This window comes from Pleurodeles waltl, chromosome 4_1, assembly GCF_031143425.1.
Source record: "Pleurodeles waltl isolate 20211129_DDA chromosome 4_1, aPleWal1.hap1.20221129, whole genome shotgun sequence".
Taxonomy (NCBI): Eukaryota; Metazoa; Chordata; class Amphibia; order Caudata; family Salamandridae; genus Pleurodeles; species Pleurodeles waltl.
The window spans coordinates 570,348,647-570,601,631 of NC_090442.1; the positions used below are offsets into that span (position 1 = coordinate 570,348,647).

The 252,985-nt window shown below is 44.9% G+C and overlaps 1 protein-coding gene across 1 annotated transcript; it reads right to left on the reverse strand.

Annotated features, from left to right (window-relative positions):
• Nucleotides 1-77,422: 77,422 nt before the first annotated feature.
• Nucleotides 77,423-215,770, reverse strand: LSMEM1 (leucine rich single-pass membrane protein 1). Its single transcript, XM_069228958.1, has 4 exons — nt 215,756-215,770; nt 128,250-128,381; nt 94,676-94,798; nt 77,423-84,219 (listed from the first exon to the last, which is right to left on the reverse strand). The coding sequence occupies exons 2-4, from the start codon at nt 128,374-128,376 to the stop codon at nt 84,098-84,100; spliced, it is 372 nt and encodes a 123-aa protein (XP_069085059.1). The 5' UTR covers nt 128,377-128,381; nt 215,756-215,770; the 3' UTR covers nt 77,423-84,097.
• Nucleotides 215,771-252,985: the final 37,215 nt, after the last annotated feature.

Here is a 252,985-nt window from a genome sequence, read left to right on the forward strand (position 1 = left end):
GGTCAAAGACTGTGTGAGCTGTGCACGTAGTGACAAAAACAAAATTGTAGCAAAAGCTCCACTTTCTCCACTTGTGACTCCTGACAAACCCTGGATGAAACTTGGGCTTGACTTCATGGGTCCATTCCATCTTTTACCAACAAATGAGCGTTGTGTTATACTTATGGTGGATTATGCGTCCAAATGGGTTGTGACCAAATGTGTAAATTTAATTGATACCAGAACAGTCTTTAAGGTTTTGGAAGAGGAATTCTCTCGGGAAGGTTTACCCAGTCAACTGGTCACTGACAATGGTGTACAATTGACTTCACTAGACATGAAGACCTTTTTGGATTCTTTAGCTATTGAACATTTAAGGACAGCACTGCACCAACCTCAGGTTAATGGTCTTGCTGAGCGTATGAACAGAATGGTGAAGTCTTGTGTGCAAGAAGCTATTAGTACCAGGGTTTCCTTGTCTAGTCTCCTCAGGGATATGTGGTGGACGTATCGCAATACTCCTAATAGCATCACCAACATTGCCCCTTTTGAGTATATGAGGGGGAGGTCGGCTTGTACCAAGCTGTTCCCGGCATGGTTCAAGAATAAGGCGGTACAAGATAATTTTGATTGGAGCAGATTTCACAAGGCACCCGAACTTAGAGAAAGGTATCAGAATAAATACAGGTTGCGTTATAATACCAAACATGGTGTTTCTAATGTTGGATGGAAGGTTGGCGACATGGTATTGGTAAAGAATACCGGCTTCTGTATTAAGGGTATGTCATCTTTCAAGGGGCTTCTCCACATCAGAGAGGTGAAGAAAACTTTTGTGGTCCTTGATAATGGGGATGTGTGGAGCATGTCCAGGATTGTCAAGTGGAACAACTTGGTAGAGAATTCCTCTACCTTGGGGAGCCAGGATGGAAGTCATTCCTCTTCCGGACCCAAAGATTTTCCACGCATCAAAGGTCCTTCCAGGGTACGCTCTAAACCATTGTGGTTGAAAGACTATGTAACGTGATATCTTGCATTTTGTTTAAGAACAATATTCTCTAACACCTTGCAAATCATTATCTTAATCCCTTATACTTTGTAAAGTTGCAGGATTATGCACCTTAAATCCTTGTAGATAATTTTCCTTTGGTTAATTCCTGTTTTTAACTATTGTTGCAAATTCTCTATGTAATTGGTAATTTATGTTCATTATTTATTTATTTAACACTTTATTTTATTATTCCATGCTAAATGTTCTTAATGTTCTTTGTATGTTTAATGTAAGGGAAGGGGATGTGTTGTGTTGTGCTGAGAATGCCTATGAGCCTGGAACTTGGTCTGCACTTGTGTTCCAGCACAGAGAACCTGGAGCCCTGATGTCATTGAGGTTCTGAAGTCTGAGAGTATTGGCATTCTATGGTGGCTTGTGCTGGGTTGCTGTGGCGTTGTGCACCTGCGGGTGTGACATCTTTCATTTTAATTGACAGCAGCACTTGAAGGGGATCTCATCTCATGATAGTTGATGTACCCATCATATTCTGGGGTCCCCATTATCATGTTTGTCTACTCCAAGTGATGCACGAATTGGGTGCATTTCATCAGCACAAACATTTTACCATTTTCTTGCCAGCCATGGCACCCAGTATGTTGAAGACCTACAACCTTCAATCCAAAACCTTGTTTGAGGCATAGAAAACTAGAATGAGAAGCACACACCTGGACGATCAAACCCCACTCCCTTTTTGGGCTGAAGGTGAGCCCAATGTGGGCTCCCCCGACATCTACACTCTACTAGTCAACATGCAAGGCAGTCTCCAGTCCATTGACAAAAATAATGGTTCCCCTTACTTCACAAGTCTTCTTTTAAAAAAAATTAAAAAATAAATATTTTTTATATCAGTACACAACAAGATACATTGTCACTTTCAGAGAATAAAACGAAAAGAAAAAAAGAAAAAAAAAGGATCAACCAGGTTTGTCCAAGAAATAATTTCCCCAGATTAGAGAGAACTTTTTGACATTGCCTATTCTCCTAGCATATCTCATCTCCTGAAGTCTAACTTGAAAAATCCTATTGTACCATCCTTGACTAGTAGGAGAAAATTCAGACCGCCAGTTTCTCAGCAACAGTGACCTAGCCACCGCAGTGGCTATAAATACGAGCTTCTGCAGTCGAAGGGAGAGTCTTGCCTCGGGATCACAGCCCAGACTCAACATGCGAATACTCGGAGATATGGGTACCAACACAATGGATGTTAACATTGCAAAGACCTCTTCCCAGTATCTCTGTATACATTTGCATGTCGCTATCGTTTGTATCCAGCCAGCTGCCCCTATTTCCTTGCACCGAAAACACATATTTGGGTGGTCGATCCCCATACGGGATAGGGCTTGCGGGATTTGATACAGCAGCCATTTGCTAAAAAATATCATTCTGTGCCAATTAGCCCCTCGTAGCGCAGAGAAATTTAGGCGGTTAATAGTCTCCCAGTATTCGCTTGAGAGCATCATGCCCTCCTTACTAACCCATTTCTTCTAAGCTCTTATCCCCAAATCCACTTTAAAGCTTTCTGCCAAGAGCCTTCTCCATGCCCCTGCATTCCCTACCCGCGAAGGAGTAACTAATTCTGATACCAATGATTGGGTATTAATAATAGAATTAATATCTAAGGGGGTCATTACGACCTTTTGAAAAGACCGCCGAGGCCGCGGGAGACAGAATACCGCCATTGCCGGCGGTATTTCTGTCTCCCTATTATGACATTTCCGCTGGGCCAGCGGACGGTAACAGTGTTACCGTCCGCTGGCCCAGCGGAAATGTCACATGAACATTGCAGCCAGCTCGTAATTGAGCCGGCGGCAATGCTGATGTGCAGCGGGTGCAGTAGCCCCCGACGCGCATTTCACTGCCCAAAATCCGGGCAGTGAAATGCGTGACGGGGCTATGCCTGGAGGCCCCTGCACTGCCCATGCCAAGTGCATGGGCAGTGAAGGGCCCCCCGGGGGCACCCCAAGTCCCCTTACCGCCGGCCTTTCCATGGCGGTGTGTACCGCCATGGACAGGCCGGCGGTCGGGGACTCATAATCCCCAGCTGCCCTGGGGATTATGACCGCCAGGCGGAATCCTGGCGGCAAAGTGGAGGGTCCGGCGGTATGGCCGTGGCTTTTCCGCCACGGTCATAATTGCTGGCGGAACACCGCCAGCCTGTTGGCGGTGTTACCGCCAACATACCGCCGGCCGCCAGGGTCGTAATGACCCCCTAAGTCTTTAAAAACCCTCAGCAAAATATTATAGGATATGACCAGCAAAAGATCATTGTTGACTGTGATCATGATTTTCCATGGGGCTTCCCAGTTGCCCCCAACCCAGAAATCTCCAATTTTACTATATCCAGCGCACTCCCACCTTTTCACTGTGATTTCGTTAAGCTGAGTCCCTGAACCTAGAGAAATCTGTGAGAGTGGGGTGTCAAAATGTACAAAGGGGATTGAGGGCCATATTTATACTTTTTGTCGCAAAACTGCGCTAACGCAGTTTTGCGTCAAAAATATTTGCGCCGGCTAACACCATTCTGAAGCGCCATGCGGGCGCCGTATTTAATCAATGACGTTAGCCGGCGTTAGCCGCCGGCGCTGCCTGGTGTGCGTGGAAAAAAACGACGTACACCAGACAGCGCCGGCGTAGGGGGATATGGGGATGTGGCGTCAAGAAATGGGGCAAGTCAGGTTGAGGCAATTTTTTCGCCTCAACCCGATTTGCGCCATTTTTTTTCACTCCAACCCCCATAGAAATGACTCCTGTCTTAGCAAAGACAGGAGTCATGCCCCCTTGCCCAGTGGCCATGCCCAGGGGACTTCTGTCCCCTGGGCATGGTCATTGGGCATAGTGGCATGTAGGGGGGCACAAATCAGGCCCCCCTATGCCACAAAAAAAAAAAAAAAACACTTACCTGAACTTACCTTAATGTCCCTGGGATGGGTCCCTCCAGCCTTGGGTGTCCTCCTGGGGTGGGCAAGGGTGACAGGGGGGGTCCCTGGGGGCATGGGAGGGCACCTCTGGGCTCCTTCAAAGCCCACAGGTCCCTTAACGCCTGCCTTTTGCAGGCGCTAAAAAACGGCGCAAAAGCGGCCGTACGTCATTTTTTTTGACCCGCCCACTCCCGGGCGTGAATTTTGCCCGGGACTATAAATCCGACGCACATGCCTCGGAGTCGATTTTTTAGACGTGAACGCCTACCTTGCATCTCATTAACGCAAAGTAGGTGTCCACGCTAAAAAATTACGCAAACTCCATGGACTTTGGCGCTAGACGCGTCTAACGCCAAAGTATAAATATGGAGTTAGTTTTGCGTCGAAATTGCGTCGCAAACGGAGTATAAATATGCCCCTGAATATTTTCTAGGAAATCCACTCTTCTCTTAAGAAACCATTTAAGAATTTTATAGCGAACTTTTTTAGGCGATGTGGTCAAAAGGGCTGGGTTCCGAATATTATGCTCTTGGCATATTAGTACCCGAAAATCAATAAAAAACTTGGAGCCCACGGAGTATTCTAACTTAAAGCTAGCATAATAGTGTGCAAAGAAAGCATAGTAATAATCTTTGAAATTGGGTAAGGCCAGTCCCCCCTTCTCCTTATCGGCGTACAGTATACTCAAAGCAGCTCGAGCTTTTCGGATCTGCCAGATAAAGGAGCGAAATCGGGATTCCAGTTTTTTTAAAAAGGGTTGCGTTAAAACACATTCACAAGTCTTCTTGATGCAACATTACATGGATAGCGTTGTTGAGCAGATTGACGGTACAGAACATCAGACTTCTGACCTGGAGGATGACACCATGGCGCACACTAAAACTCTTCAACATCTTGAAAAAGAGCTAGATGCAACCTATGCCAAAAATGAAGAGTTAGTTGTGCACTCGTGTTGTAACAACTCACATATCCTGGGGCTACCTGAGTCCATTAACAATGAGAAAATAGAACAGTTTGTGGAAAACATGCTCACTTCCCTATTTGGCACTGACAGTCTCTGACCATTGCTCCTGGTGGAGCAGGCTCACTACTACCTCGGCCCTTTCCCCCCAACCAGAGCCATCATAGTACATGTGTTAAAGCTGTGCTTCGTATGGCCTGCGACCATAAAGACCTCAGTCATGAAGGTTCTAGCACTTCCATATTTCCCCACTTCACAATTGCTGTTGTGGAGGTGAGACATTACTTCCTGCCAACTAAAAAATGTCTGCAACAGCTGGGAACTGAGGCCCATATTTATACTTTTTAGCATCGCAATTGTGCCACTTTGTGATGCAAAAACAGCGCAACCTTACAAAATACAATTATGTTTTACAAGTTAGCACCGCTTTTGCGTCAAAGAATCACGCAAATGCGGTGCTTAAAAAGTATAAATATGGGCCTGAATACGCTATTCAACATCTCACCAAGCTGCATATTATTCAAGGGGGGGAAGCCTTTGTTTTTCACAGATCTGAAAGCAACACTTTCCTACCTTAAAAAACAAAGCAGAGACCTGCCCCCTTGGAGCCTGTTGACCAACGCTGATTCTACAGCTCACAATATGGAAGACAATGGCTAAGGAACTAACCCAACTATTCCCAGTGGCTCCAACATCTCAGTGGGAAACTGGTTACACTTTCCCCAATTAAGTTGCTATTGAAGGCAGCTGCTATCTTGTTCCTTAAACACTAACTGACCAATTTCGAGTTCCTTTACAATAATAATGTAAACAAAAGATCTCTTTCTGCAACTGGTCTAAAATTCACCAATGGTTAACAAGACCAATCAATATTATGATGCCTCTAAATCATATCTGGCAAGGCATGGCTTCTGCCGTGATTGTTGCTTCTTTACTGTGTCATGTAGTCACCCTCAGATTTATAAATATGGAGAATGCATCAATGAAAAAATTGACAGCAAAATGACAATAAACCAATAAGTGGAACCAGAGATATTAACTTTTAAAGTTTTAAATATAAATAATGCCAAAAATCTTTAAGTCCCAACTTCTGTCATCTTGTTGCACTCAAAACGTAAGTGTAAGTTAAGACCGACCACAATGTAGAGCTGGTCGGATACAGGGACCAGGTTTTTACCTGTGGAAAAGTTACCTCCCAGTGTCAACAGACTTCAGTAAAGCAGGCAGTGGGGCTAGCGTCAAGAGATGGGGGGCTTGACGTCAAACGATTCTGGTGCTGGGATGGAGCCTTGGAAAAACCATTGGCTTTAGCAGCAAAAGCTTTATCAGGAGATGCTAATTTTTTCATGCCCTAGAGGTCTCCGGCATCGATCATTACCCATTCAATAGCAGCGCAGATGAAGCTGCAGTTTGGAACCAAAGTGGTTTCAGAGTTTACTGATTCAATTGTTGAGGATAGAACATGGCAGGCGGTAGGGTGAAGTCAGGTCCAGTGGCTATGCACCTTTGTTGGATCGAATGGACACATTAGCCCCGGTCTCCCGATGGTTTTCCAGGTAAAAAGTTTATAGAAGGTTTCTAAACACAAGGCTTTAGGGTTTAGGCATATAGGGTACACTCTGATACCAGGCAGTGGTTTCAAGACCTCAGAAACAGTACTTGGGAGGTCAGTGCTCACTCAAACAGAAGCCACCAGCAGGGTCTAGGGCAGATCCAATGAGGACTGATCAGCTGGGCTGTTTAGAAAAAGGGTACTTATTGCAGCTTTTTTGTCCCTGTAGCTCAGCAGTAGGTCGGACATCTGACTCTTGGAGGCCACCTCTTTGTCCCGGGTACAAATTGGAGCAGGTTCAGCACTCAGGGTTCTCCTCAAAGGTCTCACAGTAGGTGCAGTCCTTCTGCAGATTTAGTAGTGTTCTAAAGAGGGTGCCTAGTGGGATCAATTTATGCCTGGCACTATCCTGTAGGTGGAGCTGACTCCTGGCTCCTCCCTAACCAATAAGGAAAATGTTCTCAGGGGTAGCCTTAGCTACCTTTGTAGTAGTTCCTGTGTGCCCCACTGCACTCAAGCCCACAGCGCCCCTCTACCTACATCCCACATGTCAGAAACTTTCTTTCATTCTGCAGAGCTTCTGTGCCCACCTCAGAGGTGTGGCCAGGGAAGTGAGCAAGCCTTACTCTGTGATCACTCAGAATTAGTTCTGGGGGAAGCTCCTCTCCCATTGGGATTTGTGCCTGGCTGATTAGATGGCCAAAAGAGGAGGAACAGGTGTTAGGTACATATGCCTATGACAGAGTAGGCCTCTTTGAAGTTAATTAAATTATTGGGCAATGCCCAGATGGTCATCCGGTCAGAGGAACAGAACACCTCCCCCCATCCAAGGCCTTTGTATCAGATCTTAGAGCAACTTCACACATTATCAAGGAGCTATTCAGCTTGCAGGTGACATTTGGAAGCTCATGCAAATGGGCATCAAAAGATTTTTGGCAGGTACAAGGTGATTTTTTAAAGTACCATTTGTAAAGTATTTGTTACAAAGCAGACTTTACAAGTTATTTGCGCATGTAATACATATTTTACAAAGTTCAAGAATTAATTTTGTAGTTGCTTCCCAACCGGAGATTACTTTAGTTCATTTTAATATTATACCCCCAATGCTTTCCTGTGGAACGACTAACACTGCTACAGTGAAAATAGCTTTTGGGGCCTTGTCACTGTAAAGGTATATTTCACATTAAACTTTAACCTGTTCTTATTTTAAATATCATGCCCCTGTCTAGGAGGCATTGTGGCTACTTAGAGGTGACATTAATTTTTAAAAGGAGGGTTTAGACCTGTCAAAATGGGATATTTGACAGGTCAAAACTGCAGTTTTAAAACTGCACAAACTACAGTAGTAAGCCTGCAGTCATGTTTTGGACTGTCATTCTAGCGGCAGCACATTCTGCAGTCCACTAATGGGATTTAATTTGTTGGCCTTGGGTACACTTTGTACAGTGTCCTAAGGGCTTACAGGTATGTTAAATAAATATGCCAAGTAGGAGTATAGCCACATTTTACGTCCTAGGTGCCAGAGTACATGAACTAGCATAGTCCTAGTGTACAGAGTAACAAAAAAACAGCAGACTTAGCCCAAGAAAATGGCGGTGATCAAACACAAACAGCCCTAATATATTGCTCTATAACAGGTTTAATGGTGAGATTAACAGGATGGACCATTTCAGTCTTGAAGGAACTCGTATGAGGAGTCCATATGTGCCTTTGAGGAATGGAAATCATGACACGTGATAACGCGTCCAGCCCTTATAAATTACTTGTACCTGGACACGTTGGAGGTCGGTGGATCTTTTAACTGAGTCGGGCTCTCCTCATCCTAAAATACTCGGGTCACTCAGATCAATAATCGACAACTATTGCAATCGGTAATCAATACTTAATTAATAGATCAATATAGCACATCAGAAATCAATAACAGTTGGTATTTCGGCGCACCATGACCTTTCAGTCATGAATAACCACACCAGTTTATTAAAAGTTAGTGAATTTATTTCCCTATATTAACAAAGCTAGAACGATGTATATAAGTCTCAAAACCAAATGATATATGTAAATGAACATTACTAGCTGTCCATAGCGGCGGAAGAAACGCAATCTATGCAAAATCTGAATAATGATACACTCAGTTATGGCAATGCAAATTACTAATATGACTAACTGTATTTGACTAATCTCATACATTGGTCAGCATAACAAGATTTCAAATCAACATGGTGCATCGAATGAATCCCTCGACTAACCTCTAATTAGCATTGGCATGTGGGACTTCATGCAAAACAAATTTTGTTAACACAAATTTGGAAAACTTCTAGCTAAGACCCTATAAAAATAGCAGTTGGTACCTAAAAGGAAAAACACAATGCATAATACATTTATCCTTTCATATTTACCAAATACAATCAGTATTCAAGAAAAGTCTTCGTCCTTCAGGTACCGGTTCGATCAGCATGGGGCAGATTTCAAAAGGGGCAAAGGTAAGGGCAAGCTTCCTTGCAATAGCAAGGAAAATGGGGCAAAGTTAATTCATGGGCAAGATGGGGCAAATCAAAGTTAAAGTCTCTAGGGTGAGAATTCTTAAAGTCTCTTTCTCTAGAATAGAGAAAAGGGCATCAGGGTGTCGTCCAAAATGGAGTCTGGCATCTGGCTTCAAATTGGCATCGAGGAAAATGGCTGACTTCTCTTTGTCCAGTGGGTTTAAGTAAGAAACATTCCAAATTCTGCAGGGTCTTCCATTGGAGGGTTCATAGGTTGGCTTCAAATTGTCCGATGAAAATTGTCTTTTTACTAGCGCTCACTTATGCATTCACTGTGTTTGGAGCCTTGGAACACAAGTTGTAACATGGTTTGCTAATTATTTTTGGTATCTGTACCTTCATTGTCCGCACCTGCAGAGACTGACCTTGTATCAAAGGGGATGAAACCGGCCTAGTACGAAACCTTGGAGATAAGTATATTAGTCATCTCTGCTGGAAAAATACAACTTCAAGCAAGAACATATGTTTCATTAGTTCAAGGAAAAAAACCATGCAGTTAGAATCTGAGACCAGGCGACTAGGCCAAAGCCTCTACTAAATTTAAGCTAAGAAAAACAGTCTCAAGCGAGAAATCATGGCGTACATTTGCAATTATGACGGATTACTACATTTTCAATACTTCATGATTAATAAAGCTCGTTTACAATGATGGCGAACTACCCCAAGGGCACAATTTCCCTCGTACATTATTTTCTTTACTAAAATCACACTACATTATGTGCTTTTGATTACGTGATATGCATGAGTATATGTTGGACTCTCTTTTTCTGCGTCATCACACGTGAGCACTTCTAATGACACAATTGTGACGAAGTTCAAAGCCTGCCCCATACGCAAACCTACCACTTGCTGACGCAATAAATGAATTGTGTAGTACTGGGAAAACAAAATCATTCTTTTGAGTCTTCTAATTCCACTATATTAAGCTAGCTTCATTAAAACAAAGAGCCAGCAGAAACAACGCAAAGCACTTCCGTTGTGGAAGTAGGCATCAGATTTGATATGTTGTAATTCGTTTTTATGAAATTAAGGATGTTTTTCATATCCCAACCATAGCATGCATCTATACACTGACGTATTAAGGTGGTGAATGTCCCGATTATTTACCGGTTACCTTCGTTACTCCAAGCCCTAGTCTTCCTGGTCCCCGTCATTAGAACGACATGTGATGAGACAGTTTAATCTATCTCTCAGGGCCGGGAGGAAAGACGTTTTCCTTTTCTCCCCTTTACATTCTCTTCCTCGCCTTTATTTAGGTATGTCTCCCACGGAAATGTATGACTTTCCTGGTATTCCAGGTAAGTGTGTTTTTATGCTGCTTATGTATCCACTTCCATCTTTGATAATGGCAACTGCGCCGCTGCTGAGAGCGGCACCACGGGCCAGCTAAAGTGTCTTGATGCAAATAGAGGTCTCTAAAAGGATGACGGAAATGAGTTTAGCATAACAGCAAGGCACTAACCCCTGGGAGGTAAGAAGAGGTCAGTCGGTAAGGAAAGATACGCACTACCCTTTTGTCTGCCTCATCATCTACATAGGGGAATGAGTTTGGTGAAGACATAAAAAATAAACGCGAACCTGAACACGGTGTGCCACTGAAAGCAGCAGTACGCCAACCAAAAAAGTCTGCAAAATAGCCCTGTGAAGTTCTGTGGAGCCCGCGTTAAGCGTGCAATATAACCTCGCAAAAGAAATAACGCTGGGTGGATTAGTACATGGCAGTTATAGTAATGTAGGAACGGAAATTGGGGGGCCCACAGAGTGAATAGAACCTGCCATGGAATCATCGAGCCTATAATCAGAAAGCCAATCTCTTTCAAGCCGCTTTCGCACTGGGATAACGTGGCTCTTCACACGCAGCCCCGGACGAAAATTAAAGGATAGATGTTGGACTCTCTTTTTCTGCATCATCAATCCCTCCTCTGATGACTAATTATGTCATCACATCAAATCTACCCACAAATTTTATTCCATTAAAATTCTGTATAGTAATTTGGCAATTCAGTCAATTCCCTTTTTCTTTTAATCCCTTTTGATTTTTCTCTATATATTTCTACCATTTTGGCTTGTTCTTTTTCTTCTCTTTTCCTTTCACGCCTTATTTTCCATATTTTGATTGCTTTCCATATTCCCCAAGAGCCTAATAAACAAATTAATATTATCAATATTCCCTTCACTATTTTTAGTAACAATCCGTTCTAAACGTTGCTGAGCCAATTTCCCACAGAAGCAAATCCTTTTCCAACTTTCTCCCAAACTCCGGGCTCTTTCAATTCCTTCAAATCTACACTTTCTTTGGTTAAATTTGTAAGCATTGTTCTAATTTTTCCACTGCTGTCTGGTATATATGTACAACAGTGATGTGTACAAAGCATTTTGCAAACGCCGTCATCCTTTGCTAAAAGAATGTCTAAGGCAAGGCGATTTTGAAGAGTCATAGCTCTTTCTGCAGCAAGTTCAGCATTCATCAGGATTATAGCTCCTGAAAACTTTGTCAGCATGTTATCCACAATAGTAGACAACTTTCGTATTTTGATTGAATTCAATATGACTCCAACTGAAGGAATCAAAGCTCCAAATATATCTCCTACCACGCCAGAAGCTGTCTCTCTTTTCTGTACATGATGTGATTCGGACAGCTTTGGAAATTTCGTTAAGTCGTCTAGTTGGTAAATCTTTGGGAACACTATTCCCAAATAACATCTCCCATACCATCCTTTAGGAAGACGATAATAGGCATTAAGTCCACAAATATAATATATTCCAGGAATAACTGGGTCTTGTCCATTCAGCATGAACGTCCACTTAGGTTGAAACAAAAACGTATGTTTGCATTCACTCGTTCCCACAAAAACTGTGTCATAATATGATTTATCTCTATGTATACAAAATCTCCCTACGTGCAATGTATCTAAAGCTATTTTCCCTTGTGTCTTTATTGCGGCAAAAGCATAATTATCTACAGATGTCCTTTTGTGTAATTCCCTTTCTAACTCCTCCTTCATTTCTTTCCTCCTATCGTCAGTGCGGTCTAAGAAGTTTATCTCTACTTGTGAAAGCAAGCATGTAAGGTTCTCTCTATGTGCGTGTGCTGTGTGAAAAGGTGACAACGGCTCAAAGAATTCCCTCATTAATTTGAAATAATAATCTCTAGCTATTTTACTCAGGTACTCGATTATGGGGACATATGCAAAAGTAACATCATAATTAGAGTAAAAATAATGAATGTACGTCTGACCATAAAATCTGGACGTTATTATACTACATGTAATTCCATACGTAAGAGGCATGCTGTGATATGTCACCCCTTCCACTACTGAGGTAGGTATTTGTGTACACACATAACAATCTTTCGCATCCATGGTCTCAACATACTCACTCAGCAAGCGATAGAAAACGTTAGATGAAAGTTCCTTCTTATCATGCAAATGCCTCTCGTCTTGTTCGAGTCTCTTCAGAGCTGTTAGTTCAGTAACAATAGTAGGTTTAGAAGTAGAAGCATCATTCGTCCCACTCTCATCCTTACCGTGCATTCCAAGAACTATCGCTACAATGATTAGTACGCATGCGGTTATTAAACCTATACACATGTATTTACAACACTTCATTTTACGCCCCTGTGTAGTGAAGCTAGTCATGATCTGTATAGAATCAGAAAGTTGAAGACACTTTATCAAAGCGGATTTGCAGATATTTACAAAGCTGAATGAGTTCAATGTTCACACAGTTTTCTTTAGCAGCTTTTGGTCTCTTATTGGTTTAGCAGCGTTGTCTCAAAATCGGTTTCAAAGTCAGTCAAGTTAGCAATGTCTTAGCCGGTTGAAAAGTCAATCAGGTGATCAATGTCTTTAATCGATAAAGTTCATGAAGTTTTATTTCTCATGTGCCAAAATGAAGTTCTGCCTCTTCGTTCTCGAGACTGAGGGATACGAATTCGTCTGACCAATCGTTATTGGCTAAATATGCCCACTCAGGACCAGAATACCTTCTGCTCGGTATCCTTTTTCTTTTAAATTTTGCATCTCTCTTTGATTCTTTCTCGCTGGTACTTTCTTCTTTGGCCAAGTCCCTTTCTTCACTTGATGCCGATACTACGACAGACACTTCCTTTCTTTTCTCTTTCACCTTTGGCCCTTCACTGTCGTTCAACGTTTCTCTTATTCTTAATTTTACTGGCGATATGCTTTGTCTTCTTTTTGCACTGTGTTCACTTGATGGACCTGCAATGTCTTCCGAAGAAGTCTGAACAGCTTCGTTCCGTTCCGTCTTGTCTTCTCCTTCTGGGAATTCAATCAGGTTTTCCTTTTCTTTTCCTGTATCGTCTGTTTCGGGGAAAGCCCTCCTCTGATCAGGCTCTCCTGCTTCTTCACCTGTTTCGAGCTCTTTGTCACCGTTACTTTCTTCAGGCTTTTTGTCACTTTCAGCTGTTTCAGGCTCTTTGTCACCTTCCGCTGTTTCAGGCCCTTTGTCACCTTCCGGACCTTCGTCACCCTCTGAGACTCCTCCTTGGTCTTCCCCAAATGAATCAGTTACTTCGTCCTCAGAGAATATTTCTCCCTCCTCTATTTCTGCCTGTTCGCTTCTAGTTCTTTTTCGCTCTGTCTCGGTGCTTGGCACTTTGTTATCAGGTACTGGTGACTTCAGCGCTTCAACTTCCTCGTCTGTGGGACACAATACCCTCTTTGTGTGACTGGCGTGAATCCAGTTGGGAACTCCCGCACACTTCACAGCGGTGGTAGTCGTCAGAATCACTTGAAAAGGTCCTTTCCAACGGGGTTCCAAACACGACTTCCTAACGTGCTTCTTTATCACGACCCAGTCACCTGCTTTCAGGGCGTGTCCTGGACCTTGGATCGGTGGCAAGGTGGTTGCCTCCACCTGGTGAGAGAAAGAGCGAACCACATCAGCTAGACCTTTGCAGTAGTCCAACACCATATCATCTGTAATATTCAAAAGAGCATTTGCAGGAACTGCGGGAAGTCTCATGGCTCTGCCCATGAGGATCTCGTGCGGGGACAATCCAGTCTTTCTGTCAGGGGTGTTTCTCATTGACATTAGCACCAAGGGCAAGGCGTCAGGCCATTTTAAGTTTGTTGATGCACATATTTTCGCCATCCTTGATTTCAATGTGCCATTCATTTGCTCCACTAGACCTGATGCTTCAGGGCGGTAGCTACAATGCAACTTTTGCTCAATGCTCAGTGCTGCACAAAGCAATTTTATTACTTCGTTATTGAAGTGACTTCCCCTATCTGATTCTAAAGAGCTCGGGAATCTGAAACGTGGTATTAGCTCTCTCAAGAGTAGTTTTGCAACTGTAAGGCTGTCATTTCTGCGTGTAGGGTATGCTTCAATCCAGTGACTAAAATGCACACAACCACCAACACATACTTCAAACCTCCATGCACAGGCATCTCAATGAAGTCCATTTGCATCCTGCTGAAGGGACCCCCTGCTCATCCAATGTGGCTCAAATTTACTACAGTTCCCTTCCCTGCTTTGGCAAATGACGCAACGATGGCAAACTGCTTCAGCAACTTGATGGAATTTGGGGTTAAACCAATCAGTTTTAAACAGTCTAATCATGGCATCCCTCCCAAGATGAGCTTGTCCATGGTAAAATCTGGCTATCTGTGTCAAAAGGCTGTTTGGAAGAACAAATTTCCCTTCACTTGAAACCCACAATTCATCTAGTCTCTTTACACATTGTGATTTGGTCCATGAGAGTTTCTCATCCTCACTGACATCATTCTGTAAGGATTTCAATTCGTCCATTGTATCTACAACCTTTAGAGCAAAAATTTCGCTTGGTTCTAGTTCTGGTTCATTTATCAAATTCCATTCATCCCTGAGCAATATACAGTTCAATGCGCAAAACCTTGCGACTTGATCCGCATATCCATTTCCCAGAGAAACATAGTCTTGTCCCTTCAAATGTGTACTGCATTTTACCACTGCTACTTCTCCTGGTAATTGGATGGCATGTAAAAATTCCCTTATTCTTTCACCATTTTTCACTGGTGATCCTGAAGAGGTCATGAAGCCTCTCTGTGACCACAATTGCCCAAAGTCATGCACTATTCCAAATCCATACTGGCTGTCAGTGTAAATGGTAATTTTCATTAATGCAGAGAGTTGGCAAGCTCTAGTAAGGGCTACCAATTCTGCTACTTATGCAGAGTAAACTCCTTGAAGCCAAGGTGCTTCCAGAACACCTGTTACAGTACATACAGCATATCCTGCTTTCAATATTCCCAGTGCATCTCTTAAACATGAACCATCAACAAAAATAACTTGATCATTTTCTTCCAATCGGGTATCTTTGATATCAGGTCTTGGTTTGGTGCAAAATTCAGTCACCTGAAGACAGTTGTGCTCGATGTCTTCAGCGTTCTCAATTTCGGCATTTTCACTGGGAAAAAAGGTTGCTGGATTCAACGTAGTGCACCGTTTCAGCTGCACGTTAGGTGATCCCAGAATTATTGTTTCATACCTTGTGAGTCTAGCACCAGTCATGTGCTGTGTTCGGGAACATGTCAAAAGTATCTCGACTGAGTGAGGGACCATGACTGTTAAAGGGTGTCCCATCACTATTCCTTCACTCTGAGTGAGGCTGATACCAACTGCAGCTACGGCACGCAAGCACTCTGGCAGTGCTGCTGCGACCGGATCCAAAGTAGCTGAAAAATATGTTACTGGTCTGTTTACGCCACCATGGGCTTGGGTCAGGACAGACAAGGAACACGCATCACGTTCATGACAAAACAATGTGAAAGGCTTTGTATAGTCAGACATACCTAAAGCTGGAGCCCTGCACATGCATTCTTTCAATTCAATAAAGGCATCCATCTCATCTTCTTTCAGCTCTATTTCGTCCAACGCATCTTTCTGTGTCAGTTTCAGTAAAGGTTTTGCTAGAGTCGAGAAGTTGGGAATCCATTGGCGACAATAGCTCACCATTCCCAAAAACGTTCTCACCTCCCTCCTCGTCTTTGGGGGACTCATTTGAAGTACACTTGTTATCCTTTCCTTCATGATTCTCCATGACCCTTTCTCTATTTGGTGACCCAAATATTTCACTTTCTTCTGGCAGAACTGTAATTTTGAAGGAGACACTTTGTGTCCATTCCTTCCCAAATGGTTCAATAGGGCAATGGTGTCGGCTGTGCAGTCACTTTCAGTCTTGGATGCAATCAACAAATCATCAATGTATTGTACTAGAGTCAACTCAAATGGCAATTCCAATGCCTCCAAATCTTTCTTTAGAATCTGATTGAAAATCGATGGTGACTCCGAAAACCCTTGAGGAATTCGACACCAGCTGTAGACTCTGTCTAAGAATTTGAAACAGAAGAGAAATTGGCTGTCCTCATGAAGGGGCACAGAAAGAATGCTTGCGACAAGTCGATGACTGAGAACCACTCAGCATCACAGGGAACCTGAAACATTATCACAGGCGGATTTGGTACTACGGGGCAACATTTTATTATTATGTCATTTATTTTTCTCAAATCCTGAACAATTCGGACCTTTCCACTGGGTTTTATTAGTCCCATTATTGGCGAATTACATGGACTGCTCAACACCTCTTTCATTACTCCCTGTTTCACAAACTCATCAATGAGTTGGGCAACTTTTATGAGGGTGTCTTGCGCCATATGGTACTGTGGGGTCTGGGGAAAGGTTACATTGGGTTTTACAGTCACTTTCACTGGTTCCACTCCTTTCACCAATCCCACCTCTTTCCCTGTCATATCCCACACTTCCTTTCCGACTGTTTCTTGTAACTCAGCAGGAATGTCTGCCTCAGTGATCATTGGATAAAGGGTAATCAGGGGATACTCTTCATCGACAGTTTCCACTTCATCCCCTCCTACACTGTCCTCTTCTTCCCCATCACTGCTTGTCTGAATTTTAATTCCATCGTTTGAACACATAATCGAACATCCCAATTTGCACAATAAGTCTCTCCCTAACAGTGATATCGGGCTTGAGTCGCACACCACAAATTTATGTGACCCTTGATAGTTGCCAATTCTGACTTGAACTGGATCTGTGATTGGGTTCGTCAGGTACCTATTTGCTACTCCCACTACTTGTACTGTTCTCCCTGAAAGTGGCAAATTTGGTACTTCACTGCTCCTAACAGTGGAACATGTAGCTCCTGTGTCAACTAAGAATGAAACGCGATGACCCATAACTCTTCCCTCCACATACGGATCCTTTTGATCAACTTCCAAAGATGCTGCAAGCATACAATTTCCCTCCTCATCTGAACTTTCACTCTCCCATGCATCGTTTATTCCATCCTCACTGTGTAATGGGAACTGGTGTACTGTGTCATTTTGATTCATTCCTTGACCCGTGACCTGTTGAGGAAGCATTGCTTGTTGCTGATTCATTGGTGCTAAGGGTATTTGCATTTGCTGATTAGGTACCATAGGAAACTGCTGTGGCATTGGCTGCAATTGTGCCATTTGCACATGGGGCATTTGCACTTGTTGCGGTTGCATGGGTTGTAAACCCTGCAGCTGGTTTATATTGTTTTGGAAATTTGGATTTGGACCTCTCACTCTCGGCCCTCTCATAGTCTGGAATGCATTGACATCATTGTTTTGCTGACCTACACCTTCCTGCACCATCATTGGGCACTCCCGTTTCCAATGCCCGACGATTCCGCACGTGTGACACGGCATCTCCTTCTTCATTGCCTGTATACCATTTGGAATCCTAACGGTATTCAAATCAGGACCATTATTCACAAAACCTCCTCGGCCTCTGCCTCTCATCTGCGGCTGAAACATAGCATTTCCCTGTTGCTGCTGCTGCGGCATCTGTTGTTGGAAACCTTGCAAACCTGTCTGAGCTGCTCTAAGCTGCATCACCATCACCTTTTCTTTCAATCTTTTCTGCTTTGTCTCAATCTCATCACTGCAGTATTTGGCATAATTCAACACTTCATCCATCGACTTTGACTGCCAACAAATCAAATGCGTTTTAATCATCTGGCTGATTTCGGGTCTCAGCCCTTCCACAAACCTGAACACAAAATGGAGCATGTCTTTTGCCTCAATCGTCTCTGTGCCACTGTAATTTTTAAACGCCTTCAACAATCTCTCGTAGTACGCATGTATAGATTCTTTAACCTCTTGGGCTGTCCTGTCAATCCTCTGCCAATCCACGTTTTTCAACGCAACCTTGGTTTTCAAGTGCTCGATCACTTTGTGGTACAAGCTCATTACCGTAGGTGATGGCGCACCCTTGTCCCTATCCCTCTCTGGTTCACTTGTCAGCCATCCTAAAGCCCTTTTACAATCTTCCCACAAATCTGCCGGAACCACAATTTCAAATAAAGTATTCAGGTCTTCCCAGAGACATTTCGCGAGTTTCACAAATCTATCTGTTTGTTGATACCACTCAATTGGCTTATCTCTCAATTTGGGAAAGTCATCCGTAAAGGATTGAATATCGCACCTGTGCCATGGTACATGTACAAGTTTTCCCCCTGCTGTCTCTCTCATTGGTAACATAGTTATCAGATCGTCATTCTGTTGTTTTTTCTCATTCCGCTCTGGAGTACTTTCTTTCTTTTTGTCCTTTTTCTTAACCCATCTGCTTTCCCACTTGTCTAAACATCTCCAGACCTGTGCACTCTGCAGTATCTCTTTAAGGTGTGTTTTCATCCCTGCGGATCTCATGTGTTCGAAGTCTTTTGTCTCGTAATCTAACCTGTAGCTTCTGCTCAGATGTTTAGTCTTACTTATATCGATCTCGTTTCTGTCTGTAATTTCTTGTAACTTCTTACGTATGCTGCTTACTTCTCTTTTAATTCTAGGGCACATGTATCTCAGCTCTTCCTCTGTGTAGGATTCTAATCTGTTCAGACCCATTGTTCCCTCTACCAATTCATCTGCCTCCATACCCAATCTTATTTTATTCAGATATTCTTCTCCCTTCCCGCTGGATGTACTCTGTGGGGAGTTCAGGCTGTTGAACCATTGTGTTAACTGTTGCGCATTCAATCCCATCAGTGTAGCAGTTACATCAACTGCTACTGATGGTTTCTGTAATGTTTCAGTCTCTGAGGTTAACGGTACTAATAGTGGTGGATGTGACCTTACCACAGTTGACGGAGCACAAATTGGAATTGGACTAAATTCCGACAAGGATCTAGATCCATTTGGCAGTGCCGCTATCGGAGTTGTTTCTGGAATGGTTTCTATGCATCTTCTCCCTGTCCCACTCTGTATCATTAACCCTTGGTCGTTTGTGCTCGAATTTGCCTGTATGTACAGTGGTACTGGTGGACCTACAGTAATAGGCAGAGATATCGCGTCTGGATTCTGTCCGTTCCCCAAATTCTGTGGCATGTTAATCCCCACATTACGGTTCATCATTGCTGGCATGCCTAACTGGCTCCCTGTCACTTGAGTATGCTTCGACACTTCTTGTGTCTGCTTTTGAGGCATCAAGAACTGGGTTGATTCAGCTTGAATCAATGTTGGTCTTTGATAACTCTGTCCTCCCTGCGCCGTTGAATCAGAAGTCGTTCCCATGTTATGCTCATCACAACAGTGCCTTTGAACCTGTGGCTGATAGTTATCAGCAGGTTTCAATGTAGGCACGTCCGGGTAAATTCTCCGAACCTTAGGTATCTGCGGTGAGAAAGGCATATCGGAACTACTCGGCCTCTGAGATATCCTCAAATTTGGTGTTACATTACCCTGTACTGGTTCTGGAGGGGCAGTACTAATGCTTGAGCCCTGTTCGTTTTCCACATATGGTGGCGGGTGATCATTCAACAATTGTATAATGAACTCCTCATCGTCTGACTCGTCTCCTCTTTTCGAGTTTCTATTATTCTCTCTATCTCTGGACTGACTCCTATTTGTCTTATATGTAGCTTTCCTTCCTTCTGTCTCCGCTTCATCGGTAATTGCTGGAAACAATTTAATCCCCTGCAATACGTCTGATCTCCAAACCTTTTGTGTGGTGTCCCATCTAGCATCCGCTAGTGTCTTTTCTACCTTTCTTATTCTGGTCTCTAACTTCTTTTGTTGTTGGTTTCTAGCTATTAGTTCCCAAATTGCTAGTGCCTCAAACTGTGCTGGTCTAGGAGGTACTTTCATGTCGTATAGCGCAAATCTCAGATTTTCTAAAACCCTTAGATTAAACGACCCATGAATAGGGAACGCTACACTTCCATGCTTCTCTGTTAATTTACACCATTGTTTTAACCAAAGACATGGTGCTACGCCCTTTTCTTCAATGACAATGTAAGCTGGTGTACCCTCAGGCGGTGTTTCTTCTCCTACATTTGCTTTAATATAAACATCTCCCCTCATGGCACTCTTAAATGCTTTGAAAAATTTCATCTTTCCGTCTCTTATTTTTCTTAAAGTGTGTAATCAATAAGTGACTTTAATTCCCGGAATACTCTTCGCTTGCCTTTCCCCTACCAGTTGCGCTTTACGGACTGTGTCCAATCCGTGCGCAACCCTTCTCTCCAACCGACCTATCCCAGCGCGGCTCCTAGTGACGTCACACTCACACACTGCGGCTGACAAAGTCCTGCGGCTTGTCCTCTTTTCATTCGTCCTCACTCACAAACTAATTTCTGCAATATAACGCGAGCACTAACCAAAATAATAAAACAGATCTGTCGGTTTACTACAGGGAGGGTAATACAATCGCTTCAGAAACCTTAGGGATTTTTCACTAGCCTCTGCAGTTATTCCATCTTTCTCGGTTTCCCACTTTCGTAAGCAAAATTTGACCCGCAAACTTTGTTCTCAACTGATCAATGAACTATTCTAGTGCACTTTAGAATTCGTCAAATCTCAAAGTCGAAGTTTTCTTTCACTCCGCAACATTCATACCGACTTGTTGACCACGCCCGATCAACCTATTAAACTGACCAGATCACAACATCAAAACAAGTGTCTCATACACTTTTCAACATACTCCGGAGTCTCTTGACCTCGCAGGGCCCGTCTCAACATCAGCAACCACGTGGACAATTTTCCTGCACAAAGCGCTACACACACGTGATGTTCGACGACTTCCCTACTCTCACACTTTTAGAGTAACACTCCTCTAATATCTTTTAACCCCCCTCAAATCCTCACAAACTTCTCAATTAATCTGCGGCAATAAGCTGTCCAAGCGCAAAACCCTAACTTCACTCATACCGTCACTAGAAACGCCGAAAACATTCTCACATCTCCATGTCCTCCATTCGCAAGCTCCGAGATCCCGGGAAAGTCATTGGGGACTTAGGGCATCATCATCCCTCCAACTTGTTTTAACAAAGAAAATTCGAACTTGACTCAGTCTATTGTTCGGATGGGGTCCCAAAGGGCTAAACCATCAATCTCTGCTACCATCTACTGATAACACGTCCAGCCCTTATAAATTACCTGTACCTGGACACGTTGGAGGTCGGTGGATCTTTTAACCGAGTCGGGCTCTCCTCATCCTAAAATAGTCGGGTCACTCAGATCAATAATCGACAACTATTGCAATCGGTAATCAATACTTAATTAATAGATCAATGTAGCACATCAGAAATCAATAACGGTTGGTATTTCGGCGCACCATGACCTTTCAGTCATGAATAACCACACCAGTTTATTAAAAGTTAGTGAATTTATTTCCCTATATTAACAAAGCTAGCACGATGTATATAAATCTCAAAACCAAATGATATATGTAAATGAACATTACTAGCTGTCCATAGCGGCGGTAGAAACGCAATCTACGCAAAATCTGAATAATGATACACTCAGTTATGGCAATGCAAATTACTAATATGACTAACTGTATTGACTAATCTCATACATTGGTCAGCATAACAAGATTTCAAATCAACATGGTGCATCGAATGAATCCCTCGACTAACCTCTAATTAGCATTGGCATGTGGGTCTTCATGCAAAACGAATTTTGTTAACACAAATTTGGAAAACTTCTAGCTAAGACCCTATAGCAGTTGGTACCTAAAAGGAAAAACACAATGCATAATACATTTATCCTTTCATATTTACCAAATACAATCAGTATTCAAGAAAAGTCTTCGTCCTTCAGGTACCGGTTCGATCAGCATGGGGCAGATTTCAAAAGGGGCAAAGGTAAGGGCAAGCTTCCTTGCAATAGCAAGGAAAATGGGGCAAAGTTACTTCATGGGCAAGATGGGGCAAATCAAAGTTAAAGTCTCTAGGGTGAGAATTCTTAAAGTCTCTTTCTCTAGAATAGAGAAAAGGGCATCAGGGTGTCGTCCAAAATGGAGTCTGGCATCTGGCTTCAAATTGGCATCGAGGAAAATGGCTGACTTCTCTTTGTCCGGTGGGTTTAAGTAAGAAACATTCCAAATTCTGCAGGGGCTTCCATTGGTGGGTTCATAGGTTGGCTTCAAATTGTCCAATGAAAATTGTCTTTTTACTAGCGCTCACTTATGCATACACTGTCCTTGGAGCCTTGGAACACAAGTTGTAACATGGTTTGCCAATTATTTTTGGTATCTGTACCTTCATTGTCCGCACCTGCAGAGACTGACCTTGTATCAAAGGGGATGAAACCGGCCTAGTACGAAACCTTGGAGATAAGTATATTAGTAATCTCTGCTGGAAAAATACAACTTCAAGCAAGAATATATGTTTCATTAGTTCAAGGAAAAAAACCACGCAGTTAGAATCTGAGACCAGGCGACTAGGCCAAAGCCTCTACTAAATTTAAGCTAAGCAAAACAGTCTCAAGCGAGAAATCATGGCATACATTTGCAATTATGACAGATTACTACATTTTCAATACTTCATGATTAATAAAGCTCGTTTACAATGTTGGCGAACTACCCCGAGGGCACAATTTCCCTCGTACATTATTTTCTTTACTAAAATCACACTACATTATGTGCTTTTGATTACGTGATATGCATGAGTATATGTTGGACTCTCTTTTTCTGCGTCATCAGACGTGAGCACTTCTAATGACACAATTGTGACGAAGTTCAAAGCCTGCCCCATACGCAAACCTACCACTTGCTGACGCAATAAATGAATTGTGTAGTACTGGGAAAACAAAATCATTCTTTTGAGTCTTCTAATTCCACTATATTAAGCTAGCTTCATTAAAACAAAGAGCCAGCAGAAACAACGCAAAGCACTTCCGTTGTGGAAGTAGGCATCAGATTTGATATGTTGTAATTCGTTTTTATGAAATTAAGGATGTTTTTCATATCCCAACCATAGCATGCATCTATACACTGACGTATTAAGGTGGTGAATGTCCCGATTATTTACCGGTTACCTTCGTTACTCCAAGCCCTAGTCTTCCTGGTCCCCGTCATTAGAACGACATGTGATGAGACAGTTTAATCTATCTCTCAGGGCCGGGAGGAAAGACGTTTTCCTTTTCTCCCCTTTACATTCTCTTCCTCGCCTTTATTTAGGTATGTCTCCCACGGAAATGTATGACTTTCCTGGTATTCCAGGTAAGTGTGTTTTTATGCTGCTTATGTATCCACTTCCATCTTTGATAATGGCAACTGCGCCGCTGCTGAGAGCGGCACCACGGGCCAGCTAAAGTGTCTTGATGCAAATAGAGGTCTCTAAAAGGATGACGGAAATGAGTTTAGCATAACAGCAAGGCACTAACCCCTGGGAGGTAAGAAGAGGTCAGTCGGTAAGGAAAGATACGCACTACCCTTTTGTCTGCCTCATCATCTACATAGGGGAATGAGTTTGGTGAAGACATAAAAAATAAACGCGAATCTGAACACGGTGTGCCACTGAAAGCAGCAGTACGCCAACCAAAAAAGTCTGCAAAATAGCCCTGTGAAGTTCTGTGGAGCCCGCGTTAAGCGTGCAATATAACCTCGCAAAAGAAATAACGCTGGGTGGATTAGTACATGGCAGTTATAGTAATGTAGGAACGGAAATTGGGGGGCCCACAGAGTGAATAGAACCTGCCATGGAATCATCGAGCCTATAATCAGAAAGCCAATCTCTTTCAAGCCGCTTTCGCACTGGGATAACGTGGCTCTTCACACGCAGCCCCGGACGAAAATTAAAGGATAGTTGTTCTGTAGTTTATAATAGTAAACTATTCTTCGCCTTAAATCGTTTGTATAAAATACCTGAACAACCAGCAGAAAATATTTACAAGTAAAAGCAAAGACGCCTTTCATCTCCGACCTCCAGAGCCAACATCAAGGTTTTTAGATCCTACATAAGCATGCTGTAAAGTGTCAAAGTGCCCTCAGTATGACAATCATGCAACCTTAAGGCATAAATAAATGTATGTTCTCTGTTAGACATTTGGTCTCTAGTTGGCAGAGATATGAACCCTGTCCAAGTAGGATCCACAATCCTAGTCAAGGTAAGTCACAGCCCAACCTAAATTATCCTGTGCTCACCCTCTGGTAGCTTGGCAAAGAGCAGGCACATTTAAATTAGAAGGCAATTTGTAAAGTATTTGTGCAATAACTAATACAATAACAGTGAAAACACCAAAAAAGACTCCACAACAGAAGATAGATTATGATTTTATAAATAAAACAAGACCAGAATGACCAAAATCAAATGTATAGAAGTTGAGATATGAATTTTTAAAGAATAAATGCAAAATAGCGCTTTTAAGGGTTACTTTAGGTCGCGCTAGACCAGGGTAAAGTAAAAATTCGGTCCAACCGCAATGGAGCGCAGGCTTGCTACAGGACCCATGAGGGCCCCGGGGAACAAAGGACCTTTCCTGGTGGCAACAGCGAGATGCACGGTGAGATGCATCAACTGGGTCCTCGCAGAAATGACGACGCGTCAATCTGTCCCACGCAGTGATGGTGATAGAGCGGAACGTGGTAACAATTTACCTGCGTTCGGACGCTCTTTAGGTCGATGAATCTTTTGACTAAGTGGGTACTCTCTGTACTTTTAATCAATCAATCACCTTTTATCGATAATCAATAACGAACATAAGCAACACCTTGAACGACATAACACTTAACAATTAATCCAGAATACATTTTGGCGAACCCTGACCTTTCAGTCAGGAATAACCACACCAGTTTATTGCAAAGTTAGTGAGTTTATTTCCCTATATTAACAAAGCTAGCACGATATAGATGTGTCTCAACACCAAATGATAAACATAAATGAACATTAATAGCTGTCCATATCGTCGGAACAAGTGTAATCTATGTAGCATTTGAATCACAAGGCATTCGATAGTGGCAATGCAAAGCACTAATACGATAATCTGCAATGGGCTAATTGCGTACATTTAGTCAGCATAACAAGATCTCAAATTGCATCGTGCGGCATATGGAATCCTCATCTAACCTCAAATTGGCATCAGCATGTGGGACTTCATGCAAAAACAATTTAGCAACATCAATTTAGAAAACTCCTAGCTAGGGTCCTTATCAAAATCAGCAGTTGGTTACCTAAAAGAAACACAATGCAATTTTACAATTTCCTTTCATAATTACCAATTCCAATCAGCAATCAATGAAGTCTTCGTCTCACAGGTACCGTTTCTCGATCAGCATGGGACGGGACCAAGGGGCAGGGGTGAAAGGGGCAATTGCCTCACGGCGGCAAGATAAAACTACTACTTCATGCAAAGGGACAAATCAAAGTTAAAGTCTCTAGGGCAAGAATCATTAAAGTCTCTTTCTCTCGACTAGAGAAAGAATCAAAGTCTCTCAAAATGGCGTCGCAGCAAAATGGGTCATAGTAGATACGAAGTCAAAATGGCGGGATGTCCGAAGATAGAGAGAGAGCTTCCCTCCCGTGCACCTGGGTTTTATAGACAACAGTTCAAGTCCAGTAGGGTCTCCATTGGTGGGTTCATAGGTTAGCTTCAAATTGACCAATCAAAAACGACAGTTCTCAAGCTTTTACTTAAGCATACATTATCCTTGGAGATGGGTACGTAATTTGCAACATTGTCTCTCGATTAGCTTACTCTCAGAGCCTCCATTGTCCGCACCTGCAAGTCGACCTTGAATTAAAGAGAAAATATGCCAGGCTGGCACCAACTTTAAGATAAGCATGTGAACAGTTTTTGTGGAAAAGTACAGCTTCAAGCAGAACTACACGTTTAATAGCACAGTGGAAAAATACAAACATCTAAACCGTGAGACCAGGCAACTAGGCCAAAGCCTCCGCTAAAGTAATGCTAAGCTAGAACATTTCGAACAAGCAAATCGTAGCACACGTTTATGATTATGTCGGATTAGTGCAATTCTAATACACCACGTTATATAAAGCACGCGTATAAATGATGGCAAACTACTCTGAGGGCACATTTTGTCCCCGTACAATCTTTATTAGTTCGGTTAATATCACACATGATTATTTCAGCACTACGTTTATGCGTTAATAAATCAAAACCTTCATTTTCTGCTTCATCAATCCCTCCTCTGATGACTACTTGTCATCACACAAATTTAGCCCACAAATTTTATCCCATTAAAATTCTGTCAGCTCCCTCTTCCTTTTAGTTCCCCTAGTTTGCGCTTTATATTCTTCTGCCATTCTTTTCATAATTTTCACCTCCTTTCTCCTTTTAATTCTTTCCATAATCATTATTATTCCCCTTTTTATTCCCCAAATTCCAAATACACAAATTATTATTATTAATATTCCTTCTATTATTTTCAATAATATTCCATTCCAAATTCCCCCAATCCAATGTCCCACTGATGCAAGTCCCTTTCCAACCTTCTCCCACACTCCTGGTTCTTTCAGTTCTTTCAAATCGGCACTTTCTTTGGTTAGATTAGCAAGCATAGTTTTAATCTTCACACTATTATCAGGTATATAGGTGCAGCAGTGACGTGCACCAATCATTTTGCAAACGCCTCCATCCTTTGCTAAAAGAATGTCTAAAGCAAGCCTATTTTGAAGAGTCATAGCTCTTTCCGCTGCAAGTTCAGCATCCATCATGATTATAGCACCTGAAAACTTTGTCAGCATGTTATCCACTATAGTAGACAACGTTCTTATTTTGATGGAATTCAGCACAACTCCCAATGAAGGAATCATGGCTCCAAATATATCACCTACCACAGCAGCTGCGGTCTCTCTTTTCTGGATACGATGGGATCCAGGTGTCTTTTCAATCATCGATATGTCATCCAGTTGATAAACCTTTGGAAACACTATACCCAAATAACATCTTCCCCACCATCCCTTTGGAAGACGATAATAGGCATTATGCCCACAAATGTAATACACCCCTGGAATGACAGGGTCAAGTCCGTCCATCATGAATGTCCATTTGGCCTTAAAGATAAACGTATGTTTGCATTCACTCGCTCCTACAAAAATATTATCATAGTAAGATTCACCTCGATATATACAAAACTTCCCTACATGCCAAGCATCTAAAGCAATTTTCCCTTGTGTCTTTATAGCAGCAAAATCATAATTATCTACTGAAGTCCTCTTGTATAGCTCCTTTTCTAATTTCGCTTTCATTTGAGCCCTTCTATCATCTGTGCGATCTAAAAAGCTTATTTCTACAGCAGAGACGGAGCAAGTAAGGTTCTCCCTATGAGCATGAGCCGTTTCAAAAGGTTGCATTGGCTCGAAAAAGTCCCTCATAATTTTGTAATCCCAATATTTTGCAGTCTCGCTTAGCTGCGCTATTATAGGAACATAAGCAAAGGTAACATCATAATTTGAGAAAAAATACTGTATATTAGATTGACCATAAAACCTAGACATTACTATACTACATGTAATCCCATATGTAAGAGGCATGTGGTGATAAGTCACCCCTTCCTTTACTGATGTCGGTATCTGGGTACACACATAACAATCTTTCGCATCCATAGTCTCAACATACTCTGTTAGTAAGCGATAGAAAACGTTATACGAAAGCTCTTTCTTATCATGCAAGAGCCTCTCATCCATTGCTAGTCTTTTCAATGGTGTTAGTTCAGTGACAGTAACAGGAACAATAGTAGAAGCAGCAATAGTCTTATTCTCGCCCTTTCCATGCATTCCAAACACAATTGCCATTATTATTAGTACACATGTTAGTACCAAGCCTATACACACGTATTTACAATATTTCTTTCTATTATTCTGCATAGCGTACCTAGGCATGATCTGTATAGAATCAGAGAGCTAGAAGCACTTATAAATGAAACTACTTAGCAATTCAGTTACAAAGCTGAACGAGCACAATGTTCACACCGTCTTCTTCAAAAGGCCAGTCACTTATCGGTTAGCAGCATTTGTCTCAATTTGGTTTAGCAATGTCTCAGCTGGTTGTTTGTCTCACGTTAGATTGCAGCAAGCAATACCATTTACTACCTTTTCAATCAACAGAGTCTATGAAACTTTTCTTTTCTATTGGTATCTCTTCTTCTTCTTCGTTCTCGATGCTTAGAGATACAAACTCATCAGTCCAATCATCGTTTACTGCATATGCCCATTCAGGACCGGAATACCTCCTGTTTGGTATCCTTTTCCTTTTCAATTTTGCTTCTCTTTTCGATTCTGCTTCGCTGGCACTCTCCTCCTTCGCCAAGTCTTTTTCTTCACTTGACGATTGTTCCACGACAGCCACTTCCTTTCTTTTCTCTTTCACTTTTGGCCTTCCTCCTTCGTTCAAACCTTCTTTACCCTTTTCTTTTATCGGTGAGATACTTAGTCTTCTTTTTGCACCGTGTCCGTTTGATGGACCTGCGATCTTTTCTGTAGAGGTTTGAACTCTCTCGTTCTGCTCTTCTTTGTCCCCACCTTCAGAGGAATCAGTCACGTTCTCTTTTTCCTTTTCTGTATCGTCTGTTTCTGGGAAAGCCCCCTTCTGCTCAGGCCCTCCTGCTTTCTCACCCTCTTCGAGCCCTTCGTCACCGTTACTTTCTTCAGGCTCAGTATCACTTTCAGCTGCTTCAGGTTCCTTGTCACCTTCAGCTGCTTCAGGCTTTTTGCTACCCTCAGCTGCTTCAGGCTCTTTGTCACCTGCAGCTTCGTCGTCGCTATCTGAACTTTCTCCTTGGTCTTCCCCAAGCGAGTCAGACTCTTCGTTCTCCAATAATATTTATTTTTCTCCTGCTGTTGCTTGTTCGCTTTCAGTTCGCTTTTGTTCTGTCTCAGCACTCGGCACCGTTTTATCAGGCACTGGTAATTTCAGCGCTTCAACTTCCTCATCTGTGGGGCACAACACCTTCTTTGTATGACTGGCGTGAATCCAGTTGGGAACCCCCGCACACTTCACAGCGGTAGTTGTCGTCAGGATCACTTGGAAAGGGCCTTTCCAACGGGGTTCCAGACACGACTTCCTCACGTGCTTCTTTATCACGACCCAGTCACCTGCTTTCAGTGCGTGTCCTGGTCCTTGGATCGGTGGCAAGGTGGTCGCTTCCACCTGGTGAGAGAAAGAGCGAACCACGTCAGCCAGACCTTTGCAGTAGTCTAACACCATATCATCTGTAATATTCAAAAGCATGTTTGCGGGAACTGCAGGAAGTCTCATAGCCCTGCCCATGAGAATTTTGTGCGGAGACAATCCAGTTTTTCTATCCGGAGTGTTTCTCATTGACATTAGCACTAAGGGCAATGCGTCAGGCCATTTCAAATTTGTTGATGCACATATTTTTGCCATTCTCGATTTCAGCGTACCATTCATCTGCTCCACCAGTCCTGATGCTTCAGGGCGATAGCTACAGTGCAACTTTTGCTCAATGTTCAGTGCTTCGCAAAGTAACTTCATCACCTCGTTGTTGAAGTGACTTCCCCTATCTGATTCTAAAGAGATCGGGAATCCGAAACGTGGTATTAACTCTCTCAATAATAGCTTGGCAACTGTAAGGCTGTTGTTTCTACGTGTGGGGTATGCCTCAATCCAATGACTAAAAATGCACACAATCACCAACACATATCTTAAACCTCCATGCACAGGCATCTCAATGAAGTCCATCTGCATACGACTAAAAGGACCGCTTGCCCTACCAATGTGACTCGCGTTCACAACCGTCCCCTTTCCTGGGTTCATCTGTTGGCAAGTGACACATCGATGACAAACTGCTTCTGCAGCTTGACGAAATCTGGGGTTAAACCAATCAGTTTTGAACAATCTTATCATGGCATCTCTCCCTAGGTGAGCTTGCCCATGATAGAACCGCGCAAGCTGTGATAAGAGACTATTTGGCAGAACAAATTTTCCCTCATGTGAAACCCATAGCTCGTCTTGTCTCTTTATACATTGTGATTTAATCCAGGAATCTCTTTCATCCTCCCTGACATTACTTTGTAGTGCTTTTAGTTCTTCTATTGTATCTACGACCTTCAAGGCAAATGCTTCAGCTGGTTCGAGTTCTGGTTCACTTATTGTATTCCAATCATCCCTTAACAATATACAGTTCAAGGCACAAAATCTTGCGACTTGATCTGCATAGGCGTTTCCCAGAGACACATAGGCCCTCATTCTGAGTCTGACGGGCGGCGGAGGCCGCCCGCCAGACTTCCCCCCTCCGAAATACCGCTCCGCGGTCGAAAGACCGCGGAGGGTATTCCGAGTTTTCCCCTGGGCTGGCGGGCGGTCTTCGCAAGACCGCCCGCCAGCCCAGGGGAAAACTCCCTTCCCACGATGACGCCGGCTCGTAATAGAGCCGGCGGAGTGGGAAGGTGCGACGGGTGCAGTTGCACCCGTCGCGTATTTCAGTGTCTGCTTTGCAGACACTGAAATACTTTTAGGGGCCCTCTTACGGGGGCCCCTGCCGTGCCCATGCCATAGGCATGGGCACGGCAGGGGCCCCCAGGGGCCCCGCGACTCCCCCTCCCGCCATCCGGTTCCCGGCGGGAGAACCGCCAGGAACTGGATGGCGGGAGGGGGAGTCGGAATCCTCCATGGCTGCGGAGCGCGCTCCGCAGCCATGGAGGATTCCTACGAGCGGCGGAAAGTCAGCGGGAGACCGCTGGCTTTCCGCGTCTGACCGCGGCTAAACCGCCGCGGTCAGAATGCTCGTAGGAGCACCGCCAGCCTGTTGGCGGTGCTCCCGTGGTCGGTGGCCCTGGCGGCCACCGACCGCCAGGGTCGGAATGACCCGCATAGTCCTGTCCCTTCGTGTGAGCACTGCACTTTACCACTGCAACTTCAGCTATCCTGAAGAAGTCAGGAAACCTCTCTGTGACCATAGTTGTCCAAAGTCATGCACAATCCCAAACCCGTATTGGCTATCAGTGTAAACGGTGACTTTCATCAATGCAGACAATTGACATGCTCTAGTAAGGGCTACAAGTTCTGCTACTTGTGCAGAATAGACTCCTTGGAGCCATCCCGCTTCCAAGACCCCTGTCACAGTACATACAGCATATCCTGCTTTCAAAATTCCCACCCCATCTCTTAGACATGAACCATCAACAAAAAGAATTTGGTCATTTTCATCAAGTTTTGTATCCTTGATGTCCGGTCGGGGTTTTGTGCAAAATTCAGTCACCTGAAGGCAGTCATGCTCGACGTCTTCAGCGTTCTCAATTTCAGCATGTTCTCCAGGAAGCAAGGTAGCTGGGTTCAACGTGGTGCACCTTTTCAGCTGCACATTCGGTGAGCCCAGAATAGTCGTTTCATACCTTGTGAGTCTTGCTCCAGTCATGTGCTGCGTTCGGGATCGGGTCAAAAGTATCTCAACTGAGTGAGGGACCATGACTGTTACTGGGTGTCCCATCACTATTCCTTCACTCTGAGTGAGGCTGATACCAACTGCTGCTACGGCGCGCAAACACCCTGGGAGTGCTGCTGCAACCGGATCCAGAGTAGCTGAAAAATACGCTACTGGTCTGTTTACGCCACCATGGGCTTGAGTCAAGACAGACAAAGAACATGCATCACGTTCATGACAAAACAATGTGAAAGGCTTCGTGTAATCAGGCATACCTAAAGCTGGAGCCCTGCACATGCATTCCTTTAATTCCACAAAAGCATCCATCTCATCCCCTTTCAGTTCGATCTGATCCAAGGCGTCCTTCTGGGTCGATTTCAGTAAAGGCTTTGCTAGAGACGAGAAGTTGGGAATCCACTGGCGACAATATCCCACCATTCCCAAAAACTTCCTCACCTCCTTCCTTGTCTTTGGTGGACTCATTTGAAGTACACTTGTAATTCTTTCCTTCATTATTCTCCGTGATCCTTTCTCTATCTGGTGACCCAAGTATTTCACTTTCTTCTGACAGAACTGCAGTTTGGAAGGAGACACCTTGTGTCCATTCCCTCCCAAATGGTTCAACAGAGCAATGGTATCGGCTGTGCAGCCACTTTCTGTCTTTGATGCAACCAGTAAGTCGTCAATGTACTGTACTAAGGTTGACTCGAATGGCAACTCTAGCTCTTCCAAGTCTTTCTTTAGAACCTGATTGAATATCGACGGTGACTCAGAGAACCCTTGAGGAATTCGACACCAACTGTATACTCTGTCTAGGAATTTGAAACAAAAATTTGTGACAAATCGATGACTGAGAACCACTCAGCCTCGCAAGGGATCTGAAACATTATCACAGCTGGATTCGGTACGACAGGGCAGCACTTGATTATGATGTCATTTATTTTTCTCAAATCCTGTACAAGTCGGACTTTCCCACTTGGCTTTATTAGTCCCATTATCGGTGAATTACATGGGCTGCTTAATACTTCTTTCAGTACGCCCTGCTTCACGAATTCGTCAATAAGTTGGGCAACTTTCATGAGGGTATCTTGTGGCATGTGGTATTGTGGGGTCTGGGGAAAGATCGCATTGGGCTTTACCATCACTTTTACTGGTTCCACTCCTTTCATCAATCCCACCTCTTTCCCTGTCATGTCCCACACTTCCTTTCCGACTGTCTCCCGTAATTCTGCTGGGATATCTTCTTCAGTTATCATCGGTAAAAGACAAATCAGAGGATACTCTTCGTCGACTGTTTCTATCTCATCCCCCTCTACACTGTCCTCGTCTTCCCCATCATTGCTCGTCTCTATTGTTATTCCTTCGTTTGAACACATGATCGAGCAACCCAATTTACACAATAGGTCTCTTCCTAACAGTGCTATCGGGCTTGAGTCACACACCACAAACTGATGTACCCCTTGATAGTTACCAATGTTGACTGGTATCGGATCTGTTATTGGGTTCGTCAGATGCCTGTTTGCTACTCCCACCACTTGAATTGTCCTCCCTGAGAGTGGCAAATTTGGTACTTCACTGCTCTTAACAGTTGAACGTGTGGCTCCCGTGTCAACCAAGAATGAGACACGATGACCCATTACTCTTCCCTCTACGTACGGACCCCTTTGATCGACTTCCAAGGATGCCGCAAGCACACAGTCTCCTTCTTCTCCTGAACTTTCACTCTCCCATACGTTGTTTATTCCACTCTCACTGTGTAATGGGAACTGTTGTACTGTGCCGTTTGTGCTCATTACCTGACCCGTTACCTGTGGAGGAACCATCACTTGCTGCTGACTCATTGGTGCCAAAGGTATTTGCATTTGCTGATTAGGTACCATAGGTAACTGCTGTTGCATCGGCTGCATCTGCGTCATCTGCACACGGGGCATCTGCATCTGCTGCGGCTGCATAGGTTGTAATCCCTGCAATTGATTTATGGTCTGAAAATTTGGGTTTGGACCTCTCGTTTTTGGTCCTCTCATTGTCTGAAATGCATTGACATCATTGTTTTGCTGACCAACACCTACACCTGCACCTGCACCTTCCTGCACCACCATCGGGCACTCGCGTTTCCAATGACCTACGTTTCCGCACGCGTGACACGGCATCACCTTCTTTATTGCCTGCACACCCGTCACAACAGTGTTCAAATCCGGACCATTATTCACAAAACCTCCTCTGCCTCTGCCTCTGGCCTGTGGCTGAAATGCCATGTTTCCTTGCAACTGCGGCTGCTGTTGCTGAAACACCATGTTTCCCTGCAACTGCGGCTGCTGTTGCGGTACCTGCTGTTGGAACCCTTGCATCCCTGGCAACCCTTGCAGTCCTTGCAAACCTTGCAAGCCTGTCTGAGCCGCCTTAAGCTGCATCATCATCACCTTCTCTTTCAGCCTTTTCTGTTTCACCTCAATTTCGTCGCTACAGTATTTCGCATAAGTCAAGACTTCATCAATCGGTTTCGACTGCCAGCAGATCAAATGCGATTTTATCATCTGACTTATCTCTGGTCTCAGCCCTTCCACAAATCTGAACACAAAATGAAGCATATCTTTCGCCTCAATTGCTTCCGTGCCACTGTAATTCTTGAACGCCTTCAACAACCTCTCATAGTAACTATGAATCGATTCTTTAGCCTCTTGGGCAGTTCGATCAATTTTCTGCCAATCCACATTTTTCGCGGCAACCTTCGTCTTCAAATGCTCGATCACCTTATAGTACAGACACATCACCATAGGTGATGGTGCACCCGTTTCTCTGTCTCTCTCTGGTTCACTTGTCGGCCAACCTACAGCTCTTTTGCAATCCTCCCACAAATCTGCCGGAACCACAATCTCGAATAAAGTGTTCAGGTCTTCCCAGAGACATTTGGCAAGCTTCACAAACCTATCAGTCTGTTGATACCATTCGATCGGCTTCTCTCTCAGTTTGGGAAAATCATTCGTAAAAGACTGAATATCGCTCCTGTGCCATGGTACATGTACTAATTTTCCCCCTGCTGTCTCCCTCATTGGTAACATAGTTACTGTATCACTACTCTGCGGTCCTTTCTCATTGTGCTCTGTGGCACTGTCCCTCCTCTTATCCTTCCTCTTTACCCATCTGCTTTCCCACTTGTCTAAGCACCTCCACACTTGGGCACTCTGCAACAATTCTCTAAGGTGTGCCTTCATGCCTGCTGATCTCATGTGTTCAAAATCTGTGGTCCCAAAATCCAACCTATAGCTCCTGCTCAAGTGTTTCGTCTTGCCTATGTCAATCCCGTTCCTGTCTGCTACTTCCTGCAAACTTTTATGTACCTTGTTTACTTCTCTCGTGATCTTTGGACATAGATACCTCAACTCCTCTTCCGTGTAGGACTCCAACCTGTTCACACCCATATTTCCTTCCACCAATTCTTGTGCTTCCATGTTCAGCCTCATCCTCCTCAAGTAATCGTCTCCTTTCCCACTGTCTGAACTTTGTGTGGAATTTAGACTGTTGAACCACTGTGTCAGCTGTTGCGCATTTACCCCCATCAGTGTAGCATTCACATCGACTGCCATCGATGGTTGCGGCAACTTTTCAGTGTTTGATGTTAATGGTATTATCAGTGGGGGGCTCGACCTCACCAGTGTTGACTGAGCACATACGGGACTAAACTCCATCAAGGACCCAGACCCAGTTGGCTGAGTCGCTATCGGAGTTATCCCTGGAGTGTTTTCTATGCACCTTCTTTCTGTCCCATTCTGCAGCATTGGTCCCTGACTGCTCATACCTAAGCTAGGCTGACTATACAAAGGTACCACTGGACCTACGGTAATGGGCAGTGATATCGCATCTGGATTTTGTCCATTTCCCATATTCTGAGGCATGTTCATCCCCATATTATGGGCCATCATTGCCGGCATGCCCATCTGATTCCCCGTCATTTGAGCGTGAGCGTTTCCTCCCTGCATCTGCTTTTGAGGCATCATAAACTGAGTTGATTCAGCTTGTGCCATTGTTGGGTTGTAACCATTCTGTACGCCCCTTACGGTCGGATCTAGAATCATTCCTCCACTGTTATTACTGCTGTAGTACCCTGGCATCTGCGGCTGATAATTTTCTGCTGGTTTCAACACGGGCACATCCGGATACATTCTCCTAATCTGCGGTACCTGTGGGGTGAGCAGTAAACTCGGATCCTTAGATCCCGATGGTGCTCCTGGATTCTGCGTTTCACTGTTCTGTACCGATGCCGGAGGGGCAGAACTGGTACTTGGACCTTGTCCATTTTCCGCATAAGGTGGTGGACGGTCATTCAGCAATTGCATTATCAACTCCTCATCCTCTAACTCCTCTTCTCTTCTCAACTTTTCCTCGTTCTCTCTATCCTTGGAACATTTCCTGTCTGTCTTACAGGTAGCTTTCTTACCTGTCTCCTCTTCATCTTTAGTAATTGCGGGGAACAATTTTATTCCCTGCAATACATCTGACCTCCACACCTTCTGCGCATTATCCCACCTAGCATCCGCTAGTGTCTTTTCTACCTTCCTCATCCTTGTTTCAAACTTGTTTTTCTGTTGCTGTCTAGCCATGAGTTCCCAAATTGCTAGAGCCTCAAACTGTGCTGGCCTTGGAGGCACCTTCATGTCATACATCGTGAATCTCAAATTTTCTAGGACCCTTATATTGAATGTCCCATGTATCGGGAATGCTACGCTCCCATGTTTCTCTGTCCACTTGTGCCATTGCTTTAGCCAAAGACACAGAGCTACCCCTTTTTCCTCCATTACAATGTAAGCTGGTGTACCCTCGGGCGGCGTTTCCTCTCCTATGCTCGCTTTAATGTATGACTCTCCCTTCATCGCGCTCCTGAATGCTTTAAGGAATTTCATTTTCTCGTCTTTTAATTCACAAAGTTTATAATCAATAGGTCACTGTTATTCCACAAAATTTGTAATCAATAGGTGACTTTAATTCCCGGAATACTCTTCACCTGCCTTTCCCCTTCCAATCGAGTCCCACGGACTGCGTCCAATCCGTGCGCGACCCTTCTCTCCAACCAACCTATCCCAGCGCGGCTCTTAGTGACGTCACACTCACACACACTGCGGCGGACAAAGCCTCGCGGCTAGTCCTCCTTCACTCAGTTCCTCCCGTAACAACTCTTTGCATGTATCGCGAGCTACCAAAACTAAAAACAGATCTGTCGGTTTACTACAGGAAGGGTAACATAATCGCTTCAGGACCTTAGGGACTTTTCACTAACCTCGGCCACTATTCGATCTCTTTCACCAGCCTCGGCCGCTATTCCGTCTTTCTCAATCCCCACATTCGCAAGCAAATCTGACCCGCAGACCTACTCTCAACTTGTCAATGATCTGTTCTAGTGCACTTAGAATCTTGTCAAAGCCCGAAGTCGAAGTTTCTTTCACTCCCTAACACACGTACCCACTCGTTGACCACGCCCGATCAACCTACTAAACCGCCCAGACCACAACATGGATCAACATACTCCGGAGTCTCTTGACCTCGCAGGGCCCGTCTCAACAACAACAACCACGTGGACCTTTTTATGCACAAAGCGCCAGACGCACATGAAGTTCGACGACTTCCCTACTCTCACACTCGGAGCCGCACCTCCGCTATCTCTATGAAGTTCGACGACTTCTTAGTTCTACACTCGGAGTCGCACCTCCGCTACCCTTAAAAGAAAGCCCTCGCAACCTTTTCACACACTCTGCGGCAATAAGCTGTGCAAGCGCAAAACCCTAACTTCACTCATACCATCACTAGTACCGCCAACGCTGTTTCCACATCTCCGTTCTCTCCATTCGCAAGCTCCGAAATCCCGGGAAAGTCGCGGTGGACCTAGCCCATCATCATCTTGTCAATTATTTTCATCCAAGAAAATCTAATTCAACCTTCCAAATGAGGCCTCAAATGCGTAACCGTTAATTCGACACCATGTACTCTAATGGTACAGGGTCCCAAAAGACGTAACCGTCCTCTGCTACCATCTACTGATAGAGCGGAACGTGGTAACAATTTACCTGCGTTCGGACGCTCTTTAGGTCGATGAATCTTTTGACTAAGTGGGTACTCTCTGTACTTTTAATCAATCAATCACCTTTTATCGATAATCAATAACGAACATAAGCAACACCTTGAACGACATAACACTTAACAATTAATCCAGAATACATTTCGGCGAACCCTGACCTTTCAGTCAGGAATAACCACACCAGTTTATTGCAAAGTTAGTGAGTTTATTTCCCTATATTAACAAAGCTAGCACGATATAGATGTGTCTCAACACCAAATGATAAACATAAATGAACATTAATAGCTGTCCATATCGTCGGAACAAGTGTAATCTATGTAGCATTTGAATCACAAGGCATTCGATAGTGGCAATGCAAAGCACTAATACGATAATCTGCAATGGGCTAATTGCGTACATTTAGTCAGCATAACAATATCTCAAATTGCATCGTGCGGCATATGGAATCCTCATCTAACCTCAAATTGGCATCAGCATGTGGGACTTCATGCAAAAACAATTTAGCAACATCAATTTAGAAAACTCCTAGCTAGGGTCCTTATCAAAATCAGCAGTTGGTTACCTAAAAGAAACACAATGCAATTTTACAATTTCCTTTCATAATTACCAATTCCAATCAGCAATCAATGAAGTCTTCGTCTCACAGGTACCGTTTCTCGATCAGCATGGGACGGGACCAAGGGGCAGGGGTGAAAGGGGCAATTGCCTCACGGCGGCAAGATAAAACTACTACTTCATGCAAAGGGACAAATCAAAGTTAAAGTCTCTAGGGCAAGAATCATTAAAGTCTCTTTCTCTCGACTAGAGAAAGAATCAAAGTCTCTCAAAATGGCGTCGCAGCAAAATGGGTCATAGTAGATACGAAGTCAAAATGGCGGGATGTCCGAAGATAGAGAGAGAGCTTCCCTCCCGTGCACCTGGGTTTTATAGACAACAGTTCAAGTCCAGTAGGGTCTCCATTGGTGGGTTCATAGGTTAGCTTCAAATTGGCCAATCAAAAACGACAGTTCTCAAGCTTTTACTTAAGCATACATTATCCTTGGAGATGGGTACGTAATTTGCAACATTGTCTCTCGATTAGCTTACTCTCAGAGCCTCCATTGTCCGCACCTGCAAGTCGACCTTGAATTAAAGAGAAAATATGCCAGGCTGGCACCAACTTTAAGATAAGCATGTGAACAGTTTTTGTGGAAAAGTACAGCTTCAAGCAGAACTACACGTTTAATAGCACAGTGGAAAAATACAAACATCTAAACCGTGAGACCAGGCAACTAGGCCAAAGCCTCCGCTAAAGTAATGCTAAGCTAGAACATTTCGAACAAGCAAATCGTAGCACACGTTTATGATTATGTCGGATTAGTGCAATTCTAATACACCACGTTATATAAAGCACGCGTATAAATGATGGCAAACTACTCTGAGGGCACATTTTGTCCCCGTACAATCTTTATTAGTTCGGTTAATATCACACATGATTATTTCAGCACTACGTTTATGCGTTAATAAATCAAAACCTTCATTTTCTGCTTCATCAATGGTGATGCATTGGTTCCGAAGACAAGTGCTGGAGCTGAGATGCATTGATTCCAAAGTGTGATGCGCTGGGTTTTTTAATGCAATCCAGGAATACGTCGATTTCTGAAGACCGCTGTGGTGGCAAAGCGTGGTTCCGATGCAAAGGGCTCTCAAGGCACAGCATTGGTTCTGAAAGCGATGTGTCAATTCTGCTCCCACAGCCGGGTTGATGCACTGGTTCTGCTACACGCAAACAGGAGATGCGTCAATGCAAGTATTTGGGTCCTCTTTCAGTGAACCAGGCACAGGAGCAGGAGTACAGATTTTGATATCCCTGAGTCTCAAGCAACAGGAGGCAAGCCAACAAGCCCTTGGAGATCACTTGGGGTGCAAGGCAAAATCCAGCTCTCCCTCAGCAAGGTCAGAGGGCAGCAGCCAGCAGGGTAGTACAGCAAAAATGCAGTCCTTCCAGATCAGCAGTCCAGTAGAGTAACAGTCCTTGTTTCAACACAGCAGTTCTTCTGACTGAGTTCTGTTGTAGGTCCAGAAGTGTCTGATTTGGTGGGGTCAGAGACCTAGTACTCATAACCAGTTGTGCCCTTGAAGTGGGGGAGACTTCAAACAAGGGTCTTTAGAGTGCACAGAGGCCCTTTCCTGGCTCCAGACTATCAGTAGGGGGCAATCAGCCCATGGTGTGGGGAAACGCACTGCCTATTCAGTTGTATCACCCCCTCCGGCCCCCAGTAAGGGCCATCAGAATGCAGATCAGTACACTGACACCACTAATGTTCCTGTAATTGTGGATAACTAGATGGAATGTACAAAGTGCACCTGTCATCCACCCCAGATATGTATTGGAGACAGGCTGCAGGCACACAGATCTGTAAGAGCAGAGAAATTCCCACTTTCTAAAAGCGGCCTTTCTAAAATAGTAATGTTAAATCCGACTTTACCCATAAAGAAGATTTATCATTACCTTTTTAAAGATATGAAATATGATACAGCTACTCCTTTCTAATCAGGAATTACAACTTAAAAGTGTATCAAGTAATTCCCAATGTTAGCCTATAAGAGGAATAGGCCTCACAATAGTGAAACATGTCTTTGGACGTTTTTCCACCACCAGGACATGTGAAACGTAAAAGTATATAACCTATCTTTTACTTACACAGTACCCTGCCCTACGGGTTACCTAGGGCCTACCTTAGAGATGTTATATGCATAATAAAAAGGAGTGTACCTTGGCATGTTGGGCACTAGTCCCTATTCTACTGAAATGAGGGAACTCTCTATATGAAGTGTTAATCCAGTATTTATTTGTTGCCTGTTGTTAGGTCAAGTATATTTGTGGCTTGGGTCACAGGGTATTCTTCTCCAATTTGTCTTCATTCACTGTGGTAATTGTCTTTCCTGTTCCTTTTCTCACCAGGTGGTGTTGCTGTCAGAGTTTGCCATACCTCTGTGGAACAGTGGAACAGTAAAGAGGAGCAAGGAATCAGGTAAGTGCTTTCTGGATTTTCAGGGAAAAGGCGTAATGCTAGTGAGATGAAAATAAGGAAAGGGTCCCACTGTGGTGATATTGGGCTTCTTTGTGCTCCCCACTGTTTATATATAACAAGGTCCAGTGTTGCTGGGGTGGTCTTTGCATGCAACCTCAGTTGGTCCTGCACCCTTCCCCCTCCTTTCCCCCACCCCTTACCTCTTCCTTTCCTCCCCCTAAGAGGGTCTGTACCTTGTACAGCCACGTTCCTCCTGGAATGTGGGGATTCTCTCATTCCCCTTGTGTCCGTTCGACTTCTGCGCTCGCTCTGGCTTCCTGCAGGTCGCGCTTCCGGACCTGGATCGTCTCCGCCTCGATTCCTGGCTCTTATCTGTTGTTTGGTCTCCTCGCTCTTCCTTTTGCGCTCATCATCCATCCACCTCCTCTCTCCTCACATTCACCAGCATCCTCTCCTTTGCGGTCTTTAACCCAGAAGTCACAGAGACTTCCGGGTGGTGAACTCTTTGCAGTTTCCCCTGGGAACCAGGGAATTGGCATGTCCTCAGCGGTGGCTTCAACGTTGTCTTCCTGGTCCACAGCTTCCCAATTATACTACACCCCTTCTAGGCATGGCCGATCGTAACCTTCCGCGGCTCCTCTGTTTACAGTGTGGCTCTGCCCAGACTCCGTCCGGCCGCCATTTTCAGTCCATCAGTGGGTTCCCCAGTTCCCTGATATGTACGGGCTCACTGACGACCTTTCGATCTTCACATTTCTGGTTGCAGGGTAACAGGAGAGTTGAATGCTGAGTCTGCTATCGCTGTACTCAAGGGGGAGCCACACCTGCTGCACTGACCCTGTCTGAAGTGTCCTCGTGTTTAAAGGGATCATCCGGCTCAGTTTACAGCCCAGGACCTGCTGCGATGTGCACTGTGAGGGCCAGAGGAGAGCATCGTGCCGGGGGCCATGCCAGAGGGTACCTGGGCCACAGGCTCTGAGGCCATGCTCACTAAAACACATCTGCAGAGCACAGGCTTCAGTGAAGCGGTTCCTGCGGGTCTGTGTGCCCCCACTGCCGGGGATGAGAGAGAACGGAGTTCTGTGGGTGGGCGTGTACTCACTCACTTGCAGGGCTCCGGGTGAACGCGCCAGGGAACTGCACGTCTTGGGCTGGGAGAACTGAGTGCTGAGGGATCATCAACTGCCGGCAACTCACAGTGCACAAACTGAGGACAGAAGACACAGGGAGAAACAAAACTGAACTTTACGGTTTTCTTTGCGCATTTCTTGCCGATTACACTCGACTTCTAGCGCTTGTCTGCACAGCTGATACTGATTTTTGAGTTTGAGTGAACTTTGCACCTTTTTTATTGGTACCTTTTAGCAGCATCTTCTTCTTCCTCCTCTGGTCACGCACGACAGGTTTTGGGCACTACAACTTCTGACGCGAATTGTGGACTATTCATATTAACTCTCAAGCATGTGTGTTGAGCGGCAGTACCATTGTTGGAGGGACTCCCTGTACCAGCAAGCCCCAGGTGGGGGCAAAGCCAGCAGGGGAGCGCTCATAGTGTGCTGGGGATCCCGCTGAGCGGGCAAAGCTCAGGCCAAAGGCAGGCCCATCCGTGCCCGTCAGTAACCGAAGGAGGCCGGGCTGGGCCACACCTCTTGATTTTAAGGTAGAGGCCTTTTCGTTTGACATTCTTTCGACATTCCATTCGCTCTTGGTTATACCCACTGGGTAGACATTCACTAAAGAATGGGGAAGGGTAAAGCACAAAGGAGTCCTGTGGCTGCAGCCACATCATCCAAAATCCTCAAATCCCATAAAACGTTGAAGAGATTTTCCAACTGTGCCACTAATGAAATCGATACCTTAATTGAAGAGGTTGAGTCAATGATAAAAGGGAAGGAGAGTAAAGCTACAAAAAGGACAACTAGCGTGTCTCTTTCATCCTTTTTCAGGCCTAGAACACCCAATAGGGACAATCCGTCTAGTTGCACGGATCCTGCTACAAACCTGTTAACACCATGATGATGCAGCTGATCTAGAGGCCGAAAGACAAAGTTCTACGCGAACGGTAGATGTGGGTGTCGCTAACAGAACCATTATAGTGCATGACATACCTTGTTCTAATTACTTTTCCTTATAAGGAGATTTTGACCCTAATCTAGAGGAAGGTTGCGTGGATCCTAATTTGGAAGTATCCAGCAGACAGGCTAGAGGTGGAAACTTTCAGATAGAAGAAGTCAACCTAATTATGGATCTAAAACAAGAGGTAAAGCACCTAAAACGAATGTTGTCAGAGGCTCTTACCCTACTTCGTCCGGAGGTAAAGAAGAGGGCCGGGGAGTTTCCCCCGAAAAAAAGTCTTAAATTCATCCTACCTACCACTAAAGAGTGGAGGAAGGAACCCGGCATGGGGCCCGATAAGTTACTGACCGGACTAGGATAATCACCGGGAAGCATAAATGCCCCCACAGTGTCTAGCCATAGCACCCATTTTTCGCAGTCTAGCACCGCCATAGGAGAGCCATGGAACACTCCCGCTAGGCAATCCACAGAAGTCAACTATAAAAGTGACACTACTCTATTGTACGACGGTGGAAATCCACACAGGGATTTGAATGGGCGCTCCCAGGAGACCACCACAATAGGTTGATACTCAAGACGAAGGTCCAAGGATAGTATAAGATCTAGTAACCGTGTCTTTAGCACCTCACCATAAGGTTGTTAACAATATTAATCTAAGGCCTAGGCCTTTTTATCCCTTCTTAATCTCCTGGAATATAGCGGGCTTATGGAACAAGATTGGTGATCCTGACTGGGGCTCCCTTATTGATTCCTGTAGCATTTGTCTTTTCCAGACAACATGGGCTACTATGAATGTGCATAGACAAGGGTATATCTCATTCTGCAAGGAGGCCATTCCTTCACCTGCGGGGAGGGCAAGAAGGATCTTATTACATGGGTAAATATTTCCCAGGCAGGAGAAGTTAAGGAAATTCATGTGAACTCACCTGAAATCTTGGCAGTTTAAATCAAGCCAAAATTGGGTACCCCGCTTCTGTGTGTTAATCTCTACAATAGACCAGCCCCCCTAGTAAAATATAAGAAACTATCTCCTTGCTAAATATACTTGTGGCTGAATTACTTTCCTCACATTTTGTCATCATAGGTGGAGACTTCAATGTTTTTTTAGAGCCCAATTTCCTTTTTGCAGAGTTCACTCAGGAAGAGGATGCAATATGGGGAATTCCATCTTTTTCCATGTTGAGGAATCAGCCTAAGTATAGCTCAAGGGTGTTGCAGGTTATTGACTTAATGCTGTCATATGGCCTATGGCCAGGAAATGGGTGATTCCCCTCAGCTATTCCAGCACGTCCCACATTCTCCAGAGGGTCCTATAGTAGCCTGATTGACTACCTGCTTACTGATGCTAGGATTTGGCACGAAATTAAGGACCTTAAACTGGGAGATCAATATTACAACGATCATTTTCCCCTGATGCTAGAGTGCGATAGGTGGTTTCCTGTTCCTGGGACAAATCAACAAGACCAGGGAGTTACGCCCCCCTTGGAGGTGGCAAGCAATCAGTGTGTATTAAGATGGGAAGCTTTCATGTACAAAAGTGCTTGAGTAGCTTCCCTGAAGGCCCTTTTTATCAGGGAGAACAGGGGAAGCGGGAAGTCTAGAGTGCACAAACAAAATTCATGGTTTAAAACCGCTTGTAGGAGGGCCAAGTGTGGCCTTTTGAAAGCAGTCAGACAACAGGATAGACCAGCTATAATAATGGCAAGGTGCAATTATGCTGCTGTAATCAAGTCTAGTAAGGCACAGTGGGCGGAGGATATATGGAAAGGACTCCAATGTGAAGCGGTTTTGGTCTTTGGTTTCCCACCATGGACGAAATCTGAGTTCTAGGCCTGACTGTCATATCCCTCCAAAAACCTGGATTTCATATTTTATTAAACTTTACAGCAAGGATTTTGCTCCTTTAGTGGATATAGAGAGTGTACACACAAATAAGATTGATGGGGCAGGTGTTACCATAACGTTCACTAGAAAAGAATCTGAGACAGCCATTATGGCCCAAAAATCAGGGAAGGCTCCTGGGCTAGACAGGATTCTATCTGACCTGTATATGTCTGATTTGAAATTATGGGGCCCTTACATTAATCAAGTCTCAAGCACAATTTTGGAGAGTAACATCTTTCCCCACTCCTGGAAGGGTGCAATAATTGTCCCTATATTCCATAAAGGGGACACATCGGCTCTGGGTAATTATAGACCAGTCAGCCTTTTAGATAATCTGCAGAAGATTTTTCCTTTCAGTTATTGGGTAGGCCCAGAGCCTGGATAGGAGAGAATGGGGACCTAAGCCATTTGCAGGCGGGCTTTAGGCAGAAGACGGCCACAGTGTATCAGGTCTTCCACTTTCTTACAATTAAATGGAAGGTGGTGGACCTGGACGGGGGTAGGTTGTTCGTCACCTTTGTAGTTCTTAGATCCGCCTTTGACTTGGTCCCCTGTTTTAAGTTATGGGAGACCTTGGCCAAAATTGGAGACACTGGCCCTTTGCTAAACTTGATCAGGGAACTGTACTCAGAGAGTTTTGCCAAAGTAAGGTGGGGGAAGGACGGAGAATTATCTGATGAGTTTCCCATACAGAAAGGTGTTAGACAGGGTTGTGTCTTGGCTCCCACTCTTTTCTTACTTTTCATAAATGCTTGCATTCCGTATCTATTTGATAGCTTAAAGGACGCTCTGAAATTGGGTGGGATCAAGACACCATTTTTGTTGTTTGCTAATGATACCCTGCTCTTATCCCAAACTGCCTCTGGATTATCCAGGCTTCTAGAGAAATTTTCAAGGTCTACTGCCTACAATTAAACAGTACTAAAACCAAATACATGGTATTTGGTGACCCAAATTGTAGAGCAAAGAAAACTATAGTGCTGGATGGTAAGGCCCTTGAACGTATTGCTGATTTTGACTATGTGGGAGTTAGATTAGAAAACTCTCATAAATGGTCAGCACATCTGACAAAGTGCACCATGTCTCTCAAACAAAAGACAGGAGGCATTTTGAGATTAGCTGCTAGAACGCCCACCTTTCCCATCACACCTTCAGTAGATATTTACAAAATGCAGGCTAGAGCGGGTGCCTTGTACGGTGTTGAGCTGTGGGGCCATGGTAAACTACATGACATAAAAAGAGCAGAGATATTTTTTATGAAGGCCCTGTTTAAGGTTCCCCTGAGTTCTCTTACCTTACCTAACCAAATGGATTTGAACTTGTACTCTATTGCAGATATTGCTGCTCTAAGACCTTTGCAATATTGGATTCGGATTTGGTCCACATCAGCCTTAGATCCTTATAGGACATGGCTAGGAGTGCTCTGAAGAGACACCCAGGTTAGGAAAATTCCATGGTGTCATTATGTAAAAAGCGGTTTCCTCAAATTTGGGTTGGGTTTCTATTGGGTGGATCCCTTGCATCTCCCAAAAACACCTCACAGATCTTGAAGGACGCATACTGGGTGAGTGTGCAAACGTAAATTTTAGCAGCTGTTCGGTAGTATGACGGACAGTTTTTTATCATTTAAGTGTCATTATGAGTTTGAGCACTTTTTTGATAGTATTTCACATCCTGTGGCAAATGCACTTTACACAAGATTTAGATTAGGGGGGTCATTACAACATTGGCGGTAAAAGGCGCTTACCGCCGTGCAGAAGACCGCCAATACACCGCTGCGGCTGCGGAATTCCGCCGCAGCTATTATGACACACAGCTCGGAATCCGCCGAAATTCAGACACCCACACAACTCCGCCACACCAAAGGTCAGTGATAAACTGGCGAAAACAAAACCTCCACCTCCACGCCAACAGAAACACGCCCATGCTATTACGACCCACGAATCCACGCGGCGGTCTTTCAACCGCGGTATTTCATTGGCGGTACACACCGTTGCGCTCAAAATACACACACATCTCCAAAACACTGCCACATTGGACAATTCAAAATACACACACCTGATACACATACACACACCACTCCCACACACCCAATACTATATAAAACACACACACACACATCACCCGCAAACCCCTACGACCGAAAAATCACAAACGAAGGCCAGAGAGAGAGCACAGAATAGACAACCCCATCACCCAGAGGCACAAAACACCATCACCCACACAACATCCACACACCACTACACATCACCACACTCATCACCACATACACCACCCCACACATCACACACACCACCCCATGTCACGCCAAAGACACCCCCGCTTCTCTGAGGAGGAGCTCAGGGTCATGGTGGAGGAAATCATCTGGGTAGAGCCACAGCTATTTGGCTCACAGGTACAGCACACATCAATAGCCAGGAAGATGGAGCTATGGTGCAGAATAGTGGACAGGGTCAACGTCGTGGGACAGCACCCAAGAAATAGGGAGGACATCAGGAAGAGGTGGAACGACCTACGGGGAAAGGTGCGTTCCGTGATCTCCAGGCACAACATTGCGGTGCAGCGGACTGGCGGCAGACCCCCACCTCCTCCCCCACAACTAACAACATGGGAGGAGCAAGTCTTGACCATCATGCACCCAGAGGGCCTCGGAGGAGTTGGTGGAGGATGGGACACTGGTAAGTCAAATCTTAACTATCATATCCCCCACCCTACCTGCATGCTCTCACACACCCCCACCCTCACCCCCTCCCCTATCACTCCAACTCCTCACTAATGTACTAATAACACAAACCACACATCCCAACACCAAGCCCTGCATGACACAACTAAGCATGGTCACCCCTCACTAAAGCATGCTCACTGCACATACCCAGAACAACCCCCTAACCATCATCACACAAGCCCCCACACAGGAATGCTTGCACTTGGGTACACAGACACCCACCCATTGCACACCATCACACACACATGCAATAATCATGCTCTTATGCCCCTGCAGGAACCCGAAGGACCGTCACCACACCAGAGGGTCCAGACAACACCACTCCACCCCCAGAAGAGGCACACAGTGACGATAGCAGCTCTGCCCTACTGGATCCTGATGACCAGCCCGGACCATCGTGGGCCTCAGGACAGTTGGTTCCCCTTGCACAGGCACAGCCCAACACTGACCTTCCACCCTCTGGTAACACCAGCACAGCACCCACCCAGCGGGCCCAAACCTCCCTACCCAGGACAGGTCAATCAGCGGTGTGTCCACCACTACAGGGAACCCAGGATAACCCACCACCCCAACAACAAGGACCTGGGGGCAGTGGTAGTGGGCACACGGTCCAGAGGACGGAGGCACAGGAACACAGGGGAACTGGGAGGGCTGCTGTGCGACAGGGGGCGGACAGGCCAAGGGAACCCACTCTCCACTAGGCCCTCTCCTCCATCATGGGACCCTACCACCACTCCCAGGAGACGATGGCGACGGTCCTAGCCAAGTTTCAGGAGACCCTGCGCCTGCAGGAGGAACAGTATTTGGGGTTCAGGGAGGAGCTCAGGACCATCAGCTCCGCCTTGGGCACCATCGTAGGGGTGCTGAAGGACATACAGAACACCATGAGGGACACCGTGGCAGTCCAAGGGGCCCCTGACACTAGCCAGGACGATGAACTGCCCTCCACCTCCGCCGGTGCTAGTGGACAGGACGCCCGCCACAGGACCAACACACCAGCACCCCACCCCCTGCAGACAGACAACCACCACGCAAGCAGTCCCTGAGATCCAGGAACAGGACAGAGCAAGATGGCAAGACCCCCGCCAGGAAATGAGACCACCCTGTTTGTCCTCCCACTGTACCACCTTGTTACCCTGTCCATACTTAAACTGCCCCAGCTCCACTTCCTATGCCCAGATGGGCAGTGCATATGTGAGACTAATAGACTGGACTCTGCCATGGACATTCCTATGCCATCACCCATCCTCTTTTTACAACACCCTCACATTTCTGAGCACTTCAATAAACACCCTTGAAACACAAAACAATCTTGAGTCAGTCTGTGATTTACTAATTATGTATTATCAATGACAGTGTCATAATGCGTTTCCCATTGTAAGGCTAACATACCTATGTCACACATCACAAGTCCTTGAAGGATGCAAGCAGATGAGACGTTGGTAACCACACCTGTGAAACCGTAATGGAAAGGTACAACTCAGTTACCAAATAGTGTTTGAAATCAACAAACCGGATAGTGGTAGACGTGTGAAAGTTAATGTAATGTTAAACATGAAAATGTTCTCACCTGTGTGTCACTGGAAATATTGCTGTATGACTGACTCCCTGTTGTCGTTGTCTTCTTCCTCCGCTTCCTCCTCATCACTGTCCACAGGCTCCACAGGCTCCACAGCTGCAACAACACCGTCATCTGGATCATCCTCCTGCAGAAAAGGCACCTGGCGTCGCAAAGCCAAATTATGGAGCATGGAGCAGGCGATGATGATCTCGCACACCTTCTTCGGTGAGTAGAATAGGGATCCACCTATCATATGGAGGCACCTGAACCTGGCCTTCAGGAGGCCGAAGGTGCGTTTGATCACCCTCCTAGTCTGCCCATGGGCCTCATTGTAGCGTTCCTCTACCCTGGTCCTGGGATTCCTCACTGGGGTCAATAGCCAGGAAAGGTTGGGGTAACCAGAGTCCCCCAATAGCCATAAACGGTGCCTCTGGAGTTGACCCATCATATCAGGGATGCTGCTATTCCGCAGGATGTAGGCGCCATGAACTGAGCCAGGGAACATAGCATTTACCTGTGAGATGTACTGGTCTGCCAAACAGACCATCTGGACATTCATTGAATGATAACTCTTCCTGTTCCTGTACACCTGTTCACTCCTGTGGGGGGGGACCAGAGCTACATGGGTCCCATCAATGGCACCTATGACGTTGGGGATATGTCCAAGAAGTCACCTTTCACTGTAGGCAAATCCTCCACCTCAGGGAAAATGATGTATCTCCTTACGTGTTTCAGCAGGGCAGACAGCACTCTGGACAACACGTTGGAAAACATAGGCTGGGACATCCCTGATGCCATGGCCACTGTTGTCTGAAAAGACCCACTTGCAAGGAAATGGAGCACTGACAGCACCTGCACGTCAGGGGGGATTCCAGTCGGATGGCGGATTGGTGACATCAGGTCTGGCTCCAACTGGGTACATAGTTCCTGGATTGTGACACGGTCAAACCGGTAGGTGGCGATGACATGTCGCTCTTCCATTGTCAACAGGTCCACCAGCGGTCGGTACACCGGAGGATTCCGCCATCTTCTCAACTGTCCCAGCTGACGGTGCCTACGAAGGACAACAGCGAAGAATCAGTCATTTTTCCTCAAGGTATGTACCCACAGTTACACACAAGACTACACCACTCACAGAACCCTTCCTGTATGTGTGTTGAGTGTAGGCCTAGCTATGTGTGACGCAGAGGTAAATTAAGCCATGTGGGCCCCTGAAATGGTGGCTGCCTGACCTCTAAACTGGGACAATGGGATTGTGGGGTAACTGCGCTGGCGTTGCACACCGTCGCGGTAGGCGGTCGTAGACCGCGGCGCAATGCTGCATTATTTAACTTTGGACCGTATGGGTCCCAGGAGCCAATGAACAGGTGCGCCGGCGGTGATGATGCGCACCGCCGCGGACGTCACCTCCATTTTCTATCTGTTCAATCGCTAGATACCTGACCTTCGACAGGAGAGGACCTACACTGCAAGTGCTTCTGTGACCTCGGTCTGGAAGCGACGATGGCTGCTGCGTTTGGGGAAAGGGCCCCTGCCTTCACTGCACAGGAGTTGGAGAAATTGGTAGACGGGGTCCTCCCCCAGTACACGCTACTCTACGGTCCTCCAGACCAACAGGTTAGTACACAGGGAGCACGTGGTAAGGGCTAGGCCTGGGTGGAGAGGGCTGGTTGGAAGAGGGAAGGGGGCAGAGTTCATAGTACATTAATGCATGGGAATGAATGGGCCACATGGCCAGAGTAGGGAGGGGGTCACTCACAATGACGGTGCAGTTGTTAATGACTGTTCCTCTTTCCTTGTGCATATCATGTAGGTCAGCGCCCACCAGAAGAGGGACATTTGGCGTGCCATCGCCAAGGAGATCCGGACCCTGGGGGCCCACCAGAGACGGGGCACCCACTGCCGTAAGAGATGGGAGGACATTCGCCGCTGCAGCAAGAAGACGGCGGAGGCTCAGCTGGGGATGGCCTCCCAACGTGGGAGGGGTGCCCATCGCACCATGACCCCCATGATGTTCCGGATCCTGGCGGTGGCCTACCCGGAGTTGGATGGGCGCTTGAGGGCATCACAGCAGACACAAGGGGGTGAGTACACTCTCATTCTGCGGACTTTGCGCACAGTGGAGGTGTCTGGGTGGGGGAGGTGGGCTGTGGGTGTCCCTAGGCCAGGGCGAGTTCGGTAGGCAAGGCCCCTCCGTAATGTAGGCCATGTGGCACTCTACCCCACCTCAGCAGAGTGCCAAGTCGAGGTATAGTTGCCCCTGTGGCATCCATGTGCACAGATGTCCACCATTGCCATGTAGGCCATATCCCAGGATTTGCATGTGCAGAGGGCAGGAGCACGGCGTAATGCAGGGGACTGCTGTGTCTGTCTTGTCCGCCAACGGTAGCGGTATGCCATGCACTAAAATTCTCTTTCTTCTGTCACCCCCCCTTTTTCTGCTCTCCCCGTCCTTTTGTACATCAGCATCATCAGGCGGAGGTACAGTGGCACCGGAGCACGAGGGAGCTGCATCCCACATGGCCATGGAGGGCCACACCACGGACTCTGAATGCACCAATGGGACGGAGGGCGAGGGGAGCTTCACGTCGGCCACCGGATCACCAAGCAGCGACACGGACTCGTCCGACGATGGGGGCTCCCTTGTGGTGGCGGCACCATCTGTGTGCCCCACTTCTACAGGTACAGCCGCCACCTCCCCTACCAGCACCGCCCTCCCAGCAGTCCCTCAGCGTTCGCCCCATGCCCGCCCACCCAGGAGGGTGGGCATCACCTTTGCCCCAGGCACCTCAGGTCCTGCCCCAGTCACCCCTGCTGCCCTCAGTGAGGAGGCTATTGACCTCCTCAGGTCACTCACTGTTGGACAGTCTACCATTGTGAATGCCATCCAGGGTGTAGAACGAGAGTTGCAACACGGTAATGCATTCCTGGAGGGCATTCATTCTGGTCAGGCTGTCCTTCAGCGAACCCTGCAATCTCTGGCCTCAGCACTGATGGCAGCCATTGTCCCTGTGTCTAGCCTCCCCCTCCAACCTCCTCCACCCAGACCCAATCTCCTGTACCCCAGCCCATCCCAAGCACACCTACAGACCAGCATGCACACAAGTCAGCACACACAGGTATCTCAAGCAAACATAGGCACTACACAACCCACAGGCACTCATGCAAGCCTCACCCACGTACAGACACAGCAACATCCACTGCCTCCACTGTGTCCCCTCCTCCTCTTCTCCCTCCTCCCTCCCAGTCTCGTCTACACACACACCTGCATGCACCACATCTACAGGCACCATGAATCGCACAAGGAGACCCAGCACCACAAGCTGCTCACCTGCACTCACCACCTCCACACCCATTTACACGTCCCCTGTGTCCTCTCCCTGTGTGTCTGTGACGCCCACTCCCAAAGTACACAAACGCCGGCAATCACTCACCCAACATCCATCCACCTCACGACAGCCTCCAGTACCTGCACCTGCACCCAAAACACCTAAAGTGACACCTCCGACAACCACCTCCTCTTCCTCCACTCCCAGGCCCCCTCCAACTACCCATCCCAGTGTTCGTCAGAAACTGACTCTCTGTAAAGTTGACCTTTTTGCCCCCACCCCTCCCCTCCAATTCATCAGTCCCGTCGTAGCGCCTCAGCCAAAAAGCCTCCAATACCAGTGGTGCCTGTTCAAGGTTTGTGGAGTGCACCGGCCACCAGGGCAGGCAGTATGACCCGGAGCCAAGGCACTGGCAGCCCACCCCCTGTAAAGGCTCTAAAATTGGAGAGTGGACGACGGGACCGTGTGAAGACTCCTGGTGGGAAAACAACTCACATGGGTTTCAAGGGGATTGGAGAGTCAGCTGTGACTCCACCAAAGGTGGGGAAGGGCCAGAGGAAGTCTGCCCAGCCTGTTGTGAGTGTCACGGCGGAGAAGTGCGCCATCATTTCAGGTGGTCGAGACACAACCGCCAGTACCATCGTCACTGATCCAGAGAACACCGCCAGAGTCATTGCCCAGGAGGGCCCAAGTATCGTCAGTGGTCAGGAGACCACCGCCGGAGTCACAGCCCAGGAGGGCACAAGTATCGTCACTGGTCCAGAGACCACCGCCGGAGTCACAGCCCAGGAGGGCCCAAGTATCGTCAGTGGTCAGGAGACCACCGCAGAGTCACAGCCCAGGAGGGCACAAGTATCGTCACTGGTCCAGAGACCACCGCCGGAGTCACAGCCCAGGAGGGCACAAGTATCGTCACTGGTCAGGAGACCACCGCCAGAGTCATTGCCCAGGAGGGCACAAGTATTGCCAGTTGTCAGGAGACCACCGCCGGAGTCACAGCCCAGGAGGGCACAAGTATTGTCACTGGTCCAGAGACCACCGCCGGAGTCACAGCCCAGGAGGGCCCAAGTATCGTCAGTGGTCAGGAGACCACCGCCAGAGTCACAGCCCAGGAGGGCACAAGTATCGTCACTGGTCCAGAGACCACCGCCGGAGTCACAGCCCAGGAGGGCACAAGTATCGTCACTGGTCCAGGGACCACCGCCGGAGTCACAGCCCAGGAGGGCACAAGTATCGTCACTGGTCAAGAGACCACCGCCAGAGTCATTGCCCAGGAGGGCACAAGTATCGTCACTGGTCCAGAGCCCACCGCCAGAGTCATTGCCCAGGAGGGCACAAGTATCGTCACTGGTCCAGAGACCACCACCAGAGTCACAGCCCAGGAGGGCACAAGTATCGTCACTGGTCCAGAGACCACCGCCGGAGTCACAGCCCAGGAGGGCACAAGTATCGTCACTGGTCAGGAGACCACCGCCGGAGTCACAGCCCAGGAGGGCACAAGTATCGTCACTGGTCAGGAGACCACCGCCAGAGTCATTGCCCAGGAGGGCACAAGTATCGTCACCGGTCCAGAGACCACCGCCAGAGTCACAGCCCAGGAGGGCACAAGTATCGTCACTGGTCAAGAGACCACCGCTACCGCTGGAGTCACAGCCCAGGAGGGCCCCGGCTGCCACAGCCCATGTGGGCTATGATGGAACGTCATGCCACACACCAATGCCCAGTGTAGGGAACGTCGTGCCATACACCAATCCCCAGTGTAGGGAACGTCATGCCACACACCAATGTCCGTACCAGAAACGCCATGGCAAAGCACCGCTGAACAGTCCTGAACCGCCATGCCGAAGCACCGCTGAACAGGGCAAAGACCGCCATGGCAAAGCACCGCTGAACAAGGCAAAGACTGCCATGGCAAAGCACCGCTGAACAATCCTGAACCGCCATGTCGAACCACCGCTGAACAGGGCAAAGACCGCCATGGCAAAGCACCGCTGAACAGGTCAAAGACCGCCATGGCAAAGCACCGCTGAACAGTCCTGAACCGCCATGTCGAAGCACCGCTGAACAGGGCAAAGACCGCCATGGCAAAGCACCACTGAACAGGGCAAAGACCGCCATGGCAAAGCACCGCTGCACAGCGCAAAGACCGCCATGGCAAAGCACCGCTGAACAGGTCAAAGACCACCATGGCAAAGCACCGCTGAACAGTCCTGAACCGCCATGTCGAAGCACTGCTGAACAGGGCAAAGACCGCCATGGCAAAGCACCGCTGAACAGGGCAAAGACCGCCATGGCAAAGCACCGCTGAACAGTCCTGAACCGCCATGTCGAAGCACCGCTGAACAGGGCAAAGACCGCCATGGCAAAGCACCGCTGAACAGGGCAAAGGCCGCCATGGCAAAGCACCGCTGAACAGTCCTGAACCGCCATGGCAAAGCACCGCTGAACAGGGCAAAGACCGCCATGGCAAAGCACCGCTGAACAGGGCAAAGACCGCCATGGCAAAGCACTGCTGAACAGGGCAAAGACCGCCATGGCAAAGCACCGCTGAACAGTCCTGAACCGCCATGTCGAAGCACCGCTGAACAGGGCAAAGACCGCCAGGGCAAAGCACCGCTGAACAGGGCAAAGACCTCCATGGCAAAGCACCGCTGAACAGTCCTGAACCGCCATGTCGAAGCACCACTGAACAGGGCAAAGACCGCCATGGCAAAGTACTGCTGAACAGGGCAAAGACCGCCATGTCGAAGCACCGCTGAACAGGGCAAGCACTGGGTAGGAATGAATAGACCGCCACATCAGGCATCCTTATCCCATGTGCAGCTGGGACAGTGACAGGACAGGAACTTTCACGGGGAGACTCATCCAGTCTTGGCACCAGTCCCCCTCCAGAACCAGTGGAGACCTGCATCCACTCTGTCTGTCCTGCACAGGATGAAGCACTCTGGGCACCAGTCCCCCCCAGTACCAGTGGAGACCTGCATCTACTTGAGAGACTGTGGCTTTGCACTCCCCAGGATGGCACAGTGGGCACCCCACCCACTGTAGAGACTTGAGACTGTGGCTTTGCACTCCCCAGGATGGCACAGTGGGCACCCCACCCACTGTAGAGACTTGAGAGACTGTGGCTTTGCAATCCCCAGGATGGCACAGTGGGCACCCCACCACTGTAGAGACTTGAGAGACTGTGGCTTTGCACTCCCCAGGATGGCACAGTGGGCACCCCACCCACTGTATAGACTTGAGAGACTGTGGCTTTGCACTCCCCAGGATGGCACAGTGGGCACCCCACCCACTGTAGAGACTTGAAAGACTGTGGCTTTGCACTCCCCAGGATACATAAATGGGCATGGAGCCTCGTCGTGGATCTGGCTTTGCAGTCATCCGGCTGAGGTGCCCCCCCTTCCCTTCCCCTGAGGTGCCTGTAGTATTTCTATCTGATGCCCCGGCAGTGTTCTCTCCGATTGTGGTCAGGTATCCTTTGTGGGCCTCGCCCATGCATTTTTGGACTGTTGGTGCACGGACATTGTTGTGTACATATCTGCACTACTTCTCGTACTGTATATAATTATGACTGATTTTCATATATATCTGTATATTTTTGTATGACATGTATATTGCCACATTACAATGTTTGACCGAATTTCGCTTTGTCTTTTCATTCTTCCGGGGGGATTGTAGGTTGTTACTGTGATTTTTGTGAATGCATTGGTGTGTATGTTGTATAATGTGAGGGTGGGGGTGTTTGGTGGGTGTCCCCCTAACGTTTGCCTCCCCCCTCCCCCATGTCGTAGGTGCAGTACTCACTGTTGTCTTCGGCGCCTACGTAGATGATGGTCGTAGAGGAGCAGAAACACAAGGGCAGGGAGTATTTGGAGTTCCGGGTCCATGGAGTCCTCGTTCCTTGTGGGATGTGTTCAGGTGAGCGTTTTCCCATTGCCAAAGCTGTTTCCGACGTGTTTTTATCCACGGTGAATCCGCCCCGGAAAAGGTGGCGGATTGGCGGGTTGTGATACTATGGGCGGTACATTGTGTTCCGCCTGTCTGTTGGCGGTGACCGCCGCGCTGCTTGTCTGTACCGCCGTGGCAGGCGGTGTGTTAAAGTGGCTGCCTTTGTTGGCGGCTCCCGCCAGGGTCATAATTGGCGGTCTTACCGCCGCTTTAACATCGTCCGCCAGGGTTGTAATGACCACCATGGATCCTTACCAGTATGTGATCTTACTTCCAGGTGGAAGCAAACTGCTAGTTCAACAGACTCTTGCCCAATGGGGTGTAACACTAGGGAATCTTTTAGTCATGTTTTATTCCATTGTCCCGCATGTAAAAAGCAAAGGGCCCGTTGGATAAGACCTCACTGCAATAGCATGGGCGTTAGGGACAGTCATTTGGGTCTTAGGATTTGCAGAACTTTTACCCATGGGCCATTTATTTAATTGATTTAATATTGCTTATTTGTAGCTCCTTGCTTATACATTTGTGTTATATCAGGCGTATTTATAACACGGGGAGGAGAACGCCAAGGTCTTAGGAATTTAAACCCATTTGCTAAAGTTCTACTGTGTTAATTGCATGACCCAGAGTACAAGTTTGTTTAATTATTTTTATGGTATAGGACAACAAAATGTTAAGAACAATTAAGCCATATGTATCTTTTGATAGAGTACCTAGTGTACGATTTTTATGCCCTGGGCTCTGGTAATGTGGAACATCTTATCTTGAGGATTTTATTGTATTTTTATATGTTGTACTGTGAATTATGGTTTTATGCAGGTATATGTACTGCTTTTATGGTATCTGATTCCGAAATAAAGCTCAAATGAGAGCCATGAAGCTAGCATGCAGGAGAGAAAATTGTGGTAGTTTGGCTTCTCCTAGGGATATGCAATGTCCGAAACAAGATGGGTTGGAGAGCCAAAAACCACATTAATACCCATGGATTAGTATCCTTGTGGCGAGCAAGCCAGGTTAACGGTGCATGATCAGTCAGCAGAATAAAGGACCTACCCAAGAGATAATACTATAGAGCCTCAATTGTCCATTTAATACATAAGCATTCCTTTTCTGTTGTCAGATAATGTAGTTCATGAGGCAATAGTTTACAGCTAATGTAGGCCACAGGATGAAGGTGATGGGACTCATCCAGTTGGGAGATGACAGCTCAGAGCCCCTGATTTGAGGCACCAGTCTGTAATACGAAGGGTTGGGTAAAGTCAGGGCACCTGTGAACGGGGTTAGTACATAGAACTGTTTTAAGGGAGTCAGAACCCTCTTGTTTTGGGATTGTGAGGTCCCCAATTTTGTTGTGACAGGATTTTTTTTAAGAGCTTAGTGAGAGGGCCAGCTTTTTCAGAAAACTGTGGGAAGAATCGCCGGTAATACCCAATTAACCTCAGAAAAGAACAGACTTCTTTTTTTGTTGTGGGGTAAGGGAGATCTCGTATAGCTTGTTCCTTTTCTATCTGTGGACAGATGTTACCCTTCAATATGTTATATCCTAAATACTGAATGGAATCTTTGGCTAGGTGGCATTGCTCTGGATTGGCTGCTAAGCCTGCCTTTCGAAGAGTAGCTAAAATGTTCTCTAGGTGGAATAGATGTGAGTCCCAGGACAGACTGTAAATCACCATGTTGTCAAGATAAGCAGCTGCATGGGTTTTGTGTTTTTTGTAGAATTATGTCCATTAATCATTGAAAAGTGGTGGGTGCCCTATGTAGTCCAAAGGGCATTACTCAGAACTGATACAATTCCAAAGACGTGGAAAAAGCATTTTTCTCCCTATCCTTTTCCACCAGAGGTATCTTCCAGTACCCCTTAGTAAGGTCTATCGTACAGAGAAATTGGCCTCTTCATAGTTGTTCAACAAGTTCATCAACTCTGGACATGTGCCTAAAACTTTGCTATCTTGTTCAGCTGGCGGACATCAATGCAGAAACTAACCGTCCCATTAGGTTTTGGGACCAGAACGATAGGTGAACACCATGGGCTGTTGAAGGGCTCAAAGATCTTACCTTCTAACATTTAGTTCATCTTTTGTTCTACCGCTATCCATCGGGTTTCTGGTATTCTATAGGGGCTCAGCCTGATGATCTTGCCAGGTTCTGTCTGGATTGTATGTTGCACAAGATACGTTAGTCCTGACTTTGGTGAAAATATATCTTGGTTCTGGTTTACTATTGCTATTATTTGTTCTCGTTGTTTTTTGGTTAAAGTCGGACCAAGGAAGGAGAGGTTTTCTACTTCCTGGTCTACGTTTGGTAAGAACTGGATATCTAAGGGTTGGGTATTAGTAATAAGGGAAAACGGTTGTGGATCGGGGTTACCTGGATCTGTTTCCTTCCACTCTTTTAAAATATTGATATGGAACATTTGTCTGTCTCTTCTTGTCTGGGGTATTGACACTGTATAGGTTACAGGAGTAACTTGTCTACGACCATGTAGGGACCCTGCACTTGGCTAGGAGTTTGTTCTCCGGGGTGGGAAGAAGTAAAGTACTTTACTGCCTGTTGGTAGAAGTCTTAACCTGCTTTTCCTATCATAGTAACGTTTTTGTTGGTCGTGATTTTTTTCCATAAGTTGGTGGACCTCCGTCCAGAGTGTATGTATTTTATCTTTTAAAGTCCGAGTTTACTCTAGCAGGGTTTTCTCTTCATCTTCTTCTTCCTCCCAGTGTTCAGCCATTGTGTCTAGTAAGGTTCTGGGTTGTCTCCTGAACACTAATTTGAAAGGACTATGACCGGTTGAAGATTGCACAAGAGTACGGATGGAGAATAGGACGAGGGGAAGTTTTATGTCGCAATCCCGACTGGCTTCGGAAATGTTCTTCTTCAACAGGGTTTTAATTGTTTTATTATATCTTTCCACCAAACCATCTTTCTGTGGGTGATAGACAGAGGTCCGGAGTTGTTTTATCCCTCCTAGGTGACATAGTTGTACAATCAGTTTTGACATAAACGGAGTGCTCTGGTCAGTCAGTAGTTCCTTCGGGAACCCCACCCTGGAAAAAAACTTAACCATTGCTTGAGCCACCGTTCTTGTTGTCATACTTTTTAGAGGAATCGCTGCCAGATGATATGTTGCGTAGTCCACCAATACCAATATGTATTGGTAGCCCTTCAAGAAGGTTACCAAGGGTCCCACTAGGTCCATACCCACTCTCGAAAAGGGTACTTTGATAATAGGGAGGGGTTGTAAAGGTGCTTTCGAAGGAATGTGTGGACTAACCAACTGACATCTACTACAAGATGCGCAGTACTCCCGTATCTCAGAATAGACTCCGGGCCAGTTGAAACGAGGCAACAGGTATTCCTCAGTCTTATCCCTACCATAATGCCCCCTCCCGTTTGACTATGGCATTAATGGAGCATTAGCTTCCGGTATGGTGTGGGGACTACCAGTTGGGTTTGAATTGAATCCTGGACTTTGGTATTCCGAAGCAATAAGTCACGCCACACAGAAAAATAAATTCCTACCTTCTCGAGGTCGTCATGAACAACCTGTGCCCATGCATGTTTTAGGAATGGGTCCTCTTTTTAACAGGCTCGAAAACTTCCTGGGTTTTCTTCGTCAGGGTGGACTATAGGAGAGAGAGAAAATACATTAACCTGGTGGGTCTTGTTGCATTTGTTGGAGTTCTCTTTTGTTTTCTTTGGTACCATCTAGCTTTTGGTTTTTCTTACCTCCCTGAGGTGTTTTAATATGACCCGGGTCTGAAAACACTCTCTGGGTCTATCCTACGAGGGGTTGAGTCTTTGTAGTAGTAACAAAAAGTCTTGATAGTCTGTTCCCAGCACCAGGTCTTCAATCAAGTGGGGGATGACTTCCACCCTGAGGGTTCCTTATACCCCCTCCACTCAAACTCTACCCAAGCTACTGGATATGTTCAGGTTTCCCACTGGATGCAGGTGATCGTTGCCTTTTCACCCTCTACCCATTGATCCGGGAATACCAATGATGACTTTATAACTGAATGTCTACACCCAAAGTCCAATAACGCTGCAACCTGTCTATTGTTGACTTGCATCCCTATTGAAAAAAGGGTTCCGCTAGTGGTTGTACAACAAACTCTTCCTCAGGAAAGACCCACCTCCATGGGTTCGGGACCTTGACCCTTCTGGGGCAGTACCTGGCGATATGGCCACATTCTGCACAGTGAAAACATTGTGGAACTTGTCCCATCTCCCTTCCTGAGCCCCTAGAAAGTTTTTGTGACATCAGCAAAATTCCTAGGGGAAATTTTTGGAACTGCAAGAACTTTCTGTATGGGTGGAGTTAGGGACCACCCACAGGGAAAAAAACCCAGAATTTCCATTGAGCAATGGTAAGCACAGACTAAATCAATGGCCTTGGGGATGGTCCCGTCTGTACGCTGTCTTATCCATGTTCGGATAGGGTCAGGAAGTGCTTCTAAGAATTGCTCTAGCAGTATTTTATTGCTTACTTCCTCCTTAGATGAGTCACTAAACTGTAGCCATCTCAAACCCACAACTTGAATTCTATTAAAAAAAAAGCACTCAGGGATTGTCCTGGGAATTCCACGTTTCTTTTCAAAACTTTAAATGGTAATGCTCTGAGTCACGCCCAAGTCTCGCTAGAATCGCTTTCTTTACTTCACTATAAAGGGTATCACCCCATGGATTTGCGGCTTCATTTGCTGCTGGTAGTTCACCGGTCAGTAAGGGGACTATGTACTGAATCCACCTATCTCGGGCCATGTGGCAGAAGTAGCTACTCTTTCAAAATTAACAAAGAACGAGTTCAGGTCTTCTCCAATTTGATATTTCTGGAGCACTGAACTGGGTACGTAAGGATGTATCTTAGAGCTAGCGATAGTCTCTGTTAGTTTTTGAAGGACCGTCTTGTGAATGAGTTGGTTATTGGCTTTTATTGTGGATTGGGATTTCAATGCCTCCTGTAACTGCTCTCTTTCTTTTTGGGTTGTTCTAACCTGTTCCTCCATCACCAATTGTAAATGTCTTTGTCCCTCAGCTAACTGCCTTATGACATAGTCAAGAGATACAGCATCTTCCATCTTCCAGGTAGGCTGTCAAACTCCTGTCTGTCTCGCCACTGTACCTGGGCCCATTGGCTGCTTGTCCCTATTCTACTGAAATGAGGGAACTTACTGTACAAAGGGTAAATGCAGTATTTATTCGCTAGCTGTGGTTAGGTCAAGTATTTTTGTGGCTTGGGTTACAGGGTGTTCTTCTCAACTTTGTCTTTATTCACTGCGGTAATTGTCTTTCCCGTTCCTTTTCTCCCCAGGTGGTGTCACTGTTGGAGTACGTCATACCTCGGTGGAACAGTAAAGAGGAACAAGGAATCAGGTATGTGCTTTCTGGATTTTCAGGGAAAAGGGGTAGTGCTACTGAGAAAAAATAAGGAAAGGGTCCCACTGTGATGATATCGGACTTATTTGTGCTCCCCAGTGTTTATATATAACAAGGTCCAGTGTTGTTGGGGTGGTCTTTGCATGCAACCTCAGTTGGTCCTTCTCCCTTCCCCCTCTTTTCCCCTACCCCTTCCCTCTTCTTTTCCTCCCACTAAGAGGGTCAATACCTTGTACAGCCATGTTCCTCCTGGAACGTGGCTGGGAGTACGCGTCTGCCGTTCCCCTTGTGTCCGTTCGACTCATCCGCTCGCTCCTGCTTCTTGCCAGTCGCGCTTCTGGACCTGGATCATCTACGCCTTGATTCCTGGCTCTTCTCCTTTGTTTGGTCTCCTTGCGCTCTCCTTGTCCATCCACCTCCTCTCTCTGCACGTTCCCCGGCGTCCTCTCCTACGCGGACTTTAAGCCGGAAGTCGTAGAGACTTCCGAGTGGTGAACTCTTTGTGATTCCCCCAGGCAACCGGGAAAGCAGCCCGTCCTCAGCGGCAGCTGCCACGTCATCCTTCCAGTCCACAGCTTCCTGATTACAGGGAGTTTAATGCTTGGCAAAGGGTTTTAAATGCCAAGTCAAAGCATCAGTAAACTGCATACTCAGGCCCTGCAATGGCAGGCTTGAAACATGGTATAGGGGCTGCTTATACGGATGGCACAATCAGTGCTGCAGGCGCAGTAGTAGGATTTAATTTACAGACCCTAGGCACATGTTGTGCCCTTCTCTAGGGACTTAAAAGTAAATTAAATCGGCCAATTGGGTATGAGACAATATTACCTTGTTTAAGGGAGAGAGTATATGCACTTTAGCACTGGTCGGCAGTGGTAAACTGCACAGAGTTATCAAGACAGCAAAAACGAGGTCAGAAAAAGAGAAGGAGGAAGGCAATAAGTTTGGGGTGACCCTTCAGAAAGGGCCTTTTTCCAACATTCTCCATATACAATTAAGTACATTATCTGTAATGCTCAACAAACTATGTATGTCAATAGAAAGCATGCCTTTTTCGCTCAGCCTTTATCATGCAAGGTAATTCAGTTTTTTTTTTTTTTAATAACTGCCTTTTACCACTACAGGCCCCTAAACCCTACAATTACCCTTACCACCCCTAGCCCCTAAAATTACCTATATTGCCTATTACCAGTACCCACTGATATACCCTAAACTAACCTTTACTATCATTGAACACTACCTGCCCCTAAACCCTAAAATTGGCCTTACCACCTTTACCACCATCTACTCCTAAACCCTAAAACTACCCTTACCACCCCAAACACTACAACTACCCTTAGCACCCTTTTCAACTACCTACCCCCAAATCCTAAAAGTACCCTTTCCACACCTTACCAGTACCCTCCCTTAAACCTTAAAAATATCCTTACCAGCCCTAAACCCTAAACCCTAAACTTACCATTACCAGGGTTTACCATTATCCACCACAAATGCTAAAATCACCCTTACCACCCTTTACCTCTACCCACCCTATACTCTAACATTCCCCTTACCACCCTTTACCACACTCCTAAACCCTAAACTTACCCTCACCACCCTTTAAACACCCCAATCACTACAATTACCCCTTACCAGCTTCACCACTACCCAACCCTAAATCATATACATATATATTTACCTTAACAATACTAACCATGCGTGGTAAAGGCATCCATGGTAGAGGCCCAAAAATGTTCTTTCGTGGAAAAGACATGAGTAGTAAAGGCAGCGTTGCAAAGGCTGTTTCCAAAAAAACACGTTTCACCCCTAAACAATTATAAGGGCTACCAGGCTAGTGGACCAAACCTTCCCAAAATGGCAGCGCCTCTAGAAGGAAATTAATGGTAGTTTTAAGCATAGCCAGATAGCTCAAGCTTTCAAACCTTTGTTCCACTCTAAGGTGGGTGCCACAAAGCCCGAGTGGGGACTGATAGGATCCATGATGCAAGTGCAAAAGCTGCCACCATCAAAAAGACTCCGATGCCAGACCCAAGCCCCTGAACCTAACGTGCCACCATGGGAAGCCAGGTTTCTGTGATTCCTCTACCCAAGCCGAGTGATTAAACTGTTTGGCATCAGAAATGAGACCTATAGAGCACAGAAATATCAGTGAGGGAGAGATCAGTGACTACACAAACTTTCATCCTCTTAAAATGGCTGCACAGCCACCTTTCAGTATGATGTGGCTCATTCAAAATCAGAATAAGAACAGCAATGAGGGAGAGGCACTCTTCATCACACAGGGTGCTACCACCATAAATGAGCACAGGCTAAATGGCGGACCTTCAGGTGTTGTGTAACACTTTATCTACAGCTTCCAAGCAGTGTCATCTTGAGGATTTTGAGGGCCCCTGTTCAGAATAGCTTTGAATTTAATTACTAACTTTCTGCTAATTCAAACCCCATGATGCCAACAAAATATCGAACTGTATTTTAGCAGTTAAGATAGAGAAATAAATATAAGTAAAATAAAGAACAAGTTCACTTTTCCTGGTGTCCATTGAAAGATGGGGCCCTGGGCAATTGCCCACTTTGCACATGCCTTAAAACATCTGTGCTTCTGTTGGAGGCTGGTTATTAGTAGAGGTAAGTATGCACCTACTACTAGCAATAACGCCCCCAGACAGTGTTAGGCTCAGTCAAGGTCTCGAAACATTAGCATCTGGCTCAACCCCTGGTTACTTGGCAATGAGCAGGCAGGCTTAACTTAGGAAACAGGTATATAAATCATTTAATTACACCAATACAGTAAATAAGTAAGACACGACACATAATACAAATCAGACACCAATTTACAAAAAAAAGAAATATCTTTCTTTAAAATGATACCAAAACAATATAGGGAACCCGAGATATGAATTTTTAAAGATTAAAAGTAAAACTAGTGCTTAGAAGCAAATAGCGTTCAAAGGGAAGGTTGCACTGGACCAGGACACAAGCAAGAGCTCCAGCCATCTGCAGTGTAACACTTTTACACTGACTTTCAGAAGTATTTCTTGATGCAGGGAGGTGGTCCACAACCCCAATCCAAGGTTCCAGAATTTATGAGTTGCTCCTTGGGACTACAATTCCCACAATGCACCTGGACAAATCCTTGCAAGTCCACTGGGCGCACTCCAGGCTGGGGCTTTCGTGGGAGCTGGTGCAGGGAAGCTCTTTTGACCTGTTGGTTTCAGGGAGTCCACTCTTGAGTCCTTTTAAAATCAGGGCAAAGTCCTTGGGGCTGTTGTTCCAGTGTACAACAGGAGCAATACTTCAGTATGCAGTCCTCTGGGTTGCAGACCAGGGTTCCAGCAGGGCAGTCCTTCTTCTTGTGGTTTCAGGCAGCAGATCTGAATGCCAATGCAGATCAGTCCCTTTTTTCAATTATCCTGGGGGGGACAGTCAGTGGGCATACTTGTTCAATGAGCAGCAGGGTGCCTCCCAGAAGCATGACGACTTCCTCCAAAGGGTGGCCTTTTCTTGTCCCATAAAGCATACCAACCCACTTGTGTAGCTCATTTCCATTAACTCCCCTCTGGATATCTGCAAATTGCTTTCCTAAGCCCACTATCCATCTGTGGGTATTCAGGGTGAAAGGGCAGGCGTGGCTGCATTCCTTTATAACATAGTTCCTTTTAAAGCCCAGTTTGATTTAGCCAGCCCTCTTCCTTGCCTGGGCTCAGCATCTGCCAACCTCCCCCATCAGATAGCCTCTGCTCAGTGCAGGCCACTTTTCACCTCATCAAAGCAGCCTGGTGAATCCTGTTAGGGCTGACCAATCAGGAGAGACCACTAGCAGGCAGGAATTTGGCTAACAGAAAAAGGCTTAGAACTTCTTTTCTGTACTAGTTATGATAAATTCAACAATGACAAGTTCTTGGATTTATCCTTGCCATTCATTTGAGTCTTTTACCAACATATATAGCCCCTACCTAGCAATACTTATGGAAAATATTACCATGTTAGCCTAGGGAACTGAGGGCCAGATGTAGCAGAATTTTGCGAGTCGCAAATGGCCCGAATCGCAATTTGCGACCCCGCAAAATCGGAAATGGGATGCAAAAACCCCATTTCCGAATCGCAAATTGCGCCGCGAGCCATTACCGACTCGCAAAAATTGCGACCCCATTGTGCGACCCGCAAATAGGAAGTCGCAATTTGCGAGTCGCAAACCATATGAAAAAGCCACTCGCAAATTGCGACTATTCGCAAAAAGCCCATTTTGCACACCCAATTTACCACTAAGTCAGAGCAGGTGGTAACTAGAACCAAAGTATAAAAGGAGACCCAGAAGTCACCTGGGTTACTCAAGATGGCGGAGATATATGTGATAGCAAGGAGGAGGAGAGCCCAAGCCGCACAGCAGATGAGGAGGAGGAGCCAGAGACAGGAGAGGATATACAGAACCAGGCAGACACTTTTCCAACAAACTGAGGAGGAGATATATCATAAATACAGACTCAGCAGTGCAGCAATATTAGAATTAATAGATCTACTCAATCCGCAGCTTCAACGCCAGACTGTGTGCGGCAGCACCATCCCCACACATGTGCAAGTGCTATGCTCACTGCACCTCTTGGCCTCGGGTAGCTATCAGGGGGTCATTGCTGTGGCAGGTGAGGTATCTCAAAGTGCACTCTCACGGTTCTTCAGATCATTCCTAGATGCCATACTCACACACATGTCCAGATACATATACCTACCCAGGAATGAGGCAGAAATCAACAGAACCAAGTTGGAATTCTACAGGATTGCCAACTTCCCGCATGTAATAGGGTGTGTAGACGGGACATATATACAAATATGCCCTCCTGCAAATCTGGAATATCTGTTCCGCAACCGGATGTATACCCACTCACTGAACATACAGGTGGTATGTGATGCCCATTATGTTATCACTGACATGGTAGCCAAATTTCCAGGGAGTACACATGACTCTTACATTTTCAGGCACAGTGGGATACACCGACGCCTAGAACGGGAGTTTGGAGACGGATATCTTTTAGGTATAGCTGAAGACACCTTGCAGACATATACACAGGTCAATGTGGAACCCATCCATGCCCTGCTAACATTGTTCATTTTTGCCAAACAGGTGACAGGGCATATGCACTACGACCATGGATACTAACCCCGTACTTAACACCCAGCAATGAGACAGAGAGGAGATACAACAGAGCACATAGGAGGACCCTAAATGTTATATAGAGGACCTTTGGACTGTTGAAGGCAAGATTCAGATGCCTCACAGAAGTGGAGGTGCCCTCCAGTATGCTCCAATAACAGCATTCAAGATTGTTGGCGCATGCGCTATACTGCACAACATTGCCACCAGACGTGGGCTACATCTCACCCCTGAAGACCCAGATTCGGAGGATGACGAGCAAGAGCTACCACATCGCCATCATGGGGATAGAAGCATTGCAAATCAAGGCAGACAGAGATGGGACCACATTGCAAACCAATACTTTGTAAGGTATGTGCTGCCTGCCACCACACACACGAATGTCACACACAAAGAGCCCAGGTGTGAAGTTGAACAAACAAGAACTTTAATTAAGTGAACCAAAAAAATATAGAATTGAACTATTGGTCAGAGGCTATAAATCTCCACCTGCTATGAGGACACATTAACCTCATGTGCCTCAATTGTTTGTAGGTGCGTAGCTCAAATCCTACGCCTGGAACGCCCAGCATGGCTAGTGCCTGGAGCGTCTGCAGATCCCTGCCGTGCACTGCCACTCCGCAAGACCCTGGTGTCTGTGACAGATGCACTACTAATAGTAGAGCCCTCCTCACTATCTTGCGGCGTGTCTGCTGCACCCCTAGCCACCTGTCTTGCCTCCATCATGTCCACAGCGTGGCTTATCCATCCCAGGCCGCGAGCCACATCGCTGGCAAAGTGGCCCATGTCAACCTGTAGACTGACTGTGCGGCGTGACAGCCCTGTAGTATTCACAGCCAGGCGGACGATGGAGGCAGCCATGTGGTCTAAACAGTGGATTAGTTGGCATTCACGGCGCCTTGCACTCTCTCTCTCCGTAACAAGTTCAGTCACTAGTTGCCTGATGGAGAGTGCCAGGTCACCTACATTACTGTTAAGGTTTTGAAGGTCTTTGTGGACCTGTGCCAGCCCTGTTGTCTGATTCCTCTCCATCCGCCGCATGGCCCCTGATATCAGTCTCATTTGCCTTGTCTGCAGGCGCTGACCTTCGATGAGTGCTGCCTCGGCGACGGACATGGAGGAGTCCCCTACATCTCCCTGGGACACTGCAGGGACATGCACATGTCGTCTGCGACACGGAGGGGCATCAGGGTACTGTTGGCTGTGGCTGGGACCAGGTGCTGGGTCAATCTCCACTATTGCCACTGGTGCATCTGGAGGGGACTGTGGTCGGGTGGTGCAGGGCCCTGTGGTGGCTGCTCCTGGGTCCTGTGCTGCCTGTTGGCTGACCTCTGCACCCTGGACGGTGTGGCTGGTGGTGGTGTCTTGTTGGAGACCTGTGGGACATAGGGAACACACTGTCAGTATCTACCATCTGTTGTATGCTTCCTAATAAAATGTTGCCTATCAGCTGCCTACTGGACTACATTGCCCATAATGCACCGTTCTGGTGGTTGCTACTCTGAAATGGAGCTATTTTGGTTGTGCATGCTGCTGTGTACTAGGTGGGTGGGGGTATGGCAGATATGGGTGTACAGGCATGTTTCATGGTACTCACTGGTTGATGGTCCTGGCGCTGACGTGTCCAGCTCTCCTATTCCAGACACTGCCTCTGGCTCCAGGGTCTCTTGCACTCTTTCCTCCATGGGTGTGGGTGGTGGGACGGTAGATGGGCCTCCTCCAGTGCCCCTCATCTCCCGGAGGCGCTCTGCCACCCTCTCCTTGGTCCTGGAGCGCAGGTCATATCATCTTTTTTTAAGTTCATCTATGCTCCTGTGGCTCACCCCAATTGCATTCACCTTCTCCTGGATTTCCGTCAAAATCCTCCTTTTATCCAACTCAGGCACACTGAGGGCTGCTCTTCCAAAAAGTTGATCATGGTGCTGGCAGCATTCATCCATCAGCACCTCCAGTTCCTTTTCAGAAAATGTGATCTTCCTCTTTCTGCCCGATTCCTCCATTGTTGCTGCTGTTCCTCCTGTTGGCTGTTCAGCAGTTGGAAATGGGTGTGGTCCCCCCTCCTCCCAGGTGTATTTGTAAACTTCCTGGCTGTGATGTCATCATCAAGAGCCAGGAAGTGTTTTCCAGAGTGTTCTGCTGCACCTGCATGCAATTTGCGGCACAGTCGCAATTTGCGTGTTCGTTTTTAGCGAGGTCGCAAAAAGCGACCTCGCAAACAGCGGTCTCGCAATCTGTGGTGCGACTTCATTTGCGAGTAGCAAAATGAAGTCGCTTCTTCTTGTTGGATACCTGTTTGCGAGTCGGAAAGACTCGCAATTTCCGACTCGCAATTTTTTCCCTACCTACATCTGGCCCTGAGTATCTACAATGATGAAAAATAGAAGATGTCATTTTTCCCTTATCCGGGCATATAAAACATATTTTATATTGTCCTGCTTATCCTTACATGGCAGCCCACCAATGGGGCATCTAGGGGAGTTGTTGAGCTGTTGGAGAGTGACTTATATGTAAGAATATGGAAGTTTAACACTTGGGAAGTACCTTAAATCATAAAGTCAAATTTGCACACATTTTACTTTTTAAAGAAAATCAGCAAGGCGAGATTGACTTTAAAAATTACAGTAGGCAACACAGCAGTGCACACTCCAGTGCCGGAAATCTACTGGGCCTTTAAATGTACCTGCCCTATTAGATACTAGGTAGTTTAAATCCCCCTTGCCCCATTATCTACTAGGGACTTATAGGGTCTGTCATTGCCAATTGTAATTATGACACTTTACCATATACCTTTTATTCAGAGCACTGGCCCTGGGCCTATTTAGACGAGCCCAGGGCACGGTCAGGATCAGTTACCACCAATATCAGTCAGAAACATTGGGGTGAACATGCAGAAAGGATGACTTTCTCACAGCTTCCAAAACTCTCCAAAATACAAGTTCTATTTAGCCAGTGCCTGTAACCCGCATGATGCATGAGCTCACAGACTGCACAACCAAAAGTTGCCCAATACTTCTTTCACAAGAATAACAGAGGTGGCCGTCTTATTCATTGCTGTGGCACATTGGAGGAAGCTAGCCTGTAAAAAGAGACAAGAAGAACTGAGCAGGGAGAAAATTAACCACAAGTAAACACATTAAGGACCAGTAAAAGGGGGGTTTAATGAAAAGCCTTACAGATTGGCAGGCTCAAAGGTGGACTAAGCAAAACATTCAAGCCAAGTACAGGTCATCATGCCACTTCACAGTAAAGCAGCGATTAATCTAAACCTTTCAGCTACCAAACATCAAGGACTCATTCACCTTCCAGATATCCTTTGTTTGAGTTGCAGTGCCCTCAGACTTGAACCTTGACCTTCTGTCAGCACAATACCCCTTGAAATCAAATTGCCACTAAACTTTGAATACAGAGAAGGCACTAACTCAGGCCTGTGGTTAAAGCCCAACCTCACCTCACAAAAGAAGATCCAACACTGACTTAATAGCAAGAAAAGCAGAACGATTATGTGCACTTGAATACTAACCCTTAAAAACCCTAGCAACTTGGGAGAGTGTGGCCGAGTGGCTCCCCCGGAGGCGGGGGACAGCGGTTGGCCAAATTGCAGAACTCTGACTTAAATGGAGGGGTCCACCACTCCACGACTACTGTAGACACTCTGTACCTACTGTTTGGGCGACAGATGCTTCTGGGGTGGAAGTGTGGGGGGGGGTATTTGGGGGGAGTTCAGGGATTGTTTAACTGTTTTTTGCTATGGTTGATTCAGTGTTTTTATTTTCAGGATGGGCTTGACAGGTCACAATGGAAATGTCAGGTGGGTACACGGGGCACACGGTCTTTGATCTCTTGCTTATGTCCAAATCAGCTAAACGGGTATGATCCTGGAACGTAAATGTGCTCCTGGATAAAATCAAACAGTGAGCGGTGTTTAGCACCCACCGTCGCTTTGCTCCGTCTGTGGTCCTGTTGCAGGAGACCCATCTACTTGATACTCTATGCCCCATGTTGCTGAGGGGAGGGTACGATAGGGTCTATCATGCGGCCTTTTCCACAGGCTCAAGAGGGATGGCCATTTTACTGCACCGTTCTTTACCCATGGTGGTAACTACCTCTCACTCGGATCCGCAGGGCCAGTATGTGGTGATCTCCGGGCTGGTGGGAGGGCACCCCATTAATATCCTTAGTGTTTATGCCCCTCCAGGGGTGCTGCAGAGTTTTCTGATGGCTCTTAGGAGTGTGGTGGCGGGGCTTCCCCCGGGGCGGACTGTCTTTGGAGGAGACTTCAATTCTGTACTGAACCCAGAGTTGGACGTCATGGGGCATCTGTCCTCAGTTCGAGCTGCCAGGGTGTCAGGGCTGCTTATTTGGGTGGAGGGCCTTGGGCTCTGTGATATCCGGCGGTTATGGCATCCCCGGTTGCGGCGGTACACCCACACATCAGCAGCACACCATACTCAAGCCAGGATGGATTTCTTTCTTGTTCTGGCCCTCGATGTACCCTGAGTCACGGGGGTGGAATTGCTCCCACACGGGGTCTCGGATCATGCGCTGCTCTTGCTTTGGTTGGACGATGCTGATGAGGGTAATGCCCGGTGTGGCGTCTCAACTCCTGGTATCTTCAAAATAGCAAATATGCTTAGGCCATAGGAGACTGCCTGTCAGAATATTTCTCTATTAACCTTGGCTCGGTGTCATCATTGGGTACTCTTGGGCTGCCTGTAAGGCCACCGTTAGGGGGCACGCCAAGCACCTTCTTCGTGTGCGGGAATGGGCGCGCAGTCAGGCGGTGTCAGTGTTGGAGGCCCGAGCAGTGCGTTTGGAGGGCCGACTTGCTGGGGCCAAAAGCGAAGCAATCACGAGGCAGCTTATCCTGACTCGGCAAGAGATCAGACACGTTACTCTTGAGACGGCGAAGCACGTGTGGCGGGATTCTGTTGCCCGGGTTTATGGGTGGGGAGACAAAAATGGCAAGCTTCTACACTGGTTAGCGACTGGGAGTGTTCCAGAAGTCATTGACGAGTTGGGAGCGGTCTCACGATCACCTAGCGAGATTGCGCAGAGCTTTGCCGCCTATTATGCAAAATTGTATGAGGAGCGCCCCAGACCCTTGGCGGAAAGGAATGACCTCCTTTTATATGAGGTATCCTTCCCAAAGATTTTGGTGGTGGACAGGCAGGAGTTGGATGAGCCTGTAGGTCTTGAGGAAATCGGAGCGGCCATATCTGAGCTAGCGGCGGGTGAGACTCCAGGCCCCGACGGGTTCTTGGCTGAGCTCTATAGCAAGTTCTGGGATGTGCTTGCCCCTCATTTACTAGCCATGTTTGAGGAGGCAGAGAAGACCGGGGGATTCCTGCCGAGACTCGATCAGGCAACATTTGTAGTAATTCCCTTCGCGGAGCTGTGCAGAGTATCATCCCATCTCACTCCTTAACATAGAGGTTAAGATTTTTCCACGATTCTGGCTGCCAGGCTGAGAAAAGTGTTGACCTCGAAAATACATCCAGACCAGTGTGGCTTTAGGCCGAACAGGAGTACTAGGCATTGTATCAGACAACTGCATGTAGCTCTGGCTAACCGGGCTGTATTGGCCCCTCCACTGGCACTCCTTGTGGATTTCGAGAAGGCGTGTGATACGGTGGATTGGTCCTATCTCCGTAGGGTGCTGGAAAGGGCCGGGTTTGGGCCGCGGTTTCAGGCACTGGTGAAACTCCTCTACTCTAAACCCACAGCCCGAGTGCAGGTGAATGGTGTGGTGTCTGATACATTCCCCATCCGGAGGGGGACTCGTCAGGGCTGCCCTCTCTCCCCGCTTTTTTTCGTGCTGGTGATGGAGTTGCTGGTGAGGCTGATAAGGGAGGATCCTTTGATCGTTGGGTGGGCCTGGCCCACCGGGCAAGAGGACCCCATAGCGTTATATGCAGATGACGTGCTGGTGTTCTTGGCAAATTCAGCTAACAGCAGGCCTTGGGTGTTTCAGCTCTTAGGCCTGTTCGCAGAGGCGTCAGGTGTGGTAGGAAACCCCAGTAAGTCTCTCCTAGTCCCACTGAGTCTGACAAGGGACAGCTATGATTGGCAGCATGATATCCCCCTTCTCCGTAATAGTTTCCGGTACCTTGGGATACACGTAGCGCTCTTGCCTGAGTTAGCTTGGTCCCTTAATGTGGCACCCTTGACTCAGAGAGTTAAGGAGGACCTCCAGCGCTGGCGGTTGCTACCCCTAAATATTCTGGGTCGAATTGCATTGTATAAAATGATGGTGCTTCCTCAGCTCCTCTATATGCTTCAAAACTTTCTGCACCATATTCCTAAGAAGTGGTTTAATGAGATGGAGGAGGTGGCGCGTTGGTTCCTCTGGAACAGTTCATGCCCCCGACTGGCACTCCGTACCTGTCAGGGAGATGTCTACGAAGGGGGATTAGGGATGTCCAACCTATACCTTTATCACTTAGCTATGCACCTGTTGGTCATTCACGGCTGGTTGGGGGGGGGCTGGTCAGACCCTGCATACCAGTTAGAACTCTTGACGATGGGCCTCCCTGGCTTGTTGGGGATGTTGTATGGTGATCCACTGCCCCATAACGTTCCGTAATGACTCGGTGGTGTTGGGTCGCACTGTGGATGACGGGGTGGTGGTGCAGCCTCACCCAACAGACACCGCTGTGGCAGGGACTGTGGCTGGGGGAGATCTCAGCACTTCAGGGGTTCCACAAAGGGGACCTCATAGGTATCTCCCAGCTGGGTGATGTTTGGACTGGCTCCCACATGAGATCGTTTCAGGAGCTTCAGGAGCAATTTGAGCTTAATAAATCCCAATTTCACTAACATCTGCAGCTCAGGCATGCATTACAGACGCATATTCAGGTGGGGACAGATCTCCCAGAATTCAGCCCCATAGAGGCCAAAGTTATGATGGGCGCTCTGGGGAAGGGAGGGGTGTTGAGCACCTATCGCTCGTTGGTCACTAACACAACACAAACGCTTGACAAGCTCCGGGAGCGATGGGAGCAGTGGGTGGGCCCAATTGATGATGGAGAGTGAAGAGAGGCATTGATAGCCCCGCGATCCCTTACCATGACCTCCCAGCTCCGAGTGCTGCAGACATACTTTCTACATGCGGCATACCTCACACCTAACAAGTTGCATAAATTGGGCCTATGGCCCCAGGTGGATTGTCCCCGTTGTGCAGGCCCCAGTGCAGACTTCTTTCACATGGTGTGGTCCTTTCCTCAGATAGCCAGTTACTGGAGAGCAGTGCTCAGAGAAATCTCAGGAGTTATACAAGTGGAGGTCGAGGTTGCTCTGTTGCCAGTTCTCCTGGGGGTACTTGATGGGGCGGGACCCAGCAGAGTACTCAGGACATTCGTGGTGGTGGCCTGCTTGGTGGCCAAGAGAGACATTGCAGCGAACTGGATGGCGAAGAACGCCCCTGCGATTGCTAAGTGGCGTCTTGGGGTGGATTGGTGTGCTCAGCAGGAGAAACTGGTCTATTAAGCATGGGACGTCCACTTAAATATACAAAGGTGTGGGGAAGCTGGGACGGGGCAAGGAATCTAGTTTTATCATGGGGGGGGATGTGTAGCCCAGCGCGTGGGGTGGTGGTTCCAATGTGTGCTTCAGCCTGTTCTGCCTTGGACCTACTTGATGTGTTATTGTAACTGTGCCAACTGTACCAGTGACCTGTTGGGTTTTGTTTGAGCTGTTCCTAGCAAACACAGCCCTCTCTTTATGTTGACCAATAATTGATTCTGCTGGAAGCATGTCAAACATCCAAGCCCCTGTTGTAAGCACAATAGAAAAGAGAGGGTACTATATAGGCATGTGAAGCAACATGATTTTTGCAATCCCCTGCAATGTTGCCCTGCGTGTGACGTGGTCAATTACAGTTATTATGTGACTGGAAACTTAATCCCCACTGTTGATTTCATCATCTGCCAGCAAGCAAGCTCAGTTGGTCTCAAATAATTTTTCATATAATTTCGATGTAACTCATGTTATGGAGAAAGGCCTGTGTTTAATTACAGTGCAAGATTATGAAATCATGTTCCTATGTTCTTTGACCAAACATTGAGCTCAAAGCTGCCAAAAGGCACAGAAACTTGTGTGCAGAAACCCCTCAAAGCTGAATAATCGACTTAGAGATTAGCATAATAACACTCATGATTATTAGTTCATGCAAAAACAGCGAATTCAGGGTTACATTTTTCCTTTACTACTCTAATGTTGTTTCCCTTTCCCTCTCTTTTCTTCCACTCTACAAATATACTCAATTGCTGCACTGTTCATTTTTAATCAAATAATCTTACATTGCTTCCTGTTATTAAGTTTTTCTCTTACGGACTCCCTCTTTCCCCATTCTCTCGCCTATGGTGATAACATAACTAAGGGCATAATTTAGAGTTTGACAGATGGAATTACTCCATCACATATGTGATGGTTATCCCGTCCACCATATTACGATCCCGTTATATCCTATGGGAATCGTAATACGACAGCTGGGATATCTATCACGTTTGTGATGAAGTAATTTGTCTGTCAAACTCTAAATCAGGCACTAACTCTTCCCCCTTTATCTTCCTAGAACCACTTCAAGTTGAAAGGCATAGCTGGCACGCACAGCATTGTTGCATCATTTGTAAGACTGATTAGCAAGGCACTATTTGTTCTATAGTGGGCATTGCAAGATAATTACACTAAAGGCCTGTAGATCATAGATTTTCTGCCCCCCCCAGAAATATAGGGTCATGTCTACAGTTCCTGCAGCCCGCCCACAACTCTTTTTTTCTTCATTGGTCGGTCCGCTGCAATCCTGGGGCCACCACAAGCAGAGAAACATATTCAAAACCAGGCCAGCATGGCATTATGGGGCACCTTCCACCGGGAGGCAGTCAATACTGAAACATTGGTTTTAACTGCATCCTTTTGAAGTCTTGCAGCTTCGCTCTATGCAGTTTCTTTTTGTTTTCTCTTTTTTTTTATTTTTAAAGGGGGTGCCCGGTCCCACCTCCGCGCCCTTGTCCTTTATCTCACTGGGGCACGTGGGGAGATCACTCTTACAGCCCGGCTGGCTCCCTGTGCAATCAGCTGTTTTTTAACAGGAGCTGGCAGTTTTCTTCTCCCTTGTGCACAATTTCTTTATGGGGTGGAACATTCTAGAAGCCAGGCACCCCTGGTCAATCCTAGGGTGCCACATCACCCCTTCACCTCTGTCCCAACCATCCTGCACTGCATGATTAGACAATTCAACATGGCACCATCAAGTGGTTGCTGTTCACATCTCTGGGGGGCTCAGCAGCTCCACCCCTAGCTGAAATAACTGCAAGGGACTTTCCCACCAAACCATCAAATGGAATCTCCCTCCTATATTGGCTCCAGAGGTCTGGGCTTCCTTCTTTGTTCAATGGCCCTGGTGTGTCCCAACTCTGGTACAGTGTGACAGCTAATTAACAGATGCAGATTTTCTTCCCCACCTTTTTCTCCTCTGGAGTTGAGTGAAACAATGTTAATTACTCCCTGTGTGTAGGGAGGCCTTTGTTCCCTCTGCTAGGGATCAGAATAATTAACTTGGCCCAGAAGGGAGCCACAAGGCCTGGAATCTAACCCTGAGCTGAGCTAGAGAAGTATGGAAATGCTGGTCGACCCATACGCTGTACATGCAGGATATTGGGACCTGTGGATTCAAACTAGGTGCATGTTTCACACCAGTTTAATACATTGTGGGACTTTCTAGGCTTAAGGGAAGTGAAATTGCACTTTATGGCAGATTTCCCCTTATGTGTACAATACAGTGACCCTGCAGATAAACCAGCAAACCCTACTAACCTTACCTGTGAGTGCCCACTAATATTATAATGCCTCTCCCAGTCAACAACTAACTTTGCAGGGTCCCCTCTGCTCCTGGCTACCTGTCTGCAGTTACCGGGCTGCACCCAACAGTAGTCTCACATACGCAGCCTGCACATGGGTTCATGTGTAACCATCCATTTGCCTCTTACTCAAGTTGCTTCCCAGTTGCCTTATCTTAAAAGGCATACACTGGCTGTCAACACGTGCAGTACATTTACCACGTGATTACAATGGGTGAGACACAATAGTGAGACTCATATACAGGAAAAAGCTGAAAACTGGGAGTTGAAAAGGAAAAAAAGCCTGGGGTACTAATTCAGTGGAGCCCACTTGCAACACCTCCAATTTAAAAAGTTGTATACACTTTTGTTTCCCACTTTTGTCTTTGCATAGTTGCAATGGTATGGTGGACCTTAAAGAGTTCTAAGTCAGTGAATGAAGTGTTGTATTAAGCATAGGCAAACATTCACAAAACATTTTCCTCTATAGTACACGTAGTCCGATTTAGCATGCAGTTTGAATCCCAATCAGTAAATTTCCTCTCAGCTCAAGCCTGTGACTTTCAGTGACTAACGACCATTTCAAGTAAAACTGAGGCGATTACATGTGCATTCAGTACGCTCTCGTTCACCTGGATAGAGGGCACACTTCCATAAGCAATGTGATATTAGCTCTCAATCGCAGGGCAAGCTACGGTCGAGGGAGAGGTGATGTCAACTTTAAGTATATGCATGATTATGTCTGTTAGCAGTAAAGACTTTGAAACTCTTAAAAACACAAACATATAAAAACTTATTTTGAATACATCACATTAAAAGTCCAAACAAAAAGGAAAAGAGTTGGCATATGATGTGAAAAATGTTCCTTTATTTAATTATTAAATACATGAATTCAGAAGTTTTTTCCTTTTACTTTCATTAGCACGCAGATATTTGTGACGATTTAATGTTATAACAATTTGCCATGTTATTACTCAGATGAAGTTCTACATTGCTGAAAAACGAATAAAATGTGCTTTATTATAAACTCAGTCGAGACGGGCTTCAATTTGAATGTAAACTATATTTTGTTAAACAAACATATGTGAATGTTTTGTAAAGACTTAAATCAAACAGATGAAAAATATACCTGAAACTATTTTCCTGTCGTTTACTCCAATGGATGCATACCAGCAGAATTCTGTTTAAGACATTCTAATTGTGCTTCTACCACACCTAACACTTTTTACAGTGTTTTTCAAATGCAGGTTTACTCAGTGTGTAATTGTTTGCTTTGTGCTTGTTTTATCCGACTGCATTTGCCATTGTGGGCATATTTTAACATAGGCGTGCTATATGTGCTTCTCGTCTATGCAAGATGATTAATTCACACCTAAACAGGAGTCAATTAACACCGGTATGTTTAATGAGAATAGTACATTTCTTTCCCTTATGTCCTACATAGTAATTTCATAAACCCCTTTTTCTAAAATATAGTCTTTGCTCTATCAGTCGTTATTTTTGTTAGGCACTAAACAATAATTTTGAAAAACCTAAGTTAAATGTCTGGAAGAAACTGATTAGGTAGTGGGACTTAAAAAAATGTGAGATAGCTTTGAATCCATTAAGGAGGGTGTCAGCAGATACAATGCTCACTCTAGGTTTGTTTTGTGACCATAGAAAATGCTATCCTATTGTGTTGGAACCACAGTTGAAGACAGAGCATTGCAATGGTGTCTCAGGCAAGTTAGTAGATTATCGTCAAGGTTTTGCACGCACAGCTGTCTCGAAAACAGTTCACACTCGCTACTGAGAGACTCAATACAGGTCATTATAATACAGAGTAATTCCAATACACAGTGACTTTAAGCAATTCAACCTTGCGCAGGTTTTTGTTTAAAAACATACAGCCTGGTTTAGAATTTGGCCGAGAGGGTTACTCTGTCACAAACATGACGGATATCCCGCCTGCCTTATTATGATTCCATTATATCCTACGGAAATCGTAATACGGCGAACCGGATGTTGGCGATGGAGTAACCCGTCCGCCAAACTCTAAATCAGGCCCATGGTAATAACCTTGTTCTGTAGTGGGAGGCACCAGTTGTCTTTATTCCATTCAACAACACATTAAGATTTATAAGTTAAACATGCAACAGACAGATGGCCCTCTAACACCATACAATTTGACCAAAAATGCCAGTATCAACTCCGTTCAATCATCATTTCTAACCTGGCTCAAATGGCTCTCAGAGATCAGCATGCATTATTTTCAAGGCCCTGAATATATTCACAATGAAGTACCTGAAAAATAGGCTTAAATTATTGGTTGGAGGTCGAAAGTGATGTAAATCCATATTCTCCACCTGGAAACACCAAACACCCCTCCTGTTACACTAAATACTGCATGTTGTCTCAATCATTCTCAGTGGTGGTGGTAATTTTACAAGGGACCTAAGGTCAGCCAATGAGTGAAGGCAGCAGTCCTAAGCCTCAGAAGTCCCAGGAGGGTTGGAACTGCTGCCTTCCTTCATTGGCTGACTTAAGGTCAAGCAATGAGGGAAGGCAGCAGTCCCTCACTCATCACAGAGTGAGATGGGGTCAGTGAGACTGCTGACCTCACCCCACTCTGTGATCAGGTGTCACTGATTGACACTTGGCCCTGGCCACTTCAGGGCTTAAGACTGAAGCGCCCAGGTCCGGGGCAATCAGTGACGTTCCCCCTCGTCATGAGGGGGAGGGCCTTGAGGCACCTTTGCCAGGATGAAGAGGTCATGCCCACAGGGTTGACACTTCTTCAGCCCAGCAAAGTTCAGCTCAGGCAGACAGGAGTCTACGTATTTAGCGCATGTCCAGCTCCTGGCTGCCTGACCTGAACCAGAAGAGTATCTGTCAGGCTGACTTTTGCTCAGCCTGACAGACACTCTTCATGTCAGGAAAAAGGTCACAGTCCCCTAAGCCCGTACGGATGGGCTGCTGCTGATCATTCTCAGGATCTGCACCTACAGTATAGAACAACATTTCCAGAGACATCAGACAATAAGACAGAAGAACCATCTGCCCTGAGTTACCCCAACAGGAATTGATTATCAGCTACAAGGGGTACTTGGTACCTGTGGCACATGCACATTTGTAAAGTGCACTATCACTCGTAAGGATTTTCTGGCAGCGAGCAGGTGTGTGTGCCTCGCCATCCCCTCTTCTCAGTGATATGGACACTCTTGCCTCTATTTCCCTAACAGTCTTCTCATTCTTCCTCCTTCCTAAGCCTAAGCTCTGAGTCATGGTCACTCAACCTTCTCAGCATGCCCCCAAACCATTTTCTCCTTCCTCGACAACCTGCGTGGTTTCCTAACAAACAATGGCCACATTGTGTACTTAGCACCCAATAGGCTTTCATCAAAATCATACTCCCGACCTTCTCTCAGCTAGTATTGCTCAAATCCTACTCCCACCCTCAAGATGGCCAACCCAACGCACACAGCCACAAGGAGCTCTTCAACGTCATGAAGGAACTCTCCAACCCCAGCTCCAGCTCCAGCTCCACTGCCAGCCCCAACGCCATCCCAAGACCTCTGCGACTCCCTGGCCTCCTACTTCCACCGCAAGATTGCAGACATCCACGACAACTTCAGCACCCAGAACCCCCTGGCAACCCCCAACACCACAGATTCACCTCTGACCAACCTCTTGCTCTCCTGGACCCCCGTCAACGACAACAACACCATCGAAATCATGACACCATCCAATCCAGCTCTCCATCTGAACCCTGCCCTCACCACATCCTCAACAAAGCAAGCTCTGTCATCGCACCCCAACTTCGGAAGATCATCAACAGCTCCTTTGAGCCCACCACCTTCCCAGAGAGCTGGAAACATGCTGAGATCAACGCCCTTCTCAAAACATCCAAGGCGGACCCAAAGGACCTCAATAACTTCCAGCCTCTCTCCCTGCTCCCCTTCCCGGCAAAGCTCATTGAGAAGACTGACAACAGACAACTAACCCGCTTCCTCAAGGAGAACCGCACCCTGGACCCCTCCCAATCCGGATGCAGCAGCTACCACAGCACCGAAACTGCCCTCATCGCTGCCACCGATGACATCAGAACCATACTGGACAGCGGTGATACCACAGCCCTCATCCTCCTGGACCTCTTGGCCGTGTTCGCCGCCGTCTGCCACCACACCCTACACTCACGCCTCAGCAATGCTGCAATCCGCAACACAGCCCTTGTCTGGGTCAGCTCCTTTCTCACCGGCAGAACCCGGAGAGTCCGCCTCCCCCCATTCCGCCCAGAGGCCACCAAAATCATCTGCGGCATAAACCAGGGTTCGTCCCTCAGCCCGAACCTCTTCAACATCTACATGGCCCCGCTCGCTAACATCGGCCGATCCCATAACCTCAACATCATCTCATACGCCAACGACGCCCAGCTGATCCTCTCCCTCACCAAGGACTCCGCCAAGACCTACCTCCATGAAAGAATGAAGGCCATCACTGAATGGTGCTGCCTCAAACTCAATTCCGACAAGACGGAAGTCCTCATCTTCGGCTCCACCCTCTCTGCATGGGATGACTCCTGGTGGCCTGCCACTCTCTGAACCATTCCAGCTCCCACCGACCAACGCACGCAACCTAGGATTCATCTTGGACCCCTCACTATCCATGACCCAGCAAGTCAACGCCATCTCCTCCTCCTGCTGCTGCTTCAACACCCTCTGCATGCTCTGAAAGATCTACAAATGGATGCCCACCGAAACCAGAAGAACAGTCACCCAAGCCCTCATAAGCAGCAAGCTGGACTACGGCAATGCCCTCTACGCAGGAACCACGGGCAAACGCCAGAAGAGGCTGCAACGCTTCATCCTGGACATCCCCCGCCACTGCCACATCACAGACCACCTGAAAAACTGGCACTGGCTCCCAGTCAACAAGAGAATCACCTTCAAACTCTTCACCCACGCTCACAAAGCACCACACAACACCGGACCAGAATACCTCAACAGACGACTCTCCGCCTATACCCCGACCCGGCATCTCCGCTCCGCCGACCTCACCCTCGCAACTGTCCCATATGTTCGCAGAACTACAACCAGCAGTAGATCATTCTCGCACCTTGCCACCAAAACGTGGAACAATCTTCCCATCCACCTGCACCAGACCAAAGACCTCCTTACCTTCAGAAAACGTCTCAAGACCTGACTGTATGAGCAGTAGCAGCACCCCCCCCATGTTATCCCTCCCCTCCTCAGCACCTTGAGACCCTCATGGGTGAGTAGTGCGCTTTACAAATTCCTGATTGATTGATCCTTCATTACTTCATCACTGACTCCTACAAACCTCTAATGGAGCCTGTTTACTAAGTGTATTTCATTCCTCGCTGGACATTAGATAAATACTTTACTATCGATTTTGAATCACATTGCTCAATAACAATGTTGTTCCTCAATCCTTGCAAAGTGCTCTGATGTCCATCTGGACTACATTTGCTCTAAGTAAATATGAACATATGTAAATACAAAAATAAACCACATACCCTAATGCATACGAAACTAGTTTGCACTGTTCCTGGTCTGTGTGACTGAGGAGCCCCAGCAGCAGCGCCACCCACTATTCATGAAGGGTTCAATGCAAGGCATGACCAGGGTGATAAATTCGCTTGTGAAAAAGTGCCGCAGAACCGTTAATAATGCAGAAGTCGCAAGTGAATAGTGACTGATTTAACCCACGTTCTTATAAGGATCTGTGGTCGATAATAAACTCCTTCTAAACTCAACCTAGAATGTTATCAATTACCCAAAGGCATTTTACGCTGCTAACCATTTCCCACATGGTGTTACCATCATATTTTACTCCTCTCTATTTCAAGTGGAATGCAAAATATATATTTCGCTCGGAATAGTGTACCATGGTTGCAAAACTATCATTTTCTCTAAAAATGGGTTGGTAAATAATTTTAGTCGAAGCTTGAGTTACTTTCAATCATATTTTGACTAGGAAGACAAAAAAAGAAACTCAGTTGTTGAGCATTGTCAGATGCCAGGCAGAAAGCAGACAACGTGCAGATGTGCCGGGCATCTTTGAACAGGGAGAGGCAGGGGAGGTTTTCGGCATGGGCGAGCCAAGCCAGGGTGTCATTCTTCAGAGGCGCACACAGCAGGGTCGTAGCTACCATTGGTGCAGCCGGGGCAGTGCACGAGGGCCCAGAGAACCCTAATGCCTATTGATTTTCACTACTTCAACAGCAGCCAAAGGGGGCACTTTCTTGCTTGCACCGGGGCCCAGGGCATCTTTGATACGTTACTGGCGCACAGAGCTGTATGCATTAAGAATGTTAACAGCAGCGCTCCTCTCACCTGATTCTAGTGATTCAGTTTAAAGTGGTTTTAATTCTTGGTTAAAATACCGTAGGCTGAGTTTTACTATAACCCTGTATTTTACAGGTCATGTTTGAGCACCCGGAAGCTAAAGCCAGAGCTGGTCAAGGAAGTTTTTCAGATGCAAAGAAAAAGTGGTGCCTGTTCTGTTGTGCTATGGTGCGCCTATATACGGGACTTCGTGGATAATTCGGTCAGTTTTCATTGGCAGATGATAGGCAGAAAACAGGTGAAAGACAGCTACTGGCAGTTCCCCTTCTTACCAGCTGGTATACATATTTGTCAAACAAATTATTCGTCATGTGCCTAGGTCAGACTCCCACGTGGCCTAAATAAACTAACAGGCAAAGACTCTCCCTTCTCGATGTATGGACACTCCATCCAAACTACCCATGCAGTGCACTGGAACCGAACGCCCAACCAAAACTCTTTTTCATATTTACAAAAAGGCAACATGTTCATTACTCTTCTGTATCATTTGGTTGACCAGAGGTCACAGCTTCCTGGAAATAGATTTTGCTTTCCAAATCCTTTACTTATCCTAAAAATAGCTTTATCTTTTCCGCTGTCAACTTCGTCATCGTGCTCCTTCTAATTAAAAACACACACACTAGAAAGGAGCTTTAACTTTAAATATGGCACAGTGCATGCTTTAGAAGTATCAGCCACCCACTCTACAGATTTTTGTTACGAAATCAATGAGCACACAATACAGGTTCACAACAGTAAATATGGCACCGCATATTTTTGAGAACCCTTTATCAAAAGCCGGACCTTGCTCTCTGTTCTGTTTTTTTTTTTTAGCTAAAACGTTAAAAGCAGGGAATTTCGCACTCCACATTTGTTGAGAAAACTGAAATTAACAGGAGAATGACTGAAGGTCTCCGGTTGTAGCAGATATCGTTTTGCAGGGCATCAGCATTCATTCCTTGCTTATTTATTAATCTGGATTTGCCGAGATACCTAATACTTGTCCATATGCTTAATCACCGGGATATTTCGTATGATTATGTAGTGAACATTGGAAGAAACATCCTGCAAAGTATTTCAGTAGATTCCATAGTAAGTTTGACCTTTCTGTCTCCACGTCACTGCAAAAACGTCCAGCAGGTTCTAGGATCAACCAGAAAGCTCAGATGTTGATCTTGACTGATAGGAGATCTTCCTTTAAGCTCTATTCTTCTTTAGGTGGTTAAATATCAAATGGCTGATACTCAGAAGCTCTTCAATCTCCTTCCCTCCTGATGTTAGCCTGGTGAGCATATCGTCTGTGTCTTTTCTTGCCTGAACTTCAAATGAAACATAGATTGTGTTAATTTCACCTAGATAAAAGACAGTCTTTTCATCAATTAATATAAATTATCTCAAACTTTGGTTCCTTTAGTATTTCCCTTTTTGAGTAGGTTGCTTATTATCATGGCTAATTATAATTGCATTTTCTTTGGTTGTATGTATAAAGGACAGATTCTACATAATAAGTATGTTTGATTCAACTGATTGCATTTGTGTTCCTTGCTGAGATATGATCACTGTAATTAGGTGCAAAATTCAGTTGACTGTGAAATGTATTGGCACTGTTCAGGTACCAAAATGTGCTGGGGAATAAGTGTCATATGTTACAGCAGATGGCCCTACTGGATGCACATGTGATATAACTGTGACTCCTAGAAAAGTAAACAGAATAGAAGTGCACTGAAGTTGGAGCACTTTACTAGGGACTTAAAATGAATTAAATATGCCAATTGGGTATAAGTCAATTCTACCATGTTTTAAGGAGCAAGCACAGGCACTTTAGGATTGGTTAGCAGTGGAAAAGTGCACAGAGTCTTAAGGTCAACAAAAGCAGATTCAGCAAAAACTGTAGGGCAAAGGCAAAAAAGGTTTGGTGATAAATCTGCAGAAAAGGGCTTAATCCAACACAAATGCTATGTTAGTGTGCATGTTTGTTTCTTTTAGGTTTGCAGTGTTTCTTGGGGGGCAAGGAGGTAGTGTTGTAAACGGATCAAATAACATCAGAGAGTTGGAGAACATAATGGCCTCAAACTTTCAGTCTAAAATACACACATATAATTCTTACAAGTAAATATATATAATACAATTTTTACCAAGTATTGGGCACAAGAATCAAACAGGACTACCCTGAGAAGTTCAGTTAGTTCACTGAGTACTGTTTTGTCACTATATGTTTATCATTTTCAAGTGATCATAATTCCACACAAGCACCAACAGCCCAGTGTTTAGGACACTGTGTTACAAAGCCATCCTGCTGTTTTAATTTACACCAGCATAAAATGTCACGTGTAATCTCCGAGAAGCAGAGTTATCTGCAGGTCATTCAATGTGAAACGGTTTAGGTTTTGTGCACCAGTTAAGACTGTCATATACAGATAATCACTTATAAAGTCAGTGGGCCTGGTCATGGCAAGCTACAGTGGTGGAAGGTTTTTGTTGCAGATCTATACCTCAAAAAGAAATAAAAGAAAATATGGCACCAGCTAGAGGTACCCCCAACATATGGTTGCCAAAAAATGTAAAATTTAAAACAATCACTAATGTGGCTCTTTTACTAATTATGTTTTTAAGTATGCCTTTCAGTTGAGTTATACATTTTATAACTATTATTGTTTTTGATGAAAACACATAAAATCTCAACCTAACTATGCATTCATATTTCAAGCAGACACAATGTTACAATGTCACAAACACTTTATAACACCAGCTTTAGAAAGGAGAAGGAAAATAATCACCATTATCTAAAAGGGGGAACTGTGAACCAGCTTTGTCACTGAAGATAAATGAACTATTTTTTAAATAGATGTCAGCAATGTGCGCAGGCTTTGTGCAGTCACTCAAAGTGACGACAGCCACTGGATAAGTGGGCTAATAATTTGCACCAAAGGAACTACTTAGCGCTATAATGTGTAAATAAACATTTCGTATGCAACATTTCATGATTTACCCCCAGGACAGAGCTTTCGGTTAAGTAAGGGTGAAAATCACAATTTTCCCTGGACAATGGGAAGATAAATAACTAGTTTTAAATGCCAACAATGTGCACAGGCATTTTGCTTTTATTCAAAGCGAAAGCAGCGAATGGCTAAGTGGGCTGAATCATTGCATCAATCAAGGACTAACCTTTGGTTTATGCAACGGTAACAAGCACTATTTTCCCTAGACATCGTGACGTTGGCAGACTCCCAGATACTGAGGTTAGATGAGTAGTGTCAAACTATTCCAAGACGCAGAAAGGTGAAAAGTGCATTTATATTTTTCAATGGTTGACAGCAGGGACGTCGTCAACGCACCCTTGGCCCTACAGCGGGGTGGTATTCTTGATGGGCCCCTTCTGTCTGCAACTCGGAGACAAAGACTCATAATTAACATAAAAGAGAGGGAGGATGGATATATGGAAAGATGGATGGATGGGTGGATGGGAGGGAAGAAGGCTGGATGAGTGGAAGGGTGAATGGATGAGTGAAAGAGTGTATGGATGGATGATGAGAGAAGGGACAGATGGATGAGTGAGTGAAAGGATGGATAATGAGTGAAAAGGTAAATGGAAGGATAGCGTGAAAGGAGTGGATGGACAGATGAGTGGATGGACAGATGAGTGAAAGGACAGATAGATGAGTGAAAGAATGGATGGATACTCATCCAGCCATTCTTTCACTCATCCATCCTTTCGCTCAAATAGATAGAAGGGTGGCTGGATGAAAGGGTGGATGAGTGAAAGGGTGAGCAGATGGACATATAAGTGAAATGGTGGATGGATGAGCTAGTAAAAGGATGAGCAAGTAAAAGGATGGATGGATGAGTAAAAGGATAAATGGATGGATGCCTGAGTGAAATAGTGAATGGATGGATGAGTGAAAGTCAATGGATAGATGCATGGATGAATCAAAACATGGGTGAGTGAAAGGGAGGATGGATGAATGAAAGGGTGAATGTATGAGTGTAAGAGTTGATGGATGATGAGAGAAAGGATGGATGAGAGAAAGGGTAAATGAATAGATGAGTAGGTGGATGGGTGGATGAATGGAGTTAAAGGCTGGATGGATGGACCGAGTAAAAGGGTGGATAAATGGATGAGTGAAAGGAGGGATGTAGGAATGGATGAGTGGAAGAATGGGTGAGTAAAAGATGGTAGATGGATGGCTGGATACTATTGTGGACAGATGGATGAGTGAAAGTGTGTATGGATGAACGAATGACTGAAAGGATCAATGGGCAAATAAGTGAAAGGATGGATAAGTGAAAGGGTAAATGGATGGACACATGAGTAGATGGATAGATCAAAGGGTGGATAGATGAGTAAAATGTAGGGTGGATGAGTAAAAGGCAGGATGGATGGATCAGTGAACGCGTAGACGGATGAGCAAAAGGATGGATAAATGTATGGATAAAACGGGATGGATAAGAAACAGTGAAAGGATGGAGGGATGGATGGATATGTTTGATGGATAGGTTTGAAGAAAGACGGATAGGTTTGGATATGGATGGGCAGATACGTGGAATGGTGATAGACTGAATGTTGGATGAAAGAATGAATGGCAGAATGTAAAGGTGAGATTGTGGATATCTATGGGTGGATGAAAGGATGAAAGGATGAATGGATTTAAGAGACAAGCAAGCTCTTCTGGTGAGAGTTGCAATGACTTGCTTTGCTTGCTTGGTGCCATAAGAGCTTTGGTTTAAAGTGGGGGTATATTAATTTTCTGGCTACTCCCTTGGTTGACAGCGTCTAAAACACGAAACACCCAAAGCATCCCATTCTAGTATATTAATCTCTACTTCAAACCTATTTCCATTTTTATGAAAATGTTGTTTTTTCCCATTATTTTTTAAATATTTTTATTTTACAGGGTAATCCCCATAAGCGCTTTACTTCAGTTTAGTCCTAATGCCCACTAAAAGTTACACCAGGGGTGGCAAAGCATGATGTTGAAGTACATTACATTTGGGAAAAAATAGATATAGAGGCACCCAATTGCCCCCTTATTAATGGGATACCATTTATGTGGGGAAGGCAGTAGGAAAATGTCCATAGGCACCACAAACAATATGTATCATTGATCGTTCCACCATGAGCTAGCACCTGCCCCAGAAATATTACCGTTACCGTTGGGGCATGATAATTCCAGGAGTGCTGAAAAAACAGGAATTACACGTTTTAGGGGATTAACATCCAGGAATCAGACTTTCTGCTTAGATTTTCACGTTTTCCCCTAGTCCTTTATACTGAGATTTTGGCTTCTTCGCTCCGCAAAATCTCCATGTGAAAAACTGATACAGAAGTTTAGGGGCCACTCCTAATGATGGCATAAGAGTGGTGAGATCATCAGTGTTGCTCCACTCACAGCTCATCCATAAGTGACGCCGAGGAGCACTAACCTCCAGTAATTCCTATCAAATAGGGGCTACTCAACTGTCAAAACAAAACAGTGCACTCTCAAATTAAGGTGAAAATGATGGGACGGTATAGCACTACAGTATGTGTGGAAGTTTTGTGCAGGTAATGGTGTTTGTAACAGGTTCTGTCCCGAGTCTCTAATCCCTAATTTAAACATTGTTCACATAACTCATCAGATCAATCTGAGTATGTGCTAATGCGATGCTTTACTATTTTAAGCTTCATAGGGAGAATAGTAGCTCACATGTCCAAGACCTGTGGTAATGGAGTTGACATGTTGGCCTTTTTCAGATATCAGTAGTTCATCCTGATCTGGGATTTTTTACATTCCAAATGCAGGACCACCACTAAAATGTAGCTTGAATTCAACTTCTCAAGGTGAGGTTGGTGTTTGCCGCTCTTCTACCTAAACTTCCAATATTAGTGAATTTGATGAAGGTCACTCTACAGAGTGTGTGCAGTGGCCAGGTGCTTTGAGCCTTCGGTTGAAGGGCAGAAGAGGTTATGTTCTGGGACCAAGAGAGTGAGAATGAAGACAGGCTACCTTGGTACAGAGTGGTGGAGTGAAATGGTGCTTTGAGACCTCACAAGAGAAATGAGCTGGGAATCTCACAACACATGGGCTTAGGCAACTGATGAGCAAATGTTTCAAGAGACCTGTAGTCCCTGCAACGTATTATAAACCAGAAGGTTTGTTTTTCCTCCCATGTAGCCAGGGTCCATCATTCATATGCACATAATGGCTTTAGTGCTGCTCACCGGTCCAAATACTTACATTCTGTACTAAAACATCCTTGATATGCAGATAACACAATTATTTTCTACATGTTAGATCCGCGCATTGCAGAAGTGTCAGAGATACTTTGTTGAGCAGGCCTGACCTGGGCTCTACCTTGCTCAAACATACAATGTTTGCTTGTATGCATGTCAACACCGATCTCTCAGCAGCCTAAGCACCAAATTGCCATTAGCCAACGGTTTATTATTTTTTATTTGTTTATTTTATAGAGGCGATAAAATTGTAAGTAGAGATAATCCAAAATCACAGTTGTAGGTGAGTACAATGCAACGCCCCAGTTTAGCACACATATTGTTACATGATGTTCCCAGAGATTCAGGCAGTGAGAAAACAGGCAATCTAGCAATTCTATGAGCCGCCGGTTAATGGCAGTACCTGAAAGATCAATGCATACAGTCCACTGTCATTTCCAGAACGTGGCACCTCCCATATATCCCAAGGCATTTTGTTTGCATAGCTCTTTAACTTTAACAGGATGGAGAGCAAAGTTTCAGATGTTCAGCATGTGTTTGGGTAACATCAACATAGTCTCATTAGCCAGGGGTCATGTAACTAGTAGATAGGTTACTATCATATTCAGATTCCTCAGAACTTGTGTCTTGTAGAAGACATGCCCTCCACAGGCTCCATATATACACTTGTGTCTTGATGTCTGAGGTTGCATTAATGCATATGTATCTACTGTGTCATTGCACATCACCATTTCCTTGATCTATTCGCCCTCTTATGTTCGTGATCCTACACCCGTGCAAAGTGACTCAGCTGTGTGATCGAGTATGGCCTTTTCTTTGCTGCCATTATGGCACAATGTACATTCTATACAGATATTTCCAGTGCAATATATTATGCCTATAGTTAATAGAAATTGTCTTAGTTTGTTTACAGCAGAGTCCCCATTTTTCATCTGTCATGTATTCCACAATTTCCAACTCCAATGCCTTGACTGCTTGCATTAGTCCAATCACTGTGGTGCCCAATACCATATTGTACAGTTTGGAAACCCTTCTGGGAGAGGGAGCAGAATCAATCAGTTGAACCAATGGCTCAGAGCCAGAGGGTTCCTCTAGAATCTGGCTATAGGTGCACACAGTGTAGACCTGATTCAATTGTACAGGATATGTCAAAGAGGGAGGTGCTGCTGCTTTATTGAAATTTCCCCATTGTAACGAATATTCCACTGTGATATAGATGTCCAAGAGTGCTGTCCTGACGTTGCCTAAAACCTGGACCACCCCACGTGATGTCATAAGTGTGAACATGGAGTTAATGGCCAAAGGTAGCACAGGTGTGTACAAGCAAGAAAGCAAGAAAGCTCCTATCGAACACTCATTGTTTTCCATCCTAAACAGGAGAATTCACCTGTAACTACTTCACGCCTTGGTCTGTGGAGGCCCCTTGGCAAGAGAGACTCAAGTGGGATCCCGCCTGTCTGCTCCCTTTTGGGCATGAGATATTGAAGCAGTCCATCTGGATGACACTAGAATTTAGCAAAATGGGACTAGCCAACCAAATAGTATCGCTCTACATCTTTCTATGTCATATGAGTATTAAGCAGGGACAGTTCAGTTTTGTTTCAATTTTTTTCAATGCCTGATTATCTACTAAATATTATCTCTATGATTACTGATAAGGGGTTACAAGCTGGACCCCACATGAAGAGTAAGATATTGTTCTCATATATGGACATGAGTAGTTTCCTTGTCTCAGCGTACAGCCCCCTAGCCAGCCCCCCACGATTGACATTCTTGAACATATCTGGTCATGGAACCCATAGCCAAAATAAAAAGTAGAGGCAACAGGGGCAACCTTGTCTCGTTCCCTGTGTCCAACACTAATTCATTTTTACATACCTTAGCCACAGGTTTGGCATATAGCCGCATCATTTTTCAGGACTGTTCCCCCATGCAGTATCAGTAGGGAGTCAAAAGCCTCCTCTATATCCAAGACAGTTCCTGAGGCTTCAAAAACAGTATTATGATGGTGAAGTACCGCAAAAAAGGGTACTTAAGTTAATTGAGGTAGAACTATGTAGGACAAATCCTGACTGAACTGGGGAGACCAGACCCTCCATAATGAGGGACACCTGATTTGCCAGGACCTTTACCAAGATTTTATTGTCTAGATTTAGAAATGATAGAGACCTTTATTAGGCACTTTGTGCAGGGTCCTTCCTGGGTTGTAGAAGTATATGACAATAGCCTCACACATTGTGTGGGGTAGGCCTCCAGACTTTTACACTTCATTATGTACCATAAAAGTTGTGGAGCCAGTAAGCGTTTATATTTCTTATAAAATTGTGAGGTCAACCTGCCTGAACCAGGCGATTTACCACCGACTAGGCTGTCTAGGGTTTAATGTTGTCTAAGGAAATGGGTTTGCTTACTAATTGCCTGTCATAGATTTCCAACCAAACCCATGCTACTTCCTCTAAGGTGGTGTTAATTTCACACTCTGGCTATATAGTTTATAACACTTTTAGCATTCATCAACAATATCTCTGCTAACATATATAGACTCTCCCTCTTCCTTGATATGAAGTATAACATTGTTGCTTCTATTCCTCTGAAGTAGACAAAGTAGCGTCTTGCTGGGATGATCTTCCTCACCATATCTTCAAGCTTAGGTAAATTTCCCTCGGAAAGCTACCTTTCTATTATAGTTGCTCCATAGGTATCTTACTCTGGCCTTGGCAGAGAACTTAGCCTCTAGTTGTTTAATTTGTGTTCTTATTCAAGTTGCATCCAGATACTTTTAAGAATACCAGCCTGTTCTGCAATGATGTTTCTCCTAACATAGGCTTTAAAAGCATCCCATAGTGTGGAATTGTGGGTCACAGAACTTATTTTGTGATGGAAAAAGTCTGTTGCAATGCCGATGTTCTCTTCAAAAACTAGTTCCAGTTGGGAGTCTGCCTGGAATCTGCAAATACCATTTTGATTGGGTATAAACAGAGTATGGGGGCACGGAGGCTATGTAGAAGATCCATTGTGCTACGTCTCACACTGCTAGCCAGTAGTATATCTACAAGAGTATCTTTTGGGGAGAAATAGAAAGAATATACCCTCAGACCCCTGCCTGTCTCATCACCTTTCAACCAGGTCTACTGTGTCAATGACGTCCACTGTCCACTTTAAACGATTTGACATTGTGTAGGTCCCTATTCTAGGATCTATCCAGTTCTGGGTTTTTGGAGGTGCCACATTCTGTTGACTGAGGCAAGGCCCTAGCCAGGCAGAACCTACCACTCCTGTCAAGGGTGGGTGATTTCACTCACTGTATAATCTGCGCTCACCTCTGGGTAGCTTTGCACAGAGCAGTCAGGCTTATCATAGGGGCAATGTGTAAAAGCAATGGCACAGCACTACAATGCAACAAATCCAGTGAGCATCACAAAAGAGACTTCACACAAGGTGTAGGTAAATAAAGTTTGTATTCAACACACATTAACACAACATGAGCATCATATAAATCTGGGCATAAATCACATTCAGAAATATCCTTAGCATTACTAGGACTAAATGTGTTAAAACATTAGCAGTATGTACACATAAGAAAAATAATACTTTCCCTCCAAGCACCCTCATGTGGTGCAAAAACATTGTCAGCGAGAGACCCACCCTTGCGATTTCCCAAATTCAATATCACACAGTAATAGGGTGCACCCCGGTTCACAACGATAGCAGCAATGTGTACATGCAGAAAATTGAAGCACTTCTAACTAGCTCAACGGCCTAAGCCACACAGGGAAAACCCAATGTCAACCGTGAAAGTCCTTTGACAAAGGAACAACGTGTACGGCAACACCACGTTGCGCTATAGTCAACTACAGGCAATCAATTCCACACATTCACTCCATAGCGCTACGTGGTGCCTCGGATAAAAGGCAGGCTAGTATAACACGCACTCGCACACACTTGCTCCCATCACCCTAATGTGGTGTACTGATATCCAGCAAGTTAGTTGTCACTGTGCTCACAGACCCGCCTGGGCCCAAACCTTCCTCCACCCTTCAACCAGATCCCACTGCCAGGAGATTAAAGCAACCTTTTGCCGGATACTAGGCCACTTGCAGCCGGAAGCACACTTGTTCAGTATACACCGCTGAAATCAGCAGGCAGGTCGCACAAGAGGCTCAGGCTCACCTACCTCCCCTGTCATGGTTAGGCCTCCAAGCCCTACCAGCAGGAGTAGGCCACTGTATGTAGCAGGAGAAATGAGCCAGTTTGTGAGCACCCAGTGTGCCTGTGCTTCAGGACAACAATGCTTCATGCCACCCTTTATCTCTTTAGCAAGGCATGTGCACTCTTCTTAACTTCATCAAATTGGAGTGTACTTGGCTGGGAGACAGAGCTCCAATTTTATGCGGCAATCTTGGTCATGGGCTTAGCCACACACCCTGAAGGTTTGTTAACGGCACCGCCGCCCTATTATTGATGGCAAAGGTCACTTCTTGATTTATCAGTTCTTGTCCCCATAATCTCACAGCTAGAACTGAGATAATACATTCTAAGAAGCCAATGCTATGCCTGTGCATTTTTTCCAGTCCTCCAGCCAGTACAGGGACAAACCCCTTACCCAGACCCAGGACATGTTGTGATGAATGTTAACTGCCCAAGTTACTCAGTCTGTTTGAAGTAACATCATCACTTCATTATAGTCCGTTAAGAACCTGATGCAAATCAGAATGTCTTGTCTTATCCCTTTCAGAATTTGAATCCTGTGGTGTGGCTTTGACAGGGGTCTCACGGAGAAGGCTATTGTGCCTGCCATGTACTCTGTCCAGAGCAAAGGTCAGATGACTTAAAACTTGATTCAATTTCTCTACTTCACACCTTTTTTGGTCTCAGTTTCAATCAACAATTGACTCAACTAGACACCACACCAACTAATACGAGTTCAATGCCCAGGAATGTGATGGACATGATCAGTCTGAGTCTAGCAACAGACCAAGGATTTTTGTGACCTGTTCCAGTATTTTCATCAAGTGCTTCAATTCTCTGTGTCTAACCTTCCGACCAACTAACAGAAATTAATTTACGTAGTGCAGCACTCGCCAAGGCCCTGCGCAATTGTCTTTGCTACCCATTCCAGAAATTAAGTAAAGTTTTCAAATACTGCATACTCCACTGAGCCATCCATTGGGATGGCCTTGTCCACAAATATTGGTCCATTGAACAGAATTCCTAACAGGGTGAACAACGACTTCTGGCCTCCCTCCTAAAGTCCCAATTACCCATCCCTCCAGCACATTGCAGCAAGGCGCAAAGAGGACATGGTTTTCGAGCAGCAGCACTGCAATTCTTTTAATATATGAAAAAGGAAAAAGTTTAATAAATAAAGCATTTCTTATCACTAGAAGTTTGGTGGGTGTAAATGGATTTAAATCTTCTTTAGGAAATTTTTGAAACTGTGGATTTTGACATTCATTTGGAAAAGTTGTTATGCCCTCTTTCATACGGAGCAATTACTGTCAAATTAAAAAATATTACAATACAATTTTTAAACATAAAAAACTACATTTGTTAGTTTGACTTACCAAAGAATCCGACAATGCATAAAATGAGGATGCAGGTAACTACTGCAATAATGATCAAGGTTAGGAGGAAAAGACATTGGCCCCTCATGGTACTCCATGGCATCTCATCTGTGCTGTCATCGTCTGTTAGAAAAAAAATAACTGTAAAGGGACCTTGGGAGAAATAGGACAATGAGCTACCAGATGTAACTGAATGTTCTGGCTTTCTTTGGTTATTAGTATTTGTTTTTTTCATACCACATTCAGCCTTCACTGCAAATATGAATACTAGAGTTTAGTGTGGTAGAGATTCTATATCAACCCTGATATCTATTCTTTGATCCCAAATACGGACTATACATTTCAAAGAAGCAGTGATACTTGGACAATGCTTTTGAGCAGCGCAGAGTTTAGAAGTAACAAAATGCACCTAATGATGTGTGTTATTTGTTAAAAATAATTCTCCTCTCATAAGATACAATCGTCCCACTCTGTGGAACAAAGTACAACAGGCTTTGTTTAGACGTGTGCTGTTGTATGTTGTTGTGGAGTGTTGGATTACAGTACTTTGTTGCAAGTTCTGTTGTGGGTATACTGATATCCATCGTAGCATATACTGACCATCCTATATGGCACTTATAGAAATAAACAGAATAGTGCCCCGTGGTATATTTAAATGAATACTTTGTCAATCTTATTTAATGAGGTTTGCAGGCAGAGCGGAGAAGGTAACCATCTCAAACTACTGGCCTCTCTACCTCATGTAAAGTGTTAGACAGCATTCTTTGTTAAACTATTTGTTGTTGAAGTGCAGACATACAACTGTAATGCCACCCCCTTATGACTTGGTCCTGAAGATAATGGAAATAGCAATAGGAAAATGCAGCCTATTCACAGAGAAGGTATTGTCAACAGAGGAAGTCTAGATCAGGTGTCTCCAACCAGTTGATTGTGAGCTATCAGTAGCTACTGTGAGAGTGTGAATTTTCTAAAATGTCTATTAATGGTTTTCGTATTAATAACGATTGATGAATTACCGTGTAAAATGAGAAAACATTTATAAAGCTGCTTTTCTGTTCTTGGTTGGGAAAAATTATATTCAGATGCTGTAGTTATTTTCCATTATCCAAAGCTTCTATAATAAATGGTTTCAAGCTTGTATAGACGTATCCACAGCTACCCCTAGTGGGTTGCGGTGTCATGTCTTACAAGGTCATGTATTAACAGAACATTGCATAAGATGAAATGACCTATTGTTTGAGAATGTTACTAATATCTTGTCTTTCCTCAAGGATGGAAGTGAAAGTAGTGGAGAAAGTTTCTTCCTGAGAACAAGATATGCAAGAGGCAGATGAGACAATGAAGTCACAGACGAGACGGAAGGGGAGTGTATCTACTAAAAGAAAATGTTATAGTTAGCGTAGGTTTGTAAAGTTTAGGTCATCAAATTAGTTGTTGATTGGCTGAAATGAAAACACCCTATAGACTGACCAATCAGGAGTTGATTAGATTTTAGTATAATAATCTGTGTAGACTAATTAGGGACAGGGGTACAGGAGTACAGGAGTACAAGAGTACGTGAGGGAGAGAGGGAGAGAGAGTTCTTCGAGAGAAGAAGTGGTTCGAGGTTAGCTGTCGTTAGGCCCAAAACTGATGATGGTGTCCTCAAGTGGAAGCTGATCATTTGCTGTTACTGCCTGTGTGGTAATATATGTTATTAAATGTGAATTGTGTCTCTTTGCTTTCCAGGTACCAACTGCAACTAATGATTACACTGCTGCACGTTATTAACATTATTCTTTTTTATATATAACATAATGTAGTTAAGAGTTTTTCTAAATTGGTGTTCCTAAATTCTTTTCACATGAAGTCCAACAAGTAATGCTCATCTGTGGTTAACTAGGGAAATAATCATCTATCGCTTATGATCTGGTTTGAAATCATTTGATGCTGAATCAATGTATTCTGTACCATCATTACCTGTTTTTGTATTACTAATAAGTGTGATTCTTTTGGAGATAACTTGTTTAACTGTATTAATCAAATTGAGATATATACGCAGTTTTATTGAACCGCTAATGATCCTTTATACTTACCATTTGTGTTTGAGAGTTATCACATCGTGACTCTAGCTTTGTTAATATAGGGAAATACATCTATGAATTCTTGTTACTAAACTGGTGTGGTTATTAACTGAGGTTTTATAAAATTAAATGTTATTGATTTGTTATTGGTCCTCACAATTACCCATTGGTGACATCCCCTCAAAACTATGTCGCTTCGATCCATCGTCCTCTAGCGCAGGATCCATTATACAGTATTGATAAATGTTTGGATCTCGTGGCGCGCTCGCAGTTTTTGGTAGCAGATTTCGGTCATTGTTTTGATGATGTCATAATAGGACTGTGAGGTGAGGTTTTGTTAAAGTGTTTTTGTTTGTTCTTTCTTTCTTTTTTCAAAATGGTTGAGAAAATCAAAATGATGAGTGGCTAGTTGCCTTAAGTGACTTTCCCCAATTCTCGGAAACCCCCTAGGTTGATGGGTATGTTCTTGGCGGTGTTTGATAGTATTTGAATGAGGTGTATAAATTGTATGCGCTTACACAGCTTTAGCTAATTCGCAGATGGTTGTTTTGGATATGATTTTAGAGGAGTAGAGATACTTGATTTAGTGATTAGATGGAGTTGTCGTACTCCTATAGGTGTGAGAGTAGGGAAGCGGCGTTCTTCATATGAGTGTGGCACTTGTTGCAGGAAAAATTATCCATATGGTTGTTAATGTCGGACCTATAGAGAGAGGTCTGGGACTCCAGAGTATATTAAAACGTGGAGAGACACTTGGTATATGTTGTAATTCGTTCATTTGGTAGGCCAATCTGTTGGGATTGGTAATTCGAGTCTGTAAGAAATTAGTGTGAATGAGTATATACTGAAGACTTGGTGAGTACTAAGTGCACTAGGCAATAGTCCAAGGAACAGTGGAGTAGTAAAATTTGTTGGTCGAAGTGTACTCAACATTGTGGGAACTGTGAAAAAGGAGTAGGCGAAAGCTGAAGGTTTCTAATAATGAGATTGGCAGCGGGTTGAAATAAAAAATGCACCTACCACTATCACCTGTTGAAGTATACACCCCATAACAAGTAGAAAAATACATTTGGTCATTCCATGTGTGAACTAATCAAAGCACCTGTCACCAAAGTGCCAACCCAAGGGGGATAAAAGATAATTGATATTTTGATAGTGCACCACTTTTTAAATACATTACAAAGTCCAAACATTGAATGACGTCACATTGTTGTCTTCATTTTATTCAACTTTTCTTGCAACAAGTTCATAAAAACATCAGCCAACGCGTTTCGTCCTCAACATAGGACTTCTTCAGGGCTGTAATATAATAAATATAATGACTTGAATATAATAACAAAAATACATGAATTGAATACTAATTAAGACAAAAGTACTCATTAGAAAAAAGAAAGAAAAAAGAAGACATACTGAACAATACCACAATCAACTTAATTAATAAATTGAAGAAAAAAGCAAGGGAGACACATGACCAATATTGAACAATTACAAAAAAACTACATAATGACTATACAACGCAAATAGATAGATATTATTTACCCCTTGAAAATATTTAGAAATAAACAAACATATATAGTATATACATAGCAAAAAAAGGGGTGGAGGATCATCCCGAAAGTATAGTCAAATAGAAAAATATATGTGATATATATCAATATAAACAAACACACGGTTTGGTACACACTTGGTTTGGTATCTGAATGTGTAGATATCATAGTGGTGGGCTTAGGTATTTTAGGAAGAAAGTGCGAGTAATGATACGTTTTCCCTATGCTAGTTAGAGTCTTTACTAGCATACATAAAAGAATATATCTTTGATCATTTTAAAAACTGCCGTTTTGGTATGCATATGTGATATTCTGATATACTTGTTCACTGTGGATGGTACGATTATATATGTGGTCTACTATTACTATAGTTAGAGTAAAAATTATTTGCCATTGATATACTTTGGTTTTTGAGTAGGGTTAATGATAGCTGTACAATGTCTTTTCCTTTGTTAAATGTGGTAATGGGTTTTGGTGTGCATGTCATTATTGTTGGTTGGTTATGGTTTATGGTTTAGTTTTTTTTAAATGTTTTATGTATAGATGGTAGCAGTAATAATGGTCAATTGTGAGTGCGTGTTGCTATATGCCACCGCTAACAGGCACAAGTTAATTTTTTGCCTATTTCAAGATGGCCGCCATAGCCGTGTCCCTGTTTTATGTGTGGGCAAGCCGATCTGTTGGCATGGCAACATGCGTATACCTTAGACCTATCGGAAATGACAACGGTGTTTAAAACCGAAGCACAGATGAGTGATCGGTTTAATTGTCTGCTGTTGCAGGGGTGTTGCTATATGCCACCGCTATCTGGCACAAATTAATTTTTTACCTATTTCAAGACGGCCACCATTGCTGTGTCCCCATTTTATGGGTCGTCAAGCCAATCTGTTGGCATGGCAACATGCATATACCTTAGACCTATCGGAAACGACGACGGCGGTTAAAACCGAAGCACAGATGAGTGCTCGGTTTAATTGTCTGCTGTTGCGGCGCGTATTGCCACAGTCGTGTGTAGACACGGTTATATTTAAATCCTAGAGGTAAGTGGTCATTGTACAGCCTTTAATGTGAAATTTTGAGTATATCAACATGGGCAAAATGACCCACAATTATTGTTTTTTTGCACTCAGTTATTTGAATATACAATGCTACGGTTGTATACAGACGCTGTAATTTTCAAATTTGCAGAGGTAAGCGGTTGTACTGCTCTAAAGGTGAGATTGCTAATATACCAGTATGGGCAAAATTACCCATAATCAGTGGTCCTTTGCCCTTGGTTATTGAAAGTTATATATTAAATTGACCTATTAGGTGTTTAGCTGGTCGGCTAACAGGTGGTCATTTTTTCAATAAATTGATCTAATACTATTTGTTTATTATTCATATGGTTATTGGTTGTGTTATGTTGGGTGTTTACAAATAATGTCTTAATTTGTAGGATATGGATTTTTTTTAGGAATTGGGTTTTGTTATGTTGTTTTGTAAAATATGTTTTTTCTTTTGTCTGTAGGGTTAGGATTTGGTTCTATTTATACACATGTTTTTTGTTGGTGGAATAATGGTGTTCACTTTGTATTCTTTCAGTATTAGAAATTTGTTGTCACCCCTTGAGTGTTAGGTCTAAGTGTGATTTGGTGTTCCCCTCTTTTTCTTGTATGGTAGGAGTTGGCCGTTTTTAGGCCATACCGTGCAGATATGTGTGATTCCAACAACTATGATGGTGATTTTAATCAAAAGCCATAAACATAAAAGGTAGGAATTCTTCTTTCTGTTAATTGGTTATAACAATCTATATCAATACATTATCAATGCAATCATCAGTTTTCCACATTATCGATATATAATTGTGCATATTTGGATGGGTGCATTTAGGTTTGTGCAATTAGAACCATTGTGGAGGTGAATAAATGACACTAAGGGTTTTTTGTGTTTTTTATCTATACATAATTATCAAAAAAGCTATGAAGTAAATATTTTCTCTTCATTTATGAAGTTATCTTTTAAGTAACTTTACATGTTTTTTATATGGATATATATTACATATATTTTTCTATTTGACTATACTTTCGGGATTATCCCCCCCCCCCCCTTTTTTTAGTATGTATATACTATATATGTTTGTTTATTTCTAAATATTTTCAAGGGGTAAATAATATCTGTCTATTTGCGTTGTATAGTCATTATGTCTGTTTTTGTAATTGTTCAATATTGGTCATGTGTCTCTCTTGCTTTTTTCTTCAATTTTATTAATTAAGTTGATTGTGGTATTGTTCAGTATGTCTTTTTTTTCTTTCTTTTTTCTAATGAGTACTTTTGTCTTAATTAGCATTCAATTCATGTATTTTTGTTATTATATTCAAGTCGTCATATTTATTATATTACAGCCCTGCAGAAGTCCTATGTTGAGGACGAAATGTGTTGGCTGATGTTTTTATGAACTTGTTGCAAGAAAAGTTGAATATAATGAAGACAACAATGTGATGTCATTCAATATTTGGACTTTTGTAATGTATTTAAAAAGTGGTGCACTATCAAAATATCAATTATAGAAATCTGAAGGTTTCTTTGGAAGGTGGCGAAGCGTTTGTGTTACCCTACCTGTAGTAAATGAACAATTTTGTTTTTCTTATTTTTGAGTTAGCTTGCAAATTAATATTGCGTTGATTGTAGTATGTGTGGGTTGTAAAAGGGTTAGTACGATAGTCTTTGTCAGCATCTCAGCGAGGGTGCTGAGGGGAGTGAATGTGTTAAGTGTGATGTAGTGGTGCCGCACTGGGATTGGTTAGTTGTAGAAAAGGAGTTACGCGTGGATTTGTCACGCAGTCCGATAATAGAACTACGCAATTGGAAGGCAAGGGGGTCGAAGAGAATTGTGAGATAGGAGTCACTTCACATGATTGGTTATTCTTTTTCTAAACTTGTTCACTGTTTGTTGAGTTGTTTTGAAATACATTTTCTGTGAACATTGTGTTTGAATAAATTTAGTCAAAATGAAGGTTTTCAAAGCTTTGAAATGTGCATTAAGGGGTGATGAGTACATTCTAGTACTTGAGGGTGAGATTTGTCTACCAGAAAACACTCCAGCATACATTGTGTTTGAGGAAAGAGGTGCAGCATTATGTCTTTGGTTGAAGCATTGGGTCAAAATCACAAAGAGAGAGGGTTGTTTAGCTTTTCCGGAACATGGTACATTCAATTTAAGAGTTCTGGATAATTTGAGAACAAAGATGCACAGTCTTAAACCTCCACAGAGGCCAGCGCAGTATGAAGCTTTAGCTATATGGGAGCTGGTAGCGAAGGAACAGCAAGCTTTGAAATATGAAAAGAGTGGAGAAATCACTAACTGAAACTTTGTGGGACGAGGAACAGAAAACGTGGAGAGAAGAATCCTTAGGTGGAGTTAGATTATTTCCAGCGAGAGCAGGTGAAGATGAGGTGAAAACAAAAGACGGAAAGAAAAAGAAGAAAGGGTTCAATAGAACAGAACGCAAATGAGCCGAAAAGGGTTATGTTGAACGATGATAACACGGAGGAAGATGAAGTGCTTAACCATGTCGTAGAGACATATCTTCCGCCCAATATGAGACAGCAGAACATAAGTGGATCGAATGGGAGTAGTATGAGTAACATAATTCCTACTGCACCATTGACTTCAGAATCAGCGAGGAGTGACCAGAATCATGATAGAGTACAGATGCAGAGTAGTTTTAATGACTCGTAGAGCATGAACATTCCTGAGGTCCAGCCAGAAGTTCAGACAGTGAGGACAAAGGCAAACATAGTTTAGTCACAGGGTTGTCAAGGGATAAAAATACGAGAGCCTGTACATGTACAGAACATGAGAGCAGAACAAACATTAGGAGCAGGAACACTAATGAATCCAGACGCAATTATTGTACCTATTACGATGGGTCCAGTAACTCCATTATATGTTCGAATAGACAATAGAGGAGAAAATTAATCGCTAAATGTGCAGAATAGGCAGGGACCAAGTTTAAATGAGACACATTTTCTAATAGATTTGTCGAGACATCAGGAACAATGGCTCAACAACCGAGTACGAGTTCAGGACAAGAGCGAGGAGCAGGTGCACAAACTGGTGGAGTATCTCTGAAAGGTTTGACTCCACAGGAAATAACAGACTGGTTGGAGTACTTAAACAGTTCAAAGCAACAACAACATGAAAGAAAGGGAAAGGAAGAAGAAATGATAAATAGAGTGAGGTTAAACATGGAAGGGAGTGAACTCTTAGAGGGAACAATGGGAGTGAACAGACTTGACTCTTATACAGAAGGGCAATTGAGATACCTGTGTAAGGTCATTATAAAAGGAGCAAACAGAGTTTATCAACAGTTACAAGATGTTGCAGATGATTACGACATTGACTTGACAAAAATGAAAACTTTAAAAAGAAGCTATAGACTGAGATCTGCAGGGATGAGAACGCATCTTAGAGAGTTACTTGAGAAGGTGCAAATTTGGAGAGCATTGGTTAAATGGGAGAGTAAATGGGATAGAAAAAGAGAGAGACCTAAGAAAGATGATGGGGCAGGAGATGCAGTTAAACTTTTACCGATGAGAGGGACTCCAGGAGAGAATTTTATTCATGTACCATGGAGTAGGAGTGACATCATAAGTTTTACAAATTATCTGAGATTGAGAGAGAAGCCAATGGAATGGTATCAGCAGTAGGATAGGTTTGTGAAGCTTTGAAAGTGTTTTTGGGAAGTCTTGAATACGCTTTTTGACATTGTGGTTCCAGCAGATTTGTGGGTTGAATGCAAAAGGAGTGTTGACTGGCCGACGAGTGAGCAGCAAAGAGATTTGAAGAGTTGTGCACCGTCACCTGAAGTAATGAAATATTACTATAAGGTCATTGAATTTCTCAAAACTAGAGTTTCGCCGAAAAGTGTTGATTGGCAACGCATTGATAGAACAACACAAGAAGGGAAGGAGTCAGTTCTTGCATACTATGAGAGATTGTTGAAGGCATTCAAACAGTTTAGTGGTGCAGAAACTATTGAAAAAAGAAAACATGAATCATTTGTTGTTCAGATTTGTCGACGGGTTGAAACCAGAAGTGAGTCAGATGATTAAGAATCACTTGATATGTTGGCAAGCAAAGCCAATTGATGAGGTCTTGAAGTGCTAAATACTGTACTGATGAGATCGAGTTGAAACAGAAGAAGCTGAAAGAAAAGGCAATGGTAATGCAAATTAAGGCAGCGCAAACAGGAATGCAGGGTAACCTACAACAGTTGCCACAGGGAAATGGATTGTTTCTGAGCCAAGGTCGTGGTAGAGGAAGGGGAATGATGATTCCAGTAGTAAATAGAAATGTGGAATGAGTTCAGTGGTAATGCAGGATGAACCGCAGCACCAAAAGGTAGTACCTTGCCACATTTGCGGGTTGCTGGGACATTGGAAAAGACAGTGTCCGATGTTGAATCAGGGAGGAGGAACGGTTCAGCAAAAAAATGGTGTCAATTCCTTTCAAGGCATGAGAGCACCTAGGATGGGAGGCCAGAATAAAAATTTTCTGAATAATGCGAACATGCAGAGTTTTCAGTCTTTACAGCCAGTGCAACAAATGCAAAATGTACAATCCCAGATACAGCAGGTACAAATGGCACAAATACAACAAATGCAGCCACAGGTGCAGATGGTACCTGTACAGCAAATAGAATTACTTAGACAGGTTCAATTGATACAGAACCCAATGGAGCAGCAGCAGGTTATGCTTTCACAGGAGGCCACGAAACAGTATAAAAACAAGGGTATAAACACAGTTGAACAATGTCCCTTACAAAGTGAGAGTGAAATAAACGATGAATAGTTGTTGAGTAATTCGGATGAGGGGGAGTTAATGATGGGTGCATCATTAGATGCCTATCAGAGAGGTCCTTATGTACAGGGTGAAGTGAATGGCCATGAGTTTTACTTTTTAGTTGACACAGGAGCAACACGCTCGACAAGAAGAACAGTTGAAGTACCAGACATACCAGTTTCTGAGAAGACAGTGCAGATTGTAGGGGTTGCAAACAAGAAGCTGGCTAATGCCCTTACAGAACCAGTCCTTGTGAAGATTGGAGATTTCAGAGACTAACACACTTTCGTTGTTTGTGATTCCAGTACAGTATCGCTGTTGAAAAGAGATTTGTTGTGCAAAATAAATTGTTCAATGTGTTCCAGAGAGTGAATTACAATGGAGACTATTAGTGTTGATGGAGAGGATTTGTCAGTTGATGAGGGAAAATGAATGAGAGGTTGTGAACTAGCTTTGTTGAATGTGGAGGAAGACCAAGTAACAATGAAGATGAGACACATGACTAACACGAATTGGAAGATTTAATGAGTTTATTTCCAGTGTTCGTAAAGAAGGACCTGCCGAGTGATTTACAGGAAAGGGTTAAACCAAAGGTTTGGGATTTTTCAGGAAAGGACATTGGTTTGATCAAGGGAGTTGAAGGAGTCAAAGTGGCAGTGAAAGAGAATGTGGTGTTTCCACAAACAGCACAATACCCAAGCACAAATTAGATCACTGAATGGATGAGACCATTGATAGAAAAGTTTTTGGAACAAGGAGTTTTGAAGGAGGTGATGAGCAGTCCATGTAATTCACCAATCATGGGTTTGAAGAAGCCGAATGGAAAAATAAGTTTAGGACAAGATTTAAGGAGAATAAATGACATTGTGGTGAAATGTTGTCTAGTGGTACCCAATCCAGCAGTGATAATGTTTCAGATTCCATGTGATGCAGAGTGATTTACGGTTATCGATTTGTGCCAAGCATTTTTCTCAGTGCCTCTTCATGAGGACAGTAGATATCTCTTTTGTTTCAAATTCCTGACTAGAGTCTACTGTTGGTGCAGGATTCCTAAAGGGTTTTCGGAGTCACCATTGATTTTCAATCAGATCATAAAAATAATTTGGAATCATTGGTGATGCCTTACAAGTCGACTTTAGTGCAGTACATTGATTACTTACTGATAGCGTCAAAGACGAAGGAAGGCTGTAGGGAGGATACGATTGCTTTGTTGAATTTCTTGGGAGACAATGGTCATAAGGTTTCTCCAGCTAAACTGCAATATTGTCAGCAAGAGGTGAAGTATTTGGGACATTTGATTGAGAAAGGGTCAAGGAGAATTTCCAGAGAAAGAGTGGCGGCAATAATGAAAATAAAAATGCAGAGTTCCCAAAATGAGTTGAGGATGTTTTTGGGAATGGTAGGTTATTGACAACAGTGGATCCCAAATTTTTCAGCAGTTTCAAAGCCGTTGCAAAGGTTGACACATAAGGATGTTTCAGACCCAATAATGATGGATGAAGACTGTGTGAAAGCCTCTACTGAGCTGAGAGAAAGTTTGTGTCAAGCTTTAGGTACACCTGACTACACAAAACCTTTCCTATTGTTTTGTCACAAGAGAGATAGATGTTCTATGTCTGTCTTAACCCAAAAACATGATGGTGTCAATCGCCCAGTAGCATATTTTTCAGCTAATTTGGATAATGTTGCAGCAGCCCTACCTGGATATCTGCAAGCTGTCGCAGCTGTGGAGCAGAGTATAACTCAAAGTGAAAATATAGTGATGGGTTATCCTCTGACAGTAATGGTACCTCATTCAAGTGAAATTCTATTAACCAGATCAAAGACACAATATTTGACAAAAGCAAGATTGACTTGTTATGAAACAGTTATTCTTGGGGCACCAAATGTGATAATAAAAAGGTGCACAGTGCTTAACCTGGCAACATTACTTCCAAATGAGGGAGAAGATCAGTCTAACATAGATGATGTTGAACATGATTGTTTGGAGGTGACAGAACTTTGTACTAAACCAAGGGAAGACATTAAAGATACTTGTTTGCAAGACAATAATCAAATTCTTTTTGTTGATGGTTCATGTTTACAAGACAACCGCGGGTGCATTGAGAGCGAGGAATGCAGTGTGTACAATCACAGGCATACTGGAAGCTTCATGGCTCAAAGGAGTAATATTCGCACAAGTCTCAGAGTTGGTGGCTCTCACTAGAGCATGGCAGTTATCGGAACAAATGAAAGTTACAATCTACAATGATAGTCAGTATGGATTTGGACTTGTGCACGATTTTGGGCAAATTTGGTCACAATGAGGGTTCCTGACTTCTTCAGGATCACTTGTAAGAAATGGAGAAAGAATACATGATTTGCTGCAAGCAGTGCAGAAACCTGAAAAGATTGCCATGGTTAAATGCAGTGTACACCAAAGAGGACAAGATTATGTAACATTGAGAAATGCATATGCAGACCAAGTTGCAAAATTTTGTGCTCTAAATTGAATTCTCATTCTAAGGAAACTGGGAATTGATGTCTGAAAATGAAATCTATGCCAATTTTACTGTACAGATAGCGGAAATATTTGATGAATTGAAAGCAATACAGAACAATGTTCCAGAAGAAATGAGAGATTGGATTAAAAATAAATGTATACAAAGGGAGGATGAAATTTGGGTGACAATGGAGGGAAAGGTAGTCTTGCCAAACAGTCCACTGATGCAGATGCTAGGTACTACCATGGCCAAACACACATTGGAAAGGATGCAATGATTAGTTTTAAACAATATTGGTACAATCCAAAATTCAGACAAGTGGCGGAGTTGGTGCACCATAGGTGCATAATTTGCCAACAAATGAATGTTGGCAAAGGAACAATTGTCAACATGGGGCACATAGGTATGGCAGGAGGTCCATTCAGTAGAATGCAAATGGATTTCATTGAAATGCCTGCATGTGCTGTTTTGAGATATGTGTTGGTGATTGTGTGCATTTTCAGTCGTTAGATTGAGGCTTACCCGACACGAAGGAATGACAGTCTGACCGTGGCTAAGTTGCTTTTGCAAGAACTAATTCCACATTTTGGTTTTCGGGTCTTGATTGTATCAGATAAGGGTACACATTTTAAACAAAGAGGTGATAAAATTGCTTTTTTCTGCATTAAACATTCAGCACCCAGAAGCTTCAGGTTTAGTGGGACAAATGAATGGAACATTCAAATCACGATTGGCAAAAGTGTGTGCATCAACACATCTGAAATGGCCAGATGCTCTACCTCTAGTATTAATGTCAATGAGAAGTACACCTGACAAAAAGACTGGGTTATCTCCGCCTGAGAATCTGATGGGGAGAGCAATGAGATTACCAGCAATACCTGAAAACACACTTGTAAATATTACAGATGATATGGCTCTAGATTACTGCAAAAGCCTGGCTGATGTAGTTCGGTCTTTTTCTCATCAGGTGGAAGTTGCAATAGCCCAACATATACAAGGTCAAGGACATAGTCTGAGAGCAGGAGACTGGGTGCTCATAAGAAAACACGTGTGAAAGTCTTGCCTTGAACCACGTTGGAAGGCCCCGTATCAAATTGTGCTCACTACGACAACTGCAGTAAAGTGTGCTGGTTTGCCGAACTGGGTGCATGCGAGCCATACGAGAAAAGTGCATGATCCAACAGAGAGAGAAGAAGAGCTGTTGAAATTGCCAACAGTTGCCAACACTGGAAACCAAGGTGACAGAAGTGAGCACAGTAATGATAAAGACAGAGAGGTACCTACTCCTATAACAGATGAGAGAGAACAAATTGGTGAAGAGATCGAACAAGCTGTAAAGGGAGTAGAAGAATCAGTCTGGGAAGACAGAAGTGAGACTGATACTGATCAGAGGAGGGTGTCCTCGAAGGAGAACGGAAAAGAGGATACCACAGAAGAAAAATCTGCTCAGAGGAGGGAAACCTCAAGAGCAGGTGGTTTGTCTAACCAAACCGAAGACGAGACAGACCCCTTTGGGAAAGGAACTGAGACTAGTCCCTCCCCAATGGAATATACTCTTCCAGAACCAATTGCGGACGTTCTAAGGAGAAGGGTCAAAAGTCAAGTGAAGACTCAATATTGAGAAGGCTAATGACAAAAGTAACATTAAAAGGAGACAACTGGCCAGAGAAAACTGTGGAAAAGGGGAAGTAGATGTAATATCAATACCAGAGGAGTGAGAGTTGCCTGATGAAAAACAAACTAGTGGAGAAGATAGCGAAAGTGGAAGACGAACGAAAAGGAAAAGAGTTGCGAGCAAAAGATATGCTAGACCTGAATGGGCGTATTTGAATTCAAGTGATTGGCAAGAAGAATTTTTGAGTTATTGTTTTATCAGAGACTTAGAAAATTCTGACTTCATAGCGTGAAAAAATTAGAAAAGAGACATTGGGTTAAAGAAAATTAAAACCTGAGTACTAAACTTATGCAGAAAAGACAAATGTTGAAAATTACTGGAAAAGACAAATGAAAAACTGAACTTAGACAAGCTGCTATATCAAACTTGACAAAGGATTTGTCCAGGAGTGAATGGATTGAAAAATTATCATTTTTAGGAGGGTTTTTTGAGATTTTTGGAAAAATGTTTAAAATTTTTTATTTTTTATTTTTATTCCTAAAACAGAAGAATGAGTAATTCACACAACCAAAACTGTAGGATTCGTTATTGTAAAGTGCTTGGTATTGGATTAGCAGTAATGGGTGTGTTGATATGCTTATTGTTGTTTGTGGGAGTGTCTGTTTATGAGATTGATTGAGTAAATCAGACTGTGAAAATAGATTCTTTAAATTTGGCTGATAAATCATTGATCAAAGAGAAATTGAGAACAGATGTAAGATATTTGCATGGGGAAAAAGAGCTTTCTTCTAATGTTGTCTATTGCTTATTGCATGAGTATTTTGAGGTGATGGACGCGACTGATTGTTATGTATGTACGCAGATTCCAGCTTCAGTAGAAGGAGGAACTACGTATCATAGTTTACCTGTAACTTACGCTATAAGCTGTAGTCTTTTGCTAACATGTTTTTTATAATCAAGAGTATATTCAATATTTGTATTCAAATTATGACATGGTATTGTCTTTTGTACCTGTCATTGGATATTTGAATAAAATAGCCAAAGAAAACAACATAGTGATTATGAGGGATTTCTTTGAGCCTACTTAACTTTTGGAACTGCCTTTGCCCATCGGAATAACTTGACTTGTTTACTAACACCAGTGGAAAAGAAATTCGTAGATAATACAGAAGATAGAAGGAGAGAAATAGAGGCAAACATGGATAAGGGAGTAATAAGTAGAAAACCTGGAATAGAGTATGCTTATACTGACATTACTAAGCAGGGCAAACTAACCATAGATGCTGAGCATGTAGGGAAACTTTGTATACAAAGACCTTGGAGAAAGAATGATAGATTATTTATGGGAAAGAGTGAATGCAGACATGTTTTTATGTTTAAGAGTAAGTGGGATTTTATGATGAATGGGCAAGATCCTCAGATACCTGGCATTTACTATATTTGTGGAAGAAATGCATATTACCGTCTTCCTAGAGGATGGTATGGGACATGTTATCTGGTAGTAGTCTTCTGAAAATGTATCAGTTGGAAGACTTGAGAAAGATTCCTGATTCTATGAAATTACACAAGACACAAGCGAGAATCAATTTCTGGCATTGTGGGAGACATATTTGGGGCTATAATTCCATCAGTGGGAGTGGTCCTAAACTCGATTAAGATTCAGAAATTGTCCACAATAGTGGATAATATGTTGACAAGATATTCCGGAGCTATCATTCTTCTGGATACAGAGTAAGCTGCTACAAGAGCAATGGCACAACAGAATCACCTTGCGTTAGATATTCTTTTGGAAAAAAGAGGGCAGAGTCTGTAGATTAATTGGTTCTATTAATTGTTGTTCCTTTATCCCTGATAACTCGGGGAAGGTTAAAGAATTAATCACTAATGTGACTAACAGTAATAATAAAGATTTGAAAGAACTAAAAGAAATCACAATTTGGGAGAAGGCTGGAAAAGGAATTGAAGTTGTGGGAAATTGGTTTAGCAATGTGGGAAGAAATATTATTTTGAAAATTGCAAAATGGGTGTCAATAATTGTGTTTTGTTTAATTGGAATTTGGGGAACATTTTGAATAATAAAATGTATTAAGAAGAGAACATTAGAAAGGAATAAACAACATTTTGAAACGGAAATGAATACATTTTACAAAGAAATAAAAAAATTGATTGAACAAAGTATTAAATCTGATGATAATAAATACATTTATTAGAAAGTAATGTGATGACATGAATAGTCATCAGAGGAGGGATTGTGAGAGTGTGAATTTTCTAAAATATCTATTAATGTTTTTCGTATTAATAATGAGTGATGAATTAACATGTAAAACAAGAAAACTTTTATAATAGCTGCTTTTCTGTTATTGGTTGAGCAAAATTATATTCAGATGCTGTCGTTATTTTCCATGATCCAAAGCTTCTATAATGAATGGTTCCAAGCTTGTATAGACGTATCCACAGCTACCCCTAGTGGGTTGCGGTGTCATGTCTTACAAGGTCATGTATTAATCAAACATTGCATAAGATGAAATGTCCTATTGTTTGAGAATGTTACTAATATATGGTCTTTCCTCGAGGATGGAAGTGAAAGTAGCAGAGAAAGTTTCTTCCTGAGAACATGATATGTGAGAGGCGGATGAGACAATGAAGTTATAGACGAGACGGAAGGCGAGTGTATCTACTAAAAGAAAGTGTTATAGTTAGTGTAGGTTTGTAAAGTTTAGGTCATTGTTTTAGTCGTTGATTGGCTGAAATGAAAACATCCTATAGACTGACCAATCAGGAGTTGATTAGATTTTAGTATAATAATCTGTGTAGACTAATTAGGGACAGGAGTACAGGAGTACGTGAGGGAGAGAGGGAGAGTTCTTCGAGAGCAGACGAGGTTCGACATTAGCTGTCGTTAGGCCCAAAACTGTTGATGGTGTCCTCAAGTGGAAGCTGATCATTTGCTGTTACTGCCTATGTGGTAATGTATGTTATTAAATGGGAATTGTGTCTCTTTTGCTTTCCAGGTACCAACTGCAACTAATAATTACATTGCTGCACATTATTAACATTATTATTTTTTATGTATAACATAATCTAGTTAAGAGTTTTTCTAAATTGGTGTTCCTAAATTCTTTTCACATGAAGTCCAACATGAAGTTCTAATCTGTGGATAGTTAGGGAAATAATCATCTATCGCTTATGATCTGGTTTGAAATCATTTGATGCTGAATCGATGTATTCTGTACCATCATTACCAGGTTTTGTATTATTAATAAGTGTGATTCTTTTGGAGATAATTTGTTTAACTGTATTAATCAAATTGAGATATATATACACTGTTTTATTGAGCCTCTAATGATCTTATATACTTACCATTTGTGTTTGACAGTTATCTTCGTGACTCTAGCTTTGTTAATATAGGGAAATAAATCTAAGAATTCTTGTTACTAAACTGTTGTGGTTATTAACTGAGGTTTTATAATATTGAATGTTATTGATTTGTTATTGATCTATTGGTCCTCACAATTACCCATCGGTGACATCCCCTCAAACCTATGTCGCTTTGATCCATCATCCTGTAGCGCAGGATCCATTATACAGTATTGATAAAAGTTTGGATCTCGTGGAGCGCTCGCACTACCACACCCCTTCAGAGTAGCTCACAGCCTGGAGTTCATTTTTAAATAAGCTCAGGGTCACATTTATACCTTTAAAGTTAAGGGAAACCTGTGTTTAATTCACAATAATATCACCAGGCTGCAGACAGCATAGCCTAATAAGAAGCAGATCTGGAGTCTGATTTATGACCCAGGGCACAGAGGTGAAGAATTGAAGCACTAAGCTATTTAACTCTTAAATAAAAGTCCTTGTCAACTCAGTTTTGGAAGTGAGAGCAAAATTGTGTTTCTCAATGCTTTTAAATCAGAGAAAATGAAAATGAAAACGTGCCTTAAAATTAAATTAACTTTTCAGTTTAATTTTCTCAGATTATTTTTCAAAGTGTTGCATTTACAAACAGCAGGCCTCTTGCTCCCAGTGGCCAGTAGAACACTGTGCAATATTTATAACTGAAAAATAAAATACTTTTTTTAATGGGAAAAACTTAAAGTGTAGAAAAGTGCTCCACATTATGAACATATTTGCACTTAAAAGTTTTCCCATTGAAAAACATGGTTGTTTGTGTTATACTTGTAACAGTACCACAAGCACATATGACACCAACCCTCAGTTACCCATACACATATATCTCATTCATATGCACATATGTTCCTACATCCCCAAATACCACACTCTCACTGGCACACATAGCAACCCTGTCATAGTGTCCCTACTCAAGGTATTTTGTTCAAACCATAGTATCTGGCTCTATGAACATCAGGTTTAAAGTCAAGGAAGTTTGGCATGGGGGTGTTTGGTAATAATGTGTGAGTTGTTTACCCTTCGGTAGCTCACAATGATTTTCACTCATCAGAAGTAGCTCTCGCTACAGAAAAGGTTCGAGAACTCTGGTCTAGATGTTCACAGATATTTTAAAGAAGACAGACATTGTTCGTGTTTAATGTATGGACGCATTAAAGGACATAGAAGTACCTGCTATATTATTCCGGGACATCTTGTGGCAGAGGAAGAGCAATGGGGATACTGCCTCTAATGCAAGTAAGGAAAGAGAATCCTCCTGTATCCCAGCAGAGTAGAAACAAATCTACCATAATTGGGGTGCAGTGAAGCCTCTGAGCCCAAGTGCAGATGATGCATTAATAGTGCCTACACTGCTGCATTGGAGGCATCAATTTTTGGAATATGGTACGTCTTTCTCTAACCAGCTGTCATTTAAGAGTGAGGTTGCACACAGGCACTTTTACATATTCAAAATTATGTGCTCCTGAGCACAGGTGTGCAGAGAAGACACAGCAGCAAAGTGTCAGGTTTTTCGCTCCTCAGCCATGCTCTTACTTGGCCAGAACTATTTGGGGCTACCGGCTTGTGCCCAGGGATTGCAACCTGGGGCAGAACAGAATACAAACACAGACCATACTCCTTGATAGCCTTAGAATAAGCGGCACTACGGTATGAAACATCCTAATTGGTATATGCTGTTACTGTCATACCTAATTGCCACAAAGCTAGTGCATTTCTCTGTGCAATTAGACAACTTTCATTTCTAACTGAAACATTACTACTCAAGATGTCATGAATTATCTAGTTTCCCAATGAGCAGGAGGTTAAATACCACACTAACAGTAATCGATTCCCTATGGTGACGGCTATGCAAAAACAACAAGAATTGAGAGTTCTTTAATAGACAAAAGGGAGAAAGGTTGAGAAGGAATTAATGTGAGAGAAAGATTTTAAAGTATTAACAAAACGACAGCATTTGTTATCAAAGGAACACAATTGTAAAATGTGACAATGTTCAGTTAGGTGGTGCACAGTTGTAGTATTCACATAGTAGTTGTAAAGAAAACTTATACAGAAATACTATTTAAACTAAAAATCCACTCTAAGCTAATACTAAAATAGGGGTTCAGTATTAATAGCATGATCAAGGGGAAATAAACCTGACTATGTGTACAAATAAAGATGAATCTGCCTTTCCTGAATCAAACAAAAACATTGGAACTCAGTTATCTGACTATATTCTAGAATAGCAAATCTTAAAAATGTGTGTTTTTGTATGAAACCTTGCTGGATATTTGTTGTACTCATGTCAAACAATCTGTGGAAGATGTATTTAAATCAGCAAAGGTATGTACAGAGGAGACAAAATCATAAGTGGCTAAGAATCGATCTTGCTTTTTGGCAAGGTGTTTAGTAATCATTATGTTATCTTGAGTGTGTTATCTCCATCAACTCTGGGGAAAAAAAAAAACATTAATGAACTAGTACCTTGGGATATAGCAGTAAGGACCCAGGAAGAAGAGCCATTTACCCGAACAGACTGCATTATCAGAGTTAGGGCTGAATCTACAGTTTGTTGGGTGAAATAGTGTCCGTCAGGATGGTGGAGGATATTACCTATGTCTTCCAGAGTTTGGTGTATGGCTGTCCACCAAGCATTTGACTTTATGTTTTGGGCATGGGATTCAAGCACACAAGGCCAGAAAGGATGCAACCAGGTGGGGTGAGGCGAGGTAAATGTAGAGGTGAACACACCGTACCCAGAGAAGCTGAAAGGTGCAGTCTTGCATGTTCTATATCACCAAATGCAGGTGATGGTATCGCCCATTTGATTGTCCGAGTTCCAGGCACTGGGGGACATCCATTCCCCTGCAAGCAGAAGCAGTTGGCAATAGGTTGATGAGGCTTGCTGATGTGGGACTGCCTGTCACGAACTGGGTCTCCTCCTGCCAACTGCACCTGTCCTGCTTACCCAGCCCAGTCACCAGTCCGGTGACAAGTATCAGTGACCAGGCAGACTGATTAGAGTGGAGTGGAAAAAAGGGAAGTCGAGAGTAGGAACCCATGGCTCGAAGGCCAGAAGTGGGGAGCAGACAGCCGGAGAAGAAGCCAGTCATGCTCATGCCGTCCCTTTCAAAGGGACATGCGCTGCAGTTTTCTGGGTTTAATAGATATCAGAGGGCCTCTTCCTCAGCCCAGGAGCAGCGGTGCGGATACGAGAAGGTAGAGACCGATGCCAGCGTTCTACCCGGGTATTTCCAGTGCTCTCATCATCTAGGCAGGGGCCAAGGTACACCTAAGGCCAGAGAATTTTATTCAACTGCAGTGATCCTAGCAGATCTGGATATCAGGACGTCAGTACACTAGGGCACCAGTCAATGTTGTTGTTTAGCAGCTTTCTAGTTGCCTTTTATGCTACCCACATTTACTGATGTTTATTGCATTTTGAAAACACTCCCCATAAGATCATGATTGACATAGTTTGGTGCCTATAGCACAATCCATCCAAAGCCCCGTCAGAAACCGAGAAACAGATAGACTGCCCATTACTGCAGGGGCAGCTCCTCCATTAAGGCGGATGAGATTCGTCCCACCCCCCCCCCCCGCCAGCAGCAGAAGCTGCAAAACCTTTCATAAACAAAACTATAACAAACCCTGTTTATTATTGTTTTGTTTGTTGAAGGTGCGGGCCACAAGGGTGACAATCAGTGAGGGGAGTGCACTGTGCACTTCCTTCAGTGGGCATGCATGTTTGGCCGGCTGTCTCAGGCTGGCCAAACACACGAGCAGGAGGCTCTCTCTAGCCCGGCACTGTGTTGCTGGGCTGGAGAGAGCCTGCACAGGCTCCCAGTCTGCCTGGGAGCATGCTGGCTGGGCGCTCCCAGCCAATCCTAATGCTGCTCTAAGCATTGTCAGGATTGGCCGCAGGGCAGGCTGGGAGCCTATGCCTGCAGCGACAACGGGAGAAAGAGGAGCGGCGCAGCTGATCCAGGTAAGTTTTTATTTTATTTATTTTTAACTGAAATTTTAGACCCACCCCCAATGCCCCCCGCGCGCCGCCCCACCCTGCCCCTTATGAGCGAATCAAGCCGCGACTGCATTACTGTGTACTCCACCAAAGCTTCATCGAGCTTGTGAAGTGGCAGGATTAGTAGGTTTGGAGGGAGCCCCTTTGGGCTAACGAGAAAAAAGAACCATGGCATCTGGTAAGGCCCGAGGGCCTGTCATCCCTGCACATGAATAAGAATGCAGGGGTAAAAATAAAAATAAAGACAATATCACTGTAGGAGTTAGGTGCCAAAAGTGACACCCAGTCACAGGAAATGGTGAATGTCTCATCATCTGTATCAAAGTAAAAATCACAAAATTTATGAAGCCAGCATTCAGTACAGGTGTCCCACCCTCCCCAATTCCCAATCCCAGGCCCTGTTATCAGAAGCAGGAAGGCAATCCTGGAAATCTACCAGTACCCAATGGAGAATCTTAGTTCCAGCCTGGTTAATGGAAGGACATTCACAACACAAGCTATTGTACCTGCATTGGCCTCAGTAGGTTCAAGTGACAACCGCCCAATAAAATCAAGTGTAATCAGAACTTTGTGGGGGGGGTTCAGAGTAGCAACAAGAGTGTCAATAACAGGGTGGATATTAACGACGCACCAGTTGTGGTGAAAGTTGACTTGGACGAGCCAGTCAACACTCAACCTACACTACCTTAGCCCCTTTGGGCCACCTGAGCTGCACACGAGTAGGAGCAACAAGAGGGGGACTATGGTGGCCTACAATCACCTGCTTAGCCTTATAAAGCTGCCCTTCGCAAAATCACCTTTCTTGTCAATTTTATCAACTCAGGTCCTTTCAATTATGACCACCATCTAGCTCAAGGACAATATCTGGAACACCCTGCCTTGCCTATTCCATCTGTGTCTCCACTCTCTGGTGGGGAAACTGTTAGACCGAAAGCAGAATGTGAATAACTTGGGCCAAGTGTGGACCCAGCTACTCCATCTAGCTGTCACCGTCACTCTAAGACTCCCTTTTACACAACTTGGAAGTGATATATTCAGCCCTTAAATTTATTTCTGACAAATTAGAGCTTCAGGTGTACTTACTTAATGCGTTAGCGGTTCATGTCATTGGAATAGACAACAAATTAAAGGCGATAAATTAAGTAGGTCGGAGAGTTCAAGTGGACCCTGCTACCAGCTATCACATTTACTTGTGGTCGTCCACTCTTGACCTGCTTACCACCTAACCGTCCATATTAGCTGCTATGCTGGAAGAAGTGATCGCAGTAGGATACTGTTAAATTTCGATCTTGTGCATAGCGTGGCGCTTCCGGAGTCTTTTTTCAAATATCTGCGTTCGCAATTGTAGAGACATCGGAGGAAGGAGTATCTCCGGAAATCGACGAGGCAGCGTCTTCGGGTATTATTCCCAGCTATCAGCCCATGTGGTGCCCTTTTTGGTTTCTTCAATTTAAAAGATGCACTACAGTCTGCGTTTTGACGGCTCTCATTTAGAGAAAGATTATTCCAGCCTATTGATGCAATTGTGAGTGCAGCCCTGAGGAAGGTGGATGAAAAGATGTATATGTTGGTGGAACCCACCGAAACGTGCGTCGGCGAGTAACATTAAGGTTGGGCGAGTAATAATAAAGCAAACTGAATCAACAACATTTCAAGCATATGGATGTCATGGTCATAGCTGGTATAGGAGACTATATTCAATCCCCACTGGAATGTATGGAAATATATTGAGAAAGTACGGTGGAAAACACCATGTCTGGTATAGCAAACTATTGGTGAATTGAGGACATTACCATCAAAGTGGAGATAGCAGTCTATATCTCATCTTAAGGAGATTTGTGTTGAAAGACTCCAATAATTATACGTTAATTCAGAGACTCTAATAAAGAAAATAGGTGGAAAATACTTAACAAGGAAGTTCTATTAGTTCGAATTCAATTTGATGTTGCAAGAACTGTACATTGATGTAGCATGCAAAGTTTGTGTAAGGACTTGAAATTGTTGTATTTGTTGTCTTATGTGTATTGTCTTGGGTCTCTATGTGATGTCCTTGTTATGTGTTTTTTTCATGACTTTAGGTTGAGTTTTTAATAGTTTTTCTATTATCATGAATAAAAACAACAACATTGAATAAAATGTGTTTCGCTTGACAGAAATTTTTGTTTTCAATTGTAGCAAGTTGGTTTGTACATGATAACAATAAGAGAGGCGTTCTTTAGCAAGAATATAGTTTATTCCCTGAGTCTCTCTTTTTATTGGTTCAGGGACCCCTTTAATTTTGTTTCCTTGCTCCCCTAATGTACAGCTACCTTTGTTTGCCCTAAGGAGCTAGGGCTATTTCCCATGTAGGACAAACTACAGACTCGCCCATTTATGCTCTGGCTCTGAGTCTGGACTAATGAGGCATCATTTCTTAACAGAGCGACAATCAATGACTGCATGTCTTTGGATCGCAGCCGTGAAATTCCATGGCTTAGGGCAGTCGGGGAAACTGCAGCTGCCCTGTCCAAAGCAGATCTGTTTGAAAACCCCTCAACCTTATTTACTCTGAATAAAAGGTCTGTGAGGGATATGTTTTATACACTGTATGGGGCTGTAAGGAGGGGAAAGCTAGAACACTGCCATCTGTTCAGTGCTTAATCTGTGATTGTTGTATCCGGCGCTGAGCACCGGCACTTATTTTTGCGCGCTGGGCTTATTCTTCTGCCTCATGCATTTGCTTGCGAGCAAAAGACACATAGGGGAAAGACGGAGGAAGGGAAAAATAGAAAAATCTCCACAATGGGACAAAACAGAAAGCTGCTAGAGTGAGCTGAGGGCACAGTGAGTGGCTGTAAATGGATTGAAGAGGCCCGGGATGCCTTCAGGATTACGCTGCTTCAGTATTCCGTGTTCCCACATTTAGGGCCAGATGTATGAAAAAGTTTTGCACTCGCAAACGGTGCGGATCGGTAAATTCGGCCGATTGCGAGTGCAGACCACAAATAAGAAATCGCTAAAATAGCGATTTCTTGCGTTGCGACCTGGAAATTGCGAGTCGCAATTTGCGATTCACAAATTCCAGGTCGCAAAGCAATGCTGCAAAAAATCGCAAATAGCGATTTTTCGCAGAATGGGATTTTGCACATGCAAAATACCATGGACTGCAACCAGGTGGTAACCTGGTGCAAAATTTAAAAATGCATTTTTAAATTGAACATGTAAAGCACACATGCCCGTATGGCATGTGTGTACTTTACATGTCCCCCAAAACATTTTTGGGGTGCAGCAGAGGGGGCCATAGGCCCCCAGCAACCTGGGGATTTGCATTTCCAAATTTGCGATTTCTAGTTCAGAAGTTGCTATTTTGGAAATGCAAAAAATTTGCAGCTATGGGCCAACAGGCCAATAGCTGCGAATGGGGCCGGTATCGCAATTTGCAATTCGGTAATTGCATTTGCGATTTTTAAGAAATCGCAATTACCGAATCGCAAATGTGATACATGGCACTTTGCGAGTCGGTAATAGCGATTTCTTAAAAATCGCTATTACCGAATCGCAAAGGACCGTGATGATACATCTCGCCCTTAATTACAGAAGCCGCGTCTTTAAAAGGAGGGCTTTGAGCACCGGCACATTTTTATGTACAAATTAAGCACTGCATCTGTTACTTCTTACAACTCATTGGTTCCTGCCGACAGGCCTCAGCCGTTTTTGCAACTTAATGTAAAAACACAGGCTTGGTTGCTTTTCCCTGCTGCAATAACTGGGAGCGCACTCTTGATCCTTGTCCCTGTGACCAGGTTTCTTATCAAAACACTTTACACATCTAATGTTTTTCTCCAGTTTATATTCCAAACCTAGGGCCCGCACTATTAAAAACCTTTTGAACGAATTTCCATAAGGCACTGCAGACAGGCACTTTATTTTCTCCAGCGCTTAGCATGCAATGAAATATTAGTTACAGTCTAAACTTACCCTAGATTGGTAAAGATCAGGACGATTCCCGAATGTGACCTTTTGCTAATCAATGCACAGCACTAGAAGCACTTTACTAATTTGAGGCCTCCGAGTCAATCTAACAGGATAGCTGTTTAAAAAAAAAAAAAACAATTATGGCATTTGGGAGTAGCATTTCAGCCTGATGACTGGGTTCTACTACGACGTAGGAGAAGTACGTTGATTTTAGCTTCTGACTTGTTGAAAATTTGAGTATGCACTTTTAAGCTCCAGCGATTATAGCCATCAGTGTTTTAGCACCAGTTGAAATAGTTGTAGAAGTCAATTTTTGTTTTAGACTTGTACTCGCTGTCAGGAAGTCATACGACCTCTGCCTTTCTTCATACATCAGGCCTTGTCTTGATTCACGATGCAATCCTGAGGTGCCCTTCTTGTCCCAGCATTATTAGCAGTTTATAGTGGACTCTTTTAACTTAAGGTTTTTGTTCTTCGTTCTTGCACTGGGCGTAAGGTTAATGTGCATACTGTGTAGTTGAGTTTTTAAAACTTGAGCATGTCCTGCTTAGTATTATCAAACCACCTCCAAACCTTGAAGTGGGTTCGAACCGGGAGACATCTTATTTCATACCACCTTCACCTGAATTAAATTGGTTCTCATGTTTGGTTTTACTCTTGTTGGATATTATGATATTGTAATGTATTTTACTGTACTTTTTTGGTCTATTTTTAATTAGATCAAATAAAGTTTATTTTGAACTTTGACTCCTTGTTTTTCAAAAAATAAATTTCCAAAGTGTGAGCTTATTTTTGGAAAAGAAAAAAAAAAACTAATGCCCCCCACATTCTGAGTGTTTTCTCCCAGGGCATGGGGGTCATCATTCTTTTTTCCTATCGCTCACTGCCATGTTTTTCCTGGGGGTGACACACAGGAAAAAAGGCCTTACATGTAAATCGGGTTAACAATGTAATGTCCTTCCTACTGTGTTGGACGAAGTATTCAGACTGCTTAAGGTACACCTGTCTCTAAGAGAGGCGGCAGACTGAGGGTTTTGCACACAGGGTACTCTAAATCAGGGCTTTAAGCTGTACCCTCAAAGCAGAGTGTTATGAAATAGATTCAGAAAGTAAAGTTTGTGTTGCAAGTTCACTTAAAAAGCATACACAGCAAAATATTGCCTACTAAATACCTTTGATAAGGGCCTAAATTTTCATTACACTTTTAAGGAAAGGATATGACTACACATATCTACTTTGTAAACAAGAAAGCTATAAATCAAACAATATCTTTATCAGAAGAAGCAAAAGAAAACTTATCAATTAGTGAATTCTATCGCCCTCTTTATAAAAGGCTAATGCATCCAATCAGCAAGCACCACCGAAACAAATACTCATGAACCAGTAATTAAATGTCATTATTTTAGCGCAGAAAACACATCACAAATCACATTCTAGCTGTAATTTAACAAAATGACTCCTTAAACTGTTGCCACTAAAAACCTTGGAAATAGGGCAATGCAACAATCCATGAAATGCCATGTTCTTGATGGACAAGTCATACAAGCAATGGCAAACCATACAAAAATACATGAAACACAGTGGCTAAAGGGGCTGGTACAAAGCCACCCCTCTCACTCTCTCTCGCTGTACTTCGTGTTGCATTTTTTAAAAATAGATGACATTGGTTGTCAAAACAACAAAACCTGCCTGAAGATAGATGTAATGAAAATAATCAAAATAATTTCAAATGGTCAATGAATGCCAAAGCTAATCAATAAATGAAGTAATCATGTATGGATGTTTTTGTGCTGTTATTTGTTGTAAGGTGTTTATAGAACACAGATTCTATCATGAATACATGCCAAAATGGCTGAAGTGTGATTGTCCAGTGGCTGCCTGAAAGCTGAGTGGCAACTATCAGGAATAGAGAGGTTAACCTAAATATATGTCTCACTGCTAGACATTCTAATTATTGCATCAACTACAGCTCCTGCAACATTGGGTATTTTATTGCATGTAGTAGAACCACCATTAGATTGAGTATTTCTTTTTTCAATTGATTGACAACCGACAATTACAACCCTCCTTTTATTAAAATGATACAAACAAAGATGATCTGGTTTCAGCTCGCTCTTCTAAAAAAAAAAAAGTGAAACCTTTTTCCAGAAAGTGACTTCAGAACTTCCATTCAAGCCTTCGAGCACTAATATTTGGATGGTGGTAATGGTCATGCTATATGACTTACCAGACTTCACACTGGCGCCCTGTAAGGGTATTCTACATGCCACAAAACATCTTAACCAGGGCCTGAAGAAATATGATCACAACATCCCTGACCTAATGGAACTCCAATGACTCCCCTTGCCAACAGACATGTTCAAAACCAGATTCATCACTTACAAAGCCATCACCAACAACATCCAAGTTTAACTTGAAGAAAAGCTCACCATCACTGGTGGTTCTCAAAACATCAGCAACCAGGATACCATCAGACTACAGATAAAGAAGTGTGAAAAAAGCAAACCGTGTCTAATGTAAAGTCAAGTTGTCAGATGAGAAGGCTTTTGTATGCTTTCAAAGAAAAGCATTTCAATGCCGGGCTTCCTGGGATTGTTCAAAGAACTGTTGTCTAGTTCCACCGATTTTCCATGTGCCCTATAGAGGAAAATTCCTGGTCAACTCAGCATTCCATAACCTTTGTTGTTTTTTCATTAAAAACCATGACCATTCCATGAAATAATTGTGCTACTTTTTCTTTTACCTTCCTATATATTTTCATCCCAATTAACGTGTAATCCATTCCTGAAAAAAAAGTATTTTAACATTTTTTCTACCAATTAGGTTTTAGTTTATCTGCTTTGATTTCCGAACTGCAACCCTATCAGACCTCGCCATGTGATCAATTATTAAAGGAGTTGCAGTTTTTAGTGGCATGCTTTTACTTATTCAGTGCCAGCTTCTGTAATTTTTCAGAGTTTTCTGATTTTTATTTGATTCAAGAGACTATTCAGCGACTCTTAGTGATTTAAATGTTTGTATTTAGCTTTTAAACCTCGCCTCCACTTCAGTACCTCTGTAAAATAAATCTTAGATTTGTTTTTTTCTGAAAAAATCTTCGATCAATTTTCTTTCCTCCCAATACCAATGCTCTACTCTTTTGCAAATATCAGTAGCTATTAGATGGCTTGGATTAATTTAATTTTACATACGAGACATGAAAACGTTTATCAATAATTTTCAAGGTTTCTTTCTCCTACTTGAAAGTGCCCTATATTTTCTGAAAACTATGGTTTGAATTTATAGTAGTTTTCCTCTTAACAACATGAGGAATTTCAAGTAATTCAGCTGCAACCTCTTGCGCTTTACCACCAGCAATGCCCTTAATACAAGACTATTATACCATCTTGTTTAGCAATATTGAATCAATGTTTAGTAATTCCCTGCATTCTATCTGACTTGTATTACCTCAAATCTGTCCCCGCTATCCATGTTTCCAGGTTGACTGAACTAAAAAGTAACTCCTCAGGATCGGTATCTATTCTATCAGGCTTTGTTTGTGCTTGGTAACTGGAAAGCCATTTCATCTAATGTTTTGGTTGCCTTATTGTTTCTTTCTCCTACTTATTGAACGTATTGCAGAACCAAAAAGAAACCTGTCCTAATACAAAGATTTTGTTAGGTATGCCCCAACATCAGCAATAAAAGTGGTTCCATGAAACTCAACTGCCAAGTCTTATTCAAACTGTGGAATATCTTTGAATATGCAGCTGAAGGTGATAGCCTTTTCATTTATTTAGTTTTCAACAGTCTATATTAGTTTTTTGGCACTCTTTTTACTATTTGGGGGAGGGTTATTGATTTTACAAACCATGGTCCGGGTTCAGAGGCCGATGGTGTTTTTAATTTAAGGAACAGTCTTTTTATTCATTTGTATTCTGTTGGGATTAAAACTTTCACAACTAGACTTATCAGTGTTTTAACGAAGCCCTTTTACACTCTGAGGAAGGATTGTGCCTGTCGGTCTAGGTGTACTGAGACAGCAGCCATTTTCAGACCTCTTCAGAAGCACACTTGCGGATGCCATCTTGAGGAGGTCAGGGGTCTAGCCGTCTGATCCTCTTGTTATCTGAGGACTTAAAAACCTTCAATGCTGCAGCCACAGGCACGCTGCAGGCGCGCCAAAGGCAAGCTCATCTGTGCCTGTCCGTGCCAGACCGGGCCCAGGGGCCAGCAACTATGGTCATCTTAACATAGGTAGGCTTGCATATGATGCTGAATTTCTCTATTCACTTAGATTTAAAATAGGAGCCAAAGGTAGTGAACAAACGGTTGCTAGGGAAGTTACCTTGCCCTATAGTAGAGGTGATAGACCCCCACCAACCTCTGATACAGAACATACCCGTATCACATAAAGCGCCACATAGCTTGTTTCTCCTGGAAAATTGTAGATCTTTAGCCGCCCACAAACTGGATATCAATCTTCTACTTAATGAATTGACCTACAGCCCTGTTCCTAACAGAAACATGGCTCCATGAGGGCTCAGCTCCTAATATTTTCCTGGCTTTACCTAATAAGGTATGAGAGAGTCTCTGGGAAAGGAGGGGGTATTGCCATTATTGTCAAGGATTCAGTTGAGGTCACCACCCATCCACCTAAGTTATTAGATTGTGAGAGTATGTATTTTTCCTTCTCTTTAAATCCTCAGTGTAGTTTCGCTGGGGCCTTAGTGTATCACCCCGCTGGCTCTTCATTGCATTTTCTTCAAGCCTTTCCAGAGCAAGTGGCAGACTTAATTTGTAACAAGACAAATTTCACAATTCTTGGAGATTTTAATATTCACGCAGAGAATTTAGAGAATGCAGCTGCTAAGAGTCTTCTGTTAGATATGAAGGCCTTAGATCTCACACAACTGATCAGGGGGCCTACACACATCAAGGGTCATACCACTGACTTATTTTTAGCAGTACAGCTGACTTAACTGCCCTACCCCCCACCTCCTTAGACTGGTTCGATCATTTTCTAATCTCTCTCTCCCTTCCCCTTCCAGTATTGGAAACACCCTCCCAGAGCATTATCTAACCTTATAGGCGCTGGCATATGCTTAAGGCTAAAGAATGGATTGACATCTTAGAGAGTTCAAAACCCTCATTGAATGGGAATATGGCTACATCTTTAAACAAATGTAATAATTGGATTAGCAAAAGCTTAGACACAATCCTTCCATATATGTTGAGGCTGAGTGGACATAAGAAAAAAAGTGCCCCCTGGTTCTCCAGACATCTTAGCCTAATAAAGATGGAATGTAGGCGGCTGGAGCGAAAATTTAGAAAATGCTATGACACTTCCTCTAAAGAGGAGTATAGGAAGGCTATCAGAAGGTTTCATGCTGAAATTAAAGCAGCCCAAAGTGCATACTATGCAGATAAAATCGAACCGAGCTCTAACTCCCCGAAGAAAATCTTTCTCCTGTGAAACTAATTTACCTCTCCTCAGGCACACACAGAAACTGTAGAAGCCTCGCTAAGACTTAGCTGGATTTTTTCAGGAAAAAATTGCAGAGATCTATTCAACCTTTCCAATGGATACCTATAGACCAAGCGGTAGATGAGGAGTGTTCCAAGGGTGCAGCAAGGTTTACATATATTCCTCCCCTCTCACCTGAAGCGGCCTCTATACTATTGACCACCCTTAGATCAGGGTCTCCCCAGGATCCCGCCCGCCTTCAATCTTAGGTCAAGGGGCTTCAATAATAGTCCCTGTGGTAACTGAGCTGCTGAACATGTCACTATCAGTCGGCACTGTTCCTCCACAATGGAAACATGCAATTGTGAAGCCGCTGCTTAAGAAGCCCAGCCTGGATCCACTCATCCCTGGCAACTATAGACCAATCTCAATGCTGCCAGCCCTTGCCAAAGTACTTGAAAAACATGTCAATACTCATCTTTGGAGTTTTTTGGAAGAAAATAACATTCTCCATCCGTCTCAGATGGGCTTTAGACCATTACATAGTACGGAATCTGCATTAATCGCAGTCACTGAAAAAGTTAGTAAACGTGTAGAACAGGGCTTGGTCTCGATAATCGTGCTTCTCGATCTTAGTGCCACCTGTGACACAGTGGAGCACAATATTTTACTCCAGAGAATGAGGGAAAGTGGAGTGTCAGGCAAAGCCCTGAGTTGGTTTGCCTCATTCTTGGAAGCAAGATCATTTCAAGTTTTGGACCGTTCCTTTTATTCAAGTTGTTTTAAGATTAAGTGGGGGGTGCTGCACTGCTCTTTTTTTGTTTTTTAATTTCTATATGGCCCCTCTGGCAAAAGTAGTGGAGCCCTATGGACTCTCTGTAGTGTTATATGCAGATGTCACCCAGCTTGTGGTATCCTTTTCTACCAATCAGAACTCAACCTATTCTCGGCTCATTACTTGTCTACAGGCAATCTCCAAATGGATGTCCAGCAGTAGACTTAAGTTGAACGGAGACAAGACAGAGGTTATGTTTCTGGGTCACCAGGCAAAACCAAACTTAATTTCCCCAGTATCACAACCATTAGAAGATCTTCCATTGCCCAAAGAAAACATTGAGAGTCTGGGAGTATGGTTTGATCCATGGTTGACTATGGATCATCAAGCAAAAAAAATATCCTCCTCCTGTTTTGGCATACTCAGACTTCTTAGAAAGATTTTCAAAATACTTCCGTTCATTGCAAAGAAGCTCTTCATACAGGCCTTACTAATCTCTCGGCTGGATTATGGGAACGCCCTGTTTCTTGGTGCACCAAAATATGTTATGAAGAAATTGCAGGTGGTGCAGAACATTGCTGCCCGCCTTCTCTTCAATCTACCCAGGCATCAATTGGCCAGATCAGCTTTATCAATGTTGCACTGGCTTCCTTTGGAGCAACAGACAAAAGTTAAATCTTTATGTTACATTCATAGAGCCCTATATGACAAAGGCCCACCAAGATTGCAAACCCTGGCTTCTTTTTACAAACCTACCAGACATCTTGATCATCCTCCACGGCCCTAGCTGTCATTCCCCCAGTAAAAAAGGCCAAATGGGGAGGAAGATCAATATTGTATCTTGGAGCTACACTGTGGAATTCATTACTACTGAATCTACGTCAAACCAGCCATGAACTGTCATTCCGATGGCTTTTAAAAACTTGGTTATTTTAGTTTGTGTCCAAAAGCTGTATATTCAAAAGTTTTTCTGTATAGCGCTGGAAGGCCTTCGGGTAGCTATGCACTCTATACATTTTCATAACATAACATAACTGCATTGTCAATATTAGTCAAAATTCCCTGGGGTTCATAGCTCGAGGCACAAAAGGACAGGAATGGGAAGTGGAAGAAAGAAAAAAAGCACTTAGACACATTCACCTCAATTACTGGCATTGATTAAAGTATCACTCCCTCAAGAAAGCTACAGTCTACAGTGCACTCATTCCAGTCACTCTGTGAAACGAGCATAGTAATCAGCCAATCCACACAGAGTACACGTAAGGAATCTCAACCTCAGAACGTCGTACCCCAGTTTAAGCTCTCTTCGGAATATCTTTGTGTTAGGTCATGAGAGGACTAATTGTCGCAAGTTTTTCTTGACTCTCACAATAAGGGTCACTTTGAGGGAACATTGAGAACTAGCATATCAGTGAATGAGAACCATTTAAAGTTTAAATGAAGAATTCAACAATAGGTCTACCCTTTCTAAATAAATGGATACATTTCTACTACTGTATTTTGTGTTTTGAGATTTGCATTAATGTTTTTCGATAATTCTTTCTCATTTTTCTGGGTAGTTAAAGTCATTGTGTACAGGTCCTTCCCTATAACTTCATTGCTGTATGCTTCCATGCACCTTGTATCTGTCCTGAGTACTGCATCTCTCCAATTTACTTCCAGCCTGTTTAAGTCTCCCCTGCACAGTGGAGGGAACTACTGCAACAAGTGCTCAAATAAACACTCTAACGATCATGCTCAACCTAAAGTAGCTAGATTATTAACTAGTTAACTACTATGTATTGTCTTTCCAAGAATCCTACTTGAAAAGATCAATTTCCATGCAATGTTTCATAAATTAGCAGGTATTTTCCACTTGAAGATGGTGGTACCACAAAGCTTTTTCACAAAGTTAACAAGCATTTGCAATGAAATGGGTCTCCCATTTGATTGAGTTAGAGTTATTGGCATTGTAAATTCCTTAGTGGACTTTTCTTGCCACAGAAATTGAAAACAAAGTGTAAAACATTAGTTGACATTAGCAAGCTTGTTCACAGTGCTGTGGCTGCCATGAGCATGAGCGTTAAGGACACAAAAGGAAAAAGAAGTTTGCTCACAGTCAACCGTATCAACAATCATGCAATTATTCATGTAACATGGTCAGTCTGCAAGGTGGTAAGAAAATCTCCCTAAGAAGGGACAAACGTAAAGCATTTACCAATGACATTAAGCAATTTTTTAAAGGGGAGCCCACAAAAGAGTGAAGTTGCTGGCCGTGAGGTAGGCGTGGTTAAAAGCCCACAATTCTTACAACAGGTCAAAGCACTTCCGCGCTCAACCGAAAAATGACTAAGGCAATGCAACCCTGTACCTAACTACACTCAATGAGATTGTGACCGATGCTGGTGCACTGAGGCCATTTTTGCGCCACTACGGCCATTTCTGAGGCACTGCGGATGCTCAATACTCACGCATAAGATCTTGATGTTCATCGATACATATGTTGAGCTTGTTTAAGTTGTTTAGAGAATCAACTGCGTAAAGTTTTCCCTCCTGACTGAGGTCGAATAATTCATTTTGTCCTGGCAATTTCGCCATTGTACCTAAAACAAAAAAAGAATAAAATAGCTCTAAAACAATGCAGAGTACGTAGCTTGACATATTTTGGTAACATAAGCCCTCCTTTCCTGGTCAGATACAAACCTCCATTTCCACTAAACTTGGTATCATAACCCAAGTGCAATTTAGCATCCCAGGAGTGTTCCCTGACTGACTCATCAGTTCAAATCAGCCAGGCAAATAGCGCACATCTACTAAAACGTCTGAATGAGGAATGGCTTAAGTAAATTGAAATGGGATTCAAACTGCACACCTGGTAAATAGCAAATCCTTGTTATTGTTCTTTACAGGTTGAGCAGTTTGACATCAGGAACATGTGCAAACTGCAGACCACTCAGAATGAAGGCCTTAGCAGGCAAATGTGTGCTGTTGTTTTTGAGAAACAATAAACCACGTATGTAGGTTTTTCTCCACTCCATGGGTCACTGTAAGCATTCAGTGAAATGAGAAGTGAGTCACCGAAGTAGAGCACATGGTACTCCTATTGTACACTGCTAGAAACTGGGTCTCTATTTGGCAGAGGAATACACCCTTGTCCAAGTAGGGACCACAATCATTGTCAGGGTAAGTCACACAATCCAAATGATCCCGTGCCCACCCTCTGGTAGCTTAGCACTGAGCAGTCAGGCTTACCTTAGAAGGCAATGTGTAAAGTATGTGTGCAATAAATCATACAGTAACAGTGAAAAAAGTACACCACACAGGTTTAGAAAAATAGTTGATATTTATTCGAATAAAATAAGGTCAAAATGATAAAGATTTAATGAGCACAAGTTGAAATATCACCTTTGCAAGTTTAAAAAGAGTCTTAAATCTTAGAAATCAACAGTTGTCTCTTGATTACATAATGTACCTAGTTTGCATTAAAAATAACACGCACCGAGACCGCAGAGGAGGAGATGCGTGGAAAATAAAGTGTGCATCGGATTTTCCGACAAAGCACAGATGTTGCCTCGTTTCCTTCCATGCTGCAAGGGGCTTGCGCCATTTTTTGCCATGCCATCTTGGTTCCTCACTGTGATGCAGGGATCTTTTTGATGCGCTGAGACGATGCAGGGAAATCCTGGGTGCGCTGGAAGACGTCACAGGCGTTGCATCGATCCCAGTGGGTGATGCATCGAATTTTCTGTCACACGGCGGTTGCTGCATTGATTTTCCACACAGGGGATCGGATGCATCATTCTGGTTCGGCTGAGCAGCAATTTCTCAGTCACAAGGCAGGCTGTGCATCGTTTTCGGCAGGCCTTGCGTCGATTTTCAGTGCACAAAGATTTTCCTGAAGAGATAAAGTCCTTTTAGCCTTGAGACTTCAGAAAACAGGAGGCAAGCTCAATCCAAGTCCTTGGAGAGCACTTCTCAGCCAAGTCAGAGTGCAACAATCCTTCTCAGCAAAGCAGTCCAGATGAGTCCTTTGGCCGCCAGGCAGTTCCTCTTGACAGGTTGCAGGTTCAGGTCCAGAAGTGTCTGAGTTAGTGGGGTCAGAGACCTAGTTTATATACCCAAAAATGCCTTTGAAGTGGGGGAGACGTCAAATAGTGCTTTTGAAGTGCACAAGTTCCCCTTTCAGTACAGGTCTGTCTGCCAGGGTCCCACTAGGGGGTTTGGCAGTCCATTGTGTGAGGGAAGGCGACTAGCCTTTGAAATGTGTTAGGCACTCCACCCTAGGAAGACCCATTAAGTATGCAGATGAGTGCAGGTGTGACTGAGTGTCCTGTGTTTGTAGTTGTCTAGGTGAAATACACAAGGAAGCTGTCATCCAGCCCAGCCCTGATGTTGATTGGAGACAGGCTGTAAGACACAGATGGAATTTAAGTGAAGAGAAATGCTCACTTTCTAAAAGTGGCATTTCTAAAATAGTAATATAAAATACAACCTCACCAATAAGAAGGATTTTCTATCATCATTCTGGCCATACTAAATATGACCTGATTACCCCTTTCTGATCAGAATCTACCACTCAAACAGTATATGAGGATAGTCCTAATGTTATGTTATGAAAGGAGCAGGCTTCACAGTAGTGGAAAATGAATTTAGGAGGTTTCCACTACCAGGACATATACAGCACGCATGTACACGCCCTGGCTTCTACCTACATAGCACCCTGCCCTATGAGTTACCTAGGGCCTATCTTAGGGGTGACTAATGTAGAAAAATTGGAGTTTAAGGCTTTGCAAGTACTTTTAAATGCCAAGTCAAAGTGGCAGGGGAACTGCGCAGACAGGCCTTGCAATGGCAGGCCTGAGACATGGTTAAGGGGCTGCTTATGTGGATGCACAACGAATGCTGCAGGCCCACTACTGGCATTCAATTTACAGGCCCTGGGCACATGCAGTGCACTTTACTAGGGACTTACAAGTAAATCAAATATGCCAATTGCAAATGAACCAGTGTTACCATGTTTAAGGGAGAGAGCATATGCACTTTACCACTGGTTAGCAGTGGTAGAGTCCTAAAACCAGCAAAAACAGCATCGGAAAAGTGGAGGGAGGCAGGCAAAAGGTTTGGGGATGACTACCCTAAGGCTGTCAGGTCTAACATACATGTAATCAAGGGTGGCTTAGGCATGATTAGTTCCATTTTTTCAGGTTTACTGACTGAGTGTCATTTTGTTTTGCTTGATAGAGTGTATTTGTAACTGATACATTGGAGAGAGGTATGATACAATCAGAGATTCATTAAAGTGTGCCAATTATAGTTAGGCTTTTCTATTTTTGATTTCTATTTGTAGTCAATTCCATTGGATTGCTTTCTGTTTCCCAATGTTTTTTTTTTTTAATTTACAAATCAGTGGTTATCAGTGTCTACTCTTTGCTGCTCAGTAAAAATCTTGTTGTGTTTTCTTTTCTGTGATTATAAATGAGTTAGCTTTTATTTAATTTCATTCCTACTGTCAGTCCTCCTTTACTTTTTTCCTGCATCCCTTCTTTGTAACATTTTCTTTGATTGGCGTTTTCTAGTAACTTGTCATTATGTCGCTCACTCTCTGGCTTTCTCATTCCCACCACTCAAATTTCTCATTAGGCTAACATCCACCCCATGTCAAGGATGTAAATGGATGGAGAAATGTTTACAGCTCATTTAGCCATCTGCAGGAAGTTACAGGCATAAAAGTATTTGGAGAAAATTAACAAAAGTGAAATACCCCTACAATTAATCATTATTTGAACAAAAATATAAGGACTTTCCCCAAAGATTAAGCAAAAAAACATGACCAAGAAAATAAAAACAAAGTTTAGGAAAAATAACTCAAAACCAATCAATCAGTGTTTTGTTAAGCACTGCTTCTCACCTCCAAGGGTCTCAAGGCACTGGATGGAGGGGGGCGCGTGGAGTGTCCATCAGTGTGGATGTTCTTCAAATAGCCATGTCTTCAGCTCCTTTGCGAAGTTGAGGAGGGGTGTAGTCTGTCTGAGGTTGAGCGGTAGGGCGTTCCATGCTGTGGCAGCGAGGTATGAGAAAGTGCGTCCCCCTGTTCTTGTTTTCCTGATGCAGAGTACTTCGGCGAGAGAGAGCTGGGCTGAGCCAAGGGCACTGTGTGGTACGTGGAAAGTGAGTAGCTTGTTCAGGTAAGCTGGTTCGGTGTTGTGGAGGGCTTTGTGCACGTGGGTGAGGATCTTGAAGGTGATTATTTTCTCTATGGGAGCCAGTGCAGTGTACGCAGGTACTGAGAGATGTGACAGTGTTGAGGAAGGTCGAGGGCCAGTCTGGGGGCGGCAGTCTGCATGTTCTGTAGTTTGTGGTTGAGTTTCTTGTTGATCCCAGCATAGAGCACATTGCCGTAGTTCAGTCTGCTGGTAACGAGGGCATGTGGGACGGTCTTTATGTGTTCGAGGGAGATCCATTTGAAAGTTAGGCATAGAAGGTGAAGGGTGCGGAGGCAGGTGGATGCAACTCAGTTGATTTGGTGGTCCATGTTGAGTTTAGAGTCCAGGATGATCCAGAGGTTGCGGGTTTGGTTCGTGGGGGTAGGCAGGCTTCCGAGGGTGGGTGGCCACACGTCGGGTTGAGGGGCCATGATGAGTACGTCTGTTTTGTTTGCATTGAGTTGTAGGCAGCTGTTTTTCATCCAGTTGCCAAGTGCTGTTATGCCTTCACAGAACTTGTGTCTGACTGTGTTGGGTTCGTTGGATAGGGAGAGGATGAGTTGGGTGTCATCAGCATAGGAGATGATGTTGAGTTGTAGTTTCTAGCGATGGCGGCTAGAGGGGCCATGTAGATATTAAACAGCATGGGGCTGAGGGAGGAACCCTGGGGAACTCCACAGGTGGTGGGTGTGTGGTCCAAGAGGAAGGAGGAGTTTGGTGCTGTGCTTTTTTCTGAAGCCAAATTGGGGGGCGTCAAGGTTGTTGTTGTCTTCGATGAAAGTGGCAAGTTGGTTGTTGATGGCTTTCTCAATGATGTTCACTGGAAATAGGAGCAGGGAGAAGGTCCTGAAGTTCTTGAGGTCGGTGGGGTTCGCTGAGGGTTTCTTGAGGAGAGGTTTGATCTTGCCGTGTTTCCGGTCGTCGGGGAAGGAGGCGTCTGCTAGGGTGCAGTTGATGGTGAGGCAGAGCTTGGGGGCAACTGTGTCAGCAGCTCTGTTGAAGATGTAGTGGGGACATGGGTGCGTGGGGGCCCCGGAGTGCATGGTCTTCTGTGGGTGGTGAGGGAAGTCCAGTTGGTGATTGTTGGTTTGTTGATGTCTGGTTCCGGTGGAGGGGGTTCTGCGTGTAGGTTGTCCTCATTGAAGTTATCGTAGATGGTCTTAATTTTGTGGTGGAAGTATGTGTTCAGTTTTTTGCAGAGATCTTGTGAGGGTGGGATGTCCGTTTATTCACTGTTGGGTTGAGCGAACTCCTTGATGATGATGCAGAGTTCCATGCTGTTGTGTGCATGTTAGGAGATTCTTTCTTGTATTGCTTTCCTTTTGGTGCTTCTGTTGAGTTGGTTGTGTGCGATGGTGGCAGCTCTGAAGTTGCTTTGGGCTTCTGTAGATTTGGTGTTTCTCCAGATTTTCTTGAGGTGTTGACATGTGCGTCTGGATTCTCGTAGTTCTGCAGTGAACAAACTGGCTTTCTTGGCGTGGGTGCTGTTGTTCTTTTTGAGGTGGGCTATGGTGTTGGTGCAGTCGGCGATCCATTTGTGAAAGGTGCGGCTGTGGTGTTCAGGTCGTTGTTGTGGGTTATGGAGGGGGCGGAGTTGGCGAGGGTGGCGGTGAGCTGGTCGTCGGTGATTCTTGCCCAGCTTCTACGAGATGGTTGGTGTTGGGGTCAGAGGATGGTGAGTGTGTTAAAGGTGAAATGGATGCAGCAATGATCTGTCCATGGAAACTCGGATATGTGGCTGAAGGTGACGGAGGGTCCTGTTGTGAAGATGGGGTCGAGGGTGTGTCCTGCTGAATGCATTGGTTCGGTCACGATCTGTCAGAGCCCTATATTGTGGCGGTTGTCTAGGAGGGATGCTGTGTTGGGGTCTTGTAGGATGTCGATGTGGAAGTTAAGGACTCCCAGCAGGGTGTAGATGGTGGCTGCAATGGCTTGGGCAGTGATGCTGTCTGTGATGGAGTCAGAGAAGGGTGTGCGTTGCCCAAGTGGGCGGTAGATGAGGGTTCTCTTGAGGGCGAATGGCTGAAGTTTGAAGTGAAGGTGTTCCACCAGGCTTGTGGGATCTTCGGAGTGTGTGCTCAGTCGGATGTTAGACTTGTGGATGATGGCGATTCCCCAACCCCGGGGTGGCTGGGGCATTCTTTCCAGGTGGTTTTGTATCCTTGGGGAATGGTGATGGCAATGTCTGGGCATGAGGTGGTGTTGGTCCAGGTTTCGGTGAGGAATGCGATGTCCAGGGTGGTGCTGTCAAGGAGGTCCCAGATTTCGGTAGCATGTTTATGGAAGGAGCGGACGTTGAGGAGGATGCCTTTCAGGGTCTTTGGTGTGGGTGTGTTGTTGCGGGTGGGTTGTGTCGGGTCCAAGGCCTTGGTGGTGGTGTAGAATAGGCGACAGCGGAGGCAGCTGAAGGGTCCGTGGGTGTAGGTTGGTGATGCTGATTTGCAGTTGTTGGTGCATCCTCGATTGAGTGCGTGGAGTGCTGCTGGTGTGTAGAGATGGCGGGTGGGAGGTCTGGGGTCCTGGCGTTGGTCGCAGACAGGCTTGCCTTTGGTTCACCAGCGGCCAGCCGCACAGTGGCCGCCATTAAGTAAGGAGAGGGGGGGATGAGAGGACAGATGGGAGCGGGAAAAACGGTATGCCAAAAGGGAGCACTGCTGCAGGGGCAGCAGCAGCGGTTAGAGGGAAGAGTGAAAGGAGAGAAAATGTGAGAGAGACAGAAATAAGAGAGAATGCGAGAATAAGAGGAAAAAGACAGATAGAAAACACAGAAAGCGAAAAAGCACAGAAATGGCACAAAAGGCACAATATAGTGCAATAAAGCACAAAAAAGGCACTATACAGCCCACTAAAGGCAGAAAGGCACGAAAGGGAGAACACAGAGGAAAGAGGCTGAGGGCCTTGAACTTTGACCAGGGTCAAAGTTCAAGTCAGGCTGCACTTACTGGTGAAGCTACACGGAGGAAGAGCAGTTCACTGACCAGGTCAGTGGGGTTGTATTGGAAATGGCCCTTTTTGCAGGGTTATCCCCAAACTTTTTGCCTTCTTCCTCCTATTTTTTTCAGGTCTCTTTTTGCTGGTTTATTGTCTTTGCGGATTTTACCACTACTAAACAGTGCTAAAGTGCAAATGCTCTCTGTGTAAAGTGTCCTGTTGATTGGTTTATCAATGATTGGCATATTTGATTTACTGGTAAGTCGCTAGTAAAGTGCACTAGAGGTGCCCAGGGCCTGAAATCAAATGCTACTAGTGGGCCTGTAGCACTGGTTATGCCACCCACATTAGTAGCCCTGTAAACATGTCTCAGACCTGCCACTGCAGTGTCTGTGTGTGCAGTTTTAAACTACCAATTCGACTTGCCAAGTGTACCCACTTGCCAGGCCTAAACCTTCCCTTTTACTACATGTTAGGCACTCCTAAGGTAGGCCCTAGGTAGTCCCAGGGACAGGATGCAGTGTATGCTTAAGGTAGGACATATACTATTTGTGTGTTATATGTCCTATTAGTGAAATACTGCCAAATTTGGTTTTCACTGTGCAAGGCCTATCCTTCTCATAAGTTAACATGGGGGCTGCTTTTAAATATCCTTAAAGGGTAGATTCCCTTTGAGAGCAGATACAAATATGGAGTTTAGGGTCTCACAGCCATCTGAGCTAGAGGGGAGGGAGATGTGGTCGTTCACACCTGAAAGGACTGTACCTGCCCTAACACAATGCAGTCTCTGGCTCCCTTGTGTGCATCTGGGGCCTGGCCTGGACAAGGAAGGATATTGCAAACACTTGAGACTTTGCTTTGAAGTTTGCCAACTTGAAAGGAAGAACAGGGTACAAGAAGAAGACCCAAAACTCCAGACTTTTAGAATCTTTCTGGAATCAAGAGGAACCTCTGCCAAGGAGAAGAGCTGAAGGAGTACTGTCCCTTTGCTTTGTTGCTTTGATGGACTGCAGTTGCTGCTTCTGTCTTAAAAGAGTGCAATGGGTGAACTTTGCTGTGTGTCCTGCTTGAGAAAGTTCTCCAAGGGCTTGGAGCAGAGCTTGCCTCCTGTTGGAAGTCTCAGGGACACCAAAGACTTCAGTTTCCTCAGCCTGCAGCACTGGGAACTGTGTGTTTTGTGCAGCGCAAGAGGAGAAACCACTGCAACGCACCAACGATGCCGCTGGCCTGCACATGACCTGCCAAAGCCACACAGAGTCGCATTGTCCCGCTTCACACCGCGACCCTGGACTCACTAACGCCGTCATTGGACAAAATCACTGAGCCGCTGCTCGCACTGTGACCTGTGGACCCCGCACTCTGGCATTGCCAGCACACACCGCACCCTGGGCATCCCCGACGGTGCCGCTCCTGCTGACACCAGCGCCGCTGCCTGCACTGTGGTCTGTGGACACCATTCGCAAGGTACACAAAGCACCGTGTCGCCCCACACTACAGCCCCGGTCCACCGACACCAACATCATCGACTCCAGTGTCGTCACCAAGCATCCTGCCTGAACCGTGGCCTGTGGACACCACTCGTGAGGGTCATGAGCCTCCACCGCTGCTGCCTGCAGCGTGACCTGGTGACACCACACATCACACCACCCCACTTCACACCGCAGCCCTGGTCTCACCAACGCCGCTTGATGCCGTCACCGAGCTGCTGCCTGCACCCTGACCTGTGGGTACCGTACGTCACATTGTCCTACTTCGCACAGCAGCCCCGACACCATCAACGCCAGCGTTCCTGACATCATCAGCCCGGAGTTCAATCTGCAATGTGTGTGACTTCAAGGGCCCAACGACTCCTACAGTGACTCTAGAACGACACCGTGATGTCTCTGGAGCTCACCGCGAGGATCACGATGCCCTACAAATCCAAGAAACTGTTTGCGGGTCTTCCAGACACCGTAGTTGGCCCGTGACACCACAGCCATCCTGAACTGTTGGTTTTGTTGCTCAGGATGCCGTGATAGCCCCAGGTGGAGCTATTGACTTCAAGGAACTGTAATTTTGAGTAAATGTTGCAGAATTCATATTTTTATTACTGAATGTTGGATTTTTATCATATTAGGTCTTGTTTTAAATAGCTAAATATTGGCTATTTTTCTAAAACTGGGGGGGGTGAGCAGGGGTTATCTGAGCATTTATCTCTCTTATCCTGACTAGAGTGAGGGTCCCTACTTGGACAGGGTGCAAACCGACTGCCAACTAGAGACCCCATTTGTAACAGGTTGCAAACGAAATTGAAACAAAAACTGTTATAAAATTTCACAAAAAATTCAGCCTAATTGTATTTTTTTTTTTTAAAGGAAGGGTTCTATAATAAAATCATTTAACCAAAAGCACAAAAAACCCAAACTACAATTAAAAAATTGGCTGCAGGACCCGGCTGGGTGCTGCAGAGAGCAGCGAGGGTGGGCTGCACGTGAACAGTGGGCCACCCACACTGTGCACAACCGAGGGCCTTGCACAGCCTGGGTTACTCACACATGGAGGGTGGGTGCAGAACCTTTCCAGAGGCTGGATCCTGTGGCCGAATTTTACTGGCTGTGCTTTGTGGAGCAAGGGTCACCCACCTAAAGAGACAGAATGCAGAATCTGACCAAAGGCCACACCTTGTGGCCTGACCCTGCTATCCACAACCTTTGGCCATGCACATTGGCAGTTGGCCACCAGCAGTAATATGAGAACAGGGTCTGGCTGAACAACTCCCAGGACATGTAGGGTGCAGGACCTTGCTATGCTTCACCTTATACACAAACCACAGTCTGACGTGTTCAAATGCCTTGTGCTGTAGCGGTAAGCTGCCAACAACACGTTGTGTACAAGGCCACAGACAGTCCCTACTGTGAATAGGCAGGTCTGTGCAAACCAATGGTTAGCTGTAAACAGAGGTTGATGTGCACAAAACAGTTCCACATGAAATATGATAGAAAAACATAAAAGTGAACTTGTAGTTAGCTTTGCTTATAACACCATATCATATGTTTAAAACACGTCTGTAAATCACTGACAAAAGCAGAATTAAATTACAATACCAGTTCCAAAAAACCCTAAAACCACTCAAATTTGCCAATTATGAATTAGTAAGCTAACATAACTTACACTCCAGTCCTCACATATTGCATCACAGATGGCATATTAAATGAAATCAATGATGACATCATCCACTGATACCAATACTCTATCCATTCAATCTTTACATAATTACTGTAAAAAGTATGATTATTTACTCTGAGTCTGAGCTACACTACTGATATAACTAATGCAAATATCACAGAACTATAGATACATGTCATTGACCTATGAATTCACCAGGCAATAATACTATTGTGCAATGTGAGAAAATTGCCCTTTCTGTGTTGTAATCTCCATTTTATGCTGAATTGTATTGCTGGTTTTTAGCCTCTGCACTTGGGCAATGCCATCAAGTGCTTACTGTATGTGCTCTGATCCATAAAACATGTAAAAATTGGCTAATCCATGATTGGCATATACACCTCTCCTGGAAGGCCATAGTATATGGTGTAGAACCTACACCCGTAGCATGGAAAGTTGAATGTCACCTGTGGACTACAACACCTATTGTGCCATCCACTAGTGCAACAAGCAAAACATGGCTTTGGGCCTACCAATGCAGCCTGAGTTCTACAGTTTAAGCTTGCTGTCCAGCTTGTCAAAATAACTCCTTTGACATTAAATACCTTCATTTTGAATATTAATAAGCCACCGTTCAATGGGCCTTGTAACCTACAAGAAAGGGTGCCTAGCATTTAAAAGCTGGATATGTACAAATTGAATGTTAGCATGTCACTGTGACAAGCCCTATAAAGATATTTTCACTATGGAAGTCTTAGGATGTCCTATTAGAAAAATAAATAGTGTAAATTAATCTATTAAACTTGATTTTGTTTCGAACAAACTAGAGAAATGGTGCAACAACCACTATTTTTATTATATATTAAATATTCAAGTCAGTGGTCAAGTTGAATCTATAATAAATATTCAGGAAAAGTATATTTTAGAAAATTACCCTTCCCTGCCTGAACATCCTGGAGGCTGATTTTAGTATGTCTGCTGTTGTCCTTAATGAGGTGTGAAAACCACTCCTAGAGAAAAGATAATGGCTTATGCCTTTCCAGAGAAGAGGCTGATATAGGTAGCAGATCAGATCAGGAAGAATAACTGGGGATGGTCCATCCACTTCATTACTTTTGCAGGTGCTAGGGTGAGGCCTGTCCATTCACAGTTACATGGCAGGGGAGATTTGGGGAAGGTATTTGTTCTTTAGGACCTCTGTTTCCAGTTGGATACCAAGCCAGTAGGAGGCGGAGATGTTCTAGAACCGTTTTCCTGTAGCTGACGAGGAGAGGCCTTCTCATTTCCTTAAACACATACCTGACTGGCCCACAGGATCCTTCAGGGTCAGAAGGCCTATGGCATCTTGGATTTCCCTTAGAATAGTGCACCCTAGGTCAAACAAGATGTGCTGTACAAGTGGGTAGGATATACTTTTTCCTCATTGGATAATGAGTGGTCAAGAGTCACCTCCACCCACTTGCTACTGAATTATACAAGAATGGACCTCAGAACTCTAGCCCTGTGGAAAAACAGAAGACTGGAACTGCTGATTGAGACCTGAAAGTCTGGACCGTCTGCTACTTGTACCTAGTACAAAGAATTGGACTCCAATGGTCAGTTGGCAGTCCTCCTATAAGACTACAGTGACACAACATGTGACAGGAAGGCTTTTTCCCTAAAGTGCCTAGCTGACTAATGTAACTGGAAGTGGAACCTGCTGGTGACATCGGCTAAAGCCCTCATTCCAACCCTGGCGGTCTCTGACCGCCAGGGCGGAGGGCAGCGGAAGCACCGCCAATAGGCTGGCGGTGCTTCCTGGGCTATTCTCCGCCGCGGTCAGAAAAGGGGAACCGGCGGTTTCCCGCCGGTTTTCCCCTGGCCCAGGGAATCCTCCATGGCGGCGCTGCTTGCAGCACCGCCATGGGGATTCCGACCCCCTTCCCGCCAGCCTGTTTCTGGCGGTTTTCACCGCCAGAACCAGGCTGGGGGGAACGGGTGTCGTGGGGTCCCCTGCACTGCCCATGCCAGTGGCATGGGCAGTGCAGGGGCCCCCTAACAGGGCCCCACAAAGATTTTCACTGTCTGCTTAGCAGACAGTGAAAATCGCGACGGGTGCCACTGCACCCGTCGCACCCCTGCAACTCCGCCGGCTCCATTCGGAGCCGGCTTCATTGTTGCAGGGGCTTTCCCGCTGGGCCGGCGGGCGCTCTTTTGGAGGGCTCCCGCCAGCCCAGCGGGAAAGTTGGAATGGCCGCCGCGGTCTTTTGACCGCGGGGCGGTCATTCGGTGCCGCCCGCCACGGTCAGAATGACCGCCTAAGTGTTTTCCCTGAGCACCTGAGATACTAAGAAGTAATCAGGGGGAGATGCTCCAGACACACTGAAAAGTTTTTGGACTTCCAAGACCTCTGGAGCATCAGAGGGACCTCACATAAAGTTGTCCAATTTTAATGCAACTTAGGCCCATATTTATGCTTTTTGCCGCAAAACTACGTTAACGCAGTTTTGCGGGAAAATGTTTAGTGCCGGTTTGTGTCATTTAACAACGTCAGCCAGGCACCATATTTACTGAATGGCGCAAGCCGGCACTAAACCTGGGCTAGCATCTTCGAAGAGGATGCTAGCCGGGTGGGGGTGGGGGTGGGGGTGGGGGTGGGGGTGGTGGTAGCGGTAGGGAAGGAGGGGGTTGTGCATCAGAGAATGATGCTAGCCTGGTTAGAGGCAAAAAAATGCCTCTAACCAGACTAGCGCCATTTCCTGGTGCACAACTACCAAAAACATGACTCCTGTCTTAGTTAAGACAGGAGTCATGCCCACCACCCCAATGGCCAGCACATGGGACAATTGTCCCCTGGGCATGGCCATTGCACCCTGGGCATGGCCATTGCACCCTGTGCCATGCAAGGGGCTCCAAGTTAGGGCCCCTAATGACACTTTAAAAATAAAATAATACTTACCAATACTTACCCTACTTACCCAAGATGGGGCCCCCCCCATCCTCTGGTGTGGGATTGGGGTGTTTCTGGGGCTTGGGGAGGGCACCTGTGGACCCATCCCATAGTGTTTAACAACGGAAATGGGCCCACAGGTCCCCTAACGCCCGGTCTGACCCAAGCGTTAAATAATGGTGCAAAGATTGTTTTGCACTATTATTTAACCCATCCTCCCACCTATGCATCATTTTAGCACCGGGGATAAATATGGTGCTAGAACAATTTTTTTGATGGGAACGCCTACCTTGCTTCTCATTGACACAAGGTAGGTGCACGCATCCAAAAAATGGTGCAAACTCCTATATTTTGACATTAGGCATGTCTAACGCCAAAATATAGAGTTCATTTTGCGCCAAATAGGATTAAAAACAATGATGCAAATTCGGCACAGAGTATAAATATCCCCCTTTATCTGGCAACGCTTCAGACTTGTTCCGCTCGAGGATTTTGAGTTCCATACAGTACAACAATGAATATGGTCACCAGTGCGGCAGTCCGAGCACCATAGTATGACCACGGCGCTCGTTCCACAGTGGGACCACCAGCACTGCCAAGATCAGAGATCCAAGCGGTCTGGCGGTTGCAGCAGTCCTAATCTGCCAGGGCAGCGCTGCAGGTAGCGCTGCCCTGGCAATTACGACCTTGGTCTTCCGCCAGTGATTTCATGGCGGTAACACTTCCATGAAAAGGCTGGTGAAGAACAGGTGCAATGGGCCCATGGGGGCTCATGCACTTGAGATGGGTAGTGCAGGGGGCCCCTTGGCCAGCACCAGTTCAGTTTTGCAGATAGTGAACATTGCAAGGGTACTGGGCCACCCTGCATCCTACAGCATTGCCACCGGCTCAATTACAAGCCAGAGACAATGCTGCAGGGTGTTTCCCAACGAACAAGCGGAAAACTCTTAAAGGGCACAGTGGGGAGGTAACCGCTATGGTGCAACCTTCCCGTTGGAAGTTCAGGACAGCCTAAACCATCCGCTGAACTTGTAATAAAGCCCTAAGTCCAAAGGAGTGAAAGGTATCTGCCGGAGGCAAGGACATAGTTGGGAACAAAATCTAAATTTATTCCACACTGAGCTTTTTCCACCAAAACCAATGGCTTCAGATCCATAGGCTATCCGGCTTTGAGAGGACTACAGCAGATAGGGTCTGCAGCCCTACCCCAGTGGAGGATTTCAACTTCCATTTCAGAATGTATAACAATTAACCGGGAAGAACCTGTTTGCTGTATTTGACCCACACTCCATTGTGGTTGGCCTGAAAAAGCACCTATGTCCCAGTCAACCACAAACAGTAACTACTGATTGGCACCTTAATTTGGTTTTTTTCTTGGTGCTTTTTACTTTAAATCTTTAAAAATGTATATCTCCATCTCCACGTTTTGGATTTTGTTTAGGTGTCATTTAATTACATTTTTCTTTATTTCCAAAAATTGGAGTGGTATTGTTATTTCCCTGTGTTTTTGACATTTTAACAGTGTTAGCGTTTCTAAGTGCTTTACACATTTTCTCCAAGTTAAGACTATGTGCTCTGTGCCAAAGCCATTGGGGCTAACTTGGGTTTAAATTATTGAAACCCTTGCCTGGACCTAAAGGATAGTGACTATTACTTGCGGTGAACTGCCATCTTCCCCAATTAATAATTTGGTCTTACACACTGCTATAAAAATATACCTCTTCTTTACACCTTAATCCATCTCAGAGCCATTGTAGTCTTTAAGGTTACAGCTCCAGTCAAAAGAAAAATTAGTTTTGTTTTTGTTGCTTTCAGAGGAGAGGTACCACTTCTAAATGTGGTTGAGGCTAGGAGAGAGACCAAAGAACCTCTGGGTAGAAAAAGGGGTCAGCGATCCTAAATTTAGGGCTTCTGAGGAGAGGTATCACTTCTAAATGGGGTTGAAGCTGTGAGAGAGCCAAAGACCCTTTGTGTAGAAGGAGGGGTCAGCTATGTTAGATTTAAGGCTTCTGAGAATGTTTGCAGTAGACCAAAAAGAAGCACTGAAAAAAGGTAGGGATAGGGCAAGACAGTAGACTAGAATGGGTGTAGGGAATTTTATAGATACTGGCTAATTTACAGGCTAAGACTGGCACCTCAAGTGTGATGATCTCTGTCAGGAGTACGACATGGTGGAGATCAAGCGGTATAGGTATGTACAATTGGGACATGCCTTGCACTGCCATATGGTAGAGGGTGACCATCTGCCGGACCGCTTCCTTTCAGCTCCACTTGAAAATAAGGTAATCTCCATGATCTGCAAAAAACTGATGAATAATTCCCCCAATCCGTTGACTGCCCTACGCACAGCCTGGGAGGGAGATATGGGGATATTAGATGATGATGCCTGGGTGGAGGCGAAGCAGAGCCCCAAGGAGGTGGCAATACAGGCACATTTCAGATTGATCCATTTGTAAATACTACATATGGCCTACTATTCCAGGGAGCTCCTGCATAAGATGAGCAGGGGAGATTTCCCACATTACCTGAGGCAATGTGGGCAGGTGGGAACCTGCTTCCATATACTGTGGACTTTTCATGAGTTACAGCACTTTTGGGGAGTGTGGGGAGTACTGGCGAGTATGACCAGAGTGCTCGGACATGCGGTCCCCTTAGACCCTAAACTACTCCTTTTGAATATAACTGGAGAAGAGGTCGTGCCGAAGTGCCAAAGGCTATGTCTTACAACTGCAGCAGTAGTTGCAAGTGTAATATATCACATTCCTGGGGAGCGGGGACTCCTCCCTGAGTAGAAAAGTGGAATACTGACCTAGACTGGTGCGAGGGGGACAGAGGGTGGTCTACCAAAGTAGGGGATGCCCTAAAAAGTGGGACAATATATGGGGCAGCTGGAGTGCTTATGAATGAGCGGAGAGGTAGGAGGGAGTGGGTGGGAAGAGCGGAGAGGTGGGAGGTAGGGAGTGGGATGGAGAGTAGAGGTGTCACACTTCCAGGACCTTTCACTGCTATTGTTAACAACAGAGAGGCTTCATGTTTACCATATTAACAAATCTGCTGAAAGAGACACTGCATCAAACACTGCTGATTGTCTATTGTGAGCAATAATTGTTTTATGTTGACTAATAAGATTTTTTTTTAAAGACAAACACCTCACCCATTTTTGAACCCAGGAAACCAGCATCAGTAGAACCAAGATTCTGCTTGAAGAGAACAACCCACTGACTCCTTACTGCTGCTGGCACCCAGGGATTGGAATTGTTCACCACTTGTCGGGTGACCTCCTCTTCCCCTACTCCAGGGACATCAAAAACAGAAGGACTAGTGACCTGAAGAGGTCCCAGCTGACCATGGAGAACTGGCTGTTTCTGTTAACTTGTATATACCTGTATATTCTGAGGACTCGGAATATTATCATAACTCGTATATTCCTGCTTCATATGTGGAATTGAATATTCTGGAACTGTCTATTAACTAAGGATTAAATTGTTCTTTTACAAATCCACTTATCTTGGACTTATAATTTTCATTGGAGTGCCCTGGCTCCCCTTTTCTTGTATTGTGTATCTTACAGCACACAACATAGGTGTGTTCCACCTCTGTTTGTGTGCATTTCGAAACCCTTGGTGGTTGGGTTTCTTGCGCCAGGCTGGCACCCGCCACAGGACTTATTGATGACATGCTACCTTGCTGATTGTTCCAGATGTGCGACCTTAGCATCAGCCACCTTTCTTTTTAGTACCGTTGAACATGATCATCATCATACTGCTTTGGGAGTTCAGATTTTAGCATTTTGGAAAGAAAGCACACCTAATCATTAGAAAGTCTTATCACTACTTTCCCAGTGGCGAGAGTAAAACCTGCGAACTAAAACCTCTTGGATCTCATAGCTCCTTTAAAGCATTGCTTTCCTCAATACTAACATCTTCTGAAACGGTTTCACAAGTACTCCTCATCCTCTTTGATCTGTGTAGTTTTGATGCTACTGGTCACAACCATACCAGTAAAAAAAAGTTGTCATTCACAAGCACCTGCCAAACCACCACAAACTGTTTTCCGCCTTCCTGTTAAACATCACCTCTCTAATGTGACACCTCAATGCACAAGAACTACCATAAGAATTGGAAGGTGGGGTGTGGGGAAGAGGCCACAAGAGTGTCAAAGGAGCAAGTTCCAAACTTTAAAGGCTTAAAGGGTCTCAGTAGATGCTATTGAGGCTGTGTTGTTCACGGTGGTGAATTCTGGTTAAGTCCTTGGTCCACAAGTGAATATGGGCGACTCCAACCACAAATCTTAGGGTCACAGGCAGTCCTCTACATAGGGGTCGGAGGGCTGCTGATGCATAGTTCTTGCAACACAGCAGTGCTGGTGCAAACATTTTTCACAATCCCTTTGAGGTCAGTGATGTAACATTGATGGGAGCACCCCGACTCCGAAAATAATTTCAGCATCACTGTGGACTAGTGCACAAAGGTAGACATGTTGGAGAGAGCTGGTGAATATGTAATAACAGTGGCAGCCCGTCCTTTAGGGTGCAGGGGCCACGCCCCCCCCACCTTTTGCCCCCCATGAAGAGTGTCTGTCAGGCTGAACAAAGGTCAGCCTGACAGACACTCTTCATGTTCAGGCCAGGCAGCCAGGAGCAGACATGCGCAATTTGCGCAGACTCCTGGCTGCCTGAGCTGAACTTTGCTGGGCTGAGGAGATCACAGCTCCTATGGGCGTGACCTCCTCAGCCCAGCAAAGGTGCCTCGAGGCCCTCCACTGGGTGACGAGGAAAGCATCACCAATTGACACTCTCCCTGGGCGCTTCAGTTTAAGCCCTGAAGTGCCCAGGGCGAGTGTCAATCAGTGACACTTCATCACAGAGTGGGGCGGGGTCAGCAGTCTCACTGACCCCATCCCACTCTGTGATAAGGCTGGGACTGCTGCCTTCCCTCATTGGCTGACCTTAGAGGGAAGGCAGCAGTCCCAACCCTCCTGGGACCTGGAGGCCGAAGGTAAGTGTATGTGTGTGATGTTTCAAATTGAATGTTTGGTGCGTGCATGTTTGAATGGTATGAATGTTGTTAATGGATGTGCGTGGGTGAAAGATTGAGTGTGTGTGATGTTTTAAAATGAATGTTTTGTGCGTGCATGTTTGAATGGTATGAGTGTTGTTAATGTATGTGCGTGAGTGCGTGTCTGTGTGTGAAAAAATGAGAGTGTGTGTGTGTGCCCCGCCCACTCCCCTCCCTCCTAAAGCTGCGGCCCGCCACTGATGTGTAATATTATCTACATGACATCTATCGCACAAAGAGGTGGCCTATCTTTTTTTCACTGAGGCCATGCATCTTATTAGGCAACTAATCAAGCAATGCATCACACTACCTATAAGCAGATCAGCAACAGAACTTCTACTCCCCTCTTTCAACCACTGCCTCTCACAGTCCAACGACCAATATCCAGTGTCATGAAAACGTCATAACAAATAACTGCAAATACCATTAAACTAACATGAGGTTTATTGTACCTAGCGATAACTACATTTACCTAATATGAATATTCATAGCCCAGCAGTGTTTAACTACCTAATCCCGTGCCAAAATTGGAAAACAAAAAGGGCAATAGGTTAATGGCACACCTGCCTAGGAAACAGGACAACCTGCTGCAACACACTGAAAAAAAAAACACATAGCTAGTATGTAACTACAAATTCCTCGCCATTGAATAGATGACAGCAGCTTCCGGTCAAAGCATCATCTTCAGACTACTCATTAGCATCCAGAAGATAATTAATGGCAGAAGACCCTTAGTAAGGAGGTCCCCTTCCTATTAAACATTAACCTTCCTCCAGGCTCCTGGACTCTCCTACAAAATCTGAGCTTGACAACATCCACTGAATGTGATTAACCTTGGGAGCACCTATCCCCAATGATGCAGAAAAGGTCTCATGTGCGTAACACAGGCCCCGCGGTGCGGGGGGGGGGGGAGAGGGGAGGGGGGGCCTTGAGTGCTCAGCGCAGTACGCAGAACAGAGAGCTCCTCAGTAAGTCCCATGTAGACTGCAGGGGGACCCCCTCACATTTCGTTACGCCACAGTATGTGATAACAATGGATACGACTTAAACTAACAACTTCACATTTTCAAAAGCACCTATTACCACAGCTCCAAATACACGAGCAGTTTATTCATGTGCTTGCTTAAATAGGTGTCATATTAAGATGCATCACAAACCATTCCAAAAGCATCTCTTGTAAATAAAGTGCTTTGCACCTATATTTGTATATGGTCACTGTGGACAAAGTGACAGTACAAAATCACCCCAAGACGGTCATAAGTGTGTCTTATGACAATACTTTTATAATTAATACAATTAAAAAAGCACCTTGTTACCATGAGTTTTATTTCTAAACGTTTTTAGTCTTACTATATGAAAGTCAGTTTATTTAATTCTTACCAGTCGAGCATGCAGTGCTGTGTCACGTGACTGACGCCGGAACCGCAGCAGATTGAGTTTCAGTGCAGCTGTTTAATCGGTCAGGGAGCTTTCAAGAATTCACCGCTGTCGCCTTAAGCTTGGCACATTATACTTTTACTTCTTCTACAGTAAAAACCTGTCATTATTCGTTTTTCTGGGAATTGTATAACGTTCGCAGGGAGAAACATTCAAAAGCCGAACCCAGTGCGGAAATGTCCTCTGGACATCGGCAAAGTTCCATGTACGACCTTCGCATTTAAGTCAAGGATATTTTGAAAAAAGTGTGAGTAGGTCTTTTCAAATAGGTGCTTAATTTTAACTAACATCCACCAACCAAAAACTGTTTTTTTCAATTTATTCGTAAACAAGAGCATAATATCATGTCTTGTTCAGATTACAGAAGACTAATTTTGGATTAGAAATTAAAGATATAGTCGCATGAATATTCGCATAACTCACGTGCCCCACGAATAGAAGAGCGAACCCATATCTTTCTGTACAAATAAAACAAAAATTTCACTTACGAGACCTTGGCCAAAATCCTATCAATGTTCGAGAATGACGATCCCAAAACCTTTTGACATTCAAATCCAGGGAAAAACTCACGACATGTTCTGAAATCTCGTTTCAGCCACTTTATAGCTTGCTAACAGCTTCAGAGCAGTAACAGCTCATCGCCCCTATCAAACAGATGAGCTCTTCCAAGCTATATTTAGCTCAACTTCAAGCAGAACAACCAGTCATTAAAAAAGGTCGTCATTTTGTTTCAGAGAGATGACTCAAAAACGCAAAATTCTACAAAGAAAAATGAAAAATTTGAGACAGGTTATTTTACTGAACCGTCAATTATAACGATGTCTTTGTTGTTATTCATGTTGCAGCAGTGGTGTGCCTTATTGCAGCATTTTTACAGATTAACGTCACATTTATTCTGTCGCGGTTGTTGTCTGTGGAAATTCAGTTACACTTATTACATCTATGTGCTGTGAAAAAAATGGGAGTAAGTAAAAATATTCCTGCTTACGTAATGATTAATAAACAATAAAACAAATCTAATGAGTGTTACTAAAAACCGGAGTACATTATGACAGCCCTTTTCATTAGAGTAATGTGACCCATACGTACTAACACATTTTCCATTAGACATAGAATGGGTAAAACGCTTTGGTACATCAGGCCCTATGTTATTTTAAAAAGTGAAGATACCAAATATTTCTAGGTAAGGCTGCTTTCGGCCTCAAAGCACCAAGGTAAAGTGGGCTGCAGCCATGGCTGCCATTTTGCCTTTATCAAGTCTAGTGGAGTTGGGGCAGCACTGCTAGGCCACAAGGATAGGCTATAATGAAACTTAGGGGGTCATTACGAGTCTGGCGGTCACTTGACTGCCAGACTCGCGGTGGTAGTCAGACCGCTGCGAATGTGGCGGTCCGAGCGTCACATTATGACCACTGCAGTCAGACCACCAGCACCGCCAGGATCAGGGATTCAGGCGGTTTGGCGGTAGTGGCGGTCCTAATCCTTTCAGGCAGCGATTCAAGCAGCGATGCCTTGGGGATTACGACCTCGTTTCATGAAAAGGCTGATGGAGAACGGGTGCAGCGATCCCCCTGGCCAGAACCTCGCCATGTTCACTGTCTGCTTCGCAGAAAGTAAACATTGGGAGGGTACTGGGGCACCCTGCATCCAACAGCATTGTCGCCAGTTCAATTACGAGCCAGAGACAATGCTGTAGGGTATTTCACGCGCGGCAAGTAGGCGGAAACTCAAGTTTCCTCCCACTGACCTAGCGGGAAACTCTTAATGGGCCCGACAGGGAGGTAGCCACTATGGCGGTAACCTCCCCATTGTAAGTTCAGCGGAAGGCCTAAACAGTTCACCAAACTCATAATGATGCCCTAAGTTTTGGGACCACTTGTACTGTGTTGTCTTTGTTTGCATTAGGAAAGGTGTAGAGCTGAGGCCAAGCTCAAATGTACATAGCATGATTGCCATAGTGTTTTTCTGTCTTGATAACAGATTGGGTGCAAAATCTATGTAGCCTTGACTAACCATTATGTACTGCACTCACATCTGTGACCCAAAAGCACAACCACCTTAAAATACAACAGAGTTCACAGTCCCTTTCTACGGTTGCACATGCTATATTATTTGTATTTTTGGATCTGCTGTTGAGAACGAGGTAAGGACCTCCTGCCGCCTTTATCCAGAATTATCATGAGGTATATTAGCATGGAGCAATGGGTGACATTACTTTGCAAGCCTACTCCTCGGTGTCACAGAAAAACGTATCATGACTTTGTACCCCTCTACAAACATTTGTGTTAATGTAAAATATTATACTACACGAGGATGATTGAAAAAGGGAAAAAAGTGGGTTATTGTCGCTTGATGGAGTGCAAACATAATTAATAAAAACTGTGACACTAAAATATAGTGTGAAATAACATATAACAAAAGGATATTTGAAAATCGTGTATTAATACATACAAACGTGTAGCTATTATGGTGGACACCATAAAAAACATGTATAAAAATGAAAATAGCTGTCTAATGAAAATGTTTTTTGTTTATAATTAAATCTACTGAAAGATGAATATTATTATGTACTAAAAGGATTACTAGTTTAAATATTATGAAATGTTTAATTCTTCATATTATAGCATTGGTATTAAAAAAGCCTTATGTTTTAGTCATTTTCCAGAGGCAATGTTTTAAAAGTGTTTACTTTGCAACATAGGCCCATATTATGACATTGATGGTAAAAACCGCCCACCGCCATGGTGACTGCCGCCAAACGACCATCTCCGCGGCTACCATCCGTCTGCCAGATTATGACCACAGCCGGACATCCACCACAAGAAGGGCGGAAATCCGTCTGTGGCCATACTGGCAGATGATGGTAAGGTGGCGCTGCTACCACCAGCACCGCCACACCAGTAGATCGCTGCCAGCTGTATCATGACCTGTGAGAAGGCCTGGCGGTGCTCTGCTGGCGGGCGCTGCTGGCAGTAGCAATGCCCCATCCGCAAACCTGACGGAAGACCACCTGGATGAAGGTAAGTTGGACGTCCGAAAGGGGAGTGGGGTGGTGTAGGAAGGTAGCCTCTTTCTAGCCTTGTTACCCCCACTTTTGGCCTGTTTGTGAGTATATGTCAGGGTGAGTTTACTGTCTCACTGGGATCCTGCTAGCCAGGGCCCAGTGCTCATAGTGAAAACCCTATGTTGTCAGTGTGTTTGATATGTGTCACTGGGATCCTGCTAGCCAGGACCCCAGTGCTCATATGTTTGTGACCTATATGTGTTCCCAGTGTGGTGCCTAACTGTATCACTGAGGCTCTGCTAACCAGAACCTCAGTGTTTATGCTCTCTCTGCTTTCTAAAATTATCACTGCAGGCTAGTGACTAATTTTACCAGTTCTCTTTGGCACACTGGTACACCCATAGAATTCCCTTGTATATGGTACTTAGGTACCCAGGGTATTGGGGTTCCAGGAGATCCCTATGGGCTGCAGCATTTATTTTGCCACCCATAGGGAGCTCAGACAATTCTTACACAGGCCTGCCACTGCAGCCTGAGTGAAATAACGTCCACAGTCATTTTTCACTGCACGTAAGTAACTTAGAAGTCACCTATATGTCTAACCCTCACTTGGTGAAGGTTGGGTGCCAAGTTACTTAGTGTGTGGGCACCCTGGCACTCCCCAAGGTGCCCCCACATCATTCAGGGCACATTCCCCAGACTTTGCGAGTGCAGGGACACCATTACATGCGTGCACTATTCATAGGTCAGTATAGCGTCACAATGGTAACTCCGAACATGGCCATGTAACATGTCTAAGATCGTGGAATTGTCACCCCAATACCATTCTGGTATTGAGGGGACAATTCCATGATCCCACGGGTCTCTAGCACAGAACCTGGGTACTGCCAAACTGCCTTTCTGGGGTTTCCACTGCAGCTGCTGCTGCTGCCAACCCCTCAGACAGGATTCTGCCCTCCTGGGGTCTGGGCAGGCCCATCCCAGGAAGGCAGAACAAAAGATTTCCTCTGAGAGAGGGTGTTACACCCTCTCCCTTTGGAAATAGGTGTGAAGGGCTGGGGAGGAGAAGCCTCCCCAAGCCTCTGGAAATGCTTTGATGGGCACAGATGGTGCCCATCTCTGCATAAGCCAGTCTACACCAGTTCAGGGGTCCCCAGCCCTGCTCTGGTGCGAAACTGGACAAAGGATAGGGGAGTGACCACTACCCTGGCCAGTACCTCCCAGGGGAGGTGCCCAGAGCTCCTCCAGTGTGTCCCAGACCGCTGCCATCTTGGATTCAGAGGTGTTGGGGGCACACTGGACTCTGAGTGGCCAGTGCCAGCAGGTGACGTCAGAGACCCCCTCTGATAGGCTCTTACCTTTCTTGGTAGCCAGTCCTCCTTTCTTGGTAGCCAAACCTGCTTTTCTGACTATTTAGGGCCTTTTCTCTGGGGTATTCGTCAGATAACGAATGCAAGAGCTCACCAGAGTTCCTTTGCACTTCCCTCTTCGACTTCTGCCAAGGAACGACCGCTGACTGCTCCAGGACGCCTGCAAAACCGCAACAAAGTAGCAAGACGACTACCAGCAACATTGTAGCGCCTCATCCTGCCAGCATTCGACTGTTTCCTGGTGGTGCATGCTCTGGGGGCTGTCTGCCTTCACACTGCGCTGGAAGCCAGGAAGAAATCTCCCGTGGGTCGACGGAATCTTCCCCCTGCTAACGCAGGCACCAAAAGACTGCATCACCGGTCCTCTGGGTCCGTTCTCATACTGACAAGCGTGGTCCCTGGAACACAGGAACTCTATCCAAGTGACTCCCACAGTCCAGTGATCCTTTATTCCAAGTTTGGTGGAGGTAAGTCATTGCCTCCCCACGCTAGACTGCAAACCTGTGTACTGCGTGATTTGCAGCTGCTCCAGCTTCTGTGCACTCCTCCAAGGATTCCTTCCTGCACAGCCTAGCCTGGGTCCCCAGCACTCTATCCTGCAGTGCTCAACCCTCTGAGTTGGACTCTGACATCGTGGGACCCTCCTTTGTGACTCTGAGCCAGCTCCGGTTCACAAATCTTCTAAGTGCCTGCTCTAGTAATTCTGCGGGTGCTGCCTGCTTCAGTGGGGGCTCTCTGAGTTGCTGAGCGCCCCCTTTGTCTCCTCCTCCAAGGGGCGACATCCTGGTCCTTCCTGGTACCCGGCAGCAGCCAAAACCCTCTACCGTGACCCTTGCCCTAGCAAGGCTTGTTTGTGGTATTTCTGCGTGGGAACACTTGTGCAACCTCCAGGATGCCGTGGGACATCTTCCATCCAAAGGAGAAGTTCCTAGCCCTTTTCGTTGTTGCAGAATCCTTGGCTTCTTCCACCCAGAGGCAGCCTTCTTGCACCTTTATCCGGGGTTTCCTGGGCTCCTGCCCCTCCTGGACACTATCGCGACTCTTGGACTTGGTCCCCTTGCCTTGCAGGTCCCCAGGTCCAGTAATCCATCTTTAGTGCTTTGCTGGCGTTTGTGGTTCTTGCAGAATCCCCCTATCACGACTATTGTGTCCTCTTGGGATAGTAGGGGTACTTTACTCCTACTCTTCAGGGTCTTGGGGTGGGGTATCTTGGACACCCTGACTGTTTTCTTACAGTCCCAGTGACCCTCTACAAGCTCCCATAGGTCTGGGGCCCATTTGTGATTTGCATTCCACTTTTGGAGTATATGGTTTGTGTTGCCCCTAGACCTATGTTCACCTATTGCATCCTATTGTCATTCTACACTGATTGCATTACTTTTCTTAATATTACTTAGCTGTTTTGGGTTTGTGTACATATGACTTGTGTATATTACTTACCTTCTAACTGAGGGTACTCACTGAGATACTTTTGGCATATTGTCATAAAAATAAAGTACCTTTATTTTTAGTAACTCTGTGTATTGTGCTTTTTTGTTATGATATTGTGCTATATGATATAAGTGGTATAGTAGGAGCTTTGCATGTCTCCTAGTTCAGCCTAAGCTGCTTTGCCATAGCTACCTTCTATCAGCCTAAGCTGCTAGAAACACCTCTATTCTACTAATAAGGGATAACTGCACCTGGCACAGAGTCTAAGTATCACAAGGTACCCACTATAAGCCAGGCCAGCCTCCTACAGGTGGGGGGGGGTGGTGTGTGTGTGTGGGGGGGGGGTTGTGTGCATGAATGTGTGAGTGTGTGCGAGAATGCGTCTGTGTGTGTAGTGTTGTTTGCGTGGGTGTATGCATGTGTGTGAATGCGTGTAAGAATGTAAATGTGAATGCGTGTCTGCATGTCAGTGTGAATGTGTGTACGGATGTGTGCGAGCATGACTGGATGTATGCATGTATGAACGCAAGTATGTCAGTGTGAGTTAGTGGGTGTATGCGTGGTGCGTGTCCGCTGGTGTGAGTGTATTGGGGTGGGAGATCAGAAGGGGGGAGCGTGAATGGAGAGGTGGGGGTGTCTGAGGAGTGTTTGGGCAGTGGGTGAGCCTCCTACCAATGACAGGGAAGGGATTCCCTGTCACTGGTATGGCCTACCGCCATGGTTTTCGTGGCGTTGCTAATGCCACACAAACCATGGAAGTAGGCTGGCTCAAAATGCCGGCGGCGGTACTATAGCGGCCGCCGGGCTGGAGATTGATATCTCCGGCCCGGTGGCTGCTACCGCCATGGCTGTCTGAGTAGAGACGTGGCAGGTTGGCTACAGCCAACCTGCCATTCTCATAATGTGGCGGTATGAACCTCCAGCCTGTTGGCGGTACTGCCACCACATTACCACTTACTGCCGGGGTCATAATGACCCCCATAATGTTTCTCTAAGCATCCTGTGAGACTTGCTTACTGTGGAAAAGTTTGGTTCTTATGTTGCAACATTTGTCTGTCTTCCTGGGATGAGATAATGTGTACCCAGGAACAATAATCTTGAGTGCTCATATGTAATCTGCAACAATTGTATTCTATTTCGGAAACTGGTGACTGCAGTGAGAGAAGATGATCCAATTGTGAATGCAGAAAATGACGAAAAATGTACTTCTAAAATGTGGAATAAATTTAATTGGCTCTGACCTAAACCACCCCATAGTCTGATCAATAGAAACTTAGCTGGTTGCTTTCTAGGATTTGTTATGGCAATGTTTGGGTCATGTAAAGGAAGTTCTTCTCACTTCCTCGCAGTTCTCAGCTGTCTATAGATTTTTTTTACTCTGCTAGTGTAATGAATTGCTGTGTTCTTAGATTTCTGTCATTGAAAGTTCAGATTCATTAAGGCCAAACATTACTGAACTGTTCCCTATTATGTCGTTGTCTAATGAAGACCAGAAGATGCTCCACTGATGAAGACATCGCTGTTTGCTGATCCATTAAGAATAAACAGATTGGGTGAGCACACCCAATAATGCAAGGGTGCAAAATACCCTTCTGTTACTTGAGGAAATATTGAATCAATGTTGGCAAATTAGTAGTTCTGGTTCACGAACCAGAAATAATTAAATAGGCCGGTTTGCTCTACTATTTTAACAAATGGCGAACAAACTACATGTGACTCATGAAACAGTTGAACAGATTTGTTTTTTTGGCCACAGAATGGGCAAAATGTTAGGCTTCCCCACTTGGTTCCAAGGCTGGGACCTATGAACTCCTTTTGCTAGAGACACCTCCATTCCATTTCATATGCAATTCTGAAGAGAGCATGTATAAATATATGGGCTGTTACATTTTCCTTTCCCGAGTGGTCTGCCCGATACCTAGAGAATGGTTTCATGGTATCTGTAACCTCCCATTACGATCAGGAGGCCAGGCTGGCAGTTGTCCTGATCTCCTGAGGTCATCAGTAGGATCCAGAAGGCAACACATTGACTGCATGCCAGTCCTCTCAATATTGGATGAGTAGCCCGGTATAGCTAATAAAGTAGTCTGCGACCCTGTTAGAAATGGGGTCTTTGGTTGGCAGACAGGTTACCCCCTGTCCAAGCAAGGACCCTCACTGCGCCCTGCCCTTGGGCTACCTAGGGCCTACCTTAGGGGTGTCTGACATGTAAGAAAAGGGAAAGTTTAGGCCTGGCAAGTGGGTACACTTGCCAAATTGAATTTACAGATAAAACTGCACACACAGACACTGCAGTGGAAGGTCTGAGACATGATTACAGAGCTACATATGTGTGGTACAACCAGTGCTGCAGGCCCACTAGTAGCATTTGATTTACAGAGCCTGGGCACCTCTAGTGCACTGTAATAGGGACTTACTAATAAATTAAATATGCCAATCATGGATAAGCCAATTACATACACATTTTGTAAAGGAGCACTTGCACTTTAGCACTGGTTAGCAGTGGTAAAGTGCCCAGAGTAACAACAATAGCAAAATCCAAGTCCAGCGCACATCAACAACCTGGGAAACAGAGGCAAAAAGTTAAGGGAGACCACGCCAAGGATGAAAAGTCTAACACATGTCCCTCCAGCTGAAAATGGGGAGCAACTACCCAACCTCATGGGAGTTCTCGTCACTAAGGTGGAAGAACCTGGACAGACCATCAGCATCGGCGTATCCTGTACCAGGACGGTGCTCCACCGTAAAGTCCATCCCCTGTAGGGAAATGGACCACCTCAACAGTTTTGGATTCTCACCCCTCATCTGCATTAACCATCTGAGGGCCTGTGGTCGGTCTGAACTCGGAAGTGAGTCCCAAACAAGTAGGGTCTTAGCTTCTTCAGTGCCCAGACCACAGCAAACGCTTCACGTTCTATGGCACTCCACCTACGTTCCCTGGGTAGTAACCTCCTGCTAATGAAGGCTACGGGTTGATCTAGGCCCTCTTCATTAAGCTGTGAGAGTACTGCTCCAATATGCTCTGAGGCATCTGTTTTTCACAACAAACTCACTGGAGTAGTCAGGTGCCTTCAGCACAGGTGCTGTGCACATGGCAGCCTTCAGGGCATCAAAAGCGTCCTGGCAACCCTCTGTCCAGATCACTTTCCTGGGTTGCTTCTTCGAAGTCAACTCAGTTAAGGGGGTAATAATGGTACCATATCCCTTAACAAACCTCCTGTAGTATCCTGTGAGACCCAAGAAGGTGCTCACTTCAGTCTGGGTCTTGGGAGGCTCCCAAGCCAGAATTGTATCAATTTTTGGCTGTAGGGGTGCCACCTGGGCCACTCCCCACCTGGTGTCCTAAGTACACCACAGAACCCTGCCCTATTTGGCACTTGCTCGCCTTAATAGTGATGCCTGCCTTCTGCAGGGCTTCTAACACTCTCAAGAGGTGTTGCAGGCCTTCCTCCCATGTGGAACTGAAAACAGCAATGTCATCCAGGTAGGCGTCACTGAACTCATCCAGCCCAGCCAACACCTGGTTGACCAGTCTCTGAAAGGTGGTAGGGACATTCTTCATCCCAAATGGTATGTCTTTAAATTGAAAGTGTCCATCTGGGGTAGAAAATGCTGACCTCTCCTTGGCCCCCTCAGTTAAGACAATCTGCCAGTACCCAGATGTTAAGTCAAACGTGCTGAGGTACTTGGCAGCTCCTAACTGGTCAATGAGCTCATCAGCTCGGGGGATGGGGTGTGTGTCTGCCTTGCTGACCGCATTGAGTCCCCAGTAGTCCACACAGAACTTGAGTTCTGGAGTGGCACCAGGGGCAGAAGCCTTTGGGACCAATACCACTGGGCTGGCCCAAGGACTGATGGAGTGCTCAATAACCCCTATGGTTAGCATCTTGGATACCTCATCCTTAATGCATGCCCTGACCCTGTCAGTCACCCTGTAAACTTTTTGTTTAATAGGTGTACTGTCCCCAGTGCCCACATCATGTGTGCACAAGTGTGTGACTCCTAGGATCAGGGAAAACAGTGAGGCAAACTGCCCCAACACGTGGCAACAGTCACCCTGCTACTCCTCAGTCAGGGAGGGGGAAAGGATCACTCCCTCCACTGACCCATCTTTTTCTCCTGCAGACAGGAGATCGGGAAGAGGCTAACTCTCCTCCTCCACCCCGTCATCTGTCGCAAGGAGCTTGGACGGTTCAGTCCGCTCAAAGTGAGGTTTGAGGCGGTTGACATGCAGGACCCTTAAAAGGTTCCTTGGAGACTGCAAGTCCACCAGGTAGGTGACTTCACTCTTGCGCTCCACCACCTCAAATGGCCCAGTCCACTTATCCTGGAGCGCCCTAGGCTCCACTGGTGCCATCACCCACACTTTTTGTCCAGGGTGAAACTCAACCAGAGTGGCATTCTGGTCATACCAGTGTTTCATGTCCTCCTGGCTGGCTTGGAGGTTCTCCTGGGCAAGACTCCTGAAGCATGCAGTCCGGTTTCTCAAAGCCAACATGTAGCTAACTACATCCTCGAGGGGGTTAGTAGGAGCTTTCTCCAAAGCCTCCTTCACCAGACTCAAAGGCCCCCTCACAGGGTGTCAGGAATTCCCAAGGTGCCTCCTGCGTTATCTGTAAACATCCCCAGGAATTAGGGTTAAATCATATCTCTGTTCTTGGTTAAACCTTCATGTTTCTAAGTAAACATAATGTGCTGTGTTACACAATTGGTTTTATCAATGCTTGTTTGCTAATGTGAGCAGGTGTAGACATGTGCTTATAATTGGGCGTAGTGACTCATCTCAAGTGCTTTCCTGATTGGCTATAAATAGCAGAGTGAAGCATGCCTCCTTACTTGGCTTTGTTTTGCTTCCTGATCTCAGTATCTGACTTGGCAGTCCCGCCCCTGCGGTCATCCCCGTATTCAGGACTTTTGAGGCAATTCCTTTCTTCGTTCCTGTACCAGCTGACACCAGGCATTCCTCCAGCACACCGGAAAAGACTGCAGCTAAGTGACTAGTATTCTCAGGGAGTTTGTTCTTTGAGCGCTGCGCTTTCCTAGAACAGCTGGTGTATTTCAGACCTTGTATTTTGGCAGAGTGCTTATCTTGAAGAGACAAATGCATTTCTGAATATTCTACATTATTATTGTAGCTACTTGCCTAAATGTGCTTCAGGAAATCAGCTTGAGCTCAAGTACTATAAAAAGTGACAGTGCAATTTTAGAAGAGCATTTACGTGACTTTTCTTTCTCTAATAGATTAAGGGCCTGATTCTAACTTTGGAGGACGGTGTTAAACCGTCCCAAAAGTGGCGGATATACCACCTACCGTATTACGAGTCCATTATATCCTATGGAACTCGTAATACGGTAGGTGGTATATCCGCCACTTTTGGGACGGTTTAACACCGTCCTCCAAAGTTAGAATCAGGCCCTAAGTCTCGGATTTAAATTGTGTCATTCATGCCTGTGTTTCAGGATTGAGGAATTTGCTTTCTGAAGGGTTTTCCACACACAGAATGAAACCAAACCAAATTGTGCCACCCTGTTTGAACCCAGAGTGGACATTTGTATTTTTTTAGATTGTTTTTGTTTCTTTTAGGTTAACTCTATGCATGCAGGAAGGTAATATTTGATATAATTAATGCCCTTGGTTGTCTTTCTGGTGCATGATAAGTGCAACCACAGTTTTAATTATAGTGTGCAACAGTGAATCTGTGTGAAGCCAGCCCTAGTGTCGCAGTACTTTTTGTTATGGTACTCAGTTTGGGTTCTTGGTAATGCATTGTTAGTAATTGTGCCAACAGTTATTATTAGCCAAGAAAAGTGCTGAGGCATCCTGGTGTTCTTCTACTGCTCCTGTACCCATATCAGAAAGAGAGATTCAGTTTCAAGGAAGTTGAGTGCACTATCTCTACTATCACTCTGTCAACAACGACCTGCTCCCCGAAGATACAGTGTATCTGGCTGGACCGGTAAGAAGTGGCAGTGTTTTGTCTCTTTCTCTTCCACTCCCCCTTTCCTTTTGGGACACCGGGGTTTCTGCATCCACCAGAAAGTGCTGAGAGGTGTTCCAAGAGGTCGGGGGGCATACCATCACCCCTGCAGCCATCCTGCTTTTCAGGTGAGTGGCCCCGTCTTGGCACAGGGTAGATATAAATCAGCTCAAAGGTACTAAACCCAAGCCCCTTTTGAGGCACCTCCCTGTAGGCGAACAGAAGGCATGGCAAGAGGACGTCCCACTTCTGCCTCAAGAGCTCTGACAGACCCATGATCATGCCTTTCAAGGTCAGGTTGAATCTCTCAACCAGACCATTACTTTGGGGGGTGGTAAGGTGTGGTGAACTTGTAGGTTACCCCACACACTTTCCACAGGGACTTCATATATGTGGATATGAAGTTAGTACCCCTTATCAGATACCACTTCCGTGGGGAACCCCATGTGGGTAAAAAAAAACATCAGTGCACGACCCACCACAGGGGAAGTGACTAACCTCAGAAGAATGGCTTCTGGGTACCAGGTGGCATGGTCCACCAAGACCAGGATGAACCTGTTGCCCATGGCTGTCTTGGGATCCAGAGGCCCCACAATGTCAATACCTACCCTTTCAAAGGGGGTACTAACCACAGGTAAAGGTTGGAGGGGAGCCTTACATTTCCCCCCACTCTTGCCACTTGACTGGCAAGTTGGGCAAGTCCTACAGTGTGCAACAGAATGCTTGCTCATCTGGGGCCAATAAAAGGGGGAGTCAAGCCTCTTATAGGTCTTGTCCTGCCCCAGATGTCCTGCCAAAGGTACATCATTAGACAACCCCAGTAGGAAGGCCCTGAAGCACTGGGGTACCACAAACATACAAGCTGACCCAGGCTCAGGAACCTTAGGCTCACTATGCAGGAGGCCATCCTCCAAATAGATCAGGTGAGTGCTGGGCTCCTCGCCAGCCGCCTGGGCTGCAGCCTGCTGCCACAGTCCCTCAAGAGTAGGCCAAGCCTTCTGTGCTTTACAGAATTCTTCCCTGGTGAGTCCCCCTTCCTGCTGCCACTGCGACAACTCAGGGACCTCTCCCAGTTCAGCCACCAGTTCCCCTGTAGGCTCTGAGACGTCACCTTCAGGTTCCGCCTCCTCCTGGACAGTGGGAACCTCTGCGGCCGTTTTCCCGCACCCCCTGCCCTTCCTCTTCTTGGTGGTCCCCTGGGCCACTGTTTCAGGCTCCAGGGGCTCTTGATTACCCCGAAGGGCTGCCATAGACCAGGTGGATATGCATACCCACCCAGGCAGACCCAAAATCTCCAAGTGAGACCTGTGTTCCAGCTCCTTCCAAGGGGAATCCTCCAGGTCATTGCCTAGCAAAGAAAAACAGGCATGGTTGGACTCACAGCTACCTTCAAGGAACGTGAGACCCCCACCCCCCATTCAAAGGGAACCTGCGCCACTCTGCACAGGCGCTCTGAGTTGTCCACTGCAACTACTTGGTGAAGTACCCGGGGATCAATCTGCTCTTCAGACACCAGCTGACTCCTCACTGAAGTCACACTGGCTTCTGTGTCTGTCAGAGCCTCCACCGTCTGTCCATTAATGGTCACCCACTGCATGTACTTCTTAGTCTTCTCAGGCACAAGGGTTCTCTGGACCATCTCACTGTCCTCTAGTGAGACAAGGGTCATCTAAGCTGGTTCCCACCCACCTGAAACCAACTCCTCCACAAGCGCTACACTGGCCAAACCCTGGGACGGCGCACCAGTGGGTGCCGGTGTACTTTTGGGGCATTTTGGGGTCCTCCCTCGCTTGACATACCTGGTCACATGCATAGCACTTAAGTGGGGGACCACCTGCCACTGGCTTCCCTTTGGAGAACCATGGCTTCTTCTCATTGGGGGGTTGGGAATCCTTACCCAGGGAATCAGTTTGGGGCCCTTTACAGAACTTCCCCTGTTTACCCCTACCCCCCTTTCTTCTGAGGGAGACCCTGGCCACTCTGGGTGTGGTCTCCCCCATATATCTTTGGGACCCTGGTGCTCTCCTAGCGGTCCGCTTCCTGTGCAAGCTTCCTGGGATCAGTGAGCTTGCTGTCAATCAGGTGCTGGAGCAGCTCTGGAAAACAAACTGTACCAGTGCTCCCAGGCAAACAGATTGTAAAGACCCTCATACGTAGTTACCTTCCTGCCCTTCACCCAACCATCCAGTGACTTGCAATAGGAATCAACACATTCCAACCATGTTTGGGATTCCTTCTTCTTGTAGGATCTAAACGTATCCTTGTACTGCTCAGGGGTGAGACCATACCTTGTGAGTAGGGCATCCTTCATGCTAGAGTAGGTGAGATTCTGAGCATCCCCTCAGGCTTTCAGTGTATCCATTACCTCTACCTCAAAGTGCTTCCACAGACCCACCCCCCAATGAGCTTCAGGGACCAGGTTCATGTGGAGAGCAGATTCATACCCCTTGACCCACAAGCATATATCATCCTCCCTCTTGTAATCCTTCACTAGGTCTTTTGGAATGTGCACCCTCCTCTCAGGCTGCACTGGTCTAACTCCTTCAAGCTAAGTTCATGAGCCAGCTGCAGCTTCCTTTCCTCAATGGCGAACCTTCTCTGCTCTTTCTCCCTTTCCATCTCCATCTTTAGACTGAACTTTTTCAGCTCCAATTGGTATTCCCTCTCTGCCTGTCTGTCCTGTAACTCTTCAGGTGTCAGTCCCTTGGAGGACACACTGCTACCTGCCCGGGAGACTCTCTCCCTAGGCATAACAGGCCCATCCACTACATCATTGTGAATGACTTGCACCCCTTCCTCCTCACCCTGCTCCTCCTCTCTGTGCCCCTCAGCTTCTTTGGCTGTCACCCAGGCCCTCAGCGCCTTTTGAAGCTCCTCCTTCTTGGAACAGCTCTTAACGGGACAGGCCAAATCTCTACAAAACTGCTTCAAATCAAATCAAATCATTAACATTTATAAAGCGCGCTACTCACCTGTGCGGGTCTCAAGGCGCTAGGGGGAAGGGGTTACTGCTGCTCGAAGAGCCAGGTCTTGAGGAGTCTCCGGAATATGGAGTGGTCCTGGGTGGTCCTGAGGATGGTGGGGAGGGTGTTCCAAGTCTTGGCCGCCAGGTAGGAGAAGGACCTCCCACCCGCTGTGGAGCGGCGGATGCGGGGGACGGAGGCGAGAGCGAGGCTGGTGGAGCGGAGAAGACGGGTGGGGGCATAGAAGTTGAGCCGGTGGTTGAGGTATTTTGGTCCCTTGTTGTGGAGGGCTTTGTGTGCGTGGGTGAGAAGTCGGAAGGTGATCCTTTTGCTGACGGGAAGCCAGTGCAGGTGTCTCAGGTGGGCGGAGATGTGGCTGTTGCGGGGTATGTCGAGGATGAGGCGGGTGGAGGCATTTTGAATTTGTTGCAGACGTTTCTGGAGTTTTGCGGTGGTCCCAGCATAAAGGGTGTTGCCATAGTCCAGGCGGCTAGTGACGAGGGCGTGGGTCACGGTCTTTCTGGTGTCGGCGGGGATCCAGCGGAAGATCTTACGGAGCATGCAGAGGGTGAGGAAGCAGGAGGAGGACACAGCGTTTACTTGTTTGGTCATGGTGAGGAGAGGGTCCAAGATGAAGCCGAGGTTGCGAGCGTGGTCTGAGGGGGTCGGTGCGGTGCCAAGGGCCGTGGGCCACCAGGAGTCGTCCCAGGCGGTCGGGGTGTTGCCAAGGATGAGGACTTCCGTTTTGTCTGAGTTCAGTTTCAGACGGCTGAGTCTCATCCAATCTGCGACGTCCTTCATACCATCTTGCAGGTTGGTCTTTGCGCTGGTGGGGTCCTTGGTGAGGGAGAGTATAAGTTGAGTGTCGTCGGCGTAAGAGGTGATGATGATGCTGTGCTTGCGTACGATGTCGGCGAGGGGGCTCATGTAGACATTGAAGAGTGTCGGGCTGAGCGAGGAGCCTTGAGGGACGCCGCAGATGATCTCGATGGGGTCTGAGCAAAAAGGTGGGAGGTAGACTCTTTGAGAGCGGTTGGAGAGAAAGGAGGCGATCCAGTCCAGGGCCTGGCCTTGGATCCCGGTGGAGCGGAGGCGGGTTATTAGGGTGCGGTGACAGACGGTGTCGAAGGCAGCCGAGAGGTTGAGGAGGTTGAGGGCGACTGTTTCACCGTTGTCCATCAGGGTTCTGATGTCGTCTGTGACTGAGATGAGGGCGGTTTCAGTGCTGTGGTTGGCTCGGAATCCGGATTGTGAGGGGTTGAGAAGGTTGTTGTCTTCAAGGAAGTTGATAAGCTGCTTGTTGACGGTCTTCTCTATGACTTTGGCAGGGAAGGGGAGGAGTGAGATGGGGCGGAAGTTCTTCAGGTCGCTTGGGTCAGCCGTAGGTTTCTTCAGTAGGGCGTTGACTTCAGCGTGTTTCCTGCTTTCGGGGAAGGTAGCAGACGAAAACGAGGAGTTGATGATGGTCTGGAGGTGCGGGGCGATGATGTCGTCTGCTTTATTGAAGATGAAGTGTGGGCAGGGGTCCAAGGGGGCACCGGAGTGGATTGAGTTCATGGTGGTTTTGGTTTCTTCTGTGTTGATGTGGGTCCAGGCATTGAGGGTGATGGCTGGGGGTGTGGGTTCAGTGTTGGTCGGCTGGGTCTGGTGTCCGAAGCTGTCGTGTAGGTTGGTAATCTTACGATGGAAGAAGGCGGCGAGGGAGTTGTACAGGTCTTGTGAGGGCGTGATGGCGTTGGCGTTGGGGTTGGAGAACTCTTTTACGATGCTGAAGAGTTCTCTGCTGTTGTGGCTGTTTTTGTCCAGTCTGTCTGTGAAGAAATTCCTTTTGGCTGCTCGGATCAGGTGGTGGTGTTCGCGGGTAGCGTTCTTGAGGGCGGTCATGTTGTCAGCGGTGTGGTCCTTACGCCAGGCTTTCTCGAGGGCACGACAGGTTTTCTTTGATTCCTTAAGGGTGTCAGAGAACCAGAGAGGTTTTTTTGTGTTGGCCTGTCTTGGAAGGCGTCTGAGGGGAGCGAGGTTGTCTGCGCAGTTGGTGATCCAGTTCGTGAGGCTGAGGGCTGCGTCGTTGGGGTCGGCGGTGAAGGTAGGTTGGTTGTCGATGAGCGTGGAGAAAAGCTGTTCTTCGGGGATTTTGTTCCACTGTCGACGAGGGATGGGTTGAGTGCGGAGGTGGCGGGTCTCGCGTCGGAAGGTGAAGTGGACACAACTGTGGTCGGTCCAGTGTAGAGCGGAGGCGTGGCTGAAGGAGACATGTTTGCTGGCAGAGAAGATGGGGTCAAGCGTGTGTCCGGCGATGTGGGTGGGGGTGTTCACCAGTTGCTTGAGGCAGAGGTTGGCGAGGTTGTCGAGCAGGGCGGTGGTGTTGGGGTCGTTGTTCTGTTCTAGATGGAAGTTGAGGTCGCCGAGGAGGATGTAGTCTGGCGAGGCGAGGGCGTGCGGGGAGATGAAGTCGGTGATGGAGTCGCTGAAGAGGGCGCGCAGTCCGGGCGGGCGGTAGATGAGGGATCCTCCGAGGGTGGCCCTGGGGTCAGTGCGGATCTGGAAGTGCAGGTGCTCGGCGGCGAGGGGGGTGTCTTCGGTGGAGGTGGTGACGCTGATGGAGTCTTTGAAGACATTGGCGATTCCTCCTCCTACTTGGTTGGTGCGGTCTTTCCTGGAAATCTTGTAGCCTTCGGGGATGGCTATGGCGATGTCGGGGGCCGAAGAGGCGTTCATCCAGGTCTCTGTGATGAAGACGACGTCTGGTGCTGTGGAGTCCAGGAGGTCCCAGAGTTCAAAGGCGTGCTTATGGACAGATCGAGCGTTGACCAGGATGCATTTGAGGTGGTTGATGGCGCGTGGGCTGGTGGTCGTGGTAGTTTCGTGGTGGAAGGTAAGTTTGCAGGTGTGACATGCGAAAGGTCCATGGGTACGTTTCGGGTTAGCTTGGAAGCAGGTGCTGGAGCGCCCTGGGTTGAGGGTGTGGAGGGTGATGGGGTCGTAGCGGTGCAGCGGGGTTTGGGAGTGCTGAGGACCAGGGGTCGTGGCGCTGGGCGCGGGCCAGGCGCAGACGGGCGTGCCTTTGGCGCGCCTTCGCCTGAGCTACTGTATAGCCCTCCAATTGTTCCAAACCAAAGGCAGCTCCAGCTGATGCATCTCCAGATTAAGACATGATTAAGAGTTAAAAGTGTAAAGTTTCAAAGGCAGAAAACAAGTTCCCAAATGAGGTTCAGGAAAAGTCAATCAAGGGATCAGCAAAAATAGAAGTAGAACAAACAACAGTCCCAAAGAGAAAAGGCAAAATCAGAAGACAAGTAGTATGTGGTCACGTAGTGGTCTGAACTCAAAACAGTAGTGTACACTTAATCACTGTATGTCAAGTACAAATAAAAGTCCAATCCCACCTGCTGATCACCAATGTTAGAAATGGGGTCTTTTGTTGGCAGTCCGTTTACCCCCTGTCCAAGCAAGGACCCTCACTCCAGTCAGGGTAAAAGAGAATCACCCTCAGCTAACCCCTGCTGACCCCCTTGGTAGCTTGGCAGGTGCAGAAAGCTTAACTTCAGAGTGCTAGGTGTAAAGTATTTGTATCAACACACATAGTAAATTAATGAAAACACTACAAAATGACAACACTGGTTTAGAAAAATAGGAAATATGTATCTAAACAAAACAAGACCAAAACGACAAAAATCCACAATACACAAGTGAAGTTATCAATTAAAAAGCAAAAAGAGTCTTCATGTAGTTTTAAACACACATTAACACTGTTAGCGTGAAAATGTACCTTGGGTGCATCAAAAATAACCCCGCACGGGCGAGTGTGCGTCAAAAAGGGCTTGCGATGGGTCAATTTCACCCAAGAGGGAGACCTTGCGTAGTTTCTCCTTTTGTCGGGTCGGGCGCGTTGTTTCTTCTCTCCGCAGGAGAGCGATGCATCGATCCGATCAGCATTCTTGGGTCCGGGCAGGCCTTGCATTGTTTTCACACGCCCCGTGGTGTTTGCGTCGGAAATCCAGCCGCACGATGAACCGAAAACCATGCAGCGCGGGTTGCGATCTCACCAGCCTCCGTCAGCGATGCTGCGTGTCATTTCTCTATCTCTGTGCATTGATTCTTTGGTCGCCTTACAGGTGAGCGTCGATTTTCAGCCGCGAAGCCTGCGGCGCGTGTATTTCCCAGCCGCAGATCAGAGTTCCGTCGATCTTTTCCCCGCACAACGTTCTGTGCGTGGATTTCTTCCTCTTAGGATGCCATCTTCTCCTTTCAGAGTCCCAGGAACTGGATGGGCACCACAGGGCAGAGTAGGAGTCTCTCCAGAGACTCCAGGTGCTGGCAGAGAGAAGTCTTTGCTGTCCTTGAGACTTCAAACAGGAGGCAATCTCTAAATCAAGATGGAAGGCACACAAAGTCCAGTCTTTGCCCTCTTACTCTGGCAGAAGCAGCAACTGCAGGATAGCTCCACAAAGCACAGTCACAGGCAGGGCAGCTCTTCTTCCTCAGCTCTTCAGCTCTTCTCCAGGCAGCAGTTCCTTTTGGTTTCCTGAAGTGTTCTAAGGTCTGTGGTTTTGGGTGCCCTTCTTATACCCAATTTCACCTTTGGGGTAGGCCTACTTCAAAGTAAAGTCTCTGTTGAATGTGAAATCCTGCCTTGCCCAGGCCAGGCCCCAGACACTCACCAGGGGGTTGGAGACTGCATTGTGTGAGGACAAGCACAGCCCTTTCAGATGTGTGTGACCACTCCTCCCCTCCCTCCGAGCTCAGATGGCTCATCAGGAAATGCAGACTACACCCCAGTTCCCTGTGTGTCACTGTCTAGTGTGAGGTGCAACGAGCCCAACTGTCAAACTGACCAGACACACACACAAATTTGGTTACCAGAGGATGGTTAGGGTGCTAGGGAATTATGAGCTGCAAAACAAAAAAGTATTTAGTGATTAAGATAAAACTTGAGTGCCCAATGCCTGGAGGCTGATTGCGAAGATGGATGAGGTGTGATGTGGAATCGGTTGTGGTTGGTGGTCTCCTAGTTGGTGAACAAATCAACGGATGTGAGTATTACTAGGGTTGATGTGTTGCTATGTGAAAATTGCAATGTTTTCTTTTTTGATGTTGTATCTTATTGAATAGGTAAAGAAGTTATTGGACTAAGCAGTAGTCTAAGATCCTGGGATAGATAAATAAGTATTGTCTGCTAGGTGACGTGCGAGTTGTGAGACGTCGACATTACACAAAGAATAGGGACTTAATAGATATTTGTTGTGATTGTACTACCGTAAATTTTTGACTGGGGAACCTGATGCACAAAATTCACTCTGCATTAATTAGGTGGTTTCCTGCAGGTCAAGAAATCATCTGTGTGAAAAGTGGATTCTTGTATGACAAGGAATCGGAAAGGTTTTCAAAACCCAGTTCTGATCGTTGAAAGTGTATCTTTTGATTTCCTTAGAAGAAGCTGGCAAGACTGAAAAACTTTTGCATTGTTATAAGAAAAATATTTAGTCTATTATTGATACAGAGAGAAATTGCAAAGGAGAGGGAACTACTGCAAGATGTTGTGTCATGATAGTGTGTCACGTTGGTATTGGTTGGATGGTGTAAGATTGCGCTGTGATGGGTTGGAATTCGGCAGAAAAGAAGCTGTTATTTGTTGGCCTATTTCTAAACTGCATTGTGATTTGCCAAAGGAAAATTGGTCTTCGGTGCACACAGAACTAAATTTAAACACTTAAAAGCTGTGAGGTTGATAAGATATGAGTCTATAAACCTACAATCATTACATCCTTAAAAGTTATTAGAAGACTGGTGAGAGGTGATGTAGCAATTCCAGTTAGAGAAGGTGAGGAGACACCCTCCGGAAGGAACATCAGCATATCATATGATGGTCAAGCAAGGTCTACATACATGTGTTTGTCTTCAAGAATGGAATAGAGTGACTGAGAAAGAGGAAACATTGAGATTCCCAAGGTGGGGACCATTTAATCTAGGGATTCTTAGAAAACAGAGATGTTTTATGTGAAATGAAGCCACCTGCTAGACCTAAGCAATTTGAGGAATTATGTGAATAGGAAAGAATGGCATTAAAACATGACAAGGAGAGGTAGGAGAGAAGGACTAAATAAGCTGTAAAGAACTATGCAGATGCAATTTGGGATTACAAAGCACAGGTATGGAGGAAAGGTATAGCTGAAGATGTTTGGTTGCTTCCACTACGTAGTAAGTAAATTGAACAGGGCAAAGGATTGTGAAAGACCTCCTGGAAGGAAGTTTAAGGCAGAGAGTGAAGCAAACGACAAACCAAAGATAGATACAGAGTCCAATTCTGGAGACGATATATCATCGAAAATATGATGTCCAGCATTGTATATAGAACCTACAACAGTTGGTACCAGAGGTAGTGTAGCCAATGTCACACCTCCTGAAGATCCTGAGATCTCAGAAATTATTAGCCGAATGCAATCGATAATGCCTGCAAATGTACCATCTGTAATAACCCAGCTGATTTTACCAGAGTCGTAGTTCAGCGATTTCTGCACAGCCTACTATTACACAGCCTGCTAATGTACCATTTAACCTGGTCACAGTAGCTCAATCAACTGGATTAGCTACTCAGTAAACAGTGCCTGCTCATCTTACACCAAACAGCACTGATTCAGCAAACAACTGGTGATACACCCGGAGCTAGGTTTGTCCCAACTTTAAGAATTCAGAAATTGTTCTGTGGACTCCGCCACCAATTCTTCCAGCTTTAGGGGAAGGTAGGTGGTTTGTCTTTACGACACAGACTACACCAGCTGGAGGAGATGGAAGAGAAGGATGGGTTGTCCAATGGATTGAAGAGGTAATTCAGAACTGTGCAAAAGTTGAAGAGACAGAAAGACCAAGTAGTAGCACAAGAGTAGAAACGAGTCTGGTTACACAAGAATGGCCTATAAATGTGCCACAATTAAAGGTTAAATTAGAGGAAATCTTGAGAGGATGTCTAAATCTTGAGCACATTGAACAATCAGGAAAAATAATTGGTTTATTTATGCAAGGAAATGACTAGAAAAGCAGCCATGGTACATGACCAATTAATTGAATTGGCAAATAAATATGATGTGGACATTTCTAAAAGTGTGCCATTGCAAAGGAGCCTCCAAGTGCAATTCAAAACAAGCATTCTCCAGGGTTGCGAATTCATCTCATTGAATTATTGAGATGTGTACACAAATGGAGTGAGATAGAACATTTAAAAACTAAATGGGCACAACAACAAGACAAGAAGAATAAATTAGATGAAGAGGCTGAAGAGAAAAGAAAACAAAGAGCAGTCAGGAAAGAAAGATACTGTCATGGCATACCCTTTGAGGGAAACAGCAGGTGGGATGTATAAATGCATGCTCCGTGGAGTAGAGGAAACTTTTGGTCATTTACTAACAACTTCCCAAAATTAGGACAGTCCATTGTAGTGGTATACACAGGTTGAGAGGTTTGTGAAATTTTCCAAGGTATTGTGTGTTGATTTGGATACTTTTTTTTGATATTGTGGTTTCAAGCGAACTGTGGTCGAAATGTAAGGTTGCTGTTCAATGCAAAACTCAGAGCCTCCATTAGAGCCTGGTATTAATGCACCATCACCTGTGGTGATCACCAAATTAAATGAGGCAATATCGTTTTTGAAGAGAAGAATTCCACCTAAAGATTTGGATGCTGAATAGAATACAACAGGAAGTTAGGGAAACAGTGCATGCATTTTCTGAATGTTTGATGAAGGATCAAGAAGACATGGGTTTTTTATTACAACACTTGTCTGCTAGGGAGAGATTTGTTGTGCAAGTTAAATTGCACTATCAAGTGCACTCCAAATGGAATTTAGTTTCAAACACATGACACCAATGTTCATTTGAAATTTGACCCAGGAGAAACATCTCATGTTAGTTCCAAAACAACTTGCCAAGTGAGTTGATTGAAAGGTTTATATCTGAAGTATGGGATGTGACAGAAATGGACATTGGATTGATCAAGGGAATCGAGTCGGTTCAAATAAACATAAAACCAAATGCAGGTTTTCCAAGAACACCACCTTACCCAATTAATCCAGACGCAATTGAAGGGATTAAATAAAAATGCTAGAGAAAGGCATATTGAGAGGGTTGATTCGGAATCCATGCAACTCACCAATCATGGGATTATGCAAGTCTAATGGCAAATTCATAATCCTACAGGATTTGCGGAAAATAAATGCAATCGTAACCCCATTTTATCTTGTGGTACGTAATCCAGCCACCATATTTTATTATTTACCATGTATAGCTGAGTGGGTCACAGTGACTGATTTGTGTCAGACCTTTTTTCTCAATACCTTGGCATGAGGACAGTCAATTCTTATTTTCCTTCATGTTCAGAGAGAAGGTATCAGCATGGTGTTGCGTACGACAAGGGTGCATGACGAGTCCATCTCTTTTTAATCAGATACTGAAAAAGAATCTAGAGTCCTTAGAACTACCTGGAAGTTCATTTCTAATTGAGTACATTGATGTTTATTGATTGCATCAAGTACTAAAGAAAATTGTCAACTAGATTCCATAGCTTTGTTAAACCATTTGGCTGAAAATAGACACAAGGTGTCACCCAGCAAATTGCTGTACTGTCAGCGAGAAGTACAGTATCTAGGACATGTCATTGATAAAGGTGTGAGGAAAGTGCCCAGATAAAGTTGAGATGAATTTGAAAATGAATCGTCCAAAAACACAGAAGGAAGTTGGAATGCTTCTTGGGATGGTGGGCTACTGTAGATAGTGGATACCCAACGTTTCCCTGGTGGCAAAGCCTCTACTGAGGATGACTCACAAGGATTTAATTGATCTGATCCCATGGGATAACAAATGCAGGAAGTTATTTCTGCAGCTGAGAGAAAGTCTCTGTTGAGCCCCAGCTTTGGGAATGCCAGATTATACAAAAACAAATCTTTCTATTTTGCGGTGAGAGGGAGGGCTGCAGTCTTTCAGTGCTAACCCAAATTTATGGAGGTTACAAAAGGCTAATTGCATACTTCTCTGTGACTCTCAACTCTGTGCCGGTTGCTTTGCCTGACTGTCTGAAATCAGTGACCGCAGTAAGTGTGAGTCTTGAGAGGTATAAACACATTGTGATGGGACTTCTTTTGACTGTCATGGTCTCACATTCTGTTTAGGTATTACTAACGAGAACTAAAACACAGCACCTCACAAACTCAAAATTTACAAAGTAGGAGCAATACATTTTGACTGGAAGTAATGTGCTGCTAAGGAGATGTTGTGTTCTGAATCCTTGCTCATACCTGGAGAAACTGAAATCAATCAATTCGAACATTACCCTAATGCCAGGGACCTATGCACCAAACCCAGACTGAACATATAAGATGAGCCTTTGATTAATCCAGGTTATGCTCTCTTAGTGGTTGGCTCATGTTTAAGAACAAATGAGGGATGTTTAAGAGCACCATATGCCATATGCACAATCCAGGACATAGTCAAACTTCATGGCTGCAAGGTGTTTCCTCAGCACAAGTTGTAGAATTAATTGCACTTACTAGAGCTTGCAGCCTGACAGCCAAAATGAGAGTGACAATTTTCACAGATAGCAAATATGGGTGTGGTGTTACAATGACTGTGGATCAATTGTGGTCCCAGCAAGGGTTTATGACCTCAGCTGGTACACCCATTAGAAATGGGCAACGGGTAAAAGATGTATTGGAAGCCTTGTAGGAACCAACAGGAATTGCTGCTGCAAAATGTGCTGCGCATAGGAGCAATTGTTGCTATGTCACCATTGGAAAGAGATACACTGATGAAGTGGCACACTACTGTGCAACTATGTCATGCACTTACAATGGAGCATACATGAAAAAGAGCTACGAGGGGTATCTTCTTGCTGTAATTTTAAGAACAGCTGACAATTGGGATGAACGGAGACAAATGCAAGAGAATGTGCCTGATGAGGAGAAACAAGGTTGGATCAGGACAGGTTGTGGAATTGATTAAAACAATGTATGGGTGTCAATGGATGCCAGCCAGTCAAAAGCACATGTTTATTTAGACACCATATACATTTAAGATCAAAAGGTTAAAATGAGCAATGCTCCTAATAAAACATCATTAAAACCACAATTCATTCAATCATATATACTCCTACTTTTACTAAAACTACACAGGATTAAAAGAGCAATTAAAATATAATTTCATCTGTAAAAATGTATCTACAGCCAATAACAATCACGCCAAAGCACAAATTACATTAAAAAATCTCATCTCTACGAATAATTTGATTGCTTGCCCCCTATCCTTGATATCATACTATATAAAAAACAGGTTTTACTAACAATTTTCGTTGATCTACAAACCACAAGTAGTCCACAGGTATGTGTATTAATCTCCCTTCCAGTTCAAACCACATTAAGAGGTTCTTTCGTCACCTAGCAAAGATGTATGTACCTTAGAGGTCAGAACTTGGTTCACTCCTCATCTGAATCTCAATAGGCTTCGACACATCTGTACATTGGGGTGTATCTCCAAGTACGGAAAGGTCTCTTATCCCATTCACAATATCATCAAGTGCGAAACAGATATCTTATTCATTAAATATAAAATATCTTCCTCTCTAGAGACCTGTTTGACTATTCTCCTAAGTTCAGCCTTAATTATCCCTATTTGACCCATTCCATCTGCAGTATTTATTTTTAATTTCCTATAGCAATTGAGAATTCTCCACTTAACTCCTTCAGCCAAAGTTAGATCACTACGTAATATCTCCCTTTTACATGACAGGGCAATTTTGGGGATCTCCTATCCAAAATGTTATTATGTTTGCAAGTGCTAGATAAGACCAACCTACCAGGCCTGTCTAGACGCTAACTCCCTGCACCATTGTAGACTGTGGGAAAGTAAGCAATTATTTAAAGCACCTTCCTTCTTCAACGTCCCTTCAACTACCTCAGCGCCACACTGGAACTGATGTCTTGTCATACCTTAATAGGCTGCCAACACAGGTCGCAAGGAAGTCCCCCCATAGCAATTATCAAATTGCTTCAGACCCTACACCTAAGAAAGTGCCTTAGCTTGTGTTCAGGCTAAGTGATCATTCCATCGTAGGTCATGGGAGAACCACATCTCTAGATATTTCAATTTTCTAACTCAATTTTGGCTTTATTTTATTGACCACCACAACCGTATCCTCTTCTTACCTATTGGAAGCACTTTGGTCATTTCCATGTTAATTTTTATTTTTTTCATTTTACAGTACTCAGAAAATGCATCTAGTTTTCTCTGGAGCCCAATTTCTGACAGGTCAAAAACTACTAGGTTGTCTGCATATAAGAGACAGCTGACATGCATTTTAGGGCTAAAAGTATGTTTTTGAGTAAGTACTTTAGGGAGGTTGGTCAGGTGTAGGGAAATCAGAGTCTGTGCCAAGACACAACCCTGTCTCAAACCATTTCTTATAATTATCCTCTTAGAGAGAGATCTCTCAAGATCTAATTCTACCTGGGCCCAGTTATCCCTATGACGTTCTTGTAGAATTATCAGTACATCATGGGGAATACTGATATTCTTTAATACTTCCCATAGCAAAACCCGGTCCACCAAATTGAATGCAGAGCTAAAGTCAACAAACCAGCGGAACAAACCTCTGCACTGCTCCATTGACTTCTTCACAATGGCCAATAGACTAAAACAATGATCGACCATCAAGTGGCCCTTCTTAAAAACTCTTTGCACTTGGGGGACGATTGTACTGTGTTGGAAAGTGGATTATTGATAAGGGCAGTTAAGTACCTACAACTAGGTCTCAATAAATTAAAGCCAGCTCAATCCTTGGTGGATTGGCAACAAGAGACAAAGCTTAATGTAGGAGACAAGTGTGTAAAACATTTAAAAATCATACAACAGTAAATAAGTAAAAGACAAAACACAATAAAAATCCAACACAAATTTATAAAAATAGATTATATTTTTATCTTCAAAATTACACCAAAATGATTAAAATCAGATAAGGGGAACCGGAGATTTGAATTTTTAAGAATTAATGTTTTCTAGCGCATAGAAGCAACTAGTGCTCAAAGGGTTGAAAAAAGGCCACACTGGAGAAGGACAAAGTCCAGAGTTCAGGCCACCCATGAGGTAACACCGTTACACTTACTTTCAGAAGTGTTTATTGATTCAGAAAAGTGGTCCACAGCACCAGCCACGGTTTAGAGGCTCTGGTTTGCCTCTTGGGGACAGGGTCTACAACTCCCACAATGTACCTCTTCAACTTATAGAGTTGCTCCAAATGTCTCCAAATGTCTGGCTCTTCTTTCAGGGTCCTTAGAGTGTCCACAATTTGATTCAAGGTTTTAGAAGCTCTGAGTTACTCCTTGGGAATTGGGACTACAATTCCCAGAACTCACCTGGTCAAAAACCTCAATTGGCCACTAGTCAGCTGGGCGCCCCTTGCAGGACTTGATGCAGGGGACTCTGTAGCATGTAGGGAGTCCACTCCTGGAGTTGCAAAAGCAAGGCAAAGTCCTTTTCTTGTTGAAGCCCAAAGTGTGCAGCTGGTGCAGTCCTGGTGAGTGCAGGGTCCAGGGGCAGGCCAGGGGTCCAGCAGGGCAGTCCTTCTTCAGTATATTCTTCCAGCAGGGATCTGAGGTGTGGGTGCAGCTCTGCCATACTTATCCTTGCTTCTGCGGTAGAAAGCGGGGGGCAGGGGCGCAACTGTCCAATCACAGGCAGGCTCCTTCCCCCTTTGATGACCACTTCCTGGGAAGTGTGGCAAAAATCAATCCCAGGGATCAACATTCTTCATAAAGCCAACATGGCTGAAAATGATTTTTGGAGATTAGATCAAATAGCAAGTTGTGGGATTTATTAGAACAATTAATGTGATACCAAATTCAAGATATCTGGCACTTATGGGGACTTTGTTAATTAAAATAAAGTCTCCCCATTTTAGCCTATGCATGCCATTCATTACAGTGAGGGGAAAAGCGAATTTGGCTATTTTACCTCACTAGGACTTATAAAAAAAATGTATAAGGTCCCTGCTTATAGTAACATGGCACCCAATCTTAGGGGTACATAGGGCACACCTTAGGGGTGACTTATATGTAAAAATAAAGTAGTTTAATTTAAGACTGGAAGTACTTTTAATTCCAAAGTCGCATTTGCATATAACTTTAGTTACAAAGTAGCCAGCAAGGCAGGCCTGACTTTAAAATGACACTGGGCACCTGAGCAGTGCACCTATGGGTGCACTATCTCTGCTGGGGTCTCTAAACCTATATGCCCTACCATATACCAGGGACTTATAGGTAGGTTGACAAAGCCAATTATAATTAGCCTAATTTGCATACTCACTTTACACAGAGCACAGGCCCTGGGACTGGTTAGCAGTACCAAGGGCACCATCAGGGTCAGGAAAACACTAGCAAACAGTGAAAAATGGGGGCAAAAAGTTAGGGGGCCTCTGCAATCAGTCCTGTTTTCTCACATACTGAATTCCGTCTAGTCCCTCAGCATCCCCAAAAGGATTTTTGAGAAGACCTTCCACCTACTTCTAACAAATTAATGTGTTGATAATTTATTGGGAGTGACTACTCACTCGTCTTATTAATAGGTTTAATTATCGCCCTCTTTCAACTATCAGGAAATTTGCCTGACGGAAGAATTTTCTGAAAAAGGAGATGAAACAAACTAGTCCACCAGGCTATATCAAACTTTATTATTACTGCCAGTAGATTATCGGGACTGGCAGCCCTTGTAAGTTTTAAAATTTCAATAGTTTTCTTGATTGTTGACACTGAGAACCCCTCCTTTGTTTCCTCCTTTACAAGAACATTTGTTGGGCAGAGGGTGGGTGTAACATCTTTATTTTAAGCATCCTCCAAAAACTCTACCCATGCCTCCTCTCCCACCCAACTAGTCAGTTTCCACAGGACATTTCACATCCCACGCTGTTCCAACCTCCAAAATGTCTTTAGATTTTTAGACTCTATTTTCTCAAACATTACATCCCAGCTTTTTGCTTTAAATTCCAGCTTCATGCAGGCCACAAGATTGTTATATTATTTTCTTAGGCTATGCAGATGCAGTGTATCCATTTTACTTCTATGAAGTCTCATATCTTTCAAGCTTCCTTATTTTTCATACAAATCTACACTCATTATCAAACCATCCATTCCTGGATTGCTGTTTGAACCTTGTTTTGCCTTGTGTTTTATTAAAGGCCGTCGATTTCTCTTTTGAATATGCAACCCTCCTCTTCTAGTATTCCCTTGTTCCATGGCAGAAAGTCAGAGGGTACCTCTCCATATATAAACTCCCAAATCTATGTTGGCGGCCTGTCAATAAGCTTAGATGCTTCTTGGAAATCCTTGTTCTTAAGCGTTTTGGATAGCTAAACTTTAAAGAGAGAACCTTTGTCTGCCTTTGGACAATTCCCACATTAAAGATTGTGCTTAGGGGTAATGATCCCTCCCCTCCATTTGTTATTCTTCAAATTCCCTGACTAAATCAAAGACCCATGCTTGCACAAATACAGTCTATTGGGCAATGTTGGTTACCGTGCTGGAACATTTTCCTGGCAGGAATATCTGGTAGCATTCGACCATTTAAGCTTACAAGCCCGTTAGATGTACGAAAATCTAACAGGGCTACATCCGTTCCTGTAGCCTTCTTTACCAATGAGCTAGCCCTTCTATTAGTGAAACAGATAACAAATCTTCATACCTTTCGTACACCATCTTAGAAAACGATTTATGGTTGAAATCTCCAATTAGGATTAGCAAGTGTTGAGGATACAGCTCACTTATACTCATCACATCTTCTTTAAACAATTCCATATTCTCATTATAAGTGTGAAGACATTTTATATGAATATGGATATTGAAGAGAATGATACATTCATCACCTTTACTAGCATTTAACAAATGTATGCAACAGGCAAGGATCCAATGATAGCGTGTCTTGATTTCCCATAATCTGGTGGCAATTTTGGAGGATACTAATGTTAACAGTCCCCTTCCCCCAAGAAAGCCACCCTGTTATATTATCAAATGCCTTACAGGGAACTTCAAAAATTCCATCTTTCGGCTGTGATCTACTGTAAATATAACAGGACTTTTGTTACCTCCATACTGTCTCCACTTATCAAAAAGCCCACTTGTCTCAACTCAGTTATAAAGACTGAGTGGAGACTTGAACAGGAGGAGAATAACTCAAGCAGCTGGGATCTATTTAAGGGGTTTCGCTTTCTTCATATTTTCCTCCCCCGCCAGCTTTCTAAATATACCCATAGAAAGTTTGCCTCCTCCCCCTGATCCTCACTAAGTCTATGGGATAAAGGGATATCCGCCTGTTAGACCTTACAGCCTTAGCGTGTTCATCCCCCAACTTTGTGCCTGCCTCCCTCCATTTTTCTGACCCTGTTTTTTACTGGTTTTAAGACTCTGCACACTTTACCACTGCTGATCAGTTCTAACACGCATATCTCTCTTCCCTAAACATGGTAATACGGACTCCTACCCAATTGGCATACTTAATTTATCTATAAGTACCTAGTAAAGTGCGTTACATGTGCCCAGGGCCTCTAAATTAAATGCTACTAGTGGGCCTGCAGCATTGATTGTGCCACCCACATAAATATCCCCTTAAGCATGTTTCAGGCCTGCCACTGCATGTTTCACTGCCACTTCAACTTGGCATTTAAAACTACTTGCCAAGCCTTAAAACCACCCTTTTTCTACATATATATCACCCCTAAAGAAGGCCCTAGGTAACCCAGAATGCACTGTGCTATATAGGTGAAAGGTAGGACATGTACTAATGTATTGTACATGTCCTGGTAGTGAAAAACTCAAATTCGTTTTCCACTACTGTAAGACCTGCTCCTCTCAGACTAGCATTAGAACTACCCTCATACTTTTGAGTCATAGATTCTGATCGGGAAGGAGTGACCCTGTCATGTTCAGTTTTGCCAGAATGGTAATAGAAAGTCCTGCTTACTGGTGAAGCTGGATTTAAAATTACTGTTTTAGAAATGCCACTTTTAGAAAGTGGGCATTTCTCTGCACTTACTGCCATCTGTGCAATACAGCCTGTCTCTAACCCATGTCTGGTCTGTGCTGGTTGACAGCTCCCTTTGTGCAATCCACCCAGACAGCCATAAACACACAACACTCAGTCACATTTGCATTAACTTGAATGCTGAATGGGTCTCCATGGGCAGGAAGGGTGGAGGGGCTCGCTCTTACATTTCAGAGGCCAGTAGCCTGCCCTCACAAAGGACTGATAACCCCCAACATGGATCCTGGCAGACAGGACTGGGCTCAAAGGTGAACTTGTGCACTTCATAACCACTCCCACTTCAAATGCATGTTTGGGTATTTAACCCCTTTGCTGCCAGGCCTTTTCCAACATCCTAGGGATTCTACAGGTACCCAGTTTGTGGGTTCCCCTGAAGGAGACCAAGAAATTAGCCAAAATAAACCGAAAATCTCTTTTTTTTTTCAAAAAAGGGTTGCAGAAGAAGGCTTGTGTTTTTTCCCTCAAAATGACATCAAAGGGTTTGCTGTGCTAAAATCACTTACTTCCCAGCTTTCAGGAAAAGGCAGACTTGAATCAGAAAACTAAATTTTTCCACACAATTTTGGCATTTTATTGGGACATACCCCATTTTTACTATTTTTTGTGCTTTTAGCCTCCTTCCAGTTAGTGACAGAAATGGGTGTGAAACCAATGCTGGATCTCGGACAGCTAAAGATTTCTGAAAAGTAGGTAAAATTCTGAATTCACCGAGGATTCATTTGTGTAGATCCTACAAGGTTTTCCTACAAAAAATAACAGCTGAAATAAAAGATATTGAAATTGAGGTGAAAAAAAACAGCCATTTTTTTCACGTTTTACTCTTTTTACTGCGATGTCAGATTTTTGAAAGCAATATACCATTACGTCTGCTGGACTCTTCTGGTTGTGGGGATCTATAGGGCTTGTAGGTTCATCAAGAACCCTAGGTACCCAGTGCCAATAAATGAGCTGCACCTTGCAATCGTTTTTCATTCTATAATGGGCATACAGCAATTCATTTGGTGAAATATAAAGACTGAAAAATAGGTATCAAGAAAGCCTTTGTATTTTGACAATGGGCACAAGATAAGGTGTTGAAAATCATTGGTTATTTGCACATCTCTGAATTCTGGGGTCCCCATACTAGCATGTGAGTTACAGGGCATTTCTCAAATAGACTTTTTTTTTTTTTTTTTTTTAACACACTGTCTTACATTTGGAAGGAAAACATTTAGAGAAACACAAAGGGTAATAACACTTGTTCTGCTATTCTGTGTTCCCCCAATGCTCCCGATACAAATGGTACCTCACTTGCATGGTTAGGCCTAACGCTCACGACAGGAAACGCAACATGGACACATCACATTTTCCCAAAGAAAAATGATGTGTTTTTTGGAAAGTACCTAGCTGTGGATTTTGTCCTCTAGCTCAGCCGGCACCTGGGAAAACCTACTAAACTTGTGCGTTTTTCTTAAAACTAGACACCTGGGGGAATCCAAGATGGGTGACTTTTAGGGCTCTCACCAGGTTCTGATAACCAGAACCCTTTGCAAATCTCAAAATCTGGCATAAAAAAAATAAAAAATAAAAAAATTCTCATATTTCGGTGACAGAAAGTTTTGGAATCTGAGAGGAGCCACAAATTTCCTTCCACCCAGCGTTCCCCCCCCGCCAAGTCTCCCAATAAAAATGGTACCTCACTTGTGTGGGTAGGCCTAGCGTCCGTGACAGGAAATGCCCCAAAACACAACATGGACACATCACATTTTCCCCAAAGAAAAATGAGCTGTTTTTTGCAAAGTGTCAAGCTGTGGATTTTTGCCTCTATCTCAGCCAGCAAGTAGGGAAACCTACCAAAGAAGACACCTAGGGGAATCCAGGATGGGGTGACTTGTGGGGCTCTCAACAGGTTGTCACCCAGAATCCTTTGCAAACCTCAGAATTTGGCCAAAAAACACTTTGTCCTCATATTTCGGTGCAGAAAGTTCTGGAATCTGAGAGAAGCCACTAATTTCCTTCCACCCAGCGTTCCCCCAAGTCTCCTGATAAAAATGGTACCTCACTTGTGTGGGTAGGCCAAGTGCTCACGACAGGAAATGCCCCAAAACACAACATGAACACATCACATTTTCCCAAAGAAAACAGAGCTGTATTTTGCAAAGTGCCAAGCTGTGGATTTTGGCCTCTAGCTCAGCCGGCACCTAGGGAAACCTACCAAACCTGTGCATTTTTTTAAACTAGGCACCTAGGGGAGTCTAGGATGGGGTGACTTGTGAGGCTCTTACCAGGTTCTGTCACCCAGAATCCTTTGCAAACCTCAAAATTTGGCCATAAAAAACACTTTTTCCTCACATTTCGGTTACAGAAAGTTCTGGAATCTAAGAGGAGCCACACATTTCCTTCCACCCAGCGTTCCCCCAAGTTTCCCGACACAAACTGTACCTCACTTGTGTGGGTTGGCCTAGTGCCCGTGAAAGGAAATGCCCCAAAACACTATGTGGACACATCAAAATTATCAAATGTTAAACTACTTGTTTTTGCAGGGGTGGGGATCTGCATTTTTGGTCCTGGGCTCAGCAGCCATATAGGAAAACCTACCAAACCCAAATATTTCTGAAAACTAGACACTGGAGGGAATCCAGGAAGGTGTGACTTGCATGGATTCCCCCAATGTTTTCTTACCCAGAATCCTCAGCAAACCTCATATTTAGCTAACAAAATCAAATTTTTCCAACATTTCTGTGTGGGATCATCACACAGGGACAATTTCCTACCACCCAACGTTTCCCTCAGTCTCCTGGTACTTGTGTAGGAGGGTCAAGTGCCTGTGACAGGAAAGAGCCAAAAACATGTTGAAATTGAGGGGGAACCAAAGTGGGTCCAAAAGGGCAGTTTGAAAAAAAAACATTTTTAGGCTGAAAAATGTGGCAGAATTTTTATCGGCATAGATGAGACAATGCTGGGGGATAGGAATTTTGTGGATTCCTGCAGGTTCCGGAAGGTTCCATCACAAAAATGTGGGGAAAATGTGTGATTCTCAGCAAAGTTGGAGGTTTGCAGGGCATTGTGGGTAAGAAAATGGTGTGGGGTGCTTGTGAAGCACACCACCCTAGAATCACCCAGATGTTTAGTTTTCAGATGTGTCTAGCTTTTGTGGATTTTTCTACATGGCAGCGTCCCAAAAAGTGCAGCCCTCACCATTAAAAGTGGGACGATTTTGAGAGTTCTCATGGCCCAAATGTAAAACCAAAACCCAAAATAATCAAATGTCATCTTGCTTGCCATGGGATAAGATGTTTTAGTGTGCGGGAGGAGAGCTGAAAGACTGTTACCCCCGTCAGTTGGGGTGGGGGCATAACCAGGCCCATAATGGTTGGTAGCCACCACCCCACTATTTTTTTTTATTCCCTGGCATCTAGTAGACTTTCAGCCCCCCCCGGGGTGTGGATTGGGGGTAATTGCCCCATCTGTCCACTGGTGGGCAGAACAACTCTGGCCCCATTTATTTGGGGTGGGGTATGGCCATATCCCTACCCTCTTATTTTAAAAAAAACACATCTTCCCTGGTCTCTGGTGGGCTTTCTGCCCCCCTAGGGGGCAGATCGGCCTTCCAAAAATAGGCCGATCAGCCCCCAAGGGGAGCAGATATGGCCAACAATAATGGGCCCCCATGAGGAGCTACCCTTGCCCAAGGGGCTGACCCCCCAAACAAAACACACACACCAATCCCTGGTGCCTAAGTGGTTTCTGCCCCCACCAGCCTAAGGGATCGCTCCCCTCACGTGAAACTAACAAAAATCCCTGGTGTCTAGTGGTTTCTGCCCCCCTTGGGACCAGATTGGCCTAATAGAAATAGGCCGATCCGCCCCCAAGGGGAGCAGAAATGGCCTAAAATAAATTTGCCCCCTCCCCGGGGAGCGACCCCTTAGGCAATTGTCCCTTCGTGAAATTGGCACAAAACAATTTCCTGGGGCCTAGTGGTTTCTGCCCCCCTTGGGGGCAGATCGGCCTCATAAAAATAGGCTGATCTGCAAATGGCCTAAAATACATTTGCTCCCCAGGGGAACGAACCTTGCCCTAAGGGGTTGCGCATCTTGTGTGAAATTGACATAAAAAATAGAAATCCCTGGTGTCTAGTGGTTTTTGCCCTCCTTGGGGGCAGATTGGCCTAATAAAAATAGGCCTACCTGCCCCCAAGGAGGCAGAAATGGCCTAAAGACACTTTGCCCCCCAGGGGCCGCTCCACACATATAAAAGATTAAAATAAACACACACAAAAAAAAAAACTGGTGTCTAGGGTTTTCTGCCCCTTCCCCCCCCTAGCCCCCCCCCCCGGGGCAGATTGGCCTAATTACAATAGGCCGATCTGCCCCCAAGGGGGTGAGAAATGGCCTACAACAAATTCCCCCCCCCCCAGGGGAGCAACCCTTGCCTAAGGGGTTGCCCCCCTCATGTGAAACTGACACAAAAAAAAAATGTTGTCTAGTGGTTTCTGCCCCCCTTGGGCCAAATAAAAATAGGCCGATCTGCCCCCAAGTGGGGGCAGAAATGGCCTAAATACAATTCCCCCCCCCTGGGTAGCGATCCCTGCCTAAGGGGTCGCTCCCCGTATATAAACATAAAAAACTATATATATCCCTGGTGTCCAGAGGCTTCTGCCTCCCTGGAGGATGATCGGCCTAATTATGGGGGGGGCAGAAAATGCCTAAAAATATTTTGCCCCCCTGAGGAGCGCCCCTTGCCCAAGGGGCTGCTCCCCTTTTGTATAAATGTAAATAAAAAACAAAACTCCCTGGTGTCTATCGGCTTAATAAAAATAGGCAAGGGGGGCAGAAATGGCCTAAAAGTAAATTTGCCACCAAGGGTCGCTCCCCACATATATAAAAAAAGAAACAAAAAAATGTACTCTGGTGTCTAGTGGTTTCGGGGGGGGGGGGGGGGCAGAAATGGCCTAAAAATAAATTTCCCCCCTGGGGAGCGGCCCTTGCCCAAGGGGCCACTCCCCTTATTCAATTACAAACAAAAAAAAAACCTCCCTGGTGTCTAGTGGGCATTTCTGCTGCCCGATTGCATAGCAAAAGGCCTTTCCTTTCTGTTGATGCCTCTCTCGGCCACTCCACGTGATCGGAGGAGAAATGTTTTTGCATTTCTCCTCTGATCCACGCTGGAAGCTGAGCTTCCAGCACGGAGGGGTAAGCCGTCATCAGACGCCACGGGGTGGTCGGGAAGCGATTCCCCTTCCATCCTTTCCCGGGGAGGGGTGTGAGGCCCCCGGGGGAAGCTCTAGCACTTCTCCTGAGGGCCCCTACCTGGACGTAAAGGTTACGTCCTGGGTGCCACCCAGGACGTAACCGTTGTGTCCAAGGCACCGGAGGGGTTAAACTGTGTCTCTGACCCCACCAAATCAGACACTTCTGGAACTACACCTGCAATCTGTCAGAGGAACTTCCTGGCTACCCAAAGGACTCATTTGGACTGCTTTGTTGAGAAGGACCCTGCTGCCCTTCCAGCCGCCCTCCTGGCCTCTGACTTTTGGAGAAGGCAGAGTCCTTCCAGCAAAGTGCTCTCCAAAGGCTTGGCTTGAGCTTGCCTCCTGTTCTAAAGTCTCAGGAACAGCAAAGACTTAATTTACTAGCTTTTAACTAGTTTTCCGACTTCATCGACGCCAGCACCAATGCTGCAGCCTGCCCCCACTCCGTGGCCATCGCTGCACACAACCGCAGCCTGCAACGCAAGTCCGACATTGCCACAACACATCATGCAGTATAATCGCGACACTGCAAAGTCGACTCATCACGCCTTGACCGCCGATTCATTGCCCCTGCCAGGTCACAAATAACCAACGCTTTGCCGCCTACGCTGCACTAGCTCCCCCTGCAACTGAACGGAACCAACACCTTGCCTTCCCTGCCTCGCAGTACGGAACTGACGACTCACCTCCCAAGACGGTGTAAGGGACTGACGCTGCACCGACTCCAGCAACGCTTCATCTCCCCAACTCCGTGCAAGATCCTTGTTTCTTCGTGTTCAAAGTAAGCCTTACTGGTCAGTGACAAGCTACCAGAGGGTGGGCACAGGTTAATTTGGATAATGTTGTGACTTACCCTGACTAGGATTGTAGTCCCTATTTGGACAAGGGTGTATACATCTGCAAACTAGAAAGCCCAATTTCTAACACCGCCTTTATATTTTTACCCTATCTTTTTCCCTCTCTTTGATGAACCTCTCCATCGGAGTACACCCTCCCCCCATGCATCTTTCACCTCATACATGCCCTATCATCAGATACAACTTCTTTACCCTGTGGAGGACTTTTTCTCCTTTTCCTGTAGAGATTTCTTCTTCAATTAGCAGATTGCAAGAAAGAAGGGTTACCCGGAGCCTGTGCACTACCTACATGCCCTCCTTCTCTTACCTTCATATTTCTTACGGAGATAGCATTGTAAGACACACTGGGTTCACCTTTTCATACCCCTGAATAACAGCCCCACCCCCTTTTTATGTTGCTTTGTTCTGTCAAGGAGTAGCCACCTCTTTTCCTTATTAACATTGAAATTTCGGATACATATACCAAGGGTAACCCTTCTGAGGTTGTAAACACCTCCGAATTCCTGACATGAACCAACTTGGCAGTCCCATCCCCCACATCCCCACTGGTGATTCCTCCCTGCCCCCCCCCCCACAAATACAGGTCTTGCTAGCTTGTGCATGCAGCCATTAATCAGTTTCAGCTCCAAGGCAATAGTCTTCAGGTGAGACTTATGCATTTTCAACGTAACTGTATTCAAAACCACTGCCTCAAAAATACTATGTAGAGTTTTTTTGTATTAAGACCATAACATCCAGTATTGATGATGAGGAGGATCAGCCAATATCCAAATCAGATACTAATGAGGGAGGGAGTTCCTGGTGCTCGGTAACTATTGGACTTAACGGGCCCCTCCAAAGACACTACTTGGATTGGGAGCCATAACATCATATATGTTGGGGGGGGGATTCCTTTACTGACTTCTTCATCCAGGTTCAATGGTGTATGGCTCCAGTGAATGAACCTTGGTTGTCTCCTTGAGCGCCTACTTTCTCCATTAGTAGGCAAGGCAATGACGACAGCCTGGGTTTCAGCAGATCTACCCCTTGTTCAAACAAAAATTGAGATTCATGTAGCTCTACCCCTTTCTTATCTATACAGGACTGAAACAGAGGAGCCGAAGCTGTAATAGAACAATTGCCTTTCCCTTTTTTAGCCAGATTGGCCTAGAAGTGCTTACCTACAAATATTTTGACAGTGTTCACTAAGGGAGATGCCCTTGGCATAGTGTATTCCTCCACCTCTAGCATCCTCCCTGCCCCTGAGCGCCCATGCATATAGTTTGCCTGGCCTAAGCTACTCCTTTTTAGACTCAGCATGCTGGGAAAACCTCTCTTGGCCTTTGTTCACTCAAGGTTTTCACAGACTTGCTCGGAGCCATTTTATAGGAGTCCTTTGTATTAAAGCACTTTTCTTCTTCTAAAGCATATTCAAGAAACCTATTAGAGTACTTTAGAGCACTTTTAATGGAATTGTTCATCTAATCGTCACTCTTCAGAACCACCATCACCACAGGACTTCCGCAATATCAAGTCTTTTAGCATTAATCAGTCCTACTCTATAAGTGTAATGTATAACAGTCCCACACCGTAATTGGAGCAAACAATCGCACTTGAATTCCTTATTTAAGCTTGCAGCAACTATGAATCTTGTCAATCAATTTTTGGCTTATATACACTGGCCAGCAAGGGGCCATTTTATACCAGGGTACACCAGGGGGAACAAACCGTACTGCCATACGCAGTGCCCTGCCTCTGCTCCTTGAGGGAGGCTGGGGCAGTTACAGTTGTCCACCCCGGACACTCGCATGGCATACGGCACACAAAATATACCTGCCCTTTGTTCAGGCTCTCCCACCACCTTCCAGTGGGTTGCTGGTCTTGTGGGTCCTTCAGGTCCTTTACTGTCTACTGTTACTGCTGACTCTGCTGTCCACTCCTTGGCAAGGCCTTCAAACACTGCCTGTAACTACATAACCCTAATTGTCCTATTTCCAGTTTTGCTATTAAGTTGATTACACAATCTGTGGTTTTCAACTCGCTCACGGAGACCTACATGCTCCTACTGCTTCTGCAGCGTTCATACTCCTGTGTTCTTGTCATCTCGTCCTGTGGCTGGCACGGTCCAAAAAACAGTGTCTTTGTGAGGTGTCAGTGAATGGGAGACCAATACTACCAGTCTATTTGTCTCAATGACATGTTCAGGCACACTTAGGCAGGAATCTTATGGTCAGAACCTTTAAGCAGTACTGGTATATTTCTAAATCCCGAGAACAGGCAGAAGAAGTATGTAGACACTGTGTGACCTCTCAACAGATGCACAGTGGTTAAAAAAAACATGAAACACAGTAACATAGGAAGATCAGGGGACAGTTAAACAGAATGCAGATGAATTTTGTCGAGATGCCTGTTTGCAATGGAATGCGGTACATCTTAGTGATTATTTGCATCTTTTCCCCGGAGGGTGGAGGAATGTTCTACAAGAAGAAATGATAGTCTGACTCTGGCAAAATTGCTTTTGAGGGAATTAAATCATAGGTAAGCTATGCCAGTCTCTGTAGAATCAGACTGAGGTACTCACTTCAACAGTGAGTTTATCAAGATGTTATGTGCAGCATTGCAAATTGATTAGAAGCTCGCTCCACTGCAGTTATTGTCAAGGGGCCGCTCTTCTGCAATGGTGGAGGGGAGTCACCACCCTCGCTAAGCTAAGATGTAAAATAAAACAATAGCTTATTATCATTTTATTTTTCATCTGCTGGCCCAGCCAGCAGTGCAGGGGGGGGCTAGGCCACGGGAGGTGGGATGAGGAGAGAGTGGACCTAAGTGTACGTGTGTTTGGCCAGCCGTCTTCGGCCGGTCAAACACATATGCGCACTTAAGTTTCTCCAACCCGGTTGTGTATACAACTGGGCTGGAAAAACTGCAAAGACCCCAGGGTTGTGTCTGAGCGACAGTCCGAGACACTCAGACCAATCCTGTTGCAACTTTTATGCTAGGTTTGGCATGAAAGCAGTGCAAGGATTGCTGGGAAGCCTGTGCTTGTGTCCCAGTGACTGCTGGGACACCACAAGAAAACGAGCGACAAGCGTGATGTCAGAAGTCGGCGGGGAAGGGGAGTGTTTTAAAAAAAAAAAAATTTATTGTTTTTCCTATTGTCCTCCTCCCCCAATCCCCCCCTCCACATACACACAGACATTTGTGGCTGTTTGCCGCTGGTTATTGTCCAGAGGCTTCTGGGATTGTGGAGCAACTGAATGGTACCATTAAATCCAGATTGGTGAAAGTTGGTGTATGTTTGTGCATCCTAAATCATTGAAATGGACTGATCCCTTACCTCTGGTACTGATGAGTTTGCAAAATACTCCTGATTGAAGAGCTGGTTTGTCTCCACATGAGGTATAGATGGGGAGAACAATTATATTACCTGTAGTTCCAGAACATGCACTTGTCAATATTACAGATGGCATGGTACTCGATTTTTGCAGAGGACTGGTTGATGTGGTACATTCTGTGTCTCAACAGGTTGAAGCTGCAATAGAAAATCCAAATTAGGACCAGTGCCAAAACTGAGTTCTGGTGACTGGATTCTAATCAAGAAACATGAGAGCGAGTCCTGTTTAGACCCCCATTGAAAAGGCCACTAGCAGGTCATACTGACCACAAACACTGCAGTCAAGTGTGCAGGGATTCCAAATTGGGTGTATGCATCACAAACCCGAAGAACAAGGAATCCACATGAAGAAATAGAGCTACCTGATTCAGTTGAGTTGATAGCCCTGGTGAAAGTACCACCATCCATTGTACGAGAAGAAACAAAATTGTGATCACGAACAGCAAGCAGGAGTTTGGGGTGAAGAAGTTCAAACAGGTGAAGTAGTTCAATTGCCAGATATCTTGCAAAGTGATCGAGACATAATAACTGTAGTTATTGGATACAAACAGCCTGAATGTGTCACAGGACAAGAGTAGCAACTTGAAGGCCCAGGAGAGGGCACAAATTCTGGAAAGGTACAAGGAGAAATCTGTATGGTGAAAATTGGTCTAAAAGTGCCCGAAAGAAACACACATTGCGTGTGACTCCTGAATTCGTATCATTAAAAACAATCAAGGAAGAAGAATCAAGTGGTGCAGAAGGAGGCAAATACACTCAGAAGAACAAAAAAAGCCCGAGTTCCTGGCAAAAGGTATTTATCACCTGAACAAACATACTACCAGAGACAGATCATAAACGTTCCAGTCTCTGACATACTGGACTGGAATACAGAATTCCCAGAACCACCCTGAAAGACAAGAGAATCAAGAGTGACTTAAAGGAGAATCTGATAAAAACATTGAAACAGCATAGAATGAACTGTGTAAACCAAAGATTGCTGAACATTACCTGGCGCCAAGATTAAGAAGAATAAAAATTAGGGATAACATTTTAGAAGAACACGCAATAGGGTTAAGGATTGTCTAACGAAGATTGTATTAAGCATTGAAAATTAATTATAACTAATCGTGAATGTTTTCCTTTTAAAATTGTTCAATCAAATAAGTTACATTGTTGTTCTAACTAATTACTGGTAGCAGATCTGGTTATAGAGATAACATGTGCACTGTAAACAGAAGCAGAGTTTGGGTATTTTGGGGGATTCTACTTATCCTAATCGTTTGATAGGGATAGCAATAGTTTTAGTTATATACTTAACACCAGATACAGAGAAAACAATTTATTTTGTAAACACAACATTGAAGCCGATAATAGATGTCATTTAGAGACTACATGGATGACGATTATTCTATGTAATTGACTCTAGATTATTACAGGAATACACTAAAGTTTTAGCTGTTAAGGACTGCTATGTTTGTGCTCACATACCATCTTCAGCTGACGAACAAATTTCCTATCAAATTCCACTTACTTATGCTACATCTTACATTGTTCTTCTTAGTTTAGTACGTATACTGAGACAATTTGAGTATTATTAATAAAATTTCAAGATGGTGCTTTTTAAAGTCCTTTTGAAGAAAGACATGAATTTACAACCATGAGCTAAGGAAATTGAGACAGCCTGGCATTATTTCATACCCCTTTTCACTGTAAATACTGTTAAAGCATGTGAAAGGAATGTAACATGTCTGGTAAGTGCACGGGAGAACGTTTTGATACAAATGCTAGAAGAAGGATGAATATCAAAAGGAAGATGTCCAGAGGATTATGTGGGAAAAAGAACAAGATTAATTTAGAACAAAGATGACTGTGACTAAATTAAAAGTAGAAGAAAGGATGAGAGGAAAAATATGTTTGATCAAGAGAAGAATAAGTGGAAAGAAACTGCCAGTAGGAACTAGTTATTGAGAGTATACATTTGAATTATCTGGTGGAGAATGGCAGATTTTACAACACAACAATCCAAAAATATCAGAAGTGTACTTTATATGTGGGGGATATGCATATTTTAGGTGCCTGCATTTTGGGAAGGGGTATGTTAATTGGGATTGTTATATCTAAAATGTATCATGTACAGACTTTATAAGCAATGAATGACACCAGCACACACAAGGTGTACATGATGTGTGAGTGAGGTAACGCAAATGGTGGGAGATATATTTAGAGCCATTATATCTGCAATGGGAGTGGTCTTGAATGATGAGAAAATCCGGCGACTATCAACAGTGGTAGATAAGCTAGCAACAAGTTCATCTGGAGCTATATTATTAGAAAACACATAGCTTGTAGCTATTAGGACTATGGTTTTACAAAATTGTTATGCCTTAAACATTCTTTTGGTTGAAAAATGCACAGTTTGCAAGATGCTGAGATCGAAAATTGCTGCAGTTACATTCCTGATGACAGCAAGAAAATAACGGCATATACTAATAACATAACTGACTTAGAGCTCAATTTAAAACATTTGGAATCTCCTAGTATAGCTCAAAACTTTTCGAACATTTTTGCAAGTCGTTGTGGTGGTTTGTCTTCTAACCACACAAGGCATACATAACGCTATAAGTATACTATTTATAAAGAAAAGAGAGAGAACTCAATAGAAGAATGAAAAGAGATTTGGAATTGAGCAACAGAGTGAATGAAGAATAAAATAAAAGAAAGGAAAAAAATGAAGAGAAAAAGACAAGAGTCTGCTAACAATGATGATTAAAGTTGGTTTGCAACAAATGAATTTGTTGAACTGGGTTTGTGATGGTTCTAAACCATCAACGGCTTTCAATGAAAGAATAAACTAAAATACAGTTACTAATACAAAAGAATAAAGCTAGGCCTAACTGCAGTTGCTTTTTCCTGTAATTATAAAATACGCTCTGAACTCTGCATGACCTGTTACCTGATTTGCAAACTTGCTAGCATTAACACATTCCTTTAACAAATGTTTCACTTACAACCTCTGCATGACTTATACATGTTACAAAACATGTTTGTCTTAAACAGTGGAAGCAGTATTAAGTACATTATTTTTGCTTGATGAAGCTTTGGAATGTGCTGGCGTGTGTAACATAGATAAACTTGCATCTCTTATGAATGGGTCAACAGTGTGAATGTGGTGGGAAAGGAAGTGGAAATTACTTCCATGTGTATATTCTATTCTTACAGAAGCAAACTATGCATGTGACTTCAGACGGATCCATCCAATCCATCCCAGACTGTGAACAAAATTATTGTTAATAGACTGGAACATGTAAAGAAGAAGAAAACTTTGCATTATATTATTGCTAATAAAAATCTATAAAAGGTGTCCTAGGGAAAGATTAGGTGCTTTCAAACGCAGCATAGAGTAGATACAAGAAGGAGAGAGCTGCTTGAGTTCCTGGTGATTTGGGCACATTACATTTTCTATTAACTCTGCTACAGAAACGTTTCACTGACTTTTGTTAGAGAGGAGAGCTGAATAAACTGTTGCAGTGTAGTATGAAAGCTGAAACACATTGGACTGATAGCTGTGAGAAATTGTGTTAGAGAACTTAAGAACTGAATACTTTTTGAATATTTTAATTACATGTTCAGACTACGATAATAAGATGAAACTAAACTGCTATTGTATTATTCCTGTGAGGGAATTTCTGCTAAATAGACTAAGAGGAGTAGAGTAGGGACAGATTCAAAACACAATTAATGTAATTGTTCTGTAAATTTCATTTGATTAATAAATGTATCACTTAATCTCTGAATAAACATTTTAAAACTATTCCAACTCTCATTATGGGATCCATTAGAATTTAGTAACGATTGAATATGGTTTATGTTCCAGCTTATTAATATACCTAACAGCCACAGAACAAATATCCATAATAGGGCCCAGGTGAGTGGTAGCAAGGAAAAGATAGCAGGGAATTGCTGAAGCGAGTCTGCCTGCACCCCCAGCCCCCGCCAAGAGCACTATATAAGTGACACACACATCAAAAAAGAAGGAATTGGTTTGATAGAGAAAATGCAGCTTCTGCCTGCAAAGTGAGCATTTACCTCAGAAATAGAGTAATTGAAGGTAGAATGCAAAACAATCACTATGCGACCTCCCATTTTGTGGAGGTGGTAGCAACAGCAAATGGACTAGCTGTGTGGTATGGCAGATGCAATATCTGGACTGGAGAAGCCTTCTGACCAGTTTTCAGTTAAGAAAAGAATGTCAGGTTCATGATCGAGTATACACTGGAATACATATCTAATTGGTGTTTGGTAAGTTGATCTGGTGCTAAACAGCAAGCAACATAGGAAATCTAAATTACTTTGTTGAACTCTAAAAGTGTTTGAGTGCATTAACTTTATAGTTGGATGGGGAGCTTAAGTACTAGTGTAGATCGGAGTAGTGGTACTGAAATGGCAGCTATGGCAAGAGACTGGTCCAGTAAGAGGATGAGGGCAGAGTAGGGCAGGGTGGATGCTTACCTGAATTGTAAAGTGCCAGGAGTTCTGATTTACAGTAGATTATCCCTGAAGACTGACTAAGGTCACAGGAATAGATGTTCTGGCACTGGGAGCAGTTCAAGCACAGAGAGATGCTGCTGCTGCGTAGACACAGTATAGACTCTGAAATAGCTATGTGAGAGGGGCATTGTGAGAGGCAAATTTTGTCCATCTGGTCAGCCCTGTTCTTTTGCTTTTTGACCACCTGGTTTTTGACCTTTTACAGGGAGGGAGCCTCTTAGTTGGGGACTCACCTACAGTAAACTCATGGTAAAATGGACGGCGCATGTTTACCGCCAGTGCCGCCTTGCTAAGGAAAGACTCGCAAGGGCTCGCCACCAGGAGCAAAACAACACCAACATCATCAAAAACAGCCCAAGGGGGCTTGAGATATCAGATGGAGAAAGGTCTGTGACCTTTGACCTAATTCCGAGCGGCAGAGCACGAGGGGGCTCTGCCGCTGCTCTGGTTGATGCCCTGGGGTGGGCCAGGGCCCGGGGACTACCCCCAAAAAGAACTAAAGCCGGGAGCTGCCATCACGACCCCTGTGAACTGGAGCGGGAACCCCAGACCCCATCCCAAGCCCCACAGAAAAGGAAGGCGAGGAGCACCATTGTGGTCCCTGTGAAAATGTCAGGGGGGGGGCGGGACCACGTCCCGGGGCCTCACCAAAAGGAACAGTCGGAGGACGCCATTCCGTCCCCCATGAAGATGGCCACTTGCTCGGGTCGAAGACCAAGCCAGGGAGCACCATCGTGCTCCCCGTAAAGATTGTTTCTGGGCCCCATCCCGGGGCCCCACAAGGAACAGAAAGGACGTGAAAAATGGCCAGAGGAGCCCCGGACCCCATCCCGGGGCCCACTGTCACGCTCCACGGAATGGTGAGGAGGGACCCCAGATCTGTTCCTGGGGCCCCGACGAGGTGGAGGGAGTGCCATTGCACTTCCCCAGGTAGCCTACCCTGCTGAGGCAGCAGCACACATCTGCCTGCAGGAGCGAGCAGACACCCAATGAAGGACCGGCTCCCATGGCCACACCTGGAGTTCTGGCCATTTGGGGAGTCAGTGAGAGCAGCCGGGGGTGGGTTCCCGAAGCCGCTACCAAACATCACCCACCTGACAGGAGTGTCCGGGTGGGACCGGACACCCCCCAACACAAGGGCAGCCGGGAGTGGGCTCCCCGTGCCACCCTCCAACAAGGAGGCAGCATCACGGGGGTCTGGGTGGGACCGGACACACTCCAACCATAAGGGCAGCCAGGGGTGGGCTCCCCGCGCTGCCTTCCACCGAGGACACCTCCCCCCCCCAAAAAAAAAAACAGGAACCACGGCACAAGGCTGCAGTAAAATGAAGAACAAACCAAAAAACCTTGAAGCAGCTCTCGCCGGCACAGCTGGAGAGCCACTCATTCAATATGCTTTTGCTTCACAAGGCCTTTCGAGGCACAAGTCTTACTGAGTTTTGTGCTCAGCTCATGGTGGCCCCAGGAAGATGGGTTCACCACCAACCAAGTGCCAACTGCCAGGGGGAGCTGCAGAAACAGCACAGCATCCCCCCCAACGCAATGTTTGTGTCCCCACCCTAGGTTGGGTGGGACAAAGGAATCATAAACTCCCCCACCCCCCCAAGTGTTCCAACATAATGTAAAGCACAAGCCTCTTGAAACTTTTGTCCTCTGCTTGTGGGACTGCGTCCTCTAGGGGTCTAGGATGGTATTATACCAGGTTAATCAAGGGCAGCTAAGAAGTAATCTGAGAGTAATCTAAAAATAATCCAAAAGTAATCCTAACCTTTAAAGTATTTAAATGATCTGTCTACATGTTCCTTGTTGATGTTAATTTGAGTGATGAGACTGACAGCCACCTCTTTGCAAAGTAGATGTAATTATTTGCTAGATTTAGGTGTTCTCACTCTAAATTACCGTCAAATATTGCATTGGGATACCAGGCTTTGTTTTGCCATGTGAATTGTTGGATTATGTTTCCCCTAAGGGGAGATATGAGTGATTACACAATGTCATCAAGAGTAATTCCATCAATTTGTTTGCATTTGTAAATTGTTGCATAGTATTGAGTAGTGTGTGTAATAAATTTACTTTTTCTTTATCTAAAGAAAAAGCACAGACTGGACAGTCATTTATTGAGTTTCATGCTTGTGTGCTCATGAATGGGGATTACTAGCCCACACCACCTGCCTTGGGTAAGCCCTGGACTGCTCTGCAAAGGTACCCTATGAGAGTCAATTGCTACAAATAGGGTGTTTGGTTCACAGTGGTGGTTGTGTGCAGCCCACACAACTGATGACCCACTTTCCAACAGGCATGGCTAAGGAGAAACACCAGGACGCCCATGAAACCAAATGGTCAATTACATTTCCTAACTTGGGCCCCAGCCACTCTAGAGCACAGAGGTTATCTTCCTAATTGATGCCTCTACTGGGGACTAAAATCTATTTGAATGAAAAAAAAATCAGACAACCTATTGCCACAGTCACAGTGTTATGTCAATTTCAGCCCAAGCAAGTATGCAAATACAAGAAAATAAAAAATGTCATCCAGGAATTCAGGCCGAATTGGTTTGAGTTCTGGCTCTCTATTGGCCTAAATCAAAGGTAGAAATGAAGCTGCATCTCTAAAATAGTCTACCGGGTAAGGGAAAGTGGCATAGGAGAAAGTTTCAAGGAGCATGGAGAGGAAGTGGCAGAGGAAGTGCTTAAGCCACATTAAACATCCAGAAAGACATGATCAATTGACTTTGAGGAAAGGAGGAGTGGGCACAAGAGGAGTGGGACTTAGGTGAAGGCCAGACCTTGTTGGCCATTCCCAACGGGCATTGATGACAGAGGAACTAAGTGCAGGATGTGGCTACAGGTCAGGCTCTGAGCCTACTGGCTTTAACAGAAGGCTGTGAGGGACGTAGGTACTGACAGCAAAGCAGTGCCAAGGGTCACACCTTTGGCCACAAAGAGAAATACTAAGGCACCTAGGGACCTCACTGGTGCACTACGGACCTGTCAATGTGTTCATAAACTAGAATTCATAACTAATGTGATTGACAAGTTACTAAGAATGAAGCAGCAAGGGTTCCTCCATTAGGGCAGAGGAGCGTCACCTTTCCCACCCCTGTGCTGCTAGGTCCAGCAAATATGAAAAATAAAATGGTAATAAAATTAATTTATTGCCTTTTTGTTTTTCATGCTGGCACCCAAGCCAAGTCTAAGGATGAGGCCATTGCTGCTCATTGGCATCAGCAAGGAGTGGTTGGCACTTTAGATTAAAGTCCACACCACTTTGGCCACCGGTCTTGAAATGGCCAGCCTGACATGCACACTTTAAACCTTTCTAACTCAATCTGGCAGACAGCCAGGTGGATAGAAGGTGCAGGCACTCAGTGCCGGAAGGAGTGTTGAGCCAGCCTACTCCAACCAATCCTAGTGCTTTTCATGCTGCTTAACATTATCAGCAGCATGACAGCATCATATGGATTGGTAGAGGAAAGTTGGCTTAGGCTCCGGAAGCCTGTGCCGGAGCCATGGACTGCAGAGAGTAGATGAAACACTGAGGCAGTGTGTAGACTTTGTTTTCCTTTAAACTTTAGTTAGACTTATTTTCTTTAAACTTTACAGAGGCTACTTTGACTCACTGACTGGCACTGTGAGAAACTTGCACTTCCTTCAGCCTCAACTCCAGAGCTTTCATTCATGGCCCGTTATAAACTCTTTTTAAAACTGACCATGATTGAGAGCTTTGGTGTTGAGCGTTAGTGCACTGCTGTGTTTTTTTTTATCAGTGTCTGTCAGTGGGTCAAAATATTCACCCCACCCCTTTAATTTGTTAGCAGCCACCTCTGGACTGAAGGTCACAGAAACTCAACTTGACACTATGCAAGTATAAAAAATGGGTTATAAGTAAATTGGAAGTATATAGGTGTGGTGTTGAGGTGTTCATAGTGTACGTCTAGTGCTAACATTGTTCTCCCTGCAATTTTTCATTTCCAGCAGACCTTTCCCAAATACTGTGATCATTTTAAAGTATCTGTTTATGGCATTCCTCAGGTTCCAAAATATTCTCTATTCAGAAACATGTACCTTGAATCAAATTGGGGTTGATTAGCCTATCAAGATTGTACTTTCCATTCAGAATTCGGTTGCCAAATAAATTAGGAAAGCTGTTCCCCTTGTTGTTTTTTAAGTAAATTTTCAGGAATATTATGACCTTAAATGAAACAAACCATGCACATTCCTTTCATGACCTGTATCGATGTGCACAGGTGCTAGACTGGCTCTGGAAACATTTCCATAGCTCTTCGACACTAGAAAGGATTGTTGGCTCCACATTGGCACTGAAAATGACACCATTATGACTTATGCCAGGGCCTTGATTTCAGTTTACCATCCTTTCTTTCTATGCCAGGGCAAAAGGACGAGAACAACATCACTTCTGTAATGTGCAGTGCAAGAACGCGATTTATAACTATTAACCTAGCATGGGATCATCATTTAAGATTAGAAGGTGGGTGTGATCAGTGAAGAATCTGCAGGCAGATAGAGTATCCACCAGAAAGATAATTTCCAAAGGTAAGGTACTTTTGATGGATACTTCTACTTAAAGAAGGTTCCTCACTTGTTGAATACATTTCTATGCAGTATATTGTTTGAATCTGGATCTTGAAGGGATGGTCACACAAAGAGCGGAGCCACCTTGGAAACTCCAACGCACAAAACTGCTGAGTTTTTGCATTCTCAGCAGAGGAAAACAGATCTAACCAAGGCTCTCCCCATTGCTGAAAGAGAACTTGCACAACCTCCAGCTGGAATCGCCACTTGTGACCCACTAAGCATCAAGGGCTGAGTTTGTCTGCTTTGATATTCAGGGAGCGTGGCAGATGTTGAACTACAAGGGATATGCCCTGCTATTCCAGCCATGTCCAGCCTTTGATAAATATAGAGCCTGGTGTGCGCTTTCCCCTGGTTGCTGAAGCACGTGGTGAGCGCTTTTTGCCCCAAGTTGTTTTGAGCTTTGGAAGAGATTGTCAGAGTCGAGAAATCACTGCCGCGACCCGGGCATTTCAACAGTCTGAGCGCATCGGAGACGTGCTGCCCCATGTGCCCTCAGGGCACGAACATTTGAAATCTGGCATGAGCACGCTCCTAGCGCTGCCCCTGGGGCGAAGTACGCCCTGAGGAGTGCCCCCGGGGCACCATCTGGCTCCTACTGATGTGCTGGATCACCGCTGCAGCCAAGGCGACTGCCCTAGACTCACGCACCATATCGGGTGCAAGCAAGTTGGCGTTGGCTGGATGGGTGAGAAGGAGACCTCATCGGAGGCTCACCAGCCCCACTGAGGCCCCCCCAGTGAGTGTGTGACAACGGATGGGGAATGAAGCCTCAACGGAGACTCCCTGGCCCACCGGGCCCCTTATTTTGTCTTTGGACATCGTGGGCAGGGTGGAAGCAACGCAAGGTCCCCTCTTTTTCCCCTCATCAGGGTTTTGGCTCTGCCCCACCGCCCTTTGAGGGCCTGTAGTGGTCTGGGTTTGGGGGGCCTGAGATAGCGGGTCCCAGGAGGGCCCCCTATAGAAAAACTAGAGTGGGTGCATGCCATACCCTCCCCCACCAAAATCACCAAACGGCACCCTATCTGCGCAGAGAGCGCCGGGGGCTCCCTTGTTGTATCTTGTGGCACTAGAGCTGCCTTTTCATCACAAGAACTTTAGGTGGCATTTGGTGGTGGTGATTATGGCTGCTGCTCAGGCGTTTTTTTTCTTTCTTTTATTGCATTTATAAAGAACAGCAACAAACATACAAAACAGTGAGGTCATTGTGAGAAAACAGGGCTGATTGCAGAGGCCCCCTAATCTTTTGCCCGCATTTTCCACTTTTTGCTGGTGTTTTCCTGACTCTGAGGGTGCCCTGGGTACTGCTAACTAGTCCCAGGGCCTGTGCTCTGTGTAAAATCAATATGCAAATTAGGCTAATTATAATTGGCTAAGTCAACCTACCTACAAGTCCCCAGTATATGGTAGGGCATGTAGGTTTAGGGACCACAGCATAGGTAGTGCACCCATATGTGCACTGCTGAGGTGCCCAGTGTCATTTTAAAGGCAGGCCTGCCATGCTGGCTGCTTTTAAGTTAAAGTTACATGCAAATTCAACTTTGGAATTAAAAGCAGTTCCAAAGTCTTAAACTACCTTATTTTTACATATAAGTCACCCCTAAGGTGTGGCCTATGTGCCCCTAGGGCTGGGTGCCATGTAACTATAAGCAGGGACCTCATAAAAATAGTTTTATAAGCCCTGGTGAGGTAAAAACAGCCAAATTCGTTTTTCCCTCATTGTAGTAAATGGCCTTCATAGGCTAGAATGGGGAGACTTTATTTTAATTTTTATAGTCCCCTTAAATGATGCATAGCAAGAGTTTGGTATCAAATGAATTGTTATAATAAATCCCACAACTTCCAGTTGTGGGATTTAATATAACTTGTTCAGGTAAATAGTTTTAAACCTTACCTGAAAAGTTGCCAATTTCAGCCCTGCATTGTTTTTGCTGCTGTGCTCTGACTGGGAAGGCTCTAGCAGCCTGGCCAGGCTGCCTTGATGAGGTGTGAAGTGGCCTGGCTTCACACAAAGAAATGTGCCTGTGGGATGGAATCTCCCCTCAGCAGATGGTAAGGCAGGAAGGGGGAGGGCTGCCAAACTGGTCTTCAAAGGCAGAGAAGGACATTTGGAGCAACCAGCAACACCCCCACATCCTGCAACCCCAGACAACTAGGTGCCCCTTCATAAGATTAGGAGAGGGCAGGAGAGGAGTGGGTTTATGATTTTTAGCCACACCAGTGGGTGGGCTCAGCCAGATGTAACCTCCAAAAATCAGATTCAGCCATGATGGATTTTTGGAGAATGTTGCCTCCTGGGATTGATTTTTGCTACACTTCCCAGGAAGTGGTCATCACAGGGGGAAGGAACCTGCACCTGATTGGAGAACCAGGACCCCCCTGCTTTTAACCCAGAAGCAAGGATGAAACTGGCAGACCTGCACCCACACCTCAGATCCCCATCAGATTCCAACAAGGAAGAACCAAAGGAGAAGGACTGCCCTGCTGGACCCCTGGCCTGCACCTGGAACCTGTACTCAGGACTGCACCAGCTGCACACTTGGGCTTCACCACAAGAAGGACTTTGCCTGGCTTCAACTGGTTCAAGGAGGGACTCCCTGTTTGCTACAGGTGAAGAATTGCTAACCAGAGTCCCCTGCACCAACTCCTAAAGAAATCAACCAGCTGACCACTGCCCAGTGCCCAAAAAGGAGTTTGCGCCAGGTGCATTCTGGGAGTTGTAGTCTGCATCCCCAAGGACCATCTCAGAACTTCTGGACCCTGGGGGTGAGCTGTGGACCTCAAAAGAACCTTAAAAGAACATCTGGGAGAAGCCCCAAAAGTTTGGAAAACTTTTGGAAAAAAAAGCTCCATAGAGGGACCGACCCACCGCAGCAACTCTAGCCGGCTTGCCTCAACCGCCACCCGGCCTGATTTGCTGGTTCGTCCCGGTAAAGAAAATCTCCAAAAAAGAGATTACGTCCGAAGGTAAAAAGTTGACTGGGACCTCCCAGCCAGCGTATCCGAGGAGGGCTCCAGGGACGTCGGATCAAGATCCAGGTTTACCCAGGACAAAGGATTTTCACCTCGAAAAAACGACTACGTCCGAAGGTAAAAATCTCCACCGAGGATTCCCGCGATGCGTTTCTGGAGAAGGGCTCCAGGAGGACGGGTTGGACTGGCAGGTTCATCCCGTTGAAGAAAATCTTCGAAAAAGAGACTAAGGCGGTCATTCTGACCGTGGCGGGCGGCGGTCGCCGCCCGCCATTCGGTCACCGCCAAATGGCCGCTCTGCGGTCAGGAGACCGCGGATGCCATTCTGGCTTTCCCGCTGGGCCGGCGGGCGACCGCCAAAAGGGCGCCCGCCGGCCCAGCGGGAAAGGCCCTGCAACGAGGAAGCCGGCTCCGAATGGAGCCGGCGGAGTTGCAGGGGTGCGACGGGTGCAGTTGCACCCGTCGCGATTTTCACTGTCTGCAAAGCAGACAGTGAAAATCTTCATGGGGCCCTGTTAGGGGGCCCCACGACACCTGTTCCCGCCATCCTGTTCCTGGCGGTATGAACCGCCAGAAACAGGGTGGCGGGAAAGGGGTCGGAATCCCCATGGCGGCGCTGCAAGCAGCGCCGCCATGGAGGATTCCCTGGGCCAGGGGAAAACCGGCGGGAAACCGCCGGTTCCCCTTTTCTGACCGCGGCTTTACCTCCGCGGTCAGAATGCCCCTGGAAGCACCGCCAGCCTGTTGGCGGTGCTTCCGTGGTCCCCGGCCCTGTCGGTCATGGACCGCCAGGGTCGGAATGACCCCCTAAGTGTGAAGGTAAACTTTTTAACCGAGGCCTCCCGCAGCCTGTAGCCGATCAGGGCTCCATCGCGGTCGGCCTTAAACTTTTGACTTTCCCCCAGTCAAGGTGCAACCAGATGACCCGATTGGCGCTTTTTCTTTCTAGGCGCTAAAAAATGATTAATTCTTTAAAAATTCATATCTCCTGTTCCCCTTATCCAAAAGCCGCGATGACAGCAGAAGTGGCCGAGGCCAGCACACCTCACATGACCACCCTGGCCCAACCTCCAGGCCGGGCACATCAGCAAGCCGAGCAGCACCCCTCCAGCGCCGGCTCTTAACCGGCAGACTCCTCGGGTGCCCCGATGCCGGCACAGACGAAAAGTAGGGACGAGGTGCCGCAAAATTAGGAGGAATGCAGCATTTAGGTCCCCCGCTGTGCAGAACCTCACGGTGTGGTGGCCATCTTGCTCATCAGCCAGACCACGCCCCTGCTGCTCAGGCGTTGCCTGTATTTTCCTTTGGTATGATGTGCCAAGTAATTACTAATGTTCCTTTTATGGGCATTCTATGCTGATATGTTTTTATGACTTGCCATATGTTTTCTAATTTTCCTGGTGTGGGCATTTATGATATTTTTATGACAAGCGCATTTCTGTAGTAATGTTTTCCTGACTACTGCTTATGTTGCAGAATAATAAGTAACCTATGTGTTGTGTGACTACTGCTGGTGTTTGCAGAGTAACAGTATTGTGTAATGTTCTGACAACTGCTTTGGTAGCAGGTTATTACTGACATGTTATGTTTGGTCTTGTAATGTGTACAATACAGTTTATTTTTATATAACCTGGTGTTGTGTTTCCTTTGTGGTGGGGATAATGTGTCACGTGTGTTGTGCAAACGCTTTACACATTGCCTCTGGGATAGACCCGATTGCTCATGCCAAGCTACCAACGGGGTGAGCAGGGGTTATCTTGGACGTGTAACTCCCTTGCCCTGACTAGAATGGGTGGTTTCAGCCCGGCTTAGGTGCATACCCTAGCCAACCAGAAACCCCATTTCTAACAAGACCCCTCCCATTCTTCCCCAAGGCCTAGCCCTTCTGAATAAGGCTGAGGCATTAACCTAGGACACAGGGGTCCAGTCTGCACCTGAATCGCATCTGATGATGCAGCTCTGGCTCTGTGTCTGATTCGGGAATCACAATGGAGCTGGCACCGCGAGTTAGCACCGGTAGCATCGGTGTCAGGTCATTGGGGCATGACCAGAGCTGGTCCAGATCCATGGGGGTCCATCAGAGCCGCCAGCGCAGAACCAGATGGGTCCCCCTCTGAGCCCGTGGCGCTCTAAGGCGCTCACAAGGGATCGGCACACTCAAAAACAAGGTACATGACCTCATGAAATTTTGTAATTAGTGCGTGGGTTGCTTCAGCTCCTGGTGTAGGCTCTGAAGAACCATGCATCTAACACTGATGTTCCTTCATCGCATCGGCCAAAGGGTGAGATGTCAGAGCATGCTTCAACCTTTCTTGTGCCTTTTACCTGAGTGTCCTAATGACTGAGTGGGTCGAAGAAGACTTGGAACTCCTGGAACAATCCCAGGACCTCCCTCTCGACTGGGATTGAGACCTCTGAGGAGTTGCCTGCCAAACCGCAAGCAGATTTATGGACCGCTCCCTCAAAGTCTTCAACATCATGTCCTGGCAGTTGGAGCACAACCTGGTGTTGTGGTTGTGCTCCAGATACCAAAGACATACGACGTGTGGGTCAGACACCAACATGGCATGGTGTCAGGGGCCACAGAGTTTAAAGTCGCTCTTCCTCATTGACATCTTTACCTAAACACCCCAGTAGGAAAAAACCTCAAATAAGTTCAACAAAATGTTGAAGAAATACTGTCAAAAAGAGACCGAGTGGTAGCTCTTGCTGGATATGCACTGGCTGACACGGAAAGAAAAGAGCTGAAGTCAGTGCACCAACATGGCGCCTATGTAGGTGAAGAATGTCACTTCCAGCCGGACGACAAAACGCCGAGTCAACCAACGACCTTCCCTGCATGCAGGGGTACTCATGAAAAATCATCCGAATCCGGTGACACGTCTGGAGGGAATTCAAAGGTAAGGAATCTGCAGATGGAATTCTATCAAATATATACATCTAAATAAATATCTATCCATAGCTATAGCCGTCTATATATAACTATCGATATATATACATATATAAATAAATAATCTATATCTATATATGGCTATCTATATAAAGATATACATATATATATATATATATAGAGAGAGAGAGAGAGAGAGAGAGAGAGAGAGAAATTTGGGTACAAAGTGAGCCTGGCACACATCCCAGAAACTAGTACCCAACCGGTATGTAATGATATGCAAGACAAAATATGTTATTCTGGAAAAAGAAAATCATTGTCCATCACAGTTGATCATCAGAAACGAAGATGTAGTCCATTCTTCAACAAATATATGACCTTCTATCTCAGTGTTCAAATATCATCAGTAACCAAATGTACAGTCAACACGTGTTTCGCAGCAGTTGCCTTTTCAGGATTAATGAAATACACAAATGTTTAGTCAGATGAACTCAATATTATTTACAACCCAGTTACAAGAGTCATTCCATGCAATTTCAACCGATAATGCCTATGTACCGTAAGAGTTCTCTGTCAAACAAGATCAACATCCTCAGTCATTTAATTATCTTTGTAAATCATTTGAATACTGTTTCGACTCTCTGGGTATCATGTTTTGAGATTGGGTCTTCATAGGAGTCCAAGCAGTATTCGATTCCCTTATCATGGGGTTTTTATTTGCCCTTTACGTTAATAACAATGAATAGTTTACAAAGATAATTAATTGAAGCACTGACTGAGGATGTTAATCTTGTTTGACAGTGGTATGTGATGGTACAAAGGCATAATTGTGTGAAATTGCATGGAGAGACTCCAGTAAACATTTATGCGTATTTCATTTGCACTAAAGAAGCAACAGTCGTGAAACACGTGTTGGCTATATATTTGGAAAACCGATGGCTATTTGAACATTATATTTATGTTGAACTGAATAAATCTTTGTTTTTGATAATCAACATATCGCCTGATGGGCATTGATTTTTGTACCCAGAACAACACATTTTGTATTGAGCGTATATATCTATACACCCACAAACACACACTTTTTTATCTTTATGGTGCCACAATATTAAAACATATAAGTGGTCAACGTGTTTTGTCGATATGCCTTTAACTGGGACTCACAGACATCGGTGACAAACTTCCCTTTCCCTCCGCGGTTTCCAGTGGCCCAACCACCAGACAGCTACGTTCACAGTCCTTTAATCTGGAATGGGCCATTTCATCCTCCATTGTCTCCTCATTCAATATATCATCAACATAATCTTTACAAGTTATAATTTTTTTCAAGGTCATTACTCACACCTAATTTAGAACACCCATTATATTCCAAAGCACAGTACCCCGTTCCACCAACACATTTTAGTTAATTCATCTAAAATGTTATGGTCAGTGATCTAGCAAGAAACATCCTATATGCCTTACTATGCGTAAAGTAGTTAGTGGTCTATATACAATAGCGTCACCGTCTAATACTGGATGTAAAAGTCATTCTCATCATGGGGGATGACAATCTAATAATAAAACGGGTACTTAAGAGACAGAATAGTCAACGAGTGATAACCTTTATGGCCCAAACTCCATCCTCATTAACCCATAGTAGGAATCAACACAATTACCCACAACCAGTAGACCTCAATCTTATATTAAAAAATATCTCAAATTCGTCCATCATTTGTTATGTCATAAGTGACCATATTGTTATTATAGACAAAGTAGGAAGTGGTTAAAAAAAATACATAGAAGTGCAATAATGTAATTAATCATGACAATTTGTCCAATTTTCAACTAGATGTATCCTCATGGCTAGCAGTGAGACATCCTGAATATGTAAACAAGATATGCTAAGTCTTGCATGGATATAAAGCGTGCAAACTCGCAAAGATGTTAAAGTGCAAAGCTGGCAAAAATATTGACAGTGCCTACCAATGTAACCAGACTCATACAATAACGGTACCAAATCACAACCAGAAATACCATCATGATTGGTACTGAAACATCATAAATATAAAAAAAGCATGTGTAAAATTTGCATAGATGTAAAAAGTTCAAAACTCGCATAAGTATTAAAACGCAGAACTGGCTTAAATATTGAAAGCACATATTGATATGACCAAACTCACACAGTAGCAGTACCCAATCTCAGCCAAATACATCGTCATAGCTGGTTCAAAGACATCACGTCTATGCAGGGAAGATGTACAAAACATGCCAAGATATGTTCAAAGTGCAAAACTCACATGGACGTTGACACATACATATATATATACATATATATATATACATATATATATATAAATATGTATGTATATATATATATATATATATATATGAAGGATTTGCAAAACCTGCATAGATGTTTCAAGTGCAAAACTCACATGAACTTTAAAGTGCAAAACTGGCATAAACATTGAAAGTGCATGTCAATATGACCAAAGCCACATAGTGCCAATACCAAGTCACCATGTACCTAAAGAGATGGTCCCAATCTCAATTAGTAGATCATGGTAAACACAGAAACCTCAGATATAGATCAAATTATGTACAGAACCTGCGTGGATGTCAAAAATGCATGTCAGGGTAACCAGATCACAAATGGACATGCAGCTCTGCATCAACGTTATTGACTCCTCTCTCCTCAATTCCTTGACTCTATTTCCACCCCCATGGATGAGCCCCGACATTTCGTATACCATATTGGCAGAACTCGCTAGGGATCATCTGTGGTGCTGCTCAAAATGGGATGTCATGGTGTAACTCTTATCACCATGTTTAATGGCACATATGTGCTATAAGATAGTATCCTCGATGTATTTATCCTGCTTCCAACGTATTGTTTCCCGCAGCCACAGTACAAAACATACTCTGTATTACAAGTAATCCTCTCCTTGATCAGGACATCACGGCCCTCAAATGTACAGAACATCTTCTGATGACACATTCCAGGGCGTCCTTTGCCCAGCCCCAGAACCTGGGGAGTACCCTTAAGGGGCCCCAGGGAGGGAATTTAGTTTGTACCAGGAGGCCACCCACTGGGGGGGAATGGGGGGGCATAGTGTCAGGAGATCTGGGGTGGGTGGCTGATGCAAGCGTCCAACCAGTTCTGGTGTCTGGCAGTACCACTCTGCAGAGGAGGCTGCAGAAGTCCAGATGGCAGAGTAGGGGAGTAAGGACTCACCGCTAACCCCTGGCCAGTCTAAGGGTGCCAACCTTGAGCTGGAGGGACAGGTTTGGGTTATCCCCCCCGGGCCTGGAGGAAGGGGCGACTATCACATGCGTCCCTACGATTTTGTCATCTGGTGGTGCCACCCCTAGTTGGCGATGGGTCGGATAAACATGAGTGGCTGCAAGGGAGTTATGACAAAAGGCCATTAAGCCAGACATGCATCTCACATGCCCACTAACACTGGCAGTCGTGCATGGATAATGCATTGTGAACACAAGGCATTTGGCAGTTCTCACAGATTTTTTGGAACATGCTTACCTTTAATCCACAATCTACTTTCATCCATAAATCTACAACCCACATCAGATACTCTTAGTCTTTACCTTGTTTAACTTGGAGCACTACTTCCACCATAAACTTTACGCTACAGATCCACATGTGTGCAGTCAGTAACTCTTTGATGTAATTATATATTGTGTTATCAGTAATATCAATTAACATATCATGAGTGATACAGTACGTGAGGCCACAAGCAATATATGGCGAGACTGCAAGTTACAATTAGCTCAGTAAACTATAACTGGTGAATTTCAGTTTTTTGTTTTGTTTCTCAAACATTAGTTTTGACCTTTTTAACACCGAGCTACTGTCACTTTAACCTCTTTTTTCAATACGCTCTTAATTTATTTTTTTAGTATAAAGTAAAATCTTATTTAGCATATCCAAATTTACCATCACTTTAACCTTTGATTTTTTTTTCCCTAGTGAATTTCATTTTGTTTTAGCATATTCACCCACCTCTCCTCCCCTGTAGCCATGAGTTTTTGGGGTTGGCTGCAAGGCCTAGCCAGGCTCTGCGCTCAACCCCCTGTGGATGGCCGATCCCTGCAAACAGCAAACCCACCACAACCCACCCCCCACACACACATTTGTGCCATTTATTTTTTTGTAATTTTTTTTCACAGTACAGCAATACTCCCACAGTACTGTGGGCAAGCATCACCTCTGCAGTACCAGGGATCATGCACGCTTAGCAAAGCTTGTACGGTACGAATTTCATTAAAGAACAGCAACACTTTAGAGGGCTACCTGGGCCCTGCAGAATGATTATTATTTGTTTTTACTTTGCCTAGGACCCCTCTGAAAGTGCCAAGAAAACCAAAGTATCCCTAATCTGCCCGTTTTACCTTTTTTTTTTCTTTTTTACACTAGACTCATGACACACTGGGACCAAGTCCCCAAGTTTTGTAATGGCAGTCCCAAATGTTGCCTTCAATTTGCAGTGATCAAATCAGATTGCCCCGTCCATTGGGATGAAATGAATGACTAGGGGGAAAAAAAGTCTCTGGACCAAATAGATTACTCTTTTTAAAAAATATATTAGACAGAGGTTCCAGCCATCCAGATTTTACCTATTTTTTAACTCCTACATGACCATCCTGAGTATCTATTTAAATGCAAATTTGTCAAACATGGCTGAACAGATTTACACCAATTAACGAAAAGTACACTAAGTGAAGTTCTAACGTTTGCCAAATTCGCTGCAGTTCTCTTCAGTCATTTTTTCACTATCATTTCCCAAAATTTCCTATTGGAATTAACATGGTAAATGATGTTTTGGGAAACCCCTCACTCTTTTTTCTTGGTCCCAGCTTGACAGGTCACCCTGAAACTTGCCAGGGAAGAGCTGAGATTGATGAACTTATTTTTCTTTTTGGAAATGTCTTCAATTGGTGCCAAGGTTATTAGTGAAACATAAAATACTCTTCCCATGGAAACTGACCTAACAAGCAAGTTACTTACTTTCGGTAAAGCCTTATCTGGTAGAAATTATCTAGCTGTAGATTCCTTACCTTAGAATATTCACGAGTTGTCAGACTGGATCTGGACATTTCTGAGCAGTCCCCCTGGTGTGCCAGTGATCAGCTCCACATTGGCATTGCATGTGTCACCCATGTTGTGACCTGTGCAGTGCCTATATATGAACCATTACAGTGCGCTGACCTCAGTTTTGTGACTACTTTCTGCACTAGAAGCACGGAGACATACTGAGGTAACGTGACCAGTACGCTAAAGTGAGACCCTCAAGGACCCAGTGGCGGCAAGACCTTTTGCCCCTCATGAAGAGTGTCTGTCAGGCTGAACAAAGGTCAGCCTGACAGACTCTCTTCATGTTCAGGTCAGGCAGCCAGGAGCAGACATGCGCGATTTGCGCAGACTCCTAGCTGGCTGAGCTGAACTTTGCTGGGCTGAGGAGATCACAGCTCCTATGGGCGTGACCTCCTCGGCCCAGCAAAGGTGCCTCGAGGCCCTCCCCTGGGTGACGAGGAAAGCGTCACCAATTGACACTCTCCCTGGGCGCTTCAGTTTAAGCCCTGAAGTGCCCAGGGCGAGTGTCAATCAGTGACACTTCCTCACAGAGTGGGGTGGGGTCAGCAGTCTCACTGACACCATCCCACTCTGTGACGAGGCTGGGACTGCTGCCTTCCCTCATTAGCTGACCTAAGGTCAGCCAATGAGGGAAGGCAGCAGTCTCAAACCTCCTGGGACCTGGAGGCCGAAGTTAAGTGTGTGTGTGTGTGTGTGTGTATAAGTGTGATGTTTCAAATTGAATGTTTGGTGCGTGCGTGCATGTTTGAATGGTATGAATGTTGTTAATGGATGTGCGTGCGTGTGTGAAAGAATGAGTGTGTGTGATGTTTTAAAATGAATGTTTGGTGCGTGCATCTTTGAATGGTATGAATGTTAATGGATGTGCGTGCGTGTGTGAAAGAATGAGTGTGTGATGTTTTAAAATGAATGTTTGTGCATGCGTGCCTGTGTGTGAAAGAATGAGTGTGTGTGTGTGTGTGTCTGCGTGCGTGTGCGTTCCCCGCCCTCCCCCCCTCCTAAAGCTGCCGGCCGCCACTGCAAGGACGTTTTCAGAAGGAACCTACAGTTTGCAGAGTGGGGCAGTAAGGAATCTGCTGCTAGATAGTCTCTCTATAGGATAAGGCATTACTAAAAGTAAGTAACCTATTCACCTGATAGACTTCTAGCCGCAGATTCCTTCGAATATGTACCGAAGCAATACCTCGCCAGAGGACGGTCTTTGAACTGGTTAATTGAGAAATAAATGGAGAACCCAACAGGTGAAATGCCAAACACACCGGACATGACTGTCTAGGCTGTAATGCATGGTCAATGTTTGCAGAGTTGCCAATGTGGCTGCCTGACTGATATCCAGAATGGGGAGCCTGTGAGCTAATGCAGTGGTCGCAGCATGCTCTGGCATAATGTGCGACACAAGCCTTCAGGGGGATGCTTCTTGGGCAATGCGCAGAAGATCTTGATGCAGAGTACAATCTATCTGGAAATGGTTTGTTATGCCATGCCTTACATTCTTTAGCTCCAGCAAACCCAACAAAGGTTAGCCTCATCCCAGATCTCTTGTGTGGTCAATGTAGACGATAACACTACTCAAAGGGTGAGGTGGAGCAATGTCAAGGTCAGCGTGATGTTCTGACCAGCATGGAAGGGAGTTGGCGGAAAGGAAAGCCATGTACGAAGGACCAGTTTCTCTGGGAAAAAGGTAGTATATGGGGGGTCAACCAAGAGCGCTTGTAGTTCACTAATCCTCCTGGACATGTTACACCCACCAAGAAGACTGTTTTGATGTTAAGTCTAGGAGAACAGCTGTGCATGGGATCAAAATGTGAACACATAAAAGTGAGGACTACATTTAGGTCTCACTGAGACAAACTGAATTGGGGGAAGTAAGTGAGACAGGTGACTTAAACAGGGAGGACTGATACGGAAATGCAAGAATGCAGAGATGGCTGATAAATTCTCTAATTGTGCCCAAAGCAAAGCCTTGCCCGGCGAGGGACAATGTAAACAAAAGGACTTCAGACCAGGGTGCAGACAAAGGATCAATTTCATAGAACACCAGGCCCCAAACTTGTCCCATAGGCAGGTGTATACATTCTTTGTCGAGGGATGCCTGGCCCCCAAGTGGACATCAAATATTTCAAGAAGTATGTTGAATACTCTCTGTTGATGCCAGTCAATCTCCATGCATGCACATGGAAAGTGTGCAGGTTTGGATGCAGAACCCTGCCCTGCTGCTGTGAGAAGAGATCCCCAGAAGATGTAGCCTCATTCCAGAACTAAGATTCATGCCCAGGAGTTTGAGATACCATATTCTCCATGCCCAATTTGGAGCCACTAACATGAATTGGGCACTCTCGATCCTAGTCTTCTTCAGAACTCAGGGCAAGAGTGATATCAGCAGGAAGGTGTACAGCAGTCCAGAGCTCCATGTGAGACAAAATACACCGCCAAGCAACAGCCACTTTGGAAATTCAAACCTGCAGTAGTGTTGACATTGCACATTCTCAACAGAGGTGAAGAGATCTATCCAAGATTCCCCCCAATCATAGAAGAGGCCTTGAACCAACTCTGGGAAAAGGCACCATTCGTGATCTGCAAGGCATCTCCTCCTGAGTTAGTTCGTCTGTCACAAGCCACTCACCTAAATTCCAGGTAGTTTGGATGGGGTGAAAACTGAACCCAACGCCCCATGAGAACTAGCCTTGGTAACAGAGTTGTATGCTGAGCTGGCTGCAGTTCCCGAAGGCAAGGGGAATGGGCTAGAGAAAGAAGACAAACCACCAAAACTGGAGGCTGCTTCTTGGTCAGGATATGGGTAGTTCGATGGCCTCAGGGTATGATTGGTTACTGACAGTACTGGAGCAGTCACCGGATCTTGTGTGTGCCTGCAGGAACCAAGCACATTTAGTGCATTCATATACTAAATTCAAGGAGCAACAGGAAATAGATACAATAATACATAACTGGGACATACCCCGATTACTCACTCAATTCACTCTTAAGCACAAGTTGAATCAAAGATTGGCTGCTACTAAATGTAGTCTCTGAGGGTAGAATCCTTGATCTTAATTCGCCAATTTCAGGATTGATTGGCCTCTGCATCAGTTTATCAGTCTCAATCGTAATATCACTTCCTGTGCAAGGGCTCAGGTTGGTCTCTTTTTTTTTTAAACACAAATTCATTTTTGCAAAAACATGCACCGACTATAAGTGACTAAAACTACTGTAAGTACCTTGGTTTTGAAGACTGTCCCAAAGCTGGAGGAAGGAGGTAACTGGGCCCTTAAAAAAAAAAAAATCACCCTTGTTTTGTTTTTTGTCTTTTGCAGGTCACGAGGATCTGGCTGGAAGCGGAAGACCAGAAGCAGGAGGAGTTGCTGGAGGGCTGGATGAAGCCAGCACTGGACCGGAGGCCAAATCAGACACTGGAATGCAGATGAGTAGATTCCGACAAGGTCAAGACCCATCAGAAGTGTGGGCACAGTTTAAATAGTCATGTCTGCCTGCCGTTGTGGTCATGTGAGCCTGTGTGCCTAGCACCATATGCAGAGGGTGTAGCGGCATGTGTAAGATGCAGCGGTGTTGACAGGTGGTTTCTCAACACATGCTTGACAGATCACAGTTTAAGTTTGTGTTTATTTTAAAACAGCAAAAGAAAAAATTTTGATACATAGGATTGAAATGCAAAAATTGATACGGCAAGAGATAGTAAACAATGAATATAATAAGAGAAATAATGAATATCATTAAATATATTCAAAGAAAAATGAATTGCATCTATGTTGAAGAACAATTGAATTAGAAAAAAGATTAAAGGGGGAAGTGTAAAGAAAAGGGGGAAAAATACCTAATCATATAGAAAGGATATAACAAAATATACATGAAAAACTGTAAACATTAGAGCAAGCTAAGGATAATCAACTACAAACATGCAATGTTAACACATGAAAAATTCAATAAAAGGGGTTGAGATACAATTACTTAAGGTGGTTTTCTTACTTCATCTGAAACAGTGATAATTTTGATAAAGGGTGTGGAGATTAGAGAAAGATAGTTTGTTAGTGGAAGCCACAATAAATCTCTCTTTATAGCCAATGAGACAGGGGAAACATAGCTAGTGTCCAATCTGTGATGAAAACAAACAGCATTCCACCAGGTTCGAAAAGTTACACAATTGTCTTGTTTCCAATTTGAAATTATCAAATGCAGTGCAACTGCTAACAGTAGATCTATCAATTTACACTTCAAAGTTACATCAATGCAGTGTGGGGCCAGACTACCAAGAAAAATATTTGTGAGGGAAAAGGGGACACATTTTAAAAATCTTGTTAATTTGTCGCCAGACTAATCTCCAGAAAAGGGAAATAGGAGGACATTCAAATAACATATGTTTTAGGTCTGCATTTGGATGTGAACAAGGCCAACAGGATGAGCTGCTATCTGCAGAGAAGCAATTAAGTAATGTAGGAGTAATAACAGTCTGTGATAGACAAAATAAAGTGTTTGTGTAGTGTTAGCCGCTTGTGTAGATTTATGGATTTTAAGCCATAATTTGTCCCATAGCGTATTTGGCCAACATTCTGCTAAATCCTTTTCCCATGCCAATTCAGTCTTAGACTTAATTCTAACGAGGTCCAAATGCAAAGACTTGTAAATAGCAGATGCCGAGGCACTGGAGCGCAATAAGCAAAAAAGATTAGTCGACCAAGAAGGAGGAAAAGGTATAGATGATAAAGTAGAGATGTACTGAGCAATGGAGATGTGTACAAGTTTATATTGCGGTTCACATGATGAGGGTAGGGAGTATGTCTCTTGAAGCTCTGTAAAAGATCTAGCCTGATTATGAATGAAAAGTTGTGGTAACCAGTATAGCCCTCTGGAGTGCCAAGATTTCCAATATATTGATTGATTGTTAATTCGTATTAGTTTACTATGCCAAATAGTTTGTTGTAAAAAGTTGGCACTTGAGGGACAAGTTGAAGGTAATAGAGATGACAGGAGTTTGCGACCATGAGAAATAACTGGTGAGAGGAATTGAGCTAAATTGATTGTAAAAGCAAGAGATTCTTTAATACTGGGGGGTGTAAGGGTAAGTCAGAGGAGAGCCACCTAGCAGTTTGTTTTAAAGAAAAAGTGTGATGATATTTTTTAAAGTCAGGAAATCTAAGACCTCGATTTGATTTATCTTTTTTTTAAGGAGACAATACAATACAATACGGGGTTTTGCTTTTCCATAGGAATTTGGAAAGTAAAGAGTCTACTTTTTTAAAATAATAGAGAGGAATATGGACAGTAAGCATCGTAATTGTATATAGTACCATGGGGGAAAGCATCATCTTAATGGAGTCAAGTCTCCCCCACCAGGAAAGAAAAAGCGGATGCCAACGAAAGATATTATCATATAATGTTTTTTAAATGCTTTCAAAATTTAAATTTACAGTCTCACTAATAGCTTGTGAAAACCATATTCCTAAATATTTTATTTTAAAGGGCTGCCAAGATCATCCAGTGGAACTAAAAAGTTGCTTATGACACAAAACGTTTAAAGGTAATATCTCACATTCATCAGAATTCAGTTTATAACCAGAAAGATGAGAGAAAGTATTAACTTGATGGAAAAAGGAAAGTAGAGAGGTAGTGGGATGAGAACAGTAAAAAAGAATATCGTCAGCATAGACCGACATTTTAATTTGTTGAGAACCTATTTGAAAACGTGAAATATGAGGCTCTTGACGAATTTTAGTGAGAAAAGGGTCAAGTGCTATGATAAACGATAAAGGGCAGCCTTGATGCACCCCCCTAAATAAGGGAAAACAATCAGAGAGCAAACAATTTACAAAAATGGTAGCTTTAGGACCAGAATATAAGAAGGATATCAAGTCAATTAGTTTGGGTGGAAGCCCAATCCACTTTAACGTTTGAACAATGAAGCTCCACTCCATCCTATCAAATGCTTTCTCAGCATCTAAGGCAATAGCTGCAATAGGGTGATTCAACGTAGAAGCCTTGGCAAGAATATTAAAAAGAACTTGGGTATTATCGGAGGCTAAACGGCCTTTAATAAAGCCCGACTGTTCGGGCCTATAAGATCAGGTAAGATTGGGACAATTCTTAGAGCCAAGATTTTTGCAAAAATTTTATAGTCTGTATTAACTAGAGAAATGGGACGATAATTTTTACAAAGTGTGGGATCCTTACTATCTTTTGGGATTAAACAAATCATAGCCTCTTGAAAGGTACCATGGGACGAGCCGGTTTTGACGAAATAATTAAATAATTGCAGAAGGTTAGGTAAAAGAGATTTAGAGTGACTATAAAATTCAATAGTAAACCTGTCAGGACCAGGGGCTTTCCCTCTGCGAAGAACAGACATTGCATGAGATAATTCTGAGAGTGTAATATCTAAACCAAGTGAGTCTAAATATGTTGTGAAGAGGGAGGGGTAATAGATTGAAAGTATGTTGATAAGTCTGGTTGAGTATCAGAAAAATATAAATTGACGTGAAAATTAACAAATTCCTGCATAATATCTTTGTCTTTATAAATAAAAATTCCAGTTGAATTTCTTAGGGATTCTATTTTAGTCCTTGCTCTCCTGATTTTCAGATAATTAGCAAGTACCTTTCCCATTTTGTTTTGGCCCCCATAATATCTTGCACTACTTTTTAAGAGTTATGAGGAATCCGCGTTCGCAGTCAATCTATTAAATGTACATTTGGCTTCAATAAGAGAACCTAGTGATGTTTCACTATTAGAATGATAGTAATCATACTCAAGTTTTTTGATTTTTTTTAAGCAATTGCTCACTGTAAGATTCTATATATATATATTTTTTTTTAGAGGAAACAAATTTGATTATATAGCCTCTGGCTGCTGCTTTAAAGGAGTCCCACATGGAAACAAAAGAAGTGTCAAATGTAGTATTTAAAGTAAAGAATTTGTTGATAAAGGTTTCAAATTCAGAAGTGAATTTAGAGTCTGAAAGAAGTGTGTTATTAAAACGCCATCTGCATGCATGAGGTGAAAAGGGAATAAGGTCAATATCTGTATAAACTGGGGCATGATCTGAAATCAAAATGGAGCCCATGTCTGAATGGAGAACATTTTGGGTAAGCGATTTACTGAAGAAGCGATAATCTATCCGAGATTGTGAGTGATGTGGGTGTGAATAAAAAGTATATTCAGAGAGGTCTGGATGACAATCTCCAAATGCCGACTAATGAGTTACGGTGTATGCAAGATTTAAATTGAGAATGCATCCTGGAATGAACAAACTTAACAGTTGAGCGTCAATCCAGCACATGATCCAGAATTTGATTACAATCTCCACCAAATATGACATATTCCTCATCATACCAAACTATATTGTCTACCGAAACCGGGCCATACACATTAAAAATAGTCAGAGGTATATTATTAATCAGGAGTTTCACAATAATCCAGCGACCCTCAGAATCAGTTTCCTGGTGAACTAACTTGAGATGTAACTTTTTATGGCAAAGAATCACTACACCGTTCTTCCTAGGGCATGAGAAGCGAACACATTACCAACCCAAAATTTTTTCAATTTAATAACTTCTGTTTCAGAAAGGTGCGACTCCTGAAGTGCGACATCTGTTTTTGGTTTGGCTAAATGAGAACCCCCTTTGGCGCTTGATCAGATTACTTAGACCTTTGATATTCCAAGTAATAATCCGGAATATAACAGAAAAACATTAGTAAGTACATATTGTATGTTTACAGTATCATAAAATTTTGTATGAAAAAATAGAGAACGTAAAGAATAAACGAGTTGATGAATAAAGGGGAAAAAGAGGAAAGGACTGAGGGCAAGAAAATAAGAAAAGATAAGAGATAGGCTAGAAACAAAGTAAAAAGATAAAAAAATGCAAAGATCAAAGAGATAGTACAAGTCAAACAATTGATGACTGAAAGACATACCTACAAAATACAGAACAGAAGGGGAGGGTGGCAACACCAGAAGATGACGACGACCGCCATCAAGGACCACAGAGACGAAAGGGCGGCCTCAACTTTGTAAGGAGATGTCAACATGAAAGGTGATAAACAGGAAACAAGACGTGAGGACATATCCCTATAACAAAGGAAAAAAGAGAATATTGAATGAAAATTATAGCAATGGGAAAAAAAAAACAATAGAAACAATTTTTTAAGAATAAGTTGTGTCAAGCAACTCTTGAAGTATCCATCTCCTCAGCTCTATGTTGTTGTAAGAATCGTTTAAGTGCGTCCGGATCTTCGAAAGTAGTTGTTTTTTTCTTTATATGTCACCTTGAGTAAACATGGATGAAGAAGTCCGAATCTGGCATTTATGGCTCTCAATTGAGGACGCATGTCCAAAAACATCTTGCGGCGATCAGCTGTAGCTTTGGCAACATCTTGAGAGAAGTACAGTCTATGACCATTCCAAATTTTTTTTTTTTTATCCTTTACCACAGACAGAACTTGAAGTAAATCTGTGTATTGCAAAAAGAAAATAATGACTCCTCGAGGCTTATTAGAGATTTTCGGACCCAGCCTGTGAGCCCTCTGGATATTAAAGGAATTGGCTGATGACAACTCCAATAGTTTTGGGAGAAAGGTTTGAAAATAGGTCGTCTGATTTGAGCCCTCTGTTTTTTCAGGAAAACCATACAGACGTAGATTGTTTCTTCGATTTCTGTTTTCAAGATCTTCAGTATGCCTTTTAAGTAGTGGAATTTCAGATTCCAGGTTTGAAATACGCAAAACTACTTGTGGAAGATTTTCTGTTTTCTGTTCCACCAGCAAAACTCGCGATTCCAACGGAGACCATTTATCATCTAAGTTCTGCAAGGTTTTTGTGGTTTCTGCCATAAAAGGTTTCAACGCACAGATTTCTTCTAAAATCATATCCATAGAGGTTGATGAAGACTTCCCCGGGGAAGGAGGATCCTTTTTAGGTTGTTTGTTTGAACCTGCTGGTAATTTGTTTGAAGAGGTCACTTTCGGAATGGTTCCTGAGTGGGGCTCAGAATTTAACGAGGCAGTGTCATCCATGTTATAGCCGTTTGAGTCCGAATCGGACTGAGGAGTAACTAGAGGAATGATATGAGGCTTAAGACTCCTTATTTCTCCCATAAGCTTCAATTTGGAAAGGAAAGATAGGCAAAACAAGAACAAAATGTACTTGGGATGTAGTAGTTAATAAAAAAATCAGCTTCGTTTTAACAAACACTGAAGAGAAGACATCTCCAAAATGAAGGAGAAAATAAAGAAAATAATCCTTTTCTTATTTCACTGGCAAATATAAAAAAAACAAATAACCAAGTGCATTTGCCGCAACTGAAAGCAAAAAGTAGGTCAAACTGGAGCAGTTCTGAGGAGAAAACACAATTGTCAGCATTTAAAATGGCGGACGTGTCTCCATTCGTCAGGAAAATCACCAGGGCCAGCCACACAGCAAAGATAAATGCTTAAAAAGTCGCTCCTGCGACTCACCAATACATCCGGAGGAGACGCGCATTCGTCTCCTCCATGAAAGAAATGTCCAGTGGCATCTGTGGAATGTGAGGCCTCCTTTGCCCTCAGAGCCTCGACGCTACGCCGCCATCTTGGACGGCGCCGTAACCACGCCCCGCCAGATCACAGTTTAAACAAGCATATTGAGTCCTGCCACTGCCACCAGGGAAATACAACACGGTCAAAAATGTTTAAGTAAACATGACACGCAGAATAGTTAAATACATAATACACTCGATGTAATCAGCAGCTTAAAAGCAATACAGGGGACGGGGCCCACCTTTACAGTAAAAGAAAAGCAGTACAGGGGAGGGGGCCATCTTTAAAGTAAAACATGTGGAACCATATTACAGAAAACAAGTGGAACCATAGCACCAAATAGGAAGACCCACCTTATGAGTTTACAGGGATGAAACGTGCTATGGATCATGGTGGAGCAATGTTCAGGACAGTCACCCCTCCCAAGGCTGCCCAATCAGGTGTGGTTTTTCTGGGTGTAAGGCATGAAAGCGCTGCACTAAGTGAGGAGCATGAACAAAAGAAGCAGGTTCCTGGGAATTCTATGCAGGTCATACCCTTTTGAAGCAATTAAATAATGTAGCCATCCTCTAATACGTCAGGAATGTAAAACAGGTTGTACTTCATATTCCATATGGTTGCCTACCAGTAATTGTGGGAGTGGTGTCTCGTCATATACCTGACTGATAGGGTTTCAGGAGAGAGACATGGAACACTGGATGGACGGTGTACTCTGCTGGTAAGTGAAGTTTAACTGAGACTGGGTTGAGTGGCTCTGCTATGGAGAAGGGGCTGATGAATCTAGGTTGCAGTTTGCGTGGTCCATCTAATTTCAAATCATGGGCGGATAACCACACCAAATCGCCTATTTTGTAGTTGGATGCTGGTGTCTTATGTTTATCAGCTTGGATTTTCATTTTTTCTTTTGCCTTGGCTAAACAGACCTTAGCATGGTCTTGGATGATTAGTGACTGAAGGAACCAGAGGCATGTTGGTTACTATTGGTTCGGTCCTTGGATGATACCCTGTCATATAATAAAATGGAGAACATTTGGTGGCAGAATGCATGCTATAATTCTATACAAACTCTGCCACTGGGAGTGCTAGATCCCATTGACTGGTGATTGAGAGAAGACAGCAGAGAATCTGCTCTAAAGATTGGTTCACCCATTCTTTGTCTGTTTGGGGATGATAGGCAGACAAAAGGGTTACTTCAACACCAAGAGCAGTGCCGAGTGTTCTCCAGAACTTGGAAAATAATTGTTCTCCGCAATAGGAAATTATTTTGGAAGGGAGCCCATGTAGTCATACTCTGTGTTGGATGAAGATGTCACTAAACTCACTAGCACTTGGCAACTTGGTCAGGGGAATAAAATGTGCCATCTTGTAGTAAGTCAATTACTACTAGAATACTAGCACACCTGTTAGCTGTAGGTAGATCAGTAATGAAATCTAAACTCACAGTATACCAAGGCTTAGGTTGTAACAAAGTGGCTGAAGGAAGCCAGAGGGTATCTGACTTGGAGTCTTGTTTCTGGTGCATACCAGAAAGGTGTCAACATAAGCCGCTACATTCCCATGCATGGTGTTCCACCAGTAGCTTTTTTTTTTCAATTGGCTACAGTCTTGTGTACTTAACAAATCAAATCTAGGTACACTATTCCAGAAACAAGAAAAAAAGACAACCACAGGGCAGTCCTCTTGCTAGAAGCAAATACCCTCACACATCCTATCGGATGTCATGCTTCATCATTGGGCATGCTACTCGTCAGACCGGCGCTGCAATATCTGACGGGCACCACAAAAGGGGGCTCTTTGCCAGAGATCCTTTTCTCAATAGTTGAGTGCCCAGATCGGAGAAATGGTGAATAGTGCACCATCTACAGGCACACTACAAACAGGAGAGCGAAAGAAAGAGATTTAAAATTGGCTCAAAGACCCTACCACAAAGCCACAATTTAAGTCAAGGTTAAAACAAGGCGGAGAGTGAGGATTGAGGTAATGCTCATTCACTCTCTCAATCACAGACAAAGAGGGAGGGGAGGGAACTACCTAACACCCCTATCAAATGGGTCAACATGTTTCGCGTCTTAGGGGTCCATATGGATCCAGTGACGCTTCACCAGGGCCAAAAAAAATCAACACTTCTCCTTTGTTACACACTTAGGCTACAATTGGTCTAAAATTGTCAAACTACAATTCTCCGGTCACTTACTCTAATGAACTGCACGTCAAGCTAGTCAAATATAGAGATCAACCATCCTGCATTAGGGATCCGGCTCCATAGGAGTACACGTGCCGTGAGATAAGCACAATAATTTTAAGCAAGCAAATCTCCAACAGGGACCTACCCGGGGCCGTGTTCCTGCAGGAACATTAGAGTAAGTGACCAGAGAATTGCAGTTTGACTATTTTAGACCAATTGTAGTCTAAGTGTGAACAAAGGAGAAGTTTTGATTTTTTGGTACTTTCTGGAACAGTCTACCTAGATTTGTTAAGTATTACATTTGGGAGGCTGTACTCTGAACCATTAATCTCCCAGTCCCTCTTTGTTGTAGTGTACAGCCTTGTGTATCCCTAGCTAGGGGAAGATCATGGTTACAAGTGCCTTGCGTCTCAGGGATAAGAGGGGGTAAGAATAACAGTTCACCATGATAAAGTAACCCACCCCTAATATTTTAAGGCGTAGTGAGCCATTCTTGTATGTTTTGTTCCTGTACTTCTTGTCTCAATTACGACATGAACTCATCTGTTGTGTTTGCAGCCAGTATTTTGTTTGTTGGGATCAGACTAGGTGAATCTGTTTCTTGAGGAGCTGGGTTATAGCCGGTGCTGGGGTATAGCCCAATCTGGACAGGATGACTGACTAACTGCTTGAGACCTGGGTGATTAGTAACTCAAAGCCACTCAGAGCCTTGATGGAGCCAAGGAACTGGAGATTCTTGTTGTCAATAAATGGTACCCCAATTCCCCAAAAATCAATTTGATGGCCAAAAACTCCCTTTCTGCCACTATATAATTCTGTTCTGTTGAGAGTAATTTCTTGGAGAAGAATACAATTGGAAGCAGATGACCTGTTTTGGGATCTTTTAGCGACACTACACCACCAGCAATCTGAGAAGCATTGGCTTCCACATAAAATGGCTCGTCTAGGCTGGGATGCTGTAACACAAGTGCAGAGGTAAATTTGTCTTTTAGGGTATGAAAGGCTTGAGTTCCCACTTTAGACCAATGAAAGGTGTGTCCTTTGTGCTTAAGTTGGGTGATGGGTGCCACAATGTCAGACAAATTAGTGCTAAATTGCCAAGAAAAGTTGTGGAGGTGGAGGTCAATTTTGGACAGCTTTGACCTTTTTTGGATCCATGGTTATTCCAGCGGGGGAGGAGGTAACCGAGGAACTCGACTGATTGACCAGGGAAAGTACACTTATCAAATTTAGCAAATGTAGAGTATTCCCTCAAACGCTGGAGGATAGCACATACTTGCTGAATGTGCTCTTCCTCAGCTTTAGAATAAATGAGGATGTCATCTATACAGACAACAGCGCAGATATCCCAAAAATCCTGCAGTACCTCATTAATACAGTACTGGAAGGCCACTGGGGTGTTGCACAGGCCAAAGGACAGAACAGTTTTTTCAAACAGGCCAAATTTTGTTTGAAAGGCCATTTTCCATTCATCGCCTTCCTTGATCTCTACAAGATGGTAAGTCCAGCGGATATCTAATGGTGTAGATGGTCCAATGGTGAACTTGATCCAAAAGGACTGAAATCTGTGATAGAGGATCGTTTTTTTACTGCAACCTTGTTTACTACCCTGTCGTCTATACATGCCCGTAAGTCCCCATTTTTCCTAGGCACAAAGAAAAGTGGAGAGGAAACAGGAGAGGTGGAATGCTACATAAAAAGAGTTGTAATAACTCATCCAAATGGTGCTTTAGATATTGGGTTTCTGGCTCTGTGAGCGCATATACCCTACTGCAGGGCAATGTACTACCTGGTAGTAAATCGATGCAGCATTCAAAATCCCTGTGAGGTAGTAACTGGGTCACTTCAACAGGGTCAAACACATCTTGGAAGTCATGATAGAGCTTTAGTAAGAGGAACATAGTGGGAGGCACAGTGGCTGCACAGTGTGAGGTGTTATCACATCTGAGGTTGCTTCCTGGTAGCATGCTGTCTGACAATACAGGGAGTCTAAGGTGCCCAGTCAATCTTTGGGTTGTGGTGTTCGAACCAGGGTACTCAAGGATGACCTCAAAAGTAGGTGTGTCTATGAGATGAAATGCTAACTGCTCAGTGTGACCATTTCACAAAACAAGGTCAGAAGGTTAGTCCGATAGGTGATAAGACCACATGAGGGTTCTGAACCATCAACTGCATGAACTGGTTCCGGTTCCTCTGAAGAGCTTTGGGATGCCTAATTTCCATGCTAAGGTTAAATCAAAGACGTTTCCTGTGGCACCTGAATCAATTAACATTGGCAGGATCTGCCTTTGTTGTGTACTTAATATGACTTACGCAAATAATGAGGCGTCATGGGATTCTGGCTATTGCATTTGCGAAGTACTGGGAGATCTGTTTTTTATCTCCTCTCAATCAGAAGATCTCTTTACCAGTTGAGAGTTCTAGTTTTCCTGCACTTCTAGATTCTCTAAACAGGCCAGTCGTTCCAGTTTTCTTGAGTTTAGCAGTACTTTCACAAGTGAAATGTCCAGCCTTACCGCAATAAAGGCAAAGCTTCAGTTTACACTGGCGATCTTTTTCTTCGACAGAGTGTCACCTAAGCCCACCTATTTGCATGGGTTCTGCATCTACTATTCGAGACTCAGTTGCTTTTCGCTCAGACTTCACCACAATTACCATAGTATCTCCCCTGGGTCTTTCTCCCTTGTGTTCACCCAGGCAATGATCGAGTTTGACCACTAGATCTATAAATCCGAAGCAGTCATTGGGTAAGTCAACTATGTGGGATAGTACACCCTTTAAGTCATCTTGCAGTCCTCATTAGAAGTGCGATGTTCTTTTTTCCTCAGGCTAACATGCTTCGGCAACCAGCTGGTTAAAGGTGGTAATATAGGTTACAAGATCCCTTGTTGCAGATTTAATAGCTTGTCACTAGACTGAATAAACATGTTTGGCGAACAACCAGGTCATGGCTGCTTTAATGGCAGGACAGTTACAAAGAATGGAATCATTGGGTCCAATCAACGCTATAGACCAGTTAGCAGCCACCTCACCCAGATAAGAGATGGCAAAGGCGACTTTAGGTACGTCGCTGGGAAAGGCTTGTGGTTTACACAAAAAGTGTACCTGGCATTGGATAATAAATACTGCGTACTTAGCACTGTCCCAAAGAAAAGCTCCTGTGCGGCTAACGGGACAGGGGTAGACATGGTCAGATTTACATGGAATGGGGTTGCTGGATATGGTATTGAATGAGGTGGGGAGGTGTTTTTGTTCTGGTCCCCAAACACAGCTGGGTTAATGAGGGGGTGAGTCCCTTTTGATGTTGATTCCCCCCATGGATCAAACTTAGGTTTCTAACATAATAATTCACTCCTTAGTTGGGAGTTTTCCTCTTAGTTTATGCATTTTTACCTGTAAGGAGTGTAGAACCTGAGTTAAGTCCCTAGCTACAGCTTCGTCAGCCACTAAGGCATGGGCCATGTCCTATGTGCGTATCTGGTCTTGGTCATTGTAGGAAGTTGGCTCTGTATGCACTGTTTCAAAGTAAGGAATAGTATGCACAGAGTCCAAGGGTTCCCCTTAGAGGTAAGATAGTGGCAAAAAGAGATAATACTAATGCTCTATTTTGTGGTAGTGTGGTCGATCAGTAGGCTTATCAAAGGAGTAGTGTTAAGCATTTGTTGTGCATACACACAGGCAATAAATGAGGAACACACACTCAGAGACAAATCCAGCCAATAGGTTTTGTTAAAGAAAAATATATTTTCTTAGTTTATTTTAAGAACCACAGGTTCAAATTCTACATGTAATATCTCATTTGAAAGGTATTGCAGGTAAGTACTTTAGGAACTTTGAATAATTACAGTAGTATATATACTTTTCACATAAAACACAAATAGCTGTTTTAAAAGTGGACACACTGCAATTTTCACAGTTCCTGGGGGAGGTAAGTTATTGTTAGTTTTAGCAGGTAAGTAAATCACTTACAAGTCTCAGGTTTGGGTCCAAGGTAGCCCACCGTTGGGGGTTCAGAGCAACCCCAAAGTTACCACACCAGCAGCTCAGGGCCGGTCAGGTGCAGAGGTCAAAGAGGTGCCCAAAACACATAGGCTTCAATGGAGAGAAGGGGGTGCCCCGGTTCCAGTCTGCCAGCAGGTAAGTACCCGCGTCTTTGGAGGGCAGACCAGGGGGGTTTTGTAGGGCACCGGGGGGGACACAAGTCCACACAGAAAGTACACCATCAGCAGCGCGGGGGCGGCCGGGTGCAGTGTGCAAACACGCGTCGGGTTTTCAATGGTTTTCAATGAGAGACCAAGGGATCTCTTCAGCGGTACAGGCAGGCAAGGGGGGGGCTCCTCGGGGTAGCCACCACCTGGGCAAGGGAGAGGGCCTCCTGGGGGTCACTCCTGCACTGAAGTTCCGTTCCTTCAGGTGCTGGGGGCTGCGGGTGCGGGTGCAGGGTCTTTTCCAGCCATCGGGATTTCAGAGTCAGGCAGTCGCGGTCAGGGGGAGCCTGGGGATTCCCTCTGCAGGCGTCGCTGAGGGGGGTCAGGGGGGACAACTTTGGTTACTCACGGTCTTGGAGTCGCCGGAGGGTCCTCCCTGAGGTGTTGGTTCTCCACCAGTCGAGTCGGGGTCGCCGGGTGCAGTGTTGCAAGTCTCACGCTTCTTGCGGGGAGTTGCAGGGGTCTTTAAATCTGCTCCTTTGAAACAAAGTTGCAGTCTTTTTGGAGCAGGGCCGCTGTCCTCTGGAGTTTCTTGTCTTTCTTGAAGCAGGGCAGTCCTCTGAGGATTCAGAGGTCGCTGGTCCTTTGGAAAGCCTCGCTGGAGCAGGTTTCTTTGGAAGGCAGGAGACAGGCCGGTAGGACTGGGGCCAAAGCAGTTGGTGTCTTCTGTTCTTCTTCTGCAGGGGTTTTTCAGCTCAGCAGTCCTCTTCTTCTTGTAGTTTCAGGAATCTAATCTTTAGGATCAGGGAAGCCCTTAAATACTCAATTTAAGGGCGTGTTTAGGTCTGGGGGGTTAGTAGCCAATGGCTACTAGCCCTGAGGGTGGGTATACCCTCTTTGTGCCTCCTCCCAAGGGGAGGGGGGTCACATCCCTAATCCTATTGGGGAATCCTCCATCTGCAAGATGGAGGATTTCTAAAAGTTAGAGTCACTTCAGCTCAGGACACCTTAGGGGCTGTCCTGATTGGCCAGTGATTCCTCCTTGTTATTCTCATTATTTCCTCCGGCCTTGCCGCCAAAAGTGGGGGCCGTGGCCGGAGGGGGCGGGCAACTCCACTAGCTGGAGTGTCCTGCGGTGCTGGAACAAAGGGGTGAGCCTTCGAGGCTCACCGCCAGGTATTACAGCTCTTGCCTGGGGGAGGTGTTAGCATCTCCACCCAGTGCAGGCTTTGTTACTGGCCTCAAAGTGACAAAGGCACTCTCCCCATGGGGCCAGCAACATGTCTCTAGTGTGGCAGGCTGCTGGAACCAGTCAGCCTACACAGATAGTTGGATACAGTTTCAGGGGGCACCTCTAAGGTGCCCTCTGGGGTGTGTTTCACAATAAAATGTACACTGGCATCAGTGTGCATTTATTGTGCTGAGAAGTTTGATACCAAACTTCTCAGTTTTCAGTGTAGCCATTATGGTGCTGTGGAGTTCGTGTTTGACAAACTCCCAGACCATATACTCTTATGGCTACCCTGCACTTACAATGTCTAAGGTTTGGCTTAGACACTGTGGGGGCACAGTGCTCATGCACTGGTGCCCTCACCTATGGTATAGTGCACCCTGCCTTAGGGCTGTAAGGCCTGCTAGAGGGGTGACTTATCTATACTTGCATAGGCAGTGAGAGGCTGGCATGGCACCCTGAGGGGAGTGCCATGTCGACTTACTCATTTTGTTCTCACCAGCACACACAAGCTGGCAAGCAGTGTGTCTGTGCTGAGTGAGGGGTCTCCAGGGTGGCATAAGTCATGCTGCAGCCCTTAGAGACCTTCCCTGGCATCAGGGCCCTTGGTACCAGAGGTACCAGTTACAAGGGACTTACCTGGATGCCAGGGTGTGCCAATTGTGGATACAAAAGTACAGGTTAGGGAAAGAACACTGTTGCTGGGGCCTGGTTAGCAGGCCTCAGCACACTTTCAATTTAAAACATAGCATCAGCAAAGGCAAAATGTCAGGGGGTAACCATGCCAAGGAGGCATTTCCTTACAGTCATCCATGCACCCAAAGAGAACTTTAGTTTTTTGTGGCTTGGCCTTCTGTCACAAGCCACTCACCTGAATTCCAGGTAGTTCCGATGGGATGAGAACTGAACCCATAGCCTTGTGAGAACTAGCCTCAGTGACAGAGTGGTGCACTGAGCTGGCAGAAGTTCCCAAGGGGAAGGGGGGAATGGGATAGAGAAAGACAATCTACCAAAACCAGATGCTTCTTCTTGGACAGGATATGGGTAGTCCAATGGCCTCATGGTATTACTGGTGACGGTCACTACTAGAGCAGTCACTCGATGTGGTGTATGCCAGTGGGAACAGACCACATTTAGTGCATTCAAATAGTAAATCCAAGGAGCCACAGCAAATAGTTACAATAATACATAACTGACACATACTCCGATTAACCACTTAATTCACACTTAAGCACAAGTTGAATCAAGAATTATCTGCTGCTAAATGTAGTCTCCGAAAGTAATCTCCGTTATTGATATATAGATAAGTTAGTCTCTTCAATGCTGTTGAAAATAGTTTGGGAGCACTTGTGTTACAGCACACTATCGCTCAACAGTTAAGAGCAAATGGCATGTCCTGAGCCAAAGAGTACATGCTCTAAATACGCCAATGTCCTACTCTGATTTTAGGATTGATTGGCTTTTGCATCAGTTTAATCACGCTATCACTTCCTATGCAAGAGCCCAGGTCTGTGTCTGCATTTTTTTTTTTTTTTTAAACACAAATTAGGTTTTGCAAAAAAACAGGCATGGACTATGTGGGACAAACTACTGTTAAATACCTTAGTTTTCAAGACTGTCCCAAAGCAGGAAGAAGGTGGAAAATGGAGCCTTCAAACAATCACCCTTGTTTTATCATCTGTGTCTAGCAGGTCACGAGGATCCAGGTGGAAGTGGGAGGCGTCACTGGAGGGCTGGATGAAGCATAAGCTGGACCGGGCGACAAATCAGGAACTGGAATGCAGGTGAGTATATTCCGACGAGGCCAAGCACTGCTGGAAGTGCAGACACGGTTTAAATAGCTGTGTCTGCCTGCCGTTGTTATGCATGCAAGCCCATGTGCCTAGCACCGCATGCACGGGGCATGTCGGCATGTGTATGATGAGGCTGTATTGACAGGTGGTTGCTCAATACATGCTTACCATATTGCAGTTTAAATAAGCATATTGAGTCCTGCCACCAGGGAAATACAATGTGGCCAAAAATGTTTAACTGACTATGACATGCAGAATCTTAAAATACTTAATACACACAATATAACCAGGAACATAAAAGCAATACAGGGCAGGAGGCCCACCTTTACAGTAAAAGAAAAGCAGTACAGGGGAGGGAGGGCACCTTTACAGTAAGAAGTGGAACCGTATCATTACAGAAAACAGTTGGAACGATAACACCAAATAGGAGGGCCCACCTTATAAGGTTACAGGGCTGAAATGAGCTGTGGATCGTGGGATACAGTAGTCATGACACCATACTGCCCTTTGGAGACCACCACCAGGTGTTGCTCAAGTAAGAAAAGAACGCACCATCCATGTTCAGGGGCACAGAGCCTCCTGGTACATGGTGCAGGACTCCACTTTGCCCTGGTTGTCACAGTACCACATGGCAGGGGTGTTGTCCATTAACACCTGAGCCAGTCTGTTGGATAAGAAAGCGGCTTTCAATGCCAAGCATATCACTCTCAACTGCAACATGCTGAGGTGGAGCGGAGACTCCACCAGTGATCAGAGTCCTTTGATCTCCAGCTCTCCCACATAGACACCCCAACCCAAATGTGATGCATCTGTGTGACCCCTGAGAGTTCCAGGTGGGGAAGAGAGAGGGGTCTGCCATTGACCAGATCTCAGTTCATCAGTCACCACTAAGGGTCTCTTGCAGTTCGCTCTGATACCTGGACCAAGTATGAAGGATTTTCCTGATGCGGAGTCCACTGGAACTTCAAGTCCCACTCCATAGCCTGCATGGCTAATGGCCTTCGGCATCCTTTAGGTAAAGTCTCACCGAAATCCAGAACAGAAGTTGAAACTAGAATATCCTCAACTCTTTGCTCAGGTGGATATGCACAAAAGTGTATTGTATCAAGAACGGCTCAGCTGAAAGGGAGCATCTGAGAAGGAGTCAGGTGAGACTTTGGCACAGTGATCGCGAACCCCAGCAAATGCAGGATGTCCATTGTAGTACAAAATAAAAATGACTGAGGGAGCTAAACTCAGGTCTGCACTAACGGGGTGGAAAAGGAACTGAGGTCAGCACACTAAGGCACCTACATTGGTAGCGCACACCTTACTTCTGGCACGAATGTACAACACCAACCAGCATCCAAAGGAGACTGCTCAGAAACATTTCTGGATCTATTCTGGTACCTAGAAAATATTCTAGGTAAGGGAATCTGCAACTATAAGTCCCTATCAGATTATAACTAGACAATAGCAACTGTCACTGTTACATAGAGAAAATGTTACTTATCTTTTAAGCATCTGTATGTAACATACAGTGCTGTAGGTTCCTATGCTCTGCATACACCTGCCATCTAATGTTGGGTTGGGATGTTTGCAATTTGCCTCTTTGAAGAAGTCTTTCCAATCATGAGGCCTATAGTGGCTTCACCCTTAGCTGGCAATGAGCATGGGAAACACCATGTTAGATTTTCTTGCACAGTGGCAGTGACAACGGTCAAGTGACTTCCGCTGTTTCAATCTGGGATTTACCCCGTGACTATGTTAAACATGGTTCACCATCGTCTTTGATTTGTTTCCTAAACATGACAACATAGCAATGCAGTTATACAATAATTTACCTAGAGAATATTGGAATAGCCTTGAGAAAGCCCCAGGTTTACGAACCATTAGGGGGCGAAACACGTCTGCTTTATCTTTGGACACTTATTGGCGTTGTGTGTTCTACTGTATCTCATAATAAATTATGTTGTAACTGGTGCTTGTGTCACAAGGCATGGGTACTATGGCACTGCAAGAGGCCATCATGCAGCTAAGGCGTGCAACAGAAATAATGATTTGGCAGAAGAAGACACACTACCTGGTAAAAAGCAGAGAACATTTGCTAGCTGGGATATTGTAGGAGGCTGGCCTGGTTTGTAGTGGGTAGCTTGGGTACTTACACCTTATACCAGGTCCAGTTATCCCTTATTAGTGAAATGTAGTAGTGTTCGAGCAGCTTAGGCTGATAGAGGTAGCTATAGCAGAGCAGCTTAGGCTGAACTAGGAGACATGCAAAGCTCATACAATACCACTTATAATTACACAGTACTTATACACAAGTAAAGACAATACTCAGTGTTACCAAAAATAAAGGTATTTATTTGGGTGATAGCACCATAAAATATCTTAGAGACAAAACTCCTTCTGGAGGTAAGTATTATACACAATATATTCACTAGACACCAAAATTAGACAAGTAAATAGTCATAGAACAATGCAAACAATAGGAAATGCTATAGAATGCAATGGGAGAAAATAGGTCTAGGGGCAACACAAACCATATACTAAGAAAGTGGAATGCAAATTCCGAATTCCCCCCTAGACAAGTGTAGTGTGTGCAGAATCGCTGGGAGAGTAAGAATACAGTAAAGGTAACTAAATTACCCCAGAGCCCAGAAAAGCAGGAGTAAAGTACTGCAAGTTTCCTTAGGGCACACTACACCTCGCAATTGGAATTTTACAGTAACCAACCAAGTCTGCAAACAACTGCTGGATTCCTGGACCTGAAGACCTGCAAAGGAAGGGGACCAAGTCCAGAAGTCGAAAAAAGTTCCAGGAAGGGCAGGAACCCCTGCCAACCCAGAAGAGGGTGCAAAAGAAGAGTCCCCGGTTAATCGAAGACTGCAGGAATGCACCCTAGGAAGATGCCAGCAGGTTCCTGCATGATGCAAAGGATGTCCCATGATGTGAAGATGGATGCAGACGTGATTTCGTTTTGGAAGTCACCAACAGGCCTTGGATACAACAAAAGTGCGTTTTGCTTCAAAATGGCGCTGGATGGACCCAGGAGGGACCTCGGGCCTCAACTCTGTGTGAGGCGGAAGAGGGAGCTCTCAGCACTTTAGAGAGCCCTCAGGATGCCAGACAGCACCCACGGGAGTCCCAGGACACGGGGACAAAGGAGGTGCAAAACACGGTTGGTGCAGCACAACAAAGGAAGGTCCCACGCCGCCGGAGAACAACTCAGCGAGCTGAGCGTCACAGGATGGAGTGCTGGGGACCAGGGCCAGGCTGTGTACGAATACATTTTGCAAATAGTGCACAGAGGCCTCAGGAGGTGAAGACGACGCAGTACACAGTGGTAAAGTCGCTCTCTGGGAAGGCAAGGTCTTACTTCCACCAAACTTCATCAGCAGGACCTAAGGACAGTCTATGTCGATGATGTCTACCCTCTATGACCTTAGGAGCACGCTCGCCGCTGTGAGAGGAGTCCAAGGATACTGGTCGTTGTCTTGGAAGGTGCCTGCTGGAGCAGAGAAGTGACTGTCACCCCACGGGAGATTTCTTCAGTCCTGCTGGTGCAGGATGAAGACAGGGAGTCCTCAGAGCGTGCACACCATGGAAACTGTTGCAGTTGCTGGCTGGAGCTGAAGTTGCAGAGGAAAAGTATCCCTTGTGGATAGTTTGTTGCTGTTACAGTGGTTCTCGGAACAGGCTGCGGTTGATCTGAGGTCAGAGGATGATGAAGTAGTTGCAGAGGATTCCTGAAGTAAACTTGCAAGCAGAATATGCAGAGAACCCACAGAAATAGCCCTCAGAGGGGGGATAGGCTACCTTATCAAGTAAAGACCTATCAGGAGGGGTCTCTGACATCACCTGCTGGCACTGGCCACTCCGAGCCCTCCAGAGTGCCCCCACACATTGCAAAGCAAGATGGCTGAAATCTGGGACACACTGGAGGAGCTCTGGGCTGCACCCCTAGAGTGGTGATGGACAGGGGAGTGGTCACTCCCCTTTCCTTTGTCCAGTTTCACACCAGAGCACAGGAACAAGAGGTCCCTGAACCGGTGTAGACTGGCTTATGCAAGGAGGACACCATCTGTGCCCTTCAGAGCATTTCCAGAGGCTGGGGGAGGCTACCCGTCCCCAGCCTGTGACACCTATTTCGAAAGGGAGAGGGTGTAACACCCTGCTCTCAGAGGAAATGCTTTGTTCTGCCTTCCTGGGACTGAGCTGCTCAGACCTCAGAAGTGCAGAACCCTGTCTGTGAGGTGACAGCAGCTGTAGCTGCACTGCAAGCCTCAGGGAGCTGGCTTGGCAGTACTGGGGTCCATGGTGGAGCCCCCAGGACGCATGGAATTGGCTCCCCTATACCAGATTTGGAATGAGGGGGACAATGCCATGATCTTAGACATGTTACGTGACCATATTCGGAGTTACCATTGTGAAGCTACTTATAGGTATTGACATATATGAAGTGCACGTGTGTAATAGCGTCCCTGCACTCACAAAGTCCCAGGAAATGGCCCTGACTTATGTGGGAGCACTTTTGCTAGTGCAAGGGTGCCCTCACACTTATTAACTTTGCACCTAACCTTCAGCAAGTGAAGGTTACACATATAGGTGACTTCTAAGTTACTTAAGTGCAATGAAAATGGCTGTGAAATAACGTGTGCGTTATTTCACGCAGGCTGCAATGGCAGGGCTGTGCAAGGGTCTGTCGGAGCTCCCTATGGGTGGCAAAAGAAATGCTGCAGCCCATATGGATCTCCTGGATCCCCAATGCCATGGGTACCTAAGTACCATATACTAGGGGTCCAGTGTGCCAATTGAAATTGGTAAATGGTCACTAGCCTACAGTGACAATTTTAAAAGTAGAGAGAGCATAAGCACTGAGGTTCTGATTAGCAGAGCCTCAGTGACACAGTCAAGCACTATACAGACACCACACATTAGGTCAAACTATGAGCACTGGGGGTCCAGCGGGATCCCAGTGAGACAGGCAAAAACATACTGACATACAGATGAAAATGGGGGCAACCTGCCAAGGAAGATGGTACTTTCCTACAGATATGCCTTGCCTGAGATTGATTTAAGTGTTAACCGTAGGAAGGGCTGTCCCTTCAAAGGTAATTGATGGGACTTTGTGGTACTAATGGTGAACCTGAGCCTGTGGAGGACGGAGATGGTAGCCTGAATGAGCGATGAGCTCTGGTGCTTGCTTGTGCTCTTGATCAACTAGTCATTGGGGGAGGGGGACATGTGTGCCCCCACCCCATCCTTAAGGGGGCATGTGTGGTCAATCACTGCCAGGCATTTGTTAAGGGCTCCTGGGGTAATGGTCATGCCAAATGGTAATATTTTGAACTCCTAAACACAGCAACTTACGATAAAACACAAGTAGCATTGTTGGGTGGGATGGATGGAAATGTCAAGGTAGGAATCCTTGAGGTGTAATGCCATCTTAAAGCTTAAGCATAGGAATAACTTTGTAAGGATGCCATGTAGAAGTGCTTCCACAGGATGCCAAAAGGTCCAGGAGGAGCTTGAAGGAAGTATTTGGGATGAAGAAGTGGAGGGAGTAAACACCTTTAGCCTAGTGTTGGGAGAAAGTTTCTATGGTCGTTTGAGGGAGCACTTAGACCTCTTCCTCTAGGTTCAGGTGTTCCCTGCCAGGGCTCAGTTTTAAGTGTAGGATGTTAGAGTGTGCATGAAGTTTTAGGCTACAGCCATGGTGTATTCTGTCAAGACCAACTTGCCATACATGATTTCCTGCCAACGTGGGAGGAAATACTGGAGTTTCCTTAGTACGGCTAGAGGGGAGGTGGAGGGAGTCAATGCTTGGAGGCAGAGACCTTCTCGCCAGCGTCCGCTAAGTTCCTACTAGTTGTTGTCCCTCTATGCACCCCCTGGTAAAGCCTCAAGATGTGTACTGCTGGTAGATCTGCTGCAGCTGTTTGATAGAAAGGGGGAGGTGCAGGAGAGGTGGTTTTCTAACCAGTCCGGTACAGATATCTTCAAAAGGAATGTCTAGAGTATGAATTATCGAGGGCACCCATGGCTTTGGCATGGTCTGTTCTGGTCAGCCTGAAAATGTGCTCCCCATCAAATGGCAGGTTGAGCTGATGCTACCGGACTTCAGGTTTAAAACCTGAAATGTGCAGCACCTGATTAAGACAATAGTATTGACACCCCAAGCAGCAGCGTCAAGGGCACACCAGATGGTGGCATTAGAAATGGTTTTACCTTCTTCCACTAACTCCTCCCCCTGCTTAAACATTTTGGTTAGGTGTTTGATAAGGGTGCACATCTCATTCCAGTGTGCCCTGGTGTATCTGGAGAAGAGACCGAATGAGTTGGAAATTCTCTAATGGGTGGTGGCACCTACTCCAATCCTCTTCTCTGCAGCAACAAGTTTCTTATTCTTTACTGGGCGAGAAGCCTGGCCCACACTTACAGTGTGGATCACTATGGAATCTGGAGCAACCAGTTTCCCAATTTACACAGGCTCATTGGGGAGGAGTTATACTTTATTTACCCTAGCCTTGACTGGCTCCTTGAATGTGTCTGTAACCGACTGCAGCATCCCCTTGAACAGGGGCAGAAATTGAACTGTCTATTCTGACTTGGATAAGGTCTTTTCAAGGAAATTGTAATCTTCAAGGAGGTCGTGCGTATCTACCTTGAAAACAGCCGCCCTTTGTATGACCTCATGGTAGGTAGTTGTGCCATCTGGAAGTGATGACCTAGTTGGATAGTGATCCATGTCTCGATCTCCCAGGGGTCTGACAGTTATCCCAGAGGTCATCAGTGGACACTGGGTTAAATGGTTATGCTATTGAGGTCATCTGGATGAAGGGGGCTGCCAGGGCCTTCTGAAGAGTGAGGGGAACTCCAATGAGGATGGTAGTAGTGAAGCATGGGGTGGCAGGGTGGAGCAGGTGGTGGCCCAAATAAGAAAGGACTAGTTCCCTTGTCCTTGTGTTTCTTGCTTTTGGGTACCACAAGAGGCTTTTAGGCATGTTCCTCCTCAAAGTTGGGGATTTGCTTGAGAGGCAAAGTGTTTACTGGCTTGTTGGCATTGATAACAAAATATTGGTCTCAAATCTACTTCCTCTTGAAGGCGTTGAAGGACTGGGTGTTCCGAGTTGGAGTCCTGCGCCAAGGATTTATTCTATGGCGAAGGATGAGGTGCTGATGTAGGCCTTTGATCAGACAGTGGCTTTGGTGCCCATAAACAAGTTCCTTACCTTTTTATACCTTTCTGGTATATACTACAGAGCAAGAGATTCCTCACCTTTTGAAAATTCCCCAGGCATCAGACTGGATCCACAGTTTTTAATAGTACCTCTGCACATCGGTAGAAGACGCTGTGCAGATTGCACTGATGTTCTGTTCTGAAGTGATGTGCAAAGCCAATATAAGTGCCACTCCCGAGCACTGACATCAGTTGCTTTAGAGACTGTCAGTGCCCCGAGGCGCAGAGTCCTAAAAGCAAATTAGTGTGACCAGTGTGAAGAGTCCTAGACTTGTGATCTTAATTGACAGAAGCAAACTAAATTAAGGGGAGGATCTGTGAGCAATCTGCAGCGCTCTCTCGCTCAGAAAAATCTTTATTGAAGGTATGTTACTTGTACTTCTGAAAAGAGTCTAGAGGGGAAGTCCTCAACTTTGGAATAGATATCAAAGCAGTACCTATTTGATGAAGGGTCTTTGAATGACAAACCAGAAAGTCGTGCAGGACAGAGAGCAAAATGCCCTTCTCAGCAAACCTGACAATAGTGCTTCATTAATGTATGGAGTGACATCCATGTTGCCACCTGGCAAATGCCTAGGACAAGGACGCTGCATTCTAATGCAGTGGTGGCAGCTTTAGCCCTGATAGAATGAGCACAAACCCATATGGAAGCTGCTTTTAGCCAATGTGTAGCAGACCTTAAAAGCCATGCACAATTCAGTGGAAGATGGTTCTGTACAGGAGTGCCTTTTTGGCCCCAGAGAACGTCACAAAGAGCGGATCGCCCACTTGGTGTTATTGGGCAGGATCTATGTAAAAGATAAGTGAACTTTTTGGGGTCCAAGCGATAGCCTTCTCAAAGGGGTGAGGCACAACAAAGAATGCCAGCTAGGTGATGTTTTGACCTACATGGAACATCACAACTTAGGCAAGAAGGATGCTTGTGTCCACAAAGCCAGCTTGTCTGGGAAGAAGGTGTGCACGGCGGGTTGACAGAGCTTGAAAATAAATCACATGCCAAAATGATGGAGACATTGAACACTGTCTTAAGGGTGAGAAGCCTCAAGGAACAGCTGTGAAACAACTCAAATGGAGTGCACAAATGTGAAGACCAAGACAAGGTCCCACTACGCAATGACAGAGGGACAAATTTAAATCTTTCAAAGAGTATGACATCTTGAAACTTAGAGAGAGGGCTGATTTGGTAATCGTAAAGGCAGAAAGAGCCTTAAAAAAAGAAAAAAGTACTTTTTAATTGTGCCCAGAGTAAAGGCCCTGCTGGGCACAGACAAAACATCAGATACCTTTGAAGGGGTGTGGGGTTTCTATCTACTGAACACTACAAGCCACAAATCCGTCCCAACATCAGATGTATATAGTTTTTGTCAAGGAATGACTTACTGCCAAGATGACATCAACCACCTCCAGAAGATGCAAATTGTTCAGCTGTAGATCAATCCTAAAGCATGAAGTTGGTGATTGCAGAAGACCAGGTGCAGAACCCTGCCATGATGCTGCAACAGATCTTTCTGGAGGGGAAGCCTAAACAAGGGGCAGGCTCTCACGCACAGGATTTCTGGATACCATACTCTCCAAACCCACTCCAGTGCCACTAGGATACCTTTTGCCCAGTCAGCCCTGATCATCTTGAGAACAGGGGCAATATCAGCAGCAAGACAAATGATTATGGAGTTCCACTCGAGGCGGTACAGATCCCCAAGCAAGACACCTGGACCACACTCCAACATGAAGTGCTTACATTACATGTTCTGACAGTAGCGAACAGATCAAGCCAACATTCTCCCCATTTGCAATACCTCATGCCACCTCTGGGTGTAAATGGCACCCTTGATGGATGGAATGAAGTCTTTCAATACCAAGCTGATGGCCCTCAGCTCCAGAAGGTGGATATGGAGCATGGAATCTACCAGGGACCAGATGCCTCTGATCTCCACCTCTCCCAGATGACCACTCCAACCCAGAAGTGATTCATCAGTAACCACAGTGAGATCTGGGTTGGCGAGAGAGAGGGGGTATGCTACCGACCCAATTGCTGTCCAGTAACCACACCACTGCACATCTTTTGTAATCGCCTCCAAATCCTGAATGTGGTCAGAGGTCTCCTTAATGCTGGGCCCACTGAGACTTCAGATCCCACCACAGAGCTGTCATGCTCTACCAAACAGGATGCAGGCCATCAGTCCCAGCTGCCTTAGTCAGCCTCTGTGAAATCTAGGACAGTGGCTGAAAGATCAGGATCACAGCCTGAAATGTCTTGGACTCTTTTCCAGGGTAACAAACAATCAAACCCTGCCGAGAATGGCTCCAATGAAGGGGATACCTGAGATGGAATCAAGTATTACTGTTACAGTGACACTGAACCTCCAAAGAGGACAGTAGGTTCACCACTCTCTGGGGGGATGGTTGACAACTGCCTGCGGTGAGCTCCCCTTAAACAGCAAGCCAGTCATCAAGACAGGGGAATACTGGCACCACTGACGTCCAAAGGTGTGCTGCCATCCTCATCCCTTATCACCTGAGGAACAGTGGTAAGCCCAAAAGGGGAGCACAGGAAAGTGAAAATGCTCCAGTTCCACCACCAACCACAGGTATCAAGGATAGGCCTGCAGGACGGGTATATGTAAATAGGTGTCCAGCAGGTCCAATGCCACAATCCAGTCTCCAGGATTGAGGGCAGACAAGATCTGGGCCAGAGTGAGGTGTTTGAATTTTTACTTCCCAGAGTAAGGTGTTAAAGGTACTGGTTAAAACAAAACAAACAAAATAAACAACAACAAAAAAACATACAAAAGACTGTCCTTTAGCAACAGAAAGTAGGAGGAACAACCATATCCTGCTTCTGGTGCAGGCACCCTCCCAATGGCTAGTTTGGTCAAAAGGGCTTGCACTTTCTGCCACAAAACTGGTAAGACTGTGCTCAGTAACTTGGGTTATGGTGTAAGGTGCAGCGGTACAGAAAATGTTGGGCCTAGCCCTTCAGCACAATTTTCAAGACCCACCTGTCTGATGTTATGGACTGCCAATCCGGGAAGAATCATCATATGCTTGGCTGTGCTCCACTAAGAGCATGCTGAAGGGGCTTGGGAGGTGGAGTTGTTTGGGCGGTCTGATGTTATGGACTGCCAATCCGGGAAGAATCATCATATGCTTGGCTGTGCTCCACTAAGAGCATGCTGAAGAGGCTTGGGAGGTGGAGTTGTTTGGGTGGTGGTAAGAGATGGGCAGCCCACTGACCTTGAACGCAATGTTAGCACGCACCAAAGAGGCAACCGCAAAACTAGGAGTCTTACGGGGATTAGGTTGGCTGATGCTATAGGGTACTATGGTCAAAGCCACAAAAGGAAAATTAGAGCCGATGGGGGTGGTCCAGTTGGGAAGATAAGCCTGGGGAATGTGCCATTGCCCTGCTCTCCTTGTACTTCTTGAGCATGGAGTCTGCGTTGCCCCCACACAAACCCCCAAATGGCTGGTCCATGAGGGATGAGTGGACATTACCTGCAGGTTAAAAAAAAAAAAAAAAAATTAATCACAATCAAGAATGGCAACATCAATGGCCTATCAGATGTCATTGGTGGTGTCCAACCCACACCGAATTCTGCATTTAGCTGCACTGCAACCGTCCTGTATGGCCTAGGTGGGAACCGTCCGGAGATTGCAAAGGATACATGGGAGGATTCTAGTCACCAAGTCTCAAAAGGCTTGAGAATAGCACCACAGTTGGCAGCTGGCATTCACTGACCTGACAGCCAAGCTGGTGGAAACTCCTCTCCAACATCTCCACCCTTTTCAACTCCATATTGTGGGGAGTAACCAGAAATGTGCTGGGATTAGTTTTAGTTGCAGACGGAAGCTTTCAGGTGAAGAGTGTGGAGATAACATTTCAAGATCATCCAGGGCAGGGCAGTGATGTCAAATTTGATGGCTCAACACAGGGGTCAGCAAAGTTTATCCCATGCCCCAACAAAATGTCTGTATTGGCCTTTTTAAATGGTAAAGGCTCAGCAGATATCTGCCCTGGCTTAAGAACCCCTGTAAGTACTTTGGTCTTGACCTCCAAGGTAAGGAGCTCGAGGTCAAGAACTTAGGCCACCTTACACATACCCATGGCACAGGAAGAACTCTCCTCAGTGGAAGGGGGTTAGAGACCAGACTCCGAAAGGTATCAAGGCCACTAGCCTCCTGCAGGGCATACCAATTTTCCTTGTGTTTTATCAGAATCAGTGCTGAACAGGGAATGAAGTGTGTGCATTTGTCACTGTGGAGACAGTTCAAGAGGGGGGAAAAGGAGTCTCAATAGCAGGGGGCACAACTTCAATCAAGGTCAAACCTCCAACAACTACATCGGAGAGAACAACTGAGGCCTTGTCTTTCAGCGTTGACTGAGTTTGAATGTGCGTTCAAGCTTTGGCCACCAATGGTATCTTGAGCACCAATGGCAGCTTTTGAAGCAGAGACTAGCTTTGGCATCAAGATTATCTTGTCTCCCCATGTGCCTTCAAGCTCAATGGGTACCACCTGTGGACAGGGACAGTTCTGAGGATTTTGGTTGGTGCGGACTGGTGCCAGGAGGCAATGGGAGCCCAGAGAGGGAATGTCAAAGGTGTCAATGCCCAATCCCCTTGAGGGTGGTGCTCTGCCGCAGCTCAGCACCTTTTTTTGGGAGGACCAATGTGTGATTAAATGTCACCCATACTCCCGCCCTGCTCAGGCCTTACCTCAACGTCGGGAAGGCATGGAGTCGCTGGAAGCCAGGAGGTCTTTGAGCAGAGAGTGTGAGCCGGAAGAGGAAATGGCCTCTGGGCTAAGATCTTTGGGGGAACGGAAGGCCTTTTTGCCTTCCTTGACTTCTGGGGAAAGTTGTTCCCCCGTGATGCCTGGGATGCCTCTGCATCCTTCAGTGTACCCACCATCTCTGTAGCTGATATCAGTCTTCTTCAAACAGGTCAAGCAGGCCTCAAAATTGGTGTCCTGATCAGGACACCAAAGGTTGCACACCTGGTGGTGGGGGATCCAGGGGAACTTTGTGTGGCATTGAGAAACCCTTGAAAGGGTATCCATTCCATCACCTTGTGTACATTCTCCAAAGAGGAAGTCTAACGTCATTGAGGAAAAGGAGCACAAGGGGTGCAGTGCGGGGAAATCAGTCTCCAGAAGTAATAGTTGGAGGTAATGCAACAAAAGGAGTTTTATACATATCAGAGCCAAGGAAAACCAGCAGGACCAGAATGGAAGCATTGAAAGCCATGCAACACTGAGCTCATGCCATGCTCATCCAAACAAGGTGGCTGGGAAAAAGAAAACAAATCCAACATCCAGTCGGGGAACAAGTTCATTGCCTGGCTAAGGGAGGAGTCACTATTTTTTGTGAGTGGAGGGACTTTTTCAAAGAAAAACATCTTGCAAATGTGAAGCCCAACATTAGATGGCAGGAATATAGAGAGCATGTATATTTCCAGCAACACATACCACAGATTTTAATATATATATATATTTATCCCAGAGTGCATCTGTCCGTGGTACATAGTGCTGCAGATTCACATGCTACGCATTGCTTCTACCATCTAGTGTTGGGATTGGCATGTTACAAGTTGTTTTTCTTCGAAGAAGTCTTTTCGGAGTCACAGGATCAAGTGGTGACTCCTCTCTGTAATACTGCGGATGGGCTTACTCCTTTGTTAGATTGTTTTCCCACAAAAGGGTGTAGGAGAAAGTGATAGAGTGTAAGAATGTACTATAAAAGTAATAAGTAAAATAGATGTCCATGCAAATGTAAATGTAAATACATATGTACAAATAAACTTCAACGACTACAGGCTTCTGGGGACGAGGGAGGGTGCATGTGAATCTGCAGCACTACATGCCACGAACAGATGTACACTGAGTAAGTGACATTTTCCGTTTAATGGCATGTGTATCTGCAGATACACATGCTATGCATAGACTAAAAAGCAGTTATTCTCCCCCAAGATAATGCGGTGGCTAGCCTGTAGGAGTTGGAGTTGTTTGAAATAATGTTTTTAGGACAGCTTGACCAACATTGGCCAGTTGCTTTGAAAGAACATCCACACAGTAAGGCTTTGTAAATGTATGTGGAGTAGACCATGTGGCGGCTTTGCAAATGTCTGCGATTGGTATGTTTCCTAAGAATGCCATAGAAGCACCTTTTTTCCTAGTGGAATGTGTTATTAAAAGTTGCTGTTTTACCTTAATGTAGCAGGCTTGAATACATTTAACAATCCATCTAGCTAATCCTTGTTTAGAGATAGGATTACCTTTATGTGGTTGTTGAAAAGCAAGAAAAAGCTGTTTAGTTTTCCTAAACTCCTTTGTTCTATCCACATTATACATTAGAGCTCTTTTAAGATCAAGAGTGTGGAGGGCTCTTTCTGCAGTTGAATCTGGCTGTAGGAAGAAAACTGGCAATTCCACTGTTTGGTTTATGTGAAAAGGTGATACAACCTTTGGCAAAAAAAAATGGATTAGTTCCAAATACAACTTTGTATTTCACTAAATCTTAATGAAGTAATCACTACTAGGAAAGCAACTTTCCAAGTTAGAAATTGAATCTCACAGGAATGCATGGGTTCAAAAGGTGGACCCATTAGTCCTGTGAGTACGATATTGAGATTCCAAGCAGGGACTGCAGATGTTCTAGGTGGAATAATACGTTTTAGTCCTTCCATGAAGGCTTTGATGACTGGAACTTTAAAGAGGTATGTTGTATAGTCTGCAAATATGCTGATATGGCAGTAAGATTAATTTTATCAGGAGAAAGCTAAATTTGACTTTTGTAAATGAAGTAGATAGCATACCATCTCTTGTATTGATGCTGTAAGTGGGTCAGTATTTTTAGATTGACAGTAACATAATTTCCATTTGTTAGAATAGCACTGTCTGGTTGTAGGCTTGCATGCTTGTAGGAAGTTGGCTCTGTATGCACTATTTCAAAGTAAGGAATAGTATGCACAGAGTCCAAGGGGTCCCCTTAGAGGTAAGATAGTGGCAAAAAGAGATAATACTAATGCTCTATTTTGTGGTAGTGTGGTCGAGCAGTAGGCTTATCCAAGGAGTAGTGTTAAGCATTTGTTGTACATACACAGGCAATAAATGAGGAACACACACTCAGACAATTTCCAGGCCAATAGGTTTTTGTATAGAAAAATATTTTCTTAGTTTATTTTAAGAACCACAGGTTCAAATTCTACATGTAATACTTTGCATGAAAGGTATTGCAGGTAAGTACTTTAGGAACTTTGAATAATCACAATAGCATATATACTTTTCAAATAAAACACATATAGCTATTTTAAAACTAGACACTTAGTGCAATTTTCACAGTTCCTAGGGGAGGTAAGTAATTGTTAAGTTTGGGTCCAAGGTAGCCCACTGTTGGGGGTTCAGAGCAACCCCAAAGTTACCACACCAGCAGCTCAGGGCCGGTCAGGTGCAGAGTTCAAAGTGGTGCCCAAAACACATAGGCTTCAATGGAGAAGGGGGTGCCCCGGTTCCAGTCTGCCAGCAGGTAAGTACCCGCGTCTTCGGAGGGCAGACCAGGGGGGTTTTGTAGGGCACCGGGGGGGACACAAGTTAGCACAGAAAGTACACCCTCAGCAGCACGGGGGCGGCCGGGTGCAGTGTGCAAACACGTCAGGTTTGTAATTGAAATCAACGGGAGACCAAGGGGTCTCTTCAGCGATGCAGGCAGGCAAGGGGGGGGCTCCCCGGGGTAGCCACCACCTGGGCAAGGGAGAGGGCCTCCTGGGGGTCACTCCTGCACTGGAGTTCCGATCTTTCAGGTCCTGGGGGCTGCGGGTGCAGAGTCTTTACCAGGCGTCGGGATCTGGGAAGCAGGCAGTCGCGGTCAGGGGGAGCCTCGGGATTCCCTCTGCAGGCGTCGCTGTGGGGGGTCAGGGGGGGGCAACTCTGGCTACTCACAGTCTCGTAGTCACCGGGGAGTCCTCCCTGAAGTGTTGTTTCTCCACAAGTCGAGCCGGGGGCGTCGGGTGCAGAGTAGCAAGTCTCACGCTTCTGGCGGGAAACGCAGTTGTCTTGAAGTTGCTTCTTTGAAACAAAGTTGCAGTCTTGGGTGAACAGAGCCACTGTCCTCAGGAGTTTCTTGGTCCTTCTAGAGCAGGGCAGTCCTCTGAGGATTCAGAGGTCGCTGGTCCTGGGGAAAGCGTCACTGGAGCAGTGTCTTTAGAAGTGGGGAGACAGGCCGGTAGAGCTGGGGCCAAAGCAGTTGGTGTCTCCGTCTTCTCTGCAGGGTTTTTCAGCTCAGCAGTCCTCTTCTTAGGTTGCAGGAATCTAGTTTCCTAGGTTCTGGGGAGCCCCTAAATACTGAATTTAGGGGTGTGTTTAGGTCTGGGAGGGCAGTAGCCAATGGCTACTGTCCTTTAGGGTGGCAACACCCTCTTTGTGCCTCCTCCCTGAGGGGAGGGGGGCACATCCCTATTCCTATTGGGGGAATCCTCCATCTGCAAGATGGAGGATTTCTAAAAGTCCGAGTCACCTCAGCTCAGGACACCTTAGGGGCTGTCCTGACTGGCCAGTGACTCCTCCTTGTTTTTCTCATTATCTCTCCTGGACTTGCCGCCAAAAGTGGGGGCTGTGTCCAGGGGGCAGGCATCTCCAGTAGCTGGAGTGCCCTGGGGTATTGTAACACAAAGCCTGAGCCTTTGAGGCTCAATGCTAAGTGTTACAGTTCCTGCAGGGGGGAGGTGTGAAGCACCTCCACCCAGAGCAGGCTTTTGTTTCAGTCCTCAGAGAGCACAAAGGCCCTCACCACATGGGGTCAGAAACTCGTCTCTCAGCAGCAGGCTGGCACAGACCAGTCAGTCCTGCACTGAACAATTGGGTAAAATACAGGGGGCATCTCTAAGATGCCCTCTGTGTGCATTTTTTAATAAATCCAACACTGGCATCAGTGTGGGTTCATTATTCTGAGAAGTTTGATACTAAACTTCCCAGTATTCAGTGTAGCCATTATGGAGCTGTAGAGTTCGTTTTTGACAGACTCCCAGACCATATACTCTTATGGCTACCCTGCACTTACAAGGTCTAAGGTTTTGCTTAGACACCGTAGGGGCATAGTGCTCATCCACCTATTCCCTCACCTGTGGTATAGTGCACCCTGCCTTAGGGCTGTAAGGCCTGTTAGAGGGGTGACTTACCTATGCCATAGGCAGTGTGAGGTTGGCATGGCACCCTGAGGGGAGTGCCATGTCAACTTAGTCATTTTCTCCCCACCAGCACACACAAGCTAGCAAGCAGTGTGTCTGTGCTGAGTGAGGGGTCCCTAGGGTGGCATAAGACATGCTGCAGCCCTTAGAGACCTTCCCTGGCATCAGGGCCCTTGGTACCAGGGGTACCAGTTACAAGGGACTTACCTGGGTGCCAGGGTTGTGACAATTGTGGAGACAATGGTACATTTTAGGTGAAAGAACACTGGTGCTGGGGCCTGGTTAGCAGGGTCCCAGCACACTTCTCAGTCAAGTCAGCATCAGTATCAGGCAAAAAGTGGGGGGTAACTGCAACAGGGAGCCATTTCTTTACAATGCTTGTTTGAGAACTTCCATACATTCTAATGGAAGTTGTAAGTATCCAAATTCTATGACTTCAGGAGCCAAATCGCTAAATTGAGAGCACTGGGATTGGGATGTCTGATTTGTCCTGTTTTGTGTTAGCAAATACGGTCTGTTTGGGAATTTGTAGTGAGGTACTACTGACAGGTCTAGGAGTGTTGTGTACCAATGTCGTGCCCACGTGGGGGCTAGGAGTATCATGGTGAGAGGTTTGACAGTTTGTTGACCAGAAATGAAAGTAGTGGGAGAGGGGGAAAGCGTAAACAAATAACCCTGACCAGTTGATCCACAGAGCATTGCCCTTGGACAAAGTGTGTGGGTGTCTGATGCATAGAAAGTTTAGGCTTTTTGCGTTTGCTTGTTGCGAATAGATCTATTTCTGATGTACCCCACTTCTGAAAGTACTGTTGAAGTACCTGAGAGTGAGTCTCCCATTTGTGTATCTGTTGGTGTGTTTTGCTTATGAGATCCGCTAACTCATTGTGTATTCCTGGAATGTATTCTGCTAGTAGATGAATGTGATTGTGAATTGCCCATTTCCATATTGTTGGGCTAGAAGGGACAGTTGAGATGAATGTGTCCCACCTTGTTTCTTTAGATAATACATGGTTGTCATATTTTCTGTTTTTATCAAGACAGTCTTGTGTTTGAGAAATGGCTGAAACGCTTTTAGGGCAAGAAACAGCTAATAATTCTAAATGGTTTATGTGATAATTTAGCTATTTTAAATCCCATTCCCCTTGTATGGGACGGTTGTTGAGACGAGCTCCCCAACCTAACATTGCTGCATCTGTTATTGTGGTCTGAGGCACACTGTTCTGAAATAACCACCCCTTCATTAAATTGCTGAGATTCCACCATCGAAGGGGCTTGTGCATTTGGCAGTCTAACACTAGATCTTGCAATTGATCCTGTGCTTGAGACCATTGCTGAGAGGCACTGTTGAGGTATTCTCATGTTTAGTCTTGCATGCAGTACTGTTGCTATGCAGGATGCCATCATTCCCAATAGTTTCATGATAAACGTTAGTGTATCGTTGATTTGGCTGCGTTTGTGGTATGAGATTTTGGAAAGCTCGTATCCTTTGTGTATTTGGATAGGCAAAGGCTTTTTGTGTATTGAGAATAGCACCTAGGGTAAAGTTGCACCTGTGCTGGCTGAGGATTTTTGGTAATTGAGAGTGAACCCTAATGTATGTAGGGTTTCTATTGTGTATTGTGTGTGTTGTTGACCTTATATAAAACTCTGATTTTATTAACCAAACGTCTAGATAAGGAAAGACATCTGTTGTCTTAGGTAAGTTGCTACTACTGCTAGACATTTTGCAAATACTCTTGAAGCGGTTATGCCGAATGGCAGAACTTTGAATTGGTAATGTTTTCCCACTATCACAAACCTTAAGGTATTTTCTGTGAGCTTGATGGATTGTTATATGGAAATACGCATCTTTGAGATCTAATGCAGTCATGTAATCTTGTTTTTGTAGTATTGGAATCACGTCCTGCAGCGTTACCATGTGAAAGTGTTCTGACAGAATATATAGATTTAGTGGTGTGAGAGCTAGAATGGGTCCGAGTGCCATCCTTTTTGGGAATGAGAAAGTATAGGGAGTATACCCCTGCTCCATGTTGAGATTTTGGAACTAATTCTATTGCCTCTTAATAGTAGCGATTGTACTTCTTGTAATAGAATGTTGTGTTCTGAGGACAACCTGTGATAACGGGGAGGAATATTTGTAGGGGTAGAAATCAATTCTAGGCAATAACCATTGCGGATAATTGAGAGTACCCATTGGTCTGTGGTGATACTTTGCCATCAGGAGTGGAACTGCTGCAGTCTGCCCCCCACAGGAGATGTGTGGGGTTGTGGCATGCTTATGAAGTCACTGTTTTGATGAGGTAGACACATTGTTTGAGGCCTGGAATATGCCTCTGGCTCCGAAGTGTTGGCCTCTATAAGAGCCTCTAAATCCCCCTCTGGTACTGTTGTTGACCTTGTTTAGGCTTGGCGGTAGAAGCCTCTGTAGATTAGGGCTTGAATCCTCTAAATTGCTGCTTATGAAAGGAGCCTCTGTAAGGTGTTGTGTATAGGGCTCCCATTGCTTTAGCAGTGGGACTTTCCTGAGTTTTTCTATTGTGGTGTCAACCTCAGGACCAAACAGGTGTTTCTTATCGAAAGGCATATTCAGGACTGCTTGCTGTATTTCTGGTTTGAATCCAGAAGAACGTAGCCATGCATGTCTCCGTATGGTTACGGCAGTATTCACACTTCTAGCTGCTGTATTTGCAGCATCTAGGGCAGACCTTATCTGGTTATTACTTATCGCCTGACCTTCCTCAACAATTTGTTGAGCCCTTTTCGGATGTTCTTTTGGCAGGTGCTGTAATAGCTCCTGCATCTCGTCCCAGTAAGCACTATCATACCTTGTTAGCAAGGCTTGTGAATTTGCAATGCACCATTGGTTAGCTGCCTGTGTAGCTACCCTCTTGCCAGCAGCATCAAACTTACTGCTTTCTTTGTCAGGGGGAGGTGCCATCCCCAGGCAATCTACTATTGTCCCTTTTTCTGGCAGCACTGACAACCATGAGTCTGGAGGTACCTGATGTGTAATGTAAGCAGGATTTGTAGGTGCAGGCTTATATTGCTTATCTATGCGAGGTGTTAAAACCCTAGCTTTAACCGGTTCCTTAAATATCTCATCTGCATGCTTGATCATGCCAGGTAGCATTGGGAGGTACTGGTAACGTGAGTGCGTGGATGATGAGGTATTAAAGAAATCCTCTTCTGAAGGCTCACTGTGCATGAGTACCCTGTGGTAAGCAGCTGCCCTAGAGATGACCTGCGAGTATGCAGTTGTATCCTCTGGTGGGGAAGGTTTTGAGGGATATAGGTCTGGGCCGGGTCACTAGCTGGTATGGGATCTGGATCATACAGATCCCAAGGATCAACTATCACCATGAGAATAAGTGAGTGAGTTGATAAAGTTAATGGTGGTGAAAAAGAAAGTTGTGGGGGAGAAGTATGCAGAAGTAATGGGTTCTCCTTTTGTTAAAATCTTTGCTGGTGGTGGAGCAGTGTTGAGATGTTCCTGAAAAGCCAACTTTCTTTTTAGTCTGTGCAGGAGGTGCAGTAATGACCCTCCCAGTCTCTCTATGGATATGGATCCTTGATTGTCTTTCACCAAAGATTTCCAGAATGGGTTGAATGTCAGTGTCCTCAGAAATGTATTCGGATGGTTTTGGTTATTTAGAGGACTGTTCATCATATGGCTTGGAGCTCTGATTTAGGTGGCTTGAAAGTCCTTGTTCTGTGTAAGAATACTTTTTCGGCTCCAAAGATTACAGGTTTTTCAAGCCTGAAAATACAGCCTGTTTCGGCTCAGAGGCAGGATGTCGAGGTTTCCACTCCTAAGAATGTGGATACCGACTCAGATCAGAAGTTGAGCTTTTGGTGGATTATCTCGACTCTGGTATCGAAGTAGGTATGGCCTTTTGCAGCACCAAACCTGAAGGTCGGTTGTTGAGTATTTTCTTGCAGGTCGAACCAGGGCTCTCTGGCAGTGGTGCACCCAAGGCCTTAGATTACTTTTTAGGAGTGGGCGTAGGGGCGGGCAGTCGTATTCACGTGCTGACCAACAGTGATAAGTTGGCTATCTTCTTTGGAGTCCTGAATTGAAACTTCCATCTGCACCTGTTCCAGGGTGGTGATATACTCCATACTTTGATGCCATTTCCAGTCACCTGTCTCTCCGGTCACGCAGTATCTTCTTGGATCGGAACAATCGACGGGCTTCACAAACCTCTTCTCGGTTATCGGGAGAGACACATTACATACAAGGTGTTGGTCTGTGTATGGAAATTCCGCATGGAAGCGAGGACAGAAGCGGAATGGAGTCCGATCGATCAGGCTTCAGCGTGGTAGGCCTGAACAGGCTCAAGATGGGTGCTTGCACGAAGGGCGAAAATTGGTTTGACTGTACTATCGGCTCGACTATGAATGGAAACGCGATCAAAACAATACAGACTATCAAAGAAAGTTATCTAGAGTTTCTGATTCGAAATCGGAGCAAGAGGAAACCCATCCGAACCCAAAAGCGGAAAGAAAACAATCTAACCAAGGAGTCTATGCCCATGTACAGTATGACCGAGAAGAGGAGTCCCTCAATCCTGTGACTCCAAAAAGACTTCTTCAAAGAAAAACAACTTCTAACACTCCGAGCAAAACACTAGGTGGCGGAAGCAATGCATAGCGTGTGTATCTGCAGCTACACATGCCATCAGAGACATACATATATGCACACGTTCATACAGTCACTGAAGAAAAAAAGAAGGTTGAAGGGACATTATACTTAGTAACTAGAATTTTAAAAACAGTAATTCACTTAAAAACCCACAGGGTACAGGAACGTTAGGTTCTGAATTTACTTGTATAAAACCTTAAATTCAGCACTTAGTTATTTCAAGTAACTAACTGTAGGAAGTTGGCTCTGTATGTGCTATTTCAAAGTGAGGAATAGCATGCACAGAGTCCAAGGGTTCCCCTTAGAGGTAAAATAGTGGTAAAAAGAGATAATACTAATGCTCTATTTTGTGGTAGTGTGGTAGTGTGGTCGAGCAGTAGGCTTATCCAAGGAGTAGTGTTAAGCATTTGTTGTACATACACACAGACAATAAATGAGGTACACACACTCAGAGACGAATCCAGCCAATAGGTTTTGTTATAGAAAAATATCTTTTCTTAGTTTATTTTAAGAACCACAGGTTCAAATTTAACATGTAATATCTTGTTTGAAAGGTATTGCAGGTAAGTACATTAGGAACTTTGAATCATTTCAATTGCATATATACTTTTCAAGTTATTCACAAATAGCTATTTCAAAAGTGGACACTGCAATTTTCACAGTTCCTGGGGGAGGTAAGTTTTTGTTAGTGTTACCAGGTAAGTAAGACACTTACAGGGTTCAGTTCTTGGTCCAAGGTAGCCCACCGTTGGGGGTTCAGAGCAACCCCAAAGTCACCACACCAGCAGCTCAGGGCCGGTCAGGTGCAGAGTTCAACGTGGTGCCCAAAACGCATAGGCTTCAATGGAGAGAAGGGGGTGCCCCGGTTCCGGTCTGCTTGCAGGTATGTACCCGCGTCTTCGGAGGGCAGACCAGGGGGGTTTTGTAGGGCACCGGGGGGGACACAAGCCCACACAGAAATTTCACCCTCAGCGGCGCGGGGGCGGCCGGGTGCAGTGTTAGAACAAGCGTTGGGTTCGCAATGTAAGTCAATGAGAGATCAAGGGATCTCTTTAGCGCTGCAGGCAGGCAAGGGGGGGCTTCCTCGGGGAAACCTCCACTTGGGCAAGGGAGAGGGACTCCTGGGGGTCACTTCTGCAGTGAAAGTCCGGTCCTTCAGGTCCTGGGGGCTGCGGGTGCAGGGTCTTTTCCAGGCGTCGGGACTTAGGTTTCAGAGAGTCGCGGTCAGGGGAAGCCTCGGGATTCCCTCTGCAGGCGGCGCTGTGGGGGCTCAGGGGGGACAGGTTTTGGTACTCACAGTCGTAGAGTAGTCCGGGGGTCCTCCCTGAGGTGTTGGTTCTCCACCAGCCGAGTCGGGGTCGCCGGGTGCAGTGTTGCAAGTCTCACGCTTCTTGCGGGGAGTTGCAGGGTTCTATAAAGCTGCTTCTTGAAACAAAGTTGCAGTCTTTTTGGAGCAGGTCCGCTGTCCTCGGGAGTTTCTTGTCGTCGTCGAAGCAGGGCAGTCCTCAGAGGATGCAGAGGTCGCTGGTCCCTTTGGAAGGCGTCGCTGGAGCAGAGTTCTTTGGAAGGCAGGAGACAGGCCGGTGAGTTTCTGGAGCCAAGGCAGTTGTTGTCTTCTGGTCTTCCTCTGCAGGGGTTTTCAGCTAGGCAGTCCTTGTTGCAGGAATCTAATTTTCTAGGGTTCAGGGTAGCCCTTAAATACTAAATTTAAGGGCGTGTTTAGGTCTGGGGGGTTAGTAGCCAATGGCTACTAGCCCTGAGGGTGGGTACACCCTCTTTGTGCCTCCTCCCAAGGGGAGGGGGTCACAATCCTAACCCTATTGGGGGAATCCTCCATCTGCAAGATGGAGGATTTCTAAAAGTTAGTCACCTTAGCTCAGGACACCTTAGGGGCTGTCCTGACTGGCCAGTGACTCCTCCTTGTTGCTTTCTTTGTTCCCTCCAACCTTGCCGCCAAAAGTGGGGGCCGTGGCCGGAGGGGGCGGGCAACTCCACTAAGCTGGAGTGCCCTGCTGGGCTGTGACAAAGGGGTGAGCCTTTGAGGCTCACCGCCAGGTGTCACAGCTCCTGCCTGAGGGAGGTGTTAGCATCTCCACCCAGTGCAGGCTTTGTTACTGGCCTCAGAGTGACAAAGGCACTCTCCCCATGGGGCCAGCAACATGTCTCTAGTGTGGCAGGCTGCTGGAACTAGTCAGCCTACACAGACAGTCGGTTAAGTTTCAGGGGGCACCTCTAAGGTGCCCTCTGGGGTGTATTTTGCAATAAAATGTACACTGGCATCAGTGTGCATTTATTGTGCTGAGACGTTTGATACCAAACTTCCCAGTTTTCAGTGTAGCCATTATGGTGCTGTGGAGTTCGTGTTTGACAAACTCCCAGACCATATACTCTTATGGCTACCCTGCACTTACAATGTCTAAGGTTTTGTTTAGACACTGTAGGGGTACCATGCTCATGCACTGGTACCCTCACCTATGGTATAGTGCACCCTGCCTTAGGGCTGTAAGGCCTGCTAGAGGGGTGACTGACCTATACTTGCATAGGCAGTGAGAGGCTGGCATGGCACCCTGAGGGGAGTGCCATGTCGACTTCCTCGTTTTGTTCTCACTAGCGCACACAAGCTGGCAAGCAGGGTGTCTGTGCTGAGTGAGAGGTCTCCAGGGTGGCATAAGACATGCTGCAGCCCTTCGAGACCTTCCTTGGCATCAGGGCCCTTGGTACTAGAAGTACCAGTTACAAGGGACTTATCTGGATGCCAGGGTCTGCCAATTGTGGATACAAAAGTACAGGTTAGGGAAAGAACACTGGTGCTGGGGCCTGGTTAGCAGGCCTCAGCACACTTTCAATTGTAAACATAGCATCAGCAAAGGCAAAAAGTCAGGGGGCAACCATGCCAAGGAGGCATTTACTTACACTAACCCATGCACTACAGTAACTATACTTCACCCTTCCCATGCAGTTTATGAATATATACATTCAGAACTTAACTACAACATCTCTGTAACCTTTGGTTCTTTTCAGTGAATTTCTACATTTTTAATGTAATTACTATACGTTAATCCAACCAATGCGGCACACAGCCAAAGGCAATGCGCCGTGGCAGTTGACCTCAGGACCGGCCCTGCAGCCAGGGCCTGCAGCTAACCCCCTATAGCCACCCAATCTTGCTCTGTGCACAGCCTTTGGCTGTGCGTTTGGCCCCAAGGCCTGGCACCAGATCCAGCGGTCATTCCCCCCCCACCCCCAAATCCACCCAACTCCATGCTGTGCAGTGGGAGTTGGTCACGACTCTACATGGTGTAAGCCTTCCGGCCTATTTCATCTTTGGAGATCCTATCACCCAGGGTCCAGACTTCAAATATTTTGGGTAGGGGGGGAAGCCACATGCTCTCCCCCCCAACTCCAGTCAATTTCAGCCCAAGGGAAATGACCAGAGACAGTTAACTCCTCAAACTTTCAGTGTATGGGTCTGAGGCCTAAACCACTAGGCCAAAAGGGACTCCTTAACATGACTTCGCTAGGACATTGAACACAAAGATTGAGTGGAAAAAGACTTCAATGTTATATCACTAGGAATGTTTAATAGTCAAAGCACTGGAAAATAAAACACTGCCATGAGATGTTTTGAATCTTCAGCCTACTGACATCCAAGAACTTCACCATTAGGTCAGAAATGACCCTGCTCTGCACTGGGACCTGGCATCAGAGCTAAGAGGAGAAAAAAAAAAAAAAAAAAAAAAAACTGAAATCCACAGATGCAGATCCATGGATTTTCCAGACATTAAAAAAATTGTTTTTAAAAATTCTCCCTATCCCGGCCCCCTATTTTTCACTTTTTTCTGGGACTCCGCAGAAGTCAAGTCTCAAGATGGCTGCCAACAATTCCTGGGTGAAATGCTGGCAGCCAATCAGATATCAGCATGTGAACAGTTGGATCTGTGTCCCTAGATATCTATATTTTTTTAACTAGAGTATCTATAAAACTACTGAAGGGATTTACACCAAATCACAAAAAGCACGTTTTCTGGACCAAGAGCTAGCTTTCTTCCAAATTTGGTGTCTTCAGTAGTTCATGTTGGTCTCATTCAAATATTTGAAACACTGACAGAAGAGAAAAATTGTTTTGGGGACAACCCCTTACCCCCCTTTTCTCAGCCCCTGCTTGACAGATCATCCCAAAACTTTCAACACAGCAACTGAACCGACCAAGGTATAAGTTTTGAAACATTTGTAAAGATTAATCAAGCAGTGCCAAAATTATTGGCAAAACAAAAACCATGTCTATGGAAAGAAAATGGTCCCAACTAGAACTATTTTACTGGCGACTGCCAGTAGATAACACACATATGCAGACATATTTACACTGAAACAAAGGTTAAAGGAACATTATAGTTATGTGAAAATGTGATTTAAAACATAACATTTTAAACTAACAAAACCACTGAAATGCACCACTTATCTTAATTAAGTAACTTGTGCACCAAAGTAACACACCCCAGCAGTCCATGCCTGCCCCATAGCCAGCACCAGTCCTGGGTGCTGTCAGAACCTCTCCATTATTTTACCATGTAAAATATTGGGAATTGTGGGGGATAGGGGTAGAGCTCGAAGGCCCCCATGCTGGGCGCCATCGACAGCCAGCTTGTCTTCTCTGCTGCCAAGTGGAAGCAGCATTTCTACTAGTTCCTGCCGGGAGGGAGCAATGTTCTGTTTCCTACCCCCCAGAGCACAGGTCTGCAGGGCACTGTTTAGGTGTTTCTACAGGAATGGAGTCTACCCACACCATTGCTTGGGATGGGGGCCCCTGTACCCAGGTAAAAATGTGCTGGGCCCTTGAGGATGGGGTCCCATGGAGCTGAAATCTGCTCAGGGAGAGGGGCCACCACACCCAACAGCTAGAAATGCACAGGGCCCAGAAGATGGGTCATCTAGGATGAAAACTGCCCCACACAATCCCCTCCCTTTCTATTTTAATCAGATTATTCTCCACCATTTATTTTATTCGAGATCCTCCCCGCCACCCCAGGCTCCAGCACACCAGGGGTCCTCTGGGAACTGCCCAAGGCCTGAAGGGTCAGGATCTTTACCCTGCCCCCACGTCTTTTTTTTAATCTTTGAGGACAGTCCTAAAATCTAAAAATGGCTGCCTCTACATCTTTGGTGATTTACAGCAGCCAGCCAGCTCTCATCTTCAGAGCCGTAGGATTTGTGACTCCTCAGCTGAGTAATAT

Bases quoted from the DNA above. Each gene is read 5' to 3' on its own strand.
- LSMEM1 (XM_069228958.1), bottom strand. From the start codon at position 128,376: ATGGCGAAATTGCCAGGACAAAATGAATTATTCGACCTCAGTCAGGAG. The intron at 94,799-128,249 runs GTGAGTATTGAG...TTTTTCTAACAG, and splicing joins TGAACATCAAGATCTTATGC to ACGATGACAGCACAGATGAG. The intron at 84,220-94,675 runs GTAAGTCAAACT...TTTCATTTGAAG, and splicing joins ATGCATTGTCGGATTCTTTG to TTCAGGCAAGAAAAGACACA.